The sequence below is a fragment of the Schistocerca serialis genome, chromosome 12, assembly GCF_023864345.2.
Source record: "Schistocerca serialis cubense isolate TAMUIC-IGC-003099 chromosome 12, iqSchSeri2.2, whole genome shotgun sequence".
Taxonomy (NCBI): Eukaryota; Metazoa; Arthropoda; class Insecta; order Orthoptera; family Acrididae; genus Schistocerca; species Schistocerca serialis.
This window is the reverse complement of record NC_064649.1, coordinates 32,606,430-32,882,677: the sequence shown is the minus strand read 5'-3', so window position 1 is coordinate 32,882,677 and position 276,248 is coordinate 32,606,430. Positions and strand designations below refer to the sequence as shown.

General features: G+C 43.2%; 2 protein-coding genes across 2 annotated transcripts; one reads left to right on the top strand and one right to left on the bottom strand.

Moving 5' to 3' along the window:
- The first annotated feature begins 90,602 nt into the window (after positions 1-90,602).
- On the top strand, positions 90,603-208,510 carry LOC126428415 (probable cytochrome P450 304a1). The gene is made up of 9 exons (XM_050090341.1): positions 90,603-90,700; positions 121,613-121,861; positions 133,901-134,064; positions 138,762-139,055; positions 143,805-143,922; positions 155,327-155,507; positions 182,887-183,004; positions 202,197-202,338; positions 207,407-208,510. Exons 1-9 carry the CDS (start codon positions 90,604-90,606, stop codon positions 207,577-207,579), a joined length of 1,536 nt encoding a protein of 511 aa, XP_049946298.1. The 5' UTR covers position 90,603; the 3' UTR covers positions 207,580-208,510.
- A 27,832-nt stretch (positions 208,511-236,342) lies between these two features.
- LOC126428389 (serine/arginine repetitive matrix protein 1-like) lies at positions 236,343-266,694 on the bottom strand. Its single transcript, XM_050090314.1, has 4 exons — positions 266,577-266,694; positions 263,662-264,128; positions 256,569-257,135; positions 236,343-236,537 (listed from the first exon to the last, which is right to left on the bottom strand). Exons 1-4 carry the CDS (start codon positions 266,692-266,694, stop codon positions 236,343-236,345), a joined length of 1,347 nt encoding a protein of 448 aa, XP_049946271.1.
- Positions 266,695-276,248: the final 9,554 nt, after the last annotated feature.

Sequence of the window (276,248 nt, the reverse complement as noted above, 5' to 3'; positions counted from 1 at the left end):
TGCAGGGAGCGAAAGGCTATTTACGATTTGTATAGAAACCAGATGGCAGTTATAAAGACTCGAGGGGCACGAAAGGGAAGCAGTGATTGGGAAGGGAGTGAGACAGGGTTGTAGCGTCTCCCCGATGTTATTCAATCTGTATATTGAGCAAGCAGTAAAGGAAACAAAAGAAAAATTCGGAGTAGGTATTAAAATCCATGGAGAAGAAATAAAAACTTCGAGGTTCACCGATGACATTGTAATTCTGTCAGAGAGCAAAGGACTTGGAAGAGCAGCTGAACATAATTTACAGTCTCTTGAAAGGAGGATATAAGATGAACATAAACAAAAGCAAAACGAGGATCATGGAATGTAGTCGAATGAAGTCGGGTGATGCTGAGGGAATTAGATTAGGAAATGAGACACTTAAAGTAGTAAAGGCGTTTTGCAATTTGGGGAGCAAAATAACATGATGGTCGAAGTAGAGAGGATATAAAATGTAGACTGACAATGGCAAGGAAAGCGTTTCTGAAGAAGAGAAATTTGTTAACATCGAGTATAGATTTAAGTGCCAGGAAGTCATTTCTGAAAGTATTTGTATGGAGTGTAGCCATGTATGGAAGTGAAACGTGGACGATAAATAGTTTAGACAAGAAGAGAATAGAAGCTTTCAAAATGTGGTGCTTCAGAAGACTGCTGAAGATTAGATGGGTAGATCAGATAACTAATGAGGAGGTATTGAATAGAATTGGAGAGAAGAGAAATTTGTGGCACAACTTGACTAGAAGAAGGGATAGGTTGGTAGGGCATATTCTGAGGCATCAAGGAATCACGAATTTAGTACTGGAGGGTAACATGGAGGGTAAAAATCATAGAGGGAGACCAGGAGATGAATACACTAAACAGATTCAGAAGGATGTAGGTTGCAGTAGGTACTGGGAGATGAAGAAGCTTGCACAGGATAGAGTAGCATGGAGAGCTGCATCAAACCAATCTCTGGACTGAAGACCACAACAACAACAACCACATGCAACCATTCAAAACTGAAAGTAAGATTTCTGAACCTCACTATGCTATAGTATGCCACATTTGCACAATGTTCCTGGGAGCATATCGTGTTTCCACTTCTCGCCATATCAGGGAACGTCCAGCATTGTTTGTTTTGCTGGTCCAGGTGTTACAAGCTGGGAGGCATAATGTTGCGTGGGCATACTTGTGACATTGTACTCCCTCCACATTCGCACCTTTTCACGGCTGCATTCAGCTCCGACTTTATTTTTATGGGTGGTATTGCACAACCACATTGAACAGTATGAGGGAGCAACTCTTGGGAACGAGGAGATACAGGCAATATACATGGAAAACGAAAAAAAGTCCCAAATTTTTCCTGAATTTTTTCGGTTAAAAATATACTTTTTTTGGGTAAGAATACACTACACCCTGGGTGAAAATATATTTTTTTCTGTTTCAAGTGACAATATATTTTCCCTTGGAACTGTAAAAACCTATCATTCCTTTGAATGGTAAAGGTTTCCTACACTGGTGTAGAACTTTAGGAAATTAACCCAGCAAAAAACAATGCATTCTGGAAAGATCTTTGATTCACAGCAACAGGTACACTGCATATTTTCATATTACGAAAGTACAAGTAAGAAGTTCGCCAAATACAGCACGGTAACTTCCGAAGCACAGAAATCTTTGAGATTCGATGTGCTTTTGTCAGCCAATCATGACTCGTGTCACGAAATCTTACCAGCCAATGACAACAGATATTCAGAACATAGGACACATTATGAAGTCAGCCAACAGCAACATCACTGTTCAGTAGTGTGAACACATAAGTAGAAAAAGTTAAGGGTTTCAGTTAATGAACATACAGCATAGCTACAAGAAAAGTTAAGCTTTCAAATATAATATTGGTCATCAAAAATTTTTTGCTATTTTTTTCTAGGCTGTGATTAGGCAGGAGCCTAAAGCACAACTTAAATTGCAGCAGCTGAATATTTCTGACAAGCACAATTATAAATTTCACTGCTGTGCAGCAAAAATTTTATGAGTTACCTGGCTGAATACATGTTCCATTGAGCACTTTGACTTTTCCATGCAAAAGCCAATTACATGTAGAATTGCTTAAGAACTCATCTTGCACCTTTTTTAAAGGATAGTTACAATTTTTGCCATCATTTTGGCATAATTTTTAATCTATAAAAGAACGAAAATAAATATGAAAAACTGATCTTGAAGCTTGGTCTTTTTTTATCATGTGTCACCTTTTGAGGTCTATCAAACACAAAAGTACCAGTAAAATTTTAAATAATGGATGGCCAGTGTTTTGGGCCTGAAATTTTTCTAAGTGGCAAACACTTGGTGATATAAGAAATCAATTGTACATTCTTACATGCAGTATAGTTCATCTTGTGTAAAAGGAAATTTACTTTGAAAGTAACGCTTCTCAAACTACCACTTCCATTATTCTTTTGTGACCTGTTAGTAATGTAAATGGTTGTGACATCACTCCCATCGAAATCAGTTTGTTGTTACAAAGTATTACATGGTATTTGTCCTAAAGCATTTGACAAATTTTGCTGTCTGCAGACACTTCAGTGTGCACTGCATCTTGTTTTTGTACATGGCACACTTTCTTTGCAACAAAAGTTTTACTTGGTGTTATTCTCTCGTTTATGTTTTATTGCTGCAGTATTATTCTGCAATATGGGCTAAAGTAAAATTGTTCATTCAAGTATCAGTTTCCACCAGCCAACATTACTAAAATTTAACTGAAAAATAAAACAATGAAAAATTACTAGAATCCCTGGATTTCCCACATTTTTTCCTACATGAAAAAACTCCTACATTTTTCCCAGATTTCCTGGTTGTGCCAGGGGTGTGTTCGCCCTCAGATAATTGATGAATGGACTGTCCTGCCTGTTCTCCCCCCCCCCCCCCCCCCCCCTCCCAACTTAAAATCCATTGAGAATTTGTGGGATGCATTATTGAGAACTATTGCAGTATTCCACACGCACTGATGAACATCAAACATCATTAGTCATATTTGTGGGGCAATGAGAACTCCTTGCCAAGCTTGTGGGAGCACATTCCAGAGCATGTGTTGCCGTCCATGGAGATCAACACCTTATTTAAGAAACATATCCCACCTTTTGTAATGTACCGGAGACTATCTTAAATTGCAGTAACTTCAGTGTTGTTATTGTCTTTGAATCAAAGTGTCCTTTCTGTTCCTTTCATTAATATTTCTTTCAGTTACCCATATTGTAGCAGTTCTTTCCATGAACGGTCCACATTTCATCGACCTGTGTTTCGTGGTAGTGACACGTCATGCAAAAGCCACTTTCATTGTTAGGTTTTGCATACCAGCGTAGGTTGTGAGATGGAATCTTAAGGCTTCCTCTTACTGTAACAAGGCATGAATGTATTGATTTGATCTAACTTTCTGAAATTGCAACAGTGAGAAGAACATTATTGTAATAAAAACAGGGTGAATGGTGAAAACTCACCTTTTTTGATGGTGAATCTAGTCTCACTGATCGTCCACAGGCTGGGTCTGTTTGTGTGTGGCGTAATACAGTGGATTTTCAAGGTCTGTCCATGGACACAGGACTGCGATGCTCCTCAGCAGGCCAGAGCCCATGGGCGATGGATCTCAGGAACTCACTGTCTCACTGCAAGAACATTCTACAGTGCGGCATATTACATACATTTTATTTGTTTTAGTACATTTGTACCATAGCTACAATGACAGGTTGTCAACATACATCTTAACTTACCCTTGAGATCTCAAAATTTGTCACTCAACCAAGTACAGATGGTTTCATCCTGAGCTCTTGTGAACAACTGCCAATATTCATTAATTGAAGATTCGAGAATTAATGGCAACTGTAATTAGTGATGTCAGTCATTAATACACTACTGGCCATTAAAATTGCTACACCACGAAGATGACGTGCTACAGACGCGAAATTTAACCGACAGGAAGAAGATGCTGTGACATGCAAATGATCAGCTTTTCAGAGCATTCTCACAAGGTTGGCGCCAGTGGCGATTCCTACAACATGCTGACATGAGGAAAGTTTCCAACGGATTTCTCATACAGAAACAGCAGTTGACCGGCATTACCTGGTGAAACGTTGTTGTGGTGCCTCACGTAAGGAGGAGAAATGCATATCATCACGTTTCCAACTTTGATAAAGGTCGAATTGTAGCCTGTCACAATTGCGGTTTACCGTATCGTGACATTGCTGCTCGTGTTGGTCAAGATCCAATGACTGTTAGCAGAATATGGAATCGGTGGATTCACGAGGGTAATAAGGAACACTGTGCTGGATCCCAACGGCCTCGTGTCACTAGCAGTCAAGATGACAGGCATCTTATCCGCATGGCTGTAACGGATCGTGCAGCCACGTGTCGATCCGTGAGTCAACAGATGGGGACGTTTGTAAGACAACAACCATCTGCACGAACGGTGCGACGATGTTTGCAGCAGCATGTACTATCAGCTCGGAGACCATGAGTGCGGTTACCCTTGACACTGCATCACAGACAGGAGCGCCTGCAATGGTGTACTCAATGACGAACCTAGGTGCACGAATGGCAAAACGTCATTTTCTCGGATCAATCCAGGTTCTGTTTACAGCATCATGATGGGTGCATCCGTGTTTGGCGACATCGCAAAGAAAGCACATTGGAAGCTTGTATTCGTCATTGCCATACTGGCGTATCACGTGGCGTGATGGTATGGGGTGCCATTGGTTTCACGTCTCGGTCACATCTTGTTCACACTGACGGCACTTTGAACAGTGGTCGTTACATTTCAGATGTGTTACGACCCGTGACTCTACCCTTGATTCGATCCCTGCGAAACCCTACATTTCAGCAGGATAATGCACGTCCGCATGTTGCAGGTCCTGTACGGGCCTTTCTGGATGCAGAAAATGCTCGACTGCTGCCATGGCCAGCATACTGTCCAGATCTCTCACCAACTGAAAACGTCTGGTCAACGGTGGCCGAGCAACTGGCTCGTCACAATACTCCAGTCACTAATATTGATGAACTGTGGTAACGTGTTGAAGCTGCATGGGCAGCTGTACCTGTACACGCCATCCAAGCTCTGTTTGACTCAATGCCCAGGTGTATCAAGGCCATTATTATGGCCAGAGGTGGTTGTTCTGGGTACTGATTTCTCAGGATCTATGCACCCAAATTGCGTGAAAATGTAATCACATGTCAGATCTAGTATAATGTATTTGTCCAATGAATACCCGTTTATCATCTGCATTTATTCTTGGTATAGCATTTTTAATGGCCAGTAGTGTATGTGAGATACTGCACACACAACAGTAATTCTCAGAGGCTCTTTCCTTGTTGACAGACAACAATGTGTTAACATGTCCTGATATCGACCATTTGGTACCACCAGGCATTAGATGCCTGCTATACATTGCCGCATCATGTAGGACTGCATGAAAATCACAAACTGATCAATTTCAACTTGTAATATTAACAAATTAGGGGATTGGAGACAGCGTTTATAAAATCAACACAAAGGACATTTACACTTGCAGTGTCTTCACTGTAAGTACAATTTACCAAAGTGATTTATACAATACTTATAAGAGTCATTCAAATATAAACTGTAATATTATAACACAACTTAATTGGTGAAATATATCAATGCAGATGTAGTGCCTTATTTTTCCACATATCAGAACATCAACAGAAATAAATTATTCTGTCAGATAAGAAGCTTTGTTATTCCTTCTCAGAAGAAAAGCTGGCTGCCTCAGGGGCTAATTGTGCATGTATTTTGACCAAAGTGTTGTCTACAACATATTTCACTCCTAATAGCTTCTTCACTGAGCCAAATATGGTTTTCACATGTGAACAAGTCTGAACTGAAAGATTGGTGTGCAAGAAGTTTCTAGTGTATGCTTATCAGTTTTTCACAAATTGGAGTTTTTGTATGTGACCATGCATTGTTGTGCTGTAGAAAGACATTGTCAGTGTGACGATTCTTCTGGGAAACCTGGAATTCTTGGTGAATTACATTTGACTTGTGTCAATCAACTGCTGTACTATAAATTTCAAATATAAGTAACACGAATTCATGAATGTCCATTATAGAGACAGTCATCATCAAATCCGGCACATATTTCTAGCAAGAAATATGAAATTAAATTAAGGCAGTGGTCATATAATACAATGAGCAGTAGAAAAATGATATTCAAAACATTTAGTAAACATTTGTGATCACATCTTATACTACATAATGCTTCTAAATATAAGTACAATTACTGTTATCAATCAATTAATCATCTGCTCACACAGACAACAGAACAACACTTTGCAAGGCAATCACAGTGTCTCAACTGAGGTTGGCAGCAATTTGAGACAGAGCAATTGATACTCAGTGTTCCAAATGGTACCAACTTTTAACGTTAAGTGTTTGGAGGCCAGCATGTTGTGCCCTTACTGTAGCTGCTCTATTGGGGGCTAACATTTGGACATGTTCATATGATGAGTTTACGACACTGTGAAACAACCTAAGAATCCATACATTGATGTTTCAACAACACAGTAATAACTGGTGGACAGCAGTTGTAAACTGGGGGGTGACCTGTGCTTGTCTAATCTGTTGAGGTGTACTGTTAGGTGGCCTGAGGGACCAACAAAATACAACCTACAATTATGAAAAGTAAAAGCAGCTTTGGCAAATGTAAATCTGTGGTTCAATGTGCCATACAGTTGGAGGCACATCTACATCCTGTGCAACTTGGAGAAGCGTTTTCTTAGCCTTACTTAACCTTGCACACCCAGGAGTATGGCAAAATTGGTAAAGGAGGAGATTAATGTTTAACATCCCATTGACAATGAGGTCATTAGAAATAGGACTCAAGCCCAGATTAAGGAAAGATGGGGAAAGAAACTGGCCATGCCGTTTCAGAGGAATCATCTGGCACCTGCCGGAAGTGATTCAGGAAAATCATGGAAAACCGAAAGCAGGATGGCCACATGCAGGTTTGAACTGTTGTCCTGCCAAATGCAAGTGCAGTGTGCTAATCACTGCACCACCTTGCTCAGTCAAAACTGATAAAGAGTATGATAGTGCAGCCCCAGATCTGCCATATTTCCAAACCCCGGGGCAAAAGCTTGATGGTGGTGGTGGTGGTGTGTTGGGGCTTATGGGCACTCAACATCGAGGTCATCAGCGCCCTGACGCACATTAAAAGGAACGAATGTGGGCAGACCTAAGAAAACTAAAGCACACACTCAAAGAAAGCAGGAAAAGAAGGAAAATGTTACATAAGAAAGTAAAACCTAAGGAAAGGGGAAACGTAGCAACAAGAATGTCACAGGAAATTGTTATTGGCTGGCCACTTACATAAAATATGTGCGAGCTTGTCACACAGTGAGCGAATTAAAATCCTCTCCCTAAAATCTTTGTAAAAACATTTGACAGGGCACAGAACTTTAAAACTTAAACCACGTTCGTCCGAGTGTTGCCTAAAAGAGATGGCAGGTCCGCTGGCAAGTCAGCCGTGACCCGCTGGTCAGAAAATAAAACGCAATCCAATAAAACGTGGCGCACAGTGACGTGGACGCCGCAAGCACCACACATTGGAGGGTCCTCTCGCCGGAGTAGGAAGCCGTGCGTCATAGGGCTGTGGCCTATTCGAAGCCAAGTGAGGAGAACCTCGTCCCGTCGATGGGGCTGAAAGGAAGTACACCACACACGTGTTGTGGGCTTTACTATACGGAGCTTATTGTCAGTCACTTCGAGCCACTCATCCTCCCACCGACGCATGACCCGCGAGCTCAACAGCGAGGTGAGTGCGTGCAAGGGGATAGAACACTGAGATACTTGTGGGGCGAGACACGCCTCCTTGGCTGCGAGATCTGCCCTTTCATTCCCAGCAATGCCAACATGCCCCGGAACCCAGCAGAAAGCTACAACCTTCCCCAGTCGCTGTAGTCGGAGGAGGGCATCCTGGATGGTCTGGACAATTTTGTCTGCCGGATACAAACGTTGCAATGAGTGAAGGGCACTGAGTGAATCGGAACAGACAAGAAATTTAGGAGAGGAAGAATGTCTAATGTGCTCCAGTGCCCGCAAGATCGCAAACAATTCTGCATCAAAGACGGTAAAAGTCTGAGGCAGTCGGACCTTGAGGACACGATATGGAAAAACAACTGAGCAACCAACAGAATCCCCTTGTTTCGACCCATCCGTAAAAACAGCTACATAGTCGTGGTGCTCATATAGGGATAGGATGCGGATAGGGAAGTGATCGCTGGAATGAAGGTCGTCAATGACCTCCCAGTGAACAGAGTCGGTGAGGGTTAGAGAGCAGAAAGATAGGTCAATGGCTGAGAATGACCCTGTCGCAGTAGAGAAATGAGTCGGAGTACCTGTGTTGAGGATGCACAACACTTGAGATGTTAGGAGGCTCTCCAAAATTCGACCTTGAGCGCAAAGAGAAGTGGAGCCCCACAGGACATGATGGGCATTGAAGTCTCCCAGGAGAAGAAATGGGCGTGGGAGTTGGTCGATAAGATCTGTGAGAGTGTCTAAGGTCATTGCATCCAGAGGGGGTAAATAAAGGGAGAAAACGGTAAGCCTCCGAGGTGAATGAATTTCAACTGCAACTGCTTGCAGGTCAGTATTCAGGGGGAGAGCAGAGGAGTGGTGGTCATTATTGACAAACACAGCGACTCCGCCTTTGGCCCTTTCTCCAGTCAGGTCATCTTTGCGATATGATGTATAGCCCCTTAGTACAGGAGCATCAGATGGTTTTAAATGCGTTTCCTGTAAACACAAGCACAGGGGGCGTTGCAGTGTTAGGCGGTTCAGTTCCTCCACATGTGCCCGGAATCCATTCATGTTCCACTGTATAATGGGAGCCATCTATCAGGGTGGGAGTACCTTCATTCTCACTTTCTGTTGGGGAGGAGAGCCCACAACAGGTGGAGGCTCAGTTTTGGGGCGAGATGATTGCCCCAGTCTGACATCAACCTCCATCGCCTCAGAAGAGGAGTCGAGAGAGACGTCAGAGAGAATGACATCCACATCAGGAGACTGTATAACTGCAGTCTCCTTTAGCGGGTGAGTCTTCACCTTTGTCTTTGGCTTCGATGTTCTGGCCTGAGGTGACATTGGAGCCAAAACCTCAGAAGCAGTAGGGGGTGTAGCAGCGCTGGGCAGTGCACAAGACTGGACTCGGGAAGGGGCAGGAAGTTCCATGATGTCAGCTACCACGGCCTGGTCAGAAGGCCGGGGGGGAGCAGCAGGCTTCACAGGAATGGCAGCAGCACACGTACATTGACAAGCGCAGGTGCTAGTGCTGACAGTAGCAACCTCCGTTTGTGTAGCGGCATCGGTTTTCAAGACTGGTTGTTTGAGAACGGAAGAAAAGGAAGCAGCGAACGTGGGCAGCTGCAGGGACTTTTAGATTTTCTTCGCCTCACCATACGGGATGCGTTTTGAAGTTTTTAGTTCCTGGATCTTCCGTTCCTCAAGGAAAACTCTGCATTCCCTACTCCACACAGAGTGATCCCCAGAGCAGTTGACACACTTGGGAGGAGAGGAGCAACCAACTCCCTCATGGGCGGCTTTACCGCAATTCCCGCAAGTGGCTTCCCCTCTACAGCCGAGAGTAGTGTGTCCAAAGTGTTGGCATTTAAAACACCGCATGGGGTTGGGGTAATAAGGCCGTACACTGAGACGTAGGAAACCTGCCTTCACATGCTCTGGCAATTTGGTGGTGTTAAATGTAGGGATAAATGAGTCAGTCTTTATGAGAGCACCATCCACCCATTTCATAATGTGTTGCATGTCGACAATTCCTTCCCGGGACCATTCAGCCTTCAGTTCGTCTTGGGGAATGTTAACGAGATCTCTGCAACTCACAACACCCTTGCTGTAGTTCAAGGTGTTGTGAAATTCAGTCTCTGTTGCAAACTCCCCAAGAAATTGTGCCCTCTGAAGGTTCTGGACATGCTGGAAGCTAGATGTTTCAACCAACAAGGAGCCATTTCGCAAGCGCTTTACAGATTTTAATGTGCCAGCAATACCTTCTAAGCCCTTCTGTATATAAAATGGCGAAACTTTTTCAAAACTCCCATCTTTTCTTTTAATTATGAAAAACACATTCTGCAAAGCAGCATGCGTTCTGTTACTACTACCTGAATCAAGAGGACTGGCTACATGAGCCCTCTTGTTGGATTGGGTGTTAGAACCCACCAGCGGTCCACCCTTTCCGCTGGCAGGAGAAGAATAAAAGTTCGAGGGTTCCATCTCGGTCCCACGAGCAGCTAGGGAACTAGAAGTCCACCTAGACAGAGCCCCACATGCCTAGGTAAGCCTTATACAACTGGGGCGCGGCAGGTGCCCCAGAGGTTGCCCGCTTGCGACTGTTCCACCCCAACAGCCATGCATCTTATAGGCGCACAGCACACCGTAAGATTGAGGGGTTTTTATAGAGGTATACCTTCCTCGCAATCCAGGCGGTGAAGCCAAGATTACCATTCCCCGCAGCACACAACATTCCACCGCCGCGCCATGTGGTGGTCGCTGAAGCATGTCCGGGGGCTACGGTGACAGGAGACTGGCGGCGCTGACCAGTCCCCAGCTCAGGACCCCGGGGTCGCCAAGCCCGTACTCAGCAAATGAATGCTGAGCCCCTCGGGGGAAAAGCTTGATGTTGACGCACCCTATCCCCTTCCGACCCTCCTCAAGTGTATGAGATAGGACATCAAAACTTTAAAAAAAATCGATTTTTCAAAAATATTTTCATTTTGTAGTGCACATCTTTCTAAAGAGTTTGATATATAAAACGTAGATGTTTGAGGAAATGTAAGACATGTTATTTGGTCTTAAGGACGCCAAACTGCATTGCCACGCCGCTTCACACAGCATTCTTCTGATGCACATCACTGTATTGTGCTCCATGGAATTCAAGTGTATATACTTTGTAATGGAAGCCATCAAACCTATATCCAGGACAGAGGAAATTAAAATCTCGTGTGGTGCCTCTCCTGCCCTTAAGTTGGTCGGTTTGACATCCTACCCCCTTAAAAAAGCTAACAGTTAATACTGGGTTATATTATTTGTGGGTGGAAGAGCAAGAACTCTTCAGGAAATTTGTACTATTTATTGCCTATTAGCTAATAACTTTATCTTTTCTGTGACATAAAATTAAATATAGGAAACATAAAACCAGCAAAGACAAGAGACAAGCAAGACAACACACATTTCTTCAATCCTTAGGTCCCAGCATTTCTCTCTCTCTAATCTTGTTACAACTTTACATGGCATGCTTTCCTTTCTACGATAGAATCTGTTATCTCATCAAATTTTGTCAGATGTTTTGCTACATGGAAAATCATAATGTCTTCGTCCAATATTGAAAAAGCTATTAATATGAATAGTACCCTAGACTGATGTGGTTTCTCAATTTGATTACGTCTATTTTGTCACTGTCTGCTAGATAAAACGAGATAAGACCTTCCTAAAATTCCAGCAGTTGTAACACATGTCAAATAAGCGAGTCTGTTTTGGCACAAATGGTAATTTTTAACTACCTGATTTACATAAATGACACAACAAAATATAATTAACGATCTACCAATATCAAATAGGTATTGCCCTACTACAAGCTAAAGGTTTTATCATAGGAAATAGTTTCACATTTCATTCGTATGCTCCAGTTTCTCAACATGAGATCAAGAAGTATTACTATGAAATTTTTATATAAATTTGGAATCACCATATTGTTCCATATAATTTGTGTGAAGACCCTGTTTCTTCTCCTTCCTCATTCTAATAAGCAATCTTGTCATCGCTAATTCTGTAACTATTCCTGCCATTGCCACAATGTATTCTCCAGTTAATTTCTCTAAACCTGCCAGAATCACCAGTTCAGTATCCCACGTTTATTCTCCAGCTAGGCATTATTATGTGTTTGCACAATGCACTTTCCACACTATTCTGGGTATAGAACTTAAGCTGCTGCTAACTGGGGATGTACAACTGGCCCTTAGCAGTGCAGCGATCTGGCAAAAATTTTCTGTCAAAATTTAATTTTCTTGCATAAACGGGGATTACATATGTAATCTTTCTTATCTGTCATTTCTGTTAGTCATTTATTTCCATTCTGGTAGTCTGAATCAATGTATTTTGCTAATAATTATAACAACTCTGATCATTCCCACACCCAATCAACCCCATAAACAAACAGTGATTGGTATTCACCCATTCAGGTTTATTCAGCTCAGCTAGTATAGCGCTGTCCCCTTTTGTCTGCTGGAAAGTCTTTTCTCTAAATGCTATGATGATTTCCCTGACAGAGACATCACATACACTATGCACGAATTCAAAAATAAACGTATGATTTGTTCAGAAATCGGTGTAGAATGTGTTAAAAAAGTCCAAAAACCAAAAGGGATTCGTTCCAAAATCATATGAATAATCAATAGACCATTGTGCCATGGATGCAACATGCTTTGTGAAACAAAGTTTTTTTTCTTCAAGAATATTACTTTGGTGCCCCCTGAAATTGCCGCCCAGAGCAGATACCCCAGGTCTCCCTCCCTCTGGGTCCAAGCCTGTGATAGTGTCTCATGGGATTGACAGAGACTGTCACATGAGAGAAAGCATCGTGACAGGTGTCAGTAAAGCAAGATCAGCCACCATGTCCTTGGCCCATAAGGGTTGTTCATCACACCTTTGGCCAGACCTCGTAAGGCCCCTTCCTTACTGCAATGACTACTGTTACCAGTAACCTTAGTGGTTTTGCTTCACCCAGTGGCCTGAATCCAATTGAGGGACAGACATGAGTACACAAGAACATCATTTTTTGCTAGTCCCAGGCACAGAGATGATACACACACATTGCAACTACGTTACAACTTTGCCAGGCTGTGCAACCTTCAGCTTCAAAGACCAGAGATTTTACAGTGGTCGCTACTCAAGAAGCTTACCTGCAGAGCATTTTTGTGTTGGTTTCACCTGTTCACAGGGAATATCAAAACAACCCTTTGTTGCGAGTAAAATATCACAGTTTTTAGTAAACACTGTGTTCGGCATCAGCAGTGTTTCTAAGTCATTGCTTCAACCAGACCGTATTGGATGTACCCTGCACATCACAACAGCCAATGAGTCACCCATCTTGGGATATGGTGAGAAGATAAGGTGCAACAACTAGGCCTATAGGAGCTGATCACATGGAATTTCCTAACTGCTGACATTGGAGAACCTATAACTGGGCTGACATCCTATGCATTTTCCTATTATTTGTGTATGTCTGGAGAGACCTGACAGCTCAGGCCCCATCACAAGCACCTCACTGGAGGAAGAGTTTCAGCAGATCCTAGATTAGTTCTCTTGTCAAACTTCACCATCTGGAGACATACACAGCTGTCACCAGTGGGACCCTCCACTGGTTCCAAAGGCTACAGGATCTGGTCGTACTGTAAAACAGCAGTTCCCCGACATTCCTGGAGTTCTGGGTTTAAAAGAGGGTGCTTATAGGCACAAATGCAAAAAGCACAATTTTTTCCTTTACACAGAATTAAAAGTTGAAGTTTTGTTAAGTGACAGTTTTAACCAAGTATCTGTTGTACGAGGGCTGTCCACAAAGTACATTACGTTTTCGTTTGTGTCCGTTAGGGGCGGGGCTAGCGCGGCCATCTTGGTGTCATGGCATTCCGCCGCTCAGTCGGCATCCTGCCGTGCTAGTGAGAGGTTCGTGCTGTACTCCGTTGAGTTACTATGACAGTTTGAAATGTCAGCATTAATTGAAAATGCCACGAAGTGTGAAGTGCGTGCTGTAATAAGGTTTCTGACTGCAAAAAACTGTACACCGATAGAAATCTTTGTGAAGTGTATAGGGACAACATAATCACTGAAGGTGGAGTGCGTCAATGGGTCATAAAATTTAAAAATGGCCGAACTAACGTTCACGACGAAGAGCGAAGTGGAAGACCCAGCATAGTGACTGCCGAACTTGCCAAAAAAGTCGATGCCGCGGTCCGTGAAAACCGTAATTTCACAATAACGGAACTCTCTATGAGTTTTACACAAATTTCACGAAGTTTGTTGCACGAAATCATTACCGAAAAGCTTGGTTACCACGAGTTTTCTGCAAGATGGATACCAAAAATCTTGACAGAGATTCACAAAAATGAGCGAATGGCTGCAGCGTTAAAGTTTTTGGACGCTTACGAGAAAGATGGCGACTGCTTACTTGATCGCATCGTTACTGGTGATGAAACATGGGTTAAGCATGTGAACTGCGAGACAAAATTTCAGTCAATGCAGTGGGGGCACTCAAATTCCCCCCAAAAACACAAGAAATGCATGCAGACAATGTCGGCAAGGAAGGTGATGGCGACTGTCTTTTGGGACAGAAAAGGTGTGATTTTTGTGGATTTCCTGGAAAGAGGCACTACAATAAACTCTCAAAGGTGTTGCCAAACTCTGCACAACCTCAGAAGAGCAATACAAAACAAGTGCAGGGGAAAGTTGGGCTCAAAGATCCTGCTGATTCACGACAACGCCCGGGCCCACACGGCAAATGCCACTCGTGAAGTTCTCAAATCTTTTAAGTGGGAGTTGTTTCATCATCCGCCGTACAGTCCCGACCTGGCACCGAGCGACTTCCACTTATTCCCAGCAATGAAGAAGTGGTTGGCTATGCAGCGTTTTGATGACGACGCACAGCTTCAAGAAGAGGTAACCACGTGGTTGAAGGCGCAGGCGGCCGAATTTTACGACGAGGGAATTTCCAAGCTCGTCCATCGCTACAATAAGTGCCTTAATTTAAACGGCAACTATGTAGAAAAGTAGTATTTAAGTGTGGCTTTCATCTGTGTATAATAAAAAAAAATTTCCAATACTTTATTTATTTTTAATTCCGAAACGTAATGTACTTTGTGGAAAGCCCTCGTATGTATCAGTGAACACTGGTTACAAAACTCTCAAATATGTACAGCAGCCCTTACCAAACTTAAAATCATATGCAGTTTTTGTAGTACAGATGCGGAAGTGTTTGTATTTATGTTAGAGACAATCTTAATTCTAAAGAAGTAAAGTTACACAAAGTAAAGTGTATGGAAAAAGAATTTGAATACTGTGTCTGTGAACTGACTGACTGTGGTTTGGTAATTGTCTGTATACATAGGTCACCTTCTGGGAATATTCCTTTATTTTTTAAAAAAATCTTGACCTAATGAATGAATGGAGACTTAGATCAAAATCAACAGTTGTATTGGGTGATTTCGTCAATTTTAGAAGAAATAGTAATGCACACAAGGATCATTTGCAAAATCTCTTCACCTCATATAATTTAGAAGCTACAGTAACTGATATCACCAGATATGGAGATGGGTGTGAGACAATTGATCAAGTGTTTATTAACAAAGAGACCAGTAGTTATGAGGCTGAAGTAACACATACTACTTTCTCTGACCACATGGCAATCAAGCTCTTACTAAAAAATATGGTTAGGAAAAGTCATGGCAGTGGAAACTACACTCCTGGAAATTGAAATAAGAACACCGTGAATTCATTGTCCCAGGAAGGGGAAACTTTATTGACACATTCCTGGGGTCAGATACATCACATGATCACACTGACAGAACCACAGGCACATAGACACAGGCAACAGAGTATGCACAATGTCGGCACTAGTACAGTGTATATCCACCTTTCGCAGCAATGCAGGCTGCTATTCTCCCATGGAGACGATCGTAGAGATGCTGGATGTAGTCCTGTGGAACGGCTTGCCATGCCATTTCCACCTGGCGCCTCAGTTGGACCAGCGTTCGTGCTGGACGTGCAGACCGCGTGAGACGACGCTTCATCCAGTCCCAAACATGCTCAATGGTGGACAGATCCGGAGATCTTGCTGGCCAGGGTAGTTGACTTACACCTTCTAGAGCACGTTGGGTGGCACGGGATACATGCGGACGTGCATTGTCCTGTTGGAACAGCAAGTTCCCTTGCCGGTCTAGGAATGGTAGAACGATGGGTTCGATGACGGTTTGGATGTACCGTGCACTATTCAGTGTCCCCTCGACGATCACCAGTGGTGTACGGCCAGTGTAGGAGATCGCTCTCCACACCATGATGCCAGGTGTTGGCCCTGTGTGCCTCAGTCGTATGCAGTCCTGATTGTGGCGCTCACCTGCACGGCGCCAAACACGCATACGACCATCATTGGCACCAAGGCAGAAGCGACTCTCATCGCTGAAGACGACACGTCTCCATTCGTCCCTCCATTCACGCCTGTCGCGACACCACTGGAGGCGGGCTGCACGATGTTGGGGCGTGAGCGGAAGACGGCCTAACGGTGTGCGGGACCGTAGCCCAGCTTCATGGAGACGGTTGCGAATGGTCCTCGCCGATACCCCAGGAGCAACAGTGTCCCTAATTTGCTGGGAAGTGGCGGTGCGGTCCCCTACGGCACTGCGTAGGATCCTACGGTCTTGGCGTGCATCCGTGCGTCGCTGCGGTCCAGTCCCAGGTCGACGGGCACGTGCACCTTCCGCCGACCACTGGCGACAACATCGATGTACTGTGCAGACCTCACGCCCCACGTTTTGAGCAATTCGGCGGTACGTCCACCCGGCCTCCCGCATGCCCACTATATGCCCTCGCTCAAAGTCCGTCAACTGCACATACGGTTCACGTCCACGCTGTCGCGGCATGCTACCAGTGTTAAAGACTGCGATGGAGCTCCGTATGCCACGGCAAACTGGCTGACACTGACGGCGGCGGTGCACAAATGCTGCGCAGCTAGCGCCATTCGACGGCCAACACCGCGGTTCCTGGTGTGTCCGCTGTGCCGTGCGTGTGATCATTGCTTGTACAGCCCTCTCGCAGTGTCTGGAGCAAGTATGGTGGGTCTGACACACCGGTGTCAAGGTGTTCTTTTTTCCATTTCCAGGAGTGTATATAGAAACAAGATATAGTAATGAAAGTAGTCTTTGGAATTTTCATAGCATGTTGCATAGTGTTGAATGGGACAGAGACCCAAACAAAACTGTAGACTCTAAATATGAGTCATTTTTCTCTGATTATAAATATTGTTTTGATGTTGCCTTCCCCCTCAAGAAAGTAAAAATCTCTCAAATCTAATTCATGGTTAACTGCAGGAAAGCGTATTGCAGCTTTAAAACCATATCTTAGGTGCTACAGAAAAGTCTACAGAAAAGTTATTCATGCTGAAACTGAACAATGATTTAATTATCAGAAAAGGCAGCAATAAAACCAAATCAGTTTGGTAAATCCAAAGTGACAAACGATAATCTTATCATAAAAAAGGAAGGAAAAGTGGTTGAAGAACCTCGATGTGTTGCCAATATGTTCAATGACTCTTACATTAACAGTGCTCAAAATCTTATCAGGAACCTGGAGAACTCAAAAGATAGTAAGTCACAAGTTCCAGCAAATGAAAAGACAATGATTTTGTGCCAAGTTACGCATTCAGAAGTAAGAAATGTAATTAATAAGCTGAGAAATAAAATGTCCTGTGGATGTGATGGTATTCCCGATAAGGTCATAAAATATAGTGCGAACATTATTATTATAATTGAACTAGTTGATATTATTAATACATCATTTAAAACTGGTGAATTCTCTTTTGCACTTAAAAAAATCAATAGTAAAGCCACTTTATAAAAAAGACTGTCCATATACCATACAAAATTATAGACCATTGTCACAACTTTCAGGTTTTGCTAAAGTAATTGAGAGGATTATGTAGGAGATACTGTTGAGTTTCCTAAACAAATGCAAAATTCTAATCAATGCACAGAATGGATTCAGGAAAAACAGGTCTACAGAAACAGCTGTGTATCACTTCTTGGAACAGGTTTTAACTGTAATGGATAATGAAGACTTTAACTGTGGAATATTTTTAGATTTATCCAAGGCATTTGACCACATCAGGCATGATATTTTGCTAGAGAAACTGTATTGCTATGGAGTACATGGAAAAGCATACAGCTGGTTTCAATCGTATCTGTGCAACAGATATCAAAGTGCTGAAATAACGCATAATGGCAGAAAATATTACTCAACATATCTGAAAGTCAACTGTGGTGTACCCCAGGGTTCTGTTCTAGGCCCTCATCTTAGTTTTTATTAATGATTTTCCTAACCATCTAACAAAAGTAGAATCAGTACTTTTCCCAGATGATACGAGCCTTTTTATTAAGGGAGTTAGTGAAGCTGACATACAAGAAAAAATAGCTTCAACAATGAATGAGGCAGCTGAATGATTCAAGGACAATTACTTAATTATAAATGACAAAAAACCACTTAGATGAACTTTAGGCACATAAGGAACAAACCAAAAAATAACATAAGTGTAGAGGTTGGGAAATATCTGATAGAACAAACTTCTTTTACAACATTTTTAGGTGTATGGCTGGACAGGAACAAACCAAAAAATAACATAAGTGTAGAGATTGGGAAATATCTGATAGAACAAACTTCTTTTACAACATTTTTAGGTGTATGGCTGGACAATAACTTGAGATGGGAAAAACATGTTGAACTATTGAATAAAAAACTTAGTAACTACTGTTATATATTAAGAAAACTTAAAGAAAACTGCAATTTTGAAACAGTACTATGTGCCTACTACTCTTACATTCATAGTAATATGAGATATGGTATTATATTTTGGGGGAATACAGGTTTCACAAAACGTTGTTTTAAGCTCCAAAAGAGAGCTATTCGTATTCTGAATGGTGTTGCCTGTTGCCTACAGAGATCCATTAGAGGACTCTTTAAGGAGTTGAAAATTTTGACCCTCCCTAGTTTATTCATCTATGAGTCAGTATGTTTCCCAAAGTCAAATCAAGAATTCTCTTCTCTTAACAGTAAAGTACACAGCTATCAGACCAGAAACAGGCACAATTTCCATAGAAACTTACATTCAAAATCCCTGTACTAAAATAGTGCGATGTATCTACCCAAAATAATGTTCAATGCCTTACCAAAAGAAATAAAAAGCATACAAAACTTACATATATTTAAAAAAGAATTAAAGAGGCTACTATTAGGTCAGAGTTTCTATAATGTTGATGAATTTCTTTGCTGTCTAAATAGATAGTGCCCATCTTTTGATTTTTCTCCATAATCCTTCATTTTTTTTTCCAACTTGCATGTAAATAGAAGACAAAATACGTGAAGTTTAATTAAGAAAAATATTAAAGTGTAATTAAGAAAATGTTATTCCCCTTAATGGATTCTTCTTTGTATAAATCTTGGAAATTTTTTTCTCATCTTTCATGTAAAAAGAAGACAAAATATGTGAAGTGTAACTAACAAAATGTTATTTCCCTTAGTTGTTAAAAATATAAATCATGCTCTCTCTCTCTATTTCTCTCTCTTTCTATATGACAATTCCTATATCATGTATATGATAAAATGGATGAAATAAATTGAATCGAATTGAATTGAAACAAGTGATATACGGAAAAAATGGGAGTTATTCCCTTCTCACACCGAAGTTTCCAGTTATCACCACGCAAGGCATGACCCAAACGAAGTACAATAAAGAACAGATAACACTTTTCACAAATAGGAATGAAAAACATATTTACAGATACATTATTAAATACCTGATGGATTTGTATTTAATTATGGGAGCTATTTAAGTTTATTTTTACAGCATGACCTTTTTCTGTTTTTGTTTCACATTGTTACATAGATTATGAAGGATCTCATTCAAGTCATATCTGAATTTTATTAGTGACTTACCACACACAATTGAGCATTCTTGCTAAATTTTCTTATATGGGTTGATGAGGGACCGACGATCAGTGGTGATGGTACAATTAGTGGGGCAGTCAGTTCACTCCACCCACCAGAACACAGTTGCCTGACGCTGATGACTGTGCAGAAGTTTGTAGTGAGTGTTCATGACTTGATTGAAATGAGCAGCAGTTCTCGTAGAGTCTAGCAATATTCATTTCTGCATGACACCAGGAGTAAATCACAAGTTGCTGAGCACATTATGAGGTAAGTGTAGAGCAGCCACAATACATATACCAACACTACAATCCTTCATCTCTAATGGCATGTTACAATACTGTACTACTGCAATAGTATTGTAGAACTTCGAATAACACACATACATTGCAATTTGTTAACTTATTACATTTGAATCGCAATAACTCTGTGAAATTGCATGTTAATACAACACAGTTTACCAGCATATTTGCTCTAGGAAATTCTCCCTACGGGTGACAAGATTTCTATTCATATTTCTAGTCAACATACACCACTGGTCATTAAAATTACTACACCAAAAAGAAATGCAGATGATAAACGGGTATTCATTGGACAAATATATTATACTAGAACTGACATATGATTACATTTTCACGCAATTTGGGTACATAGATCCTGAGAAATCAGTACCAGGAACAACCACCTCTGGCCGTAATAACGGCCTTGATACGCCTGCGCATTGAGTCAAACAGAGCTTGGATGGCGTGTACAGGTACAGCTGCCCATGCAGCTTCAACACGGTACCACAGTTCATCATTGTGACGAGCCAGATGCTCGGCCACCATTGACCAGACGTTTTCAATTGGTGAGAGATCTGGAGAATGTGTTGGCCAGGGGAGCAGTCGAACAGTTTCTGTATCCAGAAAGGCCCGTACAGGACCTGCAACATGCGGTCGTGCATTATCCTGCTGACATGTAGGGTTTCACAGGGTAGAGCCACGGGTCGTAACACATCTGAAATGTAGCGTTCACTGTTCAAAGTGCCGTCAATGCGAACAAGAGGTGACCGAGAAATGCAACCAATGGCATCCCATACCATCACGCTGAGTGATACGCCAGTATGGCGATGACAAATACATGCTTCCAATGTGCGTTCACCACGATGTCGCCAAACACGGATGCGACCGTCATGAGGCTGTAAACAAAACCTGGATTCATCCGAAAAAATGACGTTTTGCCATTCGTGTACCCAGGTCCGTCGTTCAGTACACCATCGCAGGCGCTCCTGTCTGTGATGCAGCGTCAAGGGTAACTGCAGCCACCGTCTCCGAGCTGATAGTCCATGCTGCTGCAAACGTTGTCGAACTGTTCGTGCAGATGGTTGTTGTCTTGCAAACGTCCCCATCTGTTGACTCAGGGATCGACACGTGGCTGCACGATCTGTTACAGCCATGTGGATAAGATGCCTGTCATTTCGACAGCTAGTGATACGAGGCCGTTGGGATCCAGCACAGCGTTCCGTATTACCCTCCTGAACCCATCGGTTCCATATTCTGCTAACAGTCACTGGATCTCGACCAACGCGAGCAGCAATGTCGCTATACCATAAACCGCAATCGCGATAGGCTAAAATCCGACCTTTATCAAAGTCGGAAACGTGATGGTACGCATTTCTCCTCCTTACACGAGGCATCACAACAACGTTTCACCAGGTAACGCCGGTCAACTGCTGTGTATGAGAAATCGGTTGGAAACCTTCCTCATGTCAGCACGTTGTAGGTGTCGCCACCGGCGCCAACCTTGTGTGAATGCTCTGAAAAGCTAACCATTTGCATATCACAGCATCTTCTTCCTGTCGGTTAAATTTCGCGTCTGTAGCAGGTCATCTTCGTGGTGTAGCAATTTTAATGGCCAGTAGTGTATTTACAAGCTGATTGGGTGCTTACCTTTAAATGAGAATATTTTATTTTGATTAATTTTTATATTTACAATAATTTCTTAAAATGCTCCTGCAAACCTGGATTGCTTATGAAATCCTACTTCAGAAAAGTGTCATCTTTACTCAGGACAGGACAACATGGTCCATAACAAGTCAAAATTCGATGTCTATATAGTGTGCCACGTTAACATAAGACAAAACACAAAAAATGACGAAAACTTAACAAAACAAAGGTTCAAAGCTGAGCAGTAGGTATGATCGTGAGAAATTAAAGCACAGCACTCAATCAGAGCTTGCTTAATTTCTTATTTTAAAATGTACAAAGCTTTGACATGAGTGTTATTGATTATATTTTGTGTTTATACCAATAGTGGATTCAGTCCACCTCTTTCTTTGTTTTACGTTTGAAGTAGAAATCATACATATAATTATTCTACTCTTATCTCTGCTGTTTATATTATTATATAAACATCAATAAATATTTTCATAATCTAAGCACCTTTGTGTCTGGTAAAGTGCTTCTGTCTCTCTCTCTCTCTAAAAAAAAGTATTTAAGAGTCATTAATTATGAAAATATTTCTTTAAATCTTGATTGAAATATAATTCCTTGATTTTGACACATTTAGGATAAGTTAGAAGTTGGCTCCCTGGATGCCGTCTTGCTACAGTCCTGTAATGTTCAATATATACAAGCCGCCACTTGCAATTCTTTTTGTGCAGAAGCAATTATTTGGGGTGTGCTCTTAAAAGAATGTGGTCTCCTAGCCGATAAGTTTGCATTTGACATATTTACTGTCGTGGTGTAACGTACTTAAGCAAGTCTGCTGCGCAAATGCAATTGACTGTTTCCTTATCTTTTCCTCTGAGGAACATTTGTCTCTACATATTCATTCCTTTTCCTGGATTTACTAATCAAATCAGCTAGAGTAAACTGTGTTTCATATAAAGGAACATTGTTTACCACCTGTTTGAGAGCTCCTAATGTGCCACTCAAACATCTGTTTCATTTCATTACTAGCTGTTGCTTTCTTTGACTGTGGGCTGGAATATGTGCTGTACTAATAAATCTCATGGGGACGGGCATTCATATGATTTTGATAAGTGTTTTATGACACCAGTTTTTTTTTATTAAAGATGTGTACATACTTCAGCAACAATCTTTGTAATTCATCACATTGTGGCCAGCCAGTAAAGGAATATGTAGGAAAAGGATATGTAGGAAAAGATGTTTAACAAAATCTCATCTGGCAAGTCACCATTGTCAGGAACATCTGCTTCTGACTGTTGTGGATTCAAATTTGTTGCAGACATCTCAGTTTGGGAACGAGTGTTGCAGGCACTTCCTGGAGTAGAAATTGCAATGGACACATCAACTTCAGATGACATAGTACTGAAAGGAATAAAACAATGTGGAAGTGTAGCACACTAGAGAAATTATTTGTTACCCTGTTCAGAGCACAGACCGACTGCTTTGGAACGCTGCAGACTGTTTTGTACTGATAGGACTGAATATGCTTCGCATTACTTTTCTTGCAACTGACGTAATCGTGACGTAGTGGCGCTGTGACCAGAAACGAGGCTATCGAACTGTTGATGTCTGTGGAGAGGAGAATCTCACAGTTGTAGTGAGAACCCTTTACAAGAATATGTTTGTGGTTGCCCAACATAGGAAATATTTGTGACAGAGAAGAATATCCAGAATGAGATTTTCACTCTGCAGCGGAGTGTGCACTGATATGAAACTTCCTGGCAGATTAAAAAACCGTGTGCCGGACCGAGACTCGAACTCGGGACCTTTGCCTTTTGCGGGCAAGTGCTCTACCATTGGAGCTACCTATGCACGACTCACGCCCTGTCCTCATAGCTTCGCTTCTGCCAGTACCTCGTCTCCTATCTCCCAAACTTAACAGAAGCTCTGCTGCGAACCTTGCAGAACTAGCACTCCTGAAAGAAAGGATATTGCGGAGACATGGCTTAGCCACAGCATAAGGGATGTTTCCAGAATGAGATTTTCACTCTACAGCGGAGTGTGCGCTGATATGAAACTTCCTGGCAGATTGAAACTGTGTGCCGGACCGAGACTCGAACTCGGGACCTTTGCCTTTCGCGGGCAAGGTTCGCAGGAGAGCTTCTGTAAAGTTTGGAAGATAGGAGACAAGGTACTGGCAGAAGTGAAGCTGTGAGGACGGGGCGTGAGTCGTACTTCGGTAGCTCAGATGGTAGAGCACTTGCCCACAAAAGGCAAAGGTCACGAGTTCGAGTCTCGGTTCGGCACAGAGTTTTAATCTGCCAGGAAGTTTCAGAGAAGAATATGATTGTTACGCTCATCGTGTCATTCACAGCAATTTAAGTTGTCCTCTTAGGTTCCTGCCTAACCACACACTCGTAAATAGCCACATATTCGGAAATAAACAGAAAATAATTTGTGAAAAGGAAGACTATGAACTGCTGTTCTGTTAGGTTCAAGCATTAACACACACTTGCAAGTCACTGCGTATTTGTAGACACCAAAATAATTATTTCATCCTTCGTTCTCTAATCAGACAGAAGTGTTCAATGAGAACTTATTGTATTACATAAATAACAAAGTCCCTGACTGTGTTAACACTAAAATGAAAAAAAATTGCATGTAACGGGTTCCAAGCCTACATCCTTTCACTCCGTAAACCACGAGGGCTTAATCATACTTTTTTTAATGGAAAACACTGCCATTTGACTGTTTTATTGTTTTTTTTAAGTACAAGCCAGGTTTCAGCCTTTTATGCCATTTTCAAGCATTTGATTTCATGTCTTTAACATATATTGCAGGAGCTTATCTTGAACCAAAGTACCATATGGGACCTTAGCTAGTGTTCCTGAAGTCCATGTTATGCTCCAGGTCTTCCAAGAAAGAATATTTGCATGAAGGAAAGCTTCATGGCCACCGTAGTCTGTATGATTCCCTTATTCAACAGCCAAGGTCAACCATGTACTGCCTCCAAACACAGCAGTAACATCACATGTGAACAGCATTCTGAGTCCACGAAAGACATTTGGACCAGCAATAAGCTGCTGCTTATTGAATTGGCCAGCAAGGTCAATGTCGGTTGCTTTCAAAGACTTGAACACAGGAACAACGCGCCGTCAACTTATGTTTCGTCTGATGTTGGCTACCTTCAGAGAGCTGGCTTACAAGTTAGATGCCACCTATCGGCGCGGTGCCTCTAGTTTTATAAGGCATCGCGCGTGCTATTGCTCCGAGACCGGAAGTAGATAAGCGGGATGCACCTGGCCGACAGGAAACGAGGGCAGATATTGCAGGAGCATATGTTAAAGACATAAAATCAAATACCTGAAAATGGCATAAAAGGCCGAAACCTGTGTTGTACTTAAATAAACAATAAAACAGTCAAATGGCGCTACGTTCCTTTTATAAAATATTGCATGACTGTTGCTCAGAAATATCAAAACCTGTGTGCTTAATCATGCATCTGTTGTCTCAAGTATTGATAACCATAATATTTCTTCAAACCTTGTATCGTTGCTGCGTTATTATCTGACATTTAATGATAAAAGTGACATGTTTGCCATCACTTTGAAACAGCATACTGCAGCACTAAGTACTTGAATAATTGAAATGCAACAGCAGACAGTTCATATGGGTCGTTTACATGGGTTTGCAAGAGTCGATAGTCAAAGCCCACTAGTGACGTCCCGACTGCAAAAAACTAGTGTGAAGTGTACTCGACGCCGTACGGGGCAAACAGAACACCAGCACGTCAGAAGTGTAAGGTTCATGTCACGACACGGCAAAAGAGACCGACAGTAGCGTTCCAAGTGGCCTGGCAGTGAGGAAAAAACGGCGCGAAAATCCGTACTCTTGCTTTGGGAGTAGTAGAGGATAAATTTTTCATTTATACTTTATGGGTCGGTCTGGCGGTAAAGTATATTTACTTGTAAAACCCAATATTGCAATTTCGACCGTGTGGCTTTTCTCAGGTCAAGGTCATCTCCCTGATTACGTCCTTCCTGCGAGTATTGCACTCTTTGAATTAAATATTGTTCGTATTCTGCTTAATTTTTTCACTTATCCGTAATATGAAGTGGGATAAATGATTGCATATTTACTTTTGTTTCATATGAAACAGAAGTTGGTGTTGTAGCTCGGGAATTGTGTGGACTCACATATATTTATTACTGCTTACGAATCCATCTGTGAACTGCTCAATTTATGTATACTGTATGTGTGTTGTCACTATTGCCGACATTGGAATAGCATCCCAGCTTTGTACGTAATGGGGAAATCCTGCCTGAACCTCAAGCTTAGGTGATCTATTGATCCGATAGAATTAAATTTTATGTGGGACATATTAGTCTCAATTTTATCTTTGATACTGACAGAACCTGAAGAAATGAGTTAATTATTCCAGTTTTGGAGACCATCGGCAATAGTGACCTGTGAGAAGCGTAAAATGGCTGAAGGTTTGAACTGAAATTTGTGTTAGGGAGGGCATAGGACAAGGAGTCCGTGCAGGTGTCCTAGCCACAACGCTATGGTGGTGTAATGGCTAGAACATCTGCCTAGGAAGTAGGAAACCCACTTCCAAGCTCTAACCCTGGCACAGATTTTTTTATTTTATTTATTTATTTATTGTTCCGTGGGACCACATTTAGGAGAAGTCTCCATGGTCATGGAACGAGTCAATACATGAAATTATAACACGATTGTAGAAACAGATAAAATGAAATATAAGAAACATATTCAGGCGACAAGTCGTTAGTTTAAATAAAGAAAATCAAGAATGTAACACTGGAATTTGCTTAATTTTTTAGCTCTTCCAGGAGCTCCTCGACAGAATAGAAGGAGTCAGCCAGCCGGCCGAAGTGGCCGTGCGGTTAAAGGCGCTGCAGTCTGGAACCGCAGGACCGCTACGGTCGCAGGTTCGAATCCTGCCTCGGGCATGGATGTTTGTGATGTCCTTAGGTTAGTTAGGTTTAACTAGTTCTAAGTTCTAGGGGACTAATGACCTCAGCAGTTGAGTCCCATAGTGCTCAGAGCCATTTGAACCATTTGAAGGAGTCAGCCATGAGGAAACTCTTCAGTTTAGACTTAAAAGTGTTTGGACTACTGCTAAGATTTTTGAGTTCTTGTGGTAGCTTATTGAAAATGGATGCAGCAGAATACTGCACTCCTTTCTGCACAAGAGTCAAGGAAGTGCATTCCACATGCAGATTTGATTTCTGCCTAGTATTAACTGAGTGAAAGCTGCTAACTCTTGGGAATAAGCTAATATTGCTAACAACAAAACGACATTAAAGAAAATACATACTGTGAGGGCAATGTCAAAATTCCCAGACTATTGAATAGGGGTCGACAAGAGGTTTTCGAACTTACACCATACATAGCTCGAACAGCCCGTTTTTGAGCCAAAAATACCCTTTTTGAATCAGAAGAATTACCCCAAAAAATAATACCATATGGCATAAGCGTATGAAAATATGCGAAGTATACTACTTTTCGTGTTGAAATGTCACTTATTTCAGATACTGTTCTAATGGTAAATAAAGCGGCATTTAGTTTTTGAACAAGATCCTGAACATGGGCTTTCCACAACAGCTTACTATCTATCTGTACGCCTAGGAACTTGAACTGTTCCGTCTCGCTTATAACATGCCCATTCTGTCTGATTAAAATGTCAGTTCTTGTTGAATTATGGGTTAGAAACTGTAAAAACTGAGTCTTACTGTGATTTAGCATCAAATTATTTTCCACAAGCCACGAACTTATATCATGAACTACATTATTTGATAATGTTTCAATATTACACACAAGATCCTTCACTACCAAGGTGGTGTCATCAGCAAACAGAAATATTTTTGAATCACCTGTAATACTAGAAGGCATATCATTTACATAAATAAGAAACAACAGTGGCCCAAGTACCGACCCTTGGGGAACGCCCCATTTAACAGTGCCCCATTGGGACTGAACATCATTACCACTCTCAATATTGCGGAGGATCACCTTCTGCTTTCTGTTCTTAAAGTAGGAGGCGAACCAATTGTAAGCTACTCCCCTTACTCCATAATGTTCCAACTTCTGCAGTAATATTTTGTGGTCAACACAGTCAAAAGCCTTCGTTAAATCAAAGAAAACACCTAACGTTCGCAACCTTTTATTTAATCCGTCCAAAACCTCACAGAGAAAAGAGACTATAGCATTTTCAGTTGTTAAGCCATTTCTAAAACCAAACTGTACATTTGACAGCAAATTATGTGAATTTAAATGCTGCAGTAACCTTGTATATACAACCCTCTCGATAACTTTAGCAAACACCGATGGCATAGAAATAGGTCTATAATTGTCAACATTATCCCTGTCTCCCTTTTTATAAAGTGGCTTCACTACCGAGTACTTTAATCGGTCAGGAAACCGACCACTCCTAAAGGAAAAGTTACAGATATGGCTAAGTACTGAGCTAACATACGTGGAACAATACATCAGTATTCTGCTAGATACCCCGTCATATCCATGAGAGTTCTTGGTCTTTAGTGATTTAATTATTAACTCAATCTCCCTCTTGTCAGTATCATGGAGGAGCATTTCAGGTAACAGTCTCGGAACACTTTTTTCTAAGAGCGCTATATGATTCCCTGTTGGGACTAGGTTTCTATTTAGTTCACCTGCTATATTCAGAAAGTGATTATTAAGTACTGTACATATATGCGACTTATCAGTAACACGGACATCCCCACTACGCACTGATTCCATATTCTCGACCTGTCTCTGCAGACCAGCCACTTCCTTTACGACTGACCATATGGTTTTAATTTTATCCTGAGACTTAGCTATTCTATCTGCATACCACATACTTTTTGCCTTCCTAATAACTTATTTAAGCACCTTACAATACTGTTTGTAATGGCCTGCTGCATTTAGATTTTGACTGTTTCTAACGTTTTGATATAATTGCCACTTTGTTCTACAAGATATTCTTATCCCTTTAGTCAGCCACCCAGGCTGCCTGTTTGTGCTAGTACCCTGTTTTGAACGTTCTAACGGAAAGCAACTTTCAAAGAGCACGAGAAAAGTCTTGAGGAAAGCATTATATTTATCGTCTACTGTATCAGCACTATAAACATCTTGCCACTCTTGTTCCTTGATAAGGTTTACGAAAGTCTGTATAGCAACTGGATCAGCTTTCCTAAAAAGTTGGTAACTATATTTAACATGTGTTGCAGCACAAAAATCTTTTAGACTTAAAATTTGTGCATCATGATCTGAAAGGTCATTCACCTTTTTGCTAACAGAATGCCCTTCTAATAATGACGAATGAACAAAAATATTGTCTATGGTTGTTCTACTGTTCCCTTGCACTCTCGTTGGACAGAATACGGTTTGCATAAGATTATATGAATTAAGGAGGTCTACCAGCATCCTATTCCTTGCACAATCACTTATACAATTAATATTGAAGTCACCACATATAACTAACTTTTTGTATTTCCTATAAAGTGAACCAAGAACCACCTCTAGCTTTAGCAAAAGTGTTGTGAAATCGGAGTCTGGGGATCTATAAATAACATCAGTAAGAAGTTTAGCTCCACTAAATTTAACCACACCTGCACAACGTTCAAACACCTTTTCAGTGCAGTACTTTGAAACATCAATTGACTCAAATGGGATACCGTTTTTCACATACATGGCTACTCCCCCACACCGCAAAGAGCTCCTAGAAAAGCTGCCAGCCAACCTATATCCTGGTAAAGGAAGCCTCTGAATTATCTCCTTATTTAAGAAGTGTTCAGATATACCAATAATTTCAGAGTCAACATCTATAAGCAGTTCACTAACTTTATCTCTAATACCTTGTATATTTTGATGAAATATACTAATTCCCTCATTAATCGGATACCCAAGCTTTGTCATTACCTCATATGTCATAACGAAAATTTCATTCCATCAGATAAATAAATCACTTAAATGAGTCCACTTTATTGCACTAATTGCGAGAATCGCTAAATATGTATTTTTTAACTCACTAACATACCGAAAAATGGCAAGCAAGACAATGGTTTCAATTTCGGCGGTAGGCGTAGATTGCCTCTGTTCTTGCCTCTCATTGATTATGTCCAGTGATGTCTATACTGGTACTATTTCTTATAATTAAAGGTCACTTAATGACATATCGACAGTTAGAGTCGTCTTGAGTTCTAGGTTAATGTATAAAGCCCAAAATTTCTCTACTTAATTGTGGTGCCACGGCTTTAGCTGTGGTGCTACCAAGTGCATAAATAGCTAAGATTCTGATTCACGTCATGCAAAACAATTTTCTATAATGGTTGTGTCGAAGTGTCGTGCCACTGGCTACGTAAAATTGATGCGGTATCATTCTTTGAGCAGTAGGTAAGCACAGCTGTGACTGCCAGTGGCCCTGATATGGACTTTAGCCAGCTGAACAATGACAGGTCGATACAAATACCTTGAGACTTCAAAATCAGACGGCGACATCCTAGTGAAGTTACGAAACCCAGAACAGTGTTCCAAATTCAGTTCACAAAGCATTTCATTCCCGACACGTCAGTCTTCTATAGTATGTTTTGATCCACCAACGACGACTACGTCGTTTTCTTCGTCTGTTCATTTCGTTACGTAGTCTATTGTTAATGCAGCACGAAATGTCATTAATTCTTCCTCTTCACATGGCATAGCGTATCTCTTGATGTGAATACACAAAGCAAAATGTCCGCTATCAGTTAAACACAGCAGACTATGCGAATACATACGTAGAAATGTTGGTCGCTAGCGTAGATGGGAACGCGAGCAACGAACAATGTTGTCAACATGTGGAGGGAACAAGTTGCATGCTATGTTGTGAACAAAAACATGTTCTAAGCTCAGTGCAAACGCGCCTTAACACACTCGACACTTCACCTAGATTTTGTTGCCTGCTGCATCAGCAGCTCACCAAGCGGCCAGGAAGTAAAACTGTTGAGTTCGGCGCGATCGTGAAAGCAAAAGTGAACATTAGTTGTTTATTTTGGTTTGTACAATGGTTTTTACAAATGGGAGCGTCTGTAACGCAATAAATGGCAGCGAGAAGAAGAAGATACAATATCTGCCTTTTGGGAGGTATATCATGAAAGCAAAAGTGAATATTAGTTGTTTATTTTGGTTTGTACAATGGTTTTTACAAATGGGAGCGTCTGAAGCGCAATAAATGGCAGCGAGAAGAAGAAGATACAATATCTGCCTTTTGGGAGGTATATCGTGAAAGCAAAAGTGAATATTAGTTGTTTATTTTGGTTTGTACAATGGTTCTTACAAATGGGAGCGTCTGTAGCGCAATAAATGCCAGCGAGAGGAAGAAGATACAATATCTGCCTTTTGGGAGGAATATCGTGAAAGCAAAAGTGAATATTAGTTGTTTATTTTGGTTTGTACAATGGTTTTTACAAATGGGAGCGTCTGTAGCGCAATAAATGGCAGCGAGAAGAAGAAGATACAATATCTGCCTTTTGGGAGGTATATCGTGAAAGCAAAGGTTCTTACAAATGGGAGCGTCTGTAGCGCATTAAATGGCAGCGAGAAGAAGAAGATACAATATCTGCCTTTTGGGAGGTATATCGTGAAAGCAAAAGTGAATATTAGTTGTTTATTTTGGTTTGTACCATGGTTTTTACAAATGGGAGCGTCTGTAGCGCAATAAATGGCAGCGAGAAGAAGAAGATACAATATCTGCCTTTTGGGAGGTATATCGTGAAAGCAAAAGTGAACATTAGTTGTTTATTTTGGTTTGTACAATGGTTTTTACAAATGGGAGTGTCTGTAGCGCAATAAATGACAGCGAGAAGAAGAAGATACAATATCTGCCTTTTGGGAGGTATATCGTGAAAGCAAAAGTGAATATTAGTTGTTTATTTTGGTTTGTACCATGGTTTTTACAAATGAGAGCGGCTGTAGCGCAATAAATGGCAGCGAGAAGAAGAAGATACAATATCTGCCTTTTGGGAGGTATATCGTGAAAGCAAAAGTGGATATTAGTTGTTTATTTTGGTTTGTACAATGGTTTTTACAAATGGGAGCGTCTGTAGCGCAATAAATGGCAGCGAGAAGAAGAAGATACAATATCTGCCTTTTGGGAGGTATATCGTGAAAGCAAAAGTGGATATTAGTTGTTTATTTTGGTTTGTACAATGGTTTTTACAAATGGGAGCGTCTGTAGCGCAATAAATGGCAGCGAGAAGAAGAAGATACAATATCTGCCTTTTGGGAGGTATATCATGAAAGCAAAAGTGAATATTAGTTGTTTATTTTGGTTTGTACAATGGTTTTTACAAATGGGAGCGTCTGTAGCGCAATAAATGGCAGTGAGAAGAAGATGATACAATATCTTCCTTTTGGGAGGTATATCGTGAAAGCAAAAGTGAATATTAGTTGTTTATTTTGGTTTGTACAATGGTTCTTACAAATTGGAGCGTCTGTAGCGCAATAAATGGAGCGAGAAGAAGAAGATACAATATCTGCCTTTTGGGAGGTATATCGTGAAAGCAAAAGTGAATATTAGTTGTTTATTTTGGTTTGTACAATGGTTTTTACAAATGGGAGCGTCTGTAGCGCAATAAATGGCAGCGAGAAGAAGATACAATATCTGCCTTTTGGGAGGTATATCGTGAAAGCAATAGTGAATATTAGTTGTTTATTTTGGTTTGTACAATGGTTTTTACAAATGGGAGCGTCTGTAGCGCAATAAATGGCAGCGAGAAAAAGAAGATACAATATCTGCCTTTTGGGAGGTATATCGTGAAAGCAAAAGTGAATATTAGTTGTTTATTTTGGTTTGTACAATGGTTTTTACAAATGGGAGCGTCTGTAGCGCAATAAATGGCAGCGAGAAGAAGAAGATACAATATCTGCCTTTTGGGAGGTATATCGTGAAAGCAAAAGTGAATATTAGTTGTTTATTTTGGTTTGTACAATGGTTTTTACAAATGGCAGTGTCTGTAGCGCAATAAATGGCAGCGAGAAGAAGAAGATACAATATCTGCCTTTTGGGAGGTATATCGTGAAAGCAAAAGTGAATATTAGTTGTTTATTTTGGTTTGTACAATGGTTTTTGCAAATGGGAGCGTCTGTAGCGCAATAAATGGCAGCGAGAAGAAGAAGATACAATATCTGCCTTTTGGGAGGTATATCGTGAAAGCAAAAGTGAACATTAGTTGTTTATTTTGGTTTGTACAATGGTTTTTACAAATGGGAGCGTCTGTAGCGCAATAAATGGCAGCGAGAAGAAGATACAATATCTGCCTTTTGGGAGGTATATCGTGAAAGCAAAAGTGAATATTAGTTGTTTATTTTGGTTTTTACAATGGTTTTTACAAATGGGAGCGGCTATAGCGCAATAAATGGCAGCGAGAAGAAGAAGATACAATATCTGCCTTTTGGGAGAAATATCGTGAAAGCAAAAGTGAATATAAGTTTTTTATTTTGGTTTGTACAATGGTTTTTACAAATGGGGGCGTCTTTAGTGCAATAAATGGCAGCGAGAAGAAGAAGATACAATATCTGCCTTTTGGGAGGTATATCGTGAAAGCAAAAGTGAACATTAGTTGTTTATTTTGGTTTGTACAATGGTTTTTACAAATGGGAGCGTCTGTAGCGCAGTAAATGGCAGCGAGAAGAAGAAGATACAATATCTGCCTTTTGGGAGGTATATCGTGAAAGCAAAAGTGAATATTAGTTGTTTATTTTGGTTTGTACAATGGTTTTTACAAATGGGAGCGTCTGTAGCGCAATAAATGGCAGTGAGAAGAAGAAGATACAATATCTGCCTTTTGGGAGGTATATCGTGAAAGCAAAAGTGAATATTAGTTGTTTATTTTGGTTTGTACAATAGTTTTTACAAATGGGAGCGTCTGTAGCGCAATAATGGGAGCGAGAAGAAGAAGATACAATATCGGCCTTTTGGGAGGTATATCGTGAAAGCAAAAGTGAATATTAGTTGTTTATTTTGGTTTGTACAATGGTTTTTACAAATGAGAGCGTCTGTAGCGCAATAAATGGCAGCGAGAAGAAGAAGGTACAATATCTGCCTTTTGGGAGGTATATCGTGAAAGCAAAAGTGAATATTAGTTGTTTATTTTGGTTTGTACAATGGTTTTTACAAATGGGAGCGTCTGTAGCGCAATAAATGGCAGCGAGAAGAAGAAGATACAATATCTGTCTTTTGGGAGGTATATCGTGAAAGTAAAAGTGAATATTAGTTGTTTATTTTGGTTTGTACAATGGATTTTGCAAATGGGAGCGTCTGTAGCGCAATAAATGGCAGCGAGAAGAAGAAGATACAATATCTGCCTTTTGGGAGGTATATCGTGAAAGCAAAAGTGAATATTAGTTGTTTATTTTGGTTTGTACAATGGTTTTTACAAATGGGAGCGTCTGTAGCGCAATAAATGGCAGCAAGAAGAAGAAGGTACAATATCTGCCGTTTGGGAGGTATATCGTGAAAGCAAAAGTGAATATTAGTTGTTTATTTTGGTTTGTACAATGGTTTTTACAAATGGGAGCGTTTGTAGCGCAATAAATGGCAGTGAGAAGAAGAAGATACAATATCTGCCTTTTGGGAGGTATATCGTGAAAGCAAAAGTGAATATTAGTTGTTTATTTTGGTTTGTACAATGGTTTTTACAAATGGGAGCGTCTGTAGCGCAATAAATGGCAGCGAGAAGAAGAAGATACAATATCTGCCTTTTGGGAGGTATATCGTGAAAGCAAAATTGAATATTAGTTGTTTATTTTGGTTTGTACAATGGTTTTTACAAATGGGAGCGTCTGTAGCGCAATAAATGGCAGCGAGAAGTAGAAGATACAATATCTGCCTTTTGGGAGGTATATCGTGAAAGCAAAAGTGAATATTAGTTGTTTATTTTGGTTTGTACAATGGTTTTTACAAATGGGAGCGTCTGTAGCGCAATAAATGGCAGCGAGAAGAAGAAGATACAATATCTGCCTTTTGGGAGGTATATACCATCATTTTACTAAACTGTATCGTCGGGATTCGCTTGCATACTATGTGTGTATTAATGATTAATGTTTCGTTTTAGGAGCAGAAAATGGCTTGTGAATAGGAGACGAGAAGATCTTATGGATAAAGATCCTGTTTGGCTTTATAGTAATGTTTGCGTTCGCTACATTTCGAACAAAAGCTGTTCATGAACGCAGACGATAATAAACTCATGTGGGATGCAGTAACCACAGTGTTTGACATCACAAATAAGCCACCTCAACTGATGAAGAGGAAACTGACACAAAGGTTCGACTGTTAGTAAAACACTCCTATGGCACAGAAACAGTCAGTTTAAGTCTATACGTATCAGTACCAGATTCGTCTGAATCCTGCTTTGACAATGAATGGTTAGGTTAAGTGCAGTTATTCATGTCTGGAAAAGCGTGTAAAGTATCAAAACGTGCAAATCGCTAGGCTTCGTGCAAAACTATCATGGCACTAGGAAAGTGCCTATCATTTTAAGTACATGCAGCAACAGGAACTGAAACAGAAGAATCAAGTGAAGTAGGAAAAACAAATTTTGAAGACTATAGGACCCCGATATTTAAAAAGAAGATGCCCTTGACTTGTTGTTATGCCAGATTAGCATCCTGTTGAAGGAGAAACGTGTTGCAAGGTGGAAAAACGAAAATAAGTTGTTTGCTCTAAATTTATTATCTTAGCCTACAGCACTCAGGCATACAGGTTTTGTCAGAGTGTTTTATGTTTCCGCCAGTACATACATTACAGAGGTATGTGGAAGGCAAGCAAATAAAATGCACAAGTGACAATATATTTCACTTTTTAAAGCAGAAGGTACAGTATTTCTCCGATGCTGATAAACTAGTGAGTATGTCATTTGATGAAATGCCTCCAGTGGCATATTTGACATATGATAGCACTTCTGACACTGTTATTGGCGTTGAGGATTTGGGATTTACACGCACAGCATGTTTCCCCCACTATTTGGCAGTTGCTTGTCCCATTTAAGGTCGCACTTGTGGAAATGACTAAAATACAGTAGGTCTACAGAACGATATATGGGGCGTCGATTCCTTTTGCACATAGAAGCACATGCCTGTGCTTCTTATGTATGAATCTGAGTGTTTATTTCCTCTTATATCAACGTGGTAAGCTGCAGTTCAAGCGCTGCTTCACGAATGTGTTGTAGTTTGCCACTGGATTCATGATTTTTATCCCTGCTTGCGCATATTTTAGAAACATCTGTGTCTTCGGATTTTACTCAGACTCTTGGAGGCAAAAAAATAATTCAAGTACTTAGTAAATCACGTAGGAAAGGAACGCAAAACAAACATTATGCTTACGACGCAACTGACTTTCCCCTTTCTCGCCACTTGGAGCGCTAGTGTCGTTCATCTACATCTACATCTACATCTGCATTTATACTCCGCAAGCCACCCAACGGTGTGTGGCGGAGGGCACTTTACGTACCACTGTCATTACCTCCCTTTCCTGTTCCAGTCGCGTATGGTTCGCGGGAAGAACGACTGTCTGAAAGCCTCCGTGCGCGCTCTAATCTCTCTAATTTTACATTCGTGATCTCCTCGGGAGGTATAAGTAGGGGGAAGCAATATATTCGATACCTCATCCAGAAACGCACCCTCTCGAAACCTGGCGAGCAAGCTACACCGCGATGCAGAGCGCCTCTCTTGCAGAGTCTGCCACTTGAGTTTATTAAACATCTCCGTAACGCTATCACGGTTACCAAAGAACCCTGCGACGAAACGCGCCGCTCTTCTTTGGATCTTCTCTATCTCCTCCGTCAAACCGATCTGGTACGGATCCCACACTGATGAGCAATACTCAAGTATAGGTCGAACGAGTGTTTTGTTAGCCACCTCCTTTGTTGATGGACTACATTTTCTAAGCACTCTCCCAATGAATCTCAACCTGGTACCCGCCTTACCAACAATTAATTTTATATGATCATTCTACTTCAAATCGTTCCGCACGCATACTCCCAGATATTTTACAGAAGTAACTGCTACCAGTGTTTGTTCCGCTATCATATAATCATACAATAAAGGATCCTTCTTTCTATGTATTCGCAATACATTACATTTGTCTATGTTAAGGGTCAGTTGCCACTCCCTGCACCAAGTGCCTATCTGCTGCAGATCTTCCTGCATTTCGCTACAATTTTCTAATGCTGCGACTTCTCTGTATACTACAGCATCATCCGCGAAAAGCCGCATGGAACTTCCGACACTATCTACTAGGTCATTTATATATATTGTGAAAAGCAATGGTCCCATAACACTCCCCTGTGGCATGCCAGAGGTTACTTTAACGTCTTTAGACGTCTCTCCATTGATAACAACATGCTGTGTTCTGTTTGCTAAAAACTCTTCAATCCAGCCACACAGTTGGTCTGATATTCCGTAGGCTCTTACTTTGTTTATCAGGCGACAGTGCGGAACTGTATCGAACGCCTTCCGGATGTCAAGAAAAATAGCATCTACCTGGGAGCCTGTATCTAATATTTTCTGGGTCTCATGAACAAATAAAGCGAATTGGGTCTCACACGATCGCTGTTTCCGGAATCCATGTTGACTCCTACATAGTAGATTCTGAGTTTCCAAAAACGACATGATACTCTAGTAAAAAACATGTTCTAAAATTCTACAACAGATCGACGTCAGAGATGCAGGTCTATAGTTTTGCGCATCTGCTCGACGACCCTTCTTGAAGACTGGGACTACCTGTGCTCTTTTCCAATCATTTGGAACCCTCCGTTCCTCTAGAGACTTGCGGTACACGGCTGTTAGAAGGGGGGCAAGTTCTTTCCCGTACTCTGTGTAGAATCGAATTGGTATCCCGTCAGGTCCAGTGGACTTTCCTCTATTGAGTGATTCCAGTTGCTTTTCTATTCCTTGGACACTTATTTCGATGTCAGCCATTTTTTCGTTTGTGCGAGGATTTAGAGAAGGAACTGCAGTGCCGTCTTCCTCTGTGAAACAGCTTTGGAAAAAGGTGTTTATTATTTCAGCTTTACGCGTGTCATCCTCTGTTTCAATGCCATCATCATCCCGGAGTGTCTGGATATGCTGTTTCGAGCCACTTACTGATTTAACGTAAGACCAGAACTTCCTAGGATTTTCTGTCAAGTCGGTACATAGAATTTTACTTTCGAATTCACTTAACGCTTCACGCATAGCCCTCCTTACGCTACTTTGACATCGTTTAGCTTCTGTTTGTCTGAGAGGTTTTGGCTGCGTTTAAACTTGGAGTGAAGCTCTCTTTGCTTTCGCAGTAGTTTCCTAACTTTGTTGTTGTACCACGGTGGGTTTTCCCGTCCCTCACAGTTTTACTCGGCACGTACCTGTCTAAAACGCATTTTACGATTGCCTTGAACTTTTTCCATAAACACTCAACATTGTCAGTGTCGGAACAGAAATTTTCGTTTTGATCTGTTAGGTAGCCTGAAATCTGCCTTCTATTACTCTTGCTAAACAGATAAACCTTCCTCCCTTTTTTTATGTTCCTATTAACTTCCATATTCAGGGATGCTGCAACGGCCTTATGATCACTGATTCCCTGTTCTGCACTTAAAGAGTCGAAAAGTTCGGGTCTGTTTGTTATCAGTAGCTCCAAGATGTTATCTCCACGAGTCGGTTCTCTGTTTAATTGCTCGAGGTAATTTTCGGATAGTGCACTCAGTATAATGTCACTCGATGCTCTGTCCCTACCACCCGTCCTAAACATCTGAGTGTCCCAGTCTATATCTGGTAAATTGAAATCTCCACATAAAACAGGCTGAGAAAATTTATGTGAAATGTATTCCAAATTTTCTCTCAGTTGTTCTGCCACTAATGCTGCTGAGTCGGGAGGTCGGTAAAAGGAGCCAATTATTAACCTAGCTCGGTTGTTGAGTGTAACCTCCACCCATAATAATTCACAGGAACTATCCACTTCTACTTCACTACAGGATAAACTACTACTAACAGCGACGAACACTCCACCACCGGTTGCATGCAATCTATCCTTTCTAAACACCGTCTGTACCTTTGTAAAAATTTCGGCAGAATTTATCTCTGGCTTAAGCCAGCTTTCTGTACCTATAACGATTTCAGCTTCGGTGCTTTCTATCAGCACTTGAAGTTCTGGTACTTTACCAACGCAGCTTCGACAGTTGACAATTACAATACCGATTGCTGCCTGGTCCCCGCATGTCCTGACTTTGCCCCGCACCTGTTGAGGCTGTTGCCCTTTCTGTACTTGCCCAAGGCCATCTAACCTAAAAAACCGCCCAGCCTACGCCACACAACCCCTGCTACCCGTGTAGCCGCTTGTTGCGTGTAGTGGACTCCTTACCTATCCAGCGGAACCCGAAACCCCACCACCCTATGGCGCAAGTCGAGGAATCTGCAGCCCACACGGTCGCAGAACCGTCTCAGCCTCTGATTCAGACCCTCCACTCGGCTCTGTACCAAAGGTCCGCAGTCAGTCCTGTCGACGATGCTGCAGATGGTGAGCTCTGCTTTCATCCCGCTAGCGAGACTGGCAGTCTTCACCAAATCAGATAGCCGCCGGAAGCCAGAGAGGATTTCCTCCGATCCATAGCGGCACACATCATTGGTGCCGACATGAGCGACCACCTGCAGATGGGTGCACCCTGTACCCTTCATGGCATCTGGAAGGACCCTTTCCACATCTGGAATGACTCCCCCCTGTATGCACACGGAGTGCACATTGGTTTTCTTCCCCTCTCTTGCTGCCATTTCCCTAAGGGGCCCCATTACGCGCCCAGCTGTCAAACGGCAACAACTTAAGGCCCGTTTCACATTTGGGACACTGGTGACGGTTGCCTGTGATGGTCACCGGCGCCTGTGGTGGACACACCTGGATCGCTGGTGTCTGACAACGCAGGTATTGCCAACAGATTAGTTAGAGAAATGGACTCCTGCAGGGGTAGCAGCTAAATTTCGCTAGCCTTTTATGGTTCGAAGAAAAAGATATTAAATTTGAAAAAAGAAAATACTACTTACCAATTTTGTTTTTCTTATCCATGCTCTTTTATAGTCCAAAGAAAAAGATATTAAATTTGAAAAAAGAACATACACCTTACCAATTTAATTTTCCTTATCCACGCTCTTCTGATTGAAACCAGGCACAAACCTCGTTATAATTTCTTGCCACGCATTCATTTTCATCACTTTGTTCCTATAGTCATCACTTTTCACATCCCAATTAGCAGGACGGCGTTCTGCTTCACTTACAAAATCTTCTGTGTTAATCAAATCTAAACTCATGGCTACAGTGTGTACAGTATAATTTACAAGGAATGTTTTGCGTCGCTGCCTCAGAAATGACTGCCTATCGGTTGGCAAATCTGCAGCGCTATGTCTGTGATCAGTGTTCCAGTGTGAACCCTCCAATTCAAACTAATGCATGTCTGGCGGTGACACAGTGCCCTTATCAGCCACATGTGGCGAGGGTGGGTCACTGCTGGCTCACAGGGGTCACAGTGGCTCGATGGGGCAGTGTAGTGTCCCCCCCCCCCCCTCCCCCTGTGTGACCGCTCCAATTCAAACGAACGTATCTCTGTTGGTAGCTGTCACCAGTGTCCCAGTGTGAAAAAGGCCTTACAGCAGTGAGTGTCGCGACTGTTTTTGTTTTTTTTTGTTATTTTACGCGCAAAATTGACACTCGACGTGCTGGTTGATGGGAGCGGCTGTAAATGGGAAATGTCCTTACGTTCGCTCCTATCAGCCACCGCGCCGAGTGTCAACTTTGTTTGCGCGTTTAATATGTTACACTGTGACTGTAGGCTTCCCCAGCCAACACCACCTACAGAACTGGCGTTGACCCAGCGGAACTGGAGTGAAATCTATATGGAAAAACTGGAAACATGCGGATGATTTCATCTCCAGATCACTAGAGCTACTAGAAGAGTTAGTAAGCCATCTAATTGGCTCACTGTAGCAAATTAGAGCTAGCCAGTGTGATCTCTCATTTCATACCTGTGTCGGAGGCGCCGGCCACTATGGCCGAGCGGTTCTAGGCGCTTCAGTCTGGAACCGCGCTGCTGCTACAGTCGCAGGTTCGAATCCTGCCTCGGGCATGGATGTGTGCGATGTTAGGTTTAAGTAGTTAGGTTTAAGTAGTTCTAAGTTCTAGGGGACTGATGACCTCAGACGTTAAGTCCCATAGTGCTTAAAGCCATTTTTTTTGTGTCGGAGGGTTTCGGTTTGATGTGCGAGAGCAGCGAACCAATATCGTGTACGTATACGGAAGAAGACTGCCTGATCAACTAAAGACAGTACTTTACTTCTGATGACATCTAGTGTGGCTTACATCTAACACAGTAAAATAAAAAATAATGTTCAACTAAGCGCAATTAGTATTAACTATAGTCTCCATCAGCAAAAATTTTTGATAAGGACTATGGGACCAAACTGATGAGGTTATCGGTCCCTTGGTTTATGCACTGCTTAATCTAACTTAAACTAACTTACGCTAAGGACAACACACACACGCACCCATACTCGAGGGAGGACTCGAACCTCCGACGGGGAGAGCGGCGCGAACCGTGGCAAGACGCCTGAGACTGCACGGCTACCCCGCGCGCCTCTTCCATCAACAACTGAGCAAAACAAAAAAAATATATTCACTGCACGGAACATCTGCGCCTCACCAAAGAGCAGTCAACTGCGGCCAGCACACGAACGTAGCTGATGTTTTTGATGTTTTGCAATCAGCTGATCGCTAGCTGTCAGTCTCTACGGAGCCCCTCCCCTCCCCTCCCCACCCCATGGGAGAGAGAAGTTTAAAATTCTTGCTCTCCTGTGCTACCTTGTTCTTGACAAATGCTCAAGTTAAGTTCGATGGCATTCAATTCACAGTGTGCTACAGGCAACCACAAACTTTTAATTTCCTTGTCCTATTATCCATTTCATAATGACTGACCCCTGACTTTAAGCTTATATTCTGATCATATTGCTTTATGAACATCGATACTTTACACCTTGCCGGAATCGTTAAAATGTCTGCTTCTCTTTAATATATGACTTTACATGTTAGTTGAAATGGGGGCGACATACGCGGTAATATTTGTGATTTTTCTAGCTTTTTCGGCGAATGTCAACTTTGTAAGGACGCATAAAAATCGGACCATAATTAGGAGAAAAATTTACCATTCGCAGTTTAGAGGTTTAACCTTTTTTTTTTAATTACAGGAGGATTTTCGTTATTTTCTGATAACTCATTTCATCGCTACAATGTCAAAAGCAAGACGCTACAATTGAGCCTACCGTTCTTGCTACTGCAACGGAGAAGGCACTGGTGTTAAGCTTGAACTTTTGTTGGTTACATCGTAGGTCTTTACTGATGAATACTCCTCGCTGTGTTAGTTGCTGCAGTATATGCGAGGTTGTGTTGGAGCGTAGTGGTCACACGAGCGCGCCTCCACTGTTGCAACGCGCTATAAACGCCAATTCATCAGCGAAGGACGGCAACTTCTATAGTCACATATCAGTAAAGCATTGCCGCGTTCAGCTTTTTTTGCAAGTACGGGGAAATAATGCGGGAAATTGCAAATAAATGTTCGATACGCAAGAAGCTCACAATAAACAATAAATGAACATTAGTATAGCACGTTTCGACAGTGAATGGAAAAGTCGATTAACTCGAATAAGTTTTGCAGTAAAGAATGATGACTGAAATAAAACCTACCTCAATCACTTTCGCAGCTGGCTGAGATATCACTGCAGTCGTCTACTTGGATCAGCAACGGTTCTATTGGTTTGTCACGACAGTGGGCTCCTTGTGCGTAACTCTTCTCAAGTTTGTGTACATGACTCATTGAATTCTGTTGGAGGCCAGACTGTATCGTTTATAATCTGGGAGAGGAGTCTTTGGTATTGACAGCTCGGTAGCGTCTTTCCGTTGCCTAGCGACCGCAGGCAGGCAGCCAATGACGGCCTGACTTTGAGCGGGTAGCAAGGGCTACGTTGCCGCTCTGAAACCCGGTCGCGCGCGCTTATGAAACTTACCAGTGTCTCGCGTGCAGGCGGTGCGGTCGTTCGTCGTTTGTCTCAAGTTGAATTCGCAGTTTATTTCGTTTTTGTTGTTTTTAGTGTTTCTTTGTTTATGTTTCGTTGTAAACAATGTCTAGTGCGGCGGGTAGTACCAGCCCAGCACAAGAAGTGAAACGGAGGAAGAAAAGTGTGCTACACACCCAGGCCCGTGAATTCGTGTGCTCTGTGAGGGATTACTTTGAGAAAGAAAAGGACAAAGGTGGGCCCTCAATTCCTGTTGTTCAGGTTGTGAAGAGAACTGCAGCAGCATTGAAAATAAGTAAGAACACTGTTGTAAAGATAGGGAAAGAACAGTATAGTGTAGATTTGACGAGAGTGGCACAACAAAGCTGCACACACCAGGATAGAAGCGACTGAGAAATAAGCAGGTGACAGCTTTGGACGATTTTCAGAAAGACGCTATTCGTCGTCATATATACAGCTATTAGAAGAGAAGGGAACATCCCAAATGGTTCAAATGGCTCTGAACACTATGGGACTCAACTGCTGAGGTCATTAGTCCCCTAGAACTTAGAACTAGTTAAACCTAACTAACCTAAGGACATCACAAACATCCATGCCCGAGGCAGGATTCGAACCTGCGACCGTAGCGGTCTTGCGGTTCCAGACTGCAGCGCCTTTAACCGCACGGCCACTTCGGCCGGCGGAACATCCCACTCTATCTAAATTACAGGTGTCGCTTGAGAAAGACGATCTTTTTAAAGGGAGCAAATTTTCATTGCGTACAGTGTTGAAAGACATAGGCTTCAGCTATTCACTGTTTAACGGACGCAAAATATTAATGGAAACGACAGATGTAGTTGCATGGCGGTGCAGATTTCTGCGCAGGATCATGGGTGTGGAATTCGAAAGTATAGTGTGGTTAGATGAAACTTGGGTCAATGCCAGTCATTCTTTACGTAGAGGCTGGAATGACGGAACGCCCGAGGGGACAATGGCAGTGCCTGTTGGCAAAGGAAGGCGTATTATTGTCTTACACGCAGGAACATCGAAAGGTTTTGTGCCAAACTGCTTGAAAATGTTTCGGTCAAAAAAGACGGGAGATTACCATGAAGAAATGAACAGTGTAGTATTTAAGGAATGGTTCGAGACATCGCTTATGACGAATCTGACAAGTCCATCAGTGATTGTTATGGACAATGCGCCTTATCATTCCGTTGTTCACGATAAGGCACCAGCCTTGGCAACAAAAAAAGACGATATCATTCAGTGGTTGAAACGGCGAAAAGTAGATTTCAGAGAAGATTTAAGGAAGGCGGAACTGCTCGATATTGTGGCACAAAAGAAACCCCAATTTCCAACATATGTAATTGACGAGATTGCTAAAAGGCACGGGCATGAAATCGTTCGGCTTCCTCCATACCACTGTCACTTCAATGCAATTGAAGGAGTGTGGCCGCAGATAAAAAATTACATTGCTGCAAACAATAAAAAATTCACGATCTCTGAAGTGAAAACTCTCCTTCCAGCAGCTATCAATAAAGTGACAAGCGAGACGTGGGCTAAAATTGTAAACAGCACTGCAAGTTCCATCAGAGAGGCGGCCAAAACCGAAGGGGTTGTGGAAGAATGCATCGAAAATTTAATTATACATCTGGGAAAGAGCAGTGATAGTTCGAGTAGTGCTGAGGAAGACAATGTCAAATCAGATTCTGACAGTGATGTGAGTGGTGTTTTACCATTACAGTAACTACAACGTACTCAGGAATGTAAGGAGGGAGTTTGCTATCGATCTGCAACCAGGTCATCATATTGTGAGTACTTTCTTCAGATTATAACTCTTAATGCACTGACCAATTATTCAGTAGCTTGTAGTAGAACAAATTAATAATGCTAATACTTAACAATGGAAACCAAATCTGCTAATGTTCAACAACTTGCGAAAATAGTTTTCATTTTAGCTGTGAAGTTTAACAAATAACTTTATTATGTTTCAGCATCTTAGATACTTGTACTAAATAGCTCTTATCAGTTTTCGAGTTAATATATTTCAAGCATCAACTTTAAATAAATTCACGCGTACCAATACGACTTGTATTTTGTCTGGCTTTTATTTCTGCTGCTAGAGAATGCGTGTAGCAGACAGGGCGCCGCGTGCTGTGAGCCACGTTCGGCAACAGCGCCGTCTGCCCGCCGGAACTGTCAGTACCAATCACTCGTCTCACGGACTATAGTTGACATGGTTGCGGTTGTTGGTACTCTTCTTGTGTTGACTGGCGCCACTTGGTTTCACAAGCGTTGCCTGTCCGCTAGTGGCAGCAGCGGCGTTATCGATATGTAGTAACTGTGGCCCTATCTTTGGGGTGACATCGTTGTTCTTCGGGTCGTGTGAGTGAGCAGTTCGGTTGGGAACTCTGGAGGAGCCAAGACGGCAGTGCGAGAACACGCCGGGACCGCTGGAGGCGCGAATGCACTGCCGGATGGAAGGGCTGCGGTCGCGACGGAACACGACCTAGTCCTCAGCCGGATCCAACAAGCTTTAAGTTGTGTGGATTTTAATTCTAGAAGTGAAACCTCCACCATTGTGAGATTTCGCTGCTCTCCAGTGACTTGGGTTCGTGTTGCTGCTCGTAGTGTTGCTGAGACAAAGAGCAGCGACTGGAGTGCTTCGAGAAGGCGGATATGATTAGCTTTCCTCGACTTCTTATAGCTGTTTACTGTGTTCAACTTTTCACAATTTGTTAAGATCAACTAGCGGTAATTTTTCTTGCGTGGTGGTCGCTAATGCTCCATTTGCCTGCACGGGGGTTAGTGTTTACGTTTCCTTGCCTTGCCGCTGCTGTTCGGTAAGGCGTGTAGTTTTGACGGTTTCCTCGATTGGTAGGTCGGTTGGTGTTTCTTCTACTCTGGTAGTAGTGGTTCCTTTCTCCTTTCGGACGCTCTAAACAAAACATTCTGAGGACTTAGTGCTGGTTGCCGGTTCCGGCTTTGGCGTGGTGTTCCATCATTGCATTGGTTATCGGACGTTGGGTAGCTTAGCAGATTATCAGTAGTCATTCGTTAGACTGCCACTAGTCTGAGTTACCATCTTTTGAAGTGAATGCAACTCTTGGCTGCCTTTCTCATCGCTCGCGAAAGTGTTTTTGACCTGACCTACTCAGAGGTCGATTCCTGGAACACCGTCTGTGACTAGCCCTTGTGTTTTATTATTTTATTATTGTATTACCAAGTTACCATCATTTGTCTCACCAGTTTGGTGATCAGTTGCTTGTCCTTTTGAATTAATCTTGTAATTATATTTTCTGTTTTATTGTATGTTTCTAAATTTTTTTAATATAATTACCATTCTTGTCGTTACAGCAAGTTTAAACGGTTGTGCTAGCAAGTTTAGTATCATTTTGTTTCACCTGTTTGGTGATCAGTTGCCTGTATTTTAAATTAACTTTTGCTATTTTATTGCTGTTTGACAGTATGTTATTAATTTTTTTTAATAATTGCCATTCTTGACGTTAAAGGCCTTCAGCCGTGACTGTCGCTACTTGCCTTAAAACTGTAATGTGGCAATTGTATTTTAGCAGTTAATCTTTAAGACCTTGGTGATTTGTTTTCAGTATTTTAATAACTGTAGTTTGTAAGTTGCAACAAGTTAAACAATTCCAAATTTATTACCATTAAGGCCTTCAGCCGCGAAAAAATTCTTATGGTATTGTGATTAAGGCCTTCAGGCGTGAGTGTCGTTTTTTTTTTTTTTTTTTTTTTTGGTCATCAGTCTACTGACAGGTTTGATGCGGCCCGCCACGAATTCCTTTCCTGTGCTAACCTCTTCATCTCAGAGTAGCACTTGCAACCTACGTCCTCAATTATTTGCTTGACGTATTCCAATCTCTGTCTTCCTCTACAGTTTTTGCCCTCTACAGCTCCCTCTAGTACCATGGAAGTCATTCCCTCATGTCTTAGCAGATGTCCTATCATCCTGTCCCTTCTCCTTACCAGTGTTTTCCACATATTCCTTACCTCCCCGATTCTGCGTATAACCTCCTCATTCCTTACCTTATCAGTCCACCTAATATTCAACATTCGTCTATAGCACCACATCTCAAATGCTTCGATTCTCTTCTCTTCCGGTTTTCCCACAGTCCATGTTTCACTACCATACAATGCTGTACTCCAGACGTACATCCTCTGAAATTTCTTCCTCAAATTAAGGCCGGTATTTGATATTAGTAGACTTCTCTTGGCCAGAAATGCCTTTTTTGCCATAGCGAGTCTGCTTTTGATGTCCTCCTTTCTCCGTCCGTCATTGGTTATTTTACTGCCTAGGTAGCAGAATTCCTTAACTTCATTGACTTCGTGACCATCAATCCTGATGTTAAGTTTCTCGCTGTTCTCATTTCTACTACTCCTCATTAGCTTCGTCTTTCTCCGTTACTTGTCTCAAAACTTTAATTTGGCAATTGTATTTTTGCAGCGATTTTTAAGACATTGGTCACTTCCTTTTATATTTTAATAACTGTAATTGTAAGTTGCAGCAAGTTTAATCAATTCTTAATTTATTGCCATTAAGGCCTTCAGCAGTGAAACAATTCTTAAATTATTGCCATTATTTTAATTTGTTGTTGATTTTAAATAAAGTGTGTGTGATTAAAAGAACAGCCAACCAATAGTAGCTGATTACGGCCCCGTCCACAATCGTAAACGAATCCTGTCTTCCTTGACCACAAGTTCCCACTGTCCTTCTTGTCAGTGTTTTCCATACGTCCCTTTCCTCGACGATTCTGCAGAGAACCTCCTCATTCCTTACCTTATCAGTCCGTCCAATTCTCAACATTGTTCTGTAACACCACATCTCAAATGCTTCGATTCTTTTCTCAGTTTTCTTACAGTCCAAGTATCACTGCCATACAATGCTGTCCTGTTGACACGCATCTCAGAAATTTCTTCCACAAATTGAGACCTATGATTGATACCAGCAGACTTTTCTTGGCCAGGAATGCCCTTTTTGCCAGCACTAGTCTGCTATTTCTGTCCTCTTTGCTCGTCCATCACGGGTTATTTTTGTGACTAGGTAGGAGAGTTCCTTAACGTCTTCTCCTTCATGATCCCCAGTTTTGATGTTAAATTTCTGGCTGTTGCCCTTTCTGCTACTTCTCATTACTTTCGTCTTTCTTCTATTTACTACGAGTCGATGTTCCGTTCATTCCAGTCAAGAGACTCTGTAATTCTTCACTTTCCCTGAGGGTAGTAGTGTCATCAGCGAATCTTAACACTGATATTCTTACACCTTTAATTTTGTTGCCATCCTTGAAACTTCCTTTTATTTCCGCCAATCCAGTAGTTTCCGCTGCCTTCTGCGACCTCGTGCCGTTAATCATAGCTGATTCTTCCGCCTTTTAGGGGCAGTTTCCCACCCTAAGGGCAAGAGAATCCTCTGAAAGTCTGCCTACTCCCTCGTTCCCCAGGGCGGGGCCGTTGGTAGAATGAGGGTGACATTTTTTTTTACATATATACTCCGCTAGCCACCAAGTGGTGTGTGGCGGAGGGCACGCGGATCGCGCGAGGGAAAAACGACTGTCTGAACGCCTCAGTACGAGCTCTAATTTCCCTTATCTTTGAATAGTGATCATTACGCGATTTGAAAGTTGGTGGTAATAATATATGCTCTACATCCTAGGTGAACACGATTTCGGAATTTAGTAAGCAGCCCCTTCTGCTTAGCGCGTCGTCTATCTCCAAGTGTGTCCCACTTGAAACTTTCTATGAGATTTGTAACGCTCTTGCGATGGCTAAATGTACCAGTTACGAATCTTGCCGCTCTTCTTTGGACCTTCTCAATCTCTTGAATCAGACCCAACTGGTAAGGGTCCCATACAGACGAACAATACTCTAATACTGACGAACTTACGTATTGTAAGCAAATTTCTTTGCTGAAGGACTGCATCGCTTCAGGATTCTACCAATAAACCGCAATCTAGAGTTCGCCTTACCCGTTACTTGTGTATTCGAATAGTGGCACCCAGATACTTGACTGATGTTACCGCTTCCAAAGACTGGGCATTTATTTTGTACTCTTACATTAATGGGGATTTTCGCCTTGTTATACGCAATGGGTTACACTTACTAATATTGAGAGATAACTGCCAGTCATTGCAGCTCGCATTTATTTTCTGCAAATCCTCATTGATCTGTTCACAACTTTCGTGTGATACTACTTTCCTGTAGACTACAGCATCATCGGCAAACAGTCTAAGGCCGCTGTCAATACCATCAACCAGATCGTTTGTGTGAATCGTAAAAAGCAAAGGACCTATTAAGCTGCCCTGGGGCACACCTGAAGTTACGCTTGTGTCTGTTGAAGTCACCCCATTCACGACCACATACTGCTCTCCGTCTGTTAGAAAACCTATCCAACCGCATACGTCATTGGATAGAACGTACGCGCGCACTTATTGTAGGAAGCCACAGTGCGGAACTGAGTCGAACGCCTTTCGAAAGTCGAGAAATATGGCATCAACCTGGGAGCCGGTATCTAGAGCCTGTTGTATATGATCCACAAAGAGGGCCAACTGTGTCTCGCATGACCGCTGTTTGCTAAAACCATGCTGGTCTCTGCAGATCAGCTTCTCAGAGTCTAGAAAGGTCATTATGTCTGAACACTAAATATGTTCCACGATTCTACAACAAATCGATGTCAGTGAAATTGGCCGGTAATTATGTGCATTCGATTTTCTACCATTTTTATAGATTTCTATGACCTGGGCCTTCTTCAAGTCCCGTGGAATTTTCCGCCGTTCCAGTGATCTCTGATGGATGACGGATAAGAATGGTGCTATACTTGTAGTATAGTCAACATAAAATCTTACGGGGATACCGTCTGGGCCAGATGCCTTTCTGGCGTCTAAGGATCTAAACTGTTTTACAATCCCAGATACACTAAACACTATGACATCCATCCTTTCGTTAGTTCGATAATTGAAAGGGGGAATGGTGCTGCAGCCCTCTATCGTAAACGTGTTTTTGAAAGCTAGGTTTAGAATTTCGGCCTTCTGTTTATCATCATCAGTTACACTACCCGTACTGTCAGCAAGACAAGGTATTGAATTATTTGTAGCGTTCATAGATTTTACGTACGATCAAAATTTTTTGGGGTTATTTTTAGAATCTGCAGATAAAATATTGCTTTCAAATTCGTTAAAAGAGTCTCTCATTGTCCTTCTAACAGCTTATGCCGGCAGTCTTCGGCAGCCGTTGTTGATGATTTTTACTCAATATTTATGAAGAGTGGGGTGAGGGGGAGGTGGTTTCGAACCCAGGACCAAGGAAATTTTGATTACTAGTCGAAGGCGCTATCCCCCTTTTCTTCATGTTGTTCATCCTTTTTCTCGTCATTTGGTGTGACTGGATGTCACAGGATACCCCTTCAGGTTCGTTCTGATCGAACACGCTGAGTTACTGGCCCCGCCCCCAGACCACGGGTGCAGCTGGTGTTAATGTGACTCGAGTACAAAGGTAACTTTCCAAGAGCATATTTTTTTTCCATCCATTAATATCGAGTCCTAGATTATTACGTGCCACGCAATTTTATAACAAACATTGCTATTTGCTATGTAATTAATCGAGCTTTTAAATAAATGAATATAAATATTTTAAACTTAGCTGCACAACAGCAACAGTTTCACGTAGTAAAATTATAAACAGCCGACCAGTTGCAATGGATAAAGAAATTCTTTACCTAGGTTTCGACAAATATAAATTTGTCTTCTTCAGAAGGCAACAATTTTACATTAGTAAGGACCAATGTACCATCGCCGTTTTTACAATTGTCGCCATAGATCTATGTGTCAAAAATAAAATATAGCCCTAGAATTAGAGTTTGTCACGTTAATATAAAATAGCTCACGGATCTTGCAGAGCTCACAACCGACTGAGTGTAAGTTACTCTGAAAGAGTAACTACGATCGCCGATTACATGGACAAAAAAAATTTGTCCCAACTTAATTAAAATAGTGCAAACTTTGCACCGACTCACTTTAGTGTTGTGCGCCCACCAAAATTTCTCTCTTCGTTATGGCAAAGTGTGAAGTAAGAAATTTTGAAACAAAGCTTTGTATTTCGGACAGTTTTTAAGATTATGGTGCTCTTCCATTATTTGCTGTATACACTCGTCTATACTCGCATGTTTAGTCGTAATTGCAAAATATGCGAACTGCCCGATAATCCTAGCGTAGCTGCTGCCTTACCATTTGGCAATGTGTGCACGTCTCTCGGCTAGACCCAATGTTTCATGTGTCGTCAACCACGCGTCTACAGACAGTACTCGTACATCCATTATTTATATTCGTGCACGGATGAGACATTTTACTTGAATATCGCTTGCCCGGCCTCGGCGGATAAATACGATACTCCAGTGCCTGTGTTGCTCTGAATTACGACGGATGCATGGCCAAAGGAACTTTGCATCGTAATTCAAAATAACACAGGCACTGGAATGTCGTAATACTTAAACTGTTGGCTGCGGCATGTTCATAGTAAACAAATCCGCCACAGTTATAAAATGTTTTTGTTGACCGTAATCTTACAACGCGACAGAAGTCGCTACACACTACCATTGTTTCGGGGTCTTAGTCCTATAATCAGGGATATCTGAAACGTATCAAAAGTCGTGTCCATGTGTCCATGCTCAAACAACTGTAGTGACCGATGAAAATAGCAACCTCAAGGTCATAACACCGTCCTGCAGCATCACCAGTTAGTGACAATGTCAAATGGTACCAAAAATTCCGGAAAAAATGCTAGACATCTCTATTTGTAGTCTACAATATGATGAAGTGCTTTACAAAAGAAAAATTTTCCCAGATGCCATGACAAAGATGAAAACTAACGTTACTAGGAATTTCAGAAAAACATATGTTTACTTCAGTCAGTGGAAAAAAGCAGAACCAATGACAAAATGGTTCAAATGGCTCTAAGCACTATGAGACTTAACATCTGAGGTCATCAGTCCCCTAGAACTTAGAACTACTTAAACCTTAGCAGCCGCGTGGTTCGGGACAGAAGCGCCTAGAAACGCTCGACCATAGCGGCAGACGAACTATTAATATATTTGGACTGAAAATAATGTATGAGCATTCTAAAAATTTATATACATATTTTACCGTGAAAACACAAGTATTCCGGGATAAAAATAAAATATCGTAAGGGATGTGAAACTGTTGCGCTTGTTAATGAAAACCGTCGTCGTTGATGAATGTGCGTTCTGTTGGGCCCTGTAGAAACTTCCAGTGATAAATTTATTGCGAAAAATATGAAACTAATTTTGTTAACATTTGAAACGTTATTGTAGTACCTTGTCACGCATAAATGTGTTGTAATTGCGAAATTGCGATAAGCTACGTGCGCGGGAGCGCGCAAGTATTGAGAGGCCAATGTCAGAAAAGCAAGACTTGTGAACAGGGGTCGACAAGAGAGAGTCGTGAACTTACACTACTTATTGCCCGAACCGCCCATTTCTGAGCCAAAAATATCATTTCAGAATGGGAAGAGTTACCACAAAATAGAATACCATACGACATAAGCGAATGAAAATAAGCAAAGTAGACTAATATTCGAGTCGAACGAACACTCACTTTAGACACCGTTCGAATAGTAGATATGGCTGCCTGAGCGTGGGCTGAACACCTAGACATTTGAACTGTTCAGTTTCACTAATCATATGCCCATTGTGTGAAATTAAAACGTCAGGTTTCGTTGAATTGTATGTTGGAAACTGTAAAAACTGAGTCTTACTGTGATTTAGTGTACTTATATCATGAACTGCACTATTTGAAACCGAGCCAGTGTTGCACACAACATCCTTTACTACCAACCTAGTGTCATCAGCAAACAGAAATATTTTAGAGATATCTGCAATACTAGAGGGCATATCATTTATATAAATAAGGAACGGGAGCGGTCCCAACACTGATCCCTGGGGCACCCCACACTTGACAGTACCCCATTCAGACCCCACATCACAGTCATTCTCAACACTGCGAATAATGACCTTTTGCTGCCTGTTGCTAAAGTAAGAGGTGAGCCAATTGTGAGCTATTCCCTGTATTCCGTAATGGTCCAACTTCTGGACAATATTTTGTGATCAACACAATCAAACGCTTTAGTTAAATAAAAAAAATATCCCTAGCGTTCGAAACCTTTTGTTTAACCCATCCAGTGCCTCACAGAGAAAAGAGAATACGGCATTTTCGGTTCTTAAACGACGTTTAAAAGCTAACTGTACATTTGATAGCAAATTGTGTAATATAAAATGATCAATTATCCTTACATACACAGCACTTACAATAACTTTAACAAACACTGATGGCATAGAAATAGGTCTAAAATTCTCTACATTATCCCTTTCTTCCTTTTTATAAAGCGGCTTTACTACTGAGTACTTTAATCGCTCAGGAAACTGACCATTCCTAAAGGAAAAATTACAAATATGGCTAAATACAGGGCCAACATGTGCAGCACAGTACTTCAATATTCTGCTAGACACTCCATCATATCCATGAGAGTCCTTAGTCTTCAGTGATTTAATTATTGACTAAGTCTCCCCCTCGTCTGTATCACAGAGGAGTAGTTCAGACATCAATCTCGGAAGCACATTTGCCAAGAGAGTTATATGATTCCCTGTAGAAACTAAATTTTTATTTCATTCACCAACAATGCTCTGAAAATGATTGTTAAATACTGTACACATAACTGATTTATCAGCAACAGAAATATTTTTATTGCGAACTGACTTTATATCGTCGAAAAATTTTTAACATCGTGAGTTCGGGCCTACCGACCTCGTCCGAGCAGTGGGGCCTTCTGTTTCTCTTCAGCTAAGTAATGTAGATTTATGACTGGCTACTACGGTGCTATAGTTTTATACTTGACATGGCAAAATTTTGGCATGCAGTAGTTTAGCGTCAATAGCTTCTGAAGAGGGCCAGATGATTTTGGCTGAAACCTAGGTAAAGATTGGTTTCTATTTGCAAATTAGGCTGACGTGCTACATATTTATATCGTCGACCTACGGAAACGGGTGATTGGTTTGGAAACGTTAAACGTCTATTCAAAAATAGAAAACAGTAAGGACACGAGAGTGGAGTATCATGGAGGAAGACTTAAGAGGTGGAAGAATTTTGGAGACAAAGAAAAGAACAAATCCGGGATAACTGCAAACCACATATTATACTTTGAAGAATATAGTGAAAAATGAAATCAAATCAAATACGGCATCTGACTGCGATCAGCGCAGCCGATCTGGCACCCTGTTCTCTATCGCTACCAGTCCGTTTCCGGAGCACACATCTCTGAGCTTTCAATTCCTACCTGCAGGCATCCCGTTCTGATTCCGCTGACGTCTGCTTCTTCTTGACTCTAGCGTTAGGGTCGCCATGTTACACTACTGGCCATTAAAATTGCTGCACCAAGAAGAAATGCAGATGATAAACGGGTATTCATTGGACAAATATGTTCTACTAGAACTGACATGTGATTACATTTTCACGCAATTTGGGTGCATAGATCCTGAGAAATCAGAACCCAGAACGACCACCTCTGGCCATAATAACAGCCTTGAAACGTCTGGGCATCGAGTCAAACAGAGCTTGGATGGCTTTTTAAATTAAAGCTTAAAAATGACTAAATTTCAAGATTTGGTCAAGTGATCGAAAACGCTTCGCTATTGGCTGAAGCTCTGGTGACGTCACAGACTAAGACGAAGCTATACGTGTCTTTTAGGAGAGTTAGCAGAAGTTACTAGTGTTTTCCGGTACTCTTTCCGCAAACAGTTTAGTTATTTAGTGGTAGAAAACACATTAACAACTTTTAAGTAACAATGGAAAGAAATTTTGTGGAGGCTGGTTGTGGAAACCTTCCGAAAGTTGATGATTTTATGCTCTCTTTGTTCTTCAAACACAACGGAGATTTTAATATCCATCTTTTGATATGCAGCTCCTTGTATTGGCCGTGTTTGCAGGTAAAAAGTTTTGGATGTGAGATCCGCCAGTTATACAAAACACCGTTTTTCTCAGTACTCAAACATGTTTCGGCACCACTATGCCATCATCAGTGGATTTTCGTTTTTTTACTTATTCTTTACATTTGTTGTGCATGAACTTTCTGGATCACTTTTGTGTTAATTACTGCAGGTAGCCTGTCATGTTTTCGTGTGGCAAGCGCTTCCATTCTCCACATCATGTTGAGATGTTGTGATGCATACGTAACTATAACAAGTATTTTCCACAAATAACGTAGTAAAATACTTTTTCACTACACCAGAACACAGTGTGATTGTGGTTTTAATGTTCCAGAAATAACCACACATTGCATTTTAAGTTCTTCTCGTGCATGTTAACCCCTTTTTAGCCCAGTTTTTATCACTGTAATAGCATTTTGGTCATATTTGCATATGAGTGAGGTGCCGAATACAGCGCGTCGTAATGTTTTCTTGGTAGAAAAATGCTGACGAAAAACATAGTTTGGTGACCTCAGAATCCTTGCGATGACTCTAGAGCCCTTGCCATGTTTCCAGTATGCCAGTAAATACTACGTTTCCGCCTCATATCGGATATTACGTGTATATTTTACGTGCATAACTTTGAACATCTGGATATCGGTAACTGATAATGATGTCGAATAAAGTGTCGAAGATCCCCGAGAATATCTTCTAGAAACATATGGTAAAAATTGCGACGCTCTGCCTTAAACAGATATGAAAGAAACGGCCATTGCACAATAGGTTCTTTCGGTACCAAAAAATCATGCCTTTTTGGGTTTTCTTAGGAACTGCCTATGAACAAGTGCTGATTTTATAAGCTGCCTTAGACTCCACCTAATGCAAAAGAAACAACCGAAATGCTGAATGTGTGTAATGTTTAAACTTTGACCTTGTTTTGTGCCCGACCGGTATGCAAATGGTCAGGGGCTATCCAAAAAACTGACCCCTCACCTCTGTGATCAGTAGATCCGGAGATGTGACCCCCTGTGTTGTGCACTGTCGTGCACGGACTGTTAATGAGAATTTCCGCCTACTTATGCGCAAACTAATCTATTTGATTACACTGAGCGCCAGTCGCCACTTCCAAGCGAGGATCTTCCGCCAGTCTTCTTGCTTTCCGCCACTGTTTTCTAGTGCTGCGACTTATCTGTATACAACAGCACCGTTAGCTAACAACCTTACAGAGTTTTTGTCAGCACGCTCTAAATTATTTTTACTTGTGAAGATTTCTCTCCGTTAAGAATGATGTGTTGCGTGCTACTTGCTACGAACTTTTCTGTCCACTTACACAGTTGGTATGACATTCGGTACACTCGTATTTTGTTGATTGGGCGGCAGTGTGGAATTGTGTGGAATGCCTCTCGGAAATGAAGACTTCTCTACGTGGTCCCCGGTGTTCGCTGCTTTCCGGGTCTGGTGGACAAACACGGCGATCTGGGTGTCACACGATTGCTGTTTGCTGAATCAATGTTGGTCCCTACGAAATACAATTTTGATTCCCAGAAAGATTATAATACACGAGCATAAGAGATATAATGAAATGCTGCAACAGATTCACGTCATCCATTTAGTCATGTGGTTCCATTCGTCTGTACGACGACACTTCTTGAAAACGGGAATGAATTGTGCCTTCTCCAATCGTCAGCACGCTGCTCTCCTCCAGCGACCTACGGTACACTACTGATTCACTGTAAAAAAGGAATAACGTATAATTTTTACACTGAAGCGCCAAAGAAACTGGCATAGGCATGCGTTTTCAAATACAGAGATATGTAAACAGGCAGAACACGGCGCTGCGGTCGGCAACGCCTGTATAAGTCAACAGGTGTCTGGCGCAGTTGTTAGATCGGTTACTGCTGCTGCCATGGCAGGTTATCAACATTTAAGTGAGTTTGAACGTGGTGACATAGTCGGCGCACGAGCAATGGGATGCAGCATCTCCGAGGTAGCTATGAAGTGAGGATTTTCCCGTACAGCAGTTTTACGACTATTCCGTGACTATCAGGAATCCGGTAAAACATCAAATCTCTGACATCGTTGCGGCCGGAAAAAGAGCCTGCACGAACGAGACCAATGACGACTGAAGACAATCGTTAAAGGTGACAGAAGTTCAACCCTTCCACAGATTCCTGCAGATTTCAGTGCTGGGTCATCAACAAGTGTCAGCGTGCGAACCATTTAACGAAACATCATCGATATGGGCTTTCGGAGCCGAACGCTCACTCGCGTACCCTTGATGACTGCACGACACAAAGCTTTATGTCTCGTCTGGGCCTGGCAACACAGACATTGGACTGTTGATGACAGATAATATTTTGCCTGGTCGGACTTGTCTCGTTTCAAATTGTATCGAGCGGATGGACGTCTATGGGTATGGAGACGACCTCATGAATCCATGTCCCCTGCATGTCAGCAGAGGCTGTTCAAGCTGGTGGATGCTCTGTAATGGCGTGATGATTGTGCAGTTGGAGTGATATTGGACCCCTGATACGCCTAGATACGACTCTGCCAGGTGACACGTACGTAAGCATCCTGTCAGATCACCTGCATCGGTTCAAGTCCATTGTACATTCCGACGGACTTGTGCACGCCCAAAATTGCTACAAAGTGGCTCGAGGAATATACGCTGGCCACCACATTCCCCAGACATGAACATTATTGAGTATATCTGGGATGCCATTCAACGTGTTGTTGAGAGGAGATCTCCACCCCCTCATTGTTGACAGCCCTGCAAGATTCATGGTGTCAGTTCCTTCCAGCACTGCTTCCGACATTAGTCGAGTCCATGCAACGTCGTGTCACAGCACTCCTGCGTGTTCGCGGAGGACCTACACTATATTTTGCAGTTGTACCAGTTTCTTTGGCTCTTCAGTGTAGAAAACGCCGTAATTGTCTCCCACTGACACGCATAAGTATCAAATTAGGCTCAAAGGCGCCAACAACCCAATGGTGGAAAAGTGTGGTGCCCTGTGACGTCACTCTCGATCTAGGCAGCACTTTAAACAGAGAGGTGTCGACTCCTGCTCAGACATGTGACGAATGAGGTGGGTTAGGGTTAATGATGTCACTTTGGCACCAGATTTCACCGCAATTCCGTCCAACGCCAACATGGACGTTGAGCCGTGCTGACCCCGGCTTATGCGTTGGTTTAAACCTTGACTGTTACTCTGCGTTTGGTTTCCCGCGGTTATTGCGGTTATGCTGTGGCTCTTCCTCTTTCTACGGGTGGCAGCAGTGGTGTGTATCGATATTCACTCCTTGTATTATCTTTGGTCTGTGTGTGGATCAGCCAGGAAATCTCTGCGCGGCGCAGTGGGCCAGGCCCTCTGGCGGTCTCTACGCAGTGTCGGAGTGTATGGGAGCTGTTCCGATTGCTACGAGGTTCGTGGCTCACAGAGCCAGGACATAAAAGTTGAGTGGTTATTTAATTAACGAAGCCAGTCTGTTCACACTGTGCCGTTGGTTTTCATGGTTGGCTGTTGGGGGTATTCCCGTGAGCAACATCGAGTGTTCGAGTTGGCGAAAGTTTGGCCACCATCCAGTGGAGTTTAACTGTATTCTAGTTATTTGAAGTCCAAGTGCACCAGCGGAATTGTCTGCCTTGTGGCCGTTAGCGTTCCGGTTAACTGCCCTGGCCGCTGACGTAAAATTCAGGCAGTGTCCTTTCCTCACCGTGTTGTCACTGTCCAACACGTGTGTGTAATTTTGACAGCTTATGCATACTTGGTTGTGGGCGGCTACGCCTTTTACGTTTTGGGTTTGGAGTTCCTCGTGTACTGGTCGAGTGGAAAGCAAGTCGTCTTGTCGGTGGGTCCGTTGACTGTCTCTTGGTTGGGTTGCCGGCTGATCAGATTTAGTTGGGTCAACTACCTGTCTCCCCTAAGCGAACGTTAACAATTCAAGTGCGGACCGACCCCCAGAAACGTCTGACCACCGCTGGCTGTACTTCTTTATCTTATTGGTGTTTGATTGTGTATTTTAATGGCTCATAGCCGCTGGTTTGAATTTGTATGCTTTTAGTTGATTTTTAAATAATGGGCCTTCAGCCGTTCCTTAATTGTCAAGTTTTGCATTGCCTGGGCCTTCAGCCTCATTTAAAATATTTTTTTTCTATATAAAGCTTTGGGCCTTCTGGCTTTTGAGAATTTATTGTAGTTGTGTTTTTCAATCATGGGCCTTCAGTCGTCTTAAAATTTAAATCCCTTACTTGTTAAATCTTAGATTGTGAGCCATGGCGGCTCATATCGTTAGTTCCACCCTGGTGCTTTGGTTCAAATGGTTCAAATGGCTCTGAGCACTATGGGACTCAACTGCTTAAACCTAACTAACCTAAGGACATCACACACATCCATGCCCGAGGCAAGATTCGAACCTGCGACCGTACGGTCGCGCGGTTCCAGACTGTAGCGCCTAGAACCGCTCGGCCAGTCCGGCCGGCACTCTGGTGGTTTATCTTTCCTGCCACGGTCAGGGCGGTAAGCAGCGCCCTCTGGGGCCTACGCGTGGTGTAACGAGGCGAGGTCCTGTGGGGGTGTGCTCCGGGACGTGGTGGAAGACGGTTGTCAGGTTGACACAGCGAGTGTGGGACCGGACCCATCGCATGGAGATATGCAAGTTGGCTCTGAACGGAAGGCGCCGTACCAAGCAGCAGGAAGCGGGCGTCCTGTAATTTGTGTGAAGGAGTAACGATTTTGCATTGGATGTAGCAGTGGTTCCCGAGAGTTGCGGTGGCTGCTTTCAGGGAAGAGAACTGGTAAGAGCTTGTGTCTACGCTCTTTTCCGTACGATGTTGCTGTCTGCCGTTATAAACGGGTGAAAATCAGGCGCTTGTAATGACTATACGGGAACTGGCGATGCAAAATTGCATTTGTGATTGAGTCTCACTTGTACTGTGACAATTTAGAGGCGAAAACTGTGGTGGTTTCATTAGGTCTGGTTCTCTGCTGTGCAACTGAGGGAGTCAGTTATTTGGGGTAACCGAGGGAGCACCCTTATGTTGGTCTAAGTGACACATTCTCCACGTTTTGTCTATGGCTTTGCGAATCGAAATCGTGGGGGAGTACTCGTGTGAGTAATTTGCTATTGTATTGATGGTTAGGTTGTAAAGACTGTTCTCTGGTGAGTTAAATCACGCACTGATTTGTAGCCAATCTAAGCAGAAGCTACCTTTGCTACTTGCTTACGTGCTACTGTCCTTATGATTGGCGTTGTTTGTCCTTTGATTGTGGGTGTGCTCACGTTTAAAAAAAAATTACGGCTACTATTCATAAGGATTGTCGAGTAAGGAAATTGCTTAAGCGTTTATCATATGCTGGTCTGTTTGCCTATCACATTGGCTTTCTATGCAGTAACTGAAGGAATGTGTATGGTGGTTCAAGATTGTAGGCTGACTAGTATTTGAACTGGTGTTGAGGTTAAGGCCGAGATGAGTATCCCGCAAACCCGCTATTGGGGAGCCGGCTCTCTGTTCTTGTATTTTGTAAGGATACGTGATGAGTGCATCGCTGTAGTTTCTCGCGTGCTAAATTGCGGGGTGTCGGTGCTGTCCTAGGGCTAGACTTGTGATGTATGTTATGTTGAAAGGGTATTAACTGTACCAAACTTAAGAGATCTTTTAGTTTGTTTTAGGTCTGTACATGGAATGATGTTGATATTTTGTCGATTGCGGCAATAACTTCCTGTGTGGGGAGATCCTCTGAGGGACTTGTATTGCACTGTTGCAGTGCAGTCCATCTGAAACGTGCTGCTTAAAGCTTGGGACTGCAGCTCTCTGATGTTATATATTACTGTTAAGCGTAAATGTCTCGGATGTGATATGGTTGTTGAGGATTATGTAATTAATTTTGATCGCTGGTTCCTTAAAGGAAGTATTTCGTTTTTAAATATGATTTTAACTCATCATTCAAACTTTCTAGTCTTGCTTTCTTAAAAGGCTTTCAGTTAAATGATTGCTATTTGCCTGTTTAAATGTTTGAGTGACTTAAAGGAAAAGAAAATTATTTTGTAATTTGTGCTGATTGTTCCTTTTGGGTAATACCTGACTCATGTGTGCAATAAACGAGTGCGTAGTCAATGGTGATGCACTGTTCCATTGCTAGCCTACCCCTTCCACTCCACAGCCTATTGAGCTGCTTTGTGTCGAAATTGTGTTCAGAACACCCCTCTGACCTGACACCTCTGTTTGGACTTTAAGCCTCATTTTTTTTAAAAAAATATTTAAGGATAAAGCCTTGGGCTTTCTGCCTTGTGCCGGCCGGTGTGGCCGATCGGTTCTAGGCGCTTCAGTCTGGAACCGCGCGACCGCTACGGTCGCAGGTTCAAATCGTGCCTCGGGCATGGATGTGTGTGATGTCCTTAGGTTAGTTAGGTTTAAGTAGTTCTAAGTTCTAGGGGACGGATGGTCTCAGATGTTGAGTCCCATAGTGCTCAGAGCCATTTGAATCATTTTTTTCTGCCTTGTAATAATTTACTGTAGTTATGTTTTGAATCATAGGCCTTCAGTCGTTTAAAAGTAAAATTCCTTATTGTTAAGTCTTAGATTGTTTGGGACTTTAGCCTCATTTGAAATATTATTTAAGGATAAAACCTTGCGCTTTCTGCCTTTTGAAAATTTATTGTAGTTGTGTTTTGAATCATGGGCCTTCAGCCGTTTTAAAAATTAAAGAGGTTGGCCCTTAAGCCATAAGATTGTGTGACATATTCAGTCGATAGTTAAGCTCGGAAATTTGGGCTGTAACGTTTGGGCAACTAAATAAAGTTATATGTGTTCAAGTGTAACTGACAACCGCTCATTTTTGGCCGCTTTCCACAGTTCCAACTACCTGTTCTGTCCTGCGGATTTAACACATGGCGTTCACGATGGCCGTCGCACGATGGAAAGTTCGCCGCCGCCACCTTCCCCTCCCCCCCCCCCCCTCCCACCCGCCACTGTCTTACGCGCATTTCACCCCTTGTTTTGACGTCGTTGCGATGAAGGTCAGAACTGCGACGCCCAGCGTTTCTGTTGGGTAGGCGAGACTAATATTTCAGACACACAACCGTTCGTAATCGACATGGAAAGCCCTCCGAAGGCGCCGTGAAGATCTCCAGTGAAACCAGACCTCCCCTTGAGGCATTGGTTTCCACCCATTTCGCCGTCGAAAACGACAGTTCGCAGTGCCATGAGCAGCAGAAAGGTGTTCTAGACAATATTTCGCACTGCTGAGCCCCCTCGAGTAGTCAACCCTACTCTAAGGATCTAAGCAGGGCTCACGATCCACCCTCGCAGCTTTACTTCCGTCAGTACCTCGTCTCTTACCTTCCAAACTTCACAGAAGCTCCCCTACGAATCTTGCAAGCCTACCACTCCTGGGAGAAAAGATAGTATGGAGACATGGCAACGTCAAGCAGTTGCATTCATGTCCAAACCCCTGCTTTGAGATGGTGGACAGCGTAATAAGAGCACTGGAAACATACAGAGAAATCAAACACGAAGAATGAAATTTTCACTTTGCAGCCGAGTGTGTGCGGATATGAAACTTCCTGGCAGATTAAAACTGTGTGCCGGACCGAGACTCGAACTCGGGACCTTTGCCTTTATTCGGCAAGTGCTGTACCACATGAGTACCCAAGGACGACTCACGACCCCCTCCTCACAGCTTCAATTCTGCCAGTACTTCGTCTGTCTTCCAAACTTCACAGAATCTCTCCTGCGAACCTCGCAGAACTAGCACTCGTGGAAGAAAGGATGCTGCGGAGACATGGCTTTGCCAAAGCCTGGTGGATGATTCCAGAATGAAATTTTCACTCTGCAGCGGAGTGTGCGCGGATATGAAATTTCCTGGCAGATGAAAGCTGTGTGCTCATTTGGGTAGCTTAGGTGGTAGAGCACTTGTCCGCAAAACACAAAGGTCCCGAGTTCGAGTCTCGGTCCGCCACACAGTTTTAATCTGCCAGGCGGTTTCAAACATGAAGAAATTTTCCAAGAAGCGTGACGTACAGTGGAACCTTTAGACATTTCAATGCAGGCATCCAGAACCGTCGAAAGTTCAACTCATCGCTCGGCTATAGAAGCAGCTGATGCTAAGGAATACTTTCATACATACAGACACTTTTTGCTTGATGCAGCACTTCTTTTTTGTCTGTTATATTCTTTTGAACGCGATAATAGTGTCATGTCGTCTTTGTTTCAGATTGAATGTGTTCTTTCCTTTCATCGATTTTGTATTGGGGCAGTTGAGGAGTCGCTTGTCTAGATCTGAGCACTCTTCAGTTCTCGACCTTTTGACCCTTTACCAAGTGCCATCATAAAAACAGAAAATCAGAACCCGCTAGTGGCAGCTGTACATGCTCACAGCAGCGACTTGTCCCAACCTCTCCCGTTGTCGGGAGAAATACACTGCTGGCCATTAAAATTGCTACATCACGAAGATGATGTGCTACAGACGGGAGATTTAACCGACAGGAAGAAGATGCTGTGAAACGCAAATGATTAGCTTTTCAGAGCATTCACACAAGGTTGGCGCCGGTGGCGACACCTACAACGTTCTGACATGACGAAAGTTTCCAACCGATTTCTCATACACAAACAGCAGTTGACCGGCGTTGCCTGGTGAAACGTTGTTGTGATGCCTCGTGTAAGGAGGAGAAATGCGTACCATCACGTTTCCGACTTTGATAAAGGTCGGATTGTAGCCGATCGCGACATTGCTGTTCGCGTTGGTCGAGATCCAATGACTGTTAGCAGAATACGGAATCGTTGGGTTCAGGAGGGTAATACGGAACGCCGTGCTGGATCCCAACGGCCTCGTATCACTAGAAGTCGAGATGACTTGCATCTTACCCGCATGGCTGTAACGGATCGTGCAGCCACGTCTCGACCCTGAGTCAACAGAGGGGGACGTTTGCAAGACAACAACCATCTGCACGGACAGTTCGACGACGTTTGGAGCAGCATGGATTATCAGCACGGAGACCGTGGCTGCGGTTACCCTTGACGCTACATCACAGACAGGAGCGCGTGCGATGGTGTACTCAACGACGAACCTGGGTGCACGAATGGCAAAACGTCATTTTTTCGAATGAACCCAGGTTCTGTTTACAGCATCATGATGGTCGCATCCATGTTTGACGACATCGCGGTGAACGCACATTCGAAGCGTGTATTTGTCGTCACCATACTGGCGTATCACCTGGCGTGATGGTATGAAGTGCCATTGATTATACGTCTCGGTCACCTCTTGTTCGAATTGACAGCACTTTGAACAGTGGACGTTACATTTCAGATGTGTTACGACCCGTGGCTCCACCATTCATCAGATCCCTGCGTAACCCCACATTTCAGCAGGATAGTGTACGACCGCATGTTGCAGGTTCTGTATGGGCCTTTCTGGATACAGAAAATGTTCGAGTGCTGCCCTGACCAGCACATTCTCCAGATCTCTCACCAATAGAAAACGTGTGGTCAATGGTGGCCGAGCAACTGGCACGTCACAATACACCAGTCACTGCTCTTGATGAACTGTGGTATCGTGTTGAAGCTGCATGGGCAGCTGTACCTGTACATGCCATCCAAGCTCTGTTTGACTCAATGCCCAGGCGTATCAAGGCCGTTATTACGGCCAGAGGTGGTTGTTCTGGGTACCGATTTCTCAGGATCTATGCACCCATATTGCGTGAAAATATAATCACATGTCATTTATAGTATAATATATTTGTCCAATGAATACCCGTTTATCATCTGCATTTCATCTTGGTGTAGGAACTTTAATGGCCACTAGTGTAGTAACACCAAAACTGACGATAAAATTATGGAGGAATTAAGAATGAGATTTATTAGTTAGTAAATAACAAAGCGAATAATAATGATTTGTATTATTAGTCAAAAGTAGTAATTGATAAAAACAATAATTTTAGTGATGATGATAGTTATAATAATAATAACAATAATTGTAACACTAATAATAATAATAATAAAATATCGGAGGCATTAAGTGTGATATTGATTCGTTTAGCACTTTTGAAGCCTTGTTTGGTATTAGAAGAAGCGGTAGAGATATTGAGAGAAGAGAGGATTGAAATGAAAGGGACACTGGCTGCTAGGAAAGAAGAGAATTTCAATAGAGAACTCTGTAGACAAGCAGAGGGAAAAGTGGTGGGGAAGGGAAGACTGATAAGAGCGAGCTGCAAGAATAGATAGGTGGACCATGAGCAGTCTTTTGAATTTTGGAATGATTTTAATTTCTCTAATATTTTGGTGAACATTGTTCCAGCGTCGTATTCCTGATACAGAAAATCCACACCACACAGTGACTTCTTCAGAATGAAGTGGTACTGGCTGATTTGCGTGTGGATTTTTCGTTGCCCATATTCGACAATTCTGTGTATTGACGTATAGAAAATGTTGTGGGGAAGGCGACCCAAAGACTGCGTTTCATTGGCAGGACATTTAGAAAATGTAACAGACCTACTAAGGAGACTGCCTACACTACGGTTGTCCGTCTTGTTTTAGAATACTGTTACGCGGTGTGAGATCCTTACCAGGTAGGACTGACGGAGTACATCGAAAAAGTTCAAAGAAAGGCAGCACGTTTTGTATTATTGCAATATATGGGAGAGGAGAGAGTGTCACAGAAAAGACACAGGATTTGGGGTGGACATCATTAAAAGAAAGGCGTTTATCGTTGCGACGGAATCTTCTCATGAAATTCCAATCACCAACTTTCTCCTCTGAATGCGAAAATATTTTGTTGTCACAGCTTACATAGGGAGGAACGATCATCAAGATAAAATAAGGGAAATTAGAGCTCGCACGGAAAGATAAAGGTGTTCATTCTTCCCTCGCGCGCTATACGACATTGGAATAATAGGGAATTGTGAAGGTGGTTCGATGAACCCTCTGCCAGGCACTTAAATGTGATTTGCAGAGTATCCATGTAGATGTAGATGTAGATCCTGTCAGGTGGAACTCGGCTTCGTCTGTCCACAAAATCTTCCACGGCCAATCATTGTCCATTACCATGCGAGCAAGAAATTCTAAAGCAAAGGTCTGTCTTGCTGGCAGGTCAACAGGAAAATGCTTCCATTATCGTCGAATCAATTTGTTTCCTTCCTCTACCACGTTGCACACCAAAAGAACCCGTCTTTCAGAATTTCCGAATCATTTTCTCCGGACCCACGGCAGTCATCTGACCAACGCCTTTTTTCAATCACTTCAGTGTCTGGAGCTCCTGCACAGCGACGTGTACACAGTCATCGTTCTTGTAATACAGCTTTACACGCAGAGCGCGATCCTGCATTGAGACAGTCATGGCGAACGTCGCAGACGCGAAAGGAGGAAAAGCCGTGTACCCGGCGTGTTTATACCAATGGGTCGTGGGCATGACAGGTATTTTCATTTATTCGTATTCTGAGACATACAGCGCTATCTATTCAACAAATTTCACACCTTTTTTCTCCTACCATACGTGTTCCCCTTCTCCGATAATATTCAGTTGCAATTTGACGTCATTCTGACCAGTGATGTTATTTCTACAGCGTTTTGAAAGTTTAATTATAATCACATCTCCGGCTGCAATTGTAATGTTCATACAGTGATTCAAGACCTAGGAGTGCGGATGGAAACCTGTTGTTTGAAAATTTTGCTAGTATTATGTGCGTCTGATCCGCAAACTGATCGTAGTTGTATTTTATTGTATTGTATGTTAACCGGGGACCTAGAAACGACGGAGAGGCTCCGTCCCCGCCGCAGCCGCAGTGGTCCACAACCCCACGACGACTACCGCAGTCCACTTCACCCCTCCGCTGCCCCACACCGATCCAAGGGCTATTGTGCGGTTCCCCCCGGTGGACCCCCCCCCCCCCCCCCCCAGGAAATGTCTCACACCAGACAAGTGTAACCCCTATGTTTGCGTGGTAGAGTAATGGTTCAAATGGCTCTGAGCACTATGGGACTTAACATCTGAGGTCATCAGTTCCCTAGACTTAGAACTACTTAAACCTAACTAACCTAAGGACAGCACACACATCCATGCACGACGCAGAATTCGAACCTGAGGCCGTAGCAGCAGCGCGGTTCCGGACTGAAGTGCCTAGAACCGCTCGGCCACAAGGACCGGCGGTAGAGTAATGGTGGTGCACACGTACGTGGAGAACTTGTTTGCGCAGCAATCGCCGACATCGTGTAGCTGAAGCGGAATAAGGGGAACCAGCCCGCATTCGCCGAGGCAGATGGGAAACCGCCTAAAAACCATTCACGGACTGGCCGGCTCACCGGATCTGGACCCAAGTCCGCCGGGCGGATTAGTGACGGGGACCAGGCGCTCCTTCCCAATCCGGAAAGCCGTGCGTTAAACCTCTTTATTATTTTTTTCGTTGTTGATCGTTGTGTTTGGTCGTTCAAAAATGGTTCAAATGGCTCTGAGCACTATGGGACTTAACATCTGAAGTCATCAGTCCCCTAGAACTTAGAACTACTTAAACCTAACTAACATAAGGACATCACACACATCCATGCCCGAGGCAGGATTCGAACCTGCGACCGTAGCGGTCCCGCGGTTCCAGACTGAAGCGCCTAGAACCGCTCGGCCACACCGGCCGACCTGTTTGGTCCTTGCGGACGTCACATGATATCCGTTCAAGTTCGTTTGCTGAAGTTTAGACTCAGTTTTTTTTTTTTTTTTTTTTTTTGTTTTTTTTTTTTTTTTTTTTTTTTTTTTTGTTACAGAGACCAACCGGCGCTGAGCTACCGTGCCGGCTTTTTTGTTTGCTTTTGTTCGTTGCATCTGCTCGGGGCGGACGTCGTAAGACATCCGTTTAAGTTCGTTGTTGATCGATTAACTCAGTGCTTTTTATTTCAGAGGGCAGCTAACCCTCTGACCGAACACGCTGAGCTACCGTGCCGGCACCTCTCGGCTAACCGGGCGGGCAACTGATCACAGTTAGTATGCAGCGTTCCTGAGTGGCGGTTACGCACTATAAAGGAGACGACACGACCGTGGGGTCGGGGATTTGTCCGAAATTTTGTGTGGTGAAAGAGGACCACTAACACCTCACGTGGTAAAAATATTAGGACGCACTACTTGGAAAATCCCGGGAAAAATTGATCCAAAGTTTCTTAGGTGCCTTATGAATATAAAATGTTAGTCCATTGCCGAGCCGCCGTCTGGCCTAGATGTTTAGGGCTCGGACTATTACGCCAGAGGTCTCGGGTTCGGTTCCTCCTCTGGCACTTTCTTTTTTTCTTCTGTTTCATTTTCTTTTGTTATTCCACCAATTATTCAGAAAGTTTCCCAAACCTACATTATTTTTAACAAATTAGTTACATTATTGAATAAAAATTATTTTCCTTATGTCCAACAACACAATACATGGCGGTGGGTTTTCCATTTTTCATTGTAAAGTATATGAGGAAAAAACATTGGGTTTTTAATCAGAATAACAAAGTCGATTGGGAAACATTTAATTTTTATACATATAATAATTATAAACAAGAACTGTAGTGGTAATTATCGTAAAAACAAACAGAGCAATATTTTTTGCGACATCTTGCGCAACATATAAAAGCGGATTTTTTACAATCACAGGGTGTTTGCAATAAATCTGTACAAAAATATGCCCCATTAACATTTACGAAAATGTTTTGAGTTTCTGATAATTTTGAGGCAAACCAGAAATATTGAATCATGTCTCGGAATATTGGTGACGATAATTGGTGGTGAATTATAGAACGAGTTTTTATACAATCTTCCCGGAAATTAATTTCATAATTCTCCTGCAACAATCCGCTGCAATTTCGCAAGCAACACAAGAAAAAAAAAAAGGCGCAGGAGGAAGAATCGAACCCGAGATCTCTGGCGTAAGGATCCGAGCGCTAACCATGTAGGCCAAACGGCGACTCGGGAATGGACTAACATTTTATACTCATACGGCACCTAAGAAACTTTGGATCGATTTTTCCCGGGATTTTCCAAGTAGTGCGTCCTAATACTTTAACCACGTGAGGTGTTAGGGGTCCTCTTTCACCACACAACATTTCGGACAAATCCCCGACCCCAGGGTCGTGCCGTCTCCTTGTAAGACGAGATGACCTCCACGTAGGTCGTTGGTAGGACGCAGCGGCTCGCGGAGTCCCCATCACCGTGGCGTGGCGCGTGGCTTGCATTTTTCGGTCGCTGGGGAACTTCTGCGGCGCCTTTTAAAAGTTGCGCGACAAGACGCGATAGCGCCGTGGCGGGTCTGTCACGGGTCGGCACTGGCGAGCGCTATCTCCGTCTACGTCAGCAGCAAAATACATGTCATCCCTGTCACGCGCGATCTCTCGATACTCGAGACAAGGATTTCTCTAGATTGTCGCTCGTGATTCTTCTCGTTCCAGACCACTGAAACTGCGTTATAGGATGAAACTGGCTAATTACGAGTATTTTAGGCGCATTGTCCCCCGCTTCGCTCAAATTGGCGGCACCCCTTAATGAACTTCGAAAAAAAAAAGAACAGATCTGACAGACACAGTGGTTACGGTTACTACAAGCCACACCACAAGTTGGGAAACGGGGCCAAATTTCTAGTAGTTTACTGTCGAGTTGAGATTTTCACAAATGTTTTATTCGTATCTTACAGAAACTAGCAGTACGGCAATAAAGAGCCATTTAAACACACCGCTAACAGCAATCAAGTAATTTATAGCAATACAACAATTTTTTAAAAATTAAAAAAAAAAGACACACAGAAGCTAGCAGTACGGCAATAAACAACCTTTTAAAACATGCCGCTAACGGCAATCAAGTAATTTATAGCAATGCAATAATTTTAAAAAAATTAAAGAACATTAGTAAACAGGCTACTAAAGTAAATACAGAACTTTGTTAACAAAGTACGGTGAATTAGTGAAGCAACCAACACCGCCTTTAAAAAAATTAAACGGGTCTTAGCAAACACACGATTAATGGCAATAAAAGAAATTTACAAACTTGGAGGAATTGAAAAAAATTTTTAAACAAAAGTGTCCTCGAATATCATTAGAACATAACAGATATGACGGACCCGTGTAAGGCGGCCACAAATCACCCACTCAGGGATGCTCAGGCTAGACAGAATACTGACCAATTTAAATACGGCCGTAAACACAGTTGCCACTCTCAGGCTGGTCACTGCACCGACTTTTAGCCATCGAAAACTTGTAATAAGATGGCTTAACTTGCTGACAGAATTAGAGCTAACCTCGTGCGAGGAAACATTACACCACACAGTCCTGAATGAACAACCACAAGATCAACCAACAAGAGGCACGAATTTACTCATAACACACGACAGAATAGCGAAACAAACTGCCAATATTACACCTTCCATCAGACAGTAACGAGAGGAGGAGGAAAGATCACTTTCAATTACACCGGTGCCAGGGAGACGCTGGTTACACAAAATTATTACTTAATGATTAAACCTTCCACTAACTTAACTTGCAATTATGCTCGAACAGGCAGTACACGACCTCCGATGGCAAGGATCCACACATCCGTCCGCGCACGCGTCGCCAGCGTACCCAACACGCCAGGGTCACGCGACAACACGCTCTGTCACCGGAGTTCACGTCTTCTCTGCAACGTTGACTGGTAGTGACCGCTCCTTCATGTTAGGTGTCTCCTTTTAAACTCCAGTGTTGAAACGGAGGATTTAAAGAACCTTGTCAACGAACCACCAAGGCGAAATGGACAGCAGCTACTCGTGGAGCGATTCTGCATACAACCAACACGCGAGGAGCTCTTCCGTCAACTCGACCCGCTCGTTACACACAACCGACATACATCACGTGGCGACTCGGTACAACCGACCACGCCTGCTTCGCGCTGGAGAGCCACACTGCCCTCCCGAGTCCACCACTCTCTCTGCGTACCGACCTCCTACTTCCGCGCCACCACACGAGGTTACAACCGGTCAAAGATCTCACTTCCTCCGTAGCAGTTTCCCGGAAGCAAAAACGCAGATATCGATAGCAGAGGGAAAAGACAACTAAGCAGCCACTTAATGACAGACAACATATCAAACAAACGTGTCAGGGGAAGAAAAGGAAAACCAATGCAATCTAAACACAAGGTGTAGCACGAGCCGATACACGGCTCACTTCCTTTCTCCAGTCTGCACGCCTTACAGTAGAACATGAAATATATACATCCACATATACATCTACGCAGATACTCCGCAAGCCACGTTACGGTGCGTGGCGGAGGGTACCCTGTGCGGCTACTTGTCATTTTCCTTCCACTCTCAAACAGAGCGAGGGAAAACGATCGCCTATGTGGCTCCGCATGAGCCCTGATTTCTCGAATCTTATCTTTGCGTTCCTTCCGCGCAATGTATGTTGGCGCCGGAAGAATCGTTCGGCATTCAGCTTCAAATGCCGGTCCTAAATTTTCTCAGTAACGTTTCTCTAAAAGAACGCCGCCTTCCCTGCTGGGATTCCCATTTGAGTTCCCGAAGCATCTCCGTAACAATTACGTGTTGTTCCGACGTACCGGTAACAAATCTAGCAGCCCGCCAATGAATTACTTCCATCGGACCTGGTGCGGATCCTAAACACTCAAGCAGTACTCAAGAATAGGTCGCTCCAGCGTCCTATATGCGGTCTCCTTTACAGGTGAACCACTCTTTCCTAAAATTCTCCTGATAAACCGAAGTCGACCATTCCCCTTCCCTACCAAAGTTCTGACACGCTCGTTCCACCTCACATCGCTTTGCAACGTCACACCCAGATATTTACACGACTTGACTGTGTGAAACAGGAGACTAGTAATACTGTATCCGAATATAACAGGTTTGTTCTTCCTACTCGTCTGCATTTTCCACATTTAGAGCTTGCTGCCATTCGTCACACCGACTAGAATTTTTGACTAAGTCGTCTTGTATGCTCCTTGCCGTATATCATGGCATTATCAACCGCGGATTTCTGACCTCCCTCTCCGTCAAACTATTTATGTGTGATAGAGAACAAAAGTGGTCCTATCACATTGCCCTGGTGAACTCCTGACGATACCCTTGTGTCTCATAAACATTCGCCATCGACGACGACACACTGGGTTCTGTTACTTAAGAAGTCCTCGAGCCTCTCTCAAATCTGTGAACTTATTCCATATGCTCGTACTTTCGCAATACACAATAGTCATAAATTTAAGCCTCTCACTTGTTAACGAACAACAGGAACATATCCTTTATATCTGCACGTTATGTTCCTACAATGATATCGCAATACACACAGTCCAGACACACACAAGGATAGTGCATTTAGGTCCATTTTGAAAAGGGCACGTACATTTCCTTTAAAATCGAAACGGCTAACACTCGGAATAGGTACCATCAAAGCTATTGCAATGAGTAGTGGAACTCAATAAAATCAATTGGTAAAATGTCCAGTGACATACTAACCAACATTTGTAATAGAAACGCTACAGGAAAAACAACTTAAAATTAGATTCCATCAGGAAGTTTGTGCTCCACGACCGCACAACAAGTATTGCCAACAACGGAAACTGCAGCATTTGTGGTATAAATTTGAAATCTTTTTTTATTATTGAATATCGAATCCACCCACAGAATGACCATTTTGAATGCTACTATGAAATAAAAACACTCAAAGTCAAACTTAAAGGAGAAATGCACAAACATGTGTCATTTTACAATAAAGAACATTGACTTTTACAAAGTGAAGTAGCCAAAGTAAGAGAGCCAAAGAAACTGGTACACCTACCTAATATCGGGTAGGTCCCCCTCGAGCACGCAAAAGCGCCGCGATACGACGTGGCATTGACTCGACTAATGTCTGAAGTAGTGCTGGAAGGAATTCTCACCACGAATCCTGCAGGGCTGTCCATAAATCCATAGGAGTACGAGGGGGTGGAGATCTCTTCTGAACAGCACGCTGCAAGGCTTCCCAGATACGCTCGATAATTTTATATCTGTGGACTTTGGTGGAAGTGTTTAAACGCAGAAGAGTGTTCCTGCAGCCACTTTGAAGTGATTCTGGACGTGTGGGGTTTCGCATTACCCTGCCAGAATTGCCCAAGTCCGTCAGAATGCACAATGGACATGAATGGATGCAGGTGATCAGACAGGATGCTTACGTAGGTGTCACCTGTCAGAGTCGTGTCTAGACGTATACCGCTCCAACTGCACGCGCCCTGCTCCATTACTGAGCCTCCACCAGCTTCAACAGTCCTCTGCTGGGCGCTGATGACCTCGATGTTGAGCGCCCATAAACCCCAACACACACACAGTCCTCTGCTGACATACAGGGTCCATGGATTCATGAGGTTGTCTCCATACCCATAGACGTCCATCCACTCGATACAATTTGAAACGAGACTCGTCCGACCAGGCAATATGTTTCCAGTCATCAACAGTCCAATTTCGGTGTTGACGGGCACAGGCGAGGCGTAAAGCTTTGCGTTGTGCAGTCATCAAGGGTACACGAGTGGGCCTTCGGCTCCGAAAGTCCCTATCGATGATGTTGCGTTGAATGGTTCACACGCTAACACTTGTTGATGGCCAAGCATTGAAATCTGCAGCAATTTGCGGAGGGTTGCACTTGTGTCACGTTGAAGGATTCTCTTCGGCCGTCGTTGGTCCCATTCTTACAGGATCTTTTTCCAGCTACAGCGATGTGGGAGATTTGATGTTTTACTGGATTCCTGATATTCACGGTAAGCTCGTGAATTGATCGTAAGGGGAAATCCTCACTTCATCTCTACCTCGGAGATGTGTCCCACCGCTCGTGCGCCGACTATAACACCACGTTTAGACTCACTTAAATTTTGATAACCTGCCATTATAGCAGCAGCAGCCGATGTAACAACTGAGCCAGACACTTGTCTTATATAGGCGTTGCCGACCGCAATGCCGCATTCTGGCTGTTTACATCTTCTCTGTATTTGAATACGCGTGCCTATACCAGATTCTTTGGCGTTTCAGTGTATATTAATGTCATTTGCAAAATAATTATTTGTACGGGTATCAGCTGTGGCCTAACGTTCTAAAATGGATGGGAGTGTTAAATTACTGTTTGCTTAGGAAAAAATAAAATTTTGAAACTGCAGAAAAACCTCTGACTGTTATCCTCAGTTTATTCCTTTAACATGTTCCTCGAATTATTTTCTCTGTGTAGCGGTATTTCTAATTGTTGTAGCAGACCAAGTTTTCTGCCGTTGTTTTCTACATCTGTACTCTGCAAACCATTGTGAATCCCCGGAAGACGGTATGTCCCAATGAGTCAGTTACTAGAGTTTCTTCCAGTTCCATTCATGTATTGTGGATGGGAACAATGACTCTTAAAACGGCCCTGTCGTGGTGTACTTAATCTAATCCTCTCCTCACGATCCCAAAGGAAGCAATACTTAGGGAGTTGTTGTATATTCCAAGATTATCATTCAAACCTGGTTCTTGAAACTCTGCTAGGTGACTTTCTCGGGGTGGTCTGCGTGTATCCTTAGGTGTCTGCCAATTCAGTTTCTTCAACATATCTATGACACTCACCCACGGGTCAAACGAACCTTCAGCTTTTAATAGCCCTTCTTAGTCCTATTTAATGCGGGTCCCATACACACGAGGTCACACGAGTGTGGATTACAGTTAGCCTCTAGTGGATGTCATTTAGTCCGAGGGGTTCTAGGCGCTTCAGTCCGGAACCGCGCTGCTGCTACGGTCGCAACTTCGAACCCTGCCTCGGGCAAGGATGTGTGTGATGTCTTTAGGTTGGTTAGGTTTAAGTAGTTCTAAGTCTAGGGGACTGAGGACCTCAGATGTTAAGTCTATTTTTTGGACATTTATTGTGTGTCTGTTCAGGTAGGTGTGGTTAGCTATTGAGGTTTTATCAAAGCATGTAAACTGAAGGTGGAGAGGGGAAGGAAGGAAGGAGAGGAGAGCACCACTGCTGTCAGCGGCACTGGGACATCACGCGGAATCAGCGACGACCAGTGAAAATGTGTACCGGGCCGGGATTCGAACCCGGGATCACCTGCTTACTCGGCAGGTGCGTTAACCACTGCCCCACCCTGGACACAGTGTGTATCGCGACTGCGCGGACTACCTCGGCACGCCTCGCGGCCGATTCACATTCCCATCGAGCGCCACCACGCATTCACATAATTTTATCAAAGTAGTTCTACATCTACATCTACATCCATATTCCGCAATCCACCTGACGGTGTGTGGCAGAGGGTACCCTGAGTACCTCTATCGGTTCTCCCTTCTATTCCAGTCTCGTATTGTTCTGTGTGGGCTCTAATCTCTCTGATTTTATCATCATGGTCTCTTCGCGAGATATACGTAGGAGGGAGCAATATACTGCTTGACTCTTCGGTGAAGGTATGTTCTCGAAACTTTAACAAAAGCCCGTACCGAGCTACTGAGCGTCTCTCCTGCAGAGTCTTCCACTGGAGTTTATCTATCATCTCCGTAACGCTTTCGCGATTATTAAATGATCCTGTAACGAAGCGCGCTGCTCTCCGTTGGATCTTCTCTATCTCTTCTATCAATCCTATCTGGTACGGATCCCACACTGCTGAGCAGTATTCAAGCAGTGGTCGAACAAGCGTACTGTAACCTACTTCCTTTGTTTTCGGATTGCATTTCCTTAGGATTCTTCCAATGAATCTCAGTCTGGCATCTGCTTTACCGACGATCAACTTTATATGATCATTCCATTTTAAATCACTCCTAATGCGTACTCCCAGATAATTTATGGAATTAACTGCTTCCAGTCGCTGACCTGCTACTTTGTAGCTAAATGATAAGGGATCTATCTTTCTATGTATTCGCAGCACGTTACACTTGTCTACACTGAGATTCAATTGCCATTCCCTGCACCATGCGTCAATTCGCTGCAGATTCTCCTGCATTTCAGTACAATTTTCCATTGTTACAACCTCTCGATACACCACAGCATCATCTGCAAAAAGCCTCAGTGAACTTCCGATGCCATCCACAAGGTCATTTATATATATATTGTGAATAGCAACGGTCCTATGACACTCCCCTGCGGCACACCTGAAATCACTCTTACTTCGGAAGACTTCTCTCCACTGAGAATGAAATGCTGCGTTCTGTTATCTAGGAACTCTTCAATCCAATCACACAATTGGTCTGATAGTTCATATGCTCTTACTTTGTTCATTAAACGACTGTGGGGAACTGTATCGAACGCCTTGCGGAAGTCAAGAAACACGGCATCTACCTGTGAACCCGTGTCTATGGCTCTCTGAGTCTCGTGGACGAACAGCGCGAGCTGGGTTTCACACGACCGTCTTTTTCGAAACCTATGCTGATTCCTACAGAGTAGAGTTGAGCCTGAAACCAACAGTGTGAACTTTGTGTCGTGTTTGAAAAGCTCTCCCTGTTTTGCCTATCCATAACGCAGGGTAACTGTTGCACTGTAATATACAGGGTGATTGCGTGATGATGTTGCAAACATTCAGAGATGTTGGAGAAAGATAAATGTATCAATCTGAGATAAGGAACCATGGTCTGGAAACGACCGAGTCCAAAATCATAAGCAGAAATCTTTCTCGTACCTCTGACAATAGATCTCTTCTACTGCAAGCTCTTTGTTTTCTATATTTTGAGAGGACGTAATATGGACCTAAACAAGAAAAGATTGTGTAGTAAATAAGGACTGTAAGATACATACCTTAAGACCTATAATTATTTATTCGTGTTTCACAGTAGTGAAGAAAAATAAGTGCTCATAGCTCTTAAGGCATGCATTTTAGAGCCCATGTTTACTGGACATTTTTTTCATGTTTTAGTCCATACCTGTGAAGGTTGCCTACCCTACAATCCTAGCATCGACAGTACCGATACATATATTTCAGTGTCAGAGTTATCAGAGCGATTTTCGCTTATAACTTTCGACTTGGTCATTTCCGAATGGGGGACCCTACCTTAAACTGACTTATCTTAGAAGAAAGATTAAGAAAAGGCAAACCTACGTTTCTAGCATTTGTAGACTTAGAGAAAGCTTTTGACAACGTTAACTGGAATACTCTCTTTCAAATTCTGAAGGTGGCAGGTGTAAAATACAAGGAGCGAAAGGCTATTTACAATTTGTACAGAAACCAGATGGCAGTTATAAGAGCCGAGGGGCATGAAAGGGAAGCAGTGGTTGGGTAAGGAGTGAGACAGGGTTGTAGCCTCTCCCCGATGTTATTCAATCTGTATATTGAGCAAGCAGTAAAGGAAACAAAAGAAAAATTCGGAGTAGGTATTAAAATTCATGGAGAAGAAGTAAAAACTTTGAGGTTCGCCGATGACATTGTAATTCTGTCAGAGACAGCAAAGGACTTGGAAGAGCAGTTGAACGGAATGGACAGTGTCTTGAAAGGAGGATATAAGATGAACATCAACAAAAGCAAAACGAGGATAATGGAATGTAGTCAAATTAAATCGGGTGATGCTGAGGGAATTGGTTTAGGAAATGAAACACTCAAAGTAGTAAAGGAGTTTTGCTATTTAGGGAGCAAAATAACTGATGATGGTCGAAGTAGAGAGTATATAAAATGTAGACTGGCAATGGCAAGGAAAGCGTTTCTGAAGAAGAGAAATTTGTTAACATCGAGTTCAGATTTAAGCGTCAGGAAGTCGTTTCTGAAAGTATTTGTATGGAGTGTAGCCATGTATGGAAGTGAAACATGGACGATAAATAGTTTGGACAAGAAGAGAATAGAAGCTTTCGAAATGTGGTGCTACAGAAGAATGCTGAAGATAAAGTGGGTAGGTCACGTAACTAATGAGGAGGTATTGAATAGAATTGGGGAGAAGAGAAGTTTGTGGCACAACTTGACTAGAAGAAGGGATCGGTTGGTAGGACATGTTTTGAGGCATCAAGGGATCACCAATTTAGTACTGGAGGGCAGCGTGGAGGGTAAAAATCGTAGAGGGAGACCAAGAGATGAATACACTAAGCAGATTCAGAAGGATGTAGGTTGCAGTAGGTACTGGGAGATGAAGAAGCTTGCACAGGATAGAGTAGCATGGAGAGCTGCATCAAACCAGTCTCAGGACTGAAGACCACAACAACAACAACCTTAAACTGATGTATTTAGCCTTCATGATCATTACCGAGAGTTTGTAATATCATTACCGAGTCACCTTGTACATCCACTGTGTTCTGTCATGGAGGTATTTATATTTACTGTGTGAGACACGTGCTGACCAAGTTAGTGGTTTCTAGAGAAAGTCATTTTTATATTGGTATTTCTATATAAGTCAGCAATTTCTTGTGATGCTGTGCCTCAGTAGGAAATGCCTGTGAAGACTCGTGTTGTGTGAGTTGTTTTTGCAACAAGGGAAACTGCAGCGTTATTATTCCATATATATTTCAGAGTGATCATCTTTAATGTTTACAAAAACCTGCGCAGCTAAGCTCCATGTTTGGGGCCGACGCCATCAGCGCCTCTTTTCTTACATTATGCTTTTGTGGAAATATTTTTTAAATCTATAATGCTGTATTGTATTTAATATAAATATCTGTACAACTTCTTATCTTCTTCTGTACATAGTAATACTCTGATCGTGGGCGCTGGTGGAGTCCACCACAAACATAGAGCTTAGCTGCGCAGGTTTTTGAAAGCAGCTGGCTGAGTTTGAATCTACCTGCTTATTGGAACTTTCTTCACGATACACACCTATGCCCAAAGTTATACTTTCCGCATGACTATATGAGTCCACTGAACTTGGTATGTATACTGTAGCGCCAAAGAAACTGGTGCGAGCATGCGTATTCAAATACAGAGATATGTAAACATGCAGAACACGGCGCTGTGGTCGGCAACTCCTACATAAGACAAGTGTCTGGCGCAGTTGTTATGTCGGTTACTGCTGCTGCAATGGCAGGTTATCAAGATTTAAGTGAGTTTGAACGAGGTGCTATAGCCGGCGCACGAGGGATGGGACACAACATCTTCGAGGTAGTGATGAAGTGGACATTTTTCGCGTACGACCAATTCACGAGCTTACCGTGAATGTCAGGAATCCAGTAAAACATCAAATCTCCCACATCGCTGTAGCTGGAAAAAGATCCTGTAAGAATGGGACCAACGACGGCCGAAGAGAATCCTTCAACGTGACACAAGTGCAACCCTCCGCAAATTGCTGCAGATTTCAATGCTTGGCCATCAACAAGTGCTAGCGTGTGAACCATTCAACGCAACATCATCGATAGGGACTTTCGGAGCCGAACGCCCACTCGTGTACCATTGGTGAGTCCACGACACAAAGCTTTACGCCTCGCCTGTGCCCGTCAACACCGAAATTGGACTGTTGATGACTGGAAACATGTTGCCTGGTCGGTCGAGTCTCGTTTCAAATTGTATCGAGTGGATGGACGTCTATGGGTATGGAGACAACCTCATGAATCCATCGACCCTGTACGTCAGCAGAGGACTGTTGAAGCTGGTGGAGGCTCAGTAATGGAGCAGGGCGCGTGCAGTTGGAGCGGTATACGTCTAGATACGACTCTGACAGGTGACACGTACGTAAGCATCCTGTCTGATCACCTGCATCCATTCATGTCCATTATGCATTCCGAGGGACTTGAGTAGTTACAGCAGGACAATGCGACACCCCACACGTCCAGAATCGCTACAGAATGGCTCCATCAACACTCTTTTGAGTTTAAACACTTCCGCTGGCTACCATTCTCTCCAGACATGAACATTATTGATCATATCTGGAATGCCTTGCAACGTACTGTTCAGCAGAGATCTCCACCCCCTCGTAATCTTACGGATTTATGGACGGCCCTGCAGGATTCGTGATGTCAATTCCCTCCAGCACTACTTCAGGCATTAGTCTAGTCCGTAGCACGTCATGTTGCGGCACTTCTGCGTGTTGGCGGGGCCCTACACCATATTAGACAGGTGTACCAGTTTCTTCGGCTCTTCAGTGTGTAAGTATTATTGTAACATCTTTGTATACCTTAGAAATGTGTAGAAAAGTAATATCTTAACATTTGGGTACAGTTTGACGTGTTTGACTGTTGTTTAAAAATTATGTGTAAAACGAAAAGTGTGTGTATATACACACATCAAAAAAAGTTTTGCATCACCTCGGTTCCGAGAGTTCCGGAACCTGTACAGAAAATTGGTATAGAGATCAACATAAACATCACTTCCATCCTTTTTATTGGTCATGCAAACCACAAATTGCATGTTGTAGCACCATACACCGAGACCTTCAGTGGTGGTGGTCCAGATTACTGTACACACCGGTACCTGTAAAACGCAGTAGCACGTCCTCTTGCACTGACGCATACCGGTATTCCTCGTGGCATACTATCCACAACTTCATCAAGGCACTGTTGGTCCTGATTGTCCCATTCCTCAACAGCGATTCGACATAGATCTCTCAGAGCAGTTGGTGGGTCACGTCATCCATAAACAGCCCTTTTCAATCTATCTCAGGCATGTTCGATAGGTTTCATGTCTGGAAAATAAGCCAACTACTCTAGTAGAGCAATGTCGTTGTCCTGAAGGAAGTCATTCACAAGATGTGCGCGATGGGAGCACAAATTGTCGTCCATGAAGAAGAGTGTCTCGCCAATATGCTGCCGATATGGTTGCACTATCGGTCAGAGGATAGCATTCACGTATCGTACAGCCGTTACGGCACCTTTCTTGGGGGGTGCCAGTGGCGTACGTCGGCTCCGCATAAAGCCACCCCAAAAGAGCAGGGAACCTCCACCTTGCTGCACTCGCTGGACAGTGTGTCTAAAGCATTCAGCCTGACCGAGTTGCCTCCAAATATGTCTCCAACGATTGTCTGGTTGAAGGCATATTACACACTCATCGGTGAAGAGAACTTGATGCCAGTCCTGAGCGGTCCATTTGCCATGTTGTTGAGCCCATATGTACCACGCTGCATGGTGTCGTGGTTGCAAAGATGGACCTCACCATGGACGTCGGGAGTGAAGTTGCGCATCATGCAGCCTATTGCGCACAGTTTGAGTCGCAACATGACGTCCTGTGGCTGCACGAAAAGCATTATTCAACATGGTTGCGTTGCTGTCAGGGTTCCTCCGAGCCATAATCTGTAGGTAGCGGTCATCCACTGCAGTAGTAGCCCTTGGGCGGCCTGAGCGAGGCAAGTCATCGAAGTCATCGGCAGTTCCTGTCTCTCTCTATCTCCCCCATGTCCGAACAACATCGCTTTGGCTCACTCTGAGATGCCTGGACAATTCCTGAGAACCTTTCCTGCACAAAGTAACAACTTTGGGCAGGTTTAGTGTCATCTCTGAGCAGTCAAAGGAACTGTGTCTGTGAAATAATATGCACAGTCAACATCTGCCTTCGGGAGTTCTGGGAACAGGGGTGATGCAAAACTTTTTTTGATGTGTGTAGTTCACTCCAACCACATGTCAATGAATGCTTTTGAGGAGCGTTAGTTAAGTCTAATTCCCTGCTGTGCATGTAACGTTTAACGTGCTATTCCACATACACTGACGTATTTAAAGAAAATTTAAAAGGGCATACATTTGTTCAGAATGGATTTTCACTTTACACTGGAGTGTGCACCGATGTCAAACTCTAAAACTGTGAGCTGGACATTCCCCTTAACCTGGGAGTTTTGCCTTTAGCAGGCACAGTTCCAGTTTTCCAGGAAGCTGAATACGTCAATATCAAATTGGTGCGTAAGTTCATAGCGTGTTTTCATAAGTTTTTTAAACGCAATGGATACACATAACAGATACTTTAGTTATCAATAATATATTCTGCTTCACAATTTACAACAGTCTGACAACGCTGGAGCAACTCTTTCATTCCGCGACTGTAGAAATCACGTTGTTTTTTTAGGCGAAGAACTCGTCGAGTCTGTTAGGAGCGCTTTTTCAACCGGAAAGGAAGTTCCTTGAAGGTTGTTCGATAGATAGCGGAAAAGGTGAAAACCTGAGGACGCAAGATCAGATGAATAAGGTGGGTGCAGGACACAGTTCGCAACCTAAGTCCTGTTTAGTGTTTTTTGTGTCCAGCATTGCGGTTTATCGTATCGCGACATTGCTGCTCGCGTTGGTCGAGACCCAATGACTGTTAGCAGAATATGGAATCGATGGGTTGAAGAGGGTAATACGGAACGCCGTGCTGGATCCCAACGGCCTCGTATCACTAGCAGTCGAGATGACAGGCATCTTATTCGCATGGCTGTAGCGGATCGTGCAGCCACGTCTCGATCCCTGAGTCAACAGATGGGGACGTTTGCAAGACAACAACCATCTGTACGAACAGTTCGACGACGTTTACAGCAGCACGGACTATCGGCTCGGAGACCGTGGCTGCGTTTACCCTTGACGCTGCATCTCAGACAGGAGCGCCTGTGATGGTGTACTCAACGATGAACCTGGGTGCACGAATGGCAAAACGTCATTTTTTCGGATGAATCCAGGTTCTGTTTACAGCATCTCGATGGTCGCATCCGTGTTTGGCGACCTCGCGGTGAACGCACATTGGAAGAGTGTATTCGTCATCGCCATACTGGCATATCACCCGGGCTGATGGTATGGTGTGCCATTGGTTACCCGTCTCGGTCACATCTTGTTCGTATTGACTGAACTTTGAACAGTGGACGTTACATTTCAGATCTGTTACGACCCGTGGCTCTACCCATCATTCGATCCTTGCGAAACCCTACATTTCAACAGGATAATGCACGACCGCATGTTGCAGGTCCTGTACGGGCCTTTCTGGATACAGAAAATGTTCGACTGCTGCCCTGGCCAGCACATTCCCCAGATCTCTCACCAACTGAAAACGTCTGGTCAATGGTGGCCGAGCAAGTGGCTCGTCACAATACGCCAGTCACTACTCTTGATGAACTGTGGTATCGTGTTGAAGCTGCATGGGAAGCTGTACCTGTACACGCCATCCAAGCTCTGTTTGATTCAATGCCCAGGCGTATCAAGGCCTTTATTACGGCTAGTGGTGTTTGTTCCGGGTACTGTTCTCTCAGGATCTATGCACCCAAATTGCGTGAAAATGTACTCACATGTCAGTTCTAGTATAATATATTTGTCCAATGAATACCCGTTTATCATCTGCATTTCTTCCTGGTTGAGCAATTTTAACGACCAGTAGTGTACATGCATCATTGTGGTTTAATGCGTTTAAACGATCCTCATGAAATCCTGAAGGTGTTACTGAACTTGGAGAGTCACTAATGTCAAAACGATCTTCCTTAAAATGAGAAAAAAATTTTCTTGTCGTGCTCTGTCCAATGGCATTATCACCATACACGGGGAAAAAGTTTCTGGCTGCCTCCGCTGCTGTCACCCCGCTACTGAACTCGTCGGAAGAATACGTCGGAAATGTTCGGTTTTTATCCTCTTGGCACTTTGCTTTCTAGCATCCTCAGCTCCACTCACTGTCTCCAAATGACAGAATGGCAATATGTAAACTCAGACAGCAACAGTGAACTGCAAATAAAAAATGACAATCGATAAATAAATCCACTGCAACCGGAATACCAACACGCGGTGTATAAACGCTACGAAGTTATAAACCAGTCTAATAAATTTAAACAAAATTTAAAAGAACGTGCACAAGTCCAGAATGGATTTTCACTCTCCAGCGGAGTGTGCGCTGGTGTGAAACTTTCTGTCGCATTAAGACTGTGTGCTGACGAGGACTCGAGTCCTACAACAGCAAACAGTTGCAGTGTGTCAGGGTGTTGAATACGTAACGCCGGCCGAAGTGGCCGTGCGGTTAAAGGCGCTGCAGTCTGGAACCGCAAGACCGCTACGGTCGCAGGTTCGAATCCTGCCTCGGGCATGGATGTGTGTGATGTCCTTAGGTTAGTTAGGTTTAACTAGTTCTAAGTTCTAGGGGACTAATGACCTCAGCAGTTGAGTCCCATAGTGCTCAGAGCCATTTGAACCAACCCTACACTAACAGCAAGAATACTCCAGTTGTCCGGCGGGAGAAGGAAAGACAACGATGTTCAGGAAAAGAAAGGGACGAGACATACGGCCTTAATTATAGGCCTATATCGCTGACGTGAATCTGTGGTACAATTATGGAACATGTTTAATACTCACGCGTTACGACGACTTTTGGAGAACGAAAATCTGCCCAATGAAAATCAGCATGGGTTCCACATAGAGGAATGTTGCGAAACATAACTACATCTGTTCGTTCATTATATCTACGTATATTGACTTCAGTTGACTTCAGGAAGGCATTAGATGTAGTTTCTCACTAATGATTATTGAAAAAAAAAAAACGAGCATACAGAGGATCGGATTAGTTTCATGACTGGATTCTGGACTTCCTTGCAGACGGACGCAACACGGCACTCGTAATGGAGCTTAATCGACAGATTGAGCTTAAGAGGCATAAGAAGTATCGCCATCAGCACAAAAGCCCTCTATAAGCCTTGGCAGTCGGTAGAAGATTGTTCCATTCTTCCCTGTCTAGTGCCGAACTCCTCTAATTCTGAATATCAGTTTTCCATATGTCGTCTCCGACACCTTAGATTTGGTCTTCCAACTCACCTAGTTCCTTCAAGCAATGCGCTCCGCATCTTCTTAATCATTCTATCGTCACCTCTCAGTACATGTCCCGCCAATTGCAGCCTTTTGATCTTAATGTAGCTGACAATGTTTCGTTGATTGATTTGGGGGAAAGGGACCAAACAGCGAGGTCATCGGTCCGATGGGTTCAAATGGTTCAAATGGCTCTGAGCACTATGGGACTTAACATCTATGGTCATCAGTCCCCTAGAACTTAGAACTACTTAAACCTAACTAACCTAAGGACAGCACACACATCCATGCCCGAGGCAGGATTCGAACCTGCGACCGTAGCGGCCGCGCGGTTCCAGACTGTAGCGCGTAGAACCGCTCGGCCGGTCCCAAGGGATTAGGGAAGGATGGGGAAGGAAGTCGGCCGTGGCCATTCAAAGGGACTATCCCGGAATTTGCCTGAAGCAATTTCGGGAAATCACGGAAAACCTAAACCAGGATGGCCGGACACGGGTTTGAACCTCCCGAATGCTAACCACTACGCCGCGTCGGATCAGTGGCTGACAATTTCTGGTACTTTATGTAGAGTATATAGTTTATAGTTCAGTCTCCTCCTCCTGGCACCGGCCCAAGAATTTGTTTCAAGTTCTTCCTTTCAAATATGACCAGTTGCTTTTCATTAAAATGTTGGTAACGTCCATGTTTCGGCACCCACAGGCCTTACTAGAACTTTACACATCATAACTTCCGTTTTCCTCAGCAGCAACTTGAATGTCAGATGTTTTCTGAGGCCACGGTAGCAACTGTTAGCGGACAATATTCTTTTGGATTTCAGCACTGACATTCGTCTTACAGTTTAATGGCTCTGAGCACTATGGGACTCAACTGCTGAGGTCATTAGTCCCCTAGAACTTAGAACTAGTTAAACCTAACTAACCTAAGGACATCACAAACATCCATGCCCGAGGCAGGATTCGAACCTGCGACCGTAGCGGTCTCGCGGTTCCAGACTGCAGCGCCTTTAACCGCACGGCCACTTCGGCCGGCCTCTTACAGTTTACTTCTAATCCGAAGTATGTGACACTACGTATGACATCAAACTTCATGAACCAATTTCTATGGACAGAGACTAATCTGAACAATTTTTCTTTGTTACAGGCATATACTTACAAGGGGAGGGCACGACATTGGGATCTCAGATTTATTTCAAACTTTGTACGCCTTTAGTAGGCCAGTAAAACAACATAATGTGCAAGTAGTAAGGTACACTACCCTGGCAATCCCGAGAAAATCGTAATACAAGTTTTACGCGTCTACTATGTAACGGATCTATTTGTGCGTATACGCTCGATGTTAGAGTTCATGGTGGCCAAGTGGATCCGGTACGGCGACTCAGCGTGTTCGGCCAGAGCGTTCGCTGCCCTCCGTAATAAAAAACTGAGTGAACCGATCGACGATGAACTTGAATGGATGTCATGTGACGCAACGAGCCATAACGAACAAAATGAGATTTTAAAAATGCAACGAACAATTACGAACAAAATTAGATAAAGTAAGTGGTTAGCGCTCGAGTTTAATAAAACGAACGTGAAAGAGGCAACGGTTCGACTCCCATTTAAACTTTCAATCTATATTGTTTTTCATCACTGGTCATATTATATAATTTATGTCACATTTGAGATGTAACATAATTTTTTAAAAACACGTGCATTTTCATGAGTTTCATTTTATTTGACTAGTTACCATTTTTAATTAAATTTAATTATTGGAAGAAACACATTTATAACGATCGATAAGCAAATAAAGAAACGCATAGAGTTTTCCTGAAAATGTATGCCTGTCGTGGTTTGCGAATCTGGTAAGGTACCCGGAACTACTTTGCACCTCGACGCTTCGAGCTGCAGATACAGAGGCAGGCCCCATTTGTCAGTTAACCTGCGTAGCAGTGAGACGTTGCCAATGTTGCAAGAACGAATAGTGTAGGTAAAATTTTTTTTTTTCGATATCACGGAATTTACGATTGTACTACAAAAATCAAAGTTTGAGCGGGAACCGAACCGTCGCCTCGTACACGTCCGTCTTATAAAGCTCGAACGCTAACCACTTGACCATCATGAACTCTGAAGTACGGCACATATAATCTCACCAAAAAGTATTGGCAAAGTTACGTTTTGGTGGTTGTCGGTTAAACGAAACAATATTTCAGAACAGAACCCAGACACGTGCCACCTTACATTACATAAGTTACAAATATGTCCAAATCACCTGTCCGTGAAGTAACATACATTGTTATGAAAATAAACATCGCTCTTCTGCATCCAAAAAAGTGTTGGCACACGCCTATGAATCGGACAGTGTGTTCGTTTTCTTCATTGATGTTATCCTTCTAATAGCTAGTGTGCATCCCTTTAGCATCTATAACGGCACGTAAACGGCTAGGAATGCTTTGTATTAAATTCTGGGCGGTATCAGGAGTAATTTTCGCCCATTCCTCCAGGAGCACTTTGTCCAGGTCGTTTGTACCGGAAGGACGCTTTTTTCTGACTTGTGTGTCAAGATGAGCCCACAGGTTCTCAATGGGGTTCAAATCAAGGCTCTGAGGTGGTGTTAGAATCCTTCTGGGGGCATTGTACAGGAACCACTCCCGGGTTTTCATGGGTGGTTGTCTTGCTGGAAATGAAACACCCCAGTAAGGCCCAATGTCCGTGCACTAGCGTGTAAGTTACCTCGCAACACGTCGATATATCTCATATGACCCATTGTACCGTGGATTACAGCTAGATTTCCAACGCCGGACGCCGCCATACAGCCCCAGACCATGATGCTGCCCCACCGTGTTTGACTGTGGGATGCATGTGTTTGATGTCGAGGTGCGTATTCGGCTTGCGCCAAACTTTCTTTCTCGCATCAAATCAGAACACATTGAACTTCGATTCGTCGGTAAATATCAGTGTTCCAAAACTCCATCGGCTCGCTGATGTAGTCCTTGGCAAACTGGACGCGTTTCTGCCGGTTAATTTCCTACATGTATGGCTTTTTCCTGGGTGAACGTCCATGCATGTCAGCCTCATTCAACACATATCGTATAGTTTGAACACTAACCGTCTTGTCGGACGTTGTCTGAACAACCTAAGTTATAGCTGGTGCACTTGCAGCAGATTCCTTCCGAGCAAGTGCGATGATACGGCGACACTTGGGTTGTAAGCACTTTTGGACGACCAGGACGACACTTATTCGTTGTTGTTCCAGTCTCTTTATATTTATGAATGATGTACCGTGGTGTAGCTAACAGATACCTCTGCTCCGATTTTTCGATAGCTTCTCCCTTGTGAATGAAGCAATACTACTCTCTCACGCAACGCCACTGAATGATCCTTCTTCTTCGGCTCCATGTTGACCACTATCGCGCAATACAGCAACATACTAGCGGCTGGGCCGTGAACAACACGCAGTGTCTATTGTGTCAGCAGATGGCGTTCCGGTACTTGAAAACCCAGCAATATACCGAGAAGCCACGCTCTCTGCCAATACCTTTTGTGTGCAGAGGAGACACATGTTTGCCCTTAACACTGCATTTCTTTGTTAATGGTAGGCACTGTGGCAGGATTGTAATGTCTGGTATGTGAGGCAGCACGTACATGTGCTGTGTACCGGAAGGTGCGGCGTTTGTAACCAGGAACGATACATTCGCACGTGTGCCAATACTTTTTGGTGTGACTGTACATCAGTGACATAATAGACGCGTAAAACTTCTCTCACGATTTTCTCCGGACTGTTGGAGTAGTGCGCCCTTACTACTTGCACATTATATCTATGAATATTCAAGGGTTATTGAAAAAAGCTGATCAACCTGTTACAAACAGATAATAGGATTTAACGAAGGCATACTGATACGAGGGTAACTAAATCAAATTATTTGGGAAACAAAAATTAGAAAAAATAGACTGGAATCGCTTGCTGTGCTATTCCCGAGTAATAAACAAAATCACTGTCTTTGGATACGTCGTGGTTGAAAGTGTATGAAATATCTCTGGAAATAGAAAACGAGATCAATTTTCAACTTCTAGTTCACACAATTACATTCACAACGTGATTCAAAGATGTTTTATGCCCGACCCACACGGCAGGGAATGGTTCTTAATTAGCCGGTACAATATACAGGGTGAAAAGTATTTAAACCGACAAACTCTGGGAGGTTGTAGGGGACATCAAAACAAATATTTTTCCCCAATGTCATTTTTTCCTATGAGGATTATTTAAACCGATGTAGGCCGTATTACGCTCTTCAGTTGTTAGAGGCCGTATTACGATCTTCAGTAGTTAGAGGCCGTATTACGCTCTTCAGTTGTAGGCAAGTGCTGTCCACCAGTGTAGTAGTGCATTGTCTCTGTTTACTAATGGAGCGATACACCTGGAGTGAGTACACTGATATGTTTGGTGCGTACTACGTAGCGCACCACAACCGACGAGCTGCACAGCGGGTTTATCAACAACAATATCCTAATCGCCGTATCCCGCATCATACGACCTTTGCTGCTGTGTACCAACTTCTGCGTGAGATCGGGTTATTCAGCAGATTACCTGGACAGGGACGCCGTTGCACGGTAAGAATGCTGCAATTTGAGCAAGCTGTGGAGCGGGATCCTTCAATCAGCGCTCGTGCGATTGCACTTAACATGGAGACGAATCAGACGAATGTAAGAACACTCCTTCGAGAGCAATTGTTACATCCATTTCACTTACAACGTGTCCACAACCTGGAACCAATTGATTATCCACCCAGAGCACAGTTTTCGCAGTAGTACCTGGAACAGTGTGAAATGCATCCTACATTTCCATCCTCTGTGTTGCTTACCGCTGAAGCAACGTTCGGGCGTGATGGAGCCTTCAACATGCACAATTAGCATGTTTGGAGTGAGGATAACCCACATGCCACAGTTACTAGCGCTCACGAAGTTCGCCTCTTCGTTAATGTGTGGGTCGGTGTTGTTGGGGACTGTTTAATTGGGCCGTATCTTCTTCCTAGGCCATTAAATGGCAGGCACTATTCCAATTTTCTCGCCAGAGCATTGCCAGAATTGCTGGAAGACGTCCCGCTCCCTACAAGACAACACATGTGGTTCCAACATGACGAGGCGTCGGCACATTTCAGTCGTCGTGTGCGTCGATTCCTGGACCGACGGTTCCCAGAAACGTGGATTGGCAGAGGTGGTCCTGTACCATTGCCTGCTCGATCCCCAGATATGTCCCCTCTGGACTTTTTTTTGTGTGGAGAGGGATGCGCAACCTTGTTTACGCAACTCCTGTTGCATCAGAGGAGGATCTGGTTGCCTGGATAGTAGCAGCAGCAGAAAACAATTCAGGATACTCCTGGGGTTTTTGCCCGTGTCAGACAGAACATTATCTGACGGCCGATGTGACCGTGCGGTTCTCGGCGCTTCAGCCTGCAACCGCGCGACCGCTACGGTCGCAGGTTCGAATCCTGCCTCGGGCATGGATGTGTGTGATGTCCTTAGGTTAGTTAGGTTTAAGTAGTTCTAAGTTCTAGGGGACTGATGACCTTAGATGTTAAGTCCCATAGTGCTCAGAGCCATTTGAACTATTTGGTGTAACCTTTGTTTACGTGTCAATAGAGGCATTTTTGAAAATCTACTGTAATTAAAATTGGGTTGCGTTAATGTGTTGTCTCTTAGTCATAAAAAATGGAAAAGCGCATGTAGGTTTAATTAATTTGCCGCCAGAGAAATCTTCCTCTTCCGGTTTAAATACTCCTCGTAGGAAAAAATGACATTAGGCACAAATATTTGTTTTGATGTCCCCTACAACCTCCCAGAGTTTGTCGGTTTAAATACTTTCCACCCTGTATACACAAACTTGTGAGATCAGCTCCGCTGCCGAAGGGGGGAACGTCGAAGCATCAGTGCAGTTGCGACGCCGGTGGGCGTGCGGGCATAACTGGCAGCAAGCAGTTTGTTGGCAACACAAAGTATTTTGATGGAGCCGCCGATACAAGCGTGACAGAAATGTTAGTGTTATGGCTATGACGTTGTCGCGCTGGCCCAGAGGCCAGGAGTCAGTGGGACTCACGCGTGGATACCATTTTTATTTTTCTTTCTTACTGATGATTTTTCAGCTCGCATATTTAATGAACATATTTATAATTCTTTTCACAATGGTACCGGAAAAACCGTATTTCGTACTAACTACTGATTTTCTCCCTTGTTATGACTGGCATATCTGTGATACGTCTCAGATTCGCAGTGGTGTCGCGGAGAGCTGTTTTGATTTGCGGATCATCTCATCTGCGCTGTCGTACGTAATCACTTGACGCGCCAGGCGGTGGTGGGGAAGCTGCGGCCTGTTTAAAATGTGCCGGGAGCTGTCCAGTCCCGAAGTCGCCGTCATGGTGTCTGCGGAGCTTGTGCTGGCCGCCGTTGCCGTGGCGCTTCTGTTGTACCTGGTGAAGGCGGCCTGTTCCAGGCCGCACAACTTCCCTCCAGGTGAGCTGCACCTCCAGCGGTCAGGCTGCCGTGGTCGAGGGACCGGGCTTGCCAAGCTAGCGGAATTTCCTGTAATTTCCAAGAGTGATTGCCTATCGAAGTCGCGGGGTGCAAACGGCACGTATCGAAAGTGCGATTGTAAATCGATCATGCGACTCTCTCTTCGCGGGCCTTATGAGTATGTTTACGGTGGTCACTACAGCAACGACAAAGGAAGAGCGTTAAAAAAACACTTGTAATCACAAAGGAGACGACTTACCTTCAGGAAACGTTAGCGACAGCAGCCCCTCGTCGTTTTTTGTTTTGCCGCGGTTGTTCATACTAGCAGTGTTGTGCTGTTAGTACTTCTTAGCAGTTTGTGTAATACTGTCAAAATGAAACATAGATATGCACTCTCAATAAAGTTATCATACACAAGGTACCTAATCTTGACTGTTGTGGCCAACTGCTGTCAAAACTGATATCTAACAGACATTAAAGTACGATAAGATGTGTTGGAATGACACTGACGAAATTATGTACATATGTTTAACAATTATCAGCTCTAAAGCTCTCAAACACTGAAGAAGAACTCAAAGTAATTTCGTGTCTGCTATAAGCAAGCAGTCATAAGAGTTCACAAGTAAAAATTCACCCATTACACAGGCAAATATTAATGATGAATGTCACTGTATAAATATCTGACTGCTTGCATTACGCATTTCTACATTATCCCACACTTATATTCTTTAGTCTTAATGAGGTAATCAGAAACAGACCAAGCCATCGACTTTGCCTTGTTTATGCACAACATTGACTTTAGACAATCGAGATAATGGACAGCATCCTTGGCGATACTACCAATTAATACTTCCCAACAGAATTTCTTACACTACGCGAGTTGACGGAAATTTGCGCTCACTGCAGTTAACAAATATCAGATTTTTTGATATAGTGCAGATGAAAGCTCATGAAATAAAAAAGACAGTGTGGATACCATTTTTATTTTTCTTTCTTACTGATGATTTTTCAACTCGCATATTTAATGAACATATTTATAATTCTTTTCACAATGGTACCGGAAAAACCGTATTTCGTACTAACTACTGATTTTCTCCCTTGTTATGACTGGCATATCTGTGATACGAACAACTTTGACGTTGGAACATGCGGCACACCATGGGCGGAGCTTAGGATATGGATTGATGTGGAGGGGGGTGATTTGGCGGGAGTTGCGCACCATCGGGGGCTGTCGCTAACGTTACGTCTTACCTTACTCGTCGTCGGTGTTGTCGTCATGTGAAAGTCCATGTGATGTGTGCGCTGCAGGGACAATTCCACTTTTGCCATAGCCTGGGTAAACTGCCAAGGCAAGTTGTGTGAATAGAGATACTGAAACAAGTACAATTCGTCCCTTTGTCCTGGACGCCCTTCTCTTTTAATGGAAGACTTCACAAATTTCCTTAGGCGCTCGACATTCCACATGTGTACACTGGGGTCATCCGAAGTCACGAACTCTACAGAGTGGTTAACGAATTCGTGGTCGAATCCTTCAGCTTTCAGAGTCTTGTAGGACTGAAATCCGTCTGTAATGACTTTAGTACCAGGCAGCATGAAGTGCTTTATCAGACCCACTAATGTGACCTTGTCTCGGGACAATACTCTCACAATGAAACACTTCCAGGACTCTCTTTCTATTCCACCGAATACCCAAATATGATCTATTTCACCCTTTGGAGGTCGTCCTCTCTGGTTCTTCTTCCTTCTAGCTATATGAGATTCGCCCACTTCCTCAACTCTACTCACTCCACCAACTGATACACTGTCACTACCACATAACAGACTTCTCTGCAAAACCCGAAATAGCCACACACGGTATTAGCAGATAATTCAGTTTCCGATGCTGCTGCTTGCCACGCGTAGTCTCGAGTCCAGCAAGATAGAAGAATTACGTTGGTCAGGACATATTTGCGAGAAAAAGTCAATTTTCTACGCTGGATAAGCATGGAATTAGATTTTTTCCATGTAAGAGAATCCGCCGAAGATTAGATTAGATAAGTTTTTCGTTCTATAGATCCGTGCTGAGGAGATCCTTATGGATGTGGAACATGTCAAATTTTTTTGAAAGCTGAAATAACACTACTAATAGTATGAATACATACAATACATCATTTGTTTCTATTAAAAAATTCGTCAATGGAGCAGAAGGAGTGGGCCACTAGTAAGTCTTTCAGGCTCCTTTTAAACTGATCTTTATTTGTAACTAAATTTTTTATGTTTGCTGGCAAATTATTGAAGATGAGTGTTCCTGAGTAGTGGACCCCTTTTTGAACTAAAGTAAGTGCTTTTAAGTTCTTGTGCAAATCATTTTTGTTCCTGGTATTGTATGTATGAACTGAGCTGTTTGTTGCAAAAAGAGATATATTATTTAGGATAAATTTCGTTAAGGAGTAAATATACTGAGAGGCAGTAGTTAGTCTACCCAGTTCTTTGAAGAGGTTTCTACAGGACGTCTGTGAATTTACTCCACAAATAATACGTATTACACGCTGTTGGACTCTGAAAACTTTTGTTTGACTTGAAGAGTTACCCCAAAATATTATACCATATCACATTATGGAATGAAAGTAGGCAAAGTATTCAAGCTTTTTCATTTTTATGTCAACTATGTCTGCTAACACTCGAATTTCAAATACGGATTTATTAAGGCGTTTCTGCAGTTCAGTGGTGTGCTCCTCCCAACTGAATTTATTATCAAGTTGTAATCCCAGGAATTTAAGACTGTCGACCTCTTCTATCTGCTCTTCTTCATACTTTATGCATATGCTGGGTGGAAACCTCTTACAGGTTCTGAATTGCTTATCGTGAGTCTTTTCGAAGTTTAATTTCAGTGTGTTGGCTTTAAACCATTTATTAATATCCATGAAAATATCATTAGCAGATCTTTCTAGAACTACACTCAACATACTATTTATTGCAATACTTGTGTCATCTGCAAACAAAACGAACTCTGCTTCTGGCAGTGTAACTGATGAGAGATCATTAATGTACACAAGAAAAAGCAATGGCCCTAAGATGGATCCTTGTGGGACACCACATGTAATTTCTGCCCATTCTGCTGATGACTGATGACTTAATTCACTAGTTCCTTGCACTTTGTTTCCTGTTAGTGAGGTATGACTTGAACCAGTTTGCAGCACTGCCCGTGACACCACAGAATTCTAATTTATTTAAAAGAAACGTCAGGAACACCAGACAGCGACTCGCTATCGACTGAAACCGTCTGGGATTCCCAAGCGTGGAGGAATGTAATTTAGCGCAACTAAAGGAACGAAGGAAAACAGATGAAAATGACGATCACAAATAATTGATCATAATGTCCGCAACGTGACGCACATGATCGATTTACAATCGCACGTTCGATATGTGTCGTTTGGACCCTGCGACTTCGATAGGCAATCATTCTTGTAAGTTACCGAATTTCCGCTAAATTTTACGGATTTTACACTCGGTCAGAGGATGAAATTTTGCATTTAGCGCGCAACGAATTTGTGGATTGATGTCTGCAACAATATTTTTCAGTTTAATTCAGCCTTTCCATCTTCTTTTTTTTCCAATCGTATCGACCAACTAGGATCATGTTAAAAACTTCAGTTCCTCTACTTCCTCTGTTGTTGTTTCCTATTTTTCTGGTATTCCCTCATTTTCTCTCCATGAAGTCTCTTCTTTTCTTCTGTTCACGTTGTTCCTGATTTATATTTCTCCTGGTTTGAAAGTGTTCCAAATTTAGTATTTTATTTTTAAAACGGTTTCTGTCTGCTAATTCTGATTCTTTGAAGCTGTTTCTTTCTAGATCTTTCCTCACTTTTGTAATCCCTGGTATTGTCGATTTCTTCTTCCAGAAATGTAGGAGTATTTGTTTCGTTAGTCTATTTCCATCCATTTGGCAGAGGTGTCCGTAAAAGGTTAATCTTCGTTTGGCCATTACTTCAGATTTTTCTCTATATTTTTGTAGATCTCCTCATTACTTCTTATTTTCCAACCAAATTCAGTATTTATTGCATCCATTATTTTCTAATATCCCTCTTTCTAGTACCTCTAGTCTGTCCATCTTATAGTTCATCGTTAGGCATTCAGATCCATATAAACATTCTGGTTGTACCACTGTGGTGTAGTGTTTAAGTTTTGTTTTTCTATATATACATTTCCTGTTGTAAATATTTTTGGTCAAACCATATGCTCTTTCCATTTTGTTAATTCTTACATCTACTGCAGATTTTTTCTAGTCCATTCTGTTGTATAGTCTCTCCAAGATATTTAAATTTATTTACTCTCTCTATTTTACCTATTTGTGTTTCTATGAATTTTGGTGCATTTTTTATATTTGTCATGAATTTTGTTTTTTGAGCTGAAATTTTGGTGACCAATTCTGTTTGCTGTGTTTTCCAGAGGGTTTATCTGAATAACTACTTGTGTCAGGTTTTCTGAAAGTATTGCGAAATCATCCGCAAAAGCCAAACAGTTTATCTGAATTCCATTTGTTTTCCTTCCCAGAGTTATTGGGCCAATTTTGTGAATTTTTAGCTCCAAATTCCAGACCCTTACAATTTTTGCTAGAACACAATTAAACAGTAAAGGAGATAAACTGTCACCTTGTCTAACACCACTTTTTATTTCAAATGGCTGAGATACTTCTGCCATAATTTTGGCTTTATTATTGTACCTGTTTATTTGCTAATTCTGATTTACCACCAAATTCTCTAATGATCTTATCTCTTGTTTCTCTGTCTATACAATCAAGTGCTTTCTTGAAATCAATAAATGACACTATTATTGTTTTGCTCGTTAATATTCTATGGTGAATTACTGACTTTAAGCTAAAAATTTGTTCTGCACAGTATCTTTCCTTTCGAAAACCACCCTGACATTCTCCCAGTGATTGTCTAAAGTATCTACCACCCTGTTCAGGAGAATTTTTTATAATATTTTGTATGCCACTGGCAGAAGTGACACTCCTCTGTAACTGTTGACGTTTTGTTTGTCTCCTTTTTTATGTAGCGAGTGAACTGATGCTGTTTTCCATTCAATGCGAATCTTTTCGATTTTCCAAATGTTCCCAAGAAGCAGTTGTAGATCATTTATGATTTTTGGTTCTGACCACTTCAATAAATCTGCAGTAATGCAGTCTTCACCACTTGCTTTATTGTTTTTGAGTGTTTTGATAGCCTCATGAATTTCTAACTCTGTTGGTGGGAAATCTCCTCTGGGTTTTCAGGTATCCCTGGAAATTATAATTTATCTCTTGGAACTGGAAAGTATAACAGTTCTTCAAAAAAATTTGCTAAAATTTCATAATTTTCTTTGTTGTTTAATCGCATTTTGCCATTTTCATCTTTGAAACAAGTATTTGGTGCCTGATATCCTTTAAATATGTGTTTAAGACCTTGGTAAAAATTTCGAGAATTATTTTCGGTGAAATTTTCTTCTATTTCAATAACATGAGAAATTTCTAAGTTTCTTTTGCTTTTCCAGATTATTTTTGATTTTTCTTTTCTTTGTTGTCTGAATTGTTCACGGGCTTCCTCTTTTTTGAGAACACCTCCATTTCCTCCATTTTCGAGTCTTTGTATTAGTGCTTCTTCACACTCCTCATTCCACCATATTTTTGGCCAATCCTAAGGTTTTCTCTGCTGCTTGAGTTATTTGCATCTGGAGTTCACGCCAATCACCTTCTTCACTTGTCTCAATTTCTTCTTTATATTTTTCTACATTTTCTTCTGTAATATTAGCTGTAGTGGTGTTGTATCTCATCACTTTCTTGGTCGCCTTTTTTGTTTTAGATGGGAGACATTTTATTTTAATCTTAGAAACATAATGATCAGAGTCGAATTCTCCATTTCTGACTATTTTAACATTCCGTGATATACCTTTCAGATACGGCTACATGATCCTGTTGAAATTATCCTAGGTTTGGATTTGGATGTCTCCAAGTTTTGGTTTTTCTTGGTAGTTTGCGGAAATGTGTGGACATGAGTTTCAACTGGAACATTTTAAACATATTCCATTGTACAATTTGAAATTATGTTTAGTGCGAAAAATCCTAAAGTGGCGACAATATGGCTCCAACTAACTCTTAAAAATCAGATTTTGATATAGTGTTTCTCCTGCCTCAACACAACAAAACAATCTTTCCCAGTCTTAGTTCACTGCTTTTAGCATTGCAGTTACAAGTTGCTGTGGCCTGAAGTCGGTACAGTGCATAGTGTTGAATTGTTAATGTTTATGGTGCAGTTAATCGCGTTGCAATCAGTGATTTTCTTTACTTTTTTATTAATTGTCTCATCAAAATGTGGAAGCAGAAGGACAAAAAAAAACACCCAAAAGTTTAGAAAAGAGTGGCTTAGCAACAGACTATTGAAAGACTGGCTTGTTCAGATCCCCGTCGATCCTTCTAGCGTGCGGTGTCGATTTTGCCAGTGCAATTTCAATTAGCGCCCTTGGATTTACTGAATCATTCAAAAAGCGTGTAAAAGCTGCGGCACCCTTTCCTGCACAGGGGCAGTTGAAACTAGATGCACATGTAGTTAGGCAGTCCAATGAAGTTTCTGTTGCAGAAGCTGCATTATGTTTATTTGTGGCTAACCATTCCACAATAAGATCTGTGGCTCACCTCTGCAGCCCTTCAAAAGGTGTTTTATAGGTGCTGACCATGTCTCTCAGATGCTTTTGCATAGAAGCAAGTGTACCGGTATGATTAAAAACATTATATACCCACATTTCAAAGCCAGTCCGAAAATGGACATAGGAGACGGATATTTCAGTGTAATTTTGGATGAATCTACAGTAATTTGTTAGCTGCGTGTGTGATATACTTTTCTGAGGCCCAAGGTCGCATTGTTTCCACATTCTTGGGAATGTTAGAGTTAGAGGAAGGCAACGCAGTGCCAGTAACAGGTGGTTTGAAATCTTTGCTTAATGAGTATGGCTTGAACATTCATTTAATGACAATGAAGCAGTTATGGTAGGCGTCAATAATAGTGTGTGTATCAGAATTTGAAAAGAGAAGTTCCCCGTCTTAAATCTTTGCGACTGCCATTCCGTGCAGCTGGCGGTATCTTCTGCCCCAGCTGAAAATTTGCCTCGGAAATTGGAATTTTTGTTGTCAGGAACGTGTTCATGGTTTTCCAAGTGTTCATCTCCTCAAATTACTCACAAAAAGTTATTCAGTGCAGTAAATGACGGAGCTAATCCATTGAGAATAGTTCAGAAGTGCAATACACGTTGGATGTCTGTTTTAGAGGCTGTTTCTCATGCTTTGTCTCAGTGGCTTGAACTAAAAACCAACTTTGAGATAGCAGTGCTTCATGAGAAGTGCTATACTGCCCAAGTCCTCCATAATACACTCCTGGAAATGGAAAAAAGAACACATTGACACCGGTGTGTCAGACCCACCATACTTGCTCCGGACACTGCGAGAGGGCTGTACAAGCAATGATCACACGCACGGCACAGCGGACACACCAGGAACCGCGGTGTTGGCCGTCGAATGGCGCTAGCTGCGCAGCATTTGTGCACCACCGCCGTCAGTGTCAGCCAGTTTGTCGTGGCATACGGAGCTCCATCGCAGTCTTTAACACTGGTAGCATGCCGCGACAGCGTGGACGTGAACCGTATGTGCAGTTGACGGACTTTGAGCGAGGGCGTATAGTGGGCATGCGGGAGGCCGGGTGGACGTACCGCCGAATTGCTCAACACGTGGGGCGTGAGGTCTCCACAGTACATCGATGTTGTCGCCAGTGGTCGGCGGAAGGTGCACGTGCCCGTCGACCTGGGACCGGACCGCAGCGACGCACGGATGCACGCCAAGACCGTAGGATCCTACGCAGTGCCGTAGGGGATCGCACCGCCACTTCCCAGCAAATTAGGGACACTGTTGCTCCTGGGGTATCGGCGAGGACCATTCGCAACCGTCTCCATGAAGCTGGGCTACGGTCCCGCACACCGTTAGGCCGTCTTCCGCTCACGCCCCAACATCGTGCAGCCCGCCTCCAGTGGTGTCGCGACAGGCGTGAATGGAGGGACGAATGGAGACGTGTCGTCTTCAGCGATGAGAGTCGCTTCTGCCTTGGTGCCAATGATGGTCGTATGCGTGTTTGGCGCCGTGCAGGTAAGCGCCACAATCAGGACTGCATACGACCGAGGCACACAGGGCCAACACCCGGCATCATGGTGTGGGGAGCGATCGCCTACACTGGCCGTACACCACTGGTGATCGTCGAGGGGACACTGAATAGTGCACGGTACATCCAAACCGTCATCGAACCCATCATTCTACCATTCCTAGACCGGCAAGGGAACTTGCTGTTCCAACAGGACAATGCACGTCCGCATGTATCCCGTGCCACCCAACGTGCTCTAGAAGGTGTAAGTCAACTACCCTGGCCAGCAAGATGTCCGGATCTGTCCCCCATTGAGCATGTTTGGGACTGGATGAAGCGTCGTCTCACGCGGTCTGCACGTCCAGCACGAACGCTGGTCCAACTGAGGCGCCAGGTGGAAATGGCATGGCAAGCCGTTCCACAGGACTACATCCAGCATCTCTACGATCGTCTCCATGGGAGAATAGCAGCCTGCATTGCTGCGAAAGGTGGATATACACTGTACTAGTGCCGACATTGTGCATGCTCTGTTGCCTGTGTCTATGTGCCTGTGGGTCTGTCAGTGTGATCATGTGATGTATCTGACCCCAGGAATGTGTCAATAAAGTTTCCCCTTCCTGAGACAATGAATTCACGGTGTTCTTATTTCAATTTCCAGGAGTGTATGTACAGTGATGACGTAAACAAAATTTATCTTACCTTTTTGAAACCTTATTTGGAAGAATGTCAGCTGGTAAATAAGAAATTTCAGTCAAATTCTGCAGACTAATCACGCCTTCTAAACGATGTTGTTTTACTAATCCGTGGGCTCGTAAGGAGAATTGTTGTGCCAGGGTATAGAGGCGATCTTTTAACAGTAGATGTTCGCAAATATAAGTCGCCAAGAACATACTTAGGTCACGAAGTCGAAGTCTTACTGCAGGATATGAATACTTTCAACAAATTTTCATATGACGTCGAGAATTCCATAAGGAAAAGATGTGAAAAATTGTTTCCTTTGCTTCTGAGCTGCAACGCCGTTTGCCCAAAAATGTAAAAGTGTTGCAAAAAGTATACTTAACTGTTCTAAGAGAATGCTTGAAAGTGATAAAAGAACCTATAGTATCGCTGGCTAAGGAAATGGGCTTATCAGACAGTACAGTAACAAAAATTGATTTTCAGTGGTGCAAGCTCACTACTGTCCAATGGAAACAAATCAACAGTACTGCGGTGTTCTGAAATGAAATTAGGTCATACAGAGATGCCAGCGGCTTAAATTCTTTCCAAGAACTCTCTGATCTGGCTATTGGTTTTGGTTTTACCACGGTCCAGAGGTGGAAAGGACCTTGAGCCAACTAAATTTGATAAAAACATCTCTCCAGAACAGACTAATTACTTTTATGGCGAAAGGCATAATTACAATAGGAGCTGGTCTTAATCGTGCTGGTTAAGTGCTGTCACGAATACGACTGCCAGAGAATGTTCTACAAGAAATCGGCGCTATGAGAGCATATGCCCCAGGGACACCTTCACTCAGTCGCAGTACTTCAGCAGACAACCTACTGCAGGGAGAGGAGGGAAATGAAATACTGTGGCTTCAACTACAGTAATGTGGTGAGTGGAATGTGAGCTTAGTAAACTTCTTTTTAGTAGTGGTAGTAGTAATAATAGTAAAAATAATAGCAATAATAATAATAAAATGCTATGACGATGACAAAAAATTTCTTTGTAAGTTATCAGTGCATTGATATTTCGTTTTCAGGAGGGTAAATAATAATAATAAGCAGTTAGCGGAATTTTAACTTCAGTTTAGCCGAATACATTTTTATGCGTTGGCAATGCTGCAAGGGACCCTCACACGTCACTAACATTGTCTGTACGTCAATTTATTGACCGTCTGAGGATGTGTATTTGCAGTACTAGAAATTATTACAGTAGATGCACCATATAGCTGCTTATAATAAGCAATCTTTATTCACGACAGACTGTTTCGGCTTTATCGCCATTTTCAAGTTCGTCTAGACTGATGTGACGTCCATATTACGTCGTTAGTAGACTGTCTTATAACTGTCACTGTTTTAATAAGATGGTAAATGCAGTCAGTATGTTGAAAATAAACATAGAACGTTGTAAGAGTGGAAATGTCAAACTACTGTCACATCGGAATTAAGGTTATATTTTCAACATATTGACATCATTTACCATCTTGTTAAAACAGTGACAGATACAAGACTGTCTCCTAACGACATAAAATGCACGTCACATCAATCTAGACGTACTTGGAAATTTGTGGTAAGTTCCTATGGGCCCAAACTGCTGAGGTCATCCGTCCCTAGGCTTACACACTACTTAAACTAACTTACGCTAAGGACTTCACACACCCCCTTGTCCGAGAGAGGACTCGAACCTCCGACCTAGACGTACTTGAAAATGGCGATAAAGCCAGAACATCCTGTCGTGAATAAAGATTACTTATTATAAGCAGCTCTTTGGTGAATCTACTGAAATAATCATGTCCTTATCAGGCATATACACTACTGGCCATTAAAATTGCTACACCAAGAAGAAATGCAGATGATAAACGGGTATTCATTGGACAAATATATTATAAGAGAACTGACATGTGATTACATTTTCACGCAATTTGGGTGCATACATCCTGAGAAATCGGTACCCAGAACAACCACCTCTGGCCGTAATAACGGCCTTGATGCGCCTGGGCTTTGAGTCAAACAGAGCTTCAATGGCGTGTACAGGTACCCCAGCTGCCCATGTAGCTTCAACACGATACCACAGTTAATCAAGAGCAGTGACTGGTGTATTGCGACGAGCCAGTTGCTCGGCCACCATTGACCACACGTTTTCTATTGGTGAGAGATCTGGAGAATGTGCTGGCCAGGGCAGCACTCGAACATTTTCTGTATCCAGAAAGGCCTGCAACATGTGGTCGTGCATTATCCTGCTGAAATGTAGGGTTTCGCAGGGATCGAATGAAGGGTTGAGCCACGGGTCGTAACACATCTGAAATGTAACGTCCACTGCTCAAAGTGCCGTGAATGCGAATAAGAGGTGACCGAGACGTGTAACCAATGGCGCCCCATACCATCACTTCGGGTGATACGCCAGTATGGCGATGACGAATACACGCTTCCAGTGTGCATTCACGGCGATGTCGCCAAACACAGATGCGACCATCATGATGCTGTAAACAAAACGCCTGTCATCTCGTCTGCTAGTGATACGAGGCTGTTGGGATCCAGCACGGTGTTCCGTATTACCCTCCTGAACCCACCGAGTCCATATTCTGCTAACAGTCATTGGATCTCGACCAACGCGAGCAGCAATGTCGCGATACGATAAATCGCAATCGCGATAAGCTACAATCCGACCTTTATCAAAGTCGGAAACGTGACGGTACGCATTTCTCCTCCTTAGACGAGGCATCACAACAACGTTTCACCAGGCAACGCCGATCAACTGCTGTTTGTATATGAGATATCGGTTGGAAACTTTCGTCATGTCAGCACGTTGTAGGTGTCACCACCGGTGCTAACCTTGTGTGAATGCTCTGAAAAGCTAATCATTTGCATGTGACAGCATCTTCTTCCTGTCGGTTAAATTTCGCGTCTGTAGAACGTCACCTTCGTGATGTGGCAATTTTAATGGCCAGTAGTGTATTAAGCTGCTAGCACTAAAGAAGAAAAAATTGTTGACGATTACTAGAAATATTGACGAGCAGCACTGATGGCCCTCGGAATATTCTAGGCATTGTCAATAAGTAATGAACGACTGATGTCGAATATTGACGGTTTGACAGTATTCTCCATGCAGATTCGATTATTCAAGTAGCCTTTTCCCACAAAATAGTTTTATAACATGAAGCTATTTAGATCCAAAAACTTTTTCAAGTCTCAAATACGTATGGTGTATATGCAAACTGAATCGACGAATGAAAATTCGTACCAAAGCCAAGATTCCTCCTGCGTCTCTTTCTCACTAGAGAGATGTACTGACCACTACACCAACCTGGCACAGTGGTTTTGCACAAATGGGAATAGGAATTTGGATTAAGGAGGGACACGTGCTAGGGTAGTTCGTGCATTTGTGCGAAGCCACTATACTGGGTGATATAGTGGCCAGAAGACATGAGATCGAATCCCGGCCTTGGTAACAGTTCGTCCCTTCGGTCTGCTTATATACAAAATTTTAATGGGCCTATGCAAAGAAAATCTCTGTATATAAAAGGCAATTTCGTGACTGGCTGACTGACTCTAAGGATAGAAACTTAACATGTGGAGAGGGTGTTGATCTTATACTGTAGGCATCGTTTAAGAAGGAATTCCTCGAAACCCCACTCCTAAGGAACTGAAACAGGAGATGAAGGGTTTTTCGAAAATATATCGTTATTACGGCAATTTTGAAGCCAGAACTACGAAGATTGGTATTTGATTTCTCGGTCAGAAATAAAGAAATACGTTTTCAGAATTTTTGGCAGTTCAACCGCTAACGGGGTAAAGTAGGGAGTGAAAGTTCTTTTTTTATTTTTTAAAATCATTATTAAGGTAGTATTTCAGTTGGCTTCAGTCTCCTTTAAATATTTTAGGATTTCGTTACCAGAACCAACATTTAAAAAGTTTATTTCACATTCCAGCCGTCCAGGCACAGTCACTGAAACAATGAAATTTTTAAAAGGTTTCTACACACTGAGTTGTCGTTTTGAAATGTAATCACAAACCCAAAAAAACTATGGTTTTAGCGTATTTTTCGTAATATTTGAAAGAAGTATGGTTACAATTACTAATGCAGTTTTCTAGGTTTGTGATTACGTGACGATCATTTTCAATTGTAATCACAAGCCTGGAAAACTGCATTAATATTTGCAACCACATTTCTTTCAAATATTACGAAAAAGTGTGGTTGGAATTACTAATGCAGTGTTCTAGGTTTGTGATTACATTTGAAAATGACGAGTCAGTCCGTCGAAGCTAGTTATCTAACCTTTTAAAAATTTCATTGTTTTAGTGACTGTAGGTTGACGACCGTTTGTGGAGTCAAATAAACATTTTAAATTTCATTCAGTCACACTCCTTGCTGGCAATTCTGTCGAAATACAGAACCAAAATTTTTATTCCTGGTTGGTGTTGGGGGCAGCGCAACAGGTCATGTGGATCGACTGAATTTTAGAATTTGTTAGTCGCTCTATGCAGCTTGATTGATTAAAATAGCTCGAACTTCTTTTCTGAATGACTACAGGTTCCGCACATACACAATGAGTGATGAAATCACGCCAATGGCGGATCGGTACCACATCGAAATGTTGCGTCTTCCCTGCTTAGAAACGCTGAAAGATAAAAGTCACGATAACAATGAATAATGAAATTAAACATGTGGACTGGAGGATGTATCATAGAACAGGATTTAAGTTTGTCAAATTAAGCTACTATATTCTAAAATCACTAGAACTACAGCTCACAATGGCTACATAACGGAGGCTGAGAGCAATAAGACAAGTGCGAACAGACTAACTTTCCCAGCTTTTCTCAAAAAGGCTGCATCTTCTTTTATTACACAGATGATAGAAATACGAACTTCGACTCTCTGGTCGGAAAATGTTTCGACAAATTTTTACATAAAATATAGGTTTCAGAAAAGGGTTACTATAAGATCTTTCTGCCAGTAATCCATACTTTCTAATGTGAAAGCATGCTTAATTTAGTTTCGAGAAAGCAACAAAAACAGTAATTCCTATTTCGGTAATTTCAAGAATGATTGCCTATCGAAGTCGCGGAGCCCTAGCGATACATATCGAACTTGCGATCGTAAATCGATCATGCGACTCTGGTGGTGGGCGTTAGGAGTATGTTTACGGTTGTCGCTACAGCAAAGTCAAAAGAAGAGCGTTACAAAAATATTTGTAATAGCAAAGGAGACGACTTACCTTACTCGGCATCGGTGTTGTCATCATGAGAAAGTCCATTACGGTGGTCTGGATGGATAATTTGGAAGAGTCGAACCATGTATTCATCCTGACACTTGTTCGTTTTCAGCACTGTTGGCAATGAAATTGTAAACGGTATTTCAGCATCGAAAATGTTCTTACGAAGTTTTACACACTTCGCACCACCGCATTCTACATAGTCCCTTCTTTCCTCGTCTGGTGGTACTGGATATCTGCGAAAAAAAAGTCGAACAATTTTCTGCGCTGGCTAAACATGGAATTAGATTTTTGCATGTGAGAGAATCCACCGAAGAAACGTGAAGAACACCACACATCCCCCGAGCGGTCTAAGGCGCTGCAGTCATGGACTGTGCGGCTGGTCCCGGCGGAGATTCGAGTCCTCCCTCGGGCATGGGTGTGTGTGTTTGTCCTTAGGATAATTTAGGTTAAGTAGTGTGTAAGCTTAGGGACTGATGACCTTAGCAGTTAAGTCCCATAAGGTTTCACACACATTTGAACATTTTGAACCACACATCCCACTCACTAGCGACATAAATCGTCTGGGATTCCCTAGCAACTCACTAATAATTCGTGGAGGTATGTAATTTAGAGCAACTAAGGGAACGACGGAAAATAGATAAAAATGACGATCGCAAATAATTGATCACAACGTCCGCCACCAGAGTCGCATGATCGATTCACAATCGCACGTCCGATATGTATCGTTTGGACCCCGCGACTTCGATAGGCAATCATTCTTGGAAATTACTCCTGTTTCAAATGTCAAAAAATGAATCATACATACCTTCGAAAAAGCTGACGATTTTATGCTCCTCAAGTTTCGGAAATGCTACGAAGCGTGATGGAAGCAAGTTAGCTTCTCCACTGTCACAAAATTATCGGAATGTCGTATGCTTAGCAGAACTTGGGTGAAACGAGCTTTATTACACAAGTAAACAAATACATCACTGTCGGTACCGGTTTGAATTACCGCGATCGACAGTTTAACGTCTGCGTGTGCTTGTAGGCTGAATAAGGGAAGTAAGCTTATCTCAGCTTGATGTAATAATTTATTAACGAAACCCTGCGGTTGGCACAGACAATAATGCACTGTAATCGATAACTCGTGCGAAGGCGTGAGAAAAGTTCAGTACGGTAAATTATTCCGTATCTAACACACTTGTATTTACGCATTCGCCAAGGAGTAGAACGTGGAGCGTGGAACAGAAATCAACAATCAAAGAGTAAATCACAGAACAAATGTCGCTTGTGTATAGCGGCTCTGGCGCCCAGCGGGAAAGTTTCGCGGCACTGTACTTTCAAACACCCGCGCATGTCACGGCGCTGGACGATGGCAGAAGACGCCACAATCACTGTACACAAAACACGGCACAGTTACAGAACATTATATGTAAAAATATTTACACCGATCTTCAGTCTTTTTCTACATACGTGCGTACCTTTATCGGGTGATCAAAAAGTTAGTATGAATTTGAAAACTTAATAAACCACAGAATAATGTAGATAGAGAGATAAAAATTGACACACATGCTTGAAATGACATGGGGTTTTATAAGAATAAAAAAAAAGCAAAGTTCACAAAATGTCCGACAGATGGCGCTGGGCAGCAAAACGTCAGTGACTGCGCATGACAATCGTGTATAAAAGGAGCTGTAATGAGAGAGAGAATCAGATGCGCCAGCAGTCGCAGCATGTTGACGTTACCTGAAACGGCCCTTTTAGTGAAGCTGTATTATCAGAATGGGGAATGTGCTAGTTCAGCGTTCGATCCTATCGCCATAGGAAGGGGATTCGAAGGGGTAAAGGTCCGTTGACAAATGCAGCTGTGACGAGAATGATTTCGAAGTTCGAAGCCACGAGTGTTTAGACGATAGACCCCGTAGTGGCCGACCGAGCACAAGGCGTAATGCTGCTGAGACAGTTCAGGAAGAAATGGAGACTGTAGCGGGTTCGTCTATGCACGGGGAAGTCAGCGCTCGTGCAGTCGCACGCCTCACCGGCATTCCATACACCAATGTTTGGTTGGCAGTTAGGTGTACCCTCCGATGCTATCCGTACAAAATCCATCGGCATCATGAACTGTTACCTGGCGATTTAGTGAAGCGGAGGGCGTTTGCGGTGTGGGCGTTTCAAAAGATGGCGGAAGATGACGATTGGTTGAGTAACGTGTTGTGGACCGACGAAGCTCATTTCACGTTCCGAACGTCTGTCAACGCAGAATTTGGGTTACCGAAAATCCTAGAACTGTCGTGGAAACTCCACTGCACGACGAGAAAGTCACGGTATTGGTTGGATTTACCGCATCTACCGTTATCGGGCCTTTTTTCTTCGAGGAAATGCGTGATTCAGGTTTTGTAACTGCTACCGTGACGGGTGAGAGGTACGCCGATATGTTACGGAATCTGGCTGATAAACACCTGCTGGAACGTACGATGTTTATGCAGGATGGCGCTCCATCCCATATTGCTAGACGAGTGAAAGATCTCTTGCGCGTGTCGTTTGGTGATGATCGTGTGCTCAGCAGCCACTTTCGTCATGCTTGGCCTCCCAGGTCCCCAGACCTCAGTCCGTACGATTATTGGCTTTGGGGTTACCTGAAGTCGCAAGTGTATCGTGATCGACCGACATCTCTAGGGATGCTCAAAGACAACATCCGACGCCAAGGCCTCACCATAACTCCGGACATGCTTCACAGTGCTGTTCACAAAATTATTCCTCGACTACAACTATTGTTGAGGAATTATGGTGGACATATTGAGCATTTCCTGTAAAGAATATCATCTTTGCTTTGTCTTACTTTGTCGTGCTAATTATTGCTATTCTGATCAGATGAAGCACAATATGTCGGACATTTTTTGAACTTTTTTTTGTTCTAATAAAACCCCATGTCATTCCAAGCATGTGTGTCAATTTGTACCTCTCTATCTACATTATTCTGTGATTTATTCAGTTTTCAAATTTATACTGACTTTTTGATCACGCGGTATACTCTGAGCACACGGCGGACATGATGCCGAAAAGCAACTCGGCAACTGTGTATCTTACACAACCATACAGGAACGCTCTAACTTTCAAAACAACCGCAGAATGACTTCCCGAAAGATGGCAACTGCTACAGCTTGGGGCAAATAAAAGTTGTCCGCACGCGTGGATACGACTGGACGTGAATCTATGCACATAACCACACCCTATGACGCACACACCACACGTACGCCCGCCACGTGATCCACTCCGGTTCAGAGCGTAGTGCGTGTTGTGTCAGTGTGTGTGGAGCGGTGCAAAGGTAGGGTGACCAATGCAATTGTTTAAAAAGGAGGACAAACAGCTTCAAAAAGGAGGACAAAGGAAGAAGAAAGAGGACTCATCAAACGGGCCAACTGCAGATGAGGATACCACCCGTCAGCTGACGGTTAATCTGTCGAGTTATTTCTTACCTTTATTGGCCACTGAGACGTACGTCCCAGCTCCACATATCTTACATACCGCTTCAAATTCATTTCTCCCTTTCCTGAAAGCCGGATATTTGCAGGAAAGGACATCAGAAAATGTACACTTTCGTTTAGGCATAGCCAAATATTTTACGTAACTCACTCGGTTAAAAATTACACCCACAAATCACACGTGCACTACAGGAAGCCAAGCCAATACAAAGCGAAGGCACGAAACGAAAATTTTAAATAATCGATATTTGCTTTCGCTTACAGGTCGACGAACGATAACATTGACGATCGTGGTGCCACCTACTAACACCACCTTCGTGCGTGTTTATCACGAAGGCTGTGCTAGTAGTTAAAGTATTTAAGAAAAGAGCGATAGAGCGGGACGAATTGTAAATTTAACTGTATTACACTCAACTTTGCGAAAAAGCCGGACACTGTGAAAATCCACCCGGACCCCAGACAAAGAGGTAAAAAGGAGGACGTGTCCGGATTAATCCGGAATTCTGGTCACCCCATGCAAAGGGGGCGGTGGTACTCCTAGTAGAGTCTTCGCTGTGGTAAGTTACGTGACAACGAAGTCGTGGAAACTGCGTGGTCAGTTGTTTGCTGGGAAGTTTAATGATGTCAAACTGCCAGCAACGCTTAGTCTCAAAATAGCGTCAGGCAGGATCTGTTTTGAACAAGACTAAAGACATTCCTAAACGTGCCCGCACACCAGAAAATGTGGTTGCAGTTCACCAGAAATGCTTCAGAGTGCTACCAAACAAACCCGGTGCCTATCACAAGAGACCGGCGTATCACTTCGATCATGGCCGGCGTAGGTGGCCGAGAGGTTCTAGGCGCTACAGTCTGGAACCGCGCGACCACTACGGTCGCAGGTTCGAATCCTGCCTCGGGCATGGATGTGTGTGATGTCCTGAGGTTAGTTAGGTTTAAATAGTTATAAGTTCTAGGGGACTGATGACTTTAGAAGTTAAGTCTCATAGTGCTCAAAGCCATTTGAACCATTTTTGAACTTCGATCATGCGGACGAATACTCCGCCTTTATCTGCAGTCCGGTTACGGCCCTAGCTGGCTACCCAGGTCACGTTATCTCGCGTCCGTCGGCCGTCGTAATTTAATGTATTATGTTGATTGTTGCCGACTTACGTGGTGGGCCTTAATAAAAATGATTTTTCATTTTATTTTGATTTACAATTAAACGCTTTTGTGAAGTTCTCCCTTTTTTTTTAACAACATTAATCTTCAGTATAAATTATTTTTTACGTTAATGAATGTTAGACTTGCTGAATCTTAAAACATGAGCACATAAGTTGAACAATGGAATAAACTTTTCATATTAATTTCCTCGGCTAGTCAGTTCACTTTAAAGCAAAAAGTCTTTAATTATTAATTACAATTGCGGCCCACACACGCGCGACAGTATTTCGTCTTACCTCCGTTAACCATTGCATTGTAGTCGGAGTCCTGGCTCTGGCTCTCGGCTGTTGTACTGAAAATAAGAATCTTAAAGCTACGTATTTTCTGCAGCGTCGGGCGGCTGTGGAGAAAAATGTATATTACGTTAATAGCGGGCGAGTTTTTCATTTCCGCAATTTTTTTGTAAGTTAATATCGCCACGTAATGGCGTCGTTGGCTGCATCGGCCGCTGCGATTGTTGAACTGTAAATTACTCGAATGCAGGTTAATTCAAAGGAAGGCGGACATGAAATCGGGATCACCTCTTACAAATTAAAAGTGAACAATAATATTAAATCAGTATATTATCTGCTTAATTATTAAATGGCTCTGAGCACTATGGGACGTAACATCTATGGTCATCAGTCCCCAAGAACTTAGAACTACTTAAACCTAACTAACCTAAGGACAGCACACAACACCCAGCCATCACGAGGCAGAGAAAATCCCTGACCCCGCCGGGAATCGAACCCGGGCGTGGGAAGCGAGAACGCTACCGCACGACCACGAGATGCGGGCTATCTGCTTAATTAGTACAAATATGCTTACATTTGCCAGCACTCGCAAGATGTCTGTCTACACACAACCAAGACAAGAGAAGAAGTGAAGACAATTAAAAAATTAACAAAAGAGTGTATCTTGTCGTCTCTTTAGATCATTTTGTTATATTTCTTTGCCCTCGATACTTACACAGAGAAATTATTATTATCCGGTTACATGAGAAAAATGTATATTATTCAATTTTTAAATGTCTCTTCTTTATAAAAACTGTTTTTTAAGTCTGTTCTTATTATTTCGCTGGGGACGCTATACTGACCTGTCACTGTGCGATTGCCTTGTGTGGGGAGCCCCCAAGTCTCACGCATACCACAGCAACTCTAATAGCTTTCAAGATATGCAGCAGAACATTTCGGATGAGATTCAAGCAGTCCAGCTTTGATCCGCCTTCAGCAACTTACTGACCAGACCTAAAAGTGCCAAGAGATGAACACATCTGTTATAATCGGGTTAGTACTGTATTTCCTTTCTTCCGCCCTTTAGTACGGCGAGGCACCGCAGGGAGCGCTGAATAACATGCCATAGCCTCTGTTTATTTTCTGTTTCTTTGTTCATTACGCTCTGTGCAGTACACTTGCCACCTACGCGCACACATACGAAATATATTGTTCATATATCCCTGACAACGTACCTACTGTTTATTTTCTAACGCTTGCTTAAGATTCGCATGTGACTCTTAAAATTTGAGAAGAGTGTAAGAATGGAAGCCTTTTTACAAAGGACATTATTGCCAGTTGTACCTAAGGAGATTAATCTAACCTCTTTGGTTGTGCCACTGGTAGATACATCTTTTGGCTAGTCTATATAACCTAATAATTTATAGAAGGAGTGACTAACAAGGTGTACATTGATACCTCTTTTGGTTCAGAAAGGTTTCGAAATTTTTTGATAGAAATCTATGAGTAGCTTGATACCGAAACGATATCCTAGACAAAACTCTCTTACACACACACACACACACACACACACACACACACACACACACACACAGAAACTACGAGACGAGTGCTTTCAGAGGTTGGCAACACCATAGTCCGGCAAAACTCACACAACTACACAGAAAACAAAAGAATAATTATAAAAAATGTGCTGGATTTTTAAACATGGAGGTATAATAAGTAAACAGGTAAGAAACCCGTTTATCAATTGTCATAGCACCGGTAGTGAAATTTTAGGTTTTTGGGTGAAATCCTTTAAACACATAATGCTGGTTTGTAAAATTCCCATTTATGAAGAGACTGGACAATAAATGTTGGCCATTGTACCGATTCATTACTGAAATTCTAGCTACTGTCATGTAATTGTTGCTTGTAAATGTTCGATTTTGGCTAGTATCTAAACTTTTTACCATAAATTTTTGAAAGTGCATTTTTACTGTCGTTGGCAAAAATCAATCGTAATCAAACTCCTGATAAAAAGTAAGCAAATATGTATCACTACAAAACGGGGTTTTCATTTCAAGTGCTTACAGAAAAAGAATGCTTTAAATGTTACACAAAGATACCATAAAATGTAATAACGAAAAAGAAAGCAATTTAAGGGTTATTATTTTTCTTTCAAAAGACAGCCTTGTTTCTGCACAGAGAGAGTGTATATGGAAGAAGAATCTTTCTTTCTTTTGCTACTGCCTTTATCCCGCATTGTGCGCAGGGTCGGCAGTGTTAAGTACGGATTTGGCATGGTTAGTTGGAAGGGGTGGGCGGATGCCCTTCCTGCTGCCACCCCATACACCCCAGGACGGAATTATGTACCCCAGCTGTCTGCGTCTAGTGTAAATCGTGAAATAGTGTGAGTGTGGTTCAAATGTCTGTGAGTCGTGTAACTGAGGCGGGACGTGGGGACAAGCCCGGCATTCACCTAGTAGGACGTGGAAAACCGCCTAAAAACCTCATCCAGGCTGTCCAGCACACCGGCCGTCGTCGTTAATCCGGCGGGCGGATTCGATCCGGGGCCGGTGCGCCTACCAGGGTCCAAGTATCAGCGCGTTAGTGCTCTCGGCTATACTGGAGGGTCAGTATTTGGCAGAAGAATATCGTGTTCAATGAAGTGTCCCACACGTTTTGCTTCGCGCTGACGTAACTTTTAGTAGTTCTCTTTCTAATCTCCTCTTTCTTGTAGAACTGTCTAAATATTTTTCTTCCTTCTTTTTTTTCGGTCGAGCTAGCTCACGTAATTCTCCTCGAGACCTCGTCTCCGCAGCTTTGAGGTGAGCTTTCTCCTGGTTTGCTAACTCCAATGTTCCACATCCTTATGACAGGACACACCACTCGTCCACTTTTACAAATCCTTTCTTAGTGTGGTAGCTGACGTGCTTTTTCAATAGAAGATTCTTCGTATTTTGGAAGGCGCTATTGGACTGTGTTATTTTTCTCTTTAATTTCCCATAGGCATCTATTGTTTCCCTCTATAAAGCTATCGAACTAGTGCCCAAACAATGGTGCGGTACTCGATTATAACATGATTTTTTTTTTCAAAAAATTAGAATCCATGGGACATTACTCGTGATTGTTCATAGTATTCAACTTTTCATTACTTTTAGGGAAAAGCAGCGAGTGGTAGACGGACGAAGTTTTGAAAAATTGTTTCTTCAGGAAAACTTGTTTAAAGTTTAGGGAAAACTTTTATATGCGTTGTTAGTTCAATTTGCATAAAAAACTACAGGCTATCAAATATTTTTGATGTCACTGAGCGCAAATGTGAAGTTAGATTTCAAAATTCAAAATGGCTAATCCAATATGGCGGACCACAAATTATGTTTTGATCAATTTTGACCGTATATCAAACCTTCGTCTAACTCGAATTGTTCGAGGGGAGTAATTCCCTCCTTCTTGGCGGAAAGAAACAGATCTGGCTCAGCTGTGTATGCTGCGTTCGTCAGTCTGCACAGATTTTTCGTCAGCTGTTTCGGCGAATATGTTTGTAAACATACTGCAGCCCGCCCGCCTAGCCGCGCGTCCTAATGCGCTGCTTCCCGAGCGGGAAGGCGTGCCGTGCCCCAGCACGAATCCGCCCGGCGGATTAGTGTCGAGGTCCGGTGTGCTGGCCAGCCTGTGGATGGTTTTTAAGGCGGTTTTCCATCTGTCTCGGCGAATGCGGGCCGGTTCCTCTTATTCCGCCTCACACTGTGTCAGCGATTGTTGTGCAAACACCGTTTCCACTTACGTGTACACCACAATTACTCTACCACGCAAACATTTTGGGTTACACTCGTCTGGTAAGTTCTTTCAATTTCAAGGTAAAGCAAAACGAGGATAATGGAATGAAGTCGAATTAAGTAGGGTGATGCTGAGGGAATTAGCTAAGGAAATGAGACACTTAAAGTAGTAAAGGAGTTTTGCTATTTGGGGAGCAAAATAACGGATGATGGTCGAAGTAGAGAGGATATAAAATGTAGACTGGCAATGGCAAGGAAAGCGTTTCTGAAGAAGAGAAATTTGTTAACATCGAGTATAGATTTAATTGTCAGGAAGTCATTTTTGAAAGTATTTGTATGGAGCGTAGCCATGTATGGAAGTGAAACATGGACGATAAATAGTTTGGACAAGAACAGAATAGAAGCTTTCGAAATGTGGTGCTACAGAAGAATGCTGAAGATTAGATGGGTAGATCACATAACTAATGAGGAAGTATTGAATAGGATTGGGGAGAAGAGAAGTTTGTGGCACAACTTGACTAGAAGAAGGGATCGGTTGGCAGGACATGTTCTGAGGCATCAAGGGATCACCAATTTAGTATTGGAGGGCAGCGTGGAGGGTAAAAATCGTAGAGGGAGACCAAGAGATGAATACACTAAGCAGATTCAGAAGGATGTAGGTTGCAGTACGTACTGGGATATGAAGAAGCTTGCACAGGATAGAGTAGCATGGAGAGCTGCATCAAACCAGTCTCAGGACTGCAGACCACAACAACAACAACTCGTCTTGTATGAGACGTTCCCTGGGGGTCCACTGGGACCGAACTGCACGATAACCCCGGGTTCAGTGTGGGGCGGCGGTGGGGTGGGTGGACTGCTGTGGCCTGTTGTGGGGTGGTGAACCACTGTGGGCTATAGCGGGACGAAGCCTCTCCATCTTTTCTAGGTCCCCAGTTTAATTCATAGACACATACAACCATACTTCAATATAAATCATTCAGTGAACGTGTGTCATGGCATGACAAGTTTTGTGTGCGGAAGAATATATAGTGTAATGTTTACATGAAGTTTATTGTATGAAATTGAAAATTTGTGGTAAGGACTGTGGGACCAAACAGCTGAGGTCATCGGTCCCTAGGCTTACGCACTACTTAAACTAACTTACGCTAAGGACAACACACACACGTACAAGGGGGGATCCAAAAGTAACCGGAATCGTAATGCTGCACATCGTGTACTTGTAGTAGCAGGTAGCAGCTCTGCTGAGTCATTCTGCCACGCGGCGTCACCCAACAGTGAGAAGTGTGGTTTCTTTGGCAGTTCTTTGAGTGTGCATACAGTGCAGGCGTGACACCAGGAAATGGCTAGTTCTTACGAACAACGTGCGGCAGTGAAGTTTTGTTTCTTGCTCGGCAAGAACGCAGCAGAAACTGTTGCGAAGATTCAGACAGCCTACAAAACGTCGCTCTTAGTAAAACGCAAGTGTACGAATGGTTTTCTCGTTTTAAAAAGGGAGAAATGGTGGTTGAAGATCAGCCCCGTTCCAGTCGACCTTTAGCTGCTCGAAGCGAAGGCAACATCGACAAAATCCGTGATCTCATCAGTGAAGATCGACGCAGGACAATCGACCAACTCGAGAATCTGTCTGGGTTGTCCTGGAGCTCAATTCAGCGCATCTTGACTGTCTATTTCGGGATGCGAAGAGTGGCAGCAAAATTCGTGCCGAAGCTTCTTACCAGAGATCAAAGGGATCGTTGCATTCAAGCCTGTCTCGAAATGGACGCGCTCGAAGATGATCCACATTTTTTCAGCAAAGTCATCACAAGTGATGAGTCACAGTGCTATGAGTACGATCCAGAAAGTAAACAACAGTCATCACAATGGAACTCACCTGGCTCTCCTCGACCGAAAAAAGCTCGACATGTGAAATCGAATGTGAAAACGATGTTGATCTGTTTTTTTGATATCAAAGGGATCGTACACTCTGAATTTGTCCCTGAAAACCAGACAGTAAACCAACAATTCTATTTGGAGGTTATGAAATGGCTTCGCAGAAGTTTGTCACGAAAACGTCCGGCTTTGTGGGATTCTGGCGAGTGGTTCCTGCATCACGACAACGATCCCGCGCGCACAGCTCGCAGCGTTCGCCAGTTTTTGGCCTCAACGAAGACGACTAGCTTGACCCACACGCCCTATTCGCCGGATTTAGCCCCCTCGGACTCCTTCCTCCTATTTCCGAGGATGAAAAGAGACTTGAGAGGGAAGCGTTTTGCGGATGTGGAAGATGTAAATCGCAATGTCATGGAAGTGCTAGCAGCTATCAAATAGGACGAATTTAAAAGGTGCTTCGAACACTGGAATGAACGTTTGGACAAGTGTATTAATGCTAATGGAGAGTACTTCGAAGGAGATTAAGGTTGTATTTGAAAACAATGAAGTATATGCTTTCTAGAAAGAAATTTCGGTTATTTTTGGGTCCCCCCTCGTATACCCGAGGGAGGACTCGAACTTCCGACGGGGGGAGGCGCGCGAACCGTGACAATACGCCCGAGACCGCACGGCTACCCCGCGCGGCTCTTATTCCTATGATCAACGGAGTATAATCGCAACAGCTTCGAAACAATAGACGACAATTAGCGGACACAGTTAACAACCTGGTAATCGGGACTGTTTTTGTGCGTCACTCTAAATAAAACACAGACCGTATTTTACAGACTATAAGAGACTACGGACTATAAGATGCACCTTAATTTTTAGCAGTTCTCTTAAAAAATAATATTTTTACCATTTTTATTATCATACTGAAAAGCCAGACTAAAATAAAAGAATTCTTAGTTTATAAAACCGAACAGACATTTAAAACTCCTGAAAATCGTCTTCTTCTAGTTTTGACCATTTTGTACTCAGTCCACCAGTTCTTGTTTACTAGCCCACCAGTTGCGAATGGTTGGTGGAGGCCGTTCACCTGCTCTGTTTCCACATTCTTCTGCATATGGTATTACTTTCCATCTATAGCCCACATCATATGAATACCACTAATTTTTGTCCATTACGAAACTAGCTACTAACAAAAACTTTGTGCTGCTACCGTTAACACAAACCACTTTCAGTTCAAGTTCACTGGCACAGTAAACTGCAATGATGAATCACAGCCGGCCGGAGTGGCCGAGCGGTTCTAGGCGCTACAGTCTGGAACCGCGCGACCGCTACGGTCACAGGTTCGAATTCTGCCTCGGGCATGGATGTGTGTGATGTCCTTAGGTTAGTTAGGTTTAAGTAGTACTAAGTTCTAGGGGACTGATGACCTCAGAAGTTAAGTCCCATAGTACTCAGAGCCATTTGAACCATTTTTTTGAATCACAGGCTAGACAAAGTTCTATGTTTGTGATAGCGAGGTAGGAGAGAGACAGTGTTAACAAGCTTGTGAATCCCCGCAATTCATGTTCGTCCCACGCGTGCACTGCTGCTGCCAATTGAACCCAATGTTACCCGAGAGAGTTAGGTTTCCCACTCCATCGAATATATGGCCATTTTTAAGACTGGCGAGAATTTTAAATCGAACACTGGGCATTATTATATGAATTTAGAGTATATGAGGCATCTGAATTTTGGAGGCAATTTTTTGAAGAAAAAAGTGCGTCTCATAGTCCACAAAATACAGTACCGATGTGGGAAGGAACACATTTTGGACCAAGAGAAATTTGTTAATATCGCATACAAATAGTGTTATGAAGTGTGTTTCTAGAGGTATTTGTGTGGGTTGCAGTATTGTTCAGAATTGAAGAGAGAAAGATAATTAGTTCATACAAGAAGAGAATGGAGAATGGAGGCTTCTGAAATGTTGTGGTACTGAAGAATGATGAAGACTAGATGCAGAGACCGTATAACTAATGAGATCTTACTGGATCCAAGCGTAGAGGGAAGAAATTTGTAGCAAATTTGACTAAAAGTGTAGCCGGCCGCGGTGGCCGTGCGGTTCTAGGCGCTGCAGTCTGGAACCGTGGGACTGCTACGGTCGCAGGTTCGAATCCTGCCTCGGGCATGGATGTGTGTGATGTCCTTAGGTTAGTTAGGTTTAAGTAGTTCTAAGTTCTAGGGGACTGTTGACCTAAGATGTTAAGTCCCATAGTGCTCAGAGCCATTTGAACTATTTGACTAAAAGAAGGGATCGGTTGGTATGACAAAATCGGTTGGGTACTGGAGAGGTGGTGAGGGATTCTAGAGGAAGAATTGATTAGAGTGAAAAGCTTCAAACAGGTATAGGTTGAGTATTCAAAGTCTTTCAAGACGGTATGGCTGAATAAAATCTCAATTCGCAAGCCTCGTCAGTTCAAATAAAATTTACCGTCGCGATGGACAAGGATGGCAAGCTACCGTTCTTGGATGTTTCAGTTGAGCGGAAGGCAGGAAGCCCGCATGGTCATTCAGTGTACAGGAACCAACGCGCACAGATCGATACTTGATCGCCGATAGTTATCACCACGCTGTACACAAAAAAATGAGGCCTGAACACTTAATACAAAGAGAAAAATTATTTCTGACCACTTACAGTCTGATTTGCAACATTTGAGACACGTGTTCAGAGAGAATGGGTTTAGGGAGAGGGATTGGAAACGAAGAAGACTTGTGAATCGGCAGAAGAAGCAAAGCCAGAGACTTTCCTGCCATACTGTAGGGCAAAAAGCAGCAGGTTAGGACGTGTGCTTCAGAAACGTGGACTGAGACCTGTGTTCTGGCACCCCCGCAAGATAGGAGACAAGCTGCGCCCGCCGGCCGCTGTGGCCGAGCCGTTCTAGGCGCTTCAGTCCGGAACGGCGCTGCTGCTGTGGTCGCAGGTTCGAATCCTGCCTCGGGCATGGATGTGTGTGCTGTCATTAGGTTAGTTAGGTTTAAGTAGTTCTAAGTTCTAGGGGACTGATGACCTCAGATGTTAAGTCCCATAGTGCTTAGACCGATTTGAACCATTTAAGCCGCGCCCTGATAAAGACGACAAAGCTCTCCATATGCCCGGGTTGTACGGTGTCCCTTGCGAATGCTGGAGCATCTGTATAGGCCAGACAATTTGCACAGTTGCAGAGTGTTGTACCAAGTACAAGCAACATATACTACTGACCATTAAAATTGCTACACCAAGAGGAAATGCAGATGATAAGCGGGTATTCATTGGACAAATGTATTATACTAGAACTGACATGTGATTACGCTTTCACGCAATTTGGGTGCGTGGATCCTGAGAAATCAGTACCTAGAACAACCACCTCTGGCCGTAATAACGGCCTTGATGCACCTGGGCATTGAGTCAGAGCTCGGATGGTGCGTACAGGTACAGCTGCCCATGCAACTTTAACACGATAAAACAGTTCATGAAGAGTAGTGACTGGGGTATCGTGACGAGCCAGTTGCTCGGCCACCATTGTCCAGACGTTTTCAATTGGTGAGAGATCTGGAGAATGTGCTGGCCAGAGCAGCAGTCGAACATTTTCTGTATCCAGAAAGGCCTGCAACATGCGGTCGTGCATTATCCTACTGAAATGTAGGGTTTCGCAGGGATCGACTGAAGGGTAGAGCGACGGGTTGTAACACATCTGAAATGTAATGCCGCCAATTCGAACAAGAGGTGACCGAGACGTGTAACCAATGGCACCCCATACCATCACACCGGGTGATACGCCAGTACGGCGATGACGAATACACGCCTCCAATGTGCATTCACCGCGATGTCACCAAACACGGATGCGACCATCGTGATGCTGTAAACAGAACTTGGATTCATTCGAAAAAATGACGTTTTGCCATTCGTGCACCCAGGTTCGTCGTTAAGTACACCATCGCAGGCGCTCCTGTCTGTGATGCAGCGTCAAGGGTAACCGCAGCCACGGTCTCCGAGCTGATAGTCTCTGCTGCTGCAAACGTCGTCGAACTTTTTTTGCAGATGGTTGTTGTCTTGCAAACGTCCCCATTTGTTGACTCAGGGATCGAGACGTGACAGCACGATCCGTTACAGTTGTGTGGATAAGATGCATGCCATATCAGCTGCTAGTGATACGAGGCTGTTGGGATCCAGCACGGCGTTTCGTATTACCCTCCTTAACCCACAGAGTCCATATTATGCTAATAGTCATTGGATCTCGACAACGAGAGCAGCAATGTCGCGATACGATAAACCGCAATCGCGATAGGTTACAATCCGACCTTTATCAAAGTCGGAAACGTGATGGTACGCATTTCTCCTCCTTACATGAGGCACCACAACAACGTTTCACCAGGCAACGCCGGTCAAAAAAAAATGGTTCAAATGGCTCTGAGCACTATGGGACAACATCTGTTGTCATCAGTCCCCTAGAACTTAGAATTAATTAAACCTAACTAACCTAAGGACATCACACACATCCATGCCCGAGGAAGGATTCGAATCTGCGACTGTAATGGTCACGCGGTTCCAGATTGAAGCGGCTAGAACCACATGGCCACACCGGCCGGCCCACCGCCGGTCAACTGCTGCTTGTGTATGAGAAATCGGTTGGAATCTTTCCTCATGTCAGCACGTTGTAGGTGTCGCCACCGGTGCCAGCCTTGTGTGAATGCTCTGAAAAGCTAATCATTTGCATATTACAGCATCTTCTTCCTGTCGGTTAAATTTCGCGTCTGTAGCACGTCATCTTCGTGGTGTAGCTATTTTAATGGCCAGTAGTGTATTAAACAAAGCGAGCTTGACAAGTGGGCTACAGCTGAGCATTGCCTGGAAAACGGATACAAAAGTTTGAGAACACGAGAGTCTTGCCTCTTGTGCCAACATACCGGTATTCCGTTGCAAAAGAGTCAGAGAAGATTAGAATGAAAAGCCACAGCTTTAACAGAGACCAGGGGTATATAGGTTTAGTAGGGGAGGAGGCTGGCTTTGAACACTGAGCCAAAGCAAAGACGTAGGCTTGACGTTTGTAGCGAGCCGGGAGCGTCAGTTTGAAACGTGGAGCCTGCCCCTCGTGCCACCTGAAGTCACTCAGTCCCGCAGCGAGCCGGAGCTGCTGCGAGATGCCCAGTCACCTTCTGCGTATGCGCCGTTTCGGCCCTCACTGATTGGTGCAAGGGGCGGCAAGTGTGGCTATATAAGCGGAGAACTGCGCCAGTCCCACTTCTACAAATCCCATCAAATCCTGCAACGCCATGCACTCTGCCTCGCCTATCGCATCCGCCTCCCCTTCCCCACACGGATCCTCTACGACTTAATTCCTTTCCCACACCTCTTCCTTGAACGGATACAGATCCTTTACACCTCCCCGCTTATCTCTCCCATCCTTTCCCACTCTCGATCGCTGCCGCGCCTGCACTTCCACATCCCACCTGCTCTCCATCTCTCCACACTCCATATCCTTGCCCAAGGTGGCTTCCGCCGACTCCCCCTCCCTGGTGATGCCCTCACCCCCTCCGTCTACCTCTCCTACCAACTTTGATCCTCCCCTTCCTCCCCCTGTGTTTTTCCCCCAGGGCACCCCTTTTCCCTTCTCTCCCTCCTCTCCCCCTCCTCCCCTCCCTGGTCTTCGACACCCCCCACCCTCTCCCCTCCCCCTCCCTTCTTCTCTCCCAGTGGCATCTATCCCCACCCCTTCTTCCTCCTACCCTCACCTCTTCCCTCTGGCAGGCTCCCGGCTTTTTCGTGTGAACGGTGCATCTTTGTGCGCCGGAGATCGTCGCCAGCGATCGTGTTTGTTTTCGCGTTGGTGCTTCAGTGTCTCTCTATTCGTGCTCCTCCGTTCACGTGTGTAAACTCTGTCTTCTCCGTTGTGTACAGTGGTGAACGTTTTTTATCCAAACAGTGGGCCTGTGAACGGCTTCATTTATTTTTACTATGTCTGTCTCTCGTTTTTATCCGCCATGTTTGTTTGTTTTTCTGTCTTTCTGTTTACTATATGTATTCTCTATGGCCGAAGAGCGGCGTAGATAGGCCGCTGTCGGCCTACCTTTATTGTAAAGGTGTCAAAGTAACAATAAAGAAAAAAAATTCAGTCCCAGCTAGCAGTGGTTTTACTCTTGACGACGGTGGCGGAGATGGCCTTACAAAACGCGCAGTTCCGTTCGAACTGATGTGGCTAGAGATCTGTGAACATTTTATTCAGATGTAGGTTCAAGTAGTAAGGCAGAAATGTGGAGACTTGTACGGAATAGCCTTTTGTGGAGAGCTGCACCAAAACAGTCTTGGAACCGATAACTGCAACAACAAGTTGAAGTGGCCATGCTACGGTGTTGCAGGTCCGCCTGCCCTTCCGATATGGGGCAGCTACCCCCTGCTGCTCCTGGAGAACTACAAGTTCCCTTACCGCGTGCTGGACGCCATGACTAGTCGCTACAAGTCCAAGGTGATCGGCTTCCACTTCGGCAGCTACTCGATGGTGGCCGCCTGTGACCACCAGAGCATCAAGGAGGTGCTCAGCAACCCGTACATGCAGGGCCGGGTGATCAACGTACTGGGCGTCGTGAGGAACTACCACAAGGACCTCGGTACGTACTGCACTTTCTTATAGACAGTTGCATCATCTGCGAACTAAAGAGCTTCCGACCCTTTATGATTTGTGGAGTGTCCTCAAGGCCACTTTAGAAGGATAGGAATAATGAGAGTGGAGTTTGTTTGGTGGCCAATATCCTCTTTCTACAACGCAAATGCACATATCGATTAATGGGGTCCTTTATGTACATGAACAGGAAGCTAATTATCCTCAATACAGTCCATGTGTTGTGGTACCAGCTCTTCCATAATAGTCCTGTTACAGACAATATCGGTAATCTTGCTATAATCGGACGCTACATATTGTCGTAGCCTAACCCGCACTGTGAATGAATGACAGATACCAGCTAGAATGAGTGAGAGTGACTGACAGTAAGCTAGTGACTGGAGGACTGAGCTAGTCCTGAGGCCCTCTAGTCAGTGGTGGCGATCTAAATACTTGCTGTCGAGTGGGCGTTTGCGCCGTGTTGCTTGCAAGTCTGTCTTTGGCCTCTCTCCCGATAGGCGCGCTCTATCCAGCGCCTACTACCGATCTTCTCGCTTCATCTTTGCCGAATGGTGTTCTGGCGGCAGCTTACATCAAAACAATTAATATATGTGTTGTTGTTGTGGTCTTCAGTCCTGAGACTGGTTTGATGCAGCTCTCCATGCTACTCTATCCTGTGCAAGCTTCTTCATCTCCCAGTACTTTCTGCAACCTACATCCTTCTGAATCTGCTTAGTGTGTTCATCTCTTGGTCTCCCTCTACGATTTTTACCCTCCACACTGCCCTTCGATACTAAATTTGTAATCCCTTGATGCCTCAGAACATGTCCTACCAACCGGTCCCATCTTCTTGTCAAGTTGTGCCACAAACTCCTCTTCTCCCCAATTCTATGCAATACCTCCTCACTAGTTATGTGATCTACCCATCTAATCTCCAGCATTCTTTTGTAGCACCACATTTCTAAAGCTTCTATTCTCTTCTTGTCCAAACTATTTATCGTCCATGTTTCACTTCCATACATGGCTACACTCCATACAAATAATTTCAGAAACGACTTCCTGACACTTAAATCTATACTCGATGTTAACAAATTTCTCTTCTACAGAAACGCTTTCCTTGTCATTGCCAGCCTACATTTTATATCCTCTCTACTTCGACCATCATCCGTTATTTTGCTCCCCAAATAGCAAAACTCCTTTACTACTTTAAGTGTCTCATTTCCCAATCTAATTCCCTCAGCATCAACCGATTTAATTCGAATACACTCCATTATCCTCGTTTTGCTTTTGTTTATGTTCATCTTATACCTTCCTTTCAAGACACTGTCCATTCCGTTCAACTGCTCTTCCAAGTCCATTGCTGTCTCTGACAGAATTACAATGTCATCGGCGAACCTCAAACTTTTATTTCTTCTCCATGGATTTTAATACCTACTCCGAACTTTTCTTTTGTTTCCTTTACTGCTTGCTCCATATACAGATTGAATAACTTCGGGGAGAGGCTACAACCCTGTCTCACTCCCTTCCCAACCACTGCTTCCCTTTCATGCCCCTAGAGTCTTATAACTGCCGTCTGGTTTCTGTACAAATTGTAAATAGCCTTTCGCTCCCTATATTTTACCCCTGCCACCTTTAGAATTTGAAAGAGATTATTCCAGTCAACATTGTCAAAAGCTTTCTCTAAGCCTACAAATGCTAGAAACGTTGGTTTGCCTTTCCTTAATCTTTCTTCTAAGATAAGTCATAGGGTCAGTAATGCCTCACGTGTTGCAATAGTTCTATGGAATCCAAACTGATCTTCCCCGAGGTCAGCTTCTACCAGTTTTTCCATTCGTCTGTAAAGAATTCGCGTTAGTATTTTGCAGCTGTGACTTACTAAACTGATAGTTCGGTAATTTTGACATCTGTCAACACCTGGTTTCTTTGGGATTGGAATTATTATATTCTTCTTGAAGTCTGAGGGTATTTAGCCTGTCTCATACATCTTGCTCACCAGATGGTAGAGTTTTATCAGGACTGGCTCTCCCAAGGCCGTCAGCAATTCTAATGCAATGTTGTCCACTCCCGGGGCCTTGTTTCGACTAAGGCCTTTCAGTGCTCTGTGAAACTCCTCACGCAGTATTGTATATGCCATTTCATCTGCATCTACATCCTCTTCCATTTCCATAATATTGTCATCAAGTACATCACCTTTGTATATACCCTCTATATACTCCTTCCACCTTTCTGCTTTCCCTTCTTTGCTTAGAACTGGGTTTCCATCTGAGCTCTTGATATTCATACAAGTGGCTCTCTAAACATCTTCAAAACATTTTAGGGTAAGGGCCACACTGGCTGTTCAAAATAAGTCCAAAGGCCCAAGACATAGCTGTAGTCTTTCTTGGAATTTGATGCTCTAGTACTGTTGGGAACTCCTCAGTACAGTACAGAAGTTTTCTTGACGCTTACCACTGCTGCCAGTCTTTACAAATTGACACAGTGGTACTGCAGAAGTTGTTATGCAGTGACCTGCTCTTTGTTTGACCTTGAGCAGTGGCCTTAATTTCATGTCATATACGAGTACATTGCCACAAATACACTGATAAGCACCGAGCGAGGTGGCGCAGTGGTTTGCACACTGGACTCGCATTTGGGAGGACGACGGTTAAATCCGGCCATCCTGAATTCGGTTTTCCGTGATTTCCCTAAATCGCTCCAGGCAAATGCCGGGATGGTTCCTTTGAAAGGGCATGGCCGACTTCCTTTCTCATCCTTCCCTAATCCGATGAGACCAATGACCTCGCTGTTGGGTCTCTTCCCCCAAAAACAACCCAACCCAAGACTGATAAGCCAAAACATTGTGACTACTGCCAATGCGACGTTGCATGCCGCCTGATGGAGTTGGCGACATGTGATATGGTAGCAATAGTATGTAAGCAGAGCGGACATGGGTGGGGGATCACCCTAGCCAAGATATGGGCTGCGGATGGGGAAATCCACTGAGATAAGCGTCATTGATAAAGGACAGATTATTATTCCGCAGAGCCTGTGAACGAGTGTCTCAAAAAGGGCGAAGCTGGTCGAATGTTCACGTGATACTGTCGTGAGCGTCTGCAGAAAGAGGTAGAAGGACAGTGAAACTACAGTTAGGCGCTATATGGCTGGAAGTCCACGACTCTTCACAGAACGTGGCGGCCGGAATCTTGTGTGCCCTGTAAAGTGGGATAGATTGTGATCTGTGGCATATCTGCCAAAAGAGCGCAATGCTAGTGCACACACAATTGTTTTGGAGCACACCGTTCATTTTACACTGTCGAACATGGAGCTTCACAGCAAGCCACCCAATGTGTTCACATGTTGACCCAACGACATCATCAATTACTACTTCAATAGGCACGGGACCATCGGGATTGGACCGTCGATCAGTGGAAACGTGTCTGCTCTTTGAGTGAACCACATTTTTGCTGCACTAGGTCGATGATCGTCTCCGTCATCGAGGTAAACGGCGGTTCGAAACGTACAGCGTGCTACAGATGCAGGCTGGAGGGAGCAGTGTTATATTATGGAAGACATTCTCTGTGTTTGCATGGTACCTGTCGTAGTAACCGAAGACACGCTGACGGTTGCGAACTACCCACATCCCTTCATGCTTGATGTCTTCCCCGACGGCGATGTCATCTTTCAGCAGTACAGTCGTCCATGTTGAAGAGCGTAATAGTGAACTCACGTTGATGTCTCGGCTATCAAACTCGCCTGATGTAAATCCTGTGGAACCCATCTGGCTTGCTGTCAGGCGCCATAAGAGCGTACTCAAAATAGCGGTCCCTTATTTGCGCGAATTACATGACCTTCAAAAACCTACCAATAAACTGTCGGATTCGTTATACGCAGGATCAGTGATGTATTTCGTTCTAAAGACGCATAAACAAACTTTTAAGCGGGTGGTCATACTGCTTCGACTTACCAGCGCAAATACCACTTGTGAAGGTCGTTGTAATGCACTTTCACAAATCCTTGCTACCTCCATACGTCATTAACATCACAGCAAAGTGGTTATAATGTAGTGTGAGCAGGATATCTTCCAACCGCACATTCCTCGCCACTCGGCGGCAATAGTGGTAACCTCTTCGTCCCTGCGGTCACTGCTTGTACGGTAGAAGAAAAGTTGGACAAAGTATAGTTCATCGTACCAACTAAGTTCAGTGTTCAATTACGCGATAATTTTCGTTTCAGGACTAGACAGTGATTGAGATTCGAGGGTTGGAACTTCAATAAGGGGCAACTATTTATTTACAGCTCGTACAAAATAATACTTGTTTCAAAGTTTTACTGACTTTCAAAGTAGTCACCAGCATTGTGTATAACCCGTTGCCAGTGATGTGGAATTCGTAGGATACTCTTAGCGGTGCCAGTTGTGTTGACAGAGTGCCACAGGCTATTGACCAACGAATTTGTAGCAGTTCTGAAGCGAATGCCGTGAAGTGTTTCCTTCAGTTTAGAAATCGAGTTGAACTCACGAGGGCGTAAGTCAGGGGAGTGCAGTAGGTGGTACAGCACTTAGCGGCCCCACCAGTGAAACAAATCTACTAACAGCTTGACTGTACGTGCTTGAGCATTGTCCTGCAAAACGACGGTCAGGTCCTGCAGAAAGTGTCATCACTTCTGTCTCCATGCTGTTCATTTTTGGAACAGAACCTACGACCTGCTTTGTTCTTCTCGTTGTGCGAATCACTTGTTATGGGAGGTGCTCGATAAGCAAGCTTTATCTGTAATTTTAAAAAAAAGTTACAGCAGGCCGGATATCATGTGTGTCTGACCCGTTACCACGAGACGGATTGATGGCGTTCACAGGCCGTAGTTTGGAGACCCCTGATACGCATTATACCGCATGGTTATAATTAAACTTTCGCTGTTTAACACGTTGTAACATGGAAACTAACTACCGTACTAGGACCAAACTTGGTAGCAAGGACATGGGGAAGAAAACTAATGCAGAATCAATTCAATTGAAACACTTTTAATGTCCTGCTACAGTACATCATACCATTACATACCAATACCATTACTGCTACAAAACGGGCTCAATATTGCGCCCATCAGTGTCCAGAAGTGTCTGAAAGTGCAGGATTGCATTCAGCATAGCAGAGCGAAGCATGTCCGTAAGTATGCTGGCTACCCATCTTGATATGCTGCGCTTCAGATCAGCACATGTGTGAATGTTCCCCTGGTAAATCCAGCCCTCCAGGTAGCCCCACAACCAGAAATCGCAGGGATTGAGCTCAGGTGATCGTGCCGGCCAAGAATTTGGAAATGACCGGCTGATAAGTCGATCGTCTCCAAACGTGTTTTGGAGAAGCACATGAACTTCACGAGCGATGTGCGGTGCGGCCCCATCGTGCACGAAAACTGTCTTTCATTGCGTCTCTCTCCTGTAGGACGGGTGTGACATGCTGGCGAAGCATATCGTAATAACTATCCACGTCTTTGTTCCTCGAGCGCCAATCTGTTCAAAAAAGAATGGGCCAATGATGAACCATACAGAGGAACTTCATGCACAGTGACTGGAGGTGAAGATCCCCACACTCAGCAATTATGTGTATTCACCTCACCAGTCAGAGAAAAACGAGCTTCGTCTGTCCATAGGATGGTCCAGGGCCAGCTCTCGTCAACTTCAATCCTCGCTAGAAAGTGGAGAGCGAAGTCGACACGCCGTTATGCGTCCTGTGGTGCAAGCTGCTGTACGATATGGATCTTGTACGGATACCGTTTCAGAATATTTCGAAGCACCTTCCGTACAGTGCACCACGGGATGTTCAACTGTCGTGACACAGCACACACACTGCATGACGATCGGGATTTGCGCGCAGCGTTGTCTGCCACAGGAACAGCGATTTCGTCAACCACCTGTGGTGCAACCGGTCGTCGGCCTCGTCCCGGACTGACGCACAGTTCTCCAATTGATTCGAACTTCTTCATCACGCTACACACAGCAGGTGGAAAAGAGAACCCTTCTGTAATCCTTTCAGCAAGCGACAGTCTCGAAGTGCAGCTGAAGCCTTACTCTTGGGTTGATAATAGAGCATTGACAGGAATGGGGGAAAGAAATACAGTAGAAGAAGAATGGGTAGCATTGAGGAACGAAATAGTGAAGGCAGCAGAGGATCAAGTAGGTAAAAAGACGGGGGCTAGTAAAAATCCATGGGTAACAGAAGAGATACTGAATTTAATTGATGAAAGGAGAAAATACAAAAATGCAGCAAGTGGAGCAGGCGAAAAGGAATACAAACGTCTCAAAAATGAGATCGACAGGAAGTGCAAATTGTTAAGCAGGGATGGCTAGAGGACAAATGTAAGGATGTAGAGGCTTATCTCACTAGGGGTAAGATAGATACCGCCCACAGGAAAATTAAAGAGACCTTTGGAGAAAAGAGAACCACTTGCATGAATATCAAGAGCTCAGATGGAAACCCAGTTCTAAGCAAAGAAGAGAAAGCAGAAAGGTGGAAGGAGTATATAGAGGGTCTATACAAGGGCGATGTTCTTGAGGACAATATTATGGAAATGGAAGAGGAGGTAGATGAAGATGAAATGGGAGATATGATACTGTGTAAAGAGTTTGACAGAGCACTGAAAGACCTGAGTCGAAACAAGGTCCCCAGAGAAGTCAACATTCCATTAGAACTACTGACAGCCTTGGGAGAGCCAGTACTGACAAAACTCTGTCATCTGGTGAGCAAGATGTATGGAACAGGCGAAATTCCCTCAGACTTCAAAAAGAATATAATAATTCCAATCCCAAAGAACGCAGGTATTGACAGATGTGAAAATTACCGAACTATCAGTTTAATAAGTCACAGCTGCAAAATACTAACGCGAATTCTTTACAGACGAATGGAAAAACTGGTAGAAGTCGACCTCGGGGAAGATCAGTTTGGATTCCATAGAAATACTGGAACACGTGAGGCAATACTGACCCTATGACTTATCTTCGAAAATAGATTAAGGAAAGACAAACATATGTTTCTAGCATTTGTAGACTTAGAGAAAGCTTTTGACAATGTTGACTGGAATACCCTCTTTCAAATTCTAAAGGTGGCAGGGATAAAATACAGGGAGCGAAAGGCTATTTACAGCTTGTACAGAAACCAGATAGCAGTTGCAAGAGTCGAGGGACATGAAAGGGAAGCAGTGGTTGGGAACGGAGTGAGACAGTGTTGTAGCCTCTCCCCGATGTTATTCAATCTGTATATTGAGCAAGCAGTGAAGGAAACGAAAGAAAACTTCGGAGTAGGTATTAAAATCCATGGAGACGAAATAAAAACTCTGAGGTTCGCCGATGACATTGTAATTCTGTCAGAGACAGCAAAGGACTTGAAGAGCAGTTGAACGGAATGGACAGTGTTTTGAAAGGAGGGTATAAGATGAACATGAACAAAAGCAAAACGAGGATAATGGAATATAGTCGAATTAAGTCGGGTGATGCTGAGGGAATTAGATTAGGAAATTAAGTGTAGTAAAGGAGTTTTGCTATTTGGGGAGCAAAATAACTGATGATGGTCGAAGTAGATAAAATGTTGACTGGCAATGGCAAGGAAAGCGTTTCTGAAGAAGAGAAATTTGTTAACATCGAGTATAGATTTAAGTGTCAGGAAGTCGTTTCTGAAAGTATTTGTATGGAGTGTAGCCATGTATGGAAGTGAAACATGGACGATAAATAGTTTAGCTAAGAAGAAAATAGAAGCTTTCGAAATGTGGTGCTACAGAAGAATGCTGGAGATTAGATGGGTAGATCACATAACTAAGGAGGAGGTATTGAATAGAATTGGGGAGAAGAGAAGTTTGTGGCACAACTTGACTAGAAGAAGGGATCGATTGGTAGGACATGTTCTGAGGCATCAAGGGATCACCAATTTAGTACTGGAGGGTAGCATGGAGGGTAAAAATCGTAGAGGGAGACGAAGAGAAGAATATACTAAGCAGATTCAGAAGGATGTAGGCTGCAGCAGGTACTGGGAGATGAAGAGGCTTGCACAGGATAGAGTAGCATGGAGAGCTGCATCAAACCAGTCTAAGGGCTGAAGACCACAAGAACAATAGAGCTTCATCAGTTATGCCCTGCTCTCTCTGTCCAAGCTCATGCTGATGTGTCAACAAGTGCACTGCAACTGGGCAGGTGTGTTAGACTAAGAATGATGATGACTGATCACGGCAACTGGTGGCCAAAGTTGGAACTGGACGGCGTCACTGTGATGCGTGGAAATCATGTACCCAATGTTCTGAACATTATTGATAATACGCGATGAAGTGTAAAAAGTGGTCCAACTAAAACTTTAATATTTCTTTACGTACTGTACGAATTCGTAATAAAGAATGGGGGTCCCTATTAAAAATAGAAAAAAAAAAAAGAAAAACGCAGTTGATATCCGTTTCACCTATGGCAGCGCAATCTAGCGGGCCAACCATAGCGCCATCTGGTTTCCCCCTTCGTTCTTTGTAGTTTTTTCGTTTGACGCTTATTTCGTGAGGTATTTGGACCGGTCACGATCAATGGACCACCCTATATATATATATATATATATATATATATATATATATATATATATATATAGGGTGGCCCTTACCCTAAAATGTTTTGAAGATGTTTAGATAGCCACTTATATATATATATATATATATATATATAGGGTGGTCCATTGATCGTGACCGGGCCAAATACCTGTTCCGTGATGATAATATACAGTCACATCTACTTGTACTTTAATATACTTTGTTAGTGCACCATCAATCTTAACCCAATTCTTAACTCTTTCATTAGCATTAACACGTCACCTGTGTGCGCCGCCATATTGGCGGGTGACCTTGAACTTGAACTTGAACAGAGCGCGATCCGCTGGAAAATTCAGTTTCCGGTCCGCCATGTAAGATTATCAGCGCGCTACTTCCTGCCGCGCCCATGTTATCAGTGACGTACATCCTGTAGGCAGGCAGCAGCACATGCCGTACAGGGTGAGAAGACTTACAAGAAGATCGAGATTGCCTGTTTACAAGACTGTGGATACATTTACTCTTACTCCTGACAATGTAGCACAAGAAGAGCTATTAAATGGACCTATAACATTTGTAGGTTCCACAGCTCCATATATATATATATATATATATATATATATATATATGTTGTTGTTGTTGTGGTCTTCAGTCCTGAGACTGGTTTGATGCAGCTCTCCATGCTACTCTATCCTGTGCAAGCTTCTTCATCTCCCAGTACCTACTGCAACCTACATCCTTCTGAATCTGCTTAGTGTATTGATCTCTTGGTCTCCCTCTACGATTTTTACCCTCCACGCTGCCCTCCAATGCTAAATTTGTGATCCCTTGATGCCTCAAAACATGTCCTACCAACCGATCCCTTCTTCTAGTCAAGTTGTGCCACAAACTTCTCTTCTCCCCAATCCTATTCAATACTTCCTCATTAGTTATGTGATCTACCCATCTAATCTCCAGCATTCTTTTGTAGCACCACATTTCGAAAGCTTCTATTCTCTTCTTGTCCAAACTATTTATCGTCCATGTTTCACTTCCATACATGGCTACACTCCATACAAATACTTTCAGAAACGACTTCCTGACACATAAATCTATACTCGATGTTAACAAATTTATCTTCTTCAGAAACGATTTCCTTGCCATTGCCAGTCTACATTTTATATCCTCTCTACTTCGACCATCATCAGTTATTTTACTCCCTAAATAGCAAAACTCCTTTACTACTTTAAGTGTCTTATTTCCTAATCTAATCCCCTCAGCATCACCCAATTTAATTTGACTACATTCCATTATCCTCGTTTTGCTTCTGTTGATGTTCATCTTATATCCTCCTTTCAAGACACGGTCCACTCCGTTCAACTGCTCTTCCAAGTCCTTTGCTGTCTCTGACAGAATTACAATGTCATCGGCGAACCTCAAAGTTTTTATTTCTTCTCCATGGATTTTAATACCTACTCCGAATTTTTCTTTGGTTTCCTTTACTGCTTGCTCAATATACAGATTGAATAACATTGGGGAGAGGCTACAACCCTGTCTCACTCCTTTCCCAACCACTGCTTCCCTTTGATGCCCCTCGACTCTTGTAACTGCCATCTGGCTTCTGCACAAATTGTAAGTAGCCTTTCGCTCCCTGTATTTTACCCCTGCCACCTTCAGAATTTGAAAGAGAGTATTCCAGTTAACGTTGTCAAAAGCTTTCTCTAAGTCTACAAATGCTAGAAACGTAGGTTTGCCTTTTCTTAATCTTTCTTCTAAGATAAGTCGTAAGGTTAGTATTGCCTCACGTGTTCCAACATTCCTACGGAATCCAAACTGATCTTCCCCGAGGTCCGCTTCTACCAGTTTTTCCATTCGTCTGTAAAGAATTCGCGTTAGTATGTTGCAGCTGTGACTTATTAAACTGATAGTATATATATATATATATATATATATATATATATATATATATATATATATATATATATACACTCCTGGAAATTGAAATAAGAACACCGTGAATTCATTGTCCCAGGAAGGGGAAACTTTATTGACACATTCCTGGGGTCAGATACATCACATGATCACACTGACAGAACCACAGGCACATAGACACAGGTAACAGAGCATGCACAATGTCGGCACTAGTACAGTGTATATCCACCTTTCGCAGCAATGCAGGCTGCTATTCTCCCATGGAGACGATCGTGGAGATGCTGGATGTAGTCCTGTGGAACGGCTTGCCATGCCATTTCCACCTGGCGCCTCAGTTGGACGAGCGTTCGTGCTGGACGTGCAGACCGCGTGAGACGACGCTTCATCCAGTCCCAAACATGCTCAATGGGGGACAGATCTGGAGATCTTGCTGGCCAGGGTAGTTGACTTACACCTTCTAGACCACGTTGGGTGGCACAGGATACATGCGGACGTGCATTGTCCTGTTGGAACAGCAAGTTCCCTTACCGGTCTAGGAATGGTAGAACGATGGGTTCGATGACGGTTTGGATGTACCGTGCACTATTCAGTGTCCCCTCGACGATCACCAGTACTGTACGGCCAGTGTAGGAGATCGCTCCCCACACCATGATGCCGGGTGTTGGCCCTGTGTGCCTCGGTCGTATGCAGTCCTGATTGTGGCGCTCACCTGCACGGCGCCAAACACGCATACGACCATCATTGGCACCAAGGCAGAAGCGACTCTCATCGCTGAAGACGACACGTCTCCATTCGTCCCTCCATTCACGCCTGTCGCGACACCACTGGAGGCGGGCTGCACGATGTTGGGGCGTGAGCGGAAGACGGCCTAACGGTGTGCGGGACCGTAGCCCAGCTTCATGGAGACGGTTGCGAATGGTCCTCGCCGATACCCCAGGAGCAACAGTGTCCCTAATTTGCTGGGAAGTGGCGGTGCGGTCCCCTACGGCACTGCGTAGGATCCTACGGTCTTGGCGTGCATCCGTGCGTCGCTGCGGTCCGGTCCCAAGTCGACGGGCACGTGCACCTTCCGCCGACCACTGGCGACAACATCGATGTACTGTGGAGACCTCACGCCCCACGTGTTGAGCAATTCGGCGGTACGTCCACCCGGCCTCCCGCATGCCCACTATACGCCCTCGCTCAAAGTCCGTCAACTGCACATACAGTTCACGTCCACGCTGTCGCGGCATGCTACCAGTGTTAAAGACTGCGATGGAGCTCCGTATGCCACGGCAAACTGGCTGACACTGACGGCGGCGGTGCACAAATGCTGCGCAGCTAGCGCCATTCGACGGCCAACACTGCGGTTCCTGGTGTGTCCGCTGTGCCGTGCGTGTGATCATTGCTTGTACAGCCCTCTCGCAGTGTCCGGAGCAAGTATGGTGGGTCACACCGGTGTCAATGTGTTCTTTTTTCCATTTCCAGGAGTGTATATATCAGTATATATATATATATATATATATATATATATATATGGAGCTGTGGAATTTGTGGTCCAAACCCAGATCATTACCATCTGACCGCCTCCACGGCTTTGCTCTTACGATGTGATACGTCCTCTGTCTTCTCGCAGGCATCTTCCTGTCGGAGGGCCCGCAGTGGCTGGAGCAGCGGCGCCTCACCCTGAGGAACATGCGGGACTTCGGCTTCGGCCGCCGCTCTGGACGGCTGGAGGCGGAGATCGAGGCAGAGCTGAGGGACCTGCTGGAGCTCATCCAAGGGGATCGGGAGGACGAGGTGAGCCTGCGGCTGACGTTCACTCCTGGTCCGCACCGCCACACAACCGTCATACAGTATCCTCAATGGCAAAATGGCTCTGAGCACTATGGGGATTAACAGCTTAGGTCATCAGTCCCCCAGAACTTAGAACTACTTAAACCTAACTAACCTACGGACATCACACACAGCCGTGCCCGAGGCAGGATTCGAACCTGCGAACGTAGCAGTAGCGCGGTTTCAGACTGTAGCGCCTAGAGCCGCTAGGCCACCCTGGCCGGCCCTCAATGGCAACCAGCATGGATTCCGAATAGATGAATCAAGCGATACCCAATTCGGGCTTCGCTCACATGAGAGCCAGAAAGTCACCGGTCTATACCTATATACATACTCCGCAACCCACCGTATCTTGCATTGTGGAGGGTATTTGGTACTGTTTCCTGTTCCAGTATTCGCAAGTGGCGTTAGGGAAAGACGACTGTCTACCTGGTGTCCATCCTAAGACTCGTAAGACGCATTTTCTCTGGTGTTTCGGCAGATATTTACAAATTCGATTTTGCAACGTGCAGCTGGAGTGAGCTCAAACAAATATTACTCATGTGACTCCTAATGTGCACGGAAAGCCTCGGTTTGTTTACTATTCTAAACAAAATTATTTTTAACACGAAATTTTACCCATTCGACAGAGATCTATCATATAAGTTTTGCGCGATATTCGTTTTATCTACCAGGTGATCAAAAAGTCAGTATAAATTTGAAAACTGAATAAATAATGGAATAATGTAGATAGAGAGGTACAAATTCACACGCATGCTTAGAATAACATGGGATTTTATTAGAACCGAAAAAATAAAAAAGTTCAAAAGTGTTCGACAGATGGCGCGTCATCTGATCAGAATGGCAATAATTAGCATAAGAAAGTAAGACAAATCGAAGATGATGTTCTTTACAGGAAATGCTCAATATGTCCACCATCATTCCTCAACAATAGCTGTAGTCGAGGAATGATGCTGTGAACAGCACTGTAAAGCATGTCGGAGTTATGGTGAGGCATTGGCGTCGGATGCTGTCTTTCAGCATCCCTAGAGATGTCGGTCGATCACGATACACTTGCGACTTTAGGTAACCCCAAAGCCAATAATCGTACGGACTGAGGTCTGGGGACCTGGGAGGCCAAGCATGACGAAATTGGCGGCTGAGCACACGATCATCATCAAACGACGCGCGCAAGAGTTATTTCACGCGTCTGGCAATATGGGGTGAAGAGCCATCCTGCATAAACATCGTACGTTACAGCGGGTGTTTATCAGCCAGGCTGGGGATGATGCGATTCTGTAACATATCGGCCTACCTCTCACCCGTCACGGTAGTAGTTACAAAACCAGAATCACGCATTTCCTCGAAGAAAAAAGGCCCGATAACGGTAGATGTGGTAAATCCAACCCATGCCGTGACTTTCTCGTCGTGCAGTGGAGTTTCCACGACGGTTCTAGGATTTTCGGTAGCCCAAATTCTGCAGTTGTGGGCGTTGACAGACCCTCGGGGCATGAAATGAGCTTCGTCGGTCCACAACACGTTACCCAACTAATCGTCATCTTACGCCAGCTTTTGAAACGCGTACACCGCAAACGCCCTCCGCTTCACTAAATCGTCAGGATTTTGTACGGATAGTATCGGAGGGTACACCTAACTGCCAACCAAACATTGGTGTATGGAATGCCGGTGCGGCGTGCGACTGCACGAGCGCTGACTTCCCTGTGCATAGACGAACCCGCTACAGTCTCCATTTCTTCCTGAACTGTCTCAGCAGCATTACGCCTTGTGCTCGATCGGCCACTACGGGGTCTATCGTCTAATCAACCCGTGGCTTCGAACTTCGAAATCATTCTCGCCACAGCTGCATTTGTCAACGGACCTTTACCCGTTCGAATCCCCTTCCTATGGCGATAGGATCGAACGCTGAACTAGCACATTCCCCATTCTGATAATACAGCTTCACTAAAAGGGCCGTTTCAGGTAACGTCAATAGGCTGGGAATGCTGGCGTATCTGATTCTCTCGCTCATTACAGCTCCTTTTATACACGATTGTCATGCGCAGTTACTGACGTTTTGCTGTCCAGCGCCATCTGTCGGACATTTTGTGAACTTTGTTTTTGTTTTTTGTTCTAATAAAACCCCATGTCATTCCAAGCGTGTGTATCAATTTTTACCTCTCTATCTACATTATTCCGTGGTTTATTAAGTTTTCAAATTTATACTGACTTTTTGATCACGCGGTATATGCATTAACAGGGACAGTAAAACAGGAAGAATAACCAGTACTGTGGCACTGCCCTGGCTTGCTCGCTCTCTTCTACCCCCATGCAGCAGACCTGCTCAGTCACTACTGGAGTACTGGTTATTCTTCCTGTTTTACTATCCCTGTTAATGCACGTAGATAAAACGAATATCGCACTGGACTAATTTTGCACCGCACTGTCGAATGAGGATGTAAAACAGAGCTTCGGAATAATTTTGATGGTATCGGCAAACAAGCCGACGCTTTCGTCGACACTGGGCATCGTATCACGGACGTGATCATCGCATTTGTTTGGGCTGACAACACCTGCACTTTGCAAAACCGAATTAGCAAATACACTACTGGCCATTAAAATTGCTTCACCACGAAGATGACGTGCTACAGACGCGAAATTTAACCGACAGGAAGAAGATGCTGTGATATGAAAATGATTAACTTTTCACAGCACTCACAGAAGGTTGGCGCCGGTGGCGACACCTACAACGTGCTGACATGAGGAAAGTTTCCAACCGATTTCTCATACACAAACAGGAGTTGACCGGTGTTGGCTGGTGAAACGTTGTTGTGATGCCTCGTGTAAGGAGGAGAAATGCGTACCATCACGTTTCCGACTTTGATAAAGATCGGATTGTAGCCTATCGCGATTGCGGTTTATCGTATCGCGACATTGCTGCTCGCGTTGGTCGAGATCCAATGAGTGTTACCAGAATATGGAATCGGTGGGTTCAGGAGGGTAACAGGGAATGCCGTGCTGGATCCCAACGGCCTCGTATCACTAGCAGTCGAGATGACAGGCATCTTATCCGCATGGCTGTAACGGATCGTGCAGCCATGTCTCGATCCCTGAATCAACAGATGGGACGTTTGCAACACAACAACCATCTGCACGATCAGTTCGACGACGTTTGCAGCAGCGTGGACTATCGGCTCGGAGACCGTGGCTGCGGTTACCCTTGACGCTGCATCACAGACAGGAGCGCCTGCGATGGTGTACTCAACGACGAACCTGGGTGGACATATGGCAAAACGTCATTTTTTTGGATGAATCCAGGTTCTGTTTACAGCATCACGATGGTCGCATCCGTGTTTGGCGACTTCGCGGTGAACGCACATTGGAAGCGTCTATTCGTCATTGCCATACTGGCGTATCAGCCGGCGTGATGGTACGGGGTGTCATTGGTTACACGTCTCGGTCACCTCTTGTTCGCATTGACAGCACTTTGAACAGTGGACGCTACATTTCAGATGTGTTATGACCCGTGGCTCTACCCTTCATTCGATCCCTGCGATACCCTACATTTCAGCAAGATAATGCACGACCGCATGTTGCAGGTCCTGTGCGGGACTTTCTGGATACAGAAAATGTTCGATTGCTGCCCTGGCCAACACATTCTCCAGATTTCTCACCAACCGAAAACGTCTGGTCAATGGTGGCCGAGCAAGTGGCTCGTCACAATACGCCAGTCACTGCTCTTGATGAACTGTGGTATCGTGTTGAACCTGCACGGGCAGCTGTACCTGTACACGCCATCCAAGCTCTGTTTGACTCAATGCCCAGGCGTATCAAGGCCGTTATTACGGCCAGAGGTGGTTGTTCTGGGTACTGATTTCTCAGGATCTATGCACCCAAATTGCGTGAAAATGTAATCACATGTCAGTTCTAGTAAAATATATTTGTCCAATGAATACCCGTTTATCATCTGCATTTCTTCTCGGTGTAGAAATTTTAATGACCAGTGGTATATCTACTGGAAACACCGGAAAAAATGCCTCTGACGACTGTGGGAGAGATACCGAGTATGTGCCTTCACAGGAGCCATAATTTCTATTATTTTGTCTTTACTGTTCCTACGCGATACTTGTGCTGCAGGCAGTAGTATCGTTCTGCAGTCTGCGCAAATGACGCTTCTCTAAACTTCCTCAATAGTGTTGCATGAGAAGAATGTAATCTCGCCAAATTTGCGAGTGCAACGGGAAAGGGAATGACAATTTCGGGACAATAATTTCTTATTTGAAAATATTTTGCTTAGGATCCTCTCCCAGTTGCATGATTGTGACACCAAAGGTGTGGAGACACGTCTGACACACAATATTCGCCCAGAGGAATACCTGGAGTGTTGATGTCCTGAGTGATCGCTCGGCGCCGGCCGTAGTGGCCGAGCGGTTCTAGGCGCTATAGTCTGGAACCGCGCGAACGCTATGGCCGCAGGTTCGAATCCTGCCTCGGGCATGGATATGTGTGATGTCCTTAGGTTAGTTAGGTTTAAGTAGTTCTAAGTTCTAGGGGACTGATGACCTCAGAAGTTAAGTCCCATAGTGCTCAGAACCATTTGAACCATTTTTTGATGGCTCTGCGCGTGTCGTCTCACAACACCTACAGCTCGAGTGCAGCTCGTGAGCTTCGTGACATTTCGGCAGGCGGTGGCCCGGCTGTCGCCAGCAGGGGACGGCTCGCGTCGAGTTCTGCTGCCCGAAGCGCTGTTCCCCACGTTCATCAACTCCATCCTGGCGGTGTACACGGGGGCCAGGCTTCCACGCTCCGCAGACGAGACGGCTCGTCGCCTGGGCAAGGCCGGCATCAGGTTCCAGCGGCACGGAGACACGACGGGGGGCTTCCTCACCATCCACTCGTGGCTGTCCAGAGTGGCGCCTGTGCTGTCCGGATACCGGGACGGACTGGAGGGCTCTCTCCAGATGAGGACCTTCATGGAGGTGAGTCTGCTGAGAGAAGGTAGCCCCAGTGACAAAGCTCTCCTAGCATGCACTCGTGGCTGGCCTGGCTCCTTGCATACTGGGATGGATTGGAGGCTTCTCTCCAGATGAGGACCTTCCCCTGGAGGTGAGTCTGCTGACACAAGTCTTGTAGAAGGTAGCTCGATTCACAAGGCTTTCTCAACAGACACTCATGGCTGGCCCGGGCTGTGTGGATAGTGGGATGGACGGGAAGACTCCCTCCAAATGACAGCCTGTGTGGAGGTGAGTCCCCTGGCTTCAGGTACAGGGTGCCCCAAATAAAACCAGCACACCTCATATCCGAGATTTAAATAACAATGAACTAACTTAAAAAATAATAGGTAATACTAACTTTAAAGTTACCTGTTTATACGAGAGGCTGGAAGTGGTGCCTGTGGGCATCCAGGCATCGATGGCTTTGTTTGATGATGTTATCACCGGCCAGTGAGGCCGAGCGGTTCTAGGCGCTTCAGTCTGGAACCGCGCGACCAGTATGATCGCAGGTTCGAATCCTGCCTCAGGTATGGATGTGTATGATGTCCTTAGGCTGGTTAGGTTTAAGTATTTCTAAGTTCTAATGGACTGATGACCTCAGATGTTAGGTCCCATAGTGCTCAGAGCCATTTGAACCATTTTTTCTTTGATTTTATCAGCAGAACGCTGTAAATCTGCAGGTGTGATGTTGTTAATTTCTCTAGTAATGTTCTGTTTAAGATCGTCTACTGTGTGGGGATTGTCAACGTGCACTTTGCTGCTTAGTGTGTCCCACAAATAAAAACTACACGGTGTTAAGTCCATGGCCTTCGTATGCCAGAGGCTTCTACGGACAATTCTGTCTTCAGGGGACACTTTTGTGATATGCCCCATACTTTGGCTTGATATCTGAGCAGTTGCTCAATCCTGTTCGAATACAGCATACAGCTTCTCTGCATCTGTTAATTGTACACACAAAGAGTCAAAGATCTCTAGATTTCTGGCAGTGTTTAAGACGGAAATATGGGGCCAAAAAAGTATATGCCGGACAATGTGCACCAAACCCCTATCTGCTCTGAGTGGAGAGGCTTTTCGTGCAGAATATATGGTTGTCCTGTGACCAGTATCTGCAATTCTGATAGTTTACATAACCGGACAAACTAAACTGGGCCCCATTGACATGAAGTAAAGCAATGGGTCCAAGTAACCATTAACAAATGAGGTTAACAATAATGAAATCTTTTTTTTTTTTCGTGATCCCCAAATTTCAACTCTTGTACCTTACTCACACGATAGGCTTTTAATATCATATCTTTTAGCATGCGATGAGGTGGTGTGCAAGATACACCAACTTGATACAATAACCCCCTTATTGACTTGCAAGGATTTCTCGTAATGTCTGTGCGAATTCCGTCCCAGGGGTCCTCACTGTCGCCCGCCTGTCCCTCTGCACATTCTGCACGGATCCTACAGTCTTCCACTTCTTGCACAGGTCTTGAATAGTGTCTACCAGTATACCTCGCTTGGAACATTTCTTTACAGTAGTTGACGGAACTTGTCTCTGAGCAACACTCTACAATATCAGTTCGCTGTTCTAGTGTCCAACAACTCGACAATACCCACTCCTCGCAAATAGTAACACACGAAAACACAGCTGCACTCAACTTTCCCATAAAATGTAGTGAGACCACTTTCGAGACAGTGTTGACACTTCAGAAGCAATATGACTATAGTTCAATTCTTTTATCTTGGCGGCTCGCGCATGCCCGCCCAGACGCTGGAGATTGCTGCGTTGCCAGTTGCACACGACAAAATCGCGCACAGCGCGGAATGCGGGGAGCACGTGTCTGCAGCAGCGAAAAAGTTAATGAAGAGGCAAAGCACTAGAAATTTCATTCAAACGAATAAAATTCGTGAAGTAAGGCACTCCAATATTGTTTTTCAATAGAGAAAATATCAAGCACCGCATAAGGTTTGAACTCATAACAACCCAACACCTTAACCGTTCCGCTAGCTCAGCTCCTCGAACAGTGTAACTCCATAAGGACTCTAACACCACACGCAACTACTTATAAACACTGTTGGTATGACTGAATTACTTACGCTTCGTCGAAGTACAACAGGAAATAAACAATTACCGCTGTTCTTTATTGCGAAAAAGCATTTCGTGAGATTGAAACAAACACCTTTCCTTGCTATCGCCTGAATTAGGAATCTTATTGCTTGTTTGGTTTAATTAATTAATAGAATATGAAGCAATTGGTATAAAGAATGTTTTTTCCAAACTTTCTGTAAAAGAAAGTCTGCTATCAAGACATTGCTTTTGTTCTATTACTTTATTTATGACTGAACGTTTCTAAAACTGAAGACACTCGTCCGTGCTCTGCACTGCTGTCGAGATCTGGCAACATCGTTCTCTGTTCATTGGCTGACTGTGTTTTGTGACGTCAGATGCGCAGAACGAACCTAAACTCGGCCGCCAAGATATATGACGCGCACTTTAGAGATAATTATCCGGCACATAAGGCATACCTGATTTATGTTGGACACCCCGTATAACGTAGTTCTACCATCACTTAAATACCACAACGATGGGGGGGGGGGGAGGGGTGTTCGGGCGTTCCTCACCATCGACTCGTCGCTTTGTCCTTGAGCTATTCTGCTACTGGCATGGACTGGAGGGCCCTCTCCAGGGGACGATCTTCATAGAGGTGAGTCTGCTGCAGCGAGTCACTTGCCAGAGACAGGTCTTGTAGTGGGCAGTCATCACCAGTGAGGGGTGCTTACTCCGCATCCCTGTCTGGCTAGCCAGAATGGTGTGTGGCTAACGAGGGTCTGTATGGAGGCGAATCTGCTGGGACCAGTCTTGTGCAAGGTAGGTCCATTTGCACTCATTGTGAAAGTAAAGCTAAAAATGAAACAGTAAAATACACTGATCAGCCAGAACGTTATGATCACCGACCTACTATCGGTATAAACATATCCAGGCAATAGCAGTGTCATCTGATGACTACGTCACCTGGCGAGGGATGACTGTTAGTCACACACATGCACAGTACATATAGTAGCCGGCCGAAGTGGCCGTGCGGTTAAAGGCGCTGCAGTCTGGAACCGCAAGACCGCTACGGTCGCAGGTTCGAATCCTGCCTCGGGCATGGATGTTTGTGATGTCCTTAGGTTAGTTAGGTTTAACTAGTTCTAAGTTCTAGGGGACTAATAACCTCAGCAGTTGAGTCCCATAGTGCTCAGAGCCATTTTGAGTACATGTAGTATCAGTGAACGTGCTACCCTTGTGTGGAATGGGAAGGCGTGCGATCTATTTTGAGTTTGAGCCAGGACAGATTGTCGTGGCCCACAGCCCATAGCTCGAGCATTTCGGAAACTGCAAGACTTGTCAGGTGTTGGAGAGTGTTGTGGTGAGTGCTTTCAACACGTGGCGAAACTTAAGTGAAACCACATCCAGATATCGTGCGGTTAGGCGACCACCCTTCATTACAGATATCGGATGTCGTAGACCGGGAAGTCTGTGGCGGAACTAACATCAGACTTTAATACTGGCCAGAGTACAAGTGTATCTGCACACACAGTGCACCGAACATTCCTAACAATGGGCCTCCGCAGGCGACAACCTGTGCATGTACCATTGTTAACACCACGACATTGGCAGCGTTGCACAGTCTGATGAATTCCGATACCTTCTTCGTCATGCCGATTGGAGGGCGCAAATCCGTCTTCTTCCAGGGAACATCTACTGCACACCTGTACTATAGTATGGAGACGAGCTGGAGACGGCGCCATATTCTCTAGAGAACATTCATGTGGTTATCCGTGGTTCCAGTAGAGCTTCTGCAAGGCGCCATCATGGCCAAGGAGTATCATATACTGGTTCCAGACCACGTACAGCAATCCATGACGATCATGTTTCCCGACGAGAGTCGCCGTTCTCCACAAGATAAAGCTTCATGTCACAAGGCCAGGGGCATGACAGAGTGGTTCGAGGAACAGAGTGCCGAGTTCCAGTTGATGTGCTGGTCCCCCAGCTCACCATATCTGAACCCGACCGAACACGTCTGGGATGTGATTCAATGCCATCGCCGCTGGCCAGTGTGGCCGAGCTGTTCTAGGCGCTTCAGTCTGGGACCGCGCGACCGCTACGGTCGCAGGTTCGAATCCTCCCTCGGGCATGGATGTGTGTGATGTCCTTAGGTTAGTTAGGTTTAAGTAGTTCTAAGTTCTAGGGGAATGATGACCTCAGATATTTAGCCCCACAGTGCTCAGAGCCAATGTCATCGCCCCCTCCCCGGAATTTAAGGGAATTAGGTGACTGTGCAGATGTGGTGGCCTCTCACTCCAGCGACCTACCCATGCCACAGCGCTTCCATGTCACGACGTGCCGGCACTGATACCTGTGTCAAAGGTGGACATACCGGCTATTGCGTAGGTGGTCATGATGATTACAAAAAGAAGACCTGAAGGCTGCAGGAATAAAACTAACTAGATGTATCTGTAAGAAAAAAATATAAGCAGAAATTAGCAAAAAGACAGGAACAGCTTGGCTGGACGATAGGAAAGTAGATCATTTTGAGTGAACGAAAGTAATTTAAAGCACAAAACAAACCTAAAAGAAAATCGTCAAAATGCCCTCTGTTCTCAATTTATGTGCCAGCCATCTAAGTCCACTTTTTGTTTTGCACGTTTCGATGTCTGTCAGTTGTTTACTCCCATATACTTATCACACTCTGTCGTTGCCCACAGAAACTGATCGAGGACCACAAGAATACCTACGAAGACGGCTACGAGCGTGGCTTCATTGACACCTACCTCAGGGAGATCAAGCAACGAGAGCACACGGGAGAACCGACACCATTCACCAGTAAGTGTGCGTTACTTTACCCGAATTATAATTACGCTCAGTCTGAGATTATACTCTTTGATAATCTTCATTTCTTCCTTAAACCGGGCAACATATAACCGAAGCTGCTCAAACTAATTTTCTTCTGTAGTCGACGACCTCGACCCACACTAACAAGGGAATATTCCTAACTGTCAATACACGATCCTGATGCAACTTTGCGTGTATGTAGAGGGGCAAAATACTGCAATACGTATTTTTTCTTCCCAATTTTACTTTTAAGGAGTAAAACTTATCCCGAAACGTAATTTACAGTATTAGGTTCAGAGGGAATATTTCGAAACGATAATATATAAAACCGTTTTACATATAAAAGTTGTATATAATTAAAGTTATATCCATCAACCTCCATGTAGTCCCGACCTCGCCCCCTTCCTATTTTCATCTGTTTCCAAAACTTAAGAACACCTTCGAAGACTTCAGTTTGATAGCGATGAAACGATGCAAGCAGAGTTGAGGTTGCGGCTCCGTCTACAATACGGAACATTCAACAGTGACGGTGTCAACAAATTGGTGCCTCGTTGTGAGAAATGTGTTCGCCGCCAGGGTGACCATGTTGAGAAATAAATATGTAGATATGAGGAACAACGATGTAGAATGTTAATGAAGTTTGTTTTATTTAAAAAGTTTAAGAGTTTTCCAATAAAAGTTGGGAGGCATTACTTTTCCCCATGCCCTCGTAGAACATGTCAAAGCTAGGACAATAAATACCAATTCCAAGTGGCATGGGTCTTATGGATGTGGAATAAATACACTTTCTTCATTTAAGAGATAGTGACAAAACTGGCACAAAACATGTAAATGTACAATAAATTTAGGTGCGGATGATAATTCTTAGGCTTTTGTCGCCTCGCAGCTTGTAAAAAATCTAGAATGAGATTTTCACTCTGCAGCGGTCTGTCGGCTGATATGAAACTTCCCGAGTTCGAGTCTCGGTCCGGCATACAGTTTTAATCTGCCAGGAAGTTTCATGTAAAAAATCTGTTTCCGAGACTTATTTACATTGATTACATTACTGCACTGAAAATGTGCAGAGAGTCAGATTTTTATGTAATAGTGACATTATTTGATATTAATAATAATCCACAGTCATTAATAGGTTCTGCTATAAAAATCATCAATTAAATCCTCTAGGCTCTTCTGAAACTGAACCGCATTAGTAGTTCAACTTTTTATGAGTGCTGGCAAGTTAATGACAGACACGTTTCTGGATCAAAATGAGTGACTTTAAATATTCGTGAAGATTATTCTTGTTTCTATCGTTAACTTCATAAACTGAGCTATTGATCTGAAGAGAGATATTAATGACAAATTTCACTGAGGAATAGGTATATTGGGAAGCAATTCTTTGAACACTTATCTGCTGGACGTCCTACAGCTCGGGAAACAAGCTTGGCTTGATTAATTGTTCCAAAAACGACCCCATGTGAGATCATGTGATAAAAAGTAAATGAAGATTTTAGTATTTTATTTTTATATTACCTCTGTCTGACAACAGTCACATCGAAAATTAAGATTTTTGTTTAGGCACTTCAGCAGTTCTTTGGTAAGTTGCTCTCAGATTATACTGATGCCCATAAGCTGAGGGATCTACAAGATCCAGGAAACAACACATGGCATGGAGATAATTGTGTTGAATGATAACCGCTTGGCTGGTCTTGTAAATAACATATTTAGCGACCTGTTTCGTAGCCTAGAAGCTACATCATCACGTTGTATCTGTTAGATTATGACATCAATGTTGCAACATGGATAGAACCGAACATTCGTTATCTATGAATATATGGCACAATTAGTGAATCGTCATGTAAGCAGAAAGCATGAGTCTACGATTACTCAAGCGCGCCATGAATCCGTAACAGACAACCAGTTATATTCGGCCTACTGTCGTTCGTTCCTGTCCATTTGCAAATTTAACGTCACGATTTAACAAATCTAACCTGATGATGTGGTTCTAGGCTATGAAGCAGGTCGCCAAATGAGTTATTTACAAGATCTTATTTGTAAATTAAAGGGGGAGAGGGGAGGGGAAGAAAGGGAGTGAATCACTGCTGTCAGCTGCATCAGGACATTACGTGGAATCGGCAGCGACGAATGAAAATGTGTACCACACCAGGATTCGAACCCGGGATCTCCTGTGTACTAGGCTGGTGCGTTAACCACTGCGCCATCCAGCGTTAGAGCAAGTGCGCGCTCTATCTCGTGGCCTACTCACACTCCCATCGAGAGCCACGCATTCATATAATTCATATACACTCCTGGAAATTGAAATAAGAACACCGTGAATTCATTGTCCCAGGAAGGGGAAACTTTATTGACACATTCCTGGGGTCAGAAACATCACATTATCACACTGACAGAACCACAGGCACATAGACACAGGCAACAGAGCATGCACAATGTCGGCACTAGTACAGTGTATATCCACCTTTCGCAGCAATGCAGGCTGCTATTCTCCCATGGAGACGATCGTAGAGATGCTGGATGTAGTCCTGTGGAACGGCTTGCCATGCCATTTCCACCTGGCGCCTCAGTTGGACCAGCGTTCGTGCTGGACGTGCAGACCGCGTGAGACGACGCTTCATCCAGTCCCAAACATGCTCAATGGGGGACAGATCCGGAGATCTTGCTGGCCAGGGTAGTTGACTTACACCTTCTAGAGCACGTTGGGTGGCACGGGATACATGCGGACGTGCATTGTCCTGTTGGAACAGCAAGTTCCCTTGCCGGTCTAGGAATGGTAGAACGATGGGTTCGATGACGGTTTGGATGTACCGTGCACTATTCAGTGTCCCCTCGACGATCACCAGTGGTGTACGGCCAGTGTAGGAGATCGCTCCCCACACCATGATGCCGGGTGTTGGCCCTGTGTGCCTCGGTCGTATACAGTCCTGATTGTGGCGCTCACCTGCACGGCGCCAAACACGCATACGACCATCATTGGCACCAAGGCAGAAGCGACTCTCATCGCTGAAGACGACACGTCTCCATTCGTCCCTCCATTCACGCCTGTCGCGACACCACTGGAGGCGGGCTGCACGATGTTGGGGCATGAACGGAAGACGGCCTAACGGTGTGCGAGACCGTAGCCCAGCTTCATGGAGACGGTTGCGAATGGTCCTCGCCGATACCCCAGGAGCAACAGTGTCCCTAATTTGCTGGGAAGTGGCGGTGCGGTCCCCTACGGCACTGCGTAGGATCCTACGGTCTTGGCGTGCATCCGTGCATCGCTGCGGTCCGGTCCCAGGTCGACGGGCACGTGCACCTTCCGCCGACCACTGGCGACAACATCGATGTACTGTGGAGACCTCACGCCCCACGTGTTGAGCAATTCGGCGGTACGTCCACCCGGCCTCCCGCATGCCCACTATACGCCCTCGCTCAAAGTCCGTCAGCTGCACATACGGTTCACGTCCACGCTGTCGCGGCATGCTACCAGTGTTAAAGACTGCGATGGAGCTCCGTATGCCACGGCAAACTGGCTGACACTGACGGCGGCGGTGCACAAATGCTGCGCAGCTAGCGCCATTCGACGGCCAACACCGCGGTTCCTGGTGTGTCCGCTGTGCCGTGCGTGTGATCATTGCTTGTACAGCCCTCTCGCAGTGTCCGGAGCAAGTATGGTGGGTCTGACACACCGGTGTCAATGTGTTCTTTTTTCCATTTCCAGGAGTGTAATTTACAAGATTAGCCAAGCGGTTGATTCTCAAGATATCTACTTTGGATGCTGTCGTCTTTCATACAAGGTAGTGGGTAATAATTGAGTTGAAAGGTGCCCTGACGTCATTGTAACACTCGACACAGGGGTAAAAATACGAGGCATGTTAAAAAACCAGCCATGCTACTTGGGACTGACACGTGATTTTTGTGGTATCCCTTCAGTGGTGACATATATGACCTCAGTACAAAGTAAGAACCCTTGCAATACAGTAGCCACGATGGCATACATAATTTCTACTGGGCTACCCATCGTAGCTTGTGGTAACAGCTGTCACTGTTGGATAAACGTGCTCTGTGGGTTACGGCTCCAGTCCACGTTCCACGTACACTGAATCAGATTTAAACCCAGCGAGCGAGCTGACCTATCTACGAGGGTAATCCGAAAAGTGAGGTCTCCTATTTTTTTTTATAAGTACAGAACTATGTGTGGCAGTTGGTCACACTGTTATGGAGAGTGCTTCACGCGCTGAGGCGCTCAGTCTTGTTGGCTTGGCAGCAGTTGAGAATGGAGCTCCCGTTGGATGTTACCGCCAAGTGCGAATTGCGCGCAGTTATTCGGTGTTTGAACGCAAAGGGCACTACGCCGATTGAAATCCATCGCCAATTGACGGAAGTGTACGGTGAGTCGTGCATGGATGTCAAAAATGTTCGTAAGTGGTGTAGAGAGTTTGCAGCTGGTCGGACCGAAATTCACGACGAACAAAGGAGCGATAGACCGTCAATTTCTGAGGAGACAGTGTTGAAGGTTGAGCAAAGCACGCGTGAAGATCGGCGGATCACCCTGGATGATCTCTGCACGTTGGTTCCTGAGGTTTCACGAAGCACCGCTCGCAGAATTTCAACGGAAACATTGAACTACCGGAAGGTGTGCGCAAGATGGGTGCCACGCATGCTGACTGAGGACCACATGCGGCAACGAGTTGATGCTTCCCGCGCATTTCTTCACCGTCTTGCAGCTGAACAGGACAACTATCTGGACTCAATTGTCACGGGTGACGAAACCTGGGCATACCACTTTACACCTGAGACCAAGCAACAATCACGCCAGTGGTGGCATCCTTCTTCGCCAAAGCTGCGGAAATTCAAACAAACACAGTCTGCCGGTAAAGTCGTGACAACCGTTTTTTGGGATCGGAAAGGGGTATTATTGTTGGTCGACTTTATGCCCACTGGGACCACAATTAATGCTGACAGGTACTGTGAGACTCAGAACCGGAGGAATGTTGAGTAAGGGCGTACTCATTCTCCGTGACAACGCTCGCTCACACATCGCTCGGCAAACCGTTGCCTGCCGGCCGGTGTGGCCGTGCGGTTAAAGGCGCTTCAGTCTGGAACCGCGTGACCGCTGCGGTCGCAGGTTCGAATCCTTCATCGGGCATGGATGTGTGTGATGTCCTTAGGTTAGTTAGGTTTAATTAGTTCTAAGTTCTAGGCGACTGATGACCTCAGAAGTTAAGTCGCATAGTGCTCAGAGCCATTCTTTGAAACCGTTGCCCTCCTGCAACAGTTTCAGTGGAACATAATCGCCCAATCACCCTATAATCCTGACTTGGCGCCCAGTGACTATAATCTGTTCGCTAGGTTAAAAGAACATTTGGCCGGAAAGAGGTTCAGCTCCAACGACGAGGTGAAGGAAAGGTTCATAACTTTCTGAACAGCATGGCGGCGAGCTGGTATGACATCGGCATCGACAGAAATGGTGATTATGTCGACAAATAGCTAAATGTAAACTGATGTACACCATTGTAGAAATAAACAGGTCTATGTACTTATAAAAAAATAGGAGACCTTACTTTTGGGATTACCCTCGTAGATGTGTGATGCCCTCTTGTTACCATCCCTGAAGTTGGACATTATCATCCATAAGGTAGATCTGAGGGTCCACGTTTTTTGGGTCATCAGTCTCTTGACTAGTTTGATGCGACCTACCACGAATTCCCCTCCCGTGCCAACCTCATAGTCTCAGAATAGCACTTGCTCACTACGTCATGTTCCAATCTTTCCCTACAGTTTATACCCTCTACAGCTTCCTCAAGTTCCACGGACGCTATTCCCTGATGCCTTCACACATGTTCTATCACCCTGCCTCTTCTTCTTATCAGTGTTTTTCTTGTCTCCCTTTCTTCGCCGTTTCTGCCGAGAACCTCCTATTCCTTATCTTATCGTTCCACCTAATTCTCAACATTCCTCTGTAGCACCACATCTCAGACGCTTCGATTTCCTTTATTTTCTGGTTTTTCCACAATCCACGATTCTCTGCCATGCAATGCCGAGCTCCAAACGTACATTCTTTGAAGTTTCTTTCTTAAATTAAGCCTGATGTTTGATACTAGTAGACATCTTTTGGCCAGCAATGCCCTCTTTGTCTGTTTTACTCTGCTTTTTATGTCCTCCTTGCTTCGCCTGTTATGGGTTACTTCACTCCCAAGGTAGCAGAATTCCTTCGTCTAATTCATGATCACCAATTTTGATATTAAGCTTCTACTATTTTTGTTTCTACTCCTTCTCATTACTTTAGTGTTTTTGTGATTTATTCCCAGTCCATATCTGTATTCATTAAACTGTTCATTCCATTTAACAGATCCTGTAATTCTTCTGCACTTTCACTGAGGATAGCAATATCATCAGCAAATCGTATCATTGACATCCTCAAACCCTGAATTTTGATCCCATTCATGAACCTTTGTTTTATTTCTGCCATTGCTTCTTTGATATTCACACCAATAGTACACTTTCTAATCTGAACACTTAGTTCTTGATCTACAATTTCCCCTCTTAGTTCGTGTACATATGGTATACTACCCGTCTTTCCCTGTAGTGGACACTAATGTTTCTGAGAATTTAGAGCATCGTGCACCATTTTATATTGTTGAACGCTTTACCTAGGTTTACAAATCCTAGGTGATTATGACCCATGAATAAGGCGCACATAACTTTTGTCGTGAAAGGAGGATATAAGATGAACATCAACAAAAGCAAAACGAGGATAATGGAATGTAGCCAAATTAAATCGGGTGATGCTGAGGGAATTAGATTACGAAATGAGACACTTAAAGTAGTAAAGGAGTTTTGCTATTTGGGGAGCAAAATAACTGATGATGGTCGAAGTAGAGCGGATGTAAAGTTTAGACTGGCAATGGGAAGGAAAGCGTTTCTGAAGAAGAGAAACTTGTTAACATCGAGTATAGAATTAAGTGTCAGGAAGTCGTTTCTGAAAGTATTTGTATGTAGTGTAGCCATGTATGGAAGTGAAACATGGACGATAAATAGTTTAGACAAGAAGAGAATAGAAGCTTTAGAAATGTGGTGCTACAGAAGGAAGCTGAAGATTAGATGGGTAGATCACATAACTAATGAGGAGGTGTTGAATAGGATTGGGGAGAAGAGAAGTTTGTGGCACAGCTTGACTAGAAGAAGGGATCGGTTGGTAGGACATGTTCTGAGGCATCAATGGATCACCAATTTAGTATTGGAGGGCAGCGTGGAGGGTAAAAATCGTAGAGACCAAGAGATGAATACACTAAGCAGATTCAGAAGGATGTAGGTTGCAGTAGGTACTGGGAGATGAAGGAGCTTGCACAGGATAGAGTAGCATGGAGAGCTGCATCAAACCAGTCTCAGGACTGAAGACCACAACAACAACAACAACAACAACAACAACAACTGTTGCACAATGTCATCTCCTGCAAACCAAACGCCACTCTAGTCTTTGAAATCACAGTAGTGGCATGTGTGCTCCAAACATGATGCTGCCCAAGAAAAGGATATTGGCGCCGAGGTATTAGTTCCTTTGCGCAGTACTGTCAGAACTGTAATGATAACCAGGGCGAGCGGCCAGATTAAAAGACGTCAGGAATCAGTCTCCAAGCTAAACAGCGACTCATCAGCGGGCAGAGCACCATCCCATACGTTCTGGGTCCACTCACGGCTGACTAAAGAGTTGCCCCAAAATATGATACTGTGAGACATAATACAGTTAAAAGTAAGCAAAGTAAACAATCCTTCACGTTTCATTGTCAGAGATAGTGGGGATTAATCTCATGGTGAAGATAACAGCATTCAGTTTCCACACAATATCTTGAATGTGATAGTCCGAGAAAGCTTACTACCTCCCCTTAGTCTTAAGAATTTAAAATGGTCGCCTTCACAGACAGTTTGACCACGTTTGGACAATATAATTTGGCTTTTACAAGAGTTATGTGGATTGCGTCTGTGTTGCATCTGTTCTCCGAAAGCCGCCTGCTAATGTTCAGAATGGTTCTGAGCACTATGGGACTTAACTTCTGTGGTCATCAGTCCCCTAGAACTTAGAACTATTTAAACCTAACTAACCTAAGGACATCACACACATCCATGCCCGAGGCAGGATTCGAATCTGCGACCGTAGCGGTCACGCGGTTCCAGACTGAAGCGCCTTTAACCGCACGGCCACACCGGCCGGCACCTGCTAATGTTACTGACTGCTCTATTAGCTAGATAATTTGCATTGTATTACACATCTTTCCCGGTAACAAATGTGTAAAATGCAAAGAGAAGAATTTTTGAATGATGTGTCATGTTTAGCGGCATATCGTTGATACATATGAAAAGCAGTGGACCCAGAACGGTACCCTGTGGCACCCCCTACTTTTCGTGGCTCCAGTCAGATTCTAATCTTTTCCTGATTGTGGCACTGGAGGACAACATTTTGCTTCGTAGTTTCCATATTTGAAGTATTTTATTGTTGAGATTTTTCCGTAATCACGTAACATTTGAATTGTGTATATAAGCATCTAAAGATGAAAATAATTTATTGTCCAAAGCTGTTACAATAATTTCAGATCACTCGAGCAGTAATGGCTGGCATAGGCCACCCCCTTATCGTTAAAATATATACTTTTGTTCAATCCAGTCACTGTAGAGATCACGTTGCTTCATCCAGATGTCTTTGTTGTGCTGTCCCATTTCCTCTCGACTCTAATAATATGTACCAAATAGGCACACCATGGAGTCAGAACTATTATACCTAAGAGACTACTGCCTACACGAGCCGCTTTGGTCACACTAAGCCGTGTGGTACTGTAACTCAACACAACCCATGTGCCAGTGTTAGGCCTGTATGCTTTTTCTCATGACATTCTTCTTACAGTTAATATGGAATGTTCCATTGATGTCATTAAATATGACTGCACATGTAAATGAACGGTGACACTTTGAAATAAACAAAAGCACAGTATTCACTGTAATCAACTTAGGAAAGCCACACACTACCTAGCTGTCGTGGTGGTCTAGTGAGTGACCGTCACGGTAACTCAGCGTGTTCGGTCAGAGGGCTAGCTGCCCTCTGTAATTAAAAAAAAACTGAGTTAATGGATCAACGACGAACTGAAACGGGTTTCTTGCGACGTCCGCATCGAGCAGATGCAACGAACGAAAACGAACAAAATGAGACTACAAAAAAAAAAGTGAGTAGAGCACTAGACTGTGGCTCTGGTGGTCTTGGGTTCAGACCTAGATCGGGTCAGGGATTTTTTTCTCGTTCAAAATCCTTCAGGATAGCTCCAGCTCCACTCAGTCTGAGCCCAAAACAGTTCCAGGTGCCTTTCACAGGGGAAAAAGGCGGCTGTGGCGCTGGGCTCACCACCTGATCCTTCCTAACAGAGACGTAAGGTTGTGCTCTACCTACAGTCAGGGCAATAGCCAGCTCACGAGGTGTGTGGCTTGGGCAGACAGTTACAGAATACTTTAATCTTGTAAGGTGTCAGGCAAATCCAACACCTTCCATGAAAACCCTGACATGATAGCAAATCCGGCAATATGTCAGATAGCTCCGAATAAATCCTGACATTAAATTAACCACAGTAATACGATCAACGAGTGAGCAAATGGAATACCACAGACTATCACAAGAACGCTTAAATGCATGTCATACCTTCCCACCGTGAAACAGACGCAGTTCAGAGGGGAGAAACGAGAACAGAAGCCGAGAGCAGAACCGTGTTATGCTAGAAGACCCTACGATAAGGGACGGACACCCACATTGCCGGCCGACCGCCAAGACCACCCCCCAGCCCATGTTAAAAGATAGAGCCCTCCAGAAGAACAGTATAGATCTTACGATAACACTAAAAGGGCCACACCAGCTGCAAGTTTTAGCGTGAGACTATACGCGTCTCTGTTACGTAGCAAACATTAAAAACATTGCCCCACCACGAAAAGTATAACGTTTCTCATTGGATAGACAGAATTTTTGTAGGCGGAGCTTAAGGTTAACATTGAGACCCTGATTGGTCAGTTGAAAACACAGCCAGATAGCTTTTTCTTAAACCCACTGCAGTAAATTGTAGTAAAGAGAAGTTAGAAAGAGTTGCTTCCGAGACGGCGTGGTGTGTGGAGCTGCGCTGCCCGCCGCCCCCTGACGCTGACTAACCACCGACAAGGTGATGAACGCACGCGATGCCGCATAAGAGTCATAAGGCTTCACTCAGAACTGCAGAAGTCTCATCTGTTACATCCCCTTTTTGCGCAATACTAGTGTCGATCGTCAATTAAAGCTCATGGTATTCACATTTGCTACTAGGAGTTAAAATCTGAAACGCGATGGTTTTTCTGTTATATAATTATTGAGAAGCCACATCAGCCACTGTAATTTACGACAAGTTAAATAAGTAATTAAAGATAATTGAGGGTTTCACAAGCTGCGACATCGTCGCAAAAAACACAGTGACCCGTATATGTAATAAGTTTCCTTTAATTTCCGTCTATGGTCACAATTTTTTCTGTTTAACAGATTACCGGTTTCTGTCTTTAATGACCATCATCAGATATGTCTCATTAGGACTTTGATTTTATGAGACAGATCTGATGATGGTCATTAAAGGCCGAAACCGGTAATCTGTTAAACAGAAAAAATTGTGACCATAGACGGAAATTAAAGGAATCTTATGATTGAGGGTCACTGTAGACCATTTTGATAGTTTTCTCTTTTACGAAACTTAATTTAAACCTAGATTATAGATGTGATATGGCATAGGTCATCCCTTAATCCATTGTAGAAGTTGGAAACCCATTCAGGGAATATTCGTTCACATTTTTGTTGAATGCAGTTGGTTTTTATCATCCTGTATTAAAATATTCCTGTTATCAATAGTGCAATTTATAAACAATGTTTTGTGAGTAGAATAAAATTTCCAATGGTAAACTTAACTGCTTTTTCGACGTTATTTTACCAGCTAACTAAAAATAGGAAAGCCGTGAACCCCTTCCACTAAATTTAGTTAGTATTAAGATTCATTTACAGGGAGTGCAGTGGAGCTGACGCTGAAATCATGAAGTATTTGGTTATATCATCGCTAGTCTCACTGAACTCTTCTGAACTCTACATGTCATGTGTGGTCTGGCGTCTCCTTACCAGCAACAGGTCCCAGGTTCAAACTAGTCAATTCCCTAAAAAACACGCTCAGAGCGTCTTTGCTCGAAAGTGGTAGGGAGACACGACTTAGAACAAACAGACACCACGCAGAATGTTAGAATCTGGATGGTCAAATTCGGATTTGGAACCTACTCCCTACATTGCCGAAGACTCCGCCTCAATTAGGTTGTGAAGAAAAGTGTACAAGAGGGCAACAGGGAGTGTTTGTGGTAACCGCGGCTCTCGTCTTTCCAGCGGAGCAGCTGGCCATAATCCTGCTGGACATGTTCTTCCCGAGCGCGACCGCGCTCACCTCTGCAGTGACCTGGGCCCTGATGTACGTGGCCCACCACCCGTCGGTGATGCGGCGAGTGCAGCAGGAGCTGGACTCCGTGGTGGGCCGCGGCAGGGCGCCTACTCTGGACGACAGGCCACAGTGAGTACGCCTTCTTCTTGGCCACTACGTCTCTCAGGTAAACGCCACCAGGCAGTACCCAAATAGGAATTAAAACGTTGCCCAGCCAACAAATATACGAGGGCTATCCACAAAGTACATTACGTTTTGGAATTAAAAATAAATAAAGTATTGGAATTTTTTTTATTATATACAGATGAAAGCCACACTTAAATACTACTTTTCTACATAGTTGCCATTTAAATTAAGGCACTTATCGTAGCGATGGAGGAGCTCGGAAATTCCTTCGTCGTAAAATTCTGCCGCCAGCGCCTTCAACCACGTGGTTACCTCTTCTTGAAGCTGTGCGTCGTCATCAAAACGCTGCATAGCCAACCACTTCTTCATTGCTGGGAGTAAGTGGAAGTCGCTCGGTGCCAGGTCGGGACTGTACGGCGGATGAGGAAACAACTCCCACTTAAAAGATTCGAGAACTTCACGAGTGGCATTTGCCGTGTGGGCCCGGGCGTTGTCGTGAATCAGCAAGATCTTTGAGCCCAACTTCCCCCTGCGCTTGTTTTGTATTGCTCTTCTGAGGTTGTGCAGAGTTTGGCAATACCTTTGAGAGTTTACTGTAGTCCCTCTTTCCAGGAAATCCACAAAAATCACGCCTTTTCTGTCCCAAAAGACAGTCGCCATCACCTTCCTTGCCGACATTGTCTGCATGCATTTCTTGGGTTTTTGGGGGGAATTTGTGTGCCCCCACTGCACTGACTGCAATTTTGTCTCGCAGATCACATGCTTAACCCATGTTTCGTCACCAGTAACGATGCGATCGAGTAATGAGTCGCCATCTTTCTCGTAAGCGTCCAAAAACGTTAACGCTGCAGCCATTCGCCGATTTTTGTGAATCTCTGTCCAGATTTTTGGTATCCATCTTGCTCAAAACTTGTGGTAACCAAGCTTTTCGGTAATGATTTCGTGCAACAAACTTCGTGAAATTTGCGTAAAACTCATAGAGAGTTCCGTTATTGTGAAATTACGGTTTTCACGGACCGCGGCATCGACTTTTTTGGCAAGTTCGGCAGTCACTATGCTGGGTCTTCCACTTCGCTCTTCGTCGTGAACGTTAGTTCGGCCATTTTTAAATTTTATGATCCATTGACGCACTCCACCTTCAGTGATTATGTTGTCCCCATACACTTCACAAAGTTGCCGATAGATTCCTATCGGTGTACAGTCTTTTGCAGTCAGAAACCTTATTACAGCACGCACTACACACTTCGCGGCATTTTCAATAAACGCTGACATTTCAAACTGTCACAGTAACTCAACGGAGTACAGCACGAACCTCTCACTAGCACGGCAGGATGCCGACTGAGCGGCGGAATGCCATGACACCAAGATGGCCGCGCTAGCCCCGCCCCTAACGGACACAAACGAAAACGTAATGTACTTTGTGGATAGCCCTCGTAGCATATGGTGTTAGCTTGCGACACATTAATACCTAGATGGAATATAAACTCCAGGTTAACTACCATGTTCCTAGCACTCAGGCTAGTGTGGATTAGGTGGTTTTCCATTTGACATACAGTACTGGCCATTAAATTTGCTACACCACGAAGATGACGTGCTACAGACGCAAAATTTAACCGACAGGAAGAGGACGCTGTGATATGCAAATGAGTAGCTTTTCAGAGCATTCACACAAGTTTGGCGACGGTGGCGACACCTACAACGTGCTGAGATGAGGAAAGTTTACGACCGATTTCTCATACACAAACAGCAGTTGACCGGCGTTGGCTGGTGAAACTTTGTTGTGATGCCTCGTGTAAGGAGGGGAAATGCGTACCATCACGTTTCCGACTTTGATAAAGGTCGGATTGTAGCCTATCGCGATTGCGGTTTATCGTATCGCGACATTGCTGCTCGCGTTGGTCGAGATCAAATCACTGTTAGCAGAATATGGAATCGATGGGTTCAGGAGGATGATACGGAACGCCGTGCTGGATCCCAACGGCCTCGTATCACTAGCAGTAGAGATGACAGGCATCACACGCATGGCTGTAACGGATCGTGGTGTCACGTCTCGATCCCTGAGTCAACAGATGGGGACGTTTGCAAGACAACAACCATCTGCACGAACTGTTCGACGACGTTTGCAGCAGCATGGACTATCAGCTCGGAGACCGTGGCTGCGGTTACCCTTGACGCTGCATCACAGACAGGAGCGCCTGCGATGGTGTACTCAACGACGAACCTGGGTGCGCGAATGGCAAAACGTCATTTTTTCGGATGAATTCAGGTTCTGTTTACAGCATCATGATAGTCGCATCCGTGTTTGGCGACATCGCGGTGAACTCACATTGGAAGCGTGTATTCGTCATCGCCATACTGGCGTGTCACCAGGCGTGATGGTATGGGGTGCCATTGATTACACGTCTCGATCACCTCTTGTTCGCATTGACGGCACTTTGAACAGTGGGCGTTACATTTCAGATGTGTTGCGACCCTTAGTTCTACCCTTCATTCGATCCCTGCGAAACCCTACATTTCAGCAGGATAATGCACGACCGTATGTTGCAGGTCCTGTACGGGCCTTTCTGGATACAGAAAATGTTCGACTGCTGCCCTGGCCAGCACATCCTCCAGATCTCTCACCAATTGAAAACGTCTGGTCAATGGTGGCCGAGCAACTGGCTCATCACAATACGCCAGTCACTACTCTTGATGAACTGTGGTATCGTGTTGAAGCTGCATGGGCAGCTGTACCTGTACACGCCATCCGAGCTCTGTTTGACTCAATCCCCAGGCGTATCAAGGCCGTTATTACGACCAGAGGTGGTTGTTCTGGGTACTGATTTCTCAGGATCTATGCACCCAAACTGCGTGACAATGTAATCACATGTCAGTTCTAATATAATATATTTGCCCAATGAATACCCGTTTATCATCTGCATTTCTTCTTGGTGCAGCAATTTTAATGGCCCGTAGTGAAGGTTAAAACGCACTGCTTCCAGGGCTCGAGGAGGTGAGCCTGATACGGATCGAATCTGATTTGAAGATTAACGTCGATGGCTGGTGCGCTAGCAAGCTTGGGGTGTCGTTTCTCCTCATCTTGGCTGTTATCTATGTCCCACGCTACACGGATATTCAGAAAATGCTCTCACAGTTGGACAACAGCTTAGCTCTACATGCACACAGATGTCATTAACAGATTCTGACCTGAGTGGGGGTGTAAGAGACCGGCGGCCTTACACGTTTAGTCTCTTCAAACGCTTAATCCCTATTAGGTCGGATTGAGGGAGGACAAAGAAGCAATTCAGAGGTGGGCTGCTAGATTTGTTACTGGTAGGTTTGATCATCGCACGAGTGTTACGGAAATGCTTCAGGAACTCGTGTGGGAGTCTCTAGAGGAAAGGAGGCGTTCTTTTCGTGAATCGCTAATGAGGAAATTTAGAGAACCAGCATTTGAGGCTGACTGCAGTACAATTTTTCTGCCGCCAACTTACATTTCGCGGAAAGACCACAAAGATAAGAGAGATTAGGGCTCGTATAGAGGCATATAGGCAGTCATTTTTCCCTCGTTCTGTTTGGGAGTGGAACAGGGAGACAAGATGCTAGTTTTGGTACGAGGTACCCTTCGCCACGCACCGTATGGTGGATTGCGGAGTATGTGTGTAGATGTAGATGTAGATGTAGACCTTCCAAAACACAGCACTCAAACAGTTAAAATGTGAAATGTGTGCTCCCAGCAGTACCCAACGGTTTAGTCAAGAGTCCATCACTTTCCTGTCTGAGTCGCATCGACAGTTGCCCTCAGATACTGTCTGTCTTCTATCAGTGACACTCAACTATACTGACGGGAAAAAACACAAAACCAAGAACGAGTTTTGCGGTATAAATGAAAATTGGTTCGCTTGTTTCTACATCTGAAATATGACGTCTACTCAAATTTCGCGCCAGTCGCGTATGAGATTGCAAATAAGGTCCGCTTTAGTGCCACTATCAGGAAGCAAATCAGGTTTGCTTCAATTACACGCTTTAACGGTCGCGGCGGTTAGTTACCTTTGAGATTAGACGTGGTGAGTTGATGTTAGTCAAGAATGTCTTTAAGGCTACAAAGACGCCCTTATCAACACCCTACTGAGTTTGAACGAAGTCTGTAACCTCCCCCTCACTTATCGACCTTAATGACAGTGAAAAATTAAACCGCGTGTACCTAATGGAAACTTGGGAAAAGCAATCGTCACCGAAGTTAATCTGTCGGTAAAGAGGGAGGAAAGGGTTACATCTAAATGAAAGGAAAAATGCAAATGAGACTGGTGGAAATTAATTTTGAAAAGGGGTAAAGTTAATAAAGAAAGTAAATGTGCGGCCGTTACGTTAACGATTGACTAGCGGTAATTAGATATTTGAGATTTGGGGGAAATCACGGTCGCCAGTCCTAAGGACAATTACTATAGTAACTGAAAAAGAAAGGTTATTACACATATAATTAGCACTAGAAGCGTGGCAACTGAAGGTTGACGCGTGTAATGTGAAAACTGAAAGTTTGTCAGAAGTAATAAATTTCGCTACACTCTGACTTAATTTAGCAAAAGAATTAATGAAACCGGAAAACTGAAAGTTAATTTAGTGACTGAAATTAATAAGAAGCTTTCTTTCTTAAGCACATCGAAATTCAGTAAAATACGGTTAGTGTTGGACTACCTCAACAATCATTTCAAAAGCAACTTGACTCTGCGCAATTTAGAAATAAGAGATTTAACTTTGAACTTGAATTAAATGATTCTGAACAATTAAGAATAGTAAAATTTAGTACGTACCAAGCTGAGCTGCAGTCACAGGTAAGCTAAAATACGGTAACAAAACTCGCACTCTTAATTTGTGCTTGTGTAATCTAAATATTGTAGCCAGCTATGAATACTTAAAGTGAACTTTGAAATTAAGGCAGTGAAATTGAATGATGCTGGCGTTTGAATTTCAACGACACTTGGGTTCATTCCGGAAAAGGAAGGGACCCTGCTTGGTAATGCAATTGGGACAATGAGCAACAAAGGTTCATGCTACGTTGCTGTAATTTTGTGATTTGAACAGTTTTAAAAGCTGAGGTCTGCCATACAGTTCTAAAACTTTACGCGCTTCCAGTCTTCCTTGTTGGTTGATTGAAGATTTGAAGTCGTCGATCGAGGAGGTGGCGACAGTCACTCATTGTCGGCCGTCGCTGTTGCAGAAGCTGGATGTTGGCGCGCCTTCTTCTCGACACGGTCACCAGACGAAACGGGCTCTTGATGTGTGCCAGCTAATGCTTCCCGTCCGCGACACCGTGCTAGAAACTACCATAGCCAGTCGATCGCAATTACATGCTGCCAAACCCCGAAAGCGCGGCAACTCGCGGGAGCGTCACACAACACACCTGCTCCACTGCACTACTCCAGCCAGACCCCCTCTGCCCGCGCTCCACGCGGCAGAGTTCACACTACCAAAGATCCTACACACTTTGATTCTTCACACGACCTATCGATGTAATCGTTCGATAGCAGTTTTCCCTAGGCAAGACCCAGCGTAAAAATACAAATAATATTTACGAAACAAACCAATTATATATCGACATAAATGCATATATATACAAATAGTAAAACAATTACAATATACAAAGACACAGAAATGTTATATATTCAGGTAACAACATAAGGAAAAAATTATGGTACAATAGATGGAAATAGGAGGATATGTATTTCCGGCGTTACAAGTCGTGTAATAGAGCAATGACAAGTGAATGTTCCTTTTGCGAGAATGTACGGTCTCATGAAGACCAGTCTCTGGACATGACATGGTGCTGTTGAGAGGGAAGACCGTCGTGTTCGGTGTATGACTCTGGCGAATCGTACTGCGTCTGCGGCAGCAATTTGAGCAGCTATTGGCACCACAGTGACACAACGAAGTGTTGTAAATCGGTTACTCTCTCACTGGCTTCTTTTTCTCCCATTGAATGACAGTATATCCCAACTGCCACTGTCTCCTCTCTCAATTACACTCTCTCCTTTTGTCTTTCATTCCCAATGCCACCGTTTCCACCATACCTCAGCAGCTCAAAAATTCTAGGACGGGGGGGCAATTTAATTTTTCCCCTATACCCATGTGTTTAAAATTTCTGTCCAAATTGCGCCTTCCCCTAGACCAGTGTGTTAACGTTCGCCAGTCTGGAAGGATCCTGACCCTCCAAAGCCTATGTATGGTGTCCAATGTCTCCTCTCTCTTTTGCTCCCACTCCTTCTGTCTCCACCCATCTCTCTTTCTGTTTTACTGGCACTGCCTCTCACTGACCACCAATATCTCCTCTCTCTTTGACTCCCACTGCTATTGTCTTCATTCCTCTCTCTTTTCACTGCCACTTCCTCTCTCCTACCATCACCATCTCCTCTCTCTTCCACCGTCACTGCCTCTCTCTGCTACTCTCACTCAGTATACGCGCGAATATGTTCGCATGCCAAATTGTTTGGTGAGGGGGACGGATTGAGGATTGAGGGGGCTGGTCCTCCACACTTCTGCCAGTGTCTTTCAAAGAGGAACGTATTCGCATCTTATGTATTCTGACAGGAGCATTTTTTCTTTGGTATCCTTCTTTTCCCTGTTGCATATGTAAAACGAATCTTATAGCGTCCTGCAGTTGGCAGGAAAGAACTAACGATCAAGTTTTGAATACGCTTCATTTAAACTCCTTCTGGCATGCACTCAGTTTCAAACGCAAGAACAAGAAACACAACAATTGTTGTAATGGCAAAAGCCAGATAAGAGTACAAGACAATGAAAAAAATAATAACCAAAATACTACTCCATACAATTACAAAGTGGCGTTACACCCAATAAAATACAATTTTCTACTGAAGGCTACAGCGAGTGTCTGCTAGGCTAAAGCTGGTGTAGGTATTGGCCAGCGCTGTCCTAGCTGTAGGTACGCACACCAGTCTGACACTGCCGGCGTGCTTATAACACCGATTCTGCGGAGTGTTACACCTAATCACATTAGTTCCAATTAGTGGATCTCTGTCACATGGCTTTTCCCGAAAATCTGTTGATGTTTACATCCACTGGTGATGTTTTGATATGAGCTCTTGAAGGGAGGTCGGCAGCCCACCTTGCTTGTCTGTTGTGCGGGCCCTCTAAATGATTAGGGAGCACTACGACAAATCACATATACCTATGAAGTTTTGGTACTTTATTTATATACAGGGTGATTATAATTCAAGTTAAACTTTCGAAACGCTGTAGAAATAACATCACTGGTCAGAATGACGTCAAATTGGAACGAAATATTATTGGAGAAGGGGGAAAAGAGTATGGCAGAAGAAAAAAGAATAGTACGAAAATTGATCAATAGATGGCGCTGTATGTGTCACAATACATGAATGAAAACATCTGTCATACGCACGACCCATTGAAGTTGGTATAATCACGCCAGGCTTTCCCTCCTTTCGCGTCTGTGACATTCGTCAGGACTGTCTCAATGCAGGATCGCGCTCTGCTTGTAAAGCTTTATTACGAGTATGATGACTGTGCACACGTCACTCCGCAGAAGTTTTGGTCACTGAAGGGTTTGAGAAAGGGCACTGGTCCGAGGACTGTCATGGGTTTGGAGAAAATTATTCGGAAATTCGAAAAGACGGGTTCCTTTGGTGTTCAACCTGGTAGAGGGAGGAAACGAATTGATTTGTCAGTGGAAGCAGTGGCCACAGCAATGCAGGAGGAGACGAGTGGTGGCGTGTAAACGTGTAGTGCACGGAAAATTGCCAGAACACTGGACATACACGTGAGCACGGTGCGTAAAATCCTACGAAACATCCTTCTTTGCTATCCATTGAAAATTACCCATGTGCATAAGTTGCTTCCTGTTGACCTGCCAGCAAGAGAGACCTGTGCTTTAGAATTTCTTGCTCGCATGGAAGTTGGCAATGATTGGCCGTGGAAGATTTTGTGAACAGACGAAGGAAGCCCACTTCCATCTGACAGGATATTCAATACACAGAATTGTCGAATATGGGCAATGGAAAATCCACACGCAAATCAACTCTCGCGTCCGTCGGCCGTCGTAATTTAATATATTATTTATTGGTAACGTTGATTGTTGCCGACTTACGTGGTGGGCCTTAATCAAAATGGTACTTCATTTTAATTTTGATTTACAATTAAACGCTTTTGTGAAGTTCTCTTTTTTTAAACAATATTGATCTTTAGTGGAATTAGACTCGCTGAATCTTAAAACATGAGTATATCAGTTGAACAATGGAATAAGCTTTTCATATTAATTTCCTCGGCTAGTCAGTTCACTTTAAAGCAAAAAGTCTTTAATTATTAATTACAATTGCGGCCCACACACGCGCGACAGTATTTCGTCTTACCTCCGTTAACCATTGCATTGTAGTCGGAGTCCTGGCTCTGGCTCTCGGCTGTGGTACTGAAAATAAGAATCTTAAAGCTACGTATTTTCTGCAACGTCGGGCGGCTGTGGAGAAAAATGTGTATTATGTTAATAGCGAGCGAGATTTTCGCCACGTGTTGGCGTCGTTGGCTGCATCGGCCGCTGCGATTGTTGCACTGTAAATTACTCAAATGCAGGTTCTAACAACCCTACCACAACAAAGGTCAAAATTTAATGATTGTGGTGTTGCTCACGCTGCTAAATACTGCATTTTCGGGCAACAACAAAGTTATTATGTGGCAGGTGTCATTAGAGCACAGTTAATAAAGTCATATCATGTAATAATGAATAAACTAGGCACTCATCTTTTCGTGTTTCCCACGCTGGTCTCGTTGTAAAATCATGGCTCAATCGTCGAAAATCTAGGTGGTGATGATTCCAAGCTCGGATGCAAAAAGGCCTAGGTTTTATCCTGCTATATTCAAAAGTTCTGTAGATGCGCTTCACAAACCATTCTTGAAGATTACACTTTTGCTGGACCGTGGTGATGTAAAAAAATAATCAGCACTCCGAATTTAAGTTACACTTCCTTTTAATTGCTTTTATTGCAATATCACGTGACACACAAACATCACTTCACAATACAAAACATACTTGAAAACATCTTCCTCACATTTTATAAGCCAACTACAATATGCATCTTTCCAACATGAAGTCCAAGACTTGACTTTTTCAAGGTCCGACTCTCTAACAACTAACTAATAATCGCTTACGCGCCCAAAAATCAGAGTTACAAGTACGTCAAAGATCATAGTGACAAAAGAAAGAAAACACATAAGAATAATATCATTGCAATATAAACGTATCGATGTATCACAAATGAAATAAAATCTGAATGTTGTCTCAGAAATATGTTAACTACTTTACAGAAACACAGTAGAATATTACTGGTATCGAGAGGTTCAGGAGAGGTGCCGTAATGATTGCGCAATTCAAGTACCATTACAAGGTTAAGTAAAGGAAGGCGGATATGAAATTGGGATCACCTCTTACAAATTAAAAGTGCACAATAATATTAAATTAATATATTATCTGCTTAATTAGTACAAATATGGTTACATTTGCCAGCACTCGCAAGATGTCCGTCTACACACAACCAAGACAAGAGAAGAAGTGAAGACGACTAAAAAATTAAGAAAAGAGCGTATCTTGTCGTCTCTTTAGATCATTTTGTTATATTTCTTTGCCCTCGAAACTTACACAGGGAAATTATTATGTTACGGGTACATGAGAAAAATGTATATTATTCAATTTTTAAATGTCTCTTCTTTATAAAAACTGTTTTTTAAGTCTGTTTATTATTTCGCTGGGGACGCTATACAACCAGTACCAATTTATCCTGAAAAGATCGCTGTGTGGTGCGGGTTTACGGCATCATTTGTCATAAGGTCATATTTTTTGGAAGATACAGGTGCTTTCGGTCCTGTTACCCGTACCGTCGCGGGTAAGCGCTATGCGTGTCTTCTGCGCAACCACGTCATTTCCAGCTCTCCAACAGCGTGGGTGTGTGGATGGGATCATTTTTGTGCAAGATGGAGCACCTCCACACATTGCAAATCCAGTTAAGCAGCTGCTGAAGCGCCATTTCGAAATGCTAGAATTATCAGCTACCATTTCCCTGCAGCCTGGCCGTCCCGATCACCTGATATTAATCCATGTGACTTCGCACCGTGGGGCTATCTGAAAGATGTTGTGTTCAGTGTTCCGATTGCAAACTTAAGCTGCATTGAAGGCAAGCAGGGCGCAACACATTCTGAACGTGACCCAGAACACTCTGATCAGTTATGGAACATGCTGTTTCTCGATTTCAACTTTTTGGCCTCAGGACAATAACGAAAACCGATTTTTCCCATCCAATGTACTATGACCTTGCCGTGGTGGATGGTGTTACGTAAACAACAGTATCACACCTGTACACCCATGCACGCTTGAGTAGTATAGTTTGTTTAACGTCAAACGTACACCTTAGGCATTGTTGTATGATTCATTTGCCATTTTTACTCCACCACTATTAAATTATGATGCTCAAAGCGCCATCTATTGCTACATTTTATAACTATTTATTTTTCTTGTGCCATACGTTTTTTCCGATAATATTCCGTTGCAATTTGACGTCATTCTGACCAGTGGTGTTATTTCTACAGCGGTTTGAAAGTATAACTTTAATTATAATCACCCAGTACTTCGACCCATATACATACCTTGACACATATAGCCGGCCGCGGTGGCCGAGCCGTTCTAGGCGCTTCAGTCCGGAACCACGCGGCTGCTACGGTCGCAGGTTGGAATCCTGCCTCGGGCATGGATGTGTGTGATGTCCTTAGTTAGGTTTAATTAGTTCTAAGTTTAGGGGACTCATGACCTCAGCTGTTAAGTCCCATAGTGCTTAGAGTCATTTGAACCATTTGACTCACATAAATAACAATAAGCGCTCGTGACATAAGGTTAACACAAAATCGTTTGCTTTACATTTTCTCTGGTGTCTTTGCTCATCGACTGCAATTCATCGTCTGCAGCTCGTGGTCGTGCGGTAGCGTTCTCGCTTCCCGCGCCCGGGTTCCCGGGTTCGGGTCCCGGCGGGGTCAGGGATTTTCTCTGCCTCGTGATGACTGGGTGTTGTGTGATGTCCTTAGGTTCGTTAGGTTTAAGTAGTTCTAGGGAACTCATGACCATAGATGTTAAGTCCCATAGTGCTCAGAGCCATTTGAACCATTTTTTGCAATTCATCAGAAACGCCCGGCTTATGATTTGTATCTTATAAGAGTAAAAATGTTATTAGAAATATTTTACTAAATTTGTCAGAGTTCCCAATTTTACATAATTTTTGTCAGTCATTTTATGTTTTTGTCAGGCATATTAAGACCCGTATCAACCCATTTTTCTCACTGCAGTACCAGTTTGGGCTTATTTGTGTAGGCGACAAGTGCCCATTATACAGAGGCAGCGCGTTATGAAGTTTTACTGTTAAAAAAACAGTGAATTAAATTTAGTTTGGTCGCCTCATAACTCTTGTGATGACCCTGGAACTATTAATTTCAATTAAAACTGCATTTACGCCTCGGGCCGGATATTACGTGCGTATGTGCAGTAACTTTGAACCTCTGGATCTCAGTAGCAGATAACGATATCGAAAAGAGTTTTGAAGTTTCACGAGAATATCATCTTAACAACGTCTGGTAAAAATGTCGACAATCTACCATGAATATAAACGATAGGAATTGCCATCCCCACGATTGGTACTTTTAGTACCAAAAAATTATGGTTTTTCGAAGTTTTCTAAGAAGCCGTCCTGAGGTATACACTACACCACGCCTAATGCAAAAGAACCAACCGATTCGCTCAATTTGACTGGGCTGCAGGAAGTGTGTAATGTTTAAATTTTGACCCTGAACAACAGGATAGCTGCATTATGTCGGGCCTTCTGATAGGTATACAGACGGTAACTAGACCATGGGCTATCGAAAACACTTGGTCCCTTATGTCTGTGGTCAACAGAAGCAGAGATATGGTCCCCTGAAAAATCGCATTTTCGCTCACTGCTTTTTGGAACGTATTGCTGACGTGCGCTGTCGTGCACGGACTGTTGAAAGCATCAGGCAGCACCAGTAGTGAAATTTCTGATTGATCAGGAGAAGCCAGGTACGTTGTTGTTCACAACAGCAGAGGAAACCGAACACCATGTGTGACGTCCGCTCTCCCCTTTTGTTGTCGCTGTTGATGTTGAGCCGGTACTGCTACAGCTCTGTCGGTGGAATGGAGACGCGACGCGCAGTGATGGTTGTCTGTCCGCGTCGGATAACTTGGAACAGCACCTGGAAATCTCTAAAGAAAACTGTTCCTCGCGTAATGTATGAAAGTTTGCGTTTGCGAGTCCGCACAGTCTTCTCAGCGATGCGAACTGCTGATTTTAATTGTCTTTTATGGTTTTATGATGATTTGCTATGCCCCGTTAGTTTGTTATTGCAGTACTGAGTGAATCATTCATCATCGGCGTCGTTTCACATCACTGATGCTAGGGAAAATTCGTTTGCGGTTCAGTATCAGCAGGTGTTGTTACGTTGCTAGACAAAATTGTTCACTACTGCACGACGCAAATCCAGAGATAATCTATAATGCTATCTTGCTTTCGTGCGTCGTGATATTATTGCGGCAAAACACTCCTTTCAATGCTCAATGTTCATCAAGTCACTCTTTCAATTAAAATGTTCACAGTTAATTAATTTTGATCATCATCTATCACACAGTCAACACGTTAGATTTCCATTACTGACGAACAATTTTATTGTTCCTTATTAGCAGTTAGTTTATAATCATCACACCACACGCACACCGATGGATCAGATTAATTAAGATTCTTTTCAGTTCGGTGATCGTGATAATTACGACAACTTTTACAATCGGCGTATTTGTATTATCTTCGTGTGGTCGTATTAATGTTTCCTACTCCAGGCTAATCAGGTATTGCAGTCTTCGATGCTATGTCCATTCTGAGTTGTAACTGTTTACTTCGATGAAGGTTGAGTCCAACAACAATATCTCCAATAATTAAAGTTCGTTAACTCGTCGTGCACTATCAGAATACCACTTCATTTCAAGTTCTCAAGTCAGAATAACTGAGAACAAAGTCCGCGCATCTCCATCACACAATATTACTTTTTTTTTTAATAGAAATAATCTCGTAGCGTTCCGTTTGTAGTACTATAACAAACGTTGCTCTCTCTGGACTTGATAACAAGCAAGCTAGCAAGCAACTAACTTTTCCATGATCGAGCATTGTAAACGCATTGAATTTCCTTTTCGCCGCGTTTACAACTCTCTTTCACAACAAATGTTATCTCAGAGCGACATATTACTTTGGACTTAACTTTCGTCGTACTGATTTGCAATTATTACTAAGATGTTTGATAGCTAATTAAAAAAAGCTTTCTTTCTAGCTTTATATCATGACATACTCAGTAATTATTGAAATTGGTGTTCATCAAAACTTTAAGGTGTTATATTATTCTCAAAGTTGTCGTACATGTCAGGATAACACTGTTCCCTACTTTAAATTATAGTGACATTCTTATTTGGGTTTTCGGATTTCTTGGGGTGTTACACATTGTATCATGACAGTAATCAGAACTGCCTATTTTCCTTGTAGCAGTTCTCACAATTGGCAAATAAGACCAGTGAGCATACAAGTTTAGTTTTCTTGAAACACTTGTAACAGACAGAGTACCGTGTAAGCTATCGATCAGCATAATTTTTTTATTTCGTTTGCAACAGTGGTCGGAGTACAGTATCACGCAGTAAACAGCACATGTACGCGAAAAGTTATACAGCCGACTTGTTTAATTTCTAATTAGCTGAAGTTGAGGTTTACGAATATATGATGCCATGAAAGAAAGCCTGGTTCATTGAAATGTTTACAGAAAGCTTCTTGGGCGTATTTCGCTAGTTCTGCATAATTTATGTTTGTGTTTTGAAAGATAGGCAAGCAACTCGCAACACACGTCCTCATCGTCGAGCGCACATTTGTTTGCTACGAAGGCAGAGTTCTAAGGGACGTGTCCCAAATATACAGGGTGATTATGATTGTTGTAAAGAAACAATGCTCATAGTGACGTCAAATTTGAGCGGAATATTATCGAAGTAGGAGAAAACGTAATGGCAACAAAAAAATTATCGAAAGTTGTGCCACTAAATAGCTCTGTAAACGACAGAAACTGCAAAGTAAAAGACTTGAAGTGCATAGTTGTTCGTTAGCTTGCAACTGAGGCGTCCAGCATGGCTGTTTCCTTGAAGGATCGCGCGCTGCTGGTAAAGCTCTTTGGCAAGAACTGTGACTGCGCCAGGAGCCCTGCAGAAGTTGCGGATGCTCAATGGTATGAAAAAAGACATTGGTCCGGTGTCTACCAAGGGTCTGGGGAAAATGATTACGAAATTCGGAACGACAGGTTCTACATCTACATCTATATGGCTCTGACCTCTATGGAACTTAACATCTGAGGTCATCAGTCACCTAGAACTTAGAACTACTTAAACCTAACTAGCCTAAGGACATCACACACACCCATGCCCGAGGCAGGATTCGAACCTGCGACCGTAGCGGTCACGCGGTTCCAGATTGAAGCGCCTAGAACCCCTCGGCCACAGAGGCTGGCTCTACATCTATACTCTGCAAACCACCGTGAGGTGCGTGGCAGAGGGTACGTCCCATTGTACCAGTTATTAGGGCTTCCTCCTGTTCCATCCACGTATGGAGCGTGGGAAGAACGATTGTTTAAATGCCTCTGAGCGTGCAGTAATTATTCCAATCTTATCCTCACGATCGCTCTGTGAGCGATACGTAGGGGGTTGCAGTATATCCCTAGACTAATCATTTAAAGGCGGTTCTTGAAACTTTGGTAACAGACTTTCTCGGGATAGTTTATGTCAATACTCCTTCAGTATCCAGAATGAGAGTTTCACTCAGCAGTGGAGTGTGCGCTGATGTGAAACTTCCTGGCAGATTAAAACTGTGTGCCAGACCGAGACTCGAACTCGGCACCTTTGCCTTTTGCGGGCAAGTGCTCTGCCATCTGAGCTACCCATGTGTGAGCTGTGAGGACCGGGCGTGAGTCGTGCTTGGATAGCTCAGATGGTAGAACACTTGCCCGCAAAAAGCAACGATCCCGAGTTCGAGTCTCTGTCCGGCACACAGTTTTAATCTGCCAGGAAGTTTCATATCAGCGCACACTCCGCTGCAGAGTGAAAATCTCCTTCTGGAAACATCCCCCAGGCTGTGGCTAAGCCATGTCTCCGCAGTATCCTTCCTTTCAGGAGTGCTAGTTCTGCAAGGTTCGCAGGAGAGCTTCTGCAAAGTTTGGAAGGTAGGAGACGAGGTACTGGCAGAAGTAAAGTTGTGAGGACGGGGCGTGAGTCGTGCTTGGGTAGCTCAGATGGTAGAGCACTTGCCCGCGAAAGGCAAAGGTCCCGAGTCCGAGTCTCATTCCGGCACACAGTTTTGATCTGCCAGGAAGTTTCCTTCAGTATGTCTGTGACACTACTCCCATGGATTCAAAAACCTGTGACCATTCGTGGTGCCCTTCTCTGCATACGTTCAATATCCCCTGTTAGTCCTATCTGCTTTGGGTCCCATACACTTGAGCAATATTCTAGGAGCCCGCATCTCGTGGTCGTGCGGTAGCGTTCTCGCTTCCCACGCCCGGGTTCCCGGGTTCGATTCCCGGCGGGGTCAGGGATTTTCTCTGCCTCGTGATGGCTGGGTGTTGTGTGCTGTCCTTAGGTTAGTTAGGTTTAAGTAGTTCTAAGTTCTAGGGGAATTATGACCACAGCAGTTGAGTCCCATAGTGCTCAGAGCCATTTTTAAATATTCTAGGAAGGGTCGCACGAGTGTTTTTCTGGCAATCTCTTTTGTAGACTGATTGCACTTCCTCAGTATTCTACCAGTTGATCCGATGTCTGTCGAAGATGTGGCCACAGTATTGCAGGAGAGGTTGAGTGGTCGTGTGCAATCATCCAGTGAGCGGGGAATTGCCCGGACATTGGATATGCCTGCGAGCACGGTGCATAAAATCCTACGAATCATCCTGCGTTGCTATCCACACAAAACCACCCATGTTCAGGAATTGGTCCCTGCTGACCCGCCAGTAAGACAAACTCTTGCTGTGGAATTTCTTGCTGGCATGGAAATCGACGTCTAATGACCATGGGACATTACGTGGACAGACGAAGCCCATTTCCGAGGACATCTCAGTACACAGAACTACGGAATGCGGGCAAGGGAAAATCCGCACGCACATCAGCGGGTACCACTTCATTCTGCAAAGATGATTGTGTGATGCGGTTTGACGGCATCGTTTATCGTAGGGCCATGTTTTTTTTCAATGTGATGAGTCCTGCAGGTCCGATTACCTGTAGATCTCTGGAAAATGTTACGACAGTCTTTTGCGCACATACATCACACCAACCCTTCAACGACGTGGATGTGTGGTAGGACCATTTACACTCCTGGAAATTGAAATAAGAACACCGTGAATTCATTGTCCCAGGAAGGGGAAACTTTATTGACACATTCCTGGGGCCAGATACATCACATGATCACACTGACAGAACCACAGGCACATAGACACAGGCAACAGAGCATGCACAATGTCGGTACTAGTACAGTGTATATCCACCTTTCGCAGCAATGCAGGCTGCTATTCTCCCATGGAGACGATCGTAGAGATGCTGGATGTAGTCCTGTGGAACGGCTTGCCATGCCATTTCCACCTGGCGCCTCAGTTGGACCAGCGTTCGTGCTGGACGTGCAGACCGCGTGAGACGACGCTTCATCCAGTCCCAAACATGCTCAATGGGGGACAAATCCGGAGATCTTGCTGGCCAGGGTAGTTGACTTACACCTTCTAGAGCACGTTGGGTGGCACGGGATACATGCGGACGTGCATTGTCCTGTTGGAACAGCAAGTTCCCTTGCCGGTCTAGGAATGGTAGAATGATGGGTTCGATGACGGTTTGGATGTACCGTGCACTATTCAGTGTCCCCTCGACGATCACCAGTGGTGTACGGCCAGTGTAGGAGATCGCTCCCCACACCATGATGCCAGGTGTTGGCCCTGTGTGCCTCGGTCGTATGCAGTCCTGATTGTGGCGCTCACCTGCACGGCGCCAAACACGCATACGACCATCATTGGCACCAAGGCAGAAGCGACTCTCATCGCTGAAGACGACACGTCTCCATTCGTCCCTCCATTCACGCCTGTCGCGACACCACTGGAGGCGGGCTGCACGATGTTGGGGCGTGAGCGGAAGACGGCCTAACGGTGTGCGGGACCGTAGCCCAGCTTCATTGAGACGGTTGCGAATGGTCCTCGCCGATACCCCAGGAGCAACAGTGTCCCTAATTTGCTGGGAAGTGGCGGTGCGGTCCCCTACGGCGCTGCGTAGGATCCTACGGTCTTGGCGTGCATCCGTGCGTCGCTGCGGTCCGGTCCCAGGTCGACGGGCACGTGCACCTTCCGCCGACCACTGGCGACAACATCGATGTACTGTGGAGACCTCACGCCCCACGTGTTGAGCAATTCGGCGGTACGTCCACCCGGCCTCCCGCATGCCCACTATACGCCCTCGCTCAAAGTCCGTCAACTGCACATACGGTTCACGTCCACGCTGTCGCGACATGCTACCAGTGTTAAAGACTGCGATGGAGCTCCGTATGCCACGGCAAACTGGCTGACACTGACGGCGGCGGTGCACAAATGCTGCGCAGCTAGCGCCATTCGACGGCCAACACCGCGGTTCCTGGTGTGTCCGCTGTGCCGTGCGTGTGATCATTGCTTGTACAGCCCTCTCGCAGTGTCCGGAGCAAGTATGGTGGGTCTGACACACCGGTGTCAATGTGTTCTTTTTTCCATTTCCAGGAGTGTATATGCAACAATGCGCTCCTTCGCATTTTGTACAGCCAGTGAATCAGGTGATGCAGAGGCCTTTCGGAAATGCTGGAATTATCAGCCGTCACTTCCCTACAGCCCGGCCATCCAAATAAACTGTTCTTAATCCGTGTGACTTCTGGCTGTGAGGTTCTCCGACAGACGCTGTGTTGAGTGCTGCAACTGCAAAAGTAGCTGTATTGGAGGTACGCATTGCGCAGCGCATTCTGGACCTGACTTCTGAGACAGTCCGATCTGTTGTGGAACATGCTGTTACTCGGTTTCAACTTTTGTCAGAAAACGGTGGATAGCATTATGAACCTGTCTTGCACCAGCCTCAGGTTAGCTAAAAACTGATCTCATTTTGTATTTTATGTGATTTTTGCCATCAGGAAAATAAAATCTATTTCACTGTTGCTTTTTATGCGCTTTTTGGCCTCAGGACAATTACAAACCGATTTTTCCTATCGGGTGTGGTGCGACCCTGCCGTGATGGATAGGCTTATCTAACTAGCAGTACCACAAATGTTGAATGTCAGACTTATGCGGTAATGCACATTGCACAGTACGGTTGGTATAATATGCAACTCACACTACAGCTGTGGTACCGCGAATCATGTATCATTTGTAGCCGAACACATTTACGCCATGACGCTTACAATGCCATCTAGTGGGAAAATTTTCTTTTGTTTCCACAACATTTCCCCCTTTTTCGATGATATTCCGCGCAGATTTGACGTCACTCTGAGTAGCAGTTCTTTTTTACATCATTTTGAAACTGGAACTTTAATTATAATCACCCTTCATATAGTGCACAATAATATTGTCCCGTTCTTGGCCTCGAGTTTTACTCTATATATTCACACAATGTTATTGTATCAATAATATTGAGTGTGTGATAACCGTTTTATTCGTTCAGGGCGTTGTGAACATACTATAGTGTTCTCATCCAAAGTAGGGCAAGTATTAAAGTCGACAACCGCGTATGAATGACAGGAAACCATAGTTGCCATGTACATGATACTTCAGTTAAGTTTTCTTTGTGGTTTTTATGGGGAACATTTGAGAACTAGAATGTTTGTAGTGAGAATGGTTTGTAATGATAGACGATTGGGAGAACAAAGCGGAACTGCTACGGTTAACTGTTTTTCGAATAAACGGTGACCATATTTACGTGTTGGTACGTTCTGAATTATTGAATACGAGCCATGTGCATACAGTTACGTAAGTGGATGGAAATGACTGATAATCAAGCTGTATTTAAATCGACCAGGAACGTGAGGTGGATATTGGGCACATGGTTGCAGTTCTCTACCTCCTGTGCTTGCCTCAGTGTGAATACTTGAATTTTCCTCCCCAATAAGTAACAGTTTTTTTTTCTAAAAAAAAAAAAGGTTTGGTGACCCCATCCATTTCTATAATAATGTAGCCGTTGTTTTCATTTTCTGGACTCTGAGGCCCATCATCTACATCTGCATTCAGGGATTGGACAAAAATTTGAAAACATCGTGAGAAAAGCGTGTTTGAACGTAAATGCTGACCCTACCCAAGCCTGGAGGTTGTGCTGTTGCATTTGACCACGAATGGCGACTGCGCAATGTCCTCAATACGGTGCGAGTGTCAATCGTGGTCAGAATAGTGTTTGTGTGTAGTTGTGACTCCATTATGCTTGACACACAATCAACGCTGATTTAGAAAACTTCGGTCTTGTGAAACTCAACTAGCTCTTTATTCACACGAAGTGTTCAGTGCTACTGACAAGGGATTTCAAATTGATTCTGTATGCCTAGATTTCCAGAAGGCTTTTTGACACTGTACCACACAGGCGGCTTGTAATGAAATTGCGAGCTTATGGAATACCGTCTCAGTTATGTGACTGGATTCGTGATTTCCTGTCACAGAGGTCACAGTTCGTAGTAACTGACGGAAAGTTGTCGAGTAAAACGGATGTGATTCCTGGCGTTCCCAAAGGTAGTATTATAGGCCCTTTGCTGTTTCTTATCTGCATAAACGATTTATGAGACAATCTGAGTAGCCGTCTTAGGTTGTTTGCGGTTGATACTGTCGTTTATCGACTAATAAAGTCGTCAGAAGATCAAAAGAAATTGCAAAACGATTTAGAAAAGATACCCGTATGGCGCAAACATTACCAATTGATCCTAAATAACGAAAAGTGTGAGGTCATCCACATGAGTGCTGACAGGAATCCGTTAAACTTCGGTTACACGATAAATCAGTCAAATCTAAAGGCCATAAACTCAACTAAATACCTAGGAATTACAATTACGAACAACTTAAATTGGAAGGAACACACAGAAAATGTTATGGGGAAGGCTAAACAAAGACTGTGTTTAATTGGCAGGACACTTAGAAAATGTGACAGATCTACTAAAGAGACTGCCTACACTACGCTTGCCCGTCCTCTTTTAGAATAATGCTGCACGATGTGGGATCTTGACCAGGTAGGATTGACGGAGTACATCGAGAGAGATCAAAGAAGGGCAGCACGCTTTGTAGTATCGCGAAATAGGAGACAGAGTGTCACTGAAATGATACAGGATTTGGGATGGACATCATTAAAGCAAAGGCGTTTTTCGCCGTGGCGGAATCTCCTCACGAAATTATAATCACCAGTTTTCTCCTCAGAGTGAGAAAATATTTTGTTGACGCCAACCTACACAGAAAGAAACGATCATCATAATAAAATAAAGGAAATCAGAGCTTGCACGGAGAGGTATGTGTGTTCATTTTTTCCGCGCGCTGCACGAGATAGGACTAATAGAGAATTATTGTGAATGTGGTTCGGTGAACCCTCTGCCAGGCACTTGAATATGATTTGCAGAGTATCCATGTAGATGTGAATGTAGATGGTTGGATGGTTGATTTGGGGGAGAGGACCAAACAACGATGTCATCGGCCTCATCGGTTTAGGGAAGAATGAGAAGGAAGCCGGCAGTGCCTTTTCACAGGAACTACCCCTGCATTTCCTGAAACGATTTAGGGAAATCACGGAAAACGTAAATCAGGATAGCCGCTCTCGAGTTTGAACCGTCGCCGGCTGGGGTGGCAGAGAGGTTCTAGGTGCTACAGTCTGCAACCGCGCGACCGCTACAGTCGCAGGTTCGAATCCTGCCTCGGGCATGAATGTGTGTGATGTCCCTAGGATAGTCAGGTTTAACTAGTTCTAAGTCCTAGGGGACTAATGACCTCATAAGTTAAGTCCCATAGTGCTCAGAGCCATTTGAACCATTTTGAACCGTCCTCCTCCCGAATGCGAGTCCAGTGTGATAACCACTGCGCCACCTCGTTCGGTACACACTATGTTGGAGCTAAATGAATTCGAACGTGGGAAAATTGTTGGTGTTCGTATGGTGAGCGCTTTCGTAACCAAGTTAACTGAAGTATTTGGTGTTTCAAGAGGCACTGTATCGAAGATTTATACTGCATACAGAGATGGTGAAAGAACATCCTACACTAAACAACAACGCAAACGAAAGTGTATGTTGACTGACCATGATGGGCTGTCATTGAAGACGATTTTGACGAAAAATGAGAGGACAACATGAAGGGTGCTCATAAGCTGAGAACTTCAGGGCAAGGTGGAATTCATCAGTGATGCAAATGCCTGTAACAAGAAAATGTGGTGCCGAAGCAGTAAAACCTAGACTATGGAGCAATGGAAAGAAGTCACTTGGTCGATGAGCCCTGTTCCACACTGTTTCCAACTTCTGCCCGAGCTTACATCTGCAGTGAGCCATCCCAAGCCTGTGATACAGACTGCTTGCCGCCAACAGTGAAATACAGCATGGGTTTGGTAATGGTTTGGGCAGCCACAGTGTGATATTCCTTAGGTATCATGGCTACTCTCCGAGGATTATGGGACCATTTATCCTTCCAAGTCCAACCCACGGCACAATACTTGTTCCTCAGTGGCGAATCTGTGTAACAGACGACAGAACCTGTTCACCCGGCTCACATAATCCAGGACTAGTTTTGTGAGAATGAAGATGAATTATCACGTCTCGCCTGGCTACTGCATCTCAATATTATTGAGCCGTTGACATGTACTTTGGAGAGATAGGTGTATGATAGCTATCCAGCTCCATCATCATTACCTGATCTTGCCACTATTTTGGGGGAAGAATGGTAGAACACTCGCTTGAAAACCATACAGGAGCTGTACCTACATATTCTGAGAAGATTAGAAGCTGTTTTGGATGCCAACGGTTTTCCTGTATTTCCACCTCCTGTAAATACTATACAACCCACCATATAGTGCATGGTGGAAGGCACTCTCCGCCGCTGTTGGTCATCATTTCCTGTTCCACTCGCAAGCGAAGTGAGGGGAAAGTGACTGTCTAAATGCTTCTGTAAGAGTCCTGCTTTCTCCTATCTTGACTTTGCAATCATTACATGAGATGTGTCTTAGTCGTAGCAGTCGCAAATGCCGATTTTCTAGACTACCTCAATAGCGTTTCATAGAAAGAATGTCATCTTCCACCCAGAGATGCTATTTGATTTCACAGAGCAGTTCCATAGTACTCGTGTGTTTACTGAACCTACTGGTGACAAATCTAGCAGTGTGCTTCTTAGTTGCTTCAATGCCTTACATTAACCAAACCTGGTATGGATACCAAACATTCGAGCAGTACTCAGCAGCGGGTTGCAAAAGTGTTCTGTTTACAGTCTCCTTCATAAATGAACTAGCCTTTTCGCCGTGGCTTAGCTCAAATATGTATTTGACACATATATTAAACACACCTCCTCCTTCTCCTCCTCTCTGTGTCCACCTCTTCCTTCCTCCATCTTCCATCTTTCATTTCACCTTTCCACCTCCTGTCTATCTCCTCATTCCCACACTCTCTGTCTCTTCACCTCCTCCTCCTATTCACATTGTCCATTGTCTCCACTCCTTCTCTCTGACCATATATTCCTACTCCTCCTCCCTCTGACCATATCCTCCTTCCCCTCTCTTTTTACATCTCCGCCACCCCCTCTTTCTTTTCTACCTACCCACTATCCCTCTACACCTTTCAGCTGCCTCGTACATCTCCCCCTTCTTCCCTCTCTCTGTCCATTCCCTCATTGTTTCACTTGGCCCATCCCCTCCTCTATTCATATTGCCCTGTTCCAAGCCATGCTCATCAGTAATTGTAGCACATGCAGTACAGTTCAATAAACCTGACTCACACTATTCCCACAACACAGTTGCCGTACAGGGCATGCTACACGTCACAGTCTTGAAAATCGTTTGTTTTCTCCAGGCCGCCATGCAGCACAGACCGATAAAGCAGGTCTATACTACTCTAACACATTTGTGATGCAGGGTAGCATATAAATCAGAAAACCGTTTCTTGTCCCTGACATTTAGGCTTCCCTGCAAATCAGGTTGAATTGGCAAGTCGTTTCTGTTCCCACACAAGCTTTCCTTTGCTACTGCCTTGTCCTGTATCGTGCGCAGGATTGGCAGGGTTAAGTACAGATTTGGCATGGTTAATCTTAAGCGGTGGCCAGATGCCCTTCCTGCCACCACCCCATACCCCCCGAGATGGAATTAGTGTACCCCAGCTGTCTGTGTCTAGTGTAAATCATGAAACAGTGCGAATGTGTTGCTAATGTCTGCGAGTCTTTTAACTGAGGGGGGACGTGGGGACCAGCCGGGTATTCACCTGGTGGAATGTCGAAAACCGCCTAAAAACCGCATCCATGGCGTCGTTAATCTGCCGGGCGGATTCGAACTGGGACCGGCGCGCCCACCCGAGTCCAGGAAGCAGCGCATTAGCGCTCTCGGCTAACATGGCGGGTTCTGTTCCCACACAACATGTGTCATGAAAGGCAGCCCACACGCAAAGGGCTGGAAAAATACGTTTTTGTCCATATCTCCGCTCCTGTTGGAGCTAGGAGGTTATAGACCCACAGTACTGATACTACTGACGCCTGTCGTTTCTGTGACAAATCTGGTTGAAATCGACCTATGTGTTTAGTAGGAGATCGTGGACATACACGCATACACACGTCCACTCTGTTTTTTACATGTAACAGATACTAGATAACAGATTAAACTTCCTAGATTTCTCCCAATAAACTGAAGTCGACAATTTGCCTACCCTACAACTGGTACTACATACTCACTCCGCTTCATGTTGCTTTGCAGCATTAAATTCTATGCGAGCCAAGCAGCACACCACTATTACTGTATTTGAACACTACAGAATATTTTTTTCTACTCATCTTCTTTAACTTATGCCACATTTAAAACAAGCTACCATTTATCACATCAACTAGAAATTATATCTAACAGTAAGTCATCTTCTATCCACCTGTATTTACTCAAAAACTAAACTCCTGTACACTAAAGCGTATCAGCAAACAGCCGCAGATTTCTGCTCACCACATCCATAAGATCGTTTATGTGTATAGAGAACAAGAGAAGTCCTATCACACTTCCATGGGGCACTCAGAGTTATACTTTTGTATCAGGTGAACACTCACTATCCAGGACTTTACAGTAGGTTCTAATATATGGGGCGATCAAAAAGTTTCCATTCAAAGGCTGCACACACAATGATCGGCATGCCAATCAGGCAAAATTACTGTGAGAATTGGCGCAATCATTCTGTCGATGCACCAGACTGGAAATAACTGTCTGCTAAAACACCGTGTCCTGCTGCTTGAGGAAGTCCATAAACTGCCTGCTGCACATCCTCGTTCGACAGAAATCGTCGCCCCTTCAAGTCAAATTTTTAAGGGATCAAAAGCATGATAATCGAATGGAGCGAGATTAGGACTATAGGGCAGGTGCTCCACTGTCTCCCGCCTTGAGTCTGCGTAACTTTTGCTGGCCTCCTAGATAGACCAGCGTCTTTTGTCGAATCGCGACCAGCAGAGAACTTTGTGTACCATTTCACAAAGGTGGTTTTCTACAGACATGCTGGCTCATTCCCATCTTCATTCCCTGATGGGTGTCTACCGGTATTTTTCCTTCGGTAGTCAAGAAAAGAATAACAGAACGTTGATCTTATTTAGACGTTTGTGGTAATAACGTGTCCATAGATCACCTTTCTGCATACATGTCGGAAAGACACGAATACCACGCCGATCTCTTGCCTATGTGTTGGTCCTTATATGTCTGCATTGGAGTCGCGCTACGTTGCATGTACGGTGCAGCAATGTCGCCAAACGGAAATTTTTTGAATGCTCTGAGTGCTCGTACTTAAAAAGTCTTTGAGCTATCCAAGTAGCCGGCCGTTGTGGCCGAGCGGTTCTAGGCGCTTCTGTCTGGAACCGCACACCGCTACAGTCGCAGGTTCGAATCCTGCCTCAGGCATGGATGTGTGTGATGTCCTTAGGTTAGTTAAGTTTAAGTAGTTCTAAGTTCTAGGGAACTGATGACCTCAGATGTTAAGTTCCATAGTGCTCAGAGCCATTTGAACCATTTGAACCACCCACGTATCTGGGAGCCTGCTGTGTATGTTCAGATCTTCGTTAATGATTCACAGAGTGGTATTATGTCAAATATTTTCTGTAAATGTAGGAAAATTGAAGCCGCCTGTTGCCCTTCATCCATGGTTCATGGGATTTCGTTCTGGTTTGTCGGTGTGAGTTTTCGTTCCTCAAGAAAATTTATTGACCAATTTCGAATTTACTCAGGAACTCTGAAGTATTAAAGATGTTGGTCTGTGATATTGTAGATCTTTCCAGACAGTCACTTAGGAATTTTAGCAGGGCGAGTAATTACCGCTAGATGCAAGCTAAGTATGGGGCCAATGCTGAAGAGTACTCTCTGTAAAACTAAATGTGGAGTCCATCTGACCTGGTAACTTATTCGTTTTCAGCTGCCTTTCAGTGCATAGATGCCTATCTCTATGTTCTACGAAGACTAAATGGGAGATAAGATACTGCGTGAAGAGTTTGACAGGGCACTGAAAGACCTGAGTCGAAACAAGGCCCCTGGAATAGACAACATTCCATTAGAACTACTGATGGCCTTGGGAGAGCCAGTCATGACAAAACTCTACCATCTGGTGAGCAAGATGTATGAGACAGGCGAAATACCCTCAGACTTCAAGAAGAATATAATAATTCCAATCCCAAAGAAACCAGGTGTTGACAGATGTGAAAATTACCGAACTATCAGTTTAATAAGTCACAGCTGCAAAATACTAACACAAATTCTTTACAGACGAATGGAAAAGCTGGTAGAAGCCGACCTCGGGGAAGATCAGTTTGGATTCCGTAGAAATGTTGGAACACGTGAGGCAATACTAACCTTACGACTTATCTTAGAAGAAAGATTAAGAAAAGGCAAACCTACGTTTCTAGCATTTGTAGACTTAGAGAAAGCTTTTGACAGTGTTGACTGGAATACTCTCTCTCAAATTCTGTAGGTGGCAGGGGTAAAATACAGGGAGTGAAAGGCTATTTACAATTTGTACAGAAACCAGATGGCAGTTATAAGAGTCGAGGGGCATGAAAGGGAAGCAGTGGTTAGGAAGGGAGTGAGACAGGGTTGTAGCCTCTTCCCGATGCTATTCAATCTGTATATTGAGCAAGCAGTAAAGGAAACAAAAGAAAAGTTCAGAGTAAGCATTAAAATTCATGGAGAAGAAGTAAAAACTTTGAGGTTCGCCGATGACTTTGTAATTCTGTCAGAGACAGCAAAGGACTTCGAAGAGCAGTTGAAGGGAATGGATAGTGTCTTGAAAGGAGGATATAAGATGAACATCAACAAAAGCAAAACGAGGATAATGGAATGTAGTCAAATTAAATCGGGTGATCCTGAGGGAATTAGATTAGGAAATGAGACACTTAAAGTAGTAAAGGAGTTTTGCTATTTAGGGAGTAAAATAACTGATGATGGTCGAAGTAGAGTGGATATAAAATGTAGACTGGCAATGGCAAGGAAATCGTTTCTGAAGAAGAGAAATTTGTGAACATCGAGTATAGATTTAAGTGTCAGGAAGTCCTTTCTGAAAGTCTTTGTATGGAGTGTGGCCATGTATGGAAGTGAAACATGGACGATAACTAGTTTGGACAAGAAGAGAATAGAAGCTTTCGAAATGTGGTGCTACAGAAGAATGCTGAAGATAAGGTGGGTTGATCATGTAACTAATGAGAAGGTATTGAATAGGATTGGGGAGAAGAGAAGTTTGTGGCACAACTTGACTAGAAGAAGGGATCGGTTGGTAGGACATGTTTTGAGGCATCAAGGGATCACAAATTTAGCATTGGAGGGCAGCGTGGAGGGTAAAAATCGTAGAGGGAGACCAAGAGATGAATACACTAAGCAGATGCAGAAGGATGTAGGTTGCAATAAGTACTGGGAGATGAAGAAGCTTGCACAGGATAGAGTAGCATGGAGAGCTGCATCAAACCAGTCTCTGGACTGAAGACCACACCAACAACAATGTTCTACATATGGGAGTCTGCACAGCTGTCAAAATCTGTTACACCACACCTAGAAGCAAAGTTGCCCGCTTGATAATGGCACGCAAGTGAAAAAACATGTGATCGCCTGTTACAGCCTGCCGTACACTGAGGCCACGCTGAGGGAGGTGATGCGGATCAACACCCCCGCACCCATCAGCGTCCCGCACAAGGTGACGGAGGACACCTCGCTACAAGGCTACTCCCTGCCAAAGGTCAGTTTCTAGCGTATCATTCCGAAGGGAAATTTTCGGTTTCATAACTGTCTTGATTATTAGTTCATACTTCATTTACGAGGGATATTCTGAAAGTAAGTCACTGTTTTTCACACGGAAACTTTATTGCCAAAACCAAATACACCATGGCATCAGGAACACACACCTTGCAGTACTTTTCAACGTAATCTCAACTGACATTGAGACGCTTGTTGTAGAGTGCAATCCAATTTCTTGGCCAAGAGCACAAAACCTTCATTCAAGATCTTGGCTCATGGCGGGAGTTTGGTGAAGATGTCGCAGTAGTGTGCCACATTGATAGTCCCTTGCCGGAGGAAATCAAGAAGAATCATACCCTTTGCGTTCCAGAACACTATAGCCATAACATTTCTGGCAGAGGGTGACACTTTAAAGTTTTTCTCCACTGGTGAACTGGGGTGCTTCCACGCCAATGAGGCAGCCTTGGATTCTGGGGAAAAGCGATGCACCCATGTCTCATTGCCTGTGTTGATTCTGAACACGAGCTCATCTACGGTCGTCCTTATAATGTTATGTATTATATAGCTACCAGTTTCAGTGCTCCAGTACACCATCTTCAGGCCTTAACTGATGATGAGGTGGTTAACGCCAATCATATACATCATTCATCAGTAACCAGCATTGTGTGGTTGATGGTTGGAGACACAACATCGTTGTTACAGATTTTTGTATCATCTTGCCACTGTAGAGTCTTGTACCAAGTCTTGAAGCAAGGGAGAGGGTATTGTTTGGTGGCCGGTGTCTTCTTTCTACAACACAGTGTAACAACACCAACGCTATACTATTGTACATATAACAATTTTTTCTTCTGATTTTAGATAAATTAGTGTAATCGATGTTCTGATTTCATTTCTTTTTCTTTTCTTGCCATTGTGTTAAAGAAACTATAAACAACTTTCGATGTGAATATTAATGTTTATGCCAAATTTCAAGCAATATTATAACAGAATTGAAATGTAAGAAACGTTGAAACTATTGTAAGATGTTAAAGTTGTAATTGTGCGTCTGATCCATACGTAGGCAATGTATTAGGATATGTAGAATGCAAAACCTTTGGTGAATACCCTGTCTGTAGGGGAGCGGTAAAAGGTGGATGGCAGGCTAGCGCGGGAAAATACACACGAGCGCGGCACGGCATAACGGGCTCAGCAGTAGTAGTCGGAGTTGGGCATCGGTCTAAGTAACACGTTCTGGATCGAGGAGGCTCTCCTGGAAAACGTGATTTCATTGAGCCTCGGATGTGCCGTTTCCGACGACTATACAGCATGGCAAAATTCTATAGGCACTAAATGGAAAAGTATTGCGACGCTAAGAAGAAACAAAGTGCCGATACATCAAGAGCCAAAGCCGTGATTGTATGTGTGCTTTGCGCCTCGCCATCTCGCCGCCCGCCAACCGCCGCATCGACACGAACAGGTTGAAACTTTTAGTACTGTATTCGTGTGGACCAGTGTTACTTTTGTTCCTGACTGTTCAATAACAATTTAACTTTTACTAGAACTGTCCTATCATTTAATTATCCTCATCATTAACCTGGATAGGGTCCTTTCCACATGTTGTGCAACCCGAGTGTCCCGAGCTGAAGAATTAAAGCTTATGTTAATAATAATTACCTGCAGTTCTAGATATGTGAGAAAAATGTTTAAAGAACTTTGTTGTTAATGAATATATAGGTCTGGCAAAGTTGGAAGATAATGTTGAAATTGGTTTAGTAATGAAGTTTAATTATTTGAGGCAGATAAAATGGTAATTAAATGAGCATGAAATAAGCTAAAAAGATTAGTAACTCACCTATTGGAAATCTTGAGTGCTTAATGAATCCTTTAATCAATATTTTCAATACAGTGATCATAACAGTTTCAGGATCTCCCCCCCCCCCCCTTTTTTTTCTTTTCTATTCATTTGAATTCTGAAGTGAACTGAACTGATTTGACCAGCATAGTTAAAGTCAATATAAAACCAAAATTTATCCGTGTTTTACCTTTTTCAAAATTGACATTGTATGTGTGTTTCGAAAGTGGTATTGCTAGGGTAACCTATGCCCGAATTTAATCAGATCAATAGACAGTACGAAGTTTGTAGCAAACATTATAGTGTATTGTTGTGTATTTATGGCTCGTCCATATTAGTACAGAAAGTGAAATTATTAGTTCAGTAGATTTTCTGGTTCTAAAAGTTACCATATTATGCAGTGTTATTACGTGTTGTTTTGTATGAAAGTACAGCAACTTGTACAGGGAAGAAACTCTCTTAATGCCTAATTAGGCTGGCGACCGTATTATTAACAATTTGGTAGCATCTGCTGTGTCGTTTCTTGTCCGTCCTAACGTGTAGTTGCACTTCAGACTTGCTTGACGTAACATTGTTGTTACTGAGTGGGTGAAAGTCTGATTTTGCCTCCATTCAGGTACACGTGGTCAACATATATACCAAAATCCTTTCTTATAAGGTGAAGCCCGTCAACTTACCATAGTACAGGCTTTAATAAGTATCGTGCGCACTAGTGTAGCGTTACAAAGCTGCACACTTGTATTAACAGGGTTCTTTATTCATAATAACAGGAAGCTACTTATCTTTAAGCAAGCTGTTGTGGTACAAGCTCTTCTGTAATAGTCCACATTAGCCTCACTGCTAGTGAAGCAGCTCTATAAACACTACAGTCTCGTAGCCAGTGACATGGACAGCCAACTAGAATAGCGACTGAGCAAGTAACTGAGCTAACCGCAGCTGCGACTCTGGCTCACTGACTGACCGTCTGACTGGGCTGACTGTCAGTGACTGACTAGGCCCTCCAGTCAGTGGCCGTGATCTAAATACCAGCGGTGGAGAGGGCGTCGGCGGCGCGTTGCTTGCGAATCTGTCTTTGGCCTCCCTCCTGATAGGTGCGCCTGATTCAGGGCCTATTATCGATCTTTTCGCAAACTCTTTGCCGACCGGCGTGCTGACGACAGCTTACACCAGGGCACAGGTTGTCTGTGAAAAGCATAGGTATTTACCGTTGCTGAATCGTGTATCCGATTGGAGTCAACCCCCTCATAGTCAAGTGAAGCCTGAAGATGGTGTACTGAAGCACCGGAACCGATAGGCATATAATAAATAATATCGAAAGGTCGACTGCAGGTGTTCCACTTTATTACATAAGTGAACAGCTGAAGACCCTCAAACCACCAATGAGAAGAATGGACATGCAAAAGCGAACTCATTTAGCTGTTGCACATACTGCATCAAGTGACTGAGGCTGATTGCAGCTCTTGCGCTCTTGTGATCTGGGACCAGGTTTCTTGGCACTCGCCGACACTGTTCCATAACCCAACACATCATGAAGCCTGTGACGGGCCTGAGCATGGCCAGTACACCGTGTGGACGCCACATCCATCCTACAACACCGTGTTCTGTACTCTAGCAATGTTGCTTTCATTCATGGATGTGAAGGGACAGCACTTAACATGCAACACCAGCGACCAACCATTTGACATGACTTCTTGACCGTACTAGTACACTAGTCTCATCTGCCCATTCATACAGATAACAGCAGGCACGTCCATTGGCGACCACATTGTCAGTACACAGCACACATTGTGGCGTTTGTTTGTGTCACCTGATGTACCATCTTCTCTTTGAAAAACAATGGCAAAACTTACTTTTGGGACGTCCCTCGTGTTACACTCATTGTATGCAAAGTAATAACACCAAACAAAAATTTAGTCATCCTGAGTAGACGTCACACTTATACCTATGAGCCAAAACATTATGGCCACCTGCTTAATAGCTTGTTTTTCCGTCTCTGGAACGAAATACATCACTGATTCTGCGCATCAGATATTCGACAGTTTGGTAGGTTTGTGGCATTAGATGACTACGCACATTCCACGTAATTCGCGTAAATAATCAGCCGATAATCTGTGTGCGCGGTGATGGCGACCGATGGCGACCCAGACGGGTTCATACGTTTTACATCAGGCGAGTTTGGTCTCCGAGACATCAACGAGAGTTCTCTGTAATGCTCCTCAAACCACTGTAGCACCATTCTGGCTCGGAGATACCGACAATTATACTGCTGAAAGATGACATCGGCGTAGGGGAAGACATCAAGAATTCAGGGATGCAGGTGGTTGGGAGGTGTCAGCGTGTCTTCGATCACTACCACGGCTCCCACGCAAGTGGAGGGGAATGTCTCCTATAGCATATTACTAGTCCCACCGACCTGCGGCCGTGGAGCGCTGCACATTTTGAGTCGCTGTCCACCTCAGTGACGGCGTCTGTGGAGACGACCAGCGAACTAGTGTAGCAAGAATGTGTTTCACCTCAAGAGCCGACACATTTCCGTTGATAGAGGGTCGAATTCCGATAGTCCCGTGCCCACTGTAATCACAACTAAAGATGTCGTTGGGTCAACATGTGAACACGTTGCGGCGGGGCGGGTTTAATTTCCGTACTGTATGTCACACTACCTTTCGTCGTACTGTTGTTGTTGTTGAGGTCTTCAGTCCTGAGACTGGTTTGATGCAGCTCTCCATGCTACTCTATCCTGTGCAAGCTTCTTCATCTCCCAGTACGTACTGCAGCCGACATCCTTCTGAATCTGCTTAGTGTATTCATCTTTTGGTCTCCCTCTACGATTTTTACCCTCCACGCTGCCCTCCAATACTAAATTGGTGATCCCTTGATGCCTCAGAACGTGTCCTACCAACCGGTCCCTTCTTCTTGTCAATTTGTACCACAAACTCCTCCCCAATTCTATTCAATACCTCCTCATTAGTTATGTGATCTGCCCATCTAATCTTCAGCATTCTTCTGTAGCACCACATTTTGAAAGCTTCTATTCTCTTCTTGTCCAAACTGTTTATCGACCATGTTTCACTTCCACACATGGCTACACTCCATATGAATACTTTCAGAAACGACTCCTTGACACTTAAATCTAGATGTTAACACTTTTCTCTTCTTCAGAATCGCTTTCCTTGCCATTGCCAGTCTACATTTTATATCCACTACGACCATCATCAGTTATTTTGCTCCCCAAATAGCAAAACTCCTTTACTACTTTAAGTGTCTCATTTCCTAATCTAATTCCCTCAGCATCACTCGACTTAATTCGACTACATTCCATTATCCTCGTTTTGCTTTTGTTGATGTTCATCTTATATCCTCCTTTCAAGACACTGTCCATTCCGTTCAACTCCTCTTCCAATTCCTTTACTGTCTCTGACAGAATTACAATGTCATCGGTGAACCTCGAAGTTTTTATTTCTTCTCCATGGATTTTAATACCTATTCCGAATTTTTCTTTTTTTTTCCTTTACTGCTTGTTCAATATACAGATGGAACAACATCGGGGAGAGGCTAGAACCCTGTCTCACTCCCTTTTCAACCACTGCTTCCCTTTCATATCCCTCGACTCTAATAACTGCCATCTGCTTTCTGTACAAATTGTAAATAGCCTCTCGCTCCCTGTATTTTACCCCTGCCACCTTCAGAATTTGAAAGAGAGTATTCCAATCAACATTGTCAAAAGCTTTCTCTAAGTCTACAAATGCTAGAAACGTAGGTTTGCTTTTTCTTAGTCTAGCTACTAAGATAAGTCGTAGGGTCAGTATTGCCTCATGTGTTCCAATATTTCTACGTAATCCAAACTGATCTTCTCCGAGGTCGGCTTCTACCAGTTTTTCCATTCGTCTGTAAAGAATTTGTGTTAGTATTTTGCAGCCGTGGCTTACTAAACTGATAGTTCAGTAATTTTTCACATCTGTCACCCCCTGCTACCTTTGGGATTAGAATTATGATATTCTTCTTGAAGTCTGAGGGTATTTCGCCTGTCTCATACATCTTGCTCACCAGATGGTAGAGTTTTGTCAGGACTAGCTCTCCCAAGGCCGTCAGTAGTTCTAATGGAATGTTGTCTACTCCTGGGGCCTTGTTTCGACTCAGGTCTTTCGTCGTACTGTGCATTACAAATGTTCCACCTACCTCAGTACGGTGTCTGATAATCAGCCCATTTCTCTGCATACGTAGATACTGTCCAGACAATGTTAAAAGCAGCGTTGAAGAACAACACCATCAATACTTGCGTTTGCAAAGTCAGCGTAAACTCTGGTAGCAGACTATCCTGTAATATCTCATAACAAATTTCGGGTGGAGGGCGATCGCTTCACCTCTTTAGAAAAATGGCAAAATTCTGCAACGAGTTCTTTTATTTCCTTAGGTTCAAAATTATACAACTTTCCATCAGCCCGTATTTAATTAACGAATAATATTACTGTCCTCAGCTCACAGTTCATACAACCCAGTACACACACAAGTCAGCCAGGAATGTACTTAAGTCCGACCGGAATTATTACGCGATTTACAGTCAGTACTCTGCTTCAATCTACGAGTTTCACATTCGGTCCTTTTTCAGTGGATTTCTAATAAAGAAATTGCTCGTCAAACATTCCATATACGGATACGAAATATGCCGTGCGGAATTTTACAAAGGCTGAAAGTTCACACTCGTTTATCTCTCTAACAAACCACTTCACGAAGTTCAAATTTTCACAATCTGTCTGTAAATGCAACTGATTTCACGGCAATACAATCCGGACGCGAGATACCAGTAACTTCTTCATTTTACTCATAACGTAGACGGACACGTCCAACATGACCTGCACGTCCGATAGCCAGTCAGCGACTACCTCAACGCCGTCCCTTCCATGGCCTACAACTACACTACTGGCCGTTAAAATTGCTACACCACGAAGATGACGAGCTACAGACGCGAAATTTAACCGCGAGGAAGAACATGCTGTGATATGCAAATGATTAGCTTTGCAGAGCATTCACACAAGGTTGGCGCCGGTGGCGACACCTACAACGTGCTGACATGAGGAAAGTTTCCAACCGATTTCTCATACACAAACACCAGTTGACCGACGTTGCCTGGTGAAACGTTGTTGTGATGCCTCGTGTAAGGAGGAGAAATGCGTACCATCTCGTTTCCGACTTTGATACAGGTCGGATTGTAGCCTATCGCGATTGCAGTTTATCGTATCGCGACATTGCTGCTCGAGTTCGTCGAGATCCAGTGACTGTTAGCAGAATATGGAATCGGTGGGTTCAGGAGGGTAATGCGGAACGCCGTGCTGGATCCCAACGGCCTCGTATCACTAGCAGTAGAGATGACAGGCATCTTATCCGCATGGCTGTAACGGATCGTGCAGCCACGTCTCTATCCCTGAGTCAACAGATGTTTGCAAGACAACAACCATCTGCACGAACAGTTCGACGACGTTTGCAATAGCATGGACCATCAGCTCGGAGACTGTGGCTGCGGTTACCCTTGTCGCTGCATCACACACAGGAGCGCCTGCGATCGCGTACTCAACGACGAACCTGGGTGCACGAATGGCAAAACGTCATTTTTTCGGATGAATCTAGGTTCTATTCACAGCATCATAATGGTCGCATCCGTGTTTGGCGACATCGCGGTGAACGCACATTGGAAGCGTGTATTCGACATCGCCGTACGGGCGTATCACCCAATGTGATGGTACAGGGTGCCATTGGTTACACGTCTCGGTCACCTCTTGTTCGCACTGACGGCACTTTCGACGTTACATTTCAGATGTGTTAACGACCCGTGGTTCTACCCTCCATTCGATCCCTGCGAAATCCTACATTTCAGCAGGATAATGCACGACAGCATGTTGCAGGTCCTGTACGGGCCTTTCTGGATACAGAAAATGTTCGACTGCTGCCCTGACCAGCACATCCTCCAGATCTCTCAGTGATTGAAAACGTCTGGTCAATGGTGGCCGAACAACTGGCTCGTCACAATACGCCAGTCACTACTCTTGATGAACTGTGGTATCGTGTTGAAGCTGCATGGGCAGGTGTACCTGTACACGCCATCCAAGCTCTGTTTGACTCAATGCCCAGGCGTATCAAGGCCGTTACTACTGCCAGCGGTGGTTGTTCTGGGACTGATTTCTCAGGATCTATGCACCCAAATGCGTGACAATGTAATCACATGTCAGTTCTAGTATAACATATTTGTCCAATGGATACCCGTTTATCATCTGCATTTGTTCTTGGTGTAGCAATTTTAATGTCCACTAGTGTAATTGCAATACACGGGAAATGCTTAACTCTGATTGGTTTTTCAAAATGACCAGTCAATCAAAACAATCCTTCGAATTCTTTTTCGCGCTAAAACTGTCTTACACGAATCAACATTCACAGATGCATTTACGTCACTTCATGATGCAAATATTAATAAAATGTTAAACAAAACCAGACGAAAAGAAAACTAATCTTGAAATAACTTTAGAAAACTATTACTCTGCAAATGGCTATTCTGGCTGCCTACTTACAAAAGCAAGTACCCTTGGACACACGTCATCAGCACTGTGGGGCAACTACATTTTTCGTTGCAATCTTCTTGCTTAACACTTTCCCATGACATAGTTTCATAATGTTTAACATGAGATAATATTGAATTTTTTCGTATGTCCCACATACACACTCTCACTCATTCTCATTTACTCACACAACAACACATTAAATAAATACCGACCTTTTCTGAATTTTATATTACGAAAACGAAAAATAGTTAATGTTTTTAATTATGAAAATTCAAGCAAATTGACATAACATTTTGTGAACTTCAGTAGTGATTCCAAATGATACTAAAAGACGAACTGTTATGACTCCTAACTGACTTTAATCTTACAAGTGTCGGTTTGGGGTGTTTTAGGTAATTTTCTCTATCTCTGAAAGTATGCCAGCTAGAAAGCTGAAATTTTTACATAATCTTCTTTTTAATAACAAAGGGCAGTATATTGACTTTTAACTAAATTGAATAATATTTAATATACCGGGTGATCAAAAAATCAGTATAAATTTGAAAACTGAATAAATCACGGAATGATGTAGATTGAGAGGTGGAAATTGACACACATGTTTGGAATGACATGGGGTTTTATTAGAACCAAAAAAATACAAAAGCTCAAAAAATGTCCGACAGATGGCGCTTCATCTGATCAGAATAGCAATAATTAGCATAACAAAGTAAGACAAAGCAAAGCTGATGTTCTTCACAGGAAATGCTCAATATGTCCACCATCATTCCTCAACAATAGCTATAGTCGAGGAATGATGTTGTGAGCAGCACTGTAAAGCATGTCCGGAGTTATGGTGAGGCATTGGCGTCGGATGTCGTCTTTCAGCATCCCTAGAGATGTCGGTCGATCACGATACACTTGCGACTTCAGGTAACCCCAAAGCCAATAATCGCATGGACTGAGGTCTGGGGACCTGGGAGGCCAAGCATGACGAAATTGGCGGCTGAGCACACGATCATCATCAAACGACGCGCGCAAGAGTTCTTTCACGCGTCTGGCAATATGGGGTGAAGAGCCATCCTGCTTAAACATCGTACGTTACAGCAGGTGTTTATCAGCCAGGCTGGGGATGATGCGATTCTGTAACATATCGGCCTACCTCTCACCCGTCACGGTAGTAGTTACAAAACCAGAATCACGCATTTCCTCGAAGAAAAAAGGCCCGATAACGGTAGATGTGGTAAATCCAACCCATGCCGTGACTTTCTCGTCGTGCAGTGGAGTTTCCACGACGGTTCTAGGATTTTCGGTAGCCCAAATTCTGCAGTTGTGGGCGTTGACAGACCCTCGGGGCATGAAATGAGCTTCGTCGGTCCACAACACGTTACCCAACTAATCGTCATCTTACGCCAGCTTTTGAAACGCGCACACCGCAAACGCCCTCCGCTTCACTAAATCGTCAGGATTTTGTACGGATAGTATCGGAGGGTACGCCTCAGTGCCAACCAAACAGTAGTGTATGGAATGCCGGTGCGACGTGCGACTGCACGAGCGCTGACTTCCCCGTGCATAGACGAACCCGCTACAGTCTCCATTTCTTCCTGAACTGTCTCAGCAGCATTACGCCTTGAGATCGGTCGGCCACTACGGGGTCTATCGTCTAAGCAACCCGTGGCTTCGAACTTCGAAATCATTCTCGCCAAAGCTGCATTTGTCAACGGATCTTTACCCGTCGAATCCCCTTCCTATGGCGATAGTATCGTAACGCTGAACTAGCACATTCCCCATTCTGATAATACAGCTTCACTAAAAGCGCCTTTTCAGGTAACGTCAACATGCTGCGACTGCTGGCGCATCTCATTCTCTCGCTCATTACAGCTCCTTTTATACACGATTGTCATGCGCAGTCACTGACGTTTTGCTGTCCAGCGCCATCTGTCGGACATTTTGTGAACTTTGTTTTTTTTTACTCTAATGAAACCCCATGTCATTCCAAGCATGTGTGTCAATTTTTACCTCTCTATCTACATTATTCCGTGGTTTATTAAGTTTTCAAATTTATACTGAGTTTTTGATCACTCGGTAGTTTATTTAGATTCTTAGGGGCTTGAATATTCTGTGGCTCGAATTGACACAGGTACCGCTTCCCACGGCTAGGCTAGCGACAGGTGCGAATGAGTGATGCTAAGATACAAGCGGCTGTTTCTATCACCGCTAATGGCTCAAGAGCTACGAGCCATAGTGGAAAGTAGCTTACTGCAATAAAATGTTATTGCGGGATTGACTCGCGACGTTACAACGTAAGGATGGTCTGCTGTGGAGCTCTATGTTCGACAACGTACGATGAATGGTTTGATCCGAAATACTTGTGCATCACCCAACATAGTGCCCCTTTGGCAGAGATGCCACATGTCACCATCTATCCAACCATAAATGGATGTCCATAGCTCTTCACAGAAAGTTTGCTCTGAAAGTAGGATAGATGGTGACCTGTAGCATCTCTGCCGAAGGAGCACTATGTTGGTGGACACACAACAACTTCGGAGCAAACCGTTCATCGTACGTTGTCGAACATAGAGCTCCGCAGCAGACAATCCTTACGTGTTGACATGTTGACCGAGTGGTAGTTTCTCTGCCCTTCTACCTCTTTGTTTAGATGCTCACAACAGTAGCATGTGAGCATTGGACCGGCTTTGCTGTTTTCGAGATACTCGTTCACAAGCTATGCGTAATAATAATCTGTGATTTGTCAAAGTAGCTTCGCTAGGGTGGTCCCCTGTGAGTGCGTGTTCCACTTACATACTTTTGACCCCGCTCCACGTGCCCACAATGCCTCCAGTCGGCATCCAGTGTCGCAGTGGGAATTGGGCAGAGGCCAGTGCATTATCAGTATTATCCTGTAACTCCGCCTCCAACCTTGGTGTTGGCCTCACGTTGGCGAAGGAGAGAGCCCACAGGCTTTTTCGGGTTTGCCATATCCACCTGAAGTCACTCACTGATCATTAGGTCCCACAGAGCTACTACACTCCTGGAAATTGAAATAAGGCGGAAGGTGCACGTGCCCGTCGACCTGGGACGGACCGCAGCGACGCACGGATTCACGCCAAGACCGTAGGATCCTACGCAGTGCCGTAGGGGGCCGCACCGCCACTTCCCAGCAAATTAGGGACACTGTTGCTCCTGGGGTATCGGCGAGGACCATTCGCAACCGTCTCCATGAAGCTGGGCTACGGTCCCGCACACCTTTAGGCCGTCTTCCGCTCACGCCCCAACATCGTGCAGCCCGCCTCCAGTGGTGTCGCGACAGGCGTGAATGGAGGGACGAATGGAGTCGTGTCGTCTTCAGCGATGAGAGTCGCTTCTGCCTTGGTGCCAATGATGGTCGTATGCGTGTTTGGCGCCGTGCAGGTGAGCGCCACAATCAGGACTGCATACGACCGAGGCACACAGGGCCAACACCCGGCATCATGGTGTGGGGAGCGATCTCCTACACTGGCCGTACACCACTGGTGATCGTCGAGGGGACACTGAATAGTGCACGGTACATCCAAACCGTCATCGAACCCATCGTTCTACCATTCCTAGACCGGCAAGGGAACTTGCTGTTCCAACAGGACAATGCACGTCCGCATGTATCCCGTGCCACCCAACGTGCTCTAGAAGGTGTAAGTCAACTACCCTGGCCAGCAAGATCTCCGGATCTGTCCCCCATTGAGCATGTTTGGGACTGGATGAAGCGTCGTCTCACGCGGTCTGCACGTCCAGCACGAACGCTGGTCCAACTGAGGCGCCAGGTGGAAATGGCATGGCAAGCCGTTCCACAGGACTACATCCAGCATCTCTACGATCGTCTCCATGGGAGAATAGCAGCCTGCATTGCTGCGAAAGGTGGATATACACTGTACTAGTGCCGACATTGTGCATGCTCTGTTGCCTGTGTCTATGTGCCTGCGGTTCTGTCAGTGTGATCATGTGATGTATCTGACCCCAGGAATGTGTCAATAAAGTTTCCCCTTCCTGGGACAATGAATTCACGGTGTTCTTATTTCAATTTCCAGGAGTGTATTTTGCGGAGAAAGACACTTGACAGAGCGATGTGGCGCAGTGGTTAGCACACTGTACTCGCATTCGGGAGGACGACGGTTGAAACCCGTATCCGGCCATCCTGATTTAGGTTTTTCGGTATTTACCTAATTCGCTTCAGGCAATTGTGAGGATGGTTCCTTTGAAAGCAGCCGACTTCCTTCCCCATCCTTTCCTAATACAATGGGAACCAAGACTCGCTGGTTGGTTTCTGTCCTTCTCCCCCCCCCCCCCCCGACCCCAAGCCTCAATCAACCAAGCAACCAGAAAGACATAACTATTATGTGGACCGTTTAACAAGATGGGAGCATCGCTGGCAGAAGTGTATAAATTCACTAGGAAAAATAAAAATAAATTTGAAGAAAAGTGTCTCATTTTTTCGTTACATCTACATCCACATCTACATACCGTGCGCAAGTCACCTCTCCTGTTCCACTTGCAATCAGAGCGATGATAAAATGACTGTACGTATGCTTCCGTATTAGCCCTAATTTCTCGTATCTTATCTTCGTGGGCCTTACGCAAAATATACGTTGGCAGCAGTAGAATCGCTCTGAAATCAGCTCCAAATGCTGGTTCTCTAAAATTTCTCAAAAGTAATCCCCGATAAGAACATCGCTCGCCTTCTCTAAAGGGATTTCCAGTTGAGTTCCTGAAGGATCTCCGTAACAGTTGCACATTTTTCAAACTTACTGGTAACAAAAGCAAAACGAGGATAATGGAATGTAGTCGAATTAAGTCGGGTGATGCTGCGAGAATTAGATTAGGAAATGAGACACTCAAAGTAGTAAATGAGTTTTGCTATTTGGGGAGCAAAATAACTGATGATGGTCGAAGTAGAGAGGATATAAAATGTAGACTGGCAATGGCAAGGAAAGCATTTCTGAAGGAGAGAAATTTGTTAACATCGAGTATAGATTTAAGTGTCAGGAAGTCGTTTCTGAAAGTATTTGTGTGGAGTGTAGCCGTGTATGGAAGTGAAACGTGGACCATAAATAGTTTAGACAAGAAGAGAATAGAAGCTTTCGAAATGTAGTGCTACAGAAGAATGCTGAAGATTAGATGGGTAGATCACATAACTAATGAGGAGATATTGAATTGGACTGGAGAGAAGAGAAATTTTTGGCACAACTTGACTAGAAGAAGGGATCGGTTGGTAGGGCACATTCTGACGCGTCAAGGGATCACCAATTTAGTACTGGAGGGCAGCGTGGAGGGTAAAAATCGTAGAGGGAGACCAAGAGATGAATACACTAAGCAGATTCAGAAGGATGTAGGTTGCAGTAGGTACTGGGAGATGAAGAAGCTTGCACAGGATAGAGTAGCATGGAGAGCTGCATCAAACCAGTCTGTGGACTGAAGACCACAACAACAACAACATCTGAGAAAATTGCAAGCTGAGTTCCTCACGACGATACTTTCTAAAACCATAACTGAGAATATGTTCAAGTTTTCTGCAGCAGACCGGTGTTAGGGATATTGGCCTGTAATTTGGCAGGTCAGTTCTTTTACCCTTTTTACATAAGGGGTCACCTGCCCTTTTTTCCAGTCGCTTGGGTCTTAGCCGCGCGGGATTAGCCGAGCGGTCAGGGGCGCTGCAGTCATGGACTGTACGGCTGGTCCCGGCGGAGGTTCGAGTCCTCCCTCGGGCATGGGTGTGTGTGTTTGTCCTTAGGATAATTTAGGCTAAGTAGTGTGTATGCTTAGGGACTGATGACCTTAGCAGTTAAGTCCCATAAGATTTCACACACATTTGAACTTTTTTTTTTCTTTTTTTTGCTTGGGTTTTAGCGCTGGGCGAGACATTCGCTATAAATGCAACGTATCGAATTTTTTTTATTAATAATTATTTCCTAGCACAACCGCCGGCCGGAGTGGCCAAGCGGTTCTAGGCGCTTCAGTCTGGAACCGCGCGACCGCTACGGTCACAGGTTCGAATCCTGCCTCGAGCATGGATATTTCTGATGTCCTTAGGTGGGTTAGGTTTAAGTAGTTCTAAGTTCTAGGTTAGTGATGACCTCAGATGTTAAGTCCCATAGTGCTCAGAGCCATTTGATTTTCAGCACAACGTACCGTGCAATGTCCTTACAAGCTTATCAGACTGTTTCTGACCATCTTGTATGTTTCTTTCCCTTTGTTGCAGGTGTTGCTAAATGCTATCCTCATTTAAATAATGTTGCCACTCATAATATTAAGCGGAAATTTTATCCAAGACTTTTTGCAATTCCTTAGAATCGTCCAACGATGGTACTGTCCTGAACTTCGGCGGTAGTGGTAAATAATCTTGTAATACTGTTGATCCTGTCTGTTAAATTATTCATGTATGTTGAAGACATCAGAGGTCTTATTGTGCTACTTTGGGACACACCCGATGTTAGTTCCGTTCCTGCAGAACATTCTCCTTCCAGCGTAACGTACTGGTTGCTGTTAGTCAACTATTTTAAGACCCAATCACATATTTGTGAATACAGTCCGTAAGATTGTATCTTGGTCAGTTTTCGGCAATTTGCTACAATTCTGAATGCTTTTCACAAATCTGAAAAATTGGAATGTACTAGTCCATATGCATCTGTCGTTTGCAACATGTAATAGTCAGTTCCACAAGAAAGTATACGCCGTTATCTGTATGAAATAAAAAGACTCTATTATAAATGAATGTTTACATGAAAATACATGTTATTACTAATTGCACAGTTATCTAATAGTTAGTCCAGTCACCGCCATTATCGATTATAGCTTCGCACCGTAGCCCTCTCTCCGGTAAATCATCCACGTTTCCAAACTCTAAATATCGTCTGACCCACTTCGCAACGAATGTCTTTGACTTTCTAAGAATTTTAGCAGCAGCAACATATGAAAGCTTTGGTTCCTTTGGATGATGTACAAGGATGACTCCCTCGTCACGCTCCAGATATTTTGCATTCATTTTAAACTGCAACCGACAAAACAAAACATTCAACTCTCACACTGTTTATCTATGTCCTGTGCAAAAGCGCATTGATTACAAATTCGAGACCACTACCAGAGATATGACTGCGGAGATATATATATACAGGGTGTTTCACTAAATGTGTTTCCCTCTGTAAGTTACGAAGTAATGGGCGACGGAAATATTTATTGCGGCAGATCACCATGTATATATATATATATATATATATATATATATATATATATATATATATATATATATATATATATATACAGGGTGTTTCAAAAATGACCGGTATATTTGAAACGGCAATAAAAACTAAACGAGCAGCGATAGAAATACACCGTTTGTTGCAATATGCTTGGGACAACAGTACATTTTCAGGCGGACAAACTTTCTAAATTACAGTAGTTACAATTTTCAACAACAGATGGCGCTGCAAGTGATGTGAAAGATATAGACGACAACGCAGTCTGTGGGTGCGCCATTCTGTACGTCGTCTTTCTGCTGTAAGCGTGTGCTGTTCACAACGTGCAAGTGTGCTGTGGACAACATGGTTTATTCCTTAGAACAGAGGATTTTTCTGGTGTTGGAATTCCACCGCCTAGAACACAGTGTTGTTGCAACAAGACGAAGTTTTCAACGGAGGTTTAATGTAACCAAAGGACCGAAAAGCGATACAATAAAGGATCTGTTTGAAAAATTTCAACGGACTGGGAACGTGACGGATGAACGTGCTGGAAAGGTAGGGCGACCGCGTACGGCAACCACAGAGGGCAATGCTCAGCTAGTGCAGCAGGTGATCCAACAGCGGCCTCGGGTTTCTGTTCGCCGTGTTGCAGCTGCGGTCCAAATGACGCCAACGTCCACGTATCGTCTCATGCGCCAGAGTTTACACCTCTATCCATACAAAATTCAAACGCGGCGACCCCTCAGCGCCGCTACCATTGCTGCACGAGAGACATTCGCTAACGATATAGTGCACAGGATTAATGACGGCGATATGCATGCGGGCAGCATTTGGTTTACTGACGAAGCTTATTTTTACCTGGACGGCTTCGTCAATAAACAGAACTGGCGCATATGGGGAACCGAAAAGCCCCATGTTGCAGTCCCATCGTCCCTGCATCCTCAAAAAGTACTGGTCTGGGCCCCCATTTCTTCCAAAGGAATCATTGGCCCATTTTTCAGATCCAAAACGATTACTGCATCACTCTATCTGGACATTCTTCGTGAATTTGTGGCGGTACGAACTGCCTTAGACGACACTGCGAACACCTCGTGGTTTATGCAAGATGGTGCCCGGCCACACCGCACGGCCGACGTCTTTAATTTCCTGAATGAATATTTCGATGATCGTGTGATTGCTTTGGGCTATCCGAAACATACAGGAGGCGGCGTGGATTGGCCTCCCTATTCGCCAGACATGAACCCCTGTGACTTCTTTCTGTGGGGACACTTGAAAGACCAGGTGTACCGCCAGAATCCAGAAACAATTGAACAGCTGAAGCAGTACATCTCATCTGCATGTGAAACCATTCCGCCAGACACGTTGTCAAAGGTTTCGTGTAATTTCATTCAGAGACTACGCCATATTATTGCTACGCATGGTGGATATGTGGAAAATATCGTACTATAGAGTTTGCCATACCGCAGCGCCATCTGTTGTTGACAATTGTAACTACTGTAATTTGGAAAGTTTGTCTGCCTGAAAATGTACTGTTGTCCCAAGCATATTGCAACAAACGGTGTATTTCTATCGCTGCTCGTTTAATTTGTATTGCCGTTTCAAATATACCGGTCATTTTTGAAACACCCTGTATATATACTGGGTGTTTCACTAAATGTGTTTACCTCTGTAAGTTACGAAGTAATGGGCGACGGAAATATTTATTGCGGCAGGTCACCATAAGAAACGTTACACTGTCTGCGTAGCTATGAACATAGTTTATTGTGTTATTATCCAAAGAGTTACAGCGAAAAGATACAAATTTTTAAATGGAACAATACATTGTTTCTATCATACACGGTAATCAATAACACCAACTGCGTAAACATAATTTTAAATTACATTCCTATCACTTTTAGTTTGGGAGCCACAGCCCTTCAAAGTTTCAGGGGCAGATACCACACACGCTGCGCATAACACAATGCGCCTTCTAAATGTGGTGCGGCCGAGTTGTAACGGAGCGAGAAGCTTGCTCGATGCGCTGTTAGACTGCCGACTGTCGCCGAACGCGGCCGTACACCCGACAGTTCGAGCCACTCGAACAAACGGGGCTCAATATACCATAGTTACCGACATTGGATGAAGATGGCATATACGAACAATGAGTACGTGGACATGTTGCTGATTCTTGGCGAGTGCCGACACGATGCCACTGAAGCTGCCATGGCATACGCCCTGAGATATCCTAGGCGAAGAGCTCCGGCAGCCATTTCGTTCTTACGTGCCGAACAACGACTTCGGGAAACAGGCAGCTTGGTGCAGCGCCGCAGTAACAGACGAAGAACTGCAAGAAGTAAGGAGACGGAGGTGTTTGTTTTAGCTGCAGCACACCACGATCCTCATGTCAGCTTACGAGCCGTTGCTGCAGTCGCTGGCATCAGTCTCACATCTGTGTGGTGTATAGTAAACGGCCACAGGTTTCACCCGTACCGCCTGTCACTGACCCAGGAGCTGTATGGGAACGATGAGAGAGTTATATTCTGCGAATGGGCCATGCGTAATTTCACGCTCGTGTTATGTTCTCTGATGAGCCCACGTTCACAAATTATGGTGCAGTGAATCGCCATAACGTTCACTTCTGGGCCGCAGACAATCCTCAGTAGTTACGACCTGTCGACCGTCAGCGTAGGTGGTCTATTAATGTATAATGTCGAATCCTTGGGGATGAAAACATCGGTCCACACTACTTCCGAGGTACACTGACAGGTGAGCTATATCGCTCGTTTATAGTCGACAGTTTGGGTGGTCTCCTTGAACATGTGTGTCTACACACGAGAGTCCATATGTGAATGCGGCACGATGGTCACCCAGCCCATTCTGCGAGTGCTGTTGTGGAAGAACTAAACAACAGGTTTGCAGGAAGGTGGTTGGGGTGCCATGGTCCTCATTCATGCCCCGCAAGGTCGCCCGATTTAACACCATTAGATTTCTTTTTGTGGGGATATCTAAAGGATCGTGTTTATGTCACTGAGCCCACATCCCCAGATGATCTAAAACGGCGCATCGAGGACACATGTTGCTCCACGACACCGGCGATGTTACATCTCATCCACAGATCCTTTAGAAGGCGGATTGCAATGTGCATTCAGGAACATGGACACACATTTGAACTTTAAATCAACTTCCCACCGCCAGAACATCCATCACCCACCACACAGCCATGTATTATGTACAGCGTGTGGTATCTGCCCCTGAAACTTTGAAGGGTTATAGCTCCCAAAATAAAAGTGATAGGAATGTAATTTAAATTGATGTATATACAGCTGGTGTTACTGATTCCAGTGCATGATAGAAACAACTATTGATCCATTTTTTTAAAAAAATGTATCTTGTGCCGTAACTCTTTGGGTAATAACGCAGTAAACTATGTCCATAGCTCTGCAGATAGTGGAATGTTTCTTATGGTGACCTACCGCAATAAATATTTCCGTCGCCTATTACTTCGTAACTTACAGAGGCAAACACATTTAGTGAAACACCCTATTTATATATATGAATAAAGGAAGTTGTGCCCATATATGAACCGCTCGTATCAGACAGTACTTGTTTTCCACCAGGAACGTCGTAGTGAGACGTGTGGTTGTCGTGTTGCAGGGCAGTGTGGTCATAACCTGCTTGTGGAGCATGCACATGGACAAGGACCTGTGGGGCGACCCGGAGAACTTCAGACCGGAGAGGTTTCTGGACGAGAATGGACAGCTCAGCAGGAAAGACTTCAGCTTGCCGTTTGGTGCTGGTAAGTGTTACTGTCCCCTACCTCGGACCATTTTCTTGTTACCTCCTAAACCTTCAGAGTGTGCACAAAATCCCATCAACCATCTTCCTAAGAGCACTGCTGACTTTTACAGGCTTAACCTCTGTTCGGAAAAGCCACTGGGCTGACAGACTTTTCTTTTCAGGATCATAAGAAGGAACCCAAATTCGTCACCAGTAATGACGTTCCAAGCTAAATTTGAAGTGCAGCATTGGACTTTTTTCACAGTTTTTCTGCACCAATCAGTGCACTGTTGTTTTTGAGCGGAAGTCAGTTCATTTATAATCCATTGACAACAAAGATTTTTCGTGTCACCATCAAGATGTGCGTCGATCTTCAGGCATTGATCGAACACTGGTAACTACAGTGTCTTCACGAAATTCATGTCCTTTGACTTCGCTGTAATAATTGTAAACTGTTGCTTTAGATAGGGCTTCTTTACCAAATGCAGTTCTAGGCCAATCTTCGCATGACGATTTAAAATAAAAATAAAAAAGAGCAGCCAGCATTGGCGATGATGTGGCGCAGATGAATAGCGAAATACTGCATGACCCGCTGAAGTGTCGGAACATCTATGCTGTCGATGGCCTCCTGAAAGGCTTTTTTCAGCTCAGTAATGGTGTTGGGGTTGTTGCTGTGCACCTTCTCTTTAATATAGCCCCACAAAAAGTAGCCGCACGGGTTTAGATCCGGAGAGTATGGCGGCCAATCGAGGGCCATGCCAGTGGCCTCTGGGTACCCCAGAGCCAGATTGGGGTTCCCAAAGTGCCCCTCCAGGACATCAAACACTCTCCTGCTTCGATGTGGTCGAGCTCCGTCTTGCGTGAACCACACCTTGTCGAAATCAGGGTCACTCTGGATAATAGGGGTGAAATCATCTTCCAAAATCTTCACCGTGCCATAGAGGAATATCGCACCGATAATTCTGTGACTGGACACCGCACACCATACAGTTGAGGGTGAAACGACTTCCAGATCGCGGCTTCGAATTCTCGGTCCCCCAAATGCGCCAGTTTTGCTTCAACGACATGTCTATATCTACCTGCATACTCTGCAAGTCACATTTAAGTGCCTGGCAGAGGGTTCATCGAACCACCCTCACAGTTTTCTAATTTTCCAATCTGGTATAGTGCGCGGAAGAAACAAACACCTATATCTTTCCGTGTGGAACTGATTTCCATTATTTTATTATGGTGGTCATTTGTCCTATGTAGGTCGGCGTCAACAAAATATTTTCGCTTCCGGAGGAGAAAGTTGGTGGTTTTCGTGAGAAGATTCCACCGCAACGAAAAACGCTTTTGTTTTAATGATGTCCACCCCAGTGACACTCTCTCACCTATTGCGCGATAATACAAAACGTGCTGCTCTTCTTTGAACTTTTTCGATGTACACCGTCAATGCTATCTGCTAAGGATCCCACACCGCGCAGCAGTATTCTAAAAGAGGACGGAGAAGCGTAGTATAGGCAGTCTCTCTAGTACAGTGGTTCCCAACAGATGGTTCGCGGACCCCCAGGGGTCTGCGAGCTATGCCAGAGGGTCCGCAAGATGCTATCAGAATAAAAAATATATTAAATATATTTCTTATGATAACAGATTTTTCGTTCTGGCCGCTTCCTGCATGAGCAGAGCTTTAGCGAACGCTAACTTCTGCGTCTGGCGTCTTCCTAGAGCCAACTGACACTAGCACACTCTAGCGCAAAGGAATTAGATAGAGGCAAATAGTTCTGTTGTATGCCGTTAGACTGCGCGATTTGAAGACAAAGACTATGAACAATAATCAAAAATTTAACAATAACAAAGATGGCTAAATTGAAAACGTTTTATGCTCAATATTTTTTTCAATAATGAATATGTCAATGTTGTTTCTAAGTACCAAAGATAGAAAACGTATAAAAAGACTTAATTTGGCTTTTTTAGGTACTGTGATACGACAAGGTACCAATCATGCTCGATGAGGGGGTTCTCGAGAAAATTTTGCTGGGAACCTCTGCCCTAGAAGACCTATTACATTTTCTAAATGACCTGTCAATAAACGCAGTCATTGGTCAGCCTTCCCCATAACATTTTCTATGTGTTCTTTCCAATTGAAGTTGATTGCAATTGTAATTCCTAGGTATTTAGTTGAATTTACATCCTTTAGTTTTGAATGACTTATCGTGTAACCGAAGTTTAACGAATTCCTTTTAGCACTCGTGTGGATGACCTCACACTTTTCGTTATTTAGGGTCAACTGCCAATATTCGCACTATACAGATATCTTTTCTAAATCGTTTTGCAATTAGTTTTGATATTACGATGATTTTACTACTTGATAAACGACAAATGGTTCAAATGGCTCTGAGCACTATGGGACTTAACTTCTGAGGTCATCAGTCCCCTAGAACTCAAATGGTTCAAATGGCTCTGAGCATTATGGGACTTAACATCTGTGGTCATCAGTCCCCTAGAACTTGGAACTACTTAAACCTAACTAACCTAAGGACATCACAAACATCCATGCCCGAGGCATGATTCGAACCTGCGACCGTAGCAGTCGCGCGGTTCCGGACTGAGCGCCTAGAACCGCTAGACCACCGCGGCCGGCAGTCCCCTAGAACTTAGAACTACTTAAACCTAACTAACCTAAGGACATCACACACATCCATGCCCGAGGCAGGATTCGAACCTGTGACCGTAGCGGTCGCGCGGTTCCAGACTGTAGTGCCTAGAACCGCTTGGCCAATCCGGCCGGCGATAAACGACACTCATCTGCAAACAACCTGAGTCGGCTGTTCAGATTGTCTCCCAAATCGTTTATATAGGTTAGGGACAGCAAATGGTCTACAACACTACCTTGGGGAACGCCAGAAATCACTTCTGCTTTCCTCGATGACTTTCCGTCGATTACTACTAACTGTGATCTCTCAGACAGGAAATCTCGAATCCAGTCACATAACTGTGACGATATTCCGTAAGCAAGATATTTCACGACAAGCTGCTTGTGTGGTACAGTGTCAAAAGCCTTCAAGAAATCTAGAAATACGGAATGAATTTGAAATCCCTTTTCGGTAGCACTCAACACTTCGTGCGAGTAAAGAGCTAGTTGTGTTTCACCAGAACGATGTTTTCTAAATCCGCTTATTGTCGAACCTATCCAAATTAAAGTTGCTAAACCAAACCATATTGCGCGTACTGACTCCCATCATGCCCCGCGGCGAGCTGCGCATTTTGAACGTCCTAACGCAAATCGTTCAGAAGTTATGACGATTTTATTTCGTATAGTTCAATAATTGTCACCATGTAGTTGTCATATATGAAAAAAAGCACTCAGTCTTCAGGCCACGAGTGCCCTACCGGGACCATCCGACCGCCGTGTCATCCACAGTGGAGGATGCGGATAGGAGGGGCGTGGGGTCAGCACACCGCTGTCCCTGTCGTAAGATGGTATTCTTGACCGAATCCGCTACTATTCGGTCGAGTAGCTCCTCAATTGGCATCACGAGGCTGAGTGCACCCCGAAAAATGGCAACAGCGCATGGCAGCCTGGATGGTCACCTATCGGTGATCTCACGGGAACCGGTGTAGCCACTGCGGCAAGGCCGTTGCCTGACATATATGAAACATTTTTTTTTTTTTTAGGAACATGGCATTCTAAAAATTTGCGTTGTCTTCCTTGTACTAAAGTGCGCGTCATTTACGACGGCGGCCGAGTTTAGGTTCGTTCTGCACATCTGACGTCACAAAACACAGTCAGCCAATGAACAGAGAATGACGTTGCCAGAGCTCGACTGCAGTGCAGAGCACGGACGAGTGTCTTCAGTTTTAGAAACGTTCAGTCATAAATAAAGTAATTGAACAAAAGCAATGTCTTGATAGCAGACTTTCTATAAAAGAAAGTTTGGAAAAAGCATTCTTTATACCAACTGCTTCATATTCTATTAATTAATCAAACCAAACAAGCAATAAGCCTCCTAATTCAGGCGATAGCAAGGAAATTCATTCTCACTAACCGCTTTTTCGCAATAAAGAACAGCGACAATTGCTTATTCCCTACTGTACTTCGACGAAACGTGAGCAATTCATAGTCATACCAACAGTGTTTGTCGGTATTTAATGGTGATGCTTTAATGTACTCCAGGAATTCTACTTTAATGTACTCCAGGAATTCTACTAAACGACGAGCTGCGTTAACGTAATTGGTAAGGTGTTTGGCTGCTAAGCAAAAGGGCACTAAAATAATAATCAGAACAGAAACGAGAAAACGTACTTCACCGTTCAATAATCAAGCACACCATTTCATGTAAAAATCTGTCATTGTTAAAAATTGTAAATAAAAGTTTATATACGTTACAAAAAAAAAAGGTCAAATCTTGTTCGGAGCTTAATATTTTCTTTATTTAAAATCAATATCGAAGTGTCTTACTTCTTGAATTTTATTCGTTTGAATGTAATTTTTTGAAATTTCTAGTGGCAACTAAAATCGACCATACGGAAAGTATACTCTGTGGACTTTTACCTCTGCAAACTCTTCAAAATTTCGTGCAATGGTTTACTAAATTTAATGCTGCACAATAACTGCGTTGAACATCGAAACAAAATTAAGTCATTTATGGGGGGAAGGTATCGGTCAAGAAGATGCGCAAAAATCAAATTTTTTGGCCAAATAGTTTTTGTGAAATCGAATGATAAATTGTGTCAAAGCAGTCGGAACACCATGTGTCTGCACAGGCGAGCAGTGCAATGACGACAAAATCGCGCACAGCGCGGAATGCGTGGAGCACGTCTCTGAAGGAGCGAAAGGGTTAATGCGGCCGTGGTGGCTTTACTTCATAAACTGCGCGCTCCCCTCCCCCCCTCCTCCTCCCCCCCCCCCCCCGCCCTCCCCCCCCCCCCCCCAAACGTAAGTTTGCGAACTATACTATACTATGGCACTGTTTCTCATGGCGCGTGCAACTGGCAACGCATCAATCTCCCGCGTCTGGGCGGGCATGCGCGAGCCGCCAAAGATAAAAGAATTGAACTATAGGTGCATCGTATAGTGTGTGAGCGCCCTCCCGTGTGTGTTGCAGGCAAGCGGCTGTGCGCGGGCGAGACGTTCGCCCGCCAGAACATGTTCCTGGCGTTCAGCACGCTACTGCAGAGCTTCAGCCTCACAGCTGACGGCGTGCCGCCTCTGGGCTGCAACATCCCAGGCAACGTGGAGACTCAGCCCTCCTTCTGGGCGCGCTTCGAAGCTCGCTGAAAAACAAGTCACGTACACCGCTCTACACGGATGGCGCTAATCGCGTTGGAAAACGCGGTCGAATGCGGGGAAAATATTATAAAACATTTACACTCGCTGTAATATAACTGTCAAAGTTGGGTAGTATTGAAGAACACGATTCTCCATTAGTGTATAACCCGATACCGTGTATTACTGTAGGATTATATCAATTTACTAACAAAAGAAGGGCCCCATTGTACAACTTTCAGCGATAATTGAACGATTTCTGAAGGAAAACGATTTCTCATTAGTGAATAACCCGATACCACGTGTAGTTTTGTCGCACTTACATCAATGAGTAAACAAAAGCTGCTTCATTTTATCACACTGAGCGATAGTTGAATGACTAACGTACAATTTGCATTTATTTTTTGCTAATACCAGTTCTCATTACTTTTTACGTTTTGTTAATAGTTCCACATAAAAATATTGTAGTGAATGACAAAAATTCCTTGTGAAAATTTTAATACTAATTATGGAATGAATTGATTTGTAAAATTACCAGTTTAAAATTGATGAACCTTTATTCATTTCATTAGTTATTGTTCGATATTTACAGTCTATCAAATATTAAAATGAAGATTTAATAGCTCAAAACGCAAGAAGTTAATAACTCTGTAAATTAAGAGCTTTAATTGTATTTCAGCTCTTTAAGAATGGAATATGTTATCTTGTTAATGAAAATGTTATAAATACCTCATGCAACAGAATTTGGTTGGCAGAAATGGACGAGCTATGTATTATGTTAACATGATGCTGGAACTTGTACAAGTTGGTATGTGACTAGAAAAAGCTAACTGGGAAGATATTAATAATTATCTTTTATGTCTGGAAAATAATAAGAGATGTAATCAGAAAAGAGTGCCTGGTTCTAATTTGTGATGACAACCTTGGACTAGTTCGTCCTCTGTCGATACTAAATAAAATATACTTTTATTATTAGTCTGACAATATGCATTTCATTCCTACCATGTGGTCATATATTTAGGTTACTTTGCTGAGAAAATCGACTGCAGAGGTAGTTCTACCACTATGCAATGATCAAATTATTGTGATGCACTTATTATGCATTTGTCTTTGTTACTGTCTTTATGTGCTGCTAACACATATAGCATGAATTATATACATAACAGTTTCACTCAGCTAAAGTTATTTTGTTCTTACAAGAGCATCATCACTTTGGTGCAAAGATGGCAGTAAAATTTTGGTTTGTTATCTTTGTAAATGTTGAATAACATAAAGCATGAGACTATCTGATATGTGGAATAGATATCTTCATACATCTTTTTAAAGTTACGTGCCTCATGCAAACAGATAAACTGCAGTATCAGTTTTGCTACAGAAGGATGACGAAAATTAATGAAAAGTTAGTAAAATCTTATAAAATTTGTTGTTCTTAAATTTCAACGGTTAAGAAATTGGCAGCTGAAGCCAAATATGACTACCCTTCTCTAGATTATGATCCACTTGGAGTTCGTCCTGAAACAGCAACAACAGAGGAACAAGTCCAGAAAGTGTTCAGTAAAGTGGGACAGGACTGCACAGGTAAACTGAAGGAAACTTCACGAATTACAGTAACATTTAAAGTGCCATTGATCTGGTTTTTGGCTACTACACAACAAAGCCGAAAAGAGATGTAACATCGCTGAATCTTATATGTGGTGCGGCAGGCAGAATGGGTCAAAAGACAAGCGGAATTTCAGCAAGGAAGGAGCACAGATAGTACAGTGAATGCGGAACGATTGCTACACACCATATGAGCTGGATTTCCAAGCCAGCAACGCAGCAGAACGCCACGGTGACAGAGAGATGCTGTCAAATGATAACTGTGCAAAATTTCATTCGATAGCTGCTGGCATCTAGCTATGGTGAACTGAGTTAACAATTGAGAAATATGTCACTATCTTAGTTTCAAAAAATGGTTCAAATGGCTCTGAGCACTATGGGACTTAACTTCTGAGGTCATCAGTCCCCTAGACTTAGAACTACTTAAACCGAACTAACGTAAGGACATCACACACATCCATGCCCGAGGCAGGATTCGAATCTGCGACCGTAGCGGTCGCGCGGCTCCAGACTGTAGCGCCTAGAACCGCTTGGCCACCACGGCCAGCTATCTTAGTTTGAAAGCTGCAGGTTACAGTGAAGAACCGAGGTAAATGCATAAAGAAAACTGTGTTATTTGATGTAGTGTTGGGTTCAAATTGGATTGTGTATGTTGATAACATAGATTATTCCAGCTCTACTAGGTGTACACCACTACCAAATGAATCTGATCTACTTTCCATGGGTGTATTTAGATTTATACTATTTGCCGCAACTTCCTATCTAATGACGTGCATAGCAGACGTTACGGTGTTGCCACCACTGAATCACTGCTTGCTTTCATGAATGGATCACTGGTCCATTCATGGAAGCACTGTGAAATTATTTAAGGGCTTTATCTGCACAAGAAGTATTAAGATTTAATACTCAATGGAACTGCAGCCGTTGACTGCTAGTAGGCATAGATTTAAATCAATGGGGAAAGTTGGAAATTTTTTGCCAGACCGGGGATCAGATCCAAGCCTCGTGCTTACTAGGCAGATGTGCTATCCGGACACGGTGGCCGTTGATTTAAATCAATAGCCACTCGCAACCAATGTCTGTACTTCCTTTGTGTCTTAATTCTTAATTCATGTCATTCAGTACTAGTGAATTATGTTCTGTCGTGTTATTTAGCTAAATGAACTATCTAAAAATGACCATTTGTGCCAAAACAGTCTCGCGTATTTAGCATGTATTACAGTATTGTATGTGCAATATTAGGAAGGCCTATTTCGTTTTATCTAGCGCACAGTGACAAAATGACGTAATCAAATCGAGAAACCGCAACAGTCTTGGGTACTATTCGTATTACCAGATTTTTCAGTATCACACAACGAAATTTTGGTTTTCCATGTAGCAAAACATTTGACGAACTTTGATGAGGTAATAGATTCTTTCGCAGAAAGGAAAGCACGCCGTGTAAAGAAAGCTGTAGCAAGATTATAGAAAAATGTTGGTACCTAAGGACTGAAGAAATGTGTTCTCTCTTGCTTGTCTCTTGCCTTTACTGGTTTTATGGTTCAAATGGCTCTGAGCACTATGGGACTTAACATCTGAGGTCATCAGTCCCCTAGAACTTAGAACTACTTAAACCTAACTAACCTAAGGACATCACACACACCCATGCCCGAGGCAGCATTCGAACCTGCGACCGTAGCGGTCGCGCGTTTCCAGACTGTAGCGCCCAGAACCGCTCGGCCACGCCAGCCGGCCACTGGTTTTATGTTTCCTGTATTTAATTTTATGTCACACAGAAGAGAACGTTACTAGCTAATAGGTAATAAAGAATGCAAATTTTCTGGAGAGTTCTTCTTCTGCCGGTCACAAATAATCCAACCGATTATTAATTGTCTTTTTTTAACAGGGATAGGATATCAAGCGGCCGACTGGGAGCAGGAGATGCATTACAGGATATTTTAATTTCCAGTCTCCTGAATATAGATTTGATGGCTTCCATTACAAAATATACTCGTTTGAATGCCACAGAGCGAAATACATTGATGTGCGATAGAAGAATGCTGTGTGTAGAGGCGTGGATACTGCACTTTGGCACACTTAAGATCGAATAACATCCTTACATTTCCTCGAACAAATACACACATCAAAAAAAGTTTTGCATCACCCCTGTTCCCAGAACTCCTGAAGATAGACGTTGACTGTGGATATTTTATCACAGACACAGTCTCTTTGACTGTTCAGAAATTTCACTAAACCTGCCCAAAAAAGTAAACAAACATGCAAAGCAGCGTCAGTCAGACGGATGGGGTCCGATAGCCGTTCAGTTCGTCATTCCAACAGAATGCAGATACACGGCTCGTGTTGTCTGTAGTTCAACCACGCCTAGACGGCCAATACCGCGGTTCGATCACGTCCGCAGTGTTACTTTGAGCCAGGAAGGGCTCTCAACAAGGAAAGTGTCCAGGCGTCTTAGAGTGAACCAAAGCGATGTTGTTCGGACGTGGAGGAGATACAGAGAGACAGGAACTGTCGATGACATACCTCGCTTAGGCCGCCCAAGGGCTACTACTGCAATCGATGACCGCTATCTATAGATTATGGCTCGGAGGAACCCTGACAGCAACGCCTCCAAGTTGAATAATGCTTTTTGTGCAGCCAAAGGGCGTCATGTTACGACTCAAACTGTGTGCAATAGGCTGCGTGATGCGCAACTTCATTCCCAACGTCCATGGCGAGGTCCATCATTGTAACCACGAGACCACATGCAGCGCGGTACAGATGGGCCCAGAAACATGCCGAATGGACTGCTCAGGATTGGCATCACGTTCTCTTCACCAATGAGTGTCGCTTATGCTTCCAACCAGACAATCGTCAGAGACGTGTTTGGAGGCAATCCAGTCAGGCTGAACACCTCTGACACACTGACCACCGAGTGCAGCAAGGTGGAGGTTCTCTGCTATTTTGGGGTGGCATTATGTGGGACCGCTGGTGGTCATGGAAGTAGCCGTAACGGTTGTATGATACGCGATTGCCATCCTCCGACCGATAGTGCAACCATATCGACAGCATATTGGTGAGGCATTCGCGCCCCCAACCCTGCACATCTTGTGAATGACTTTCTTCAGGATAACGACGTCGCTCGACTAGAGTGGCCAGCATATCCTCCAGACATGAACCCTATCGACATACTTGGGAGAGATTGAAAAGGACTGTTTATGGACGATGTGACCCACCAACCACTCTGAGGGATCTACGCCGAATCACCGTTGAGGAATGCGACAATCTTAACAAACAGTGCCTTGATGAGCTTGTGGATAGTATGCCATGACGAGTATAGGCGTGTATCAATGCAGGAGGACGTGCTGCTGGGTATTAGAGGTACCGGTGTGTACAGCTATCTGGACCACCACCGCTGAAGGTCTCGCTGTATAGTGGCACAACATGCAATGTGTGGTTCTCATGAGCAATAAAAAGGGCGGAAATGATTTTTTATTCCAATTTTCTGTACAGTTTCCTGAACTCTCGGTACCAAGGTAATGCAAAACTTTTTTTGAGGTACGTATGTTTTATATACCAAACTCTTCAGAAATATGTGCGCCACAGAATGAACATATGACTGAAAAATCGATTTGCCCCTGTTCGGAAATATCGTAGATCCCGGGGCTGCGCTGTACTTTGTATATGTTTAGATTTGCTGTGTTAACTGACAGTCTGTTGCTTTCTTGACCTGTAAGAAGTAAGTTGCATTCATGTTACTGAAGATAAATGGCTTTGTTTGTCTTGATTGCTGCATTAAGTCCTTTACATTTGTGGAACAATACCTTTTGTTACTCAAGAATAAACAGTGTTTGCAGTTATGGTGTAGGTTAGCTATCAGTATCAACAAAGTTAATTAAGGCATTTTCTTGTGAGTTTAGTACAATTCTAAGTTACTTGTGTAGCCAGTCAATTATAACTGGGACATTTCCTGACTGGATAAAATATGTAGACGTTAAGCCCCTATTCAAGAAAGATGGATAAAGAGATACCATAAAACTATGTACATACCGATTTCACTTTTACCAGCATTCTCAAAAATTTTAGAAAAAGTAATGTACAGGCAGCTTCTCAACCATCTGACCACAAATAACATTTTATCATTAACACATTTTGGATTTTTGAAGGGTTCTGATATCGAGAAGGCTATTTACACCTACAGTGAAATTGTGCTTAATTCATTAAATAACGAATTACAAGCAGCAGGTATTTTCTGTAATTTGTCAAAGGCATTTGATTGTGTGAACCACAACGTCCTTTTAAATAAATTAGAATTCTATGGTGTCACGGGCAGTGCTGCAAAATGGTTCAAGTCATACCTCGGTAACAGGAAACAAATGGTGTCAGTGCAAGGACTAGTGAATTAAGTCATCAGTCATCATCAGAATGGGAAGAAATTACTTGTGGTGTCCCACAAGGATCCATCTTAGGCTTTTTCTTGTGTACATTAATGATCTATCATCAGTTACACTGCCAGAAGCAGAGTTCGTTTTGTTTGCAGATGACACAAGTATTACAATAAATAGCATGTTGAGTGTAGTTCTAGAAAGATCTGCTAATGATGTTTTTATGGATATTAATAAATGGTTTAAAGCCAACTCACTGACATTAAACTCCGAAAAGACTCACTATATGCAATTCAGAACCTGTAAGAGGTTTCCACCCAGCGTGTGAATAAAGTATGAAGAAGAGCGGATAGAAGAGGTTGACAGTCTTACATTCCTGAGATTACAACTTGATAATAAATTCAGTTGGGAGGAGCACACCACATAACTGCAGAAATGCCTTAACAAATCTGTATTTGCAATTCGAGTGTTAACTGACAATGACGACATAAAAATGAAAAAGCTTGCATACTTTGCCTACTTTCATTCCATAATGTCATATGGCATAATATTTTGAGGTAACTCTTCAAGTCAAACAAAAGTTTTCAGAGTCCAACAGCGTGTAATACGTATTATTTGTGGAGTAAAGTCACAGACGTCCTGTAGAAACCTCTTCAAGGAACTGGGTATGCTAACTGCTGCCTCTCAGTATATTTACTCCTGAATGAAATTTGTCCTAAATAATATATCTCTTCCTAACAAACAGCTCAGTTCATACATACAATACCAGGAATAAAAATGATCTGCACAAGGACTTAAAAGCACTTACTTTAGTTCAAAAAGGGGTCCACTCAGGAACAGTCATCTTCAATCATTTGCCAGCAAACATAAAAAATTTAGTTACAAATAAAGATCAGTTTAAAAGGAACCTGAATGACTTTCTAGTGGCCAACTCTTTCTACTCCATTGACGAATTTTTTAATAGAAACAAATGATGTATTGTATATATTCATACTATTGATATTGCTATTTCAGCTTAAAATAATGATATTGACGTGTTCCACATCCACGAGGATCTCCTCAGCATGGATCTATGGAACGAAAAACTAATCTAATCTAATCTAGACGTTCTCCTGTGCTGAATGAGCTTTTGCAGGAGAACATTTATTACTTAAACTTACGTATTGTTTCACTTCATTTTCCAGCTTTTTCCTCACTGCTGCCGCAGTACCCTCTTCTTTAATTCTCTGTTTCACTCCACTCAAACTCTTACTAACTTCTAATGCCTCCGCCATTTTATCTAACATCGAAGAGTAATCGTTCGGAACAGAGCCGGCAGTGGCTGTTAAATCGCGTGCCATCTGTTGATTGCATTTGATATTCCATTTTATATTCGTTGCAGTTAGGGCCTTCTATACTTTGTCAGGTTTCGTATATAGGTCCCATTTCACACAAAACTTCAAAATTTGTTATGGCGCTTGTAATTTTTTTTTATTTCAAGTTTCAATTATAAGTGATGCTTTGCTTTGTTTCTCGCAGCCAGTTTTAAGAGAAAACATGTAAACGGCAACGGGACGAGATTAGAGACATTGTCCAACATCTATCGGTTAGAACCACGATGGCAAGGCATTTAAAACAGTATACAGATTATTTCCGTAAACTGATCATGAATTTACATATTTCATATCCTGTGCTGCTGACACTGACCTGAGGCAAGAGATTTACTAGTGTTGCAGGAGTCCGGAAAGTTTCCACACGTGTCATAAAGAAAGGATGTGTGAATGGGGGGAACGCCGAAATGTCCCGTTGGGTGATTGTATGCATGATCTAGTATGTTACTGAGCCGTGGTAAAAATTGCTGTTTTGAAGAGCGCGCCGTAGCGCGTAGTGTGAAGCAGTCGCCCTCCGTTTCTGGTGTTGGCGCCGCTGTGGCAATCGCAGCTTTGGTGTCTCCCTCTGGTGGGAAAAGGGAAAGTTGCCTGTTCACGTGCATTTAAGGACGCTATGAGCTCGCCAGTGGGGATCCTTGAGCGTCATGCACTCCGCCTCGCTTTCCGTATGCACCTCCCGTCCCCCACGCGGATCCTCTATGATCTCATTCCTTTCCCCCATCTGCTCCTATTCCTCGAACATATCCGCATCCTCTACACCTCCCGCTGCCTTGATCCCCCTCACCCCCTGGTTGCTCCTCTCCTCCCCCATCCCCGCCCCCTGCCACGTCTTCACCATTGTGTCCCCCCTACCCTCCATCTCTACACCCTACATCTCCTTTCCCAAGGTGGCTTCCATCAACCCCCCCTCCCGGATGATGCCCTCCCCCTCCATTTATCCTTCCTATCAACTCTGATCCTCACCCCCCCTCCTTTCTGCCGTCCTTTCCCTGGGCTCCCTCTTCCTCCCCCATTCCATCCTGTGTTTTCTCCTCGCCTATCCTCTCCCTATCTCCTTTCTCCCCCCCCCCCCCCGAGTCCTTTTGTACTCCCCTCCTCTGCCTTCCCCACTCTCTGGCACGTCTGATCAGCTCCCCCACCCCTCTTATGGATCCTCATCTTCCATTGGCTCTTTCCCCCCCTCCCCCTACACTTTTCCTCTCCTTCCCCCCCCCTTTATCCCGTCATCTGACCAGTTTCCCCCCACCTGCTCTCGGGTGTGGTATGTCGTATTTGTGCCAACTTTTAGCGCAGTGTTTAAGTGAGTGTTCAGTGTTGTGCGTCCTTCCACAGTGTTGCGAACAGAAATCATGCTGTCGCTGGGTGTGCTTTTTATATCTCTTGCGAACAGAACCCAGACTGTCGCCGTGTTTTTTAATTGTCTGTCTATTATTTTTCTGCTTCCTGTGTATTTTATTAGCTTCATCGACCCTGTGTTTTTTGTTTTATGCTCCAGAATTTTCTGCCATTTTTACCTTTAAGTCACCGATTTTATCGCCAACTGTTATTATTTTTTATTATCTTCATCTTTTTAAAACTAATTCTGTAGGCTGAAGAGCGGCGTAATAAGCTGCTGCCATCCCGCCCCCTTTAGGGGGAATCGAAACTCAGTAAAAGAAAAAAAAAAGAGTCACCAGTGGGGAGTCTGGGTCTGTCTCTCGTCCGTATTTGTTAGGCAGTTAGTGTCTGTCTGTCGTTCGGAACAACCTTTAAAGCCAGCAAAATGAGAGTCTTTCCACTCCGCCAGTTAGAGAACTGAGCGAGTGGTCGTCTGGTCGGGGCTTAGTTCCTGCATATGAGTCTGCGCGTTAGGCCGCCAGTCTGCTCGGGTTTGGTCAGGCAATGGTCTTTGGCGGTTGGATCGATCGGTTGGTCGATCGCGCACTGAGACACCAGATGACTTGTCCATCTTGAGCGTCGGCCCATGTCAGGCCGCCACGTGAGTCCAGTGGGCCGCGCCGTATAGCGAGGGGTAGTGGCTTCGCGGTTCACAAGAGAGCAACAGGAGTCAACCCACGACGTCGGTCTGGCCGGTGCGAGCTGCGTCGCCGTGAGAAGGGAGATCGGCGCGCCTTCCTGCGTCCGTTGAAGCGGCTGGCAGCGGACGGTTCGGGAGAGCGATTTGGGGGTGCTGCGCCAGGTCTTCTCGAGAAATCGCAGTTTATTAGAAGTTAAGTGATTGGTGAGATGTTGTTTGATTTACTCTTCTTAAATTCTACTTGTTTTCTTGGTGAGGTCACCAGCCGTTTTGCTTTGGGGTCGTCCCACCATTCTTCTCCGTTTGCCCACCCGCGGGAAGGTGGTTGTTTATAAATTGGGTGGTCCGTTTTTCCCTTGTGGATTAGGGGCGGGTTAGAGCAACCTGTGGATCGGGTTGTTCGGTAATCTCCCTATCAATCTACCGAACGTTGGTAGATTGTCATGTTTGTCGGATTTGGTGTGTTAACGAATTTATTGCTTGGAGTGTAACTGCCTAATACCTGAAATATGTTTTGATCTTTGGAAACTTTGATATTATTGCCTATGATCTTGAGAGGCGCTATCTGTGTACTGTAGAGCATCTTAACTATTGTTTGGCAACCTTGAAGAATTTTATATCAGATTGGATTTCGTGGGCTTTTATTTAAACGACCATTTTAGTATATAAAGCTACCACCGTAATACTTTTCTTAGAAGTTAAAATCAAGTTTCACCTTCAGTGGCAAGGTTAATATTTTGATTGTTAGTGTTTTGTACCATTTCCATCCCTCCTATAGGGGGTGCGTAGTTTGTGTGCTTGTGTAAATTGTTAAAACTCTCAGTTTAAAGTTATCTGGTGTGTTGTAGATTTGCACCAGTGTAGTCTTTGAGGTTGTTGTGAGCGGTCATAACTACGGGAGCGGCAAGGTTCTCTGCCCGAAAGCTCATACAGTCAAAACTTGTTTCTTTCTGCCTCTGAATAAATTATAACTTTGACATTTAGAGGGTGCTTTCTGATTATAATTTTAAATCTGTTTCTTTAAAAAAAAATGCTTGTAGGCACTATTAAAGTGAATAAAATTCCCGTTTGTTAAAAGGAATTTGGTTACGATTTCATCAGTTACTTCCTGGCAACTACTTCCATGCTAACATCGTGTAATTAAATGTGTTAATATTCTTGATGACTCGCTAGTAAATAAAATAAATTCTTAAGAATATTCTTTGAAAATAAATCACGGTTCAGTTACTGTAAGTTTCTGGTGATGCTCGATGGAAGTCTGTTCTCCTCCTTTGCGATTGTTAACTATAAGGGAAATATTGACCTCTACAGGAATAAGGCACACTACTGGTCAGCAACATAAATCATCAGCGAGACTCTAACTCGAAACTTATGCCTTTCGTGGACAGCTACGTTTTTTCTTCCTCCTTTTTGTTCGTCATTTCTCTCATCATTTGGCCTGGGTGAACATCACGTGACACCGCTTCAAGTGCATTGCTGAATGCTCCACTCCAAACGACATTTTTTAGAGGATAAGAAATTCATTTGTTTACTTCATTCTCTTGCTAAAACTGCTGCTCATTGTGTGGTTGTACAGAATGATTCACAAAGCTAACAGGTATATTACCCACAGCAAGATGTCAATATTAACAACAGGATAACTGCAAATAGTTTCAAGTTACCCCACTGTTTCAAGTAATCACATTTTACGCCACTGTTTTTTTACCTCATGTTCGAAAGAAGAAAAAACTACCATCATACGATATAATCCTACAACAAAATCAAGTCAACTGTGGATGATCTGCAAACTTGTACACGTAACGTCATTGGTTGCATGTACACAGATGAAACTTTCGCACCAAATATGTAAAGCATATTCCGTTTTCTCTTTTTTCTTTTTTCTTTTTTCTTTTTTTGTTACAGAATGAGCGAAAGTTCAAACAGTTAACAATGCGTATAATATGCAGAAGTGTATTAGGTCATGCCTATATTCGGCTAACAGAACATTTCGACATTGCCTCTGTTCTCACGTCCTTTCTTATAACAAGTGTGGAAACTCTCCAGGCTCCTGTACTAATAGTAAATCTCTTGTCTGCGTGTCAACTGGCAGAAGATGCGAAGTCCGAAAATTCATTATCAGTATAAGCAGTGCTGTTTTTCTGGGGGATGCGTATCCCTAAACTTTTTCGTCGACAAAGTAATTTTTTTACGATGTTAAGAACTTGGAAGAGTGCCAAAGATTTATTTCACGGACGTAAATTTTTTATTTCATTTTTTCGTGTTGGTAATTGCAATACGAATGATACTAATGCAGATTTTGGTGGGATAATCGATGTCATTGACTGTTTCAAGCATTTAGAAGTTGCAGCAACCGTTCTCCACAACTGAATCGCTGGCAGCCAGTTCGACAAACATGTAGTGCCCTCGCCCACTACCACTAATAGTGGGCGTTAGTAGTGCTAAACGGATATGCGTACACTCAATCGCATGCTTCATTTGAGGTGATGTAAACTGAAGTGTTCGATACCACATTCTCTTGTATGTTTTTCTCGGTATCTCCTGCTTCATTTGAGCAAAGTCAACTGAAGAGTCCGATACCATTTTCTTTTTTAGTCCGACATGTTGATGACGTCATGGCTAAAAGCAGACAGGTGGCATCTCATGCTTCAGTTATAACTAATTTTTGCTGCATTATATCCCATGTCGGAGTATCCTCAAACTTTTTTCTTAGAAAAAAGGCACTGAGTATAAGTACCCTCGTTCTGATCGTTATATGTCGGGAAAAGTCTCTAAATTCTTACATTTGTCGTTTACAGTTGTTTCTGTTACAAATGAATGCGAGAAATAAGGCTAAACAGTATATCTTCGTAATTTTATAATTATTGATTTTTAAATGATTTTTTTCAAACTCGTCACATCATATAAAGACTACGTAATCCCAGTGTTTTTGAATACACAAAACAGTGTAGCTTCTCCACGATTATATCTGAACTATTAAATACAACGAACCGGTGGAAATAACCATGTAACACTGTTGCCACTCGACTTGCAATATCAGCCGCCTATGCATAACGATGGTTCAAGGTTTTTCGCTATGAATTCCTAGCATGTTTGTTTTGCAGCAGCTGAGAAAAGGGTTGTAGCACTAACAAAGCACAAACAATACACACGCACGACTAGTAATACAGTACTATTGGTAAACAATTCCGAAAAATAGCTGATGAAGTTAGTTGCCACACAACTCCACTGGCGCAAAGTAACCCCAATGAAACCTAAATCTTGACATGCACTTATACTTTCTTGAACTTTGAGCGCGCCGAATCTCGATTGCACTGCTTGTGATCATGGAACGTAAATAACCCTTACGAAGGTATACTGACGTATTTGGTGTAGTTCGTATTTATACTTGTATGTTATGAATGGTTGTATTTTACATGAAACACCGCTTTAAAGATATCTCCAAAACGCGTCGTTTTTTTTGTAAGGTGTGTTGTTGTAAAGTGCCGGGAAGTGCTAAAACTGTATATAAAACATGTACCAGAATAATGCCAGAAGACCGCATTGACAATGATGTGATGTGTGTGCAACCGAGAGTAGTGGAGGACGAGAAGAAAATAAAGAGAATACACCTCTCCAATGTGATTCCTGTGTTGCTTACTAGCGATAGTAGGTACTAGTATTGTAATTGTACAATGCATATGGAAAACATTTTCATCGATCATTATTGCTTATTGTTTGCTCCTGGTGTTTAGTTTTGTTGTACACGATGCTACTTAGAGATCTGCGCTGGAGTGCATGTAGTTGTGGAAATCAGTGTCTCCTCTTGTGGTTGAATTATTTTCACAATGAAACCATAATCTGAACGTCACCGCCTGAAACGTGCGGCAGAAAGGCATTTAAAGTGATTTGTTCACGTTTTTGTGCTTTGGATTAAATTTGTGTTAATGATTGTAGCTGGTCTTGTATAATTACCGCTGTCAAAGGTGGCTCTTGGTACGTTGGTTTCTCAGTAGTTTCAAGGGGACGCTATTAACGATATTAAAGTAACGTATGACCATGCGTCCTACTGGTTGGGGGTATACCTAGATGACAAATTGTCCTGAGAGAAACACACAAAATACATCAGTGTTAAATTATCCCGAGTAATTCACTTAAGTAAGATGGCTTATAAAATGTATACCAGAAGCTTATGTTACAACAGCTTATTTGGCATATTTTCGAAGTACCATGTCATATGGACTTATTCCCTGGGGAAACTCGGATAATGTTAAAAACATATTACTTCTGCAGAAGGCAGAGACATTACATGTTCTCAGCGTAAATAACATTGAAAGCCTTTGTTCTCCGAATGTAAAATAATGACTGTTATAAATCTGTATATATACATGAAGTTAAACGCAGAAATAATAGTCATGGCCGAAATACAAGAAATAATAATTTGATACGTACGTCATACCATATATTATGAAAGTCAATCAATAGCTGTGAGCTAGTGGACCACAAACTATTTAATGAGCTTCCGCAGAGGGTACAGGACCTTCCAGAGTGTGAATTTAGAAAAACATTAAATAAATGGCTTGTTGCCAACCCCTTCTATGAATTAAAATAATTTATTGACTGCAACATGGAATTTAAGCTAACAAGTGACATGTCCAAACAGTTCTATTTGCTGATGTAATTATTATGTTACATGTATATAAATTGGCTGCTGCTGTAAAGGCCTAATAACAATAAAATTATCGGGTCAACGGAGGCGTCCGATCCCACGTATTGACCCCACCCGTCGGGTTTGACCCGTGACGTAAGGGTATCGTGATGTGTGTCGTCATGACGGCGCGGTGTTTAGTTTTGAGTGTGTTGTGTTTGTCGATGTCGTCTTGTTGCGGTTGGTGGTGTCCTCTGGTGGTGTGTGTATGTTTCGCGTGCGGTGTGGTGTACTGGGCTCATCTGGGTATCGCTGCTTCAACTGTGCACTTCTCGGTTGTGACTGTTATACAGGGTGTTACAAAAAGGTACCGCCAAACTTTCAGGAAACATTCCTCACACACAAAGAAAGAAAATATGTTATGTGGACATGTGTCCGGAAACGCTTACTTTCCATGTTAGAGCTCATTTTATTACTTCTCTTCAAATCACACTAATCATGGAATGGAAACACACAGCAATAGAACGTACCAGCGTGACTTCAAACACTTTGTCAGAGGAAATGTTCAAAATGTCCTCCGTTAGCGAGGATACATGCATCCACCCTCAGTCACATGGAATCCCTGATGCGCTGATGCAGCCCTGGAGAATGGCGTATTGTATCACAGCCGTCCACAATACGAGCACGAAGAGTCTCCACATTTGGTACCGGGGTTGCGTAGACAAGAGCTTTCCAATGCCCCCATAAATGAAAGTCAAGAGGGTTGAGATCAGGAGAGCGTGGAGGCCATGGAATTGGTCCGCCTCTACCAATCCATCGGTCACCGAATCTGTTGTTGAGAAGCGTACGAACACTTCGACTGAAATGTGCAGGAGCTCCATCGTGCATGAACCACATGTTGTGTCGTACTTGTAAAGGCACATGTTCTAGCAGCACAGGTAGAGTATCCCGTATGAAATCATGATAACGTGCTCCATTGAGCGTAGGTGGAAGAACATGGGGCCCAATCAAGACATCACCAACAATGCCTGCCCAAACGTTCACAGAAAATCTGTGTTGATGACGTGATTGCACAGTTGCGTGCGGATTCTCGTCAGCCCACACATGTCGATTGTGAAAATTTACAATTTGATCACGCTGGAATGAAGCCTCATCCGTAAAGAGAACATTTGCACTGAAATGAGAATTGACACATTGTTGGATGAACCATTCGCAGAAGTGTACAATCAGCTGCTGATAGTGCCTGCACACGCTGTACATGGTACGGAAACAACTGGTTCTCCCGTAGCACTCTCCACACAGTGACGTGGTCAACGTTACCTTGTACGGCAGCAACTTGTCTGCCGCTGACATTAGGGTTATCGTCAACTGCACGAAGAATTGTCTCGTCTATTGCAGATGTCCTCGTCTTTCTAGGTCTTCCCCAGTCGCGAGTTATAGGCTGGAATGTTCCGTGCTCCCTGAGACGCCGATCAATTGCTTCGAACGTCTTCCTGTCAGGACACCTTCGTTCTGGAAATCTGTCTCGATAAAACGTACCGCGCCACGGCTATTGCCCCGTACTAATCCATACATCAAATGGGCATCTGCCAACTCCACATTTGTAAACATTGCACTGACTGCAAAATCACGTTCGTGATGAACACTAACCTGTTGATGCTACGTACTGATTTGCTTGATGCTAGTACTGTAGAGCAATGAGTTGCATGTCAACACAAGCACGGAAGTCAACATTACCTTCCTTCAATTGGGCCAACTGGCGGTGAATCGAGGAAGCACCGTACATACCGACGAGACTAAAATGAGCTATAACATGGAAATTAAGCGTTTCCGGACACATGTCCACATAACATCTTTTCTTTATTTGTGTGTGAGGAATGTTTCCTGAAAGTTTGGCCGTACCTTTTTGTAACACCCTGTAGAACAACAGATATTGGTTTCGTGAGTTAAGCATTAACTTTGTGTTTTGTTTATGTTATTGCGTTGTCGTTTGCTGTTTGTCGCGTGGTAAGTCGTTTAATTTAATTTGTCGCTGCTTTTATTAGGTATGGATATGACTTCTAAGTACAATAGTGCGCGTCTGTGGCATGAGGGGTTAAGGCATTTCCCATTTACAGTCGCTCCCATCAGCCAGCGCGCCGAGTGTCAGCTTTGTTTGCGCGAGTAATATGTTGTCCCTCATTAAGTTTCTGCAACTGTTTGGGCTTTTGGTGGAGACTGTGAAATGAGGCGTATGCAAGCAGAATATGCAGTTGGCCAGAGTTTCGGCGTCTCGGACCATGGACTGCTCCATGTGGCGGTGCCGAAGGGGCTCCATAAGGAGTGGTACCTGGCTCGACAGGTCTAGGTTGGGCATGAGAAAGATAGTTTTGATGACGTATTACTTTTGTTATAGATCGTCCCATAGTTTTTGTGCACGTGAGACTGGTGTGAGCAAGAGGACGGTGCTACACTGGTTTTCGTTTTATAGGGAAGTTTGTTCCAAATATATTAAGTACAGGGGTAAGTTGGGTGGGCCTGGGGTGGTGGAAGAGGAAATATGGGAGGGATAAGTCTCCGGTTGGTTTATGGGTGTGTGTGGGGGGGGGGGGGGGCGCTGTGTTTCTGGGGGTGGGTATTCAGTGTGTGTTTTCAGGTTTTTGCAGGGGTGTACGAAGAGGGAACTAGTGGAGTTCATTGAGGAGTATATAGAAGAGAAGAGTACAGTAGTTTCCGATGCTTTTTCGTCTTATAGCAGGTTGGGCCAGAGGGGTTATGATCATTTAGTTGTTAACTATAGTTTAGAATTCAAGAATTATGAGACTGGGGCGTACACTAATACGATAGAGGGGTTTAGGGGGCGGTTAAGTCAGTCATTGGGAGGGGGAAGATGCGCTCTTCTAATCTTCAATCTCATTTAGGTGAATATTGTTGGCAGTAGAGCGTCCCTGTGGACTATTGCATTTTTCGCGGTTTTTTAAGGGCTGTTGGTAAAATGTATAGGCTGGGGGTGGCTAGTTAAGCTTGTTTTGTGAGGATGGGGGGAGGGCTGCGATTCGGGCGGGGGGGGGGGGGTGTTAAAGTTTGTGAATGTAGGTGGGTGGGGGATGGTGGTTGTTTTATGATTATATGGTGGAGGACCTGATTTGTTGCAGTTGTTTTTAAGTTGTAGTGTGTGATCGAGTTTGGTTTATTTTTTGATTTTTATTTGTTGATGGGTTTTTGTTTTTGGTAGGAGGCTGAAGGTGGGGGGTTGGTAAGTTGTGGGTGGGTTGGGATTTTGTTTTGATAGTATTTTTGTTTGTGTGTGTGTGTGTGTGTGTGTGTGTGTGTGTGTTTCTGTTTCTGTTTCTGTTTGAGGCTGTGGCTGTGTGTGATTGTGGTGGCTAGCCTAGTGTAGCGCTGGAACTATTTACTTCATGTGTGGGTGGTTGATGTTTTAGTTCAAAATGGGTCAAATGGCTCTGAGCACTATGGGACTCAACTGCTGTGGTTATCAGTCCCCTAGACCTTAGAACTACTTAAACCTAACTATCCTAAGGACATCACACACATCCATGCCCGAGGCAGGATTCGAACCTGCGACCGCAGCAGTTGCACGGTTCCGGACTGCGCGCCTAGAACGATGTTTTAGTATCGGCACTTGGGGTTGATTTATGTATCTTAGGGGAACCACTCAATTTAAATTTTTTTGGTATCATCAGGTGTATTTGAGCTATATAGGTCGCGGGAAGCGTCCGATTCCAATTTGTCGTCGTTGCTATGTGTGTTTTGGTATCGTGAGCTGATGTTGACCTATATTGGCCAGGTGAAGTGTCCGAAATTCAGCATCCAACAATGCTGATTATTAATGAAAATTTAAGTGCTGGTGGCTTTCGAACCCTGGACCGAGGATGTTTTGATTACTAAACAAAGATGCTAATCGTAGACCATGGGTGCACAACAAGACCTTGTTATGAAATATGTTGTAGCACTGGGAACTCTTGATGTTCTTTTTGAACAACAACAGGAGTACTTTACTCATAAAAGGCCGTGCCTCTGGAATTGTGCATGAGAAACTGACTGATAACAATGCATTGGGCCTCTGAACTCATCCAAGGAGGAGTTGTTCCTGGATGGATATTCAGATTCAACATTTGTCATGAAGTATTAATATTGCTGTCAAAGGCAGAGTTGTAAAATTGTGGAGAGTATGGTATATGTTCAGTTGTGGGATGACAAAGTTCCCCCTCCCCCCACCCCCTTTCTGTAAGGTTTAGATCCACATATTTGTTCACAGAAGACTTAATGCTAGGGTCTAATACGAATTACTATTTCTTGTGAGTAACCAACACTGACAAATATATATGAAGCATATTAGATACACTGTGCTTTTAGTGTTGGATGCTGATCTGTGGATGAAAGTTTTCAGCTGTTTCTCTCCTGTCTCTCATATCTCCCCCTTCTCCTCACCCAAATTTTCCTTAATGAAGTTGTCTTTCATTTGTATCACATTAAAACTATTACTGACACAGTTCATGGAATGAAGGATCAGGAAAGTGGTGGAGCCATGGAAGCTATACAGGTGATGAGAAATATGCTACTTGTGATTAGGCTAGGTATGTAGCTAGGACGGTAGAGATACTTCCCTATCAACTTGTCAGAGAAGAAAGACCCAGTATGAGAGAGATGACTTTTTGTGCTCTGTGGCACAACTGACTGAAGGAAGTCATAACAGTTGAATGATCCACAGAACAGAGCCAAGCTGAAAAGTATTCAACTTCCAGTTGGTTTTTTATATGTTTCCAAGTCAAGTACGATTTTTTTAAAGCTGCATGCGATGCAAATCAATCTTTTCTCTGTTTGCTTACCGTAAGGTGGGGTTACTTTGGCCCAGTGTTTGGAAAAAGTTTTAAATTTTTTTCTCGCTGAAATTAAATTACTAGAATAGAGTAAAAATGACAGTATGCATTCGGATTAATGTTGTAATGGCAGCAGGAGTCTCAATGTTGACTGTAAATATTTTAACAGCTATTACTGCCCAGTCATTTGTGCCTAGAGGGTTCACATCAGTTAAGTTAAAACTACAGTGATTATAACTTTGCATTCCTTCAATATTAGATAGTAAAGTGAGAAATTGTTTGTGTGAAATACAAATTAGATAATATATTTAACAGTTCTGTAAAATGAAATACATTTTTGCAAAATATGGCATTACTTTAGCCTGGGCTAAAGTAATCCCAAAGTGAGGATCTAGTGATGCTAGAATACGATGGTGATACTGAAAGTTTCTTTGATGTGCAACACCACAAAATATTGAAAATTATATTAGCAGTAGTGCAATATGCTACAGTTTTGTGTAACAAAGAAGAATAGCCTATTCTGGAATTAGGACTGAGTATAGTGATGAGGATGCTAGAGTTAACTATATGGGAAAGATAATGTGCTAATTCAAATCACCATAAAAAAAGGCAAACTATTTTATCACAGGGAGTACTTGATAAGAATATAACTAAATTAATTTGTCAGTTTGTGAAATACACTACCCTTGTATCAAAATGGCTCTGAGCACTATGGGACTTAACAGCTGTGGTCATCAGTCCCCTAGAACTTAGAACTACTTAAACCTAACTAACCTAAGGACAGCACACAACACCCAGTAATCACGAGGCAGAGAAAATCCATGATCCCCGCCGGGAATCGAACCCAGGAACTCGGGTGTGGGAAGCGAGAACGCTACCGCACGACCATGAGCCACCCTTGTATATTCACTCTGTCACTTTCTGAGTTATGTTCAATATTCCCTGTTGTTGCCTTCAGAATTTAGTGTTTTATTTGTTCCTCACACCCTTCAATATTTACACTAGAGGTGTTCATTGAGTTTAATTTGTCCCAACATTATACTACCACTTTTGCACGGAGAAATGACTGAGTGGTTCAGAGTAGCCCTCAGTGCAAATAACACATTTTTTAATGGTATCACAGCAACAGGTGCGATGTATTTTGTTTCATATCTTTCTTAATTGATAGTAGAAGTCTTTAACAATACTGGAGAAATGTATTCGAAATTATCTTTCTGCCACTATCCTTTGTTTTCGAGCTATGTAAAAAAAAGGGGCAAAAAGTTTGGCCAAGGCACCACGTGTTAAACAGTACCTATATGTTTTTTCACCCTAGCGTGTGTGCATAGTGTGTTTCAAGAATTTTGGTGCCATGTCTTCCTAAATTTGTTTTATTATTGAAAGTTTGTGATGCACGGGAACAGTAAAGTGACAAAATATTTTAATAAATGGTGTGTAAATTTATACCTGTGAAACAGTACACGCTGACAAAGTAAAAACTCTTGTCCTTATGCAAAATGCATAACAACAGGTACCAACATGTAAAACCCATGCTTTAAATGTTGTATCTTCAGAAATGAGAGGGATCCATGACAGTGATAGAGATATCAAAACATGTGGGGGTAAAGATTAAGAGAGACAAAACAGTGTTTTGCAGAAGGTGGAAATTTCGAGAGAAAAAATTGTAAGAGCATTGCTACACATTTTTAAGGCCACTAGAGCTTGTGTTGCAGCTAAGCTAAAGTCATGATTATAAATACCTAGCAGCTCCTATTTGTCACTAAGTACATATCTGTAATGCAACTGGAGAACACAAGTTACACTACTGTTATTTTACGAAAATTATGTAGCGAAAGTAGCATAAGTAGGATGGTCGGTCATCACTAATAAGTAGTTGAACAGTGTAAACTGCAATGCAAATACAAGGGTAAGTCAATTATTATCCTCAAAGTAGTTATAAAATTTTATTGTAATCAAATAGGAAACTAACAAGAACAGCATTTTTTGACATGTCTCCCTACGTTTCAACGCACTTGGTCCATCGTTGTACAAGCTTCCTGATGCACTCATAAAAGAAGGTTCTTGGTTGAGCTGTGAACCAGGAATGCACTGATTCTTTCATTGCTTTGACTGAGGCAAGTTGACGGCCCCTTAACGCCTGTTTGAGTGAACCAAAGTCAGAAGGGGCCAGAGCGGGACAATATGGAGGGTGATCCAGTACTTCAAATTTGAGTTTCTGGAGCGTTTCAGCAGTGTGGACAGCAGTCGGCAGACAGGCCTTGTCGTGCAACAATACCGTTTCACAGCAATTTCTCAGTGTTTGCTTTGAATCACAGGCTTCAGCCTGGCAGTAAGCATCTCACTGTAATGTCCACTGTTTATTGTTGTGCCCCTTCCCCATAATGTTCCAGTACTGGACCCTGTGTGTCCCAAAAAACCATAAGCATCAGTTTTCCTGCGGACGGTCTTCTTCCACGGCGAATTTGGATGTTTCCATTCCATACTCTGCCATTTACTCTCTGGCTCGTAATGATGGGTCCATGTTTCGTCACCCATAATGATCCTGTCTGAGAAGTTGTCCCCTTTGTTACCATAGCTATCCGAATGTTTTTTGCAGATGTCCAAGCGCGTTTGTTGTGCAACTGTGTGAGTTGTTTTGGAACCCATCTTGCACAAACTTTATGAAACCCAAGTCTGTTGTGGGTGGTTTAATAGGCAGAATAGTGACTAATTTGCAAACGATGTGCCACTTTGTCAGTAGTTAATGGTCTGTCTAAGAGAATCATTTCACGTGACGTAGCATTTCAGAATTTTTCAATCCAATCGTAGACACTCCATTGTGGGAAAACGCTGTTCCCATACTGTACTGAAAGTCTTCGATGAATTTAAAAAAAAAAAAGGTACTGGACGCTCCCAGGAGGCTCATGGTCCTTTCGTGAGTTCGTGCGTGGTGAGCATGGGGCCCTGAGCTATTGCAGCCTTCCTTCTTTCTCGGGCTGCATTTCCTTGCCTTTACCCTCCTTTCCTGTCCTTGCTCCTTCCCCTTCACTCTCTCCTCTCCCTCTCTTGCCCTTTTGGCATTCTCTGGTCCCCCTCTGGCATTTTACATCCTTTACTAAATTTATATTCCACAGTGTGAGCCATTTGGGGAAGAGCACCTTACCTAGTGTCTCTGATGTGTGCCCTCCTAGTTCCTTCCACATTTTTCTTGACATCGTTGTCTCATGCTAGGGTGCATAGCCAGCACAGTAGCCAGCCCGTGTGGTGGGGTCGCTATGTACCCTTTTGGTTGAGCCCCCTGAAAACACAGGGATCACACTTCTGGTACCTGAGCTGTGAGCTCCTCATCTAAACCTAGGAGTGGTTGCTTGACGTCCTGGAGCATCGGAACTCCCGACAAGGGCCACCATGCCAGAAGGCCCTTGCTGTGGCTGGGTGGCGCCCAAGGCGAAAACCCCTGATCGGAGTGGGTGGTATCAGGGTGGACACTATGCAAATGAAACGCATACAATTCCTGAACTCTGGCCATTCTTCTTCGGCCGTCTCTCTTCATGGAAATAATTGTTTTAGTGCTGCTTCTTCTGCCCCTTCGCCTTCCCTTCCATGGCTACCTCCTAGGAGGAGGGTCAGGCTCACCAGCTAGAAGCGAAACCTTTCCCCCGCTATCTCGTTTGCACCAGGATTGATGGGGATACTTTCACCAATACCAAAACTTTATTTATTGTGGAACACATTGAAGACAAGTTTGGCGAATGGACTCTCTGAGCAAGATGCGGTCGGGTTCGTTGTTGGTCAAAACTGCTTCAGCTGCCCAGTCTGCTGCCCTTTGTGCCTGTTACCATCTTGGCACTATTCCTGTGTCCCTTACCCCCACCAGTCTTTGAATATGGTTCAAGGTGTAATTTTTCACAGACCTCATCCTTCAAACTGATGAGGAAATTCGAGAAAATCTCAGACGGCGGGGTGTTCACTTTGTTCGACGTGTTCAGAAGAGTTTGAAGGACAGTTGCATTGATACTGGTGCCTTTATCCTGGCCTTTGAAGGGAATACCCTCCTTCAGAAGGTCAAGATTATGGTTTATCAATGTGACGTGAAGCCGTACATCTCACCACCTACGAGATTTTTTAAGTGTTTGCGTTTTGGACACATCTTCCCGCTGTTTGCAGGCCCCTATCTGTGGTGACTGTGGATATCCATGTAATGAGGGGAGTTCCTGTGTTCCCCCTCCTGTGTGTGTTAATTGTCATGGCTATCATTCTCCACGTTCACCAGATGGCGGTTTATAAGAAGGAAAAGAAGATAAAAGTCCCTTGATCATCTAAACTACACTGAGGCCCATAAGAAGTATGCACAAATTCATCCTGTGTCCATGTCATCTAGCTATGCTTTAGTTACATCTTCACCCCTTCCGCCCCCCTTCCTTACCCCAGTCCCAAACCCCTCTCCTCCCCCCCCTCCCCTGTAGCTCCCACACCCTCCCCTACAGGTGCCGATCCCCCTCCCTAGCCAGAGAAGTGTCCCACTTCTTTGGCGTCTGCTGGTCAAGGGCGCCACTCCCGGGTTCCCCTTTCCTGGCACCTTCCATGCCAAAGGTCTGCTGCCACACGATGACCACAAGAACCACAGTCTGTGGGCCCGCAGGTCGCTCGATCTCTTTCTGTTCCAGCTCTTGCTGCAGCTGGCTCCTTTTTGCTGCACGGCCCTCCGTGATCTCAAACAGAAAAGAAGAAGAAACGTAAGTCCCGGGACATGAAGCCTCTGGTGTAACCAGCGGTCCTGTCCCCGCCTTTGCAACCTGATTTTGACCTGCTGTTCATGGCTGTAGCCCCCTCCTTGTCGGTGATGGGTGGTGAACCAGTGGCATGACTGGCTTTAGCCTGGTCACCCCCCATTTGAATCATCATTCTGTGTTTATCCAATGGAATTGTAATGGATATTACCATCACTTTCCAGAGTTGAAATCCCTTATTTGGTTTTACTCTGCAGCTTGTGTGGTTCTACAGGAATCTCATTTTACTGATGATCACTCACTGACCCTCCATGGGTTCCATGTTTTCTGTCGCAATTGGGTCGGTCCGCTGCGGGCCTCTGGTGGCGTTTGTACGTTTGTCCATATGGACGTTGCTAGAATGTGGATTCCTCTTCAAACTACATTGGAAGTGGTTGCTGTTAGTCCACCTGGACTCTGAGGTCACGGTTTGCCATCTTTATCTCCCTTCTGACAGGACTCTTACACCTGCTGCCTTCACTGCCCTTCTTGAGCAACTTCCTCCACCCCGGGAATTTTTATGCTAAAAATCCGCTGTGGGGATGATGTGACTTACCAAATGAAGGCGCTGGCAGGTCGATAGACACACAAACAAACACAAACATACACACAAAATTCAAGCTTTCGCAACGAACGGTTGCTTCGTCAGGAAAGAGGGAAGGAGGAGGAAAGACAAAAGGATGTGGGTTTTACGGGAGAGGGTAAGGAGTCATTCCAATCCCAGGAGCGGAAAGACTTACCTTAGGGGGAAAAAAGGACGGGTATACACTCGCGCGTGCACACACACACACACACACACACACACACACACACATATCCATCCACACATATACAGACACAAGCAGACATATTTAAAGGCAAAGAGTTTGGGCGGAAGTGTAGAGGCAAAGATGTTGTAGAATGACAGGTGAGGTATGAGTGGCGCCAACTTGAAATTAGCGGAGGTTGATGCCTGGTGGATAACGGGAAGAGAGGATATATTGAAGGGAAAGTTCCCATCTCTGGAGTTCTGACAGCTTGGAGTCAGTGGGAAGTATCCAGATAACCCGGACGGTGTAACACTGTGCCAAGATGTGCTGGCCGTACACCAAGGCATGTTTAGCCACAGGGTGATCCTCATTACCAACAAACACTGTCTGCCTGTGTCCATTCATGCGAATGGACAGTTTGTTGCTGGTCATTCCCACATAGAAAGCGTCACAGTGTAGGCAGGTCAATATATATATATATATATATATATATATATATATATATATATATTAAGCTACTTAATTTCATTTTATTGGAATGATAACTCTTGTATCATTGTAAGACGATCCCTGGATGAATAATTACAACAGTGGAACCATATGACCAGTTTTTGTATTAAAAAAATAATTATTTCAAGTGAATATACTCACTGTGCAGAAAGAACTGAAAGCAGCAGACATACAGACTTACATATCATTCTATGGACGTCACCAGACGACAACATGCTGATATTAACAAAGGCTCCACTGCACCCCAGGACACCTTGCCTGCTGTTGAGTAGCAGCCTGTGGTAGATAGCTTTTGGAACTGAGGTCATGTTATCTAATAATGTAAAGCTTTATTAATTTATTTTCCAATGAAAAAAATTCCATTGCTGCATCTCTACTAGAATCACAATGTAGTCCTGTAACTTGAGACATATATGTGTAAATTTCATTGTTTCTGAATTTGTAAACCTGTAACTTTATATAAAGTTGTCATGTACCTCTACAAATTGGTATTTTTCATCTCTTAACAGAATCATTGACTGTAACAAATCAGGGATGTAAAAGTTGAAAATGTTTTCCTTTTGTGTTTATGAGGATGATCCATTAAGGTATGACTGTTCATCACATACTGTCAGAATCAAACAAATATCCCTTCCTCTCTCCCCTGCCAACCTATTTTATCTAAATTAGGTTAGTTCTGCTGAGTGTCAACCTTTGCTCTCATAGAAGCTACCACCCACTTAACACAGATCCAAATAAAAATGTTTTCTACTTTACAGTTTTTATGCAGAACAAAATTGGGAAGCCATTACATTACTCACTATTACTCATTTGCATCCACAAGGGCTCTTTCTCACAACAATGTAATAACACTTGTCTACATTTGTGTAATTTTATAATGTACACTAAGGTTTGTTTGTGTTGTCAGAGGATTCATAATGTAATAGCTCATTTCAGTATAAATATGTTATCATGAGAACAGCAAGCTGAAGTTTCAGTGTTGACAGATTCTCCATGTAAAGTAACAAGGTAGATTGCTTTCTTCAGTCACCTACATATAACTAAACTCAGTTATAGAAAAACTGTGTGCATGTGTTTCTTTCTTGTATATATTCCCTCAGAAGATCACTTTTCAGATGATGTTTAGTTTACTCTCACGTCACACTTTCATATCCCTCGTGTACTCGCATTTTTTGTTCCAGTTGTCCTGTCACAGGCAAAATCATTCACTCTGCAACTGAGTTTGAGCTGTTATTCAAACATTAATGGAAGATTCCAGTACCCCTACTGGTGATTGCACTGCTCTAGATAATCAGGTACTTGCATTCAACTCCTGGTCAGTTCACAATTGTGATATTCCATTAATGTTTCAAATATAAATATAGCAATGGAAAGTCAACAATACTATTAAAAGGATGTATTGATACTCTTCATAAAGATACATTCGTTACAAATAAGCTTTTGGCCAGTGACCTTTTCAGAAAGGAGAAACACACGCCCATTGATGCAAGGTACAACACCTCACACACATGACTGCTACCTCCAGACAGACTGCAACAGAAACATGTTGAAGAGGAGCAACGATATAGAGCAGGGCAGGGAAAGGGGGCGGGACAGTGAGATATGGGTGAGGGAGGAGGAATTGACCCTGCCTGGCAGAACACACTGTGAGTAGAGGTGCCAGGATAGGGTTGCCTAATGCAGTATTGGAAGGCTGTGGGACAGGGAGAAAGTGGGGAAAATGGAGAACAGAGAGGCGAGAAGCACAGAAGGAAAAAGACCAACTGATGTAATGGAAGAGAGGAGCACATAATGAGGGTGAGGGGAGGCGAATTGTGAGGTGACAGGGCAGAGCAGGCTGGAAACCATTGGAGGGAGGATGTGGAGTCAGCAGGTTAGTGTAGGTTGAGGATAGGATGATTTCTGAGCGAACAATATGATGGAAGGATGTCTACCATTTGTGCCATTTAGAAAAGCTGGTGGTGAAGGGGATGATCCAGATGGTTTCGGTTGTGAATCAGCTATTGAAATCAAGTATTTTACGTAAGCAACATGTGCCACAAGGTGGTCCATTTTGTTCTTGGCCACAGTTTAGTGGTGGAGATTTATCATTGTTTGTTGGTAGTCATACCAATATAAAAAGCGGAACAATGACTGCAGCAGAGCTGTTATATATAACAGCTGCATTCAAAGGAAACCCGGCCCCTTCGATGGGGTGGGACGAGCCTGTGACAGGACTGGAATAGAAAGTGCTGAGTGGGTGGATTGGGTGGGTCTTGCAGACGGATCTTCCACGAGGATAGTGTCAGTGAAGGCCTTCGTGAAACCCTTAGCAGACATGGCCAGTCTGTATGGGAATGATTTTTTTTTTTTTTTTTTGTGTGTGTGTGGACAGCCTTTTCATCATGCCTGTCTGCAGCTCAGTGTGTCTAGCAGTCTATCCTTTCCATGATATTGTCAAATAATGCTCTTTCTTGTTCATAGATTTTAGGATTCCCCATAAACTGAAGAAATGAGACAAAACAGAAGCTGCACCACATAATTCATTATGTTTTATCCTTGGCCAATAAAAGCTGGAATAAATTTAAAATAGCCACAGCAAAAGTAGTATGTCACTGAGGAAACACATCACAATCATAAATATACATAACACAATTTTCCTGGAGAAAGCTGTTAAGGCTCCAGTTGTTTTACCTGTGCATCTGTGTGTGTGTGTGTGTGTGTGTGTGTGTGTGTGTGTGTGTTTGTAGCATGCATAAAACAGTATTTCTGAACTGTATGCTGTAAGAATGTCCAATAGCCAGATGTAGAAGGTGACACTAAGTGGCTATATAAACTCTGCAGGTTGTGAATGCAATAATATGCAGAATCAATACTCACAGGAAAATGCTTCACTACCTCATTAATGCAAGGTCCCCCCTCTCCTGCAAAGAATCCTTTAGCTTTGTTTTCCGACAGTTTAATAATAATTTAAAATCAAGTTCATTGTCCCTAAGTCTTTTGTGAAAACACCAGCTGCTGACAAATGAAGATGGAAATTACTCTATGAGTTTTCACATTTCTCCTAGAGATTTTCAATTTTACAAATTACATGTGATGTAATATTTTATTTTGAAAAGGCTAGATTACTACTCACCACGTGGAGAAGATATTGAGTCAAAGAGAGGCACAACATAAAGGCTGCTACACATGTGAGCTTTCCAGCAAAAACCCTTGTTCGTGGCCAGACATAGTGCTCATTTGTGAGAGAGCTGCGATTACATGAATATGTGTGCATATTTTCTACGTTAGGAGAAGGTCTTTCTGTTACAAGCTCACACGTATAAGGGAGAGTGGGGTAAGACGGGATAGTAAATATATTTTGGGACATAAAATCAACAATCATAGTCAGAACATTTTGAAAAAATTATGGTGTAATTGTACATTATTACAGCTGAGTTGAAGTATAAACAAATTTGTTTTGACTTTTCAATTACAATATAAAACTGTCTTTGTAATACAATGACAAGTTTCCATCTAGCTCCATCTAGTGGGGCAAGATGGGGTTGCTAGTGGGGCATGATGGGGTCAGTCTTTGCACAGTGCACAAACACGAACTGCTTCATCTGCTACATTGTCTTCACCTACGTCTCCTGCACAGGAACAATGAGCCCATCTTTTGCATATAAAACACTGAATCCACCCTTCAGTAGACTGTGAGTACAAGTATCCACGGTAAAGACACTCAGCGCCAGAAGATTCTGATGAAGAGGAACTTATTTGCTTACATTTTAAGTTGGTTTTGTTAATTTCTTTGCCTTGCTTTTGTATTTTCTTCTTACTATTCGACTTCTTTAGCAATACTTGGTTAGTGATGGTTGTATTTTTCTTAGTTTGAGCAAATCTCTTTGTTAAGTTTTTTCCTGGCTTGTCCCATTTACTTCATTTCTTTTTCTCTTTTTAAATTTATTTCTGCTTGTAAATCATTTTTGTAGGGTGATTCAGTCAAAACTGCTGGTTTACCATACTTTCGGCTCTTCTTTTTTTGAATGGAGGCCACTGCAAGAGGGAACCAGTACAATGTGTTCTGGTGTTGGACATTTTGGAATGGTTACAGACTTTCCAGCAGTTGCAGTAACATTAATTTGGCTTGAAACAGGCTGAATATTTTCAATTGGAGCAGCAACTTCAGGTATTTCGTATGCAGCCTCAACCTGGAGAATGTCAGAGGGAACAGTTGGAGTTGATATATCCGATTTAGCAGCAGGCTGATGTGGGCTGGAGACACAAGAAGCTTGAGGTAGGCCTAAATAGGAGGAAGCAGTAGGCTGAGGTGAGTTGAAAGCATCAGAAAGCTGGTTGGTGTCTGTAGCCCCGTGGGTTGAGGGTTCATTATCTGTGACATCTGGCCTAGGCCTATCTGTAGTCTCAGATGGGACATAATCGTGGTCACTGAAAACGCCTTGGTTGGTAGGCCAAATTCCAGTTTTGTGAAGTCTATTAATTGCTGTGGACATAGTTGCTGAATTTACAAAAGCCCTTCCATATAGCTTAGATATTTGGAACAAAGAGACAACACATCCTGGATTCGACCTGAGCCAGCATGAAACTTCCTGGTCACAAAAAACACTCAAAGGCTCCATGAAGCTTACATCGAGAGGTTGTAAGCGATGAGTGCAATGTGGTGGAAAGCACAACAACACTACGCCATTTTCCCTTGCAAAGTCAATAACATCCATGTTTTTGGTGCGGGTAAAATGTCCATCGAGAATCAGGAGGACTGGCCTCTCCTTACTAGCTCGGATCCAATCAATAAATTTCTTAAGCCATTGAAAAAAATTATCGGATTGCATCCAACCACTTGGGTGATATGCTGCCCAGGCTCCAGGAGAGCAGTCATTCATTAACTGATCGTTAGCTCGAACCTTGGAAAAATAAAAAGAAGAGGCATATATGAACCAGCTGCATTGCAACATACTTCTATTGTTACAGTGTTGCCTCTTACAGCAGAAGATAACACACCAACTTGTTTCCTAGCTTTTAGAGACAGAATTTTTGACCTATGCTTTGGTACTACAGTTACTCCAGTCTCATCACGATTATAGATTCTGTCAGGGGTAAATTGATGTTTATCAATAAGTCGAGTTAACAAACCAAAAAATTTAGTTACGTTCGTGCTGCACTTGTGTGCTCTGGCTTTCTGAGGGTTATCTGAGGATGCCTGTGTTTGAAACCAATGAACCAATCTTTCCCATGTACTTGTTTTTCTTGAGAAATTGTGTGCATTTTACACAACTTCTCTGCCCATTGAAAGGCAAGTTTTCTGAGGTCATATGCTGTCAGGCCATATAACCTTTCCTCCATTTTTGGTATGTATTCCAGCAACATATTCTCTTCCTCTGGAGTAAAAACGGTTTTAATTGGCCCTAGACTCTTGACCAAAATTGGAGTTGTTTTATTTGAATACACACGTCCACTCGATGATGCAGTAATATATTTTCCGATTTTTCTGTCTGATCACGAGGTACTTTAACTCTTCTTTCTAGAGTTCCAGAATGAGATTTTCACTCTGCAGCGGAGTGTGCGCTGATATGAAACTTACTGGCAGATTAAAACTGTGTGCCTGACCGAGACTCGAACTCGGGGCCTTTGCCTTTCGCGGCAAGTGCTCTACCATCTGAGCTACCGAAGCACGACTCAAGCCCGGTCCTCACAGATTTTAATTCTGCCAGTATCTCGTCTCCTACCTTCCAAACTTTACAGAAGTTCTCCTGCGAACCTTGCAGAACTAGCACTCCTGAAAGAAAGGATATTGCGGAGACATGGCTTAGCCACAGCCTGGGGGATGTTTCCAGAATGAGATTTTCACTCTGCAGCGGAGTGTGCGCTGATATGAAACTTCCTGGCAGATTAGAACTGTGTGCCCGACCGAGACTCGAACTCGGGACCTTTGCCTTTCGCGGGCAAGTGGTAGAGCACTTGCCCGCGAAAGGCAAAGGTCCCGAGTTCGAGTCTCTGTCGGCTCTGAGCACTATGGGACTTAACATCTATGGTCATCAGTCCCCTAGAACTTAGAACTACCTAAACCCAACTAACCTAAGGACATCACACAACACCCAGCCATCACGAGGCAGAGAAAATCCCTGACCCCGCCGGGAATCGAACCCGGGAACCCGGGCGTGGGAAGCGAGAACGCTACCGCACGACCACGAGATGCGGGCAGTCTCTGTCGGGCACACAGGTTTAATCTGCCAGGAACTTTCTTTCTAGAGTTGTTTGCGGAACACGAAAAGTGTCAGCTGCTCTTTTATATCCCATTTCACCTGTGATAACGGCTTCAATAGTTGATTTCATTGCTTCTGGAGACCATCCACCTCGATCAGTCTTCCTCTCTTATGTCCTTACCATCTTAGAAACCCCGTACAAATAAAAGACGAAATTGTAAAATCTCTGGGGTAAGATGGGGTAGTTCCCCATCATGCCTCATAGAAAAAATCCCGTCTTGCCCCACTGATACATTGTGGAATATTTATCGCTTGTTTTCGGTTAGTTTTCGACTAAAAGTATTTATAATATACGTAACATAACGTCCAAAAATAACAGTTTCCACCAATATATACAGTGTTTCGTCCGCCCCTCGTGGTCTCGCAGTAGCGTTCTCGCTTCCCGAGCACGGGGTCCCGGGTTCGATTCCCGGCGGGGTCAGGGATTTTTCCTGCCTCGAGATGACTGGGTGTTGTTGTGTCGTCTTCATCATCATCATTCATCCCCATTACGGTCGGAGGAAGGCAACGGCAAACCACCATTAGGACCTTGCCTAGTAAGGCGGTGCGGGTCTCCCGCATCGTTCCCCTACGCTTCTGTAAAGAAGCATGGGACTTCTTTCCATTTTCCATACAGTGCTTCAGTTAATGAATGTATTTTACCTGTATTCAGCACCAAACTTCAACTTCACTAAGAAACTTTCCAGCAAAAATCGCCCCAGTAGAGGGAAACGGACTTACACAAGGCAAACTAACAGTTCAGAATGGCTGCCGCTTACACGTATTCTTTTTCTCCATCCCTACTAGCAGTATGAACGTTTTCCGCTAGATTGCAGCACTAAATGGGCCTTAAAGCCAAGTACCCCTTACCCCGTCTTACTCCACTTTCCCCAAGCAGTATTTTTGTTGTACCTTCCAGCAGCTTAACAGCTCATCTACATGTTATCAATCTATCATTTTCTTAATATCGTTGTTAATCCATCCCAGATTTTCCATTGTTCGATTTCAATTTTGAAAATATTTTTGCTCTGTGGTGCATGTTTGACCAACCAGAAAGAATCCTTGTGAGGAAATCATCTTAGCTGTTCAGTGTAGAACCACACATTAAGAACTATGTACAGAACAGACATAATGAGACAGCACTAAATGTTGTCAGCTCTAGTTCACAACTCTGGAACCACAGGTACTGTGAAGGATATAGGCAGCACATCATGAAACAGTCAGATCTTTGTGATGAGTGAGAGCTGGGACCATACATTATATACTTTTACTGAGAAGCATCACAACACCATTTGTAAGGTGTACATCACTACATAATATTGCTAGGATGGCAGTATCATTAATAAATACTTACCGCCCGCATCTCGTGGTCGTGCGGTAGCGTTCTCGCTTCCCACGCCCGGGTTCCCGGGTTCGATTCCCGGCGGGGTCAGGGATTTTCTCTGCCTCGTGATGGCTGGGTGTTGTGTGATGTCCTTAAGTTAGTTAGGTTTAAGTAGTTCTAAGTTCTAGGGGACTGATGACCATAGATGTTAAGTCCCATAGTGCTCAGAGCCATTTGAACCAAATACTTACCAATCTTCACAAGTGAGGAGCTTTCAATGACATCACTTCATATTTCCAATTGGTAATTACTTATTGTGTAAAATGGGCAAAGTGTCAACAAGATACAAATTCTGTAAGAATATACCTTTATTGATTCAGCAGTATTCTTATAACTACTACAGACATCTGAATAAAACAAATGCAGGAATAAGTTGTATGTGACTTACTATTGGATATCTGTAGTTCAAAATAGTCTATCAGCTTTGGTAGAGTCAATCAGTTTGGTAGAGTGATACATTCAACAATTTGTTAATGACAAAGTTTAATGGTTAGGAATGATTTCACTCTTGACTATTGTAAAGGATTAAAAGTGCTTACGAAAATGTGCTTATTAAAATGAAATATTAAACTCTGAACATTTCAAGAAAACAAACGTTTTTCCCATTGCGTCCAAAATTTAAATCTTTCTCAAAAGCTTTGAAACAAATAAAACAATTCGATGTTATTATTCTTTAAGAGAGCCAAGTATTTTAGTTGGTGAAACACAGATAATAGTGTAATTGAAACAAATTTCAATACTCATGATTACAATTATCTACAACTGAAAATCAGTATTTGCTTAGTAAAGGTCACACAAAACAACAAAGTATCAGGCAAATGCAAAAAAATAAATAAAGGATGTACTGTGTAGATTAAATTACACTGTACATTAGGTGTCAAAATGTAATACATTAGGATAGGGATATGACATCACATGGACATTATGTAAATCAAGTCAAAAAATTGGGCACAAAAATTATAGAAAATAGAGAATCGGATCTTCAGATACCATTGATCAAAATCTAAGAAATGAGTTATTACATTAACATTCATTCAGCTACACTGAAACATACAGGCTACAAGCTGTAAGCTTGAATGGGACTTAGCCGCTGGAGGTGGCTGCCGGGTGCACGTACAGTGAGGAGAACCTCATAGATGTAGACTACTGCAGAGAACAAATACGTAATACGTAGATGATATCTTTTGGATTGTCACAACAGCCTCAATAAAGGAGAACATTATTCCAAAAGGTTGTATTTCAAATTATATTGAGGAATAGTGCAACTCCTGCAAATGTACTTCACAGTATCAGCCCTTCAGTCCAAAGAAAATAATGCACGACAGCAATGTTAATAATTTAATAGTGCTAAGCTACTTCCAATGTGGCTACTCAAACTTGAAAAAAGAATTGCATGAGACTTCCAGGTTGAGACTCATGATTGTCAGTACACTGCTGCTAAAGTAATGGTAAGAGGGGAAAAGGGAGCAGAATACCACAATAAAGGCTTTTCTTTTATCTGAGTTACGTATATACCAAACAACTCCTCCCACACAGGCCATGAAGGCCCAAATGTCATCGTCAGCCCACAGACGTCACTGGATGTGGATAAGGAGGGGCACGTAGCTACCACACCGCTCTCCCATCCGCATGTCAGTTTCCGAGACCGGAGCCGCTACTTCTCAATCAAGTAGCTCCTCAGTTGGCCTCACAACGGCTAAGTGCTCCTCGCTTGCCAACAGAGCTTGGTAGACCGAATGGCCACCCATCCAAGTGCTAGCCCAGCCCAACAGCACTTAACTTTGGTGATTGACGGAAACCGGCATTACCACTGTTGCCATATACCAACCATAAGCAGTAGTTTAATCTGTTTTAAACATCGATAATTTATATGGAATAATAATCATATAATTAATACACTTTGAAATATTAAGTACGAGGGCAGTTCAATAAGTAATGCAACACATTTTTTTCTGAAACAGGGGTTGTTTTATTCAGCATTGAAATACACCAGGTTATTCCCCAATCTTTTAGCTACACAACGCTATTTTTCAACGTAATCTCCATTCAATGCTACGGCCTTACGCTACCTTGAAATGAGGGCCTGTATGCCTGCACGGTACCATTCCACTGGTCGATGTCAACGTCGTACTGCATCAATATCTTCATCATCCACGTAGTGCCTCCCACGGATTGCGTCCTTCATTGGGCCAAACATATGGAAATCCGACGGTGCGAGATTGGGGCTGTAGGGTGAATGAGGAAGAACAGTCCACTGAAGTTTTGTGAGCTCCTCTCGGGTGCGAAGACTTGTGTGGGGTCTTGCGTTGTCATGAAGAAGGAGAAGTTCGTTCAGATTTTTGTGCCTACGAACACGCTGAAGTCGTTTCTTCAATTTCTGAAGAGTAGCACAATACACTTCAGAGTTGATCGTTTGACCATGGGGAAGGACATCGAACAGAATAACCCCTTCAGCGTCCCAGAAGACTGTAACCATGACTTTACCGGCTGAGGGTATGGCTTTAAACTTTTTCTTGGTAGGGGAGTGGGTGTGGCGCCACTCCATTCATTGCCGTTTTTTTTTCAGGTTCGAAGTGATGAACCCATGTTTCATCGCCTGTAACAATCTTTGACAAGAAATTGTCACCCTCAGCCACATGACGAGCAAGCAATTCCGCACAGATGGTTCTCCTTTGCTCTTTATGATGTTCGGTTAGACAACGAGGGACCCAGCGGGAACAAACCTTTGAATATCCCTACTGGTGAACAATTGTGATAGCACTACCAACAGAGATGTCAAGTTGAGCACTGAGTTGTTTGATGGTGATCCATCGATCATCTCGAACGAGTGTGTTCGCACGCTCCGCCATTACAGGAGTCACAGCTGTGCACGGCCGGCCCGCACGCGGGAGATCAGACAGTCTTGCTTGACCTTGCGGCGATGATGACACACGCTTTGCCCAATGACTCACCGTGCTTTTGTCCACTGCCAGATCACCGTAGACATTCTGCAAGCGCCTATGAATATCTGAGATGCCCTGGTTTTCCGCCAAAAGAAACTCGATCACTGCCCGTTGTTTGCAACGCACATCCGTTACAGACGCCATTTTAACAGCTCCGTACAGCGCTGCCACCTGTCGGAAGTCAATGAAACTATACGAAACGAAGCGGGAATGTTTGAAAATATTCCACAAGCCATTTCCGGTTTTTTCAACCAAAATTGGCCGAGAAAAAAAATGTGTTACATTACTTATTGAACTGCCCTCGTATTTTAACATTTGCAGTTTAAAAAATTCAATAAAAATCAATTTCCGTGCCAAATTAAAATGCAGAATTCCATGGAATCTTATAAAATTCCTCAAATTCTCTGAGATTGTGCGGGTAAAATGTAATTCCCTGAGAATTTCAGGTTTTCCAGAATAATCACCACCCTGTACTTGCTAGCAGTTTTGCGTAATTAAAAGTATTTCAAATGAATACATTTAAGAGTGAAATTTGTGGAAACTAGTAAAATTATCACAAGACTCTGGGGCAGCATATTTCCCAAGTGCACCCACAGCACCTAAAGGAAATCATAACTCATGCTACAAATAATGAATCTTCATGTTCCTACCAGTTCTACGTATTCCATAAGAACATTACTTGTAAAACAAATTAAAATCCCACCAACAAAACACGCATGGCATAATGCTACAGAAAACACTGAACTGTATGATGTGTACATGTAAAGCTGATTCTAAAAAGTTTTGGATTGATCATAAGTTGAAAGAGGACATGGAATGGCCTACATAACCCGAATTCGTCGAACACTGTGCCACCAAATTTGTTGACGATTGCTGCACTTGTAAGTATGTTTGCCTTTGTTAAGGTTAGTTTATCTCCAAATGCGAAGGGATAAGACAACTAAAAATGGTAGGCAGCAACAAAATCAATGGAAAGTCCTCAATAAGGAAGGGAAGCGCCTTGTTAATTTTTAGTCGCCACAGCAACCAGACAGCGTTGCTGCACATTTTGCAGTAGGACTCTTGTTTCCCACTGCTCTTGACAAAATTTGATCTACAATGCAGGATTCAAGTTTGGAGAGATTACATCTCACAACGATGCAGGGCTTGATTAACGTTGCAGCTTCTTATAATCTGGCTTCAGTCTCAATCACACACGAAAGATGCAATCACCGACAAAGTTTCGGTACACAAAAGTAAGCAAAGCGATAATCCACGTTTACCGCTTTTATAAACCGTAGTAAAGTATAGGCTACCTGGAATTAAGAAGCGAAGATTTCGTGATAGGAGTAATTAATAATGCACATGGTGAATTATTAGCAGAATATAGAAATTATTGTATTTGTGCTCTCAGTCTAAATGTCCATGAGTTTGAACTTACCAGGATACCAGTACTGAATGATATGAAGCAAGGATTTCGATGCACTTTTCTCATTTCTGACAGAAATGACAGTGATGTGTTGACTGTATAAAGTCACAGGTTGTATAAAATAAATAAAATAAAATATTAATTATTAATTATGTATGATAGTGATTGGATGTAATTAATATTTGCTTATCTGGAACGTGGATGTTTAGTTGTTCGGTATCAGACGCTTGCCAATGGCTTTTTCGTAAATGTAATGTTATTCGTAGTTGACCGTGAAATAAGACTCAAATAATCGGACTTCGCATTTAAATCGTTTCCAAAGACTGCTGCGGTAAGTGCGGACTCAAATCTAAATCTCAATATTAGAATAATTTGCCAGCCATGTCAATACGTCGTACAGAGGTGACTGTCTACTAAACATAGAAAGTTTACACAGTTAGTTAAATCAGATATATTCAACGAATAAGCCTACAGTTAAATAATTCTACTTACTTTCATAAATATAAATTCTTTACAGAATCGAGTGCCTAGTAAGATTGCAACTCGCAGTGTTCTTATATAACATCAAATATGGCGGTGTGCCAGTCAATGAAATATACGTGCTTCCCGCACCACTTGTCCAAGACCTCTCCTTCTTAAAGAAACATAAGAGTATCGTAATTGTGTTTTTGTTTTATCAGCGACACAGCGCTGCAGTTCTGTGCCATAGGCTTTATTTATTTGTCACAGATTAATTATTTAATTAAGATTTCGCGTTTCCGAGGAAACTCACGCACGGCATGCAAATGTGCCTTTATATTACCCCCTGAATTGCGAGGCGAAAGGACACACCTGCAGGCGAGCAATTCACCTAAAGGCACAAGAAAATCTAAGTTATCTACAACTATTTACGTGACTTACATTATACTGTATATTATATACAAAATTTGAATGACGCGCGTGCGCCGTAAAAGTTCTTATGTTGGCAAAATAGAGTGCGCGCATGCGCAGAAGCGTCTGTGTGACTCCGGCACTGCCGTTATATCGTAAATTTAGATCACGCGGCACAGTATTGCAGTTCATATTGTTCGTGTGCGCGCGCATTTCTTAGTCGTTGCACAAAGAAAATATTCCACCAAGATTACATATGAAGACTACATTCTATGACAGGTAACGTAGTTTGAAAATTACAATATTTGTTATAATACAAAACAACTTTAGATTGTTGAATGTTCTTAGTTACATAGTATTGCAATGAAATGCTTCAAAGAAAAATGTCTTTTTGTTTCAGGTGCGTTGACCTATACACATCGTGTCGTTATTACAGATTATATTCATCTGCTGCACAATAATTTTTCACAGGTTACTGTCGTCGTGGTGAAGTTTTTTTTTTTGATCACAGTAACATCGCTGTATAACAACGTGACTGATACATAAGCATGTCCATTTCCTATCTCCATTATAGTCGTTGTGATGCAGTTCGTTGTGACAAAAAGCATTGTTTATTACAGATCAGACGTGACCCGTCGAGTAATTGGTCCATATGCAGTTCGTTTTCGATATTCCGGGAAGCTTGGTTGCAGAACCTCGGACGGCACATAGCTGGCGTCGATCCTTGGACAGTCCAGGTAAGTGTGTCCGTCACATTTCGAGAACATTCCATTCCCTGAAGTTCCAACCAAAATTCTTCCACTCGTCGTGTTGTTTTCTGGACAGGCACGTTGTGACCATTTAATCGAGTTAACATCTTGAAGTTAGATACTGTAGTAATGTCACTAGACGATGCACCAATTACGCACTTCACATTTTCAGTTTTTTGCTAAATATAGCTCACCTAAATGTTCGTAGTTACTTATCAAAGAAATCGTTCATCGCGTTTACAAAGATACGATGCATGATGAATGTCATTAACAGTTTCTTTCACATATGTTTCTGCGTAGTTGCAGACTTAGTAATATACGTTAATGTCCGTGAACATTCGTTCACTATGCAATTTTTTTTTTAAGTTTTTCACATTTTGGCACTCGTTATCGTTCAAATTTTCACATAGTAACAGTTACATTATACATCAGTTAAAAAAAAAACATAAGTAGTCATACATCTACACGTCACATATTTTCTTAGCATAAACATAATACAGTTACACATAAACATGTTTACATCATCATTACATAGCTATAAATTATTACATTGTGTCACATTTGATTACATGAATTGCAGATATGTACGTCCCCTTTAACGGTTTTGCTGGGATTTTATCGATGTTTTTTGTGATGTCATCTGAAATTAAGATAGGTTAGACACAACATTCATTACCTCAGTAGGCAAGACCAGGCGTTTTCACTACTCAATAAATATTCAAAATAATAAGAGACGGAAAACTGTTCGACTCCTCGCGTTTTGTGCGTGTGTGTATAGTGTCTGTGTGGCCTTGGCTACTGGTAGATGCTTTTCTTGCTGAGAGATGTGCGTCTAATCTATTTCTCGAAGTAAAAGATCGCTTCACGGATGACGTCTGTCGGTTCGTCAGGTGTCATACCAAGTCAGTGGTACCTACAGTCACAAATGTTCCGTGAAAAATTAATATATCATTCACTGCTACGTAATCATAAATTTTACTTTAATATTCAGTCTTCTCGGTGGTGCCGCGGCGTTGAAAGAAAAGTTCTTCTGTCTTCAACTGCGTCACTGGAACCGCTGAAATGAAAATTTCTATACTACTTATTTATTATCTGTGTTGTAGCAAACAGAGTTTTGCGAGTTGCTTAGCAATGTTTTCATGGGTAAGACTTTGACATTATTTAGCATGAAATGCTCTAAGATCTCGGTGTGCGTATAGCCCAATAATTTTGTTAGTTCTAGGATGTTGTAACAGATACGCACCAGGATGCGGTATGTTAACAATTATATAAGGTCCTTTATATAGCAGACGCCACTTAGCATTGCGTCGTTTGAGTGCTACAGATTTATGATGAGTACGAAGTAGTACAAGCATTCCTACCTTGAATTTTTGTTTTCTTTTTATTATGTTTATGTGATGTTTGTTTCGTATCTGTGCGTGATGTGTCAGTGTAGTCAATACTTCTTTTATTTTCTGTTCAGGTGTGATTTCCTTGTCTGACAACTTAGGTAATGGTTCTATCCATTGATCTTTCTGTTTGCAATTGAACATGATCTCGTTAGGTGTGTAATTTGTATTGTAAATATTTAAGTTATTGTGTATGTCTTCGAAAAGACTTAGGTAGGACACCCAATTAGTATGTTTTGATGAAATATAGGTCCTCATGAATCGGTTTAGTTCTCGAAAAAGTCTCTCAGTCGCGTTACATTGTGGACTAAACCTTGAAATAAATATACTTTTAATGTTATTGTCCTTCAAGAAATTTCTCCATTTGTACCCAGAGTAGTATGTTGCATTATCTGACAGAATTGCTTTAGGTTTTCCCACGTGCGTCAGGTAATCACTTGAGAATCTTCGTATTATAGCATTTGCAGTGGCGGATTTTAAAGCATAAAGTTTTACATGTTTAGAAAATATATCGTAAAAAGCTAAGATATATTTGACGCCTCCAGAGCTTGCTGGATGCGGTCCACTGATGTCAGTACACAGAATTTCCAGGGGTTTACTCGGTAAAATAGAATGTAAATCTGTTTTTGTGGATAAATTCTGAGGTTTTAATTTTTGACATATGACACATGTTTTCAGTTCCCTGTAAATTTTTCTTCTCATATTGCTAAAATAACAGTATGTGCTGAGCTTTGCCAAACACTTTTTCGTCCCATAATGACCCCAAACTAAGTGTGTGTGCCAAATCAAATTACATTCAGACTCTTTGGGAATGCATACACACCATTTAGTAGCATTTGGATGTCGGCGATAAAATAACACATCATTGTGTAACTTGTAATACCTAGTCAAAGGATGATTGTGTTTTTCTACCAGTAATGTTATTATCTTATACCAGTGAGGATCAGATTTTTGTAATTTAGCCATGTTTCTGCACATATCAATATAATATTGGTGATACTGCTTGTCTTGCATTAAGAGAATCCTGTAGTCATTTATATTTTCTAAGTCACTGTTGGTTTCATCATACCTTGTGGAAGTCTAGACAAAGCGTCGGCAATGGTGTTGTCCTTACCTTTTATGTACTTAATTTCAAAAGAGTAGTTCTGAAGAGTAACTGCCCATCGTGATAGTCTAGGATGTACAAGTTTACAAGTTAACAAAAATGTCAGGGCCTGGTGATCGGTATAAATTACTGTATGTTTTCCAAATAAATAATAATTGAATTTCTTGAATGCCCAGACTATGGAAAGTGTTTCTAACTCAGTAGTGGAGTATGTACGCTCACATTCAGTTAGAGTGCGACTCGCAAACCCAATAATTCTTATCTGTTCCTCCTCTATATTCTTTACAACTTGAAATAAGCAACAGCCCAAGCCAGTACGTGAAGCGTCACAAGTCATACAAAAATCTAAATTGAAATCTGGATGGCTCAATATGTTTGCATTCACTAAAGCATGTTTAATTGTATTAAAGTCATTCTGGCACTGTTCCGACCAGATCCAAACTTGATTCTTTCTGAGTAGATTTAGCAGATGTTTACTGTTCAAAAGTGGTTGTGGTAAAAAACGTCTGAAAAATGAACATAGCCCAAGGAATGATTTTAACTGCTTTTTAGTTCGAGGGCTAGGAAAGTTTCTGATAGCATCTAATTTACTGGGATCAGGACGTATGCCCTGTGAATTAATGATATGTCCTAAATATTTTATCTCACTGCAACCAAATTTTGATTTTCTAAGATTGGCTGTGACTCCAGCTTGTGCAAATTTTTCTAAAATTCTTTGAAGTGTGTCAACGTGTTCATTCCAAGACTGTGTAGCTATCAGTATATCATCTACATAGTGTGTGACTGTCTCAACTAAATCATCGCCAAGCACGGTATCCAGGGCTGTAATGAATACTCCAGAACTGACATTCAATCCGAAGGGTAGAACACAAAACTGATAGGTTCGCCCCCCGAACATAAATGCAGTGTATTTCCGAGAATCAGGAGTGATACCTACTTGCCAAAATGAATTAGCGAGATCTATTGTGGAAAAATATTTTGCATCTAGAAATTTCTGTAATTGCTCTTCTAAATTTTCGGGTTTTGTGTGAACCGGTAAAATTATTTCATTAATTGCTCGTGCGTCTAACACTAGCCTAATGCTACCATTTGATTTTTTGACAACAAGTAGAGGACTACAGTAAGGTGAGGTGAATGGTCCAATGACCTTCCAGTCTAACATTTGTTTTAATTCTTGCCACACAGCAGGTCGTTGAGATAACGGTACGTTATATGTCTTGTGGTAGAACATCTTGTGAGGCTTAACTTCAATCTTGTACACATACGTGTTGATAACACCTAATCGTTTGGTAAAAACTTGTAAATATTTGGATAACACTTCCTGTAGTTTTATACGTTCATGTACATTGAGAGCTGTAGCTTCATTTATCTTATGATCAAGCAATGTTTTCAAGTCCATTAGCTCTGTGTCAGATGAGTGTGTTTGCATGTCTTGAATGTCATTGTCAAGTACTAACTGAACCATGTATCCTGTACAGTGTTTGTCATGCTTTAGAGTTCTCCTGTCCAAATCAATAATAATTACACTGCCTTTATCATTTAAAATACATTTACCTTTGGAGAAGTCTATAATGCAGTCCTTCTCGCTCATAATATCTATTCCTAATATGCAATTTGTCACAAGGTTTTGTACAACCAGGAATGGCCATTGTACGGTTCCATTACCTATTTTAATGTTTACAAAAACTTGCTTCGTAACCCTACATCACTTATTACCTAGAGCAGTAGTTATTTTACAGTTTTGGGCGGGAAACTCAGGCACAGGCTCCAATTCACACATCTTTCTATAGAAATTAAAAGATAAAACGCTCACAGCTGCACCTGTATCTAAGATAATAGTAGTTGGAATCCCACCTACTACACCAGTAGTAGATGCTAAAACAATTTCATTTGTGTTTGAACGACATTGTGTACTGTCTTGCAAAAGATCATCTGACATATTGTCATTGTGGTTGTATCTTATAAATAAAACAGGTAGTTTTTGTTTAGAATTATTAGGCATATCAATATTTTGTTGTTCAATTGTGGTGTCAAATAACTGATTAACATTGAAGTCGCCCCCCAAGAATTCTTCAGCCACGACCCATGGCGTAGAAGTGACTGTTTCTAGTTTGTTGGATTAGCATTTGTATTAGGTACTGACACAGATTGAGGTTGTGCATCAGGTGTCATTTCTATTATATTCACATTCGGATATTGCCTGTTGTGGTCTCCAAACTTTTGCGGTTGTTGTTGCTGTTGCGCATTATAACTTACCTGTCGGTCGTAAGGTATGCTCCAATTTTGTCCTGGTGGCTGCTGTGGTAAAGCAGTGTTTGAATGAAAGTATTGATCGCTACGAGTCCAGCCTTGATGCTGTCTTGGCTCGTAGTTATTATTATTTCTATTTCTGTTTGTGTTTTTGTTGTTACATTTGTATCCGTTGTTACCGTTGTTGTTATTACCGCGGTGCCTTTTGTATGGATTGCCGCATGGAGTGTTATTACTGTTGTAACTGTTGTTTGTATTGGAATACGCGTGTTGATTTTGATTTCCGTATTGAGACGGCATGTGAGTTTGCTGTTTTTGCTGTACCGCGTATCCAACTGTGGGCGCGCCAGAATTGAGTTGGCAAGCCTGCATGTTTTGCATACCACTAGTATAAACATTGTGGCTGCTGTTTTGCCGCGCGAAACGCTGATCTTCTAGTAACATGTCAACCGAATCTAAAGCTGTTAAAAAGTAATCTGGATCGTCATTCGGAATATGTAAGAGTTTTTCTTTAATGTTGAAAAGCAATTTGGCCTTCAACGCACGGAGTATATCACGTGTTGCGACTGGTTCGTCCAAAAAATGTCCCATGTTCAAGTATTTTTCAAAATATCTGCGTAAGTTACCATTTTTACTGTTAAAAGTTTCAGGTTCTAAAATTTGTCTTCTGAGTCGCTCCTGGACGGATTGCGACCAGAATTTGTTCAGAAAGGCACGCTCAAACTCACTGTACGTGGTACATACGTCAGCTTGACTGTATGCCCAGACAGCTGCATCGCCTTGGATGTAACCGACAATATATGAAATCTTTTTCCGGTCACTCCAAGTGCGTGGAAATGCGTTACTAAAAGATTTAAGAAAAATCACCGGATGAATGGTTCGTTTTTCTGGGATAAAAGCCTGAAATTGCCTGTGTTTTATTAAGCTTTCTTCTTCCTTTGCATTATGATATGGATTTGTTCCACTGTAATTACTGCAATGTCCAGCTGGTGAGTAATTACGATAATGTTGCTGTGGTTTACCATGATAATAGCTTGTGTTTGTGGTTGCACGTCGTGGTATGTGTTGTAGTCGTGGTGTGTTTTGTTCTTGTGTGTTTGTCGTGTGCGGTATGTGTGCGTCATACTCGAATGTATATTGGTTTCTGAACTGTACATTTTGACTGATATTTTCGTTACATTTAGACTGTGGTTGATCGGTGAATTGTCTCATGGGTACAGTGACGGATTGTACTGCGTCACTAATCAGCTGTTTGTTATTAGTGATGTATTCCGCTACGGAGTCGTGCACAATTGTTGGTAAATTTTCACGTATGCATCTATCAAAATGTTTGTCTTTGTTCTCTACCCAATCATGAAATTCTTTATTAATATTTTGAAAATTAGCTGTCGCATCAGATTGTAAGATGTCAGTCAGGTGTTGTTCAACATCGTCAAATTTATTCTGCACGTCTGTAATTCGTTTTTCAAGGTTGTCGTGTACTGAAGGATATGTTTGAATTTGTTCAGTAAGAGCTTCACACGCGACATTAAGGTTTTTTAATTGTGTCTGTAAAAGTGCTACGTCATTTGTAGTCTTTTCTTGTATCGTATTAAGCTTGGAAAATTTCGTACTGAGTTCAGTCATCTGTTTGGTCAGTGTGGCGTCTATAAGTTCCACACGTTTACACAAAGTGTCACTACCTGTCTTGATTGCTATGAGATCAGATTTAATTTCGTCATTTTGTGTCTTTAACTGTTCATTTTGTGTCTTTAAGGTTGCCATGTTTTGCGCGTTCTGCATCCTTAAGGTTGCCATGTTTTCCGCGTTCTGCATCCTTAAGGTTGCCATATTTTCTGCGTTTTGTTTCATTAGCATTTGTAACATGTTGGCAATGTTTACTGTTTGCAAGGTCTCTGCCCCCGCCGCGTCATTAGACGTGACGTCGTGTATTAACATGGGCTCTGACTGAGACTTTGAAATTTTTGTGGTGGACGGCCTATTGTTAAAATTTCCGTTAACACTTGCGTCAATATTTGATGAATCGTCACTACCGGTTGCTGTCGTAAAGTCATTTTCTAACATTTGTCTCTCGTCCGAGTCGGAATGCGTCTGACTAGTATGTCTTTGCTGTTCCATCTTTGCGTATTGTTTTCTAGTTATGACCATGCCACACGTGATATATGTTTCAAGAAAATAATGTTTGACACTGGTTTTAAAATAAAATGCAGTTGAGCATGAATCGCTCGTAGCAACAATGGCTGTTTGTTAATTTAAAAATGTAAACTGAATATGGGATTATTGTCAATGGCTGCTGTCCATGTTACAACGTATCGTACAGAAGTCGGCCATATTGTACACTCGTGTATTGGTTTTGTTGCAGAAGTTATTGTTTAAGGAAAAGTACTGAGAATGAAATTTATCACTGAAAACTGCTACACGTGAAAGAAATACTACAGAATCTACTGAAGAGCTAATACACTGAATTATGCGTCTGGTCAAGCCTGCCAATGCACAAATGTTGCGTCTTACCTTATTTTGCTGGAAGCTTCATTGCGTCTTCCCGCAAAATTTTATAATTGGCAAATATCTTCAGATTTTTGTTATTTCTCATATAGTCAAGTCCAGGTCCAGAAAGTTGATTTTTCACATGAAACAAAGAGAACAGTGTAACAAATGACAAAATAACAAGTCCTGTCACGGTCGCCAATATAAAATAAATAAAATAAAATAAAATATTAATTATTAATTATGTATGATAGTGATTGGAGGTAATTAATATTTGCTTATCTGGAACGTGGATGTTTAGTTGTTCGGTATCAGACGCTTGACAATGGCTTTTTCGTAAATGTAATGTTATTCGTAGTTGACCGTGAAATAAGACTCAAATAATCGGACTTCGTATATAAATCGTTTCCAAAGACTGCTGCGGTAGGTGCGGACTCAAATCTAAATCTCAATATTAGAATAATTTGCCAGCCATGTCAATACGTCGTACAGAGGTGACTGTCTACTAAACATAGAAAGTTTACACAGTTAGTTAAATCAGATATATTCAACGAATAAGCCTACAGTTAAATAATTCTACTTACTTTCATAAATATAAATTCTTTACAGAATCGAGTGCCTAGTAAGATTGCAACTCGCAGTGTTCTTATATAACATCAAATATGGCGGTGTGCCAGTCAATGAAATATACGTGCTTCCCGCACCACTTGTCCAAGACCTCTCCTTCTTAAAGAAACATAAGAGTATCGTAATTGTGTTTTTGTTTTATCAGCGACACAGCGCTGCAGTTCTGTGCCATAGGCTTTATTTATTTGTCACAGATTAATTATTTAATTAAGATTTCGCGTTTCCGAGGAAACTCACGCACGGCATGCAAATGTGCCTTTATAGTTGGACAGTTCTGCCCCAAGGTATTCATGTCAGATCTGTCTGAGTCCTACAGCATTTCTCCGAACAGAATAATAGCGGCTCCTAAAATGCACTTGGCATGTGGACAGGGCATGGGGTTACAACACTAAGAGTAAAATTCTGCACAAGGACAACAGGAATGAGGTGTACAAGCTTGTTGCGATATTAATACAGGTGACTGAGGTTGCTATGTTTGAAGAATCACTGCAAAAAGCACTCCAGAAGCTCTGTAGTGAGTCAAATACATCCGAATTTGGTTATTAATCCAAGCCGGCCGGTGTGGCCGTGCGGTCTAGGCGCTTCAGTCTGGAACCGCGTGACCGCTCCGGTCGCAGGTTCGAATCCTGCCTCGGGCATGGATGTGTGTGATGTCCTTAGGTTAGTTAGGTTTAAGTAGTTCTAAGTTCTAGGGGACTAATGACCACAGATGTTAAGTCCCATAGCGCTCAGAGCCATTTGAACCATTTTTTATTAATCCAAGACCTACTATGAAAAATTGCGAAGTATTGGGTATATTGTCACAGGACCCAATCTGCACTCAACACAAACATGCACGCCGAGACCATGCACAAGGCTTTGAAATACGTATAGTGTAACGCAAAGTAAGTGAAACAACTGGACAAAGATATACCTGCATTGATGTTTGTAACAGTGAAGCTGTTTGATGTGCTTGTTGTGATTGTGACAGGAACGACAACTAGTACAGTAAACGAGTAAAAGAGATTTGCATTGGGCACAAGTCTATATTAATGGACGACTTCAGTACTAAGGTAGACACTGGTTGGGAAGTACCTGCTTCCAGAAAATCTGAAGTTCATCTTGTGAAAGACAATAACGTCTACTGTAGTGTACATTAGTGTGCAGTAAATGTTAACTATGCATTCATTGGTATTCTTGCACATGCATTGATTACAGTATTAAATATGTGTGGCCACATCCATATTGTTTCTTTTAATGAGAGGGATGCAATTATATTCCAAGTATCTGTAGATGCTAACTCCAGTACTCAAGAAACTCTATCAGATGAAAAGAAAAAGATTATTTGAATGCTGTTAGAACGTCACCTAGCCAAAGAAAATGGTGACATCATTGATGGCAAAAGTAGCTGCTCCTTGAACCGATGGCAGCAATTCTTTCACCAGCCCACGAAGGAGTCACGAGAGAAAACTTGTAACACAGTGGAGGCCGTTTTCTAAAAACAAAACACACCATCGTCCCACATCCTATAGCAATGTCTGCAGTTATGCCCTCACGTTTTTGTGGTATCAGATTCAAGTTACGTAAGTCGTGTCCAACATGAGTCAACACAAACTTAACAAGACACCTTCCTTCCTTATGGAGGACTTTCATCCCTGCAGGACACTTTCCATTGACTTTGTTCATACCTACCGTTTTTAGGTGTCTCACTCCTTCATCTTTGGAGATTAACTAACCAGAACGACGGCAAACATACATGCAAGTTGAGTAGTCAACAACAAACTTAATGCCACAGTGTTTGAGGAATCTGTATTGTGTGACGCATTCCATTTCATCTTTCCACTTTGAAAATTCGCCTTCACTAGAGAACTCCAGACTTTACACTATCTGATGAGCAAATTGGAAATGGTCAATCCAACACTTTTTGGACTAGCTTCAAATGTACACATCACACACTTCAACCACTTCTGCAACCTCTTACGCTATGAATGTTTTCTTGTTGGTGTTTTAAACTTCTTTTGCAAGTAAAATTCTTGTCGCTTATTTAGCACTGGTAGGAACTTGAAGGTTCATTATTCAAAAAATGGTTCAAATGGCTCTGAGCACTATGGGACTCAACTGCTGCGGTCATTAGTCCCCTAGAACTTAGAACTAGTTAAACCTAACTAACCTAAGGACATCACAAACATCCATGCCCGAGGCAGGATTCGAACCTGCGACCGTAGCGGTCTTTGCGGTTCCAGACTGCAGCGCCTTTAACCGCACGGCCACTTCGGCCGGCAAGGTTCATTATTTATAACATGAGGTACGATTTCGTTCAGTTTCTGTAGGTGCACTATGGAAATATGCCACCTTAGAGGCTTCTCGTAATTATATTCGTTTCCACAAATTTCACGCTTAAATGCAGTCGTTTTAAGTAATTTTAACTACAACACACTGTTAGTACAAGCAATCGCGGTAAAAAAACGTGGACTACGAAAAGGAAAGGAAAAAGCAAATTCTCTCACTGAACGCTCAAGCTGTAAAACACGGCAACTAAGCAAACGCTCACTCTGTAAATCGCTACAAAAAGCGAGCAGCAAATAAATGCTCTCGCAGCAAAACTAGCGTAATAAAAACAGGTACCATGCGAAATAACGATGACCAAAGGCTATGCGATACGCGCTACACGGCATGGACCAAAGACTTTAACCCTCGACTGTTCAGGTTAGAACAACGGATAGGTGTGGATGGGGGTGAATAGGTGGGACTTGTGCAATGTCCGGGGCTGTCGCTAACGCTTCCTCGGCTGACTGGAAGCCGCCACCTTCCTCGCGACGGGTCGGCTGGGGCGGGCTCGGGTGGCACTGGTTGGCTGACTGAACCTGCCTGTGGCGCTGGAGGCGGGGCCACCTGGTCGCGCCTTGAGTGTGCGCCAATTTGTCGGTCGCCGACAACATGGCGGGGCGCCGCGTCGAGTCTGTTGGGCTGCCGCCATCTTGGCTGTGAGAAGTCGGCCATGCTGGCTGTGTAGGCCCAGGCGGTGCTGATTGGTTCTCGGTACACGACTGTGGCGCTGGAGGCGGAACTATCTGGCCGCCATCTTGGCCGTGAGAAGTCGGCCATGCTGGCTGAGTAGGACGCCGGCGGTTCTGGTTGGTTCTCGGTGCACGACAGTGGCGCTGGAGGCGGAGCTATCTGGCCGCGCTGCGGCGTGGTGGGGAGGGCTTCCTGCCGCTGGCTAGTTGCGAGGCTGGCGGTAGGAGGTCGTCGTGCTCGAGGCGTAGCAATGGGCGGAGCTTGTCTTCCATTGTTGGCGGCCGCAGGGGTTACGGGTGTGGCTTGCCTGTGCGGGGCCTGACCTCGGCCTGCGTAGAGAGCCTGTATAGGGAGAGAGTGGCCATAGTTGAAGTTGCCCGTGATTGATTGATTAGCTTTGGCAGAAAAATGGCGCCAAACGTCTCTCACGCTTCCTATGTACGCCGTGCTGTAGACTTGAAGTTCAGAGGACTTTTGGAAACGATTAAAAGGTATTTGAATTATTGAGAGAGCTGTGCATGCATGTTCGATTTAGTTGTATATCGTTTTTAGTACGTAATTAGCATTTGCGATCTTAAATACGAGTTGAAATAATGAAGCGTTTTGTGATGAAGTCGGTAGGCCTACATGTTTGAAGTAAACATGTTAGTAATTGTACAGTATTGTTTTTGACATCTGTAATGCGTTCTGCAGACGTTCGTAAACGATGCCAGGTTGTGCTGCATTTGGTTGTTCCAATAGAGGCGAAGGTGGATTTCGCATGTTAGCGTTTCCACGCAATGAAGAAAGACGAAAGTAGTGGGCAGTCGAAGTCAACAGGGCTGACATAAATCAAACACGCTCCTTGTGGAAACCAACCAAGTACTCTTATCTATGCCTTTTACTACATATAAAACAACTTGCAATATACATAGTTAAATTTGAAAACAGACCTGTAAATTGGCTGCGTGAAAATTATTATAACACATTATTCTCATAAACAAAGGCATTTAACGAATGATTTCGCCATATTGTCTTGTGCTTTTGATTCGGTGAGTGTGTACTCCACTACTCCACTACTGGCCATTCATTTGTCCCGCCCGCAGTTTGGCAGAAAAATGGCCGCCGTATCGTGCGGTTGGCCACTCTCTCCCTATACAGGCTCTCTAGGCCTCCGCAGTCTTCCGCATTCTTTCTCCTCCCGCAGCGGCCGCGTCTTCAACTGCTTCCTTTGTCCACGGAGCTCGCTGTGGGCTGGCGGGAACTCCTGGCAGAGTTCCTTTGTAGTTGCTGCTTCATTTTCCCGCACTCGTGATTTCCACTGCTCAGCAGCGCTGGGCAGCCAGGATAGCTGGCCACGTGGGCTCCTGAGCACAGTTTGCACTTTGGGACGAAGTCCTGATATGGCACTCCTTTTAAGTTACACGACTCCGTGGAGAGCTGTTCTGCGCATTTTACACAGTAGTCTGGCATGCGGCAATAGTTTTTTTACGAGGCCGGCTTCCAGGCAGCGGTAGCACTTCGGCCTTCGCTTCGATGTTCCCGACCCGTGTATGCTGGAACCATTTCCTGTTCTCGGCGGTGTTGCTGGCTATGACCAGCGTCAGGGGGCCACGTCCTCTGGTGCGTAACGGTTTCATTTTTCATAAAGTCTTTTACTATTAAGCCCACGTATTCGAGGTCTTCTTTTATCTCCTCCGTTTTTAGTGACAACGGCAGGTGTCGAAACACTACTTTAATAGGTTTTTTCTGCTAGCACTGTACGTGTAGAGGTTCCACCAGTGGTCTTGTGCTAGCGACAACACTTTCCTATAGTCTTCCCAAGTTTTAATACACATACAATGAAGGCTTTCACGACTAGACGGTACTGTTGTTAATTCTTCCGGGTTATATGGCCGTGGTCCAGGGAATTCCTCTATTCCTAACGTTTCGTCCAATACTACGTTGCACATCCTCAGAGGTATGGCTGGTCCTGTTGAGTCCTGCCGACTGACGAGTAGGGCGTCGGAGAGCGGCCTAAATACCGAGGAAAGTCGGCGTGGTCTAGCTTGCACATAGTAGCAGAGAGAAAACTAGTCAAACATAAAATGTAACTATCGATAATAGTCCGTCATAGATAAAAATCACTTATCGATTCTGTAACACCACTGTCCATATCTCGCTTAATTTCAAGGCCTCTTCTTTTCTATTCAAATTATCTTCATGTTTATAAATTTCAATAGCGTCCCTGTACGCCGGAACATCTGGATCTACATCTACATCTACATTGATACTCCGCAAGCCACCCAACGGTGTGTGGCGGAGGGCACTTTACGTGCCACTGTCATTACCTCCCTTTCCTGTTCCAGTCGCGTATGGTTCGCGGGAAGAACGACTGTCTGAAAGCCTCCGTGCGCGCTCTAATCTCTCTAATTTTACATTCGTGATCTCCTCAGGAAGTATAAGTAGGGGGAAGCAATATATTCGATACCTCATCCAGAAACGCACCCTCTCGAAACCTCGAGAGCAAGCTACACCGCGATGCAGAGCGCCTCTCTTGCAGAGTCTGCCACTTGAGTTTATTAAACATCTCCGTAACGCTATCACGGTTACCAAATAACCCTGTGACGAAACGCGCCGCTCTTCTTTGGATCTTCTCTATCTCCTCCGTCAACCCGACCTGGTACGGATCCCACACTGATGAGCAATACTCAAGTATAGGTCGAACGAGTGTTTTGTAAGCCACCTCCTTTGTTGATGGACTACATTTTCTAAGCACTCTCCCAATGAATCTCAACCTGGTACCCGCCTTACCAACAATTAGTTTTATATGATCATTCCACTTCAAATCGTTCCGTACGCATACTCCCAGATATTTTACAGAAGTAACTGCTACCAGTGTTTGTTCCGCTATCATATAATCATACAATAAAGGATCCTTCTTTCTATGTATTCGCAATACATTACATTTGTCTATGTTAAGGGTCAGTTGCCACTCCCTGCACCAAGTGCCTATCCGCTGCAGATCTTCCTGTATTTCGCTACAATTTTCTAATGCAGCAACTTCTCTGTATACTACAGCATCATCCGCGAAAAGCCGCATGGAACTTCCGACACTATCTACTAAGTCATTTATATATATTGTGAAAAGCAATGGTCCCATAACACTCCCCTGTGGCACGCCAGAGGTTACTTTAACGTCTGTAGACGTCTCTCCATTGATAACAACATGCTGTGTTCTGTTTGCTAAAAACTCTTCAATCCAGCCACACAGCTGGTCTGATATTCCGTAGGCTCTTACTTTGTTTATCAGGCGACAGTGCGGAACTGTATCGAACGCCTTCCGGAAGTCAAGAAAAATAGCATCTACCTGGGAGCCTGTATCTAATATTTTCTGGGTCTCATGAACAAATAAGGCGAGTTGGGTCTCACACGATCGCTGTTTCCGGAATCCATGTTGATTCCTACATAGTAGATTCTGGGTTTCCAGAAATGACATGATACGCGAGCAAAAAACATGTTCTAAAATTTTACAACTGATCCATGTCAGAGATATAGGCCTATACTTTTGCGCATCTGCTCGACGACCCTTCTTGAAGACTGGGACTATCTGTGCTCTTTTCCAATCATTTGGAACCCTCCGTTCCTCTAGAGACTTGCGGTACACGGCTGTTAGAAGGGGGGCAAGTTCTTTCGCGTACTCTGTGTAGAATCGAATTGGTATCTCGTCAGGTCCAGTGGACTTTCCTCTATTGAGTGATTCCAGTTGCTTTTCTATTCCTTGGACACTTATTTCGATGTCAGCCATTTTTTCGTTTGTGCGAGGATTTAGAGAAGGAACTGCAGTGCGGTCTTCCTCTGTGAAACAGCTTTGGAAAAAGGTGTTTAGTATTTCAGCTTTACGCGAGTCATCCTCTGTTTCAATGCCATCATCATCCCGTAGTGTCTGGATATGCTGTTTCGAGCCACTTACTGATTTAACGTAAGACCAGAACTTCCTAGGATTTTCTGTCAAGTCGGTACATAGAATTTTACTTTCGAATTCAATGAACGCTTCACGCATAGCCCTCCTTACGCTAACTTTGACATCGTTTAGCTTCTGTTTGTCTGAGAGGTTTTGGCTGCGTTTAAACTTGGAGTGGAGCTCTCTTTGCTTTCGCAGTAGTTTCCTAACTTTGTTGTTGTACCACGGTGGGTTTTTCCCGTCCCTCACAGTTTTACTCGGCACGTACCTGTCTAAAACGCATTTTACGATTGCCTTGAACTTTTTCCATAAACACTCAACATTGTCAGTGTCGGAACAGAAATTTTCGTTTTGATCTGTTAGGTAGTCTGAAATCTGCCTTCTATTACTCTTGCTAAACAGATAAACCTTCCTCCCTTTTTTTATATTCCTATTAACTTCCATATTCAGGGATGCTGCAACGGCCTTATGATCACTGATTCCCTGCTCTGTACATACAGATTCGAAAAGTTCGGGTCTGTTTGTTATCAGTAGGTCCAATATGTTATCTCCACGAGTCGGTTCTCTGTTTAATTGCTCGAGGTAATTTTCGGATAGTGCACTCAGTATAATGTCACTCGATGCTCTGTCCCTACCACCCGTCCTAAACATCTGAGTGTCCCAGTCTATATCTGGTAAATTGAAATCTGCACCTAAGACTATAACATGCTGAGAAAATTTATGTGAAATGTATTCCAAATTTTCTCTCAGTTGTTCTGCCACTAATGCTGCTGAGTCGGGAGGTCGGTAAAAGGAGCCAATTATTAACCTAGTTCGGTTGTTTAGTGTAACCTCCACCCATAATAATTCACAGGAACTATCCACTTCTACTTCACTACAGGATAAACTACTACTAACAGCGACGAACACTCCACCACCGGTTGCATGCAATCTATCCTTTCTAAACACCGTCTGTACCTTTGTAAAAATTTCGGCAGAATTTATCTCTGGCTTAAGCCAGCTTTCTGTACCTATAACGATTTCAGCTTCGGTGCTTTCTATCAGCGCTTGAAGTTCCGGTACTTTACCAACGCAGCTTCGACAGTTGACAATTAGAATACCGATTGCTGCTTGTTCCCCGCATGTCCTGACTTTGCCCCGCACCCGTTGAGGCTGTTGCCCTTTCTGTACTTGCCCAAGGCCATCTAACCTAAAAAACCGCCCAGCCCACGCCACACAACCCCTGCTACCCGTGTAGCCGCTTGTTGCGTGTAGTGGACTCCTGACCTATCCAGCGGAACCCGAAACCCCACCACCCTATGGCGCAAGTCGAGGAATCTGCAGCCCACACGGTCGCAGAACCGTCTCAGCCTCTGATTCAGACCCTCCACTCGGCTCTGTACCAAAGGTCCGCAGTCAGTCCTGTCGACGATGCTGCAGATGGTGAGCTCTGCTTTCATCCCGCTAGCGAGACTGGCAGTCTTCACCAAATTAGATAGCCGCCGGAAGCCAGAGAGGATTTCCTCCGATCCATAGCGACACACATCATTGGTGCCGACATGAGCGACCACCTGCAGATGGGTGCACCCTGTACCCTTCATGGCATCCGGAAGGACCCTTTCCACATCTGGAATGACTCCCCCCGGTATGCACACGGAGTGCACATTGGTTTTCTTCCCCTCTCTTGCTGCCATTTCCCTAAGGGGCCCCATTACGCGCCTGACGTTGGAGCTCCCAACTACCAGTAAGCCCACCCTCTGCGACTGCCCGGATCTTGCAGACTGAGGGGCAACCTCTGGAACAGGACAAGCAGCCATGTCAGGCCGAAGATCAGTATCAGCCTGAGACAGAGCCTGAAACCGGTTCGTCAGACAAACTGGAGAGGCTTTCCGTTCAGCCCTCCGGAATGTCTTTCGCCCCCTGCCACACCTTGAAACGACCTCCCACTCTACCACAGGTGAGGGATCAGCCTCAATGCGGGCAGTATCCCGGGCAACCACAGTCGTAGTCCGTTCCGATACGGAACTGAATCATCTGAAACAGGCCTTCGAAAAGAATTGGTACTCAAACAAAGAAATTAATAGTTTTAAGACCTAATTACAGCAGGCCAAATGACAAGGATGGTACACAACAATGGAAGAACACGGTGTCTTTACTTTTCGTTAGTAAGGTTACAGACCGAATCGGGAAAATTTTGCTGAAACATAAAGTGAAACAGGTATTCAAACCTACCAGAAAAATATGACAAGTACTTCGTTCTGTTAAAGATAGAAGGCCACCATTATCATCTAGCGGTGTGTATAAAATTCCGTGTACCTGTGGCAAGGTCTATATTGGTACTACGAAAAGAAGTGTGAATACGAGGGTAAAGGAGCATAAAAGTCTTTGCCGACTGGGAAAAATAGATAAATCGGCCGTTGCGGAACATGCACTTCAGTCCGGTGACCATGTAGTTAAGTTTTCTGAAACTACAGTTTTAAGTGCTACCACGAACTATTATCCACGACTGTATAGGGAGGCTATTGAAATTTATAAACATGAATATAATTTTAATAGAAAAGAAGAGGCCTTGAAATTAAGCGAGACATGGATAGTGGCGTTACAGAATCGATAACTGATTTTTATATATGACGGACTATTATCGATAGTTACATTTTATCTTTGACTAGTTTTCTCTCTGCTACTATGTGCAAGCTAGACCACGCCCACTGTCCTCGGTATTTAGGCCGCTCTCCGACGCCCTACTCGTCAGTCGGCAGGACTCAACAGGACCAGCCATACCTCTGAGGATGTCCAACGTAGTATTGGACGAAACGTTAGGAATGGAAGTTTTAATACACACTTTTACTAGTTCATCGCCGACTGCACGAACGGTGTAGTTGTTCTTGCCGATGATTAGGTTTATTGCGTTTAGGAACTCAGGAAAGGCACCTTTGTACTGAGTCACTATCGGAGGTGGTGTCCGACGCTGTTGTGGAGGAAGGAGCACATTATCTTCGTCTTGTGAGTTGCTCTCAGCGACTCCGGCGGGTGCTGGTCCTTATTGTGGCACGGCTTTTGCCGTTTTAGTGGATTTGGTGAAGCCGTCGGCATCCGTCTTCCTGACGTGTGTGCCTCTGCTCGCTGTCTTCGGAGGCGAGGGCGGCGTTGTGCTGGCGTTCTTCCGGTATCTTTGGGCCGCACATCGTCCGACTGCGCGCGTTTCCGTGAGGTCGGCTGTTCCTTCTCTTGTTCTTGTTGCACGAGCTCCACCTCCGCGTCTGAAGCAGGTAGCTCCGTGGCAGAAGCTTGTGCCACGAGTCCCGGTAAAAGCTGGAGACCATCTTCGCCGTCTCCGTGTGGCGAGGAGGAGTCTGTGGGCTGCTCCGTGTGCTGCGTGGCTGCACTCGCGGATGCCACTCCACTCGCGGGAGTGAGACGCGGCTGTTCCAGCGCTTATCGAAAGGAGGATGCTAAGTTCACCCAACCTGGATATGATGTGACGTCATTATGACGTATATACGCTTTAGTCGACTAACACACCTATCGACTTTTACGAACGTTCGATATTCTAAACTGTCGTCAGCTAGTGGTTTGTTTTGACACGTGCGATTCTGATAACAGCTCAGTGTGGTAGCGTATATGTATTTCGCCAAAATAAAAGAGCTGGATATTAATAGAAATATTTCTGACCGTGGCCTTGAAAACACCACAGACAATACGTTTCGTAAAAAAGTGAAGTCTTCTTATGTCCCGACCAGATTTGATTGTGTGATTGTTGTGTTGAACGCTTACACCGAAAATAATATTTATTTATTATCAATATTTTAGTATGGTTTCATACAATTGGTCTTGTCAGTACATATTACATTGTAGCAGCATACTCTTGCTGACTTTTTTTTCTTAATTTATATAGCTGAAAGAGAACTCGTGCAAGTTTGTTAGCTAAGTAATTTATATGTCCATCCCAAGATAGTCTCTTATCAACCATAATTCCAAGTAATTTTACACTCGGACCGCAGAGACAGGTACCGTAGTGTCCAGTAATGACTGGTGTGTAGAATGATTGAATTTCGAACTTAAAAAGAAAAATATGAGGCATTGTTGAAGAAAAATCGTCGACCGGAGATGAAATATGAGGGGAAGTGGATTTCTCAATGTAATCTTAACCAAAGGTTAGTGTCTTGACGCATCTAAAGAGTTTGGCTGCTGAGTGCTTCTTCGCACTGAGTACAAATAACCGACGCACTTCAGCTGGGTCAGAAGTACATCAATTTCTGCTTGAGATTCACAATAACCACGCAATTGCCCGTCGTCATCGATGCTGAACTCTTTCAGATTTTCTCTCATTAGTCTCTCGAATGCTGAACACATAATTAGAGACGAGCAAACGAAAAACAACGCACAGGACACAAACACAGTACAATACACGATTTAAACGCAAGGAGCGCAAAGCACATTTAAACGAATGGCGCAGAGCACAGCGCTACCCTGTCACTACCTCTCGAAAGTTCACAAAAGTCGAATAGTCGATATACGGTTTCTATCGTTTTCGACGTAGCGTGTATACGTCATAATGACGTCATATCGTATCCAAGTCCGGTGAACTTAGCATCCTCCTTATCGAAACGCTTGTGTCACTTGAAAGGGTCCTGTAGCCACCTTTCATTGCCAACTCTCGTAGTGGTCAAGTCGGCAAAGAGGTCTCCGCTACTTGTGAGAAATCCACCTGCGTTAGGTTGGTGGCGGAAATGGCATCCTGGGGTTTTCCGGTCCACGCGGAGCGTGGAAGAGGCTGGGGAAGCGGGAGGCAGTCTGCCGCCGGTACGGGAAGCGTACACAGCTGTGCTCCAGTCGAAGAAGGGTGTGAGTTGGACTGACCGCGTGGCGCGTTGTCACATAGAGAGGGGAGCTTTTAGCTTTTGGTCTCGAATTTCGTCTTATAAAGATTTATTTGCTGAGTTGCAGCAGGGAATGCAAGGCTTTTGTAGACTTTCAGTTTGATTCCCAATGCAGTCTTGACTTTGATCCGTGAGAGGAACGCAGCACAAAAGTGTGAATGTTTATGTGCCTACAACTCTGTGTGCATGCTTATAATCTTTTCCGGATCTTGGTAATTTTTGTGTATTTGTGAATTTTCTTTGTCTCATGTGATTAAAATTTGGCCACGGTCCATAGAAATTGTCTCCGCGGACCGAGTGGGCACGCGAATCTGTTATGAAACGTGTAGTATTTCACAAGCAATTGTACACAGCATGCAACAGCAGTCTATAGATGCACTACATCAATGTTTTAAGGAATAAATAACTTTGCCTTCAATCTTATCTTGTGTACCGATGTTACGTCGCCGTTGCCTTCGCCATTCACCTTGTAGTTTTCCTTGTTGGCCCACCTATAGCGTTTCCATGTGCACAGGTGTAGTGATTAGTGTCCCTTTTTTATCTGAAACAAATGCTCTGGAATAGATCGTGTTTTCACGAATCTTGCTGCAGGCTGCACTTACGCATGGTGTTCACGCCCTCTTTACTTTACTCAATATTTGATTCACGGGAAGAATGCCTGGATCATATTAATAACTACATCCCATTCTTTATCAATGACTTTACAATGAATGTTCTTTTGTGAGTTTTTCTTATTAATAAATTAAGTAATTTTCCGACTCAGTGCTACCTCTTCTTTGTCGTGTGGCTAGAGTTGGCGGCGACCCTATCTTTTATATTGATTTCAGTGTCAAGTAGCATTTTCTTATTCAAAGTGCGCGTGGCTCTTTTAGCTATCAGGATACATTCAAAGGGCGCTTCATGCTTCTTGCACATAGCGTCCTTTTATTCACGCTACTTACACACTCCGTAGGTGAGGAGTACTGCCAGCGCCACTTGGTTCTGGCACTGACGTAGGCCTACTCGACTCTACCGACACCCCCGGGATGACAAGGCCGCCCAGCAGTGTTAGTGACGTCACACTAAGCGGCCCACAGCCGACGCAGCAGTCCACGGACACCTCCGTACAGACGCGCCTCATGCTAACCATCTTCTGTCCGTCACACAGAAAGGAGCGAACTATAATTCGAACCAAAGACCAAATTATATATATTCTTGTAAACAGCATAAAGGTTGAAACACGTATGTAACGCAGCAGCGATGGCGAGGCATTGTAGCATCTGTGACCAGAGAGTATGCGCTTGACCGCGCGAGTGTTGCGAGCGGTTCTCAGTCAGTAGTAGTCTTTGCGAGTTAGTTGTCGCTATGCAGAGTAGCAGTCAGTCAGTCGTTGCGAGTCTGTAGCTCTGTCTAGTTGAGAGCAGTACTCAGTCTGTAGTTGTCATGCAGAGCGGTCGGTCAGTAGTAGCAGCCCAGTGCGGTTGTGTGATGTAGGCGGTCGGCAACAATGGTCAAGATGAGGAATAAGGTATACTGTTAATTAATATAATCATTAGATAATGAAAAATTTTATTTATTGTAATTATTCTCCAACAAGTCTCCCAATAATAATTTTTTATTTCAAAAGCATTTTTTCAAAAGTTTAATTTTTTTGAACTAAAGATCTCGTTGCACTTCCCATTTCATTCCACTTCTTTTTGAAGAAAAATTTCACTAGAATTACAAAAAAAAAGGAGATTATTATTATTTGCAATGTAGTTCCTCCAAGTGGTGCGCAACAACAAGAGCAGATATGTGACATCCATTTATTCTGAGGTAAGACTTTAATTCTGATTGTTTTTACACAGGGCCAAAAACCGATATTTCGGTTTAATTGAATTTTCTTGTCACTGAATGGACTTTAATTTTTTGAAGGATTTATAATTGAGTCAGATTGCGAATTTCACATTTGTTGCCATTGTCAGTACATTTGATTGTAGGCAGGTTACGCATAGAGCCATGTCCATCAGCATTTCTAATTAGTATCGTTATTTTCTTTTAAAATTTTTGTAGGGAGGTTACACTTGGCTCCCCATTTCTATTAAGTATTGCTATATTTTCTTTAAAAAATTGCGGTGGGGAGGTTACACTTGGCGACACCCAGTCCAGGATCGTATTTCGTTGAGAGTCTTTTGAGCGACAGTCAGATATCTGCTCTTATTTGCTTAGATAATTAGGATTTGGCGCAACGCTTTTAATAATATTGTGACTTTCTTTCTACAGGTCAACGGCAATTTGATGCTTTGTTGTATTTGTGTGTTGCTTTTGCATTGTGCTTATTTGCTTTGTGAAAAATTTTGACTATTGTAAAAATGCCGCGAAAGACTGTGAATAGTGTATCGCGAAGTATTGTGAATGAAATTACCGACTTAAACAACGTGACCGATAGTAATTGTGATACGCAACGTAATGATGACAATCCTGCGTTCACTAACAATCAGTGCATTCCAACCACTAATGATGACTTTCACCTTAATGATGAACAAACGAACTCAATTGTCTCGTCTGTTAACTTGACGACAATTGATGACGCAGAATGCTCTATGGTAATGAGCGCTGTAGAGCTTAACACACCCGATTTGGAAAATTCAAGTAATGTACAGTCAAATCTGTCTAATGAAAATGAACAGATCACACAAAGTAGGACAGATTTATTTAATTCCGAAACAATGACTGATAGTATACATTTGACTGACAAACCTTTTTGTAAATCTCAAAATGACCATATGGTTACAGAAAGTGAAACAATTCCAGATCCACTATTGAACAGTACAGATAATAGAAATGGTAATTTTGGCTCGGATCCAATTATGGCAATACTGCTACAACTTAGGGAAGATAATAAACAACAGAATAAAAAATTAGACAAACAGAGTGAAGATTTCAGACAACTTAGGGAAGATAACAAACAACAGAATGAAAACCTCAAGCAGCTTAGTGAACAAATTAGTGCGGTTGCCGCGCAGTGCCATGACACTAAGGAACAGTTGCGCGCGGAAATTGAGGCGTGTTCACAAAAAAACAGCGAAGAAATTAAATCTGTTGCGCAAGAATTAAGAGAAATGCAAACAGTCGCAACAGAAACACTCAGAGACGAAATTAGCGGAGTCGCTAAACAATGCTCTGAAAAAGCTGCACAATTACGGGACGAGTTTAAAGCAATGACGGTAGAACTTTCGCGCACTATGGACGCAAAGATAGACGCGAAATTCGAACAGCAGAACACTCAGATTAACGAGCGCTTTAGTCAGCACATACAGAACAGTGATACGCGTTTCCGCAGATTTATTCAAGATCAAAACAAAGTAAAACGACAAGTCATGGAAACAATCACTGCACAGAGACAAGAGGACAAACGTAAAATATTCGCGAAAGCGAAGACGTATGTAGACAATAATATTACTACAGTGTCCGACAAAATTAATACCATAGAACAATTGAACGCGGAATTACGGGATGAAATTTCTGATCTTAAAGCAAAAACAGATACACACACAGTAAATATTCAAACAGTGACAGATAGATTCGAACAACTAGATCTAACACAGGATTGTGATGTCATCAAAGCTGATGTTAAAAAACTGAGCGAAACTACGCGCAAGTTGCAAAAACAGATTAATGCGTCTGATTCTAAAACCGATGATCAGGTTAAAATACTGACTGAAAAATGTGATGAATTGGCCAGTCGTATTGATGTTATCGAAAATACTAATGACAATAAATCAGACGATACTGCACCGGTTTCTTTTATCCAAACACCTGAATTTCAAAATTTACAGCAGACAGTTAATGAGATCGATTCATCTAACAACACGTTACGTAGGAAGTTATCAAATTTACAACAAGAAGTAACAGAAATGAAAAACACTTCTGTTAATAATACACAACAGATGCCACTTTATGAACATGTGTCAGAGTCACGCAGCGTGTATAATGTGAGCAATTTACAGCAACTACGCGACTTAAAATCCGAAAAGCCACGCGAATTAAAATCTGAAAAGCTACGCAACTTGAAAACCGAAATGACAGAGACGAACAGATTCACACACAAACCCGAACGTGTTCTCAAATTCAGTGACGAGAACGTTGATAATAAGCAGTTTGCATTTGTAAGCAAATGTAAAGAATTTAATAATGACAGAACACAGATACACGATTTGCACTGTATACGACAATTTATCTTTGTACATTCACCGCTATTATCGGTAATGGAGAAACTAGCTTTGAACCAGATGCGACAATTTATTTTTGTATTTACAACAGCATTGCCTGTAATGAAGAAATTTGAATTAGCACGAATACAACAATTTGCCTTTGAAATTTTACCGCTATTGCCTGTAACACAAAAGCTAAAATTTATTTGCAGTGCGTAAATGACCTCAGGGGATTCATTACGCTTTAATGAATATGTGCCGTAGCGAGCATAGGGCCCCGAGCTGTAGTAGTGCTGTTTCATCTTTAGTTTTCTGCACTGCTGCCTTCTCTTCTACTATCCTTTATATCTATCCAAACTGCTCTTTAACTATTGCTCTTTGTAGTATTAAGAAACATGTAATGAATATCCGATGTGACAAACTTTTACCGAATGTGACAATTTTCAGTAGGCACTCCCGTAATGACAACTACCGCCGTAATTTTAATTACAGATAAAATCGTAATCATCAGTATGTGTAAAAGTAAAATTAACAGCAAACGCATTTTTTGGTAACAATAGATGTTTTTCACCACAATAGCATGAAAGTCAACCGCTTAGCATACGTAACCAACAATGCAGTCTACAAGGTCAACCAAACTTTAATGTTTCGCCGCGTGCACGTATAGTCCCAGCCCCAACAAATAGTAACGCATGGCAGCAAAGAAATAACTACGTACAGACAACACACTATTTCAACTCGCATCGCTATGCGCCGTATAGAAATTACTATCATGACAGACGTAAAAATGATGAGCACAATTTTCAGCGTACATTTAATAACAGTCGATCTTATGAGCAGCAACAACATCAGCAACAACAAATAATCATGAATGGAACAGACAATAGGTGTCATCCATAGCGTAACACGTCAGTAAGAAATAACAAAGCAGTTCATATAGTGGATATGCCACAATATTCTCCCGTAAATAACAGCACGTACGATAGAATTTGACCAGACACAGTACAGATTGCATATTCCAATAACGTAAGCAATAATTTAGGCACGAAGAATCTTCTTCACGAAAATGTTATTAATTTTGACGCCATCCGACACACGTTTGCATTAAGGACAGAATTACGACGTATGTAGACGACATTCTTATCGCAGAAGCTAACTGGTCTGAACACAATATGATTCTTGAACAACTGTTACAAACTTTTCATGCACAAGGACTCACAGTTAACCTCAGTAAATCGCACTTTGGCAAAACTTCTATAAAATTTCTTGGACACGTAATTTCAGCAGAAGGCATTGCACCTGATCCGGAAAAACTTCAAGCTCTACGTGACATTACTGTTCCTACGACGAAGAAGCAATTACGCAGTTTTTTGGGCTTAATTAACTTTTTTCGTAAATTTATTCACCATTCTGCTTTAGACACGCCTAGACTATGCCAATTAACGGGTAAAAACACTATTTGGTCTTGGGATAAGCAAGCACATTTTGAATTCATGAACCTGAAACATGCTCTGTTGAATGCTCCACTGTTATCGCACCCCGATCTTACTAGAAATTTTTCCATTGCTACCGACAGTTCCAACACCGCCTTAGGCGTACACATTTTTCAGGAAATTGAAGAAGATGGTTCTACAGTAATTAAAAACATCGCATTTGCAAGTCGCATTTTGTCACCTGCTGAACGAAATTATTCCGTCACAGAACTTGAAACATTATGTGTTGTATGGGCTTTTACGAGATTTCGGCACTTTCTTTATGGCAGACATACCACCGTTTACACAGACCATAGAGCGATACAATTTTTACTTTCAGCTAAATTCACTCACGACAGGTTAAGCAGATGGAAACTATATTTACAGGAATTTAATTTTACTATAGTTCACATTCCCGGTACGCAAAATGTTATAGCAGACGCACTATCGCGTTCTCTCGGCAACAATCAGCAAGACGTAGCAACCAACTTCTGCAAAACAAATTTCAGTGTCATGTACATTCAGCAGGTTGCATTTGAAAATTTTATTTCATCGTCATTACAGGACATAGCACAAGAACAAAATAAGGACAATGTGTGGAAAGAAATTAAACACCTTTGGCAAGATAGGAAAAATGTTACGATTAGGAACCACTACACTGTACGCAATGACATTCTGTTTCGCCGCTCTCATCCTGACAGCAACATTTGGTTATTATGCATTCCTGACGAACTGGTTAACAAACTAATTTGGTACACTCATTTAAGTTACGCACATTACGGAGCACGAAAATGTTTTCTTATACTGAGACAGAACTGTTATTTTACCAACATGGAAAAACGTATACGACGAGTTTTAGCGTCTTGTAAAATTTGCCAGAAAGCTAAATCAGACACCACTTCACATATTCCTCCTTTATATCCCATTATACCTGTGAAATTAAGACACATGGCCGCAGTAGATATTTTTGGTCCGATTCCGAGAACTAACAGAGGTTTTTGCTACATTTTTGTCGCTGTTGAGCTCACTTCAAAATTTGTTACTTTCACTCCGTTACGCAAAGCTACTGCTAAAACTGTTTCGAAAGCATTTGTAAAACATTTTCTATTTCATGTAGGGCATGTAATGAAAGTAATTTCTGATAATGGATCTCAATTTCGTAGTAGTGTATGGACACGCATGTTACGAGCTAGAAACATTTCTCCGATCTATATATCCAAGTACCACGCTTCTTCAAACCCCTGTGAAAGATTAATGAAAGAAATTGGTAAGCTGTGCCGAATATACTGCCACAAAAGACATATTGATTGGGATACACACATACTCTCATTCCAAGATGTAATTAATTCCATTCCAAATGAATCCACTATGCTATCTCCGACTGTTATACTGAAAAACGTTGAACCACCGAACAAAATTAAAGAATTAATAGAATTCCCCAAAAATCGTCGCCTACGACACCACGAAATAATTGACATTGCGCTGAACAACATCAAACGTGCCGCAGAGCGCCGGAGAAGACAGCAAAAACAGGTTTGTACACGCCGCGACTTTCACGTTGGACAGAAGATATTAGTACGTACACACTATTTATCCAGCAAATTAAAAGGTAAGTGCAGTAAATTTGAACTTCTATACGCAGGTCCGTATCGGATTCGCAGTATCCCTCACCCCAATGTTGTACACGTCGAAACTTTGAGAACCAGAAAATCGAAAGGCAATCACCATATCTCAAACATTAAACCGTTTATTGAGTGAAACCACTGTATGATTCAACACACTATGATGCCATTTACTAATGCAATTAACTCACCTGACTACTTATTGATGATTATCGTATTTTTTTTTTTCTTTTCTTGGCAAGTGCCCGCAAGGTAAGGTGAGCAGGTCGCTCTTCTTGTCGTTACACATCAGACCGTGCATATTTTTCCAGATGAATTTACACATTTACGACTATTTCTGCAATTATATTTATGTGACTACTTATTGATGATTATCGTATTTTTTTTCTTGGCAAGTGCCCGGCAAGGTAAGGTGAGCAGGTCGCTCTTCTTGTCGTTACACATCAGACCGTGCACATTTTCCATTTTTTTGTGTATATGACTGTACTCCAGTTTTGTTTGTATGCACTATGAAATAGTTAAGATATAACACACACCAGTCGACTTTGACATTTTTTTTTGCCTTATGACATCTCAACATCGTGACTGTTTCACATTTTTTTTTGCTACTGCATTGTATTATTCTGTGTACATTTTTTCGCATCCGAACACTGTCAATGTCTTGGACATATTACGTTTTCTGTCATGTTATGCTGTATGGTTAATTGTGTCACCATAAACCAGTCATTATTTAGTGGGTATAGGATTTAAATGCAAGACATTAATCTTTGTTCATCAATTTCAGAAAGGAATGATGATTCTAAGAAATAAATTTAACATAAATGGGAATTTCACCTACGGAATAAACGAAAGGAGATGCAATAACTTTATGAGGAAGAGTAAAGGGATCAGGATTAACAAGCATTAACAAGACTATACTATACTCATCACAGAATAGCAGTCTTAACTAATTTTTTCTTTCAGAATACAAGGTGATTGATGCAGGCTGTCAGAGAGAACTACACATCTTATTTTTAGTGATGAAATATGCTAGAGATAAGGAATAGTTAGGTAATGAGTAATGAAGTGATTTTTTGCAGATGATAGTGAATACTGATGAATAATGATGAAGGAAATGGTATTATGAATAATGAAGTTTTTCTCTACAGGTGATGATAATGGTGAAGTTATGATGATATGGATAATGAAGTTTTTTTTTTTTCTTTATGCCACGTAGTTATTTAAGTATTTGTTGCGGTTTGCTTTGACAGCAGGTGTTACATTGCATAGTAGGATGACGGAAAGTTTTGGAAAGGACAGCTATGGAACACATTTTATACACATTTCACTACTTGTTAATTCGAAGTTCACTACTTTTCAGCATAGTGTGCGTTTCTTCTTTCAGGTCAATAATCCGTTTTTGTATTTTTTCCAGGAGAAGTTTTTCATGACACTTACTAAACCTGTTACTTATTATACCTGTTCTAGTACTTGCATTTTTATATTTTTTACCCATTTGTGTTTATCATTTATAAATGTGATCACATGTACTGCCTTGTTACATAATCTTGCTACAGCTGACTCATGACGAATGACGTTACCTATCCTCATTTGCAGCAATAGGTCAAAAGCAAAAAGTATTATGCCTCAGCAATTAATTATCGATCCCAACGCAATGCATTGCTACCAAAAAAATGTATTACCAGTCCCACATAATGTCACTAGTTTATGATAATTCTGAATAATACTGATCAACTCTGAATAGCATGTCACTCGAGTAATGACCTCTTAATGAGACTATATTCAAAATAATGCTTTGTCACTAGCTAATAACTGCCACTGTTTATTGTAATGCCTGTGATTACTAATGATTTGACTGTAATTAACTGATTTTTAATAATGACTTTGTAATGATCTGAATAATACTAAATGATGAACTATGTTTTATTCTATTCAATACTTGCTGGCCACTGAGTGCCAATAATTAATGTCACTCCACGAATTGTTATTAATTATGCCATTAATTAACTCTTGTTTTCAATGTTCATACTTTGTAATTGGAAATAAATGTGACTGTTTCATAATGCTTTGTAATTAGGAAAAGACTAATGATTCTTAATAGATTGGAATGACACATAATTAATTAACTATGGTACTGTTTAATAATGCTTTGTAATTAATTAAGACTAATAATTCTTAGTATATTGAAATGACAAATGATTAATTAATTAACTGTAATTAGACAAATGATTAATTAACGACAAATAATTAATTAACTGTAATTAGACAAATGATTAATTAACGACAAATGATTAATTAACTGTAATTATACAAATGATTGATTAACTGTAATTAGACAAATGATTAATTAATGACAAATGATTAATTAACTGTAATTAGGAGAAGGTTAATGATTCTTAATTATACTATGTAACTGAAAAGAATGCGATTATTTCATAATATTTTGTAACCAGGAAAAGAAGGCTACTGATTCTATGTAAAACAATTAATGAACATTTTTCTGTAATACTACATACTTGGTACAGAAATGTTCAATAACTGGGCTATGAATGCCACGAACTATCAATGAAGACTGTAATTGTCAATATTATGTGACTTGATGTCCTTCACCTCATAAGCTGACTACCCTGAATTACTGCAATGTCCATTTGTCCTGTTTATCCCAGTGATCATGGAGCACTATATTTGGTTTTGCACTAATTCTACGTTGGTGTGCCTTGTAAGAGTGTGGTGTTGACACGACATGCTGTCCACCACCATGAGCGATGAAGACATTATTATGGTCCCACTGTTTGGTGTACCTAATGTACTGCCAAAATGAAAACATGGAACATTACTACGACAGTTCAGTGTCTTGGCTACACTGATAAATTCTGATGGGAAAAGAACTTCAAGTTGTGTCACTTGGTGTTGTACTACTGTGGAAAGATATGGACTTTCAAAGCAGCTGTGTGCAATCTAAAGTGCTACAACCATGATGCAATCCTTCCCTTTCCTATCCTGATTCTTGTCACATAAAGAAAAATTTTTTTTTGGTAACATCATTTATGTTCATAGGTTATACATTTTTCGATTCGCTAAACTCCAGTGTGAGTACACTTATGTCACTGGTCGACATGATGTTTGCCATTATGTTTATTTGTTGTGAAAATACTAAAGACATTTTTCAGTGCATGTGCACTTTGGACATGAATTTTTTTTGCCATTATGTTTATTTGTTGTGAAAATGCTAAAGACATTTTTCAGTGCATGTACACTTGTCAACATAATATTTTTTGCCAGTCTGTTTATTTGTTCTGAATATGCTAAAGAATTTTTTCAGTGCCTGTGCACTTTGTTATCTGTCAAATAATTTGTATATACTTTTCTGATTTGCTACTATGTTTTGTACTCACATTTTGTCTTTGT

What these genes read in the sequence shown, in the direction of transcription:
- LOC126428389 (XM_050090314.1), bottom strand. Translation starts at nt 266,694, where the DNA reads ATGAGGCGCGTCTGTACGGAGGTGTCCGTGGACTGCTGCGTCGGCTGT. An exon ending in GGGGGTGTCGGTAGAGTCGA is followed by an intron (nt 264,129 to 266,576) that starts GTAGGCCTACGT and finishes CCTTTCGATAAG; the next exon opens with CGCTGGAACAGCCGCGTCTC. An exon ending in GCTCCTTCCTCCACAACAGC is followed by an intron (nt 257,136 to 263,661) that starts GTCGGACACCAC and finishes CTCCCTATACAG; the next exon opens with GCTCTCTACGCAGGCCGAGG.
- LOC126428415 (XM_050090341.1), top strand. Translation starts at nt 90,604, where the DNA reads ATGGTGTCTGCGGAGCTTGTGCTGGCCGCCGTTGCCGTGGCGCTTCTG. An exon ending in AGAACCGACACCATTCACCA is followed by an intron (nt 143,923 to 155,326) that starts GTAAGTGTGCGT and finishes TCGTCTTTCCAG; the next exon opens with CGGAGCAGCTGGCCATAATC. An exon ending in AAGGCTACTCCCTGCCAAAG is followed by an intron (nt 183,005 to 202,196) that starts GTCAGTTTCTAG and finishes GTCGTGTTGCAG; the next exon opens with GGCAGTGTGGTCATAACCTG.